The sequence below is a fragment of the Carcharodon carcharias genome, chromosome 17 (genome assembly GCF_017639515.1).
Source record: "Carcharodon carcharias isolate sCarCar2 chromosome 17, sCarCar2.pri, whole genome shotgun sequence".
In the NCBI taxonomy this organism is placed as follows: Eukaryota; Metazoa; Chordata; class Chondrichthyes; order Lamniformes; family Lamnidae; genus Carcharodon; species Carcharodon carcharias.
Genome location: NC_054483.1, coordinates 80,527,981 through 80,776,833, shown reverse-complemented (window position 1 = coordinate 80,776,833; position 248,853 = coordinate 80,527,981). Strand labels below are relative to the sequence as shown.

At 42.2% G+C, this 248,853-nt stretch overlaps 3 protein-coding genes across 4 annotated transcripts; 2 read left to right on the top strand and 1 right to left on the bottom strand.

Moving 5' to 3' along the window:
• Positions 1-26,245: 26,245 nt before the first annotated feature.
• On the bottom strand, positions 26,246-182,055 carry LOC121290146 (phospholysine phosphohistidine inorganic pyrophosphate phosphatase). Of its 2 annotated transcripts, none has more exons than XM_041210372.1 (7): positions 181,884-182,053; positions 156,578-156,765; positions 149,365-149,518; positions 142,878-142,941; positions 133,317-133,409; positions 99,154-99,245; positions 26,246-27,041 (listed from the first exon to the last, which is right to left on the bottom strand). In XM_041210372.1, exons 1-7 carry the CDS (start codon positions 182,030-182,032, stop codon positions 26,948-26,950), a joined length of 834 nt encoding a protein of 277 aa, XP_041066306.1. In that variant the 5' UTR covers positions 182,033-182,053; the 3' UTR covers positions 26,246-26,947. The 2 variants fall into 2 exon arrangements, with proteins under 2 accessions (XP_041066306.1, XP_041066307.1); XM_041210373.1 differs by lacking the exon at positions 26,246-27,041 and adding an exon at positions 66,978-68,992 and having other exon boundaries at positions 181,884-182,055.
• Positions 182,056-186,509: 4,454 nt separating this feature from the next.
• Positions 186,510-193,379, top strand: nkx1.2la (NK1 transcription factor related 2-like,a). Its single transcript, XM_041209290.1, has 2 exons — positions 186,510-186,750; positions 192,757-193,379. The coding sequence occupies exons 1-2, from the start codon at positions 186,510-186,512 to the stop codon at positions 193,377-193,379; spliced, it is 864 nt and encodes a 287-aa protein (XP_041065224.1).
• Positions 193,380-220,895: 27,516 nt separating this feature from the next.
• Positions 220,896-240,567, top strand: oat (ornithine aminotransferase). The gene is made up of 10 exons (XM_041210438.1): positions 220,896-220,982; positions 225,223-225,450; positions 228,575-228,799; positions 231,895-231,990; positions 232,504-232,631; positions 232,746-232,868; positions 232,961-233,089; positions 236,891-237,004; positions 238,735-238,879; positions 239,877-240,567. The coding sequence occupies exons 2-10, from the start codon at positions 225,249-225,251 to the stop codon at positions 240,035-240,037; spliced, it is 1,323 nt and encodes a 440-aa protein (XP_041066372.1). The 5' UTR covers positions 220,896-220,982; positions 225,223-225,248; the 3' UTR covers positions 240,038-240,567.
• The last annotated feature ends 8,286 nt before the right edge of the window (positions 240,568-248,853 follow it).

Here is a 248,853-nt window from a genome sequence, read left to right as displayed (position 1 = left end):
CTGTTTTGTTAGGGCGGAATCTGCTAATCGATTATTTTCAGGACTATTTCTGGATCTTGACCCCATAGAGGTCCGCAGTCCATCTTCTGGTGTCAACTGCCAGGAGGCAGCCAGTAATGGGGGATAGGCAGATTCCTGAGGTGGAATTGAGGTGCAATCAGAGGACCCGTAGCTCTGGAGAGGTGCACACTGCTGCAGCAGGTTGGGGACTGTGGGGGTGCCTCAACATGGAGGTGGCCATGGAAACACAATTAAAATTCTGAAAACGGAAGAGTCCCAAAGCCATAAGGGCCACCTGAGTGGAGGAGCTGTGAGTATAGCCTTACATCCCTGCGACCTTGTCATTGGGCATGAAGCCATTGGCTCCAATGGCACATTGTCCCTCAACCTCCATCCCTATCCACCCCACCACCCCTCCCCAGCACCAACCCTCTCCCCACCAACCACCACCCCCCCACCACCCCCCCACCACACCCACCAACCCCAAGCCACCACCTCCCCACCACCACCCCCACGCCCCCCCATGCCCCCACCACATCCCACCCCCCCTCCCCACCACATCACCCCCCCACCACACCCACTATACCCCCCTCTTCACAACGACCCCACCATACCCCCTCCTCACCACCACCCCACCATACCCCCCTCCTCACCACCACCACCACCCCCACCCCTCCTCACCACCCCCACCACTCCCCCACCACTACCAACCCCCCTCTCCCCACCACCACCAACCCCCCTCCCCACCACCCCCACCGCACACCCCCCCCCCCCCTTTCACTGCACGAGTTGCACTGTAAACTCCTTCCCTCCAGCCAAGCTAGGCAAATCTTCCAGCCTCCTTTAAATCTTTACAATTGCAGTGTCTTCAATCTGAGTGCAACATCCTACCTGTTTCTGTGTGCTGAACAATAGAGTCAGGATTTTCTCGGCTTCAGGTGCAGGATCTCTGTCTCCTGCTTTCTGCCTCTCTGATGGCTGTAGAGCATCCAAAACAAACTGCTGCATATCTGTGATATTCACTAATTTGTAATGAAGCCTATAACCTAATATCAATCAAAATGGTTTCCTCTGCCTTCTTTCCCCATGACAAAGTGAAACGCCTTGTATATAGGTAAAATAGCTAATAAGTTATCTTTGATCGCCATTCCCTTTCAGCTTAGCAGTAAATGATGACCACAAAACGATTGTCGATTGTTGTAAAAACCCATCTGGTTCACTGATGCCTTTTAGGGAAGGAAATCTGCTGTCTTTACCTGTTCTGGCTTACATGTGACTCCAGATCCACAATAATGTGGTTGATTCTTAAATGCCCTCTGAACAAGAGCAGTTAGGGATGGGCAATAAATCCTGGCCAAGCTAACGCTGCCGTTATACCATAAACAAATAAAAAAAAATATTATCCAGGTCTGACAACAATAGTTTTGTGATCGCCATTAGGCTTTTAATTCCACCATCTGCTGTGGTGGGATTCGAACCCAGGTCCCCAGAGCATTATCCTCTAAATTACCAGTGCAATGACAATGGCACTACATCACTGCCTCCCAGGCTTGAGCTGAAAAATGGCAAGTAACATTTGCGCCACACAAGTGTCAGGCAGTGACGATCTCCAGCAAGAGAGAATCTACCCATATACCCTTGACATTCTAAAGCATGATCATCGCTGAATCCCTCATCGACAGCCTTGGGGTTACTATTTACCAGAAACCGAACTGGACTAGCCATATAAATATGTGACCACAAGAGCAGGTCAGAGGCTTGGAATCCTGCGGTGGTAACTCACCTCCTGACTCTCCAAGGCTTGTCTGCAATCTATAAGGCACTAGTTATGAGTGTGATGGAATACACTCCACTTACCTGGATGAGTGCAGCTGGACCAGTATTATGCAGCGTATTGTCGATGGACTAGTAATCCAGAGATGGAGGGTAATGCTCTGGGGACCCAGGTTCAAATCCCACCATGGTGGAACTTGAATTCAACAAAAATTTGGACATAAAAGTCTATTGATGACCAAGGAGCCATTATCGATTGTTGTAAAAATCCATCTGGTTCATGAATGCCCTTTAGGGAGGAAATCTGTTGTCCTTACCTGGCCTGGCCTACAAATGACTCCAGACCCACAACAATGTGGCTGACTCTTAACTGCACTCTGAAATAGCCTAGCAAGCCACTCAGTTGTAACAAACCACTACAAAGTCACAAAAAAGGAATGAAACCAGATGGACCACCGAGGATTGACCTAGGCACTGGAAACGACAACCACAATGTTGGCCCTGCAAAGTTCTCCTTACTAACATCTGGGGGCTAGTGCCAAAATTGGGAGAGCTGTCTCTCAGACTAGTCAAGCAACAGCCTGACATAGGCATCTTTACAGAAAATGTCCCAGACACCACCTTCACCATCCCTGGGTATGTCCTGTCCCGCTGCCAGGACAGACCCAGCAGAGGTGTTGGCACAGTGGTACACAGTGGGGAGGGAATTGCCTGGGAGTCCTTAAGATCGACTCTGAACCCAATGAAGTCTCATGGTATCAGGTCAAACATCAGCAAGGAAACCTCCTGCTGATTACCACGTACTGCCCTCCCTCAGCTGATGAATCAGTGCTCCTCCATGTTGCGAAGTACTAAGAGTGGCAAGGGTGCAGAATGTACTCTGGGTAGGGTCTTCAATGTCCATCACCAAGATTGGCTCAGTAGCACCACTACTGACCTAGCTGGTCAAGTCCTAAATAACATAGCTACTATATTAGGTCTGTGGCATGTGGTGGGGGAACCAGCAAGAGGGAAAAACATACTTGACCTCATTCTTGCCAACCTGCCAGCTGCAGATGCATCTGCCCATGACAGTAATGGTAGGAGTGACTGCCGCACAGTCGCTGTGGAGATGAAGTCCCGCCTTCACATTGAGGATACTTGCCATTGTGTTGTGTGGCACTACCACCAAGCTAATTGGGATAGATTGTGAATAAATCTAACAAGTCAAGATTGGGCATCCATGAGGGACTGTGGAGCAGCAGCAGAATTGTACTCGAACACAATCTGTAACCTCATGACCTGGCATATCCCCCACTCTACCATTACCATCATGTCAGGGGATCAACACTGGTTCAATGAAGAGTACAGGAGGGCATGCCTGGAACAGCTCCAGGCAGACCTAAAGTAGGGGTTTCAACCTGGTGAAGCTTTAACACAGGACTACTTGTCATAAGCAGCAAGTGATAGACAGGGCTAAGTGATCTCACAACCCAACGGATCAAACCTAAACTTTGCAGTCCTGCCACATCCAGTCGTGAATGGTGGTGGGCAATTAAACAACTCACTGGAGGAGGAGGCTCCACAAATATCCTCATCATCAGTGATGGAGGAGCCCAGCACATCAGTGCAAAAGATAAGGCTGAAGCATTTGGTACAATCTTCAGCCAGAAGTGCCAAGTGGATGATCCACCTCGGCCTCCTCCGGAGCTCCCCAGCCTCACAGATGCCAGTTTTCAGTCAACTCAATTCACTCCATATGATATCAAGAAATGGCTGACGGCACTGGATACTGCAAAGTCTATGGACCCTGACAATATTCTGGAAATAGGACTGAAGACTTGTGCTACAGAACTTGCCACACTCCTAGCCAAGCTGTTCCAGAACAGCTACAACACTGGCATCTATCTGGCCATGTGGAAAATTGCCCAGTTATGTCCTGTACACAAAAAGCAGGACAAATCCAACCTGGCCAATTACCACCCCATCAGTCTATTCTCAATTATCAGTAATGGAAAGGGTCATCGACAGTGCTATCAAGTGGCACTTGCTTCACAATAACCTGCTTACTGACACCCTGTTTGGGTTCCACCAGGGCCACTCATCTCCTCTGATCTGATTACAGCCTTGGTTCAAACATGGACAAAATAGCTGAACTCCCGAGATGAGGTGAGAGTGACTACCCTTGATATCAAGGCTGCATTTGATTAGGGCATCAAGGAGCCCTAGCAAAATTGGAGTCAATAGGAATCAGGGGGAAAACACTCCACTGCTTGCAGTCACACCTCACACAAAGGAAGATGGTTGTGATTGTTGGAGGTCAGTCATCTCAGCTCCAGGACATCATTGCAGGAGTTTCTCAGGGTAGTGTCCTTGGCCCAACCATCTTCAGCTTGGCCCTTCCAACATAAGGTCAGAAGTGGGGATGTTCGCTGATGATTGCATAATATTCAGCATCATTCGTGACTTCTCAGATAATGAAGCAGTCCATGTCCAAATGCAACAGGTCCTGGACAATATCTAGGCTTGGGCTGACAAGTGGCAAGTAACATTCGTGCCACATAAGTGTCAGGCAATGACCATCTCCAACAAGAGAGAATCCATCCATTGCTGCTTGATGTTCAATGGCATTACTATCACTGAATCCCCCACTATCAACATCCTGGGGGTTACCATTGACCAGAAACTGAACCAGAAAATATTATGGCTGCATGAGCAGGTCAGAGGCTAGGAATCGTGTGACAGGTAACTCACCTCCTGACTCCCCAAAGCCTGTTCACAAGGCACAAGTCAGGAGTGTGATGGAATACTCCCCACTTGCCTGGATGAGTGCAGTTCCCACAACACTCAAGAAGCTTGACATCATCCAGGAAAAAGCAGCCCACTTGATTGGCACCACATCCACAAACATTCACTCCCTCTACCACCAACACACAGTAGCAGCAGTGTGTACCATCTACAAGATGCACTGCAGGAATTCATCAAGGCTCCTTAGACAGCACCTTCCAAACCCATGACCATTACCATCTAGAAGGACAAGGGCAGCAGATAGATGGGAACACCACCACCTGGAAGTTCCTCTCCAAGCCACTTGCCATCCTGACTTGGAAATATATCACCGTTCCTTCAATGTCGCTGGGTCAAAATCCTGGAACTCCCTTCCTAACAGCACTGTGGGTGTACCTACACCACATGGACTGCAGTGGTTCAAGAAGGCAGCTCACCACCACCTTCCCAAGGCAATTAAGGATGGGCAATAAATGCTGGCCTAGACAGTGATGACAGTGACATCCCATGAACGAATAATAAAAGAAAATTAAAAGCAATGGTCCCAAAATATAACAATCTTATAACCCTCATAATTGTAACAAAGGACATTACAGTAGAATTTTGCTGGGCCATGAACACTCAAAATTTGAGTTGGAAGATAAGATTGCCAAGTGGTTAAAGTCTGAATTACATTTGTAAATTCAGCAACTTTATACATAACTAAGTTATGTGCTGAATTGAAGTGATATGACTCAAATAGAATCTCGCCTTTTCAAAGAAGTGTCTGATTATCATGGTAGTGAACTCAGGGACTGTAAAGAAATTACACTCATATAGTTCACAGCCAGAGGACATAGTGAACACTAGTATCCAGGCTTTTGAAATCAGTGCCATTGAGCTAAACGGCAAGATAAAAAGAAAAGCTATTAAATAGTTTAATTTGGGTCACACCTATAATTAAGATTATTTCATAACAAAAAAAAGAGGCCAAAGGACTCACAAAGAATCATTCTGAATTTGGCTTAATAAAGATAATTTTACATCTGGGATTTAACTGTATGGAATCCCACAGTCAGTGTTATAACTAACTCCATGGATAAGATCCAGTCATTAAATAAAAGCAGCTACAGAATGATATGTTGGCAGCGTATATCGGAACACCAGTGGTGGAATGTGGTGAGTCAGAGTGAGAGGTGAGAGGCAGCTATCAGCTTTCCTATCAAGTCTGACATGGCATAAAGTTTGGATGCTCTCCCTTGGGGCATACATGATTGACTCACAACCCTAAGCCTACCTCTTGAGAACAATAAATATGCAAAAATCATCAATGCATACAACCCAGTATCAAGGACAAATTCTGAGAGCATCTGGACAGAGCTATTGTAAATGCTCCACAGGAGGGCAAGCGCTTTGTGATGGGGATTTCAATGCAAGCTGACTATCAGGCCTGGGATGGTGTCCCAGTAAGGCAAAATATAGGGAAATGCAACAGCAATTGCATCGACTGGAATATGTCAATCACCAACACCATAATTAGGCAGAAGGCAAAATACTTGGATTCATCCAGAATCTAAACACTGGCACCAGACTGACTCTATCATCACCTGGCAAAGCAACGTAAAAGATGGTATGATCAGCAGGATTATGAGAGGGGCGGAGTGTTCCACACACCACAGGATGCTATGCTCCAAGACGAAATTTACCATCTCACTGAGGCGCAGACTAACTTGCACCAGACCTGCTCAAAAGCTAGATGTACAGAAATTGTTATCCGGAGACTGCTATGAATTATTCAGGCTCAGAATTGGGGACCAGCTGTCTTCGGGAGAAAATCCAAGTGATGATGTTGAATTGGCGTGAATCTTCAAATCAACAGTTCTGGAAGCTGCCAGTGATGTCCTGGAACAGAGACACCATCAAAATTGATTCAAAAAAATGATCAAATTATGGAGAAACATAGGAGAAAAATGCAGCATATGCAGCATGGCTGGGAAACGAAGATCTATCAACTGCCATTAATTCATTCAAGGAGACCAAAAGGAACCTGCAACAGGAGCTGGATAGGAGTAAGATGCATGGTGGGTCAAATAAGCTAGAGAGCTTAAAACCTATGCTGATCAGCTCAATATGAGGAATTTCAATAAAGCCAGCTGAAGACTGTGTATGTTCCTCCCCCACACGGCTACCGGCTACTCATCTGTTCTCAACACTGATGGGGAATCTTTCCGTAGCTGTCCTGATAGGACAGCTATCAAAGAGCACTGGGCTGACCACTTTATGGGTGTCCTTAACCGCCCATCCACCGTAAATGGGACTGCTGCCGACCATTTTGTCTGACCGATGTGTGAAAAATTGGACAGCAAACCCTCTGCTGTGGAGGCTGACAAAGCCATCATATCCCTACCCTCAGGGATCCCAGGAGTAATTTACAGATTTTCGGGATCTTAGCTAGCAGTCAATCTCTCAAAATTATATCACTTAATGTGGGATTAACAAACCATTCCCCAGGAGTTCAAGGATGTCACAATCTTTTACATGCACAAAGGAAAAGGAGAAAGATTTGTGTGTGACAACCACAGAGGAGTCTCCCTGCTTGTGATGGCTGGTAATATTCTAGCAAAAGTCCCACTCAACAGACTGGTATAGCAGAACATGTACTGATAGAAGGTCAAAATGGGTTCAGGAACTGTACAGGCACTTATGACATGATCTTCACCCTTCGATAAAGCCAAGAGAAATGCCACAAACAACAGATGGGGTGCTTCTGTGCCTTTGTTGATCTGAAGAAAGCCTTCAACATGGTAAACAGAGAGGCCTTATGAAAAGTCTTAGCCAAATTGATGTCCTGGTACAGCAGTTTCGTGATGGAATGGCAGCCAGAGTTGCTGACTCTGGTGGATACACTGACTCTTTTGATGTAACAAGTGGTGTGAAGCAGGGGTGTGTTGTGGCCCCTCTTTGTTCATATATTCTTTGCTGTCATGCTTTTTGGGGCATTTGATGGAAATGTTGAAGGAATAGACATCCAATGCAGAACAGATGGCAATCTCTTCAACTTAAGATGACTGCAATCCTCAACTAAGATATCAGAGATGATGGTACAGGAATTGCTGTTTGCCACTAATTGTACTCTTGTGTCACATTCTGAGCATGGTCTACAATAGATCGTGGACTGTTTTTCAAAAGTGGCTAATGACTATGAGCTAACCATTAGCTTAAGAAAGCTGGAGATATTCCACCAACTCCACCTACTATAACTATCAATGGCACAAGCCTGAAGATTGCAGATAACTTCACCTATCTTGGAAACACAATCTCCATAAATGTCTGCATTGACAGTGAGGTGGCAAATAGAATTGCCAGAGCAAGCTCAGTGTTTGCCTATTAATGCAAACCTCATCTGTGACCAGGCAATGCTGTGCTGGCTCTACTCGGTATTTGCAGGTCTTATAGGAGGTGAGGGAAGTCTATAGCAGCCTCTTGAGATGTACTGCTCCTCAGAGAACTGCAGGTATGTTGTACTGGGCTGATACATTCTGTTGGAGGGTAAGTATTCCTGCAAACACACCTCCTCATGGCAGCAACACTACACAACCAAAATCTGTCCCGAACTATCCACTGTTTTAGCTGAGAGCAGTTGAGGATTCCTTTTAAATACTTTTGGAAATAGCTGCCTCCCAACTTCTACCTATTACAGTTCATGGGTGGGATGAGGAATAGGTGGTAGCATGATGGGCAGAGATGAAAATGCCATTGGGGGTCTTAACAACATCATTTAACTAGGATTAACAAATCCAGGGCTTCTGGATGAAAAAAGAGGTATAAATTAAGATAAAGAAGAAAAAGTGTGTTTATGACAGGTGTGAGGTAAAAAATACAATTGAAAATCAAGCTGAATACAGAAGGTTCAGAGGGGAGGTGAAGAAGCAAATAAGAGAAGCAAAGAGAAAAGACTGGCAGCCAATATAAAGGGAAGGGAGCAGATAATAAAGCACACAGTATCCTAGGTTTTATTAATAAGGGCATTAGAGTACAAGAACAGGGAGGTCATGCTGAACTTGCATAGGACACTAGTTAGACCTCAGCTGGAGTATTGTGTACAGTTCTGGGCATCACACTATAGGAAGGGTGTGAACACATTGGAGAGAGTGCAGAGGAGGCTTACAAAAATGGTTCCAAGGATGAGAAACTTCAGTTGTGAAGATAGATTGGAGAAGTTGGGACTGTTCTCCTTGGAAAGGAGAAGGGTAAATAATTTGATAGCAGTGTTCAAAATCAAGAGGGGCTGGATAGAGTAAATAGGGAGAAAATGTTCCTGCTCGTAAAAGGATCAAGAATGAGAGGGCACAGATTTAAAGTGATTTGCAAAAGAAGCAAATGTAATGTGAGAAAAAACTTTCTCACACAGTGAGTGTTACGGGTCTGGAATGCCTAGAAGTGTGGTGGAGGCAGGTTCAATTGAAGCATTCAAGAGGGCATTAGATCATTATTTAAATAGAAGCAACATGCAGGGTTATGGGGAAAAGGCAGGAAAATGGCACTGAGTCACAATGCTCAGTTGGAGTGCTGGTGCAGACATGATGGGCCAAATGGCCTCCTTCTGCACCGTAACTATTCTGTGATTCTGTGATTTTGCATTCTGTCTGTGACTGTGAGATTTTCTTTCCCTCCCTCATTTATTTTAGTTTGAGTTATTTTCTTCTTCATTGTTTCTGTGCCCATTTCTATTGTTTCGGGAATAGTTTATCCTTCCCTTTCTGAGTGCCTGTTTTGATTCCTCTTTCTGCAGTTTCTGTAACGTTTCCTATCCTGTCTCTGTCTCTGATTTCTTTCTGTTCTCTAATCCCCGTTATTTTATAAATGGGACCTCATTTATCTCCTTATTTGCTTTGTTTCTACCTAACAGTAACTTTTTGCTGCTCTCCCTCTCTCCCAAAATCCTTCCCAACAGTTCAACGAGTACAATGAATTGAAATGAAAAAAAATCCTTGAACTATCTTTTTCTCATTTGCTAAATGCATGCATTTTCAATCAAACGTATCCCTCCTGCCTGAAATAAATAATATCGTGAGTTCATTTATTGGAGATGCGTATGTCTATAACAAGTTCATTGTTGGTTATATGAAGAATGAGACAATCCTTTGCGTGTTTTCAACCTTGACAGTAGAGCAATGCCTGGGAATTAAAAGGTCTCTGTTTCTTGCCTCACAAACTCCTACCACCCACCCACCACCCCTATAACCCCCTCTGCCTCGACTCTGCACAGGCAAACATAGTTCATAGATTCTGTGGAAGTTCCAGAACTCTGTAAAGGGGACAAAGGTCCAATGTAACTGTGGCCCGCCCTCTTTATCCCTCACCTTTTCACCCAGTGAATCAATGAGCACTGAGGACAAAGGCCATGAAAATAGCCCCCTAGCTTTCTACAGCTGAGAGTGCCAGCTAGCTGGCTGAAGATTGTGACTTATGGGGCAGAATTTTACGCCTCGCGGGCGGGCTCACGCCCAATCTCATCAGGCATAAAATTGTGCGAGATGAAGTTGGGCGAGCATCCTGACGTCATCCCGCACGTGAGCAACCTTCAGGTCGGAGTCGTTCCTGCCATAAATTAAAAGGCCACTTAGGGCCATTAAAAAGCCAAATGATCCAGATTTTATGTTGCCTGTGCGATTTTGTGCTCGTCACATGGGCAAAATGGGCAGCCCACATTTTGCAAAGCCTCATCCAAGGGCGGGATAAAAAGGGTCAGCAGCATTGCCAGTGTAAGTATTGAGGAGTTTAGGAGATAGTTTGCTGCTGGTTGCTTATTTGAACTTGGCAGCTTCATCTCAGTTCTGAGCTTCATTCTTAGCAATTCCAGGCCTCATTTCAGGATTCACTAATGTCTCCAAGGCTCCTGGAGAACTCAGACCATGTGGACCTTTCCAGGTATCAGACAGCTTTCTGTTATCCTGGTACATGGATTGTGGTCTCCGCTGGAGGCACCTCCTCCTCTGAGGAAGAGAAGGGCAGAAGGGAGAGGAGGCCAGGTGTCCCTGTGCAGCTTCTAGGGGAGGGATCTGTGGGAGGAGAGGTGCAAGCACAAGGGATGCAGGGCCAGCTGGAAGTCCAAGGCATAAGGGGTGGCAGAAGATGCCACTATCCTGCTGCCAGGATTTACAGGGAGCGATGCAGCTACCTCAATATGTCTGAGGTGCAGTGCCGAAGGGCTCCGTCTCTCAAGGGAGACTATGACCTCCATCTTTCAGATGATTAGACCTGAGATCACCTCCAACTGTGTGGGTGGACACCCCATGCCAGTGGTTCTGAAGATCAAAATGGCTCTCAACTTCTATGCCTCTGGCTCTTTCCAGGGGTCAGTGGGAGATCTTTGTGGAGTCTCCCAATTAGCTGTCCACAGTTACCTCAAGCTGGTAACAGAAGCTCTGTTCAGGTGCGTATTGACTTTAATTCATTTTTGTACAGATGAGGCCAGCCAGGCTGAGCGAGCCAGAGGCTATGCACTGATTTCTGGGATCCCCTGCATGCAGGGTGCAATCGACTACACACATGTGGCCATCAAGGCACCAGCGGGTCAGCTGGGTGCCTTCATCAACAGGAGGGGCTTCCACTCCATGAACATGCAGATAGTGTGTGATCACAGGATGCTGATTCTGCAAGTCTGTGTAAGGTACCCTGGCAGCTCCCATGATGCTCATATCCTGAGACACTCCCAGGTGCCAAGGCTATTCAGTGCTCCAGCCCGACTAGATGGATGACTGCTTGGTGATAAGGGTACAAGGACAGAGGCAGGGCAATGTTACAATATGAGTCATGCCCCCACAAGGGCAGTGCCAGAGAGGACCATAGGTATTCTGAGATGCGCTTCTTATTCCTGGGCCATTCAGGGGGAGTACTGCAATACCCCCCAGAGAGGGTGTCACTGATAGTGGTTGTGCTTTCCACAATCTGGCACTGGCAAGGGGGGACCCACTGGAGGAAGAGGATCTAGATGCAGCTTCACAGGCCACAGAGGATGAATCCAGTAGTGAGTCAGAAGAGGAGCACGGTGAGAAGGATGCTGAGGGCATAGAGGCAGACCTCTATATCCTTCAGGGAAGCAGGGGCACGAAGGATGCCTTGATCTTCAGCTAGGCTGCCAAAGATCTGCTTCCAACTCATGGGCTGCCACCTCCATCCTGGACATCATAAATGGCCCTTTCATTTGAATCCAAAGTCCACTCTGTGCCAGTGCAATAAAGTTTAGAGTCACTCATGTCCAGCATTACATATTGGCACACCCTACACCAGAAAAAAAGGTGAACCATACTCAGGCCATTAAGAGAAAAGCAAAATTTATGTAATTTTGACACTCACATCAAATGAACATTGCCATCTCTGGTGTTAATGGCCACACCAGTAAACAAGTAGACAAAACATGGCAGAACAGAAGATCACCAGTGGACAGTCCCTCTTGTGCTACGTCTTGGTGCCCCTCCACCCTGCCCTCGCTGGCAGTGGCATTGGAGATAGTCTGTTGACTCTGCTGTTTTGTTGGCCATGATGACCTTGGTGGTTGTCCTCTGGCCAGTGGAGCCTGTGCTGGCCCCACCTGGGAGGAAGCGGCCAGTGCCACAGATGGCATCTACCCAATCATCACAGCCTCATCAGATGCCACGATCACTGGCAGGAGAGCGGAAGAGCTGCTGCCATCATCCAGAGTGCCCAAAGAAAGGCCCGTAGAGATGACAAGCAGGTCATGCGCCAACGTGAGGTTGCTTTGGACCTCCCTGCTTGCAATTGATATATGGGCACCTAGCTGGGATACTGGGTGCCTCATCCATCTCACACATGGACACTGACCAGCTGAGCTCAGTGCCTGTGTGACCCCAGGGACCCCTGATTCTGTTCTTGGAGCTGCCTCTCCATGAGAGTCGCCATTCTCTCAATGGAGGAGGCAGTGCTTGGTCATGAGGGTCAACGCAGTGCTCATGCTCCGCATAGACTCTTCCATAATGGAGACCATGGAATGCTTACCCTCATGCATCTCCGCCAGATCCTCCTGCACATCCCACTGGACATCCAGCACCTGCTGCCTAATGAATGACTCCTGAGGCTCATCATTTGCCTTTGACTCAGCATCGTCCTGGTCTCCAGCAGTCCTCCGGCTGCCAGCGCTCTCTGCTTTTGCCTGCTCCTTAAGCGAGTGTGAAGTGCTCTCACCACTGTGCACCGACATTCTAGCTGACAATCTAACGCACACCGAAATGCTGGTATCTGACTGGTGCCTGGTTCAGAGAGCGGATGTGACGCAGGTGCAAATGAAGGCTGGCAGGCCTCTGGCGTCAAGGGTGGCTCTTTGAGGTCCTGCGATTGAGTGCGTGCTGGCCAATCTAAGGGAGAACAACAACATGTTATTAGTTTAAGTCATCACACTGTCACTGTGCATTGCCAGGCATCCTGGTGAGACTATGGAGATCTGCATTATGATGCCATCATCTTACAATGATCAATGGGGACTCCAATTTTGAGGCTCCCATTAATGATGAGACTACAGAAGAATGTTTGCACAATCTGAAACTCTCACCTCTGTGCACTGCACTCTTACCTTCGTCAGAGACCCCTAACTCTCAACGACCAGCTAACCGAGGTAGGTGGCGGCTCTGCAGTGCCAAAGTGTCCAGTTCAAACCTCGTCATGATTAGGAGGTTCGGGGGACCTCCGCCTGTCCATGACCTCTCAATATTGTTATGGGCTACCTTCTCCTGAAGGGACATAGGAGCTTTGATTAGTCCATTCTCTACCTGCAGTGCCATTGCAGCCTGGCAAACCCCACCTGAGGAACATCTCGCAGGGCACATCCGAGTCGTGGACCTCAAGCCTCAAGGCAGTCAGTCAAAGTAGCCAGGGCTCACCCCCTTGGTCAGCTCTGGCGTCACTGATAGTTGGCACTCAGATTCCTGCTAACTCAGACACCAGGCTAACACCCCTGAGCTCCATGGGGGGAATGGTCAGCCCTTAATGCTTCTCCACACTGATTCATGCCAACGTGGTACTCACCCTTCCCCAGTGCATCAGGCCATTGAACCTTTTGCGGCTCTGCGCCCTTGTGCGCCTCACGACTTCGTGGCTGCTGACCTCGGTTGCCACCTCCTCCCAAACTTTTCCCATCTGATGAAGTGGCCTCCTCCTACCAACCCTGGGAACGAGGGTGTCACCCACAAGGACCATGAGGCACTCATCCAAAAAACTGAGTGCCCACCCGACCTGATGTCTTCAGCCGCTGTTGAGGCCATTGCTCCAGTCTCCAGACCACAGACAGATTATCCCCTGGCAGCCTCCAGGGAGCTGCTTCTGCCCACTGATTAGACCTGGCATCCGACAGGTTCCTGCCCCTGCCGGGCCCTTCCCGGCCATTGGGAAAACGCGTTTCATGCTGGGCGGACCTTAATTGGCCAGCCAGCATGAAATCGTGGTTGTGGGACGATCGTGGTCGGGGATCTGTTTCCCGACTGCTCCAGAGTCTGCCGACTGCATGCGTCCGACGAGGCAAAAATTCAGGCCATGGGGTAGAGGAGAGGAAGGTGTGTCTGCAGTCCAAGATATTCAGAGGCCCCAGCTGGAATCATCATACTCTCTGTAAATGAAGGGGCGATTATAGGTACCAAATGTATGGGGAAGTTCATGATTACTTCATGAATATTTTTGGCACCTTTTAAAATCAGTTTGAACAGACTTCCGCTGATAGCTTATAGGATTTTTTGGGGTGCTGAATTGATTAAAAGTAATTTCCTGCTGAATTTCAGGTTTAGAGATTTTCTCTGAATTTATGCTGCTTTTTGGGCACTAATTCCTTTCACTTGTTTTTCTTGCAGTTTTTGATGCAAAAAATAAATTCTTGTAAAACACCTGAAAAGGGGCCGTGTTTTTTAATCAGCATCAAAGCTGATTGTAAAGGCCTTTAAATATTTTTTGCTTTCCACGTGGCAAATTTTATTTTCAGGGGCATGTAGTAAGTGACACAATTGTGATTGTTGATGTAATGGGGCTTCCTTTATTTTTGAAAAGTTATGTCTTCATGGGGATCGTAACACTTATAAATCTTTGCTAAAGTGTTGGAAAATAGGTTTAAAATCTTATATGTATCAAGTGGACTTGATGCAAATAGGTTTTCATTTTAATTGTATTCAAAGGTACAGTTTCTAAATGTCAGCTGCTTGGCAGTTGAGTTAGGTGTGTCCATGACAACCCTCGGTCTTCCCATGCAAAGGAAATATTTGTTCCGCGCTAATTGTAGATTTGGTCTTGGTCTTTCCATCATAAAATGGATATCTATCATATGTTTGGAACCCTCTGTGACACTGACAATTGGCAAGTAACATTCACACCACACAACTGCCAGGCAATGACCATCTCCAACAAGAGAGAATCTAACCATTGTCCCTTGACATTCAATGGCATTACCATTACTAAATCCCCCACTATCAACTTTCTGGGCTTTACCACTGACCAGAAATTGAACTGGACTAGCCACATAAATACTGTGCCTACAAGAGCAGGTCAAATCCTCCTGACTCCCCAGAGCCTGTCCACCATCTATAAGGCACAAGTGAGAGATGATGGAATACTCTTCACTTGCCTGGATGAGTGTAGCTCCAACAACATTCAAGAAGCTTGACACCATCCAGCACAAAGCAGCCCACTTGATTGACACCCCATCCTCAAACATTCACTCCCCCCACCACCAACGCACAGTAGCAGCAGTGTGTACTGTCTACAAGATGTACTGCAGAAATTCACCAAAGTTCCTTAGGCAGCACCTTCCAAACCCACGACCACTACCATCTAAAAGGACAAGGGCAGCAGATACATGAGAACACCACCACCTGGAAGTTCCCTTCCAAGTCACTCACCATCCTCACTTGGAAATGTATCACCATTCCTTCACTGTCACTGGGTCAAAATACTGGAACTAACAGCAGTGTGGGTGTACCTATAGCACATGGACTGCAGAGGTTCAAGAAGGTAGCTCACCACCACCTTCTCAAGGGCAATTAGGGATGGCCAACAACGTTGGCCTAGCCAGCAATGCCCACATCCCATAAATGAGTTTAAAAAAGCAACTTATTTTTCAATTACACTTCCAGCATCATCTTCAGTTGAGATAGACAGATAACAGTAGAATCAAGGAAGTATAATGTAGGTGAAACTTTTTGTTTCCAATCTCTGCATTTTTTAAGTCTCCTCAGCACTTAAAGTATTGAACTCATCAGACAAAACATGACCTGATGCATCTTTCTTCAGTCTTGGTTAATCATTTATCAATTGCAGAGAACCATAAGTTAATCAGATGTCATTGTACATTGCCTCTTCAAGAGCTAACCTAGAAGCCAGATCCATTTTTCGAGGAAAGTAGAAAGGGTGAGATGATATTTTTAACTAAACCCAGTGACGGGTTAGGATCTGGAATGTTTGAGAGTGTGGCTGAGGCAGGTTTAATTAAGGCATTCAAGAGGGAATTGGGTTATCCCCAAGGGAAAAATGTACAGGGCTATTGGGAGAAGGCCAGGGAGTGGTATTAGGTGAGTTGCTTCTTCGGAGAGCCCGCACAGACACAACAGGCTGAATAGCCGCCTTCTGTGCTGTAACCATTCTGTGAAGCTTAGTGGTCATATACAGAATGCATAAAAATGATCAATCTTTCTGAAGTTTGTAATTAATTTACTATTTTACAGAAATCCCTATTGATATGGCCCAGTGAAATACTGTGAGTAGTTGAACAGCATAGATTAGAAGGATTCTCTGTTGATCCCTGGTTTGTGCTGAGTTGGCTGATTTTAGCCAGTGTCAGAGGAAGGAAAACATAATTGACTTCAGCACCCCTCAGTTAGGAAGAGAAAATCAGCCTGAGATTCTGCTCATGATAGGACCTAGTGATTCCAATTGGGAGAGCTCATAGGTGAATCTTGAAAGATAGCGTCAGGTTTATGTGTGATGCCTCTTGCAGTTGATTAGCTTGCCAACACTTCCCAATCAAGGCATCAATGTCTTTAGGAGCAGAGAGGAAATTGGTATCGAAAATTTGTGAGCAGAACTGAAAAAAAATAGCTGTTCATTTGTGAAAACAAGAGACCGCATTTTAACACTGGATGCTGCTGAAAGATAGAAGTTGCTTATAATACCCAGTTTAGATTGTTATCACTTCACATTTCCAACCCAACACATGGTTCTGTGGTTACAACTAGCCCACAGCCTCTTACATACATAGGGAAATAGGCTTCTGTTAAAACACATTGGGGCAGTGTTTCCGCTCGTTTACATCAAGAGTATCAGCGCCAACCAGGCAGAACTGCCAAACCAGAGCAATTGATCATGAAATTTAAATGTAATTTACATGCCCAAAACCACTTCCATTGGTGTTTTCCATTGGTCTTTGATGCTGGTTTAAGATTTAATTCACCCAAATCAGGCCCCAACCACAAAACTGACCATGTCCCCAGTTTGAAATTGCAATATTGCACTAATTGTGCTGGTCTTCAATGAACGGTCTTCAAATTGCATTCAATTTCTTAGGTGCACAGGTACTAGTAAGCCAATTTTTTTTGACAAATCTCAGATAAAAAAAATATTTAATTTACTAAGAAACTTAAGAATGTACAAATAGTCGTTTGGTAGTCATTTGGGAACCAGCCATTCCCTGGTTCATTCCCCATGGCAATATCTTCACCAATCAGAGTCAAACAGCCTAGTTTGAATTTGAACAATAGCTTGGCAGTTAATTGTTCCCTGCTGCATTCTCCAGTCAGAGTCAATCAGAATCTACTTGCCAACCAATCAGTACTCTCTTCTCATGCAGTATAAATCGTTGTTCACTTTACTGTTGGTAACCTTGTGACCTGTCCTAATGAGTGCAAGCTGAAAATTTAAGACAGCATGTCTCTTTTTTTCAGCATTACTAACGTATACCAATGAAACTATTAAATGATGGAGGAAAAATGTTTATTTTTTCTGATGAATCAATTTTCAGCTATATTGCACCAAGTCACCACTCTTAAATACATCAAGAATACTTTTTATTGCAGAGAGAAAAGAAACGTAACAATTACATTCTATTAAGCTGTCTGATCGTGCTGATCATTTGTGATTATACAAATTAATTTTAGGGAAAATTTGAACTGTAATCTAACCAACTCAATTCCAAGTACATTTTGTGCGCAATTTAGTGCAAACAGCAACTTAATCCCACTGTCTTTTTCTCAATATTAAGGAGTGGGTTTGTGTTGTAGTTGAGTCTCAAATGAACAAAAATAGGAAAACTAGTTTTAGGATGGTAAGGGATAGGTTTGCTCTCCAAGTTAAGCCCATATGTTTTGAGAATGAAATTAAGCTCAACCATTCTCATACATATAGGGTGCTGATGAACATTTTATATCCAGTGATTTGAAATATCAATATTATTGTGTAATTGGAAGAGTAACGGTGAGCAGCCAGCTTTTCAGAACTGACTGGAGTGTTACGCAAGAAATCTGGTTGGAACAGAGCTCACACACCTGTAAAAATAAAAACTTTTTTAACATAACGGTTCTAGGAACACTGATTCGACAGCTATAACATAGATCTGTGTTGATGTTGTAAATCAGGTGTGACCACTGTAATCAGGTATGGCACCCTCACATATTTTATGGTCATGCTCTGTGACTAGTATTTGTTTTTAAACGATTACGTCAAGCTTTGCTGATTTTTGAATCTCTGCAGACCCACTGTTTGCTATCGCAGGTGATCTACTGCGTGGCTTTTCAAACTGGGAATCCTATCTGAGCTTAGCAGATTTGTTCCCACCGAGCTGCCAGTGAAACCTAAATAATGGTGGACCCCAGAGAGAAGTCCTGCCAACGATAAATGAAAAACAGTGCAGAATGTAAATATGCTGAATGCAAAAGACATCTTTTGCAGGACTTCTAGATTCTCGCCTATGCAGGGTTGCATCTGTTCCACTTGCCTCCTCACATACAAAACATGTTGCACTTCCCCCTAACCATCCATGTAGGGTAAACATGCATCAAAACAGGTTCCGATGGAGAAATTGTAAAAAATGAATTAAAAACAGGAGCGGAGACAGAGAAAATAAAAGATCAGTGAGAGAAACAAGAGATTTCTTTTGCAACGTTCCGGTCGCTGATGAAAAGCTGGTTGCTCACAGTAACTCCTCAATTTATACAATATTGATATATTAGATCAACAGGTATATGGCCACTAATGTGTGAAAATGATTTAGTATAATTCCAATCTAAAAACAATGTTACTTATTTATGGATTAAAACTAGGGGAGCAAATACATCTCCAGTCACCCTAAAACTATTTTCTCATCTTTGTGACCAATAAGTGTTCTGCCTGGCCACAGCAGTGGGACGGCAAATGGCAGTTGATATACCCCAGTGTTCATGTGTATTTGCAGTGGTCCTCCAGCCACCACCCCTGTCTCAATGGCGCCTGGGGCACATCCTCCCTTCTTCTGATGTGTCCAGACCTTCACCTGCAAGGCTGGGCTGGTTATCAGTCCAGTGGGGTGCTTGTCCTCCACACTGCTGTCAACGATTGGCAGAGTGGGAGCTGGCGATGAAACTGCCCTTGCAGGTGGGCAAGGAAGGGTGCACTGGTCTCCCCCTCCTCCACTGGAGCACCCTCATGGAACGTTGGATATGGTGGCCCTTAACTTCTGTTTCCCAGGGAGGGGAGAAGGGTGGGGGGGGGGGGCAAGTCTTATTCCCGATGTACCTCAGAAGATGTGATGGTAGACCACCCCCCCCCCACCCCCCCAAGAAGGTCCCACGCAAGGACTGCATGGGAATTGCCCGGGATGCTTAATCTTCTGATGGGCAATTATCCTGCACCTGGAACCATCTGATACTCTGATTTAAATTGGAAACTTCGGATGGTTCCGATTCTCTGAGCAGAATAGTTACCCAGGAAAACTTAGAAGGATTGAAACCACTTCTAATGTCTGTGAACTATGGTACTGACACCCGCTACCCCTTCCACCCCAACTTCCCACTGGATCCCCCGACAACCCTCCCAAACCTGACTATCCCAACCTCTAACCCTGTGAGAACCCTAACTCCTCACCCTTTCACCTTACACACTCACCTTCTCCCTGGCTTCTCAAAGCAGCTGGGACCTTTAAACTTACCTGGTTTACAGTAGCTAGTGCTGTAAAAAGGAGGCATGGCTTCACTACCTCTAATGCTGCTGCCCTGCACTGGGAGGACTCCAGAGCTGCTGAACTGCACATTTCTCACCAGGTCTGGTTTGGAAGACTGGGCGAGATATGTGCAGCTCCCTGCCTGGCTAGATAAAAAGTCGCGGAGTGGCAATCGATGGTTCTGACGGAAGCACTAGGTCAGTATGTTGCAAGGTGAACTCACTTGCACCAATACATTCATGTGTTAGCTGCGGCTCAGTGGGTAGCACTTTCTCCTCTGAATCAGAATATTGTGGCCACAAGACGGATAATGGCAAAAGAGGTCACATAACAATTGGGGACTCCACTCAAAGCACTTCCACTTCTTATCTACTATCCCCCAATCCCTCCTCCCCCGCCACATGCTGCCTTGTCTCCCGATGACAGGGTCTGCCTCTGCATAGGCAGCAGTGGAGCAGTCTTTGGCAGGGACCTCAGAGGCTCCAAAACACAGAGGAGGTGGGCCAAAAGCATCCTGAATTCCCTTGGGGACACTTCAGCCCCACTCTCCTCCTGGTCTTCTTCTCCTTTATCCTCCTCCCTATCTCATACTCTCCTCTCATCTTTAAACCAGTGAGAATGAAAGACAACAGCTTAGAATGGTGCAATGTGTCCATCTTCAGATGCTGTCTTTGGCAGTTTGCTACCCAGGAACAAAACATTGGTCTTTTTAATTCAACCTGTGGCCTGTAGACACTGGCAACTCCAGCGTTCATCACTGGAGAGGGACTATGGAATTGCAGAATAGTAGGTTTATACAGCACAGACTAAAGTAATTTGGCCCCTCGTGTCCATGCTGACTTCTTGAAAGGCTGTTCTTTTCCCACAGGCCTGCAAATTTCTCCTTTTCAAATATGTAACCAATTCTCTTATGAAAGTTACTACTGAATCTGATTCTACCATTCTCTCAGGCATTGCACAAGATTGTAACAACTCGCTGCACCAAAGGTTTCTCCTCATCCCCCATTCTTTTGCCAATTATCTTAAATCTATGCCCTCTGCGTGCTGCCCCTCCTGACAGTGAAAAGTTTTTTCTAAAACCTTTCAGAATTTTGAACCGCACTATTGAACCTCCCCCTCGCCTTCTCTACTCCAAAGAGGACAATTCCAACTTCTCCAGTCTCTCCAAACACTGGAATCCTTTATGCCTGGAGTTAGCATCTCACTCCTCATGCACTGTCAGTGCTTTAAAACAGAATCTGCTCTGGTTTTCATGTGGTCACAAGCATTGTGCACTACCTTAACTTATGAAGTGTGAGAAGTATATAGGAGAGATGCCCAGCCCAATGACTTGATGTGCACCAAGTGCAGGTATTAAAGTTCCAAGCTTGCTTAGGGAATTCTGTTACTCATTTGCTCATTGCTGTATGTTCTTGATTGGTGACCTGAAGCTGCTTAATTCATCTACAACCCACTTTTAAAGGCCTTTCTCCCAGAGATGCTAGAAGTTTGTCAACAGCGACTTTGAACCCAATTACACAAATACGCTGCAGCCTGAACACCTAATTCAGCCTGGCCAACCCCTCTCAAATTCCTGCATTTAAAGGTTCATGTGTCTTCCAGTGGTTGATAAATTATTCAGGACTAAGTTGTGTCTCATAACATCAGAGATTTTAAAGAACTCTATGCTTTTAAATAACATGAAACAAGACCACAAAATGCTGGAAACACAGAGAAAAACATCCAGCCACTGTAAAGACTGAAAATCTATAGACTTCTGATTTTGATTCTTTTTACCCCTTTTCAAGAGTGTGCTGAGTTTCTTCCTTTGCCTGCCCTGTTCAGGTCATGGTAATTTTCGTGATACTGGAACCCTGACACACAATTTTCAGTGAGGTGGTGATCAGGACTGCTGCCACCTTCTTCCACATTGTGCTGCCAGCCTTACCAGGCATCTTCCTTCATTCCATCTCTAGCAGGCATTCTCAGTACCATCCAACTTCATAAGGAGAGCCCATAGATCTTCATCCACCAAGTTCCAAAGCCTCTTTTTAAATTCTTTTTGAGAAATACATATGGCATTGGAGATGTGTAGAGACTGGAAATTACATTTTACATGGCATACAGCAATTAGTGACTAAAATAATTCATTTTAAGTGCTTTGAAATTATCTCAGATGATCTTTCATTTGAATATAGGTAAATGATCTTTCAATTAACTCCCACTACCAATTCCCTTGGATTGGAAAATTGCCAATTTCACTCCATTATTTAAGAGTGAGAGGATAGATAAACCAGGACAATATAACTTTATTAAGCTAACATCTGTCGTAGCAAGTTACTAGATTCTGTTATTAAGGTCAGAGTGACTGAGCACTTATTGAAATATGAACAGCTCACTGAGTCTGCATGGATTTGTCATGCCCATTTAACCTCATTGAATTTTTTGTGGGGTTCACTAATGTGGCAGGTAATTGTCTATAAGTTCCACACAACAGACTGAGAGGAAAAATGGAAGCACATGGAATTGGAGATAACATTTTGACATGGGTAATGAATTGGTTCAGGAGACGACAAAGCAGGGGTAACAGACATGTACACCAGTTGGCAGAATGTGGTGAGTGATGCCTCCCCCACCCACCCCAGGGTTTGTACTCAGCTTTTCATTACATTTCATAAATAACTTTGTTGAAGGAATAAAGAATCTTATATCCTAGCATGCTGACAACATCAAATTATATGACACAATAGTGTAGATGGCAACAGGAAGTTGCAAATATACATTGGGGTACACAGATAAAGTGACTGGAGAAAACTGTGGCAGATAGAGTTCAATGTGTACTTTGAACCCATGAAAGATGGGTCAGAATATTTTCTAAATGGCGATAAGGTCGGAACTCTGGATGACCAGAGAGATTTAGGAGTCCAGGCACAGAAATCACTAAAAACTAATGGGCAGATACAAACAATTTTTAAAAAGGCTAATGGAGTGTTAGCTTTCATCTCAAGGGGGCTGCAGGTTATGTCACAGTTGTATAATGGCTCTGAATGTAAATCCTTTGTATTACATCCAGTCTGTTATATATTAAGCAGTTTTGTAGGCATTGGATCAATTGAGCTAATTGAAGCTACTCACTATGAAATCACTCATAAATAATTCCCTAGTACACGATGTGTTATTGGGTATGAAAATCATTTCTAGATTCCAGCAGGCTTAAAGCGCTCACCCTGTTACAAGCCCCTCCCACCACCAAGTCCCCCCACCATCTTGGAAATGGCCTTGTTTGGGTGTGTTAAGTGTTTGGGATGATATTGTAGAAATTTTGGAGAATGGCATTACCTAAATAACAACAGGCCAACACTTCTGAATGTAAATAATGACAGCCTAGACAGGAATTCAAAGTTACAGCCCCTCCTAACTGTTATTACTGGAGTAAGCCACATTTGGATTATTGCAAGTTAAGGGAGTGGTGTGTTTCCAATTCAAATCTTCAAACAGTTTCCCTGCATGGACGAAACAGATTAGCTCATACACAATATTCTTTCTCCTACAAAGCAGCTGGTGTAGTGAAATGACAGAGCTCAAATGCACATTCATGTGTCAAAATCTTAATTTGAAAAAGAGCATTGGACAGAAGCGTGTATTAACAAATAGAAGCTATTATGTAATTGTACATAGGAGTGTTTTTCTTTGATTATTTCTAGTATGGTTTGTGTTACATAGTGAAAGGTTGTCAGTTGGAATTTACAGTAACTCTTGATCATTATTCTCCCATTACATCGATTCAAAAACATTTTTCAATAAATGTATGGCTTCAAATGTATATTAAAAAAAGCTTCTGTTTAAACATTAATTATACTGGCTTTGTTCTGGAATATGTGTTTCTTGCCAGACACTATGCAAATCAAATGCCTATATGCATATTCCAACAATTATTAGATGCCACTGAGTAGCCATTTTCACCCGCTTGTCCCACGTCTATTTGCCACATTCCATTCCTATAGTACGGGATAAAATCAATAATCACTGAGGCAAGTGCAGGATAATTAAGGAAAGCCAGCATGGATTCATCGAGGGAAAATCATGTTTAACTTACTAGCTGGAGTTTTTTGAGGAGGTAACAGGGAAGGTTGATAAAGGAAACACTGCTGCTGTGGTGTATATGGAGTTCCAAAAGGCATTTGATACAGTGCCACAAAACAGAATTGTGAGCAAAATTTTAGGTCATTGAATAAAAGGGAAAGTAGGCACTTGGATAAGAAATTGGATGAGTAACAGTAAACACAGAGAAGTGATAAATGGTTGTTTTTCAGATTGGAGGAAGGTTTGTAATGGAGATTCTCAGGGGTCAGTGTTGGGACCCTTGCTCTTCCTAGTATATATATTACCGACCTATACTGTGGCATGCAGGGCACGATTTCAAAAGTTGCAGATGATACAAAGATTGGAAATGTTGTCAACTGTGATGAGGACAGTGTTGAACTTCAAAAGGATATAGACATGTTGGTAGATAGGGCAGACAAGTGGCAGATGAAGTTCAATGCAGAGAAGTGTGAGGTGATTTGTTTTGTCAGGAAAGATATGGTGAGACAGTATAAAATAAAGGGAGAGCCTCTAACGAAGGTGCAGGGACAGAGAAACCTCGGTATATACATACACAGGTCATTGAAGATGGCAGGGCATGTTGAGAGAGCAGTTAATAAAGCATATAGTACCTTAGGCTTTCTAATAGGGGCATTGAATACAGGAGTAAGGAAGTCATGTTGAACTTGTATAACATACTAGTTAGGCCTCATCTGGAATACTGCGTCCAGTTCTGGACACCATACTTGAGGAAGGACGTGAAAGCATTGGAGAGAATACAGAGGAGATTTGCAAGAATGATGCCCAGCATGAAGAACTGTAGCTATGAGGATAGATTGGAGAGGTTGGGACTGTTATCCTTGGAGAAAATAAGCCTGAGAAGAGACTTGATAGAGGTATTCAAGATCCTGAGGGGTACGGACAGGGTAAATAGTGAGAAAATGTTCCCACTCAAGAGAGCAAGAAGGACTAGAGGACACAGATTCAAAATAATTGGCAAAAGGAGTAAAGGTGATGTGAGGAAAAATCTTTTCACCCAGAGGGTGATTGGAGTCTGGAACAAACTTCCTGAGAGGGTGGTGGAGGCAGATTCGATTGAGGTATTCAAAGGGGAATTAGTTTGCTACTTAAGAGAGAGAATGTGCAAGTTTACGGGGATAAGTCAGGGGAGTGGGACTCAGAGAGCCAGTGCGGACTCAGTGGGCTGAATAGCCTCTGCATTGTAAAGATTCTGTGATACTGTGGTATCCTGCACTACAGAATTAGTTACAGAAAAACTGCAAGAAGAAAAAATGATTTTAGTATTTTTTCTTTACATTTTAGATTCTAGAAACATTGATGCTGTCAGGTCATTTTCTAAGTCGATGGAATGCAACCTGCGTGAAGATAATGTTTTAAAAACAGATCTGAAACTGTTCAAACGTTGGAAGAAACAATCCCTAGATATCAAACACCCACACATCAAAAACTCATCAATGATTTCCGGGAATATATGCTATTATGGACGCCTGGATTCTTCTACACTCGGCTTGTGGTTCAGCATTGGCATTAGACTAGAAACAATTAAAAAAGTTGATGAATAGATAAGCTGCTGCTCTTTAACTTGACAGAAAACATACAAATCTGGTGTGGACATTCAAATCTTCTCCTTCATAAGTAACATGAAAAGGAGGAATACAACAACATGTAGAAGCAGGACAAAATTACCAGACATTTGTAAATAGTTAACCTGCCAATGATATGACTTACCTGCTAGTTTCTCCCTGCCTATTTCCCACTTGGCACCTTTCTGTAGCTTTGTCAAGATTGGAAACTTGCAGGTTTGGAAAGAGAAAATTACAATCATGTTGTTGTTCAGCCTCTTAGAACATACCACATGAAGCACACTGCAGTTAGTGACCATTGCAATCAGCAAATTATTACTGAAAGATATATGAATACTCGAACATTGGTCATATGCTTGGAACTCCAGTGAAAGCAGTACAACTTTGTCCTCCAATATATTTTTCCATGTGATTTTTAGCCAGGCTAAGTATTGCTAGAGATCGAAAGTGAATGATGAGAATGCATATGACTTCTGGAGAGAATAACTCAATAGAATTGTTAATGAAAGGCTCACAATTTTAGATATGTTGTGAATAAGAGGAGTAAGTTTTAGATCATTGGAGTCAGGGATGTTCCTAAGTAAACTGTAGTTAGCTGTGAATACAGGGGCAGAGAGTTGTGGAAAAGCCCAAATGTAATATTCTTATTAGAATTTCCTGCAGGACAGCATGATATCTCATCCACAAGACAAAGTAATTAAAATTCTCTCAGTACTTTTCTGCCAAAGGTTCTCCCTAATAAATTTATTCTCCTTCTATAGACTCTCAAAACATGAATTTTGAATGTTAACTCAAACATTAGTAAAATTGTAAGCAGTACAATTATCCTGAGCATTCCTTACCAGTTCAGTAAAACACTATCATTTAAATCCACAACGCATAAAGTCTACAACTTATAGCTTTATTTTCCAAATTTAAGCTAAACATATGAAGCTACACAGGCACACATCCAAACTGCCCTAATATCACTCAATCTGGCCCAGGGACATGGGTTTTCTGTATGAGTTTGTCTGGCAAGTTTGCTTTTGAGGTTTGTGACCTCATGTTCTCTGGTTATTAGATTTTAACAAACTGGGTTTGTGGTTCTTTTCTCGATCACATATTAACCTTTAGAGAGGAAATACAGTTACTCTAAGTAGCTGGGCACAAGTCAAACTCAGATCCAAGGTACCACAGTATAATAGAAATATTCAAAATAAAGTTTATATTTTCTCATAACTTTTACCATTTTACCTACAGTTTGCCATTACCAGTTCTTGAGAAAAACTTACTGAAATGACAAACTTCAATGTTAGATTTAAATTGTATCTATTCAGAGTACCGCAGTATGATTTACAGATACCAGGTTTATCAAAGTCTACGTAGCTATACATTAATACATCATTTAGGCAGTAGTATCTTACTACAATTCTTTAATCCAGTATTTACTGCTTTGCAACAATCACCAAACCCTAAACAGCAATCCTAATTCTGAGAGGGCATGTAACCTCAAGGGTCGCTCCCCATCTTAGCAGCAAAATAGTAAATTAATTTGTAAATTTCTTATGACTTCAGATTCTTTGTTCATCCAGTGTTCAATTTGCTAGTGTAGATGTTCGAGAAGGATTCTGACTGCTTGAGCTAAATTGTCCACATACCCATCTGCCTTCACTGTTGGGTGCTGTTCATCACATGGTCTGTAAATAAAGTCATAGAAAAAGAATTCACTTACTGGACACATTGTTCCTTCAAGAATGGCTCGTTAATCTTATGTGGCTAACTATAAATCATGATCAGCAACCAAAATGTGTTATGGATGTTCACGAATGTAGACCATGGTTAGACATGATAATAATTTGTGAGTCAAATACCATTATTTCTTTGTATTTGTTCATGTGAAAATGAACTCTATTGTTAAATTAAATTTTAAATATATCTAGACTATGCAGCAAGATCTTTCTCCCGGATTAGACCAATATAGTTCTGAGCCAACACCAGAAGCCATGCAGGAACTGCTCTGAGATGACTCTTCTGATTGTCCCTCTTCCTTCCCTCTCTTTCCTGCACAGAACAGGAAAGCACCTGCTCCCCAATCACCCATTTTCTACGGCAACTGAAAGAAATTGGGAACTGAGCAACATGATGAAATCAGAAGCACAAGATCATAGTGCTGTTAAGTACACACTGCTCATAGCATCATCTGCAGCGTGGAAAAATACAAAAGATGCTGTGATAGCGATGTATTCTTGACATATGCAAAAGTGCGGTACAACTTGCTTGAGCAAGCTGTTTGACGTGGTGACATATAAAAGGTGAGACAGAGGGCAGGGGAAACGAAAGAACACAAACAAAATGAGCTTTCAAACTGAGCACGATGACAGGTGTTTGCTGATAGGAGCAATTGTTGCAGTAAAAGGGCAAGTGATATTTCTTAAAGTGCAGATTTCACATCCTTTCGTAACTTTCCTTTTAAATAATTTGTTTCCATTTCCCTTACATGGTTGATCTTTAGTTTGATGTGGCAGGAAGTAAGGGAATTGCATGGTGGGGCAGAGGGTCCAAAACTGTGTGAATAGGTTTCCGCCATTATTATAAATCGTGGTCTTGTATAAATGACACTAAGCACAAAGCTTGTGAAGAGAGTGCAGGGAGCTTTATCCTGCATCCCAGATGCTAAAATATAGGAAGTTTCATTCTCCAGTTTTTTGAAACCAAAGATGTGCAAAACATAATTCCACAGATCCATAGTAAATGGGCAGAAAATGGAGTCTTAATTACTAAGCAGAACTGTTGGTGAGGACGATTTTAAAAAATCATGGAAATATAGTTGTCCTTTATAGAATGAAGCCTTAGAAATAGAATTCAACTACCTCTTTCACTGAATACCACTCCCAAGAACTTATAACAAAATAATTTTTTCTATATTGTAATCCACAATGAATCATACAGTAAATACTCATTGCTTTGAGTTTACTACTGACTTACCTCCACCAATCCAGTGCGCTGAAACTGTGCAAACACAATTAATGAACAACTGACAGTTTGGTTCAACTGCAAAAAAATAGCAGTAAGTGACAGTTTCGAGCAAACCAGCCAGATGGTAAAGGAAACCAGAAATTGATACTATCTCAGAACAAATTAAACTCTCTTCATACTTCCTCAAACGGCTAAATCTCAGCTTAACATCCAGTCCTACAAGCAGCGCCATCTGTACTCACCATTACCAAATATCAGAAAAGAGCCTGGGATGGATTACTAGTCAGAAGCACATTAGAAGAACTGACATGGCATTGCATGCCCCAAGAATAAACATCACATCACTTCCATACTAAATAGTTACACAACCAATTCTGTTTGGAAAGTAGTGTGTCCATTTTGCATCACCTTTCAATATACGGTTTCTGGGCCAACAGGGTTGTAGCGCAACCAGATCACGGCTTTTGTGCAATACCTTACCACACTTATACTTGCAGCAACAGATACAGTTGCCTTACTTGATTTAGTTAAACCTAACCTTTTGTTTCCTGTTCACCAACTGACTTTCTATCCATGCTGCTATATTTTACCTTAATCTATTCACCTGAATGTTTGTATCAACCCTCCAAAGGCAGAGCTTATCAAATGGCTTCAGAAATATATCTATAATAAATTTATTGCATTCCCTTTATCTACATAGTCAATCTATTCAACAATTCAAATTTGTGATACACAATTTGACTTTAAACCGTGCTGGTTGTCCTTCACTAAGACAAGTATTTCTAAATGCTCATGAATTGGATCTCAAATTATAAATTCAAAAATTTGTCCACAAATAACATTGTATTATAACGACCTGATTCCATCCTTCCCTCACTTTTGGAGGGTCATTATACTGATTACCCTCGAGCTCATTTTGAATATTTTAGCAGGATTGAAAAATTGGGGTTGGATCTTTTGCCATCTATTTGACTTCATTCAACAGCCCTAATTTTAACATCTACCTCTACTTTAAGCTTAGGTTCAATTTTAATCTCTACTTTGCGAAGTGATTTTACATTTTGATGCACCCCATCTGAAGGGAATATATTTATTTTGTACATTCCTCATTCAATACTTGAATATTCCCCACGCTGATCCTTCCCTCTGTTTGCTAACTTTTCTGCCCAGTTTATTTGGGTCACATCCCTTCTCATCTCAGTGAATTTCATTTGTTTCTGGTCCAGTATCATAGTTCTTTTTACACATTATCCTTTCCAACTTCACATGGAATCACACTATGTTGTGTTCACTATTTCCCAATTGTTCCCTTCTCATCAATTAGTTGTGCCACTTTCTTCTCTTGTTAGTCAAGTAGCTTACTGATCTAGGGAATGTCTGAATCCATGTCTTCTCCGTCAGAAAAACAGCTTATTTCCATTTCACAGTATTTCCTTTTTCTGTCACTACTTCATACCCTTTACCACTGAAAACTTCAAATACATCACCATAACCACCTGACTTGACTACACCAATGCTTTGCTGCTGACTTCCCCTTCTCTACTTATTATTTTTATCCAGTTTATCTTGGAATAGTTAAATTATCCAATATTATTACCCCATTCTTCTAGATCTCTAAACTGTCTATAAATCTGTTCTTCTATCTGCACATGTTTGATGGCTTCTAATGCACATTCCCTCTAATACCCCATTTCCCTCTTAGTTTCTAAATCGATCCATATCCAATCCGTCCAGCATTCTTACACCCTAACACTGTGATAAAGGCCTTAGTAATACTATTATCCTGCCCCATCTCTCTCTTTTGCAGAGACAATAACCAGGAATATCAAGTTCCTCACCTTGCCCAAAGCTAAACTACATCTGTTTAAGAACTGTGTGATGTCACTTCATAGTTAATAATGCTTCAAACTTTCAAATTTGCTTTGAATGCCACATGCATTCATTTAATTACTCCTCAATCCTGACTCCAACTTATTTAACAATCCTTTTTGACATCCATCCCTCTTTTTCATTTCTGAAAAATCCCTCATCCAGTTTCTTCATTCCGCCTTAAGTTAAAATTTTCCCCATAGACTAGTTAAGATCCCAGGGATGATACTGATCCTAGCCCTGCTGAAAAGAGTAATTTCCATTCTGTACAGACCACTCCTGTTCTAGATTCTATTTTTCATCAAAGTAGACCGGAATAAGATAAAAGTCTGCAGTCAAAATGAAGAGTGCTACTTAAAGCATTTAGCACCGTTTCGTTAATCAGTATGATGCATGCTCAACAAATAAGGATACAGTGGTTCTGAATAATTGAACAGAAGATAGAAATACACTGAGAAATGGTTAACCATTGTCTAATTAGGTTCGTATTGCAAACAAATGAAGATAAAGGGGTATAGGCTAAATGTGTTGACCTATATATTGCTAATTTCAGTGAAATGAAAGGCAGTGGAGCAGGTTAAATGGCTGGAAAAATATATTGAGCCATAATTTGCTGTAGTAGGGCACCTAATGGTATCTTTTATTAGTTAGATTTGTTCTTGCATGTTTAGGTCTTTACATTTTTTGAGTAGGAAGTTGCTGAAAGTTTGAGCTGATAACATCGCTCCAAAGGAACAAGGCATCTGGAATGAGAGTAAACAGGGCAAGCAATTGTATATCTCCTTAACCAGATTGATAGATTGTGAAATCAACAGCAAGAAGGATGTGTGAAATGTCAAATCAGGTACAGAAAGACATATAAAGAAAGGGAAAGAAAGATGGTTTGTGAGAGAGAAAGAAATAGAAAAGTTGAAAAACAAAATGTTAACTTTTCATTTTTAAAATCTCCAACAACAATTTAAACTTGAAAAAATGAGCCTCCACACTTGTAATAGCTCATTTTCAGTGCCAGAGCACTTAACACTTCTCACATCATTAAAAGGGTGCTTAAAATTGAAACAATTTGAACTAGCTGGTTTGGTTCACATCTACCACACAAATACAGCAATTTCATACCATTCAATGCAAACATTTTGACTAGGAGTAAGAAAATAAAAAGTTAAGAGTTCCACAATTAAAACAAAAAGAGGTTTGGGCAAAAAATATGTTCTGGAGACATACAATAAATAAAGAGAGAGAAGAAGTAAGAAAGCTCCAAGAAATATAAAGGGAAGGAAAAAGAGAAATTATGAAAACTAACAAGGAATATTAAAGATGACTGACAGGCAACATTAGGCAAACAATAAGGGATTTTTATAAGTACACATGAATTGTAAGGACAAAGAAAGAAGGTGGACCACAAAGACAAAAGTTGGCCATCTTGCACTTGAGTGAAGGAATGACAGATGTGTGAGTGTACAACTGTAAATGTACTCAAGGGGAAAGGATATTGAATGAATAAAAAGTGGAACTAAGACTAGAAAAGTCACTAAGCCTAGCTAGTACACATTGCAAAGTACTAAAAGAGGCTGGGGACAATGGAGGAACTAACCATAAATTTTCCAAAAGTCCTGAGTTAATAGAAAAAGTCTCCAATTGCAGAACAGAATGCTTTGAGCAACTAAGCAGCCATGACATTCTTTTGGCAGCAGACAATATACTTGTTTAGGAGTACAGAATGCCAGAATCTGTCAAAGGATTTTGAGATATCAAAGACAAATGCTTCCATGTTTAAAGCAGAATTCCAGGGGTGGAGAACTGAGAAGGGGCATGAACCAGGCCTGAACTTTCAAAGTTACGGATAATCTGAGAAACTTCAATGCTGCAGAATAAGATTTTTCAATGTGGGCACTTGTGAGCATCATGCACTTTCAACTAAGTATGGGTCAAAAGCATGGTATCATGCCCTCTACCTTCTTTAAATAATACATGTTACACACAGGCGAGAGAGGCAAACTGAACTTCTTCATCCTCTCAATGTCTGTAAGCAGAAGTGTTTTTAATTGTTACTAAAGTAGGCTGTGGCGTGTTTCCCCAAACCCTGTTTGTGTGTTCCAATTTTATAAGTAACACGTAGCAAACTCTCTTTTCGATTAACTCAGGAGGTTAGATTTTATCACATTTAAACCCGGGTGGCGGTGTGGGGGGGGCATGTTCGCAACCTTACACAGACACACATATACAGTAAGGGAGATAGAAAAGAGGGAGTCTTTTTTAACACCTATGGATAAAAACAGTAAAAGAGCCATAGAAATAAGTATTCATTCACATGATTTTCAGAGGCTAGAGGGAGTTTCCTCTGTGGTGGAATTCAATTCAGATAAGTTCCTGGTTGGAACGAAAATCCTTTAAAACGAATGAGAGTGCAGCACAATGAGGTTTATGTGCCTGGGCTGCTTAGCAGGCAATGGTCGGAAGCTTTTAAAATAAACAGGAGTTGAGAGATGGTGGCTGGCTGCTTGGTCAGCTGGGAGCCCTGCTGTCTTCTTTTCAGGTTGGGAGTAATCAACAGACTGATCTGTGAGGCTAGAAATGTAACATTAAAACTGTCCAAGAGGCTAGAAGCATGGGGTCATGTGATGTGGCCCATGAATAAGTTAATTGCAGATTCACAAGTAGTTTCTATGCCTCTGTCCAAAGTCCACTGTTTTCCTTAGGAATGAAATGGTGGCTGTTAACATCTCCTTCAGGTATAATGAGTTTCGATGGGCTGAATTTATTGTGCCGCTGGCGGGCACCCCACCACCTTCCCACCCACCCCTGAGCTCACTGCCAGCAGGTTGCTGATTTTCATATTTAAATGAACAATCAAGGGTCAATTAGGCTTCTTACCAAGCCAATTGAGCCTGATAATATGCTGCCCATGCCTAAAACGTTTGGCACAGGCAGCTGGGTGGGAGTGGGGGAGTGGGAAGCTCGATTGTTTTACTAAAATGCTTAAACGGGGGCAGGGAAGGGGTTGGTCGCTCTTTGGGTACTGCCCTTTGCTGATCATGGGGCGACCTTCCTACCCGCTCCCTCCCCTAAACCCACCCGACACCAACACCTCCCCCACCCCCGCCCCTCTTCCTAAGTTAGCCAAATTATTCTGGCCCAAGACCCTGAAATTACCTGGTCTGGGGATCCATGGGCCTTGGTTGTCTTCTTCTTCGGCAGTCCCAATCCAATTGGCCGGCAGCTCCAAAGGGTGGAACTTCCTCTCCAATGACAGGTAGAGGTCTCACTCAGTTCTTGTTAATTCACCCAGCAGGGCTTTATAGCTACAGCGAGTCGGCATGAAACATGTTGGCTTTACGCTGACATTGTTTCTGAAGGATGAGGGTTCCACCCCACCTGTATTATTCAGCCTGATGTCTCTACCTTTGTTATTGCCCTGGCTGGGGAGCCAAATAGTCTGTTAGCCTTCTAGTGATTATAATGTGGCCTTACAATGGGGTGTGAGGATGAGAGTGGGACACTTTTGTTCTTGTATTCACTGTTGCAAGCATCCAGAACAGATGGTCAATCTTGAGTCATGTGACCTGTAGCAGCCATCATTTGGTTCAGCAAAAGTCCATTTTAAAATAGCAACAAAAAAAAATGGTGTACACAGTTTTGATTTCTTTCATGTCTTACTGAAATGTCATACATTTTAAACCTAACTGCAGAATGGCAGTATGAAATTTTAATTCTCAGAGAAATATGCCAACATGCTTTTTGTTTGGCTAAATGCTATGTAAAACATTCAAAATTATGTAACTGTAGATAACTGTAGGTAGGTTATCTGCCAATCAGCCAGTCTGGAGTAGTGAACAGAGCACAGGGCAATCCTATTTGACATCTGGAGTCATCTGTGACATCAAACCTTCACTGTAATTGCTGTCCTAGCTTGCTGCATCTGTAGCCTGGTGTGGCAGCCAACCCCTATAGCTAGACCAGAGCTCCTGAATCTTCCTCTATGTGGAAAATGAGTTGAAAATAAAAGAGGGGATGAACTTAGTACAGTAGTGTTGGGCGCCATTGATCAGACAGCCGGCACCTTTCTTTCTGTTTTGTGGCTGAAAATTTTAAAAGAAAGGATGGAGGAGTCAAGTAGCACATAAACCCCCTGAGAGGGAGAGGAGAGGCCAGGTTTTGATCACAGACTGAATGGGGCTGGGTCCAACAACTGCAAAAAAAAAAAATCATTTCTTTATTTCAAATAATGTGAATTCAAGTCTTGGTGCTGAAAGGACAATATTCTAACTTTCACTGCCTGTCACCAATATTTGCTTAAACTGCAAAAAATGCACAGCATTGGAATTACAAGCAGCTCTCTGGAGTTTTGAATGTTAACAACCCATGCAGAGCAAAGTCTGCCAAGCAAGCACACACTCCTTTATCTTTGTCGCCAAAAGAAAAATTCAGTTTGGGGCTGATGTGGAATTGCCTTGGCTGAAACCAGAGATAAATCTGTTACCATCTGCCCAGGGTGAAGTCACACCTACTGGCTCCTAAATCCTAAGTGCAACAGAACAAAACAGCAATACATCTGAACACAAAGAGCTCATTTGTACAAAGAAATGTCACATACGAGTGAAATAGGAGGACACCACATACAGAGCTGAGATCATAGACACATTCACAGCAGTGTGCAGCTTCGTGAGTTTTAGTCGCAAGCCAAAATAAGCTTTCCAATGGCTTTTATTCAGTGAAAGATGTCAACTGCATTTCAATTCACTGCACCGCAGAATTTCAATTCTTTGAAAATATAACTGTCCAATCAGTGTTTAATTGGATTCACATTATGTCCTAGGTATTTGTGAAGAATAAATTTCAACTTACAATGATGGTGTTTTCCATCCTACCCGACACATTCCATACTGTATATTTAAGAGAATGGCATAATGCCCAGCTTTGTTCTAGAGTGTAAGGTATTTCTGTCTGCACTCAATCATGGAGTGACATAACTGTTTAAAGACAGGTCAGCCACACTGTGATGCTGAGCCTCACAGAAGTCAAATTAAAATGGACTGGCACTTTAGGAACGAAGGTATCAGATGAATGTAATAGGACAAACTTTTCAAACCTACAACAGGAATCCTTCAAATTTGGCTATTAGGCAAATGCAAAAACAACTGGTTGAAAACAATTTGGAGAATAAAAAATGCAATTGACTAGGGAATGGTACTATTGCAGAATAACTCATGTCTGATGACATACTTCCCTGCTTAAATTGTTAAGAAAGGTCAGGCTTTACAAATATTTTCAGTTAGGTGTGCAGTTTGTAAACCATAAGCAAAATTTACATAGGTTAGAGATTAAGTTTTCTGGTTTATGCAATGCATTTGCACATGTTTCTAATTACCCCCAGGTTATTTTGTTGTGATAAGAAATGAGCAATGCACATTTCTTGGACACAATAGCCTTAGGGGTCCAAACCGGTGACCACGATGTGGGCACACACTTCAGGCGCAAGTCATGCTGGACGCCACATTGATGAGGGCTGCCATTTTGGAGCTCAATGCTTTAGTTAACACCATCTGTTAATCATGTTCAGCTGAACACACGTTCAACAGCAGGAAGGAGCCCTACCAGTGCTATTTAAAGGCCTCATCAACTGCTTTCAGGTTAGTTGCTGTTTGATTTCTGCTTGCTGTTGCTGTGATTGTACAAAGTCTTTGGTGCTTTCTAGGGTTCTTTTGAGTTGCCAAAGTCTACAGGGAGTGGTGTGCCAAGTGCTGAAGGACTTTTTGCTGACTTCATGGTTTCTGCACAAACCAGTTGCTCCCAGACACGGATGCACTAGGAGACATTTCCATGGAATTCAGCATGTTTGGGAAACTGAGCATTGGTGATACAGAGAAGAACAAATGGCAGGAAGTTGGGGGATGTGGGGTTAGTGGGGAGAAAGGTCTTTAGCAGGAGGTGATATCCGCTCTGAGTAATTTTCCTACCTGAACCTCAGCAAGAACAGTGTGGGAGATGTTGGTGCTTCAATAAAGATGTCCTCACTGAAATCTACCACCTGCTGCAGCCACAAATGCAACCTTCCAGCAGGAAAAAGACCACATTTCCAGTGGCTGTGAGGATGACCATGGCCACAGACTTTTATGCATTAAGCTCTTTCTGGGCTGGAGATATAACATCTTGCAGTTTGCAGTGTGTAGGAGGTCACCGAGGCTCTCTATTCAATAGGAGTGAACTACATTTCATTCCCTCTTGCCAATGAGCAGCAGGTAGAGTGAATATGCAGCTTTGCGAAGATTGCAAGCTCTCCCATGCTGTAGGGTGCCATTGACACATGCACCTCTTTGTGGGCACTGCATGTCAAATCGAAGATGTACTGCAATTGAGATGGTTTCCATTCCCTTAATGCCCAGCTGGCGAGCAGCCATATGCAGCGAATCATGCAGGACAGTGCCCAATAGCCTGGCAACAGTTGTGATGTCTTCAATAGTTCGTTTTGCCATCTGCATTTGACCCATTGCAGCAAAGCACAGGGTCAATACTGGGAGACAAGGGCTATCCACTGACCACATGGCTGATGATTTCAGTGCACCACTCATGCACACATGGGCAACATGCAGAAAATGAAAACCACACAGCCACACAACATGTGATAGAGTAGATCACTGGCGCATTGAAGCAACACTTCCGCTGCCAGAGCTGCTCTGAAGGAGCCCTGCAGTATTCAGCAGAGCAGATATCAAGATCTGTGATGCTCTTCCTGCATGCAGCATAGCCTCGCCTTTATGAGGACACAGTCCTTGCCACAGTAATATGGCGAGCAGCTGATAGGAAGCAGCATGAGGAGGAGGAGGATGAGAAGTAAGGAGGCAACCTAGACAGCCCCTTTCTGGCCATTCTGTTTAGCTCCTCTAAGTGCAATACAAATAATTACAGCCCAAATGCTCCATTCACCTCCAGTCTGACACCTTGCCTTCCCTCTGTTACTGTTAGCACAATGCTCATTTGGCTACTACACATAAATAAAAGCCAACACAAAATAAACATTCCAAACTAAATTTATAAATCAAACCATACCATATTGCACACAAATGTCAATTAATCACCCTCGTGCATTCCCTTAGTGCCTTTATTCCATGTGCCTGTGTCCTAGCTTTCTATGCAATGCTATCTCATTGGCTGCATCATGGCTGCCGGATCTGCTGACTTTTAGTGCAGCAGACTGTGGGTGGCGTTGAGCAGCTCTGAACCAGAATGCTCGACTCTGGGCTGCAGCACTCCGAGCTAGCTAGCTGACAGACAACAGCAAGGAAGTTGGGGAGGGGGGCGAGGGTGAATGCTATCTTCCTGAGAGGGGACAGCAGGTTTGTCCTCCATGGAGCTATTGCCACTCCCCTGCGGCCGCACTTCAGCAATTGTAGTAACATGTTGGAGGACAGATTGCTGGACTGCTGTGACACCCTGCAAACCTCTTTGAATACTGATACCCACAGCCATGATGGGAGCAGCCTGAGCTTGCATTGAGAGCAAGCTGACTTTGCATGACATAAGTCTGAACTTCCACAGGAGCCAGGTGTCGGGGTGCCCTCTACTTGTGCTGCAATAGAAGTTAAGACATTGGCCACCAGATGAATCATGGTTAGGCCCACAAGTGGGCTAATTGAGTTGGCTGCCATTTTCATGCTAGAAAGTATGGGATTCAAACTCTGTGCAAAGCCCTGTGCAAAGTTGATGCCAGACTCCTCCAAGGTCCTTAACAGTAACTGCTGTCTCTCTGGAAGGTCTTCCAATCCAACAAGCAATTCATTATGCATACGCATGAGCCTTTTGCTGTAATCAGGCCCATCACAGTCCTCATCTGAATTCTCTGGAGCAGAACTCGTGTGCAACTTTATCCTCTGGGAAGCTGGCAACTGCACTATCCTTGCCTCCTGTTCTGTCTGCCACTCATCACATACAGATCCTCTAAAGGACAAGTAGTGTCAGTATGTCAGCCGGTGACTGCAAGTGTGAGATTGAAGTGTGAAATGCCCTGGGACATGTCAATACAGTAAAGGGCACTGTACAAATAGAAGTTGCTTTTGTTGTTGAATGTTTCTTCATCATCACAGTCTGCTTGTTCTTCCACCACTGCCTGGCCATGATGCTGTTCTTGGGTATCTGAAAGCAGGGTTATGGTGAGGGAAGGTTGGGGGGGAAGTGGGAAGGGGTGGCGGATGTTACAGATGCTTGCTTATACCATCTGCAGCTTGTAATTCAGAAGAGATTGTAGATTGAGAGGGAACTGGGATGTGAGAAAGAGGATTAGGCATGAGGATCCTGTCATCTTCTATCGTTTTAGCCTCACCACTGACCGTGGCCTTAGCAATGGATTTCCTAATGATGACAAACACTGTCCACTCCATGGGGATAAAGACATACTGCTTCAACTGATCCTACCTGCTAGCACCTGCTATTTCCAGTTGTGTGCCATCTTATCCTACAAGAGAGAGGGAAGTGTCTCAGTGCATGGAACAATCTGTTCAGCTGATGTGGCTGTCACGATTGAATAGCTGGCTAGTGTATGTAAACTATAAGATGTGAGACTTACAGAAATGCTGAATGTGCGAGGATAGGGGAAGCAATGAATGTGAGATATAAGCGCTGACTGATAAAGGTCTTTAGTAACTGAGTGATGGGGTGTGGTACATTAAGCAGTGTCTGAGGCCCGTGATTGGATGGATATGGCATTTGAAGCTACATTCACTAATCTTGTCCACTTATGTAAAGTAATTGAAATTAAGAGTAGATTGTCCACCAGCTTGGCAGAACTGTCAACCGTGATATTGTTAGAGTGTTTTAAAATGGTTTAAGGGTCAAAGTATCCCGGCATGCTTTGCCCTAGCATTTTATCCAGACAGTGAATGGGGAGGAACAGGGAAACTGAGCATAAACAATGACAAAGACCGCTTGGAAATGCAAAAGGCAGAGAATGATAAACACCCAGGTCAAGAGATAGCCAATGCCGAAATAAGGGAGAGTTGCTTAGACACCACACGTCACAGTAGAAGATAAAGATTATCCCACGTGTTACAGTATAATAAATAAAGATTGTAGGCCAGAGTTAAAGGCCAAGAAGATTAGAGAGTTGGGTAAACATCTTAAATGTGGCACTGGCTTGGTGGAATACTGTTTTATGTAGGCGCAGCCAAGATAGCCGAAATAGATAAGAATGGAACCTGTTCCCTCCAAAGGCTAATGCTCTCACATCAGCTAGAAGTCTGTTCACTTTAGCAGTCTAGATAGCTGGAAGTAATCACTGGAGGCCTAGGAACTAAGTTGTATTAATTATTTGTCACTGAATGTAATCTTTAGAGCTTTTGTATGAGTATTACATATTGTTATTGTCAATGCATATTAAAGCCTGTTGTTTAAAATTCTCGGGCCTATGTCACACAGAAGCTATTGTTGCAGGATTAACAATCCTCTTTTGCAACTATAACCACGAAAAATCGGCTAACAGTTTTTCAGCTGCCAGTCAGTCATATACCAGAGGCCTTGTGCCAAAAATAAATGGGTAAAAGTGGCAAGCTGCATCATTATGGCCGAGATCTTTATGTCGGTGAGCGGGGCCCGCTCGTTGATGCGTAAAATGATGGGGGATGACATTGAGTGGAACTCCCAACGTCACCCAGCGACATTTCAATTTTCAGGTTGGCGGGGGCGCAGCTGAATCAGCTGGTGCGCCCGCCGACCTGTCAACGGCCTATTGAGGCCATTTAAAAAGTAATTGACTCAATTAATGGACTTGCCCGTCTAACCTTAAGGTTGGCAGGCAGGCCAGGAGTCCTGGCAGGCTTCAGAAAAAGCATGAAACCACATCCATGGGCGGGATGATGTTTCATGAGGTTTTAAAAAATTTAATAAAGGTTAATGTGATGGACATGTCCCAACTCATGTGACAATGTCACATGAGGGGACATGTCAGGGAAATTTTGTTTCTGCTCCTTGACCATTTTTAAATTTGGCACCGATTTCCCTGAGGCAGCATTTAGCCTCAGGGAGATGAGTGCGCTCTTTTGTGCACATGCGTAAAAGAGCGCACTCCCGGCTGAAGGAATCTCTCCCCCCCCCCACCTCCCCCCCACCCCGCACAGGGAGTGCATAACGCTTAGTGCTTCCTGGCGGACGTCACGCTGGGCGGGCCTTAATTGGCCCACCCAGGTAAAATGGCAGCGTGCCCCCAATTGGGAGCGCCGATTGGAGGCAGGCCCACCAGCTCTCCTGCACTCCCCCCCCCAACCCCGCCCCCCCCACCGGCCCCCAACCGGGGCGGGGGTGGGGTGGGGGGGATATTCTTCCCCATGTAAATTTTAGGTGAAGGCCTTCCTCCCTCTGCCATCTTCTTTCTCTCCACCAGCACCAATTTTCTGCCCTGTTCTCCAAAGGCTTTTTCATGTTATCACACTGCTATGGGCCTGGATGCCTTCCACCCAAATGATCATTCATCATAAAACATTGACTGGTGTTAGGTAGATAGTTTGCGTTTAACAACTCACTGAATTTCAACGTATTATATTTGAGATGCTTTTAGATGTTTAAAATACAAGGATTTGCATTTTTGCATGGTTTTTTTGCCTGCCTAAGGTATCACTAAATTATTGTTACGATTTTAAAAGTTCTTTCATTAATCTAGTCCCAGCTGACACTAACTCATCCACAACTGTGAATACTTTCAGATTCCAAGGATTTGGCAGACTCCTTCCTATGTTAAAGCATAAAATCAGCATGATGCATTCATATAAATTTGCCAAGTCTGGTCAATTTTTTCATTGGTTGGAGCCTTTATAGCTGACATTAAGCCAATCGAAAACCCAACTTCTCTCAACTTTATTGGTGGGATGGTGGAAAAATAGTGCAGTTGAACAGTTATCTATTTTTCTGAAAAGAGTTAGGGAAGGAAGAATAGATCAGGCAGGAAAAATTAAAGCTAATAAATAAGGATTAGAACTGGGGGAGCAAATGGGATGTATGGGAGGGTCATTATAGGTCAGACTGAATTTTATAAGATTATCAAAATTGTGCTTTGTGCATAGATTAGCTCTATAAGATCATTGTATTAATAAAGCTGGTCTCAATTTAAACAGCTGAATTACTCTAATTGTGTACTCCAGTTATGCGGTACATAAACTAAATACTAAACCAATCTGTCCGGGGATTTCCCTGGACCTGATGGCAACCTTAGGGTTAAAGTGAAACAGCAAAAGTAAAACCAGTACTGCCGACTGAAGCAACAAAATACAATTTCAGGGGGAAAGATGCAACACTGATTAACAGAACCAGTTATTTAAAATCCAATTGTATCAACACTTTTATCGTCTCTATTGAAAAATAACATACTGAAACTAGGATCCGGGAAAACAGGTTCCAGCAAAATTATAAACTTGGCAACATCCTAGCTTTTCTGGTCCTTCTTACATATTAACTGAAAATACTGGCAAGCTTTTGAGCCACACCTGGCCGCCAATGTCAAGGAAATCTTAACAGCTGAAAGATGAGAACTGTTAGCATTTAATCCCAACGTCTATTTGATTTCATCCATTATGCAAATAAGAGTTCACTGGCAGTAATTGGTCTTTTACTAGTGACGTTGATAATTTTGTCGAACATTAAGAGTGCCAGGAAGCTTCTAGCAATATTGTGATACATATTTCCCATTTATTGCTTTCTCCCCTCTCCTTCAACTGTCCGGATTCAGGAATGGAAAGTATTTATGGGAGGTGGTTGTTGGGCTGGTGGAGGTTACAGATGATGGGGGTGGGTGGGGGGGAACCAGCAAAGCAACAGAGAGGTTTAAACACGAGGATGAGAATTTAGATTTGAGGGTCTGAGGGACTGAAAGCCAATGCACAACAGTGGGACAGAAGTGATGGGTAAAAAGGAACGGAGCTTGGATAGGTTAACATTTATGGATGATAGGGGAATTGGAGGCAGTCTAGGAGAGCATTGGGATAGTCATACCAAAGGCATGGATGAAGGATTCCGCAGCAGGTGAGCTTATTATTCTTTGTAGAGAATATGGGTTTGGAAACTCAGCTTGGTAATGAATAGGACTCCAAGGTTGCAAAAAGCTTGGTTCCACCTGAGGCAGCAGCCTAGGAGGAGTATGGATATGTGGCAATAATACCAAGTTTATAATGGGAACGGAGGATAATGGCTTCAGTGTTCCTAATGGTTAACTGGAGGAAATTAAGGCTTATTCAACATTGGACGTCAGACAAAACAGGCATACTAACGTTACTGCATTTGCCACGTGGTTCATGTACAATCTCCCACCCTTGTGGGACTGTGATCTAATGTGTCTACTAGCATTGGTAGTTCCAGGATCTTCTTTTGCTAGATCTTAACCACATCATTAATGCAGTGTTTGGACCCAGTCACAGCCACTTTTGACTTGCTGGTTATATCATTTAATTTTCAAATTGCATCTATATATTATGACCATAAACATAGCACCAAATTCTTCATTAACAAGTGCACACAAGAGTCTATAACCATTCTATATTGCACTGTTCCACCGTCATCTAACTGGAATTGATTGTCACAAAGCAGGATTCAACCCAGCAGCAGAAAATTTAATAATTAAATAATACACAGCACTAATCAATATTGGGGCTTCTGTAAAAACATGTCATCAAAAGTAAAATGTGGAATTGTGTCTAAAGGTTTTGTATGAGGCTGCTACTGAAACCATTGAATGTCAACGCTCCCCTCGCTCAACACCCCAAAACAGCAGCTTCGAACCATTTCTGCAGAGGGTTAAACCAGCAACTGCGATTCTTAGGTTGGCTTGTTGATAGATCTTTCTAATAAAAAGATAGACAATTGCTTCTTCGAAGAAGTAACGATTGTTAGATCATTACAAAAGGATTCCTAAGCGTCTGCTGCAGTTGGCTCAGAACCATCATTAAATCATGCACCGAAGTGTTGGATTCTTGCTCAAAAAAAAACAAGCAGCTGTGGACAGCTGCAAAAAAAAATGTTCCTAGGATTAAGCAGTGGAATCGATAGCCCTGCATGTCATAGCAATTCTGTATACCAAGCATGAAGTAATGTGCCTGATGCCCAGTACTGCTATACACAAAGAACAGCAATAGGGTCAGGTGACATTTCCACTTTTTGTATGCTGCTTCAGCCTCTTTTATATATCCTCCTTTAATTCAGTGTCAATCTTTGTCTGATTATAATTGTGTGTTGGCACGTTTTCTGCATTAAAGGTGGTATATAAATACAAGTGCTTGATATTGATTTACTGCCAGTTTTGCTGGCATTCTGATCACACAATGTGACTCTTTGCTCTCCCAACAACCACCCTCTCCATTGCTCCCAACTCCCTGGTCGCAAATGTCACACATTAATTAAAATGCTAGCAACACTAGTTACAATACGGCCATTTTTTTGGCCCCAAACGCTTCAATTCGAGCAGTATTTACTGGTTTGGTCGCCTAGAAAACAGCTTTATGTTACGGACAGAGTACAAGCCAGTTTTATAGCAGGAGGCAGCTTAGGGATGAGCAATTACAAAGAGAGCGTGTTGGCAAGAAAAACAATAAGAGAGACATGATGTTGTAATGGAAAACAGCTGCAAGGGCCTGGTGCAAGGGCTTTGGGTACGATCATTTATCAGGTGTGGAGTCACATCTGAAACATCAACCATTATTTTCCTTTCAGATGTTGATGTAACTTATTTGGATCTTCGGCACTTTAATTGCTTTAAAAAATGTCAAATAGAAATTCTGCAAAGTGCTGGTAGGAAAAGAAACAATGCCTAATGGCCAACTTGCTACGCAGGCAAGAATGGAGTGTTTTTGCTTAAGGTTTAGCTTGGTGTTGGCTTGATCAATTCTGTCATGGTTCCCAAGAGCTTAAAAGCCAACCCTGCTCACCGAAGAATACGCCAGCTCATTTTTGTTACAAAAATTGTCCGTTTATGTGAGAAAAGGGGCTTGAGAGAGGAGCCAAGCCACTCTGTTCAAATACTCATTTTATTCCTTGTGATTTCTCTAAACAAGTGTGTGCATGGCAACTCTTTTTTGAATTTATCATTGAAATTCATGAAGTCCAAGTTATACACTTATCCTGAGGGTCCGAAAGCTTATCGAGTCTATCCAGAACCTTCAAAGAAACTGGAATTTGTCTACACTCTGTAGTTGGTTTGTAAGAGCTAAGCCTGAAATTCTTAAATTGAGGAAATAAAAAAAATTGCTTTTAGAAATAACTTAAAAAATTTAAATACTTTATTTATTTTTAATATTTAGTCTGAGCGTAGAAGTTTGAAACTATTTTCTACGATATGAAAAACTAGCGAAGCTTACTAACTACCCTGGAAAGGTACTTCTGCTATTATTCATTTACTCTGGCACAGTTTAATCAATGCATTGGCAGTTAAAGCCTAAACATGGTCTAATTTTATTTTAACACCTGTTAAAAATAAGAGGATCCCATGAAGGCAGAGGACAGAACCAGTAGCTGAGATAATGTGAAAAAGGGTTTCCTAATCATTCCCTACTCTGGTTTTTACCCCAGGTATCAGGGCAAGTGTAAACTCTTTACGGTGAGGGGAGCTGGATTCAGCCAGGAGCACAATCTGAAATCTGATGTCAAAATTATTTAGAATAAAAAGGATAAAACAAAAACAAAATCTGTGATTAAAGAGAATGGTTACCACGGGCAGAATCTTGTTGAGGCGTCAGCAGTTTCACCTGCTGGCTAGAGGTCTAGCAAGAGATCCACGCTGCCTCTTTTCAGGAAGGCCTGCCGAACAACAAGCCAATAAGGCAGTGGCAAGGCCACCAGCAGGTCTTCCCCTGGAATCAAGACCCCAGGGGCAGATGTCTCACCTACTGCCAATCAGAAGTCGGCAGCTCTTGTGCTCAGTAGCGCCACAGGGGAGGCTGTGACTGCTGCTGGAAGGACAAGCACCAGAGTCCCAGGATCGTGGAGTGACCCAGGCCAGAGGTAAGTAATGTTTGGGAAGTGGGGGGTCAGGGGGGCGGGTGCTTTCATGAAGTAGGGTCGCGAGGAGTGGGATACAAGGGGTTTGGGAGCAAGGGCAGGGAGTGGCTCTCAGTTGGCCTCCCCCTACTGATGTCCAGGCCCTCGGTCAGGCACTGAGTGCCTTTGATCGAGGGCCTCTCCCTCCACCAGAGGTGACAAGCTGGCTGCACAGGTTTTTAACCTGTGGTGCATGCCACATGGCGACAGGCCCGCTTGCAGCTGGGTTATTACCAGCAGTGGTAAGATGAGGCCCTTAAGTGGTCATTAATTGGCCACTTAGGGGCCTCAATTGGCTGCAGGGTGGAAGGTTGACCATGGGCCTTCCCACCTAGAACTCAATTTGGGCAGAGGCTGGAAGGGGACAGATTCCAATGCACCATCAGCCCGCGTAAGTGTATGCACTTCCTGCCTCCAAGCTCGCCACCATTGAGAGCACAAAATTCCGTCCCACTTGTCAACTCATTGTGATGATTATTCTGAAAAATGTCAGTACTCCAGTTATACAGATACTAAAATCTACACTGGCCTAGAGTTTAACTGGAATCAGAATAAATACAAGCATGTTACAGGGAAAAGGGAAACTTCTGGGTAGGCGAAAGTGGATATTTCTGTTGACCCAGTCGTAGGCAGTTGAAAGAAGTATCAAGTTAAACGAGTCTCAGCATGTCAGGACTTGAACTCAGCACTGTACATTAGCTCACAAACATGGAGTAATGATGCTGTAAATTTATCCTAGGCTGGTGTTAATACACCAGCCAACAGATGACATCTCTGCTGAACACAACTGTTGGTTGCCCCCTTAATCTGGTTTGTCTATCTTAACAGGTTCAGTCCAAACATTGCTTTTCATTTTTAATTTTAGCCTAATGACTAATTGCAATTTCAAACTGTACGAGCTTGAAAAAGTTCAAACTATTTGATTTCGTAAGCAAGGATATTTTACCTTGAAATTAAATGGCAGTTCAAGTTGCAGCCAAACTTGATTAATTGTAAGCTCACTAGACCTTGTGTGTGATTTTTTTGGGGGCGAGGGGCGAGGGGGGATGGAAATTACAATACAAAAACGATATTAAGGTGTGTTTCTCACATGGTCTAGCCAGTGCATAGAAACATTCCCTGAAAGACATCAAAATGTATTTCCATGATTTTTCTCCATAGCTGCAGCACAGGCGTACACACTGAAAGCTTCAGAACCATGCAGCTTAAGGTTTCTTTCAACAAAGAGGAACAGCAAACATTTGGTACAGCCTGTAGCACGTGGTTAGTTTAAACATTCTACCAGCCCTGCACTTCTGAAGAAAGTGAAGTGTTTGTTTTTACAGTAACTCCCAATAAAAAGGATGAAGACTGATGAGATTATTTTGGGAAAAGATGAATGATCTCCCCAGGGATTAGTTTGATAAGAGCAAGCCTTGCTGAAGTAAACAAAGTACAGTTCTAAAAGGAACATTTTAAAAATACTGTAAGGCCTATTTTTTTAGGACCACACTCTGTGGTACTGTATTTTTAAACTATGTAGAAACTTTTTATTAATTGTTATATTGAACTCTTTAGCTTTTAACATCATTTTTTTTTAACTGTCCTTTTAAAGGGACACCTTGATTGAGATCCATTTATATAACTGAGTGGATTCATTTACATGACTGAGTGGATTCTTTATTTCTTCAGTGTCATTTCATTCTGAATGCGAACCATCTTAAAACCAGTCTTTAGAAATACGGACAGCTCAATTTTGCAATTCAGTGGGGTGTCAGGGAGCTTTTTCTGACTGATTATACTCAACTCCTACAAGTCAATAACCTATCTGATTGCCAGACAACAAACAATGCCAGAGTACAGTGATCTTTGTGCCACGTGTTATGCAATTATGCCAATATCTTTACAGTTGTCATGAGAACGGAGAACTGCTTTGGAATAATTGAAGAGGATTTGCCACACAATGTTACTTTGTAAATTATACTGAATTCCAAGTGTCTGAGGATATTGGAAGAACAACCATCCATCATTTGATCATCAAAAATGGCTCTTGAAGACGGTGGGTATTAACAAATGGCAACCTGTAACAAACATGACCAATTTCTTTTCTGATCGAATCCGACTATAGCTGAACTAGAGATGATTAGTATTAGGATTTAATGCATTTTGGTGTGACGTACTTCGATGGGGATAGGGAATCAAAATTAAGGGGCTTGACAGGAAGCTCCATCTGAAAACTGAGTACAAGACTACGTGGGGAATTTGCTGTGCCCATTGGCGGTGGGCGTGTTTGGCATTGTGAGTGGACAATATGGCCAGGCCCAAAATCGGAAAATCGGCTACATAACGTCATGAAACCAGTTTGCAATTGCCTGTGTAGCCCTTCAATGGTGGGCTGTGTTTCACACCGTTGGACATCAGGAACATCATTGTAATACACCTGCATAGCATTATCAGCCCAACTTGCCAGAATCATACCCCCAATGTTGGATTATCTGAACACGCCGGTGTGATTCCACACTGATGTGTGTCACAACAGCATATATAAGGCATGCACCTGGCGGGCTGCACTTCGAGGGGAAATCGGAGATGAGTGCATGGTAAGGTTGCGCACCGCTTGCAAAGATCACCTATTGGACTTCCAGGAAGAAGCGCTGCGCATTCAGGAGAGGGCACAGGCAAGTCACTTTTTCCCAGCTGGCTGGTTGAGGAGACTTGGGGGCAGGGTGGGGGGAACGGTTGATAGTACTACACAAGCGTATGTGGGGTGGGGTGGGAGGGAAGCAACCCCACATTAGGGAAAACTTATATAAAGTGACCATTGCTCTGCAGCTGAGACAATTCAGATGCAGCCACATTGACTTGCTTGGAGTCAGGCCTTTAGCTTATCTGCAATGTAGAGGCATTAAAGTGCCATCAAGTGCTCCAGAGCTTTTCACCCCTCAGGCACAGACTGCAAACTAATGAGTGTTTGAATGGACTGCAGAACAGTTGGACGACTGGGCATGTTGTACAATATCCTTGCTAAAGGTGGTCATGGAGCAGTCACTGCTGGAGGCGCTCACAGCCCCTTTCAAGGTTATCATTCCAGTTTGGACTAGTCTCCCCCATGGTTTAAGCTAATAGTGCACTTTGCAGCGTGGGTTAGGAGAATATCTGTGCCTGAGCTGAAAGCACAGTAGGCAGTCCTGTGAGCAAAGCTGCCACCAATCGGTAAGGTGAAGTGGGGCGGAGTTGGGTCTCGGGCAGCCATGCAGCGCACTAAACTCTGGCCATACAAGTGGGGGCCAGCACTCTCCGGGATGCGCTAAGGGGCCTTCAGACTAAACCAAGAGCGGTTCTTTGTACACCAAAGCTAACCCACACGTCTCTCTCTTTCATCTTGCAGGAGGAGTACATCAGGAGCATGGAGGCTGGTGACCTAGCTGTATGCCTCAAGGCTTAGAGGAAGTGGAGACAAAGGAGAAGAGAACGACGGAAGCGCCTGGCCGGGCAGAAGGAGGAGCAGCACCCTTAGGGAGAACGGACAGCTGGGGCTCCTGCACACGCAGCCAAAGAGCCACAGAGAGCCGTTGCTGGTCAGCCCCTAGCTAGACCCAGGGTCTATAGATGCTGCCTTTCATTCCTGTAGATGACTGAGAACCAGTGTTGCCGAAGACTGCAAATGTCTTGGGAACTTTCCAGTCATATCTGCCATCTACTGCAGAATTTGGCGTCACGTGGACATGGAGGGCATCCACTGCCCGTGGCCAAGTAAGTGACCATGGTGCTCAAGTTTTACGGCAGTGGCTCCTTTCAGGGATCCACAGGCAACCTCTGTGGGATACCGGCCAGTCTCCATCCACAAACGCATCCAGGAGGTCACAGTCACCATATTTGCGAAGGTACACAACTTTATGCATTTTGCCCAGGACCAGGAAAGCCAGGATGCAACAGCAATGGGATTTGCCCAGATCTCAGATTTCCCACAGGTACAGGGTGCCATCAACTGCACTCACGTGGAGCTCAGGTCTCCATGGTCTCCATGGCAGTCACAACCATGTCAACTGCAAGGGCTTCCACTCGCTGAATGTTCCGTTGGTGTACGACCACCAGGAACGTATCTGTGTACGGATTCCAGGGAATGTCCATGACTCTTACATTCTCAGTTGGTCTCAGATCCTTAACATCTTCCAGGGTCCAGAGGTTGCAGAGATGGCTTCTCAGGGACCAGGTTGCAGACGAGGTGGCTGTGCATAGGTGGCACCAAACTTTAAAAGCTATGATAAGAGCATACTGTCTTGATTATGCACAAGATTGGGATACAGGAATTTCATTTTTGTTATTTGCTATTAGAGATGCTCCTAATGCATCGACTGGTTTTAGCCCTTTTGAACTAGTTTATGATCATGAGGTAAGGGGACCACTGAAATTGGTTTATGAGACATTGGTGGGTCAAAATTCAGAAACTACCCTCCTGGATTATATATCAAATTTCAGGGAAAGTTTGAACAGAGCATGTGAGTTGGCTAGGGGGAACCAGGGCTACCTGCAGATGATGTGGCTGATGACAACTGTGTGGCGGCCTCAGACTGCAGCAGAGCGAAGGTACAACAAGGCTCATGCTGCAACTCACACCTTGGTGGAGCAAATCATCGGGATACTGAAAATGAGGTTCAGGTGCCTGGACCTGTCTGGGTCATTCAATTCCAGGAGGACGATGATGGCATGCAGTGAGGACACTCCATAGATCTTCACATATCCTCTGGCCGAGGGCAGCTCACCTGCATTCTGTGATCAGGGTCATATCATAGAAATGCAGCTGTGATACTTTAAATGTACCTGATCCTTTGTCCGCCTTCAGCACCTGACCACTTCAGTAGCACAGCGTCATCGGTCACAGATGCTGACGAGGTGGGTCCAGCCCCACCTTAAGGGTGCTGAGAGCACACAGAGAGAATGATGGAACTCTGTGATGCCTGCCCACAACATTCTGGCAGCAATGACAAGCACCATTGAGGTGCAGGCATCACTATTGTGTCCATGGAGTGTGAGGCCAGACCATCACTTTGGTCTGAAGGCTGCACAAAGCATGGGGAAGAGGCCCTGGGCTGAGACACCTGCCTTTATCTTGTGGAGGAACCAAGGTTTCACATCTGAGTGACATGAACACTACTCATCAGAACAAGGAGCCATTGGCAGGGAGACATTCTTGGGAGTTTATTTACAATAGTGGACCTTATGTATAAGTGATTAACCCCCATGCCCAGCCTGTGCAACTACATCTTCAGCTTGGCCTAAATAGCCAAGTGGTTATGGTACTGGGTTTGTAACCCCAAGATCAAGAGTTCAAATCTCACAATGGCAAACTATGAAACAATGTAACTTCATCTGAAAACAGATGGAAACATGTTTGTACTCGAAAGAGTTACTCCTTTTCCCGCCCGATTGTCCCTCTTCCGCGGCTACGTTCGCTGCCGGATGTCCCTGGAGAGGGAGCACGCGGTGTCTGCTGGCACTCTCAAGGCCTTCCGTGCTCGGTGGGCACCGCGGGGACTGGGGTATTTTGTTGACCCCTTTAATCACATTTTGATTTAAAGTTTGTAAGGTTCCTTTAAATTTTTGTCCTTGGTTTTACAGCTGACCTGAATTAGGGGCTGTGCCTGATTTATCCCAATTTTGTTGATTTGGTTTTCATTTAAAAGATTATCAAGAGTTCAAATCTCACAATGGCAAACTATGAAACAATGTAACTTCATCTGAAAAAACAGATGGAAATGTGTTTATACTTGAAAGAGTTACATCTTCAGCTTGGCCTAAATAGCCAAGTGGTTATAGTACTGGGTTTGTAAGATCAAGAGTTCAAATCTCACAATGGCAAACTCTGAAACAATATAACTTCATCTGAAAAACAGATGGAAATGTGTTTGTACTCGAAAGAGTTACATCTTGCTTGACCTAAATAGCCAAGTGGTTACGGTACTGGACTTGTAACCCCAAGATCAAGAGTTCAAATCTCACAATGGCAAACTATGAAACAATGTAACTTCATCTGAAAAAACAGATGGAAATGTGTTTGTACTCGAAAGAGTTACATCTTCAGCTTAGCCTAAATAGCCAAGTGGTTATGGTACTGGGTTTGTAACCCCAAGATCAAGAGTTCAAATCTCACAATGGCAAACTCTGAAACAATATAACTTCATCTGAAAAACAGATGGAAATGTGTTTGTACTTGAAAGAGTTACATCTTCTTAACCTTCCTAACCCCGCTGCTACGTCTCCGTGCCCTCCTGACATCCACAGCAGAGGTGGAGGCAGTCTGCTGACCGCTACACCCTGTTGTCTGTGATCACCTTGGCGGGCGTACTCTGGAGGGCCGAGACCTGGATGGCCCGTCTTGCTTCCAGGGTCCTGCTGTGTGGCAGAGGTGACCTCCTTGGCCTGTGGAGCTGGAGCTGCTGGGGTCACAGGAAGAGTGGATTTGTATGGGCCGGATGCACCCGGAGTCACCTGGGTGGGTGGCTCCAGGGTGTGTACCTCCTGATTCTCCTCCCTATTGGTGCCTGAGGTCCCCTGGCTGACTCATGAGGGAGAAGGGGTAGCTGGAGCGAGATCGAGCTGCCCCACACCCATGTTGTGTACACACTGTTGGAGGCCAACTATGGCATCAGCGATGGAGTTCAGCCTGCGCAGCAGTGCAGTCTTCCTGCCTTTCGGGGCCATGTCTTCTATGCAGCAGTCGTGGACTGGAAGCACTTAGGGGTGTGCGCGCAGCTGCACTTTAAATATGGCGCCCGGCGTGTTGAAGCAGCGAGGTAATAGTGTGGTGGGTGAATGACAGCCCGCCCACCACCGAAACAGTGTGTTTCCTGGGAATGCATGATTAACGAGGTGGGATTGGGACGGTACAGCCTGAAAAGCCGCCATTGTGGCCGGCAGGTAAAACACCTCTTTTCCCGCCCACTACAACTTAGTGCAAATCTGTGACAATTCCTCCCTATATCTCAGCAGCTGATCTCACAGTGAAAAAATGCCTACTTGATGGCTACAGCAAGGTAGCACTCTAGATAGTGTCATGTTCCAGTATATTCTGAACTTTCAGTCAATACTTTATATTTTTAAAAACCACAAAAGGCTACAGGAAGTGGCTGTCTGAGGATCAGCTGACTTCTCTTGTGGATTGAGACACTCCCGTGTCACAAGAGGGAATCAAAGGAACTTTCCAGAATGATGTTGACTCAATGCCTTTTCCTGAATTCAAAAGGATAATTTCAAATTGAATGCATCATTCAGATACAGAGACACTGGCTGTCTCAAACTCTCAAGGTATGAAAGTCATCACACAGGATGTATAATCGACCTGGTCACCCACCTTATTTGGTAAAGGCCTTTGGACTTGTAACGGATCACATGGAAAGACAGTCATGTTTGTTGCCTGCTTCAAAAACAGCAAGCTGTTGTGCAGAGGGATTTCACTGAAAGCCATCAACCAGCTGCAGGTCATCCAAGCTGCCAAGGTAATGAACAACAATATCTTGAAAGTGGGAGGATTCCTCTTACCTGTTCCAACTTCAAGTTCACCTGAGAACCAATCTCTTGAAAATTTGACTATACAAAGCTTTGCAGCCTATTAAGAATCCTCTGCTGTACAAGACCGTTACTCCAACAATCAAGACCATTACTCATTTAAGAAACTATAGGCCTGCCATGAAAGAGAAACTGAGATAATCATATATTGTAACTGTATTTTTTCCCCTCGTCTGTACCTAATATTTGTATGAGTAATAGTGTGGGTGAATCGAATGGGTGAGACATCAAATTTTAAACTTCTGGGGCACGTGTGTGATAATAAATAACCTTCATTATTTTTAAATCCACAAAAAGCTTGCTCCTGGAATCATTTAAATTGGGACAATCACTTGGAGGGTAAGAAAACACACCTCCCTCACATACAAAACACACTGATCATAGACAGTAATAAAACACATAAAACATGTATGGTCTATGACAATATCTTTACCATAATAATCAGATCCCAGAACAGTGAATAGTGGAGGACAATGAAGCTACTAACTGGACAAGGAGGCTCCTCAAATATCCCCATCCTCAATGATGGGGGAGCCCAGCACATCAGTGCAAAAGACTAGGCTGAAGCACTTGCACTTGCAGCCATCTTCAGCCAGAAGTGCCAAGTGGATGATCCATCACAGCTTCCTCCTGAGGTGCACAGCATCACAGATGCCAATTTTCAGTCAATTCGATTCACTCCATGTGGTATCAAAAAACGGCTGAAGGCACTGGATACAGCAAAGGCTATGGGCCCTGGCAATATCCAGGCAGCAGTACTGAAAACTTGTGCTCCTGGTCACGCTGTTCCAGAACAGCTATAACACTGGCATCTACCTGGCAATGAGAAAAATCGTCCACTTATGTCCTGCCAATAAAAAAGCAGGGCAAAACCAATCCTACCAATTAGCACCCCTTCAATCCACACTCAATCATTTGCAAAGTGTTGGAAGGTGTGGCTGAAATTACTATCAAGCGCCACATATGTAGCAATCACCTGCTCACTGATGCTCAGTTTAGGTTCCACCAAGGCCACTCAGCTCCTGCCTTCATTACAGCTTTGGTCCAAATATGGTAAAAAAGAGAGTTGAATTTAAGAGGTGAGGTGAGAATGACTTCTCTTGACATCAAGGATGCATTTAACTGGGGTCAAGGATCCCTAGAAAAACTGAAGCCAATGGGAACTGGGCAAAAACACTCTACTGCTTGGAGTCATACGTGGCATAAAAGGAGATGGATGTCAATCATTTCAGTCCCAGGGCATCACGGCAGGAGTTCCACAGGGTAGTGTCCTAGGCCCAACCATCTTCAGCTGATTCATCAATGACCCTCCTTCCATTCTAAGATCACAAGTGGGGATGTTCGCTAATGATTGTAAAGTGTTCAGGACCATTTGTGATGCCTCAGATACTGAAGACATCTGTATCCATCAAGCAAGACCTGGACAACACTCAGACTTGGGCAAGTAACATTTGTGCCACACAAGTGTCAGGCAATAACCATCTCCAGAGAAGAATTTACCTTGTTCTTCCTTGACGTTCAATGGCATTACCATTGCTGAATCCCCCAGCATCAACATTCTAGGGGTTACCATTGACCAAAAATTGAACTGGACAAGCTGCACAAAAGCTGTGGCTACCAGAGCAAGAACCCAGGAATACTGTGGTGAGTAACTCATCTCCTGACTCCCTAAAACCTGTCCACCATCTACAAGGCACAAGTCATGAGTGTGATGGAATACTCTTCACTTGCCTGGATGAGTGCAGATCCAAGAACACTCAAGAAGCTCGACACCATCCAAGACAAAGCCCACTTGATCAACACCCCATCCATCAATGGTGTAATAGCAGCAGCCTGTACTATATACAAGATGTACTGCAGCAACTCACTAGGGCTCCTTCGACAGCTACTTCTAAACCTGTGGCATCTACCACCTAGAAGGACAAGGGCAGCAGATGCATGGGGACCCCACCACCTGCAAGTTCCCCTCCAAGCCACATACCATCCTGATGTGGAACTATATCACCATTCCTTCACTGTCGCAGAGTCAAAATCCTGGAACTACCTTCCCAGCAGCTCTGTGGCTGCATCCACACTACGTGGATTGTAGCAGTTCAAGGAGGTTGCTCAAGATCCACAGAAACAGGGGTTTGTAAGCTGTGGCTCCAGATCCACACACAGTTCATTAAAGACTCTTGCAGCTCCAGACCCTGATTGATTTTGATGGCATTTTGATGGTAATTAAATGGCTTATTTCCATTTGTTTTAAACTTATATCACTGTACTTGTGAGATAGTATTATACAAATAATAGCTTCTTGTAAAATCCTTTAAAGTGTTTCTGAAAAGTGTCTGTCCTGTTTTTCATTATTATTGACATTTGAGTAACAGCAATCCAGCTCTTAAGATATTGATTGCATCCAGCTCTTAAGATATTGATTGCATTTATGACAATTTATAAAATGGCTCTTGTTTTTTAAAGTTGCCATTCCCTGCTCAAAAACCTGCAGTTTCAGTGTCATCAGAGCTCCTGAGTAAAGTCCTTTATGTCGGTGAGTGGCAGAGCAAGTCTGTGATGCAGCAACGCCCACAAAAGTTGGATCTGCTCTCTTAGAACAGAGCCACTGTCAGGTGATTGAGTTTTGCATTGGTACCACAGTTAGGTACCAATTATAATGGGAATTCCTGTACAGAGATCAAGACAATAGGTTAGTTATTGCTTTGTTAGTTATAGCAACTCTATGTGGGAACAACTAAATATTCTATTAATGTCCGATAGCATTTAAATAAGAGTCCCCAGTTATTTTAGATTTTTAAAAATTTATTCTTACATGGGATGCGGATGTAGCTGGCTAGGCCAGCATTTGGTGCCCACCCTAAACTGACCAGAAGGGGACAGGTGATCTATTGAGAACTGTTATTCTAAAGGGGAACGTAACTTTAGGGGTTAAGTAACATTACTTCAGTTGTATATTTCTCTCCTAATCATTGCTAAATTGTTTTTATTTACTGCATTCTTCATGCACATTTTTCCCCAGCCAAAAATAGCCCATTTCTAAAATGTAACTGTTCAGTCCTTTAGATTGCTATGAACAATACTACAATTGATATGTTTTCAGGCCTCTGTGCACTAACAATGAGGTGAGCAAGAGCAGTTTAGGATAACATGCACTACAATTTTTCCTTCTTCCTTACAAATTTTTTAAAGATTGAAAGATTTAGAAGATTAGTCATAGAATGGATGTGCGATTTTGACAGGTTATGTTAGACGTCTGTTCAAAAAAGAGGTGGGACATAAAGAGTGGAGGTAATGACCAGTGAGCCTAACATTGCTGATGGGGAAACTTCTAGAGACAATAATCTTTGACAAAATTAATAATTGCTTGAAAAAACATGGGCTAATAAATAACAGTCTACACAGATTTGTTAAAGGCGAATGGAATATCAGACAGGGTTGATCAGGGTAACGCAGTTGATGTACATAAGGGCTTTCAAAAGTGATTTGATAAAGTACCACACAATAGCAAAATTGACGTCTATGGGATTAAAGAAGTAGTGGCAGTGTTGAACAAAATTGACAGAATGCAGAAAATATTGGTGAACAGTTATTTATCAGGCTAGAGAGAAATATACAATGGTGCCCCTCAGTGGATGGAATTAGGACAGTTGCTCATTTTGATATTTATTAATGATATTTACTTGGGTCTCAGGAGCCTAATTTCAAAGTCTGCGGATGACCCAAAGCTTGGCACTGTAGTAAACAGTGAGGAGGATAGTAGTGCGCTTCAGGGGAACATAAACAGACTGGTGAATTGGGCAGACACATGACAGGACATTTAATGCAGAGAAATGTGAAGTGTTATATTTTGGAAGGAAATTGAGGAGAAGCATATAAGCTAAATGATATAATTTAAAGAGGGTGCAGAATCAGAAAGACCTAGGGTTCACATCCAGGAAGCTTTGGAAGTGGCAGGACAAGTTGAGAAGGCTGTTAAAAAAGCATACATAATGCTTGGTAAAAACAAAAAACTGCAGATGCTGGAAATCCAAAACAAAAACAGAAACAGAGATACCTGGAAAAACTCAGCAGGTCTGGCAGCATCGGCGGAGAAGAGCACAGTTGACGTTTCGAGTCCTCATGACCCTTCAACAGTTCTGTTCAACACTGGCAGGAGGTCGACAACCAGAGGAGGAAAAAGTTGGCAAGGGAAGGATGCAGGATTAAGGAAAAATATTTTTACTCAGTGAATTATGATGATCTGGAATGCATTGCATAAAAGGGTGGAGGAAGCAAATTCTGAAGTCAGTTGAGAAACGGAATTGGCTGTATGCTTAAAAGGAAAGGCTTACAGTGCTATGGAAAAAGATCAAGGCAATGGGACTAATTGGTAGCTCTTTCAGAGAAGTGACTCAGTCACAATGGGCCAAATGCCCTCCATTTGTGCTAAATGATTCTATACCACCTTTGACAGACATTTGTGCAAAATACAATTAGAGGCAAAAGAGAGTAACAAATCTTCAAATGGCATTGGAATTCTTTGGGCTTGCACTCAAAACGATAAGGATGAAGTAATTAAAACGACAAAAAGGTTAATGTACTTGATTTGATGCAGTTGATCTGTTTTAATACAGCAAAGTCTCACTGTATTTACAAGTGACACTTAAACAGAACTGAAAGAACGGAAGATAAGAGTATGGTGCGATAGCTCAGTCTGTAAAAGTGATGGATTAAACAAAAACCTCAGGGGCAGAATCTTCCAGTTGACGGGTGGGCTCAGCGGGAGCTCGGCCACTCACAATCGGCTCCGTGCTGCCGTTATACGCAGGCGGGCCAATTAAGGCCCACCCAGCGTAAGACACGACCAGTAACGCTCAGTAAAAGAGTGCTTCAATCTCCCTGTGGCACAGAGCTGCCTGAGGGAGATTGAAGGGCTTCTGAAATTATGAAATAAAAGGTTTATAAATGTATTTAAAAATGTCCCCTCATATGACTGTGTCATATGAGATGGGACATGTTTTTATTTATATGAGAAATTTTAAATTTTTTTAATAAAAGCTTTAGGAAACCTCATCCCGCTTGTGGATGAGGTTTCCTAAAAAACGCGAAGGTCACTTGACCTTTTTGCCTGCCCGCCAATCTTAAGGTTGGACAGGCAGCGATTATAATAACCTTAATTAGATCCTTAGTGGCCTTAATAGGCCGTTTACATATCGGCAGGCGCACAGCCGACTCCGGCACACGCCGCCGAACGAAACATCGCAACTCAGCACGATGACGTCGGGACACACGCCCAAGGTCATCGTGCATCATTTTACGCGTCAGTGTGTCGGCCCCCCCCACCACCAGCACACTGACTGAAAAATTCTGCCCCAGGATTTGGGACTAATTGGTCCCGCTTTCTATTGGAAGATGGCGAAGGAGCACGGTGGCACAGGGAAACCTGGCAAGGCCAGCGACATGGATATCCTGCCAACTATAGTGGGAAGACATTATGATTCTTTTCTTCTATTTCCCACCCACCAGCCAGCCAAATTGACAGGCTGACAGATTGCCAGGCGGGCAAATCAGTGGCAGGAAGCTGCAGTTGGGGACCTGTGAGCTCACAGATAATTAGGAGGGGAGAGGGAGCAAGGGATCAGTTCTCTGGAGTGGAGTGGGGTAGGTGGAAAAACGGTCAGCTGCATAATAGCAGGGAAAGGGGGGAGCGGGGGGAATATAGACCTTGATTAGCAGAAGAGACACTGAAAGCTTCCTTGAGAGGCTGGGGGAATGCTCATGCACCTCCTGGCTCACAAGGAGTGTTGTAAAAGGCACTGACTTTCTTTAGCTAGCATCTCCTATCTCTCCTTTGCTGCTGGGTTTCCAGACCCTAGGGAAATGCATGTGGCACCTATTAAATTTAAATTGGACTCCCAATTACACTGTGGGTGCCTGGCAGTACACTCACTGCCATAAAAATGGCAATGGACATGTATACAGTGAGTTATGGCGCATCCCTCATTCCCCCTACTGCCCAGTTTTAAAAAATATTTATATAAAGCAGTCACTTGATTGGCACCACATCCACAAACATTCACTCCCTCCACCACCGACGCACAGTAGCAGCAGTGTGTACCATCTACAAGATGCACCGCAGGAATTCACCAAGGGTCCTTAGGCAGCACATTTCAAACCCACGACCACTACCACCTAGAAGGACAAGGGCAGCAGATAGATGGGAACACCACCACCTGGAATTCCCCTCCAAGTCACTCACCATCCTGACTTGGAAATATATCACCGTTCCTTCACTGTCGCTGGGTCAAAATCCTGGAACTCCCTTCCAAACAGCACTGTGGGTGTGCCTACACCACTTGGACTGCAGCGGTTCAAGAAGGCAGCTCACCACTACCTTCTCAAGAGCAACTAGGGATGGGCAATAAATGCTGGCCTAGCCAGCGACACCTACATGCTGAGAATGAATTAAAAAAATATACACACATGTATATAAAATGTGTGTCTTTGTATGTGTGTGTGTGTACTTGTGTTAATATTAAGGCTATTGCCTTCTCAAATCACTTGCAAACCGAGTTAAAACACAACACATCCAAAAAAAGGTGCTCGGTCTTCAGGATCTGGCAAAGCTTCTCCAGGCCGATTTCCCTTATTTGGTTATAAGGTGTGGTAAAAACAAGATGGCTCAATTGTTTTCTTTCTGCAACATTGGCCTCAACAAACTAGAAATAACCTCGACAGAATTCCCCAAATTTATTTTTCTGCTAAATTGCAAAGCATCAGGTCCTTAAAGGAAGTTGTATACATTCAGGACCTATTCCACAACAAGATTCAGGGAAAGATGAAAATAAGCATTAAAACTAGACACTAAACTTTCAAATGCTGATTGCCGCTTTGTTAAATTCACGATGCCATTAATTTTTTTTAAATTACCAGAGCAGGGCTGAAACCAACAGTATGAACTTGGTTATTTAAAAAAAGCACAATCCATCTGGATATGATCCAGAACAGAACGACTCCTTTTTCACTCTGACTCCCAGATATCAGACCTCTGAACAAAGCTTCTGTTCTTTTACACTGATTTATTGATAGCAATCCATATGTCTAACCCCGTATGTCTTTGTAAAAACAGCCAATCTCATAAAGATAGAAGCACAGCCTCGAGTGTTCAAGTCACTCTTTATTAAATTAAATGGCACATGGCCCAAGACCAGTCCTGTGGTGTTGATTACATGTGTTTTTACAAATTGGAGTTAAGGCAGGGGAAGAAAAAGGAAGAATTGGCTAAAAAAAAGGGGACAAATCTTCTCATTTGTCAATATTAAGTTGTTCGCTTCTAGGTGGAAATATTTCAAAGATTTAATGTCTACATCCTCTAGGAAGGTTAATACTTTGTAAGTACTGGAATTCTTGTTGAGAGGCTAACAGATGTTCCACATTTTACACAATACCTCAAATTACAAGTTAGTTGAAGTGCAAATGCTGACAAAGTTTAGGCAGAAATGCAGTATTAATGGGAGGGGTAGGGGCTTCAACAGCAAAACCATCACAATCCAAATGCTCATTAAAGAGGGTTTTCAGTAGCTATGCTATATTTTTGGAATGTGGTTAACTTTTATCATTCTTCCATTTTCTATTGAAATCCGTTCATTTTGATTTCACTCTTTTCTTCTGGTATTTTCTTAAATATTTCATCTTTAATGATTTTTCATTCTCTATTTGTTCCATTACTTGTCTCTGTTCATTTTCCTCTCCACATCCCTCATTTTTATTCTTTCATTCTGCTTATTTGGTTTTTGAACAGTTGTAGTTAATTGTTCTATGATTATTGGCACATTCCCCTCTCTCAGATTTGCACCAGTGGTCTTTCCCCCCGCCCCCACAACAAAAGACCTCATGCATATAAAGCATGCACACATAGTCTGGTGGAATTAGCACACATTAAAGCCTCTGAGCTGGTGAACTTGTCCTGCCAAGAGATGCCGACGATGCGTCTGAGGCAGCAAAGGTGAAAGCTATTCGCCCTTTTCACCTACTAAGAATATGTTGTCCAGGTCTCACCACTGTTGCCTTGGTTCAAACATGGACAAACGAGTTGAACTCCCGAAAAGAGTTGAACTCCCGAGATCAGTTGAGAGTGACTGCCCTTGACATCAAGGCTGTATTTGACATGGTGTAACATCAAGGAGCCCTAACAGAACTGGAGTCAATGGGAATCAGGGGGAATACTCCACACTGGTTAGTTCATACCTAGCACAAAGGAAGATGGCTGTGGCTGTTGGAGGTCAGTCATTTCAGCTCCAGAATATGATCACAGGAGTTCCTCAGGGTAGTGTTCTTGGCCCAACCAACTTCAGCTGCTTAATCAATGACCTTCCTTCCATCATAAGGTCAGAAGTGGGGATTTTTGCTGATGATTGCATGATGTACAGCACCATTAGCGACTTTTTAGAAACTGAAGCAGTCCATGTCCAAATGCAGCAAGACCTGGACAATATCCAGGCTTGGGTTGACAAGTGGCAAGTAACATTTGTGCCACCCAGTGTCAGGCAATGAACTTCTCCAACAAGAGAGAATCCAACCATCGTTTCTTGATATTCAATGGCATTACCATCACTGAATCCGCCACTATCAACATCCTGGGGGTTACCATTGACCAGAAACTGTAACTGTGGTTACAAGAACAGGTCAGAGGCCAGGAATTATGTGCCATGTAACCCACTTCCTGACTCCCCAAAGCCTGTCCACAATTTACAAGGCACAAGTCAGGAGTGTGATGGAATACTCCCCACTTGCCTGGGTGAGTGCAGCTCCCATAACACTCAAGAAGCTTGACACTGTCCAGGACAAACCAGCCCAGTTGATTGGCACCACATCCACAAACATTCATTCCCTCCACCAACGATGCACAGAAGCAGCAGTGTTTAACTCTTTTGAGTTAAAACAATTAAACTAAATTAATAAAATTAGGGATAAATCAAGCACAGCCCCTAAGTCAGGTCAGCTGTAAAACTAAGGACAAAGTTTAAAGGAAACTTACAAACTTTAAACCAAAATGTGATTAAGGGGGTCAATAAAACACCCCAGTCCCCCCGGTGCCCAACGAGCACGGAAGGCCTCGAGAGTGCCGGCAGACACCGCGTGCTCCCTCTCCAGGGACACCTGGCTGCGAACGTAGCCGCGGAAGAGGGACAAACAATCGGGCGGGACTCCCCCCTCGATCGCCCGCTGCCTGGACCTGTTAATGGCCAACTTGGCCAGGCCCAGAAGCAGGTTCACAAGGAGGTCCTCCTCCTTCCCGAACCCCTTCTGCACCGGGTGTCCATAGATCAGGAGCGTGGGGCTGAAGTGCAAACAAAACATTAATAAAAGGTTTTTTAAATAACTAAAAAGGAAGTGCAGCCTACCACACCCTACATAAGCGTGGTCCACGGACTCCACAAGACCACAAAAAGGGCAAGTGTCCTGGGAGTCCGTGAACCAACACATTCTCCGATTATAGGGTACTGCTGCATGCAACACCCTCCAACCCAGGTCCCCGATAGAAAGGGGGAGAACACCTCCGTAGAGGGCCTCCCATCGGGGGCCTCCACCGCTGGACGGCAACAAGGCACACCAGGGCGTGTCCGGGCGGTGGACGAGGGCGAGAAAATGGAAGGTGTGCAGCAGCAGTCCGTACAGAAAGCTCCTCCGCGCCGTGCCAAATGGCACGGAGGGCGGCTCGTATTGCGGGGCACCAGCACCCGAGGGAGGGTTCGGGGCTTGGGGCCAATGTGGAATTCCATCCGAACAGGGGAACGTTCAGCAGGAAGACCACCGTGCACCTGGGCCACCTCGAGACCTAAGATAACATCGGGTCCAAGCACAACCGCCCTTAGGTCTTGGATGCCATCGGCTGCGATCTGGACACTCACAGACGCGTGACGCACCAAGTCCTGCGGGAGCATCCAGCCCAATCCTCCGCCACCCAGCACGTCCCCGATCCTGGTCACCCTGCAGTCACAGCCCTCCTCTCCGCCAACCACTGAAAAGGACGGAGGGGCGGATTCCTGAGCAGCGGCTCTCTGATGATAGCGGCTACTCCTGACGGGGGAGAGCAGCGTCGTGAGGCGACCATGTTCCAGACAGCAGCAGTGTGTACCACCTACAAGATGCACTGCAGGAATTGACCAAGGCTCGCTGGAGAGTATTTTCCAAACCCACGACCACTACCAGCTAGAAGGACAAGGGCAGCAGGTAGATAGGAACACCACCACCTGGAAGTTCCCCTCCAAGCCACTCACCATCCTGACTTGGAAATATCTCACTGTTCCTTCACTGTCGCTCGGTCAAAATCCTGGAACTCCCTTCCTAACAGCACTGTGGGAGTACATACACCACATGGACTGCAGCAGTTCAAGAAGGTAGCTCAACACCACCTTCTCAAGGGAACTAGGGATGTGCAATAAACGCTGGCCCAGCCAGCAAAGCCCATATCCCATGAATGAATAAACAATTGTAGAAGGGTGTACTGAAGATGAAAGCTTGGTAGACTTCCAGTTTGGTATTCTCAGTCATGTTGTTGTTGTTCCACACAGTCTTACTCAGCTTGGACACAACAAGCTACAGCTTGTGTTCTGTGTGTCTTGATTTCAGCATCAAATGACAGAGTGCCAGGTCCTACAGTGCTAATTCCAGTTCCATCAGTGCTAGTTCCATCAGCACACACTCTTTGCCAAGCCAACGATGTCTGCGCTGGCTCAGCCAGGTTCATCAGATGAATGATGACTGTATACCTGAAAACCATCTGTATGGTGATATGACCACAGGGTCATGACGTCCTGGGTGTCCATACCTCCCCTACAAGGACACCTGCAAGTGAGTCATGAAGCTGGCAGACATTGATACTGACAACTGGGAGACAGTTGTTGATGGTTGTGACCTCTGGAGGCTGACTGTTTGGAAGGGCATTGGAAGAGACGAGTAGAAACAAAAATGTCAGATGGCAGAGGTCACACAGAAAATAGAGGCCAACGAATTATGCACCTTCTCAGTCCATCTGCAGCAAACGGGACAGAGACTGCCATGCCAGAGAGGGGCTCCTGTGCCACACCAGGTGATGCTTGACCACCACGGCACAAACTATCACCTTATAAGATAGAAGGCTACCACATTAATACATGGTCTGATGAACATAGGCACAAATCCAATCTGAGCTAACTGCCAGGAAACAAGTACAAGAAGCATCCTATTGATGTAACACCATCACATTATCCATTCCCTTGCAGAGCTATGCCAGTCATTTGACTTTGTACCTTTCCATGTTGTGATGGGATTAAAAGTTCAGTGTAAGGAAATTGAACCTGAATCATACCATTGTGTTCTAATGTGTACTACCCAGTCAATCCCACATTGATTTTTCTTTCTACTGAAGAGTCTGACAGAGATGTTTCATTGCAAAGTCTGTACTTGCTAATCAAAGATGCATTAAGAAAATAGATGATGTGGGGCATGAACCATTTACAATCTATATCAATGACTTGGATGAAGAGGCAAAAGATTTGGTAGCTAAGTTTGCTGATGACGGAAAGATAGGTAGGTAAGTAAGTTGTCAAGAGGACATAAACAGTCTACAGAAGGATTTACATAGGTTAACAGAGTGGGCAAAAATTTGGCAGAGGGAATACAATGTGGGTAAATGTGAACTAGTCCACTCATTGGCAGGAAGAATAGAAAAGCAGTAGGTTTTTTGAATCGATAGAGACTGTAGAACTCTACAATGCAGAGGGATCTGGGTGTGCTGGTACATGAATCACAAAAAGTTGGTATGCAGGTGCAGCAATTGATTAGGAAGCAAATGGAATGTTGGTGTTTATTGCAAGGGGTATTGAATATAAAAGTAGGGAATTTATGCTACAGTTATACAAGGCATTGGTGAGACCACATCTGGAGTACTGTGTACAGTTCTGGCCTCTGCTTAAGAACTGATATAAGTGTATTAGATGCAGTTTAGAGAAGGTACACTGATTCCTGGGATGAAGAGTTATCTTATGAGGAAAGGTTGGACAGGCTGGGCCTATACCCATTGGAGTTTAGAAGAACGAGAGGTGATTTTATTGAAACATATAAGATCCTGAGGGGACTTGACAGGATAGATGCTGAGAGGATGTTTCCCCTTGTGGGGGAGTCTGGAATCAGATGACACAGTTTAAAAATTAAGGCTCTCCCATTTCAGACTGAGATAAGGAGAATTTTTTTCTCTCAGTCTGTGGAATCCTCTTCCCCAGAGAGCAGAGAAGGTTGGGTCATAGAATATGTTCAAGGCAGAGTTAGATTTTTGATCAGCAAAGGAGTCAAGGGTTTTGGGGGCCAGACAGGAAAGTGGAGTGAGGTTACAATCAGATTAACCATGATCTTATCGAATGGTACAGCAGGCTTGAGGGGCCAAAGGCCTAACTCCTGCTCCTAACTCTTGTGTTCTTGTATTAGGACCTAGTTAATAGCTGCTCAAGGAAGCACTCCAGCATGACATCAATGAGTATCCCTTTCAAGATGCTTTTGATGCATGATGCTTTGATGTTTTGGAGAAGTAGGAATATTGAAAGTGTGATTTAATGAAAAGTTAATTTAATTAAATTTAAAACGAGTGAACTTTCAACAACAAACCCTGTAATGGTGAGTCCTATTCATTATAACACCCAATTTTATACTCATGCCATATAAAGTAACAAACATACAGAAATGTAAGATATTTTCCATTTGAAATTTACTGACCAGGCCTGCCTCTCCCTTTATTTGTAAAAACTGAAATGCACCCTCTCTCACCCACAATGGAAGGATATCACCCTACTCTGGTTTAAGTGTTCTTATCATGACCTGAATCTCAGAGTTATATCCTCCAGTCACAACAGTGATCACAGAGAAAAAAAAGTCAAAAGATCAAAATGGACTTTAAGTCTATAGTGAAATACAGAACAAAAACATGTACTAGAAACCTTTGGTATTGATGGATGATCTGTGTTTTTCATACCTGGGCTTTATTTGTTATTGTAAAGACCAGTACCCCTCATAGCTGGGCTTGTATAATCAGTGCTGAATCCTGCACTATCGTGCTTTAATATTTCTCTTTATTCAATTTTTTAGGTATATTCCAACTGAAAGCTCAGATGATGCCATGAGAAAATGCCAAGAAAAGTAAAAATGGTTTACATTAATGCAAGACTTGGGCTACAGAAAAGAATCTAAAGCAGGGGATACCCTTACCAGTGGGGTTTCACATATTACAAACAGTTGCTTGGTGAATTAATCATCGTTAGCAAAACATTCCTTGGAGAAACATCAATGTTTTGCCACACAAATAGTGCAAAAAAGGTCACTGAGGCTAGAACACAATCTTATCTTCGCTCATCAGCAAGCAAACATGATATGCCACTTCTAATCCTATTCACATTTTGATGTCATGTATTATGCCAGGGTAAAGGAGGCAGAGAAGGTTGAGGGTCTTGCCCATCAGATGTAGGTGAATTGAACTAAAAAGAAATTCTCACTAATAGATAGGGATATTTTAGAGAAATCAGTTTTGAAATTTATCTTGGCCAGAATTTTTGGCTCAGCGAGTAGCAGCGGGATCTGCTCGCCAAGGTGTAAAATGACACAGGGTGATGTTGGGCGTGTGTTCCAACATCACCACGTGTCATTTAGATTTTCAGTTCGGCTGCGCATCTGCTGAACTATCAAAGGCCTATTTAGGATACTTCAGAACTAAGTAAACCAATAAAATGAGCTGCCTGTCCAACCTTAAGGTTGGCGGGCAGGTGAAGAGCCCTGGCGGCCTTTGCATTTTTCATGGAACCTCATCCACGGGCGGGATTAGATTTCATGAAGTGTTTATAAATTGAATAAGAATTGTTATAAAAATTCATTGACATGTTCCAGCTCATGTGACACATGAGGGGACATGTCTTAAATGTTTTTCTTTATTTAGTGTTTTAAAACTTAAACTAAACAGGTGCTTCAGGGAGATTTCTGTGTGAGACCACTCCCGACTCAGGGGAACACCCCCCCCACCCAAGCCCGCACAGGGAGCACTTAGCACTTCGGGCCGTAGGTCATGCTGGGTGGGCCTTAATTTGCCCGCCCACGTAAAATGGCTGTGCGGGCCCGATCAGGGGCGCCGATTGGGTTCACTCCTGCTGTCGCACAACAGCCTCCCCAGACGGGGGGAAAATTCTCTCCTTTGAGAAATTAAAGAAAAATTTCCAAGTTGAAACATGTAAATAACACACAATGAATGCTACCAGTTAAACTTTATTAGTAATTACAATATTTACTGAATAACAACGTTAAAGCGATAATTTTTGTTTGCATAACATCTTTAATATAGAACAATGTTCCAACACTTCGCAAAGGTAAGAACAGGAAAAGTTGGACACCAAGCCAAAGGAAGGTACAGGTACATTCACTTCAAGGTGGATTAAGGCAGTGTCATGCATTTGTAGCTGCATTTCCATCACTTACAAAATATCGCTGTCCACTATAGCCTCTCCATTCTCCTTTTACAAATATGCTGTGATCAAATTAATTTACACTTGAGATACAGCAGCTGAGAGACACTCTCTTAGATCTTGTTCTCTCTTAGTTCTCTTTAGCAGATGGATATCACATTCTTTTTTTCTTTCTGCCCCGGAAGTCTGTCACATTATCTACAGCTCCTGATCTCTCCAGTCCTTTGCCTTCTCTTGCCCCATTTGATTTATTTCTCTTACTATCAGTCTAAAGGCCAATCTTCAACCAGTAATACTTTCCATGAAACTCAATTGCTGGTAGCAGGAAACAGAGAGCTGCCTCAGGGAGATGAAGATATATGAAAAAAAAAATAAAAAAAATAAAAATGTAATGAAACATGTCCCCTCATGTGACTCTGTCACATGAGCAGGGACATGTTATTAATGAAAAATGAAAGTTTTTATTTTATTCTCATTTACTATTGGAAATCTCATGCCGCCTGTGGATGAGGTTTCCAAAAAAGTGCAAAGTCTGCTTGGCACTTTTGCTTGCCTGCCAACTGTAAGGTTGTACAGGCAGCAAAAAAGTTATTTCAATTAACTTTTTAATGGCCTTAAATAGGTCTTTTAGTTGTCAGTGGACGCGCTGCTGACTCTGGCGTGCGCCCGACCGAAATATCCTGTGAGTGTGTGATGACAATGGGACGCTTGCCCGACGTCATCGTGCATCATTTTACGCTCAGTTGGGTTGGGCACAGGCCAGTTGCCGAGCGAAAAATTTTACCCATTGGGTATTAACAAGCGTGCTCCGTTAGCTGAATAGTTTGATCTGAAACCAACCTGTCACATGACCGATACTTGAGCAGTTTGAATTGCTTTAATTATACAGTCTTTGAGTTCCATCCTCAGTCACTGTTTAGCTCCAGAACAAAAGCAGGACTCTAGGCTAACAGCCTGACTCTGTCTACCATTTACTACCTAACAGGTAGCAAAGAGCTCTGCCCAGGTTTAAATTGCCTGGCCCTCATCTACACTGTGTTCTACTAGAACATTTGAACTTCTGTATCTGTGTCTACAAGGCTAATTTGTCTCTATATGCCTTCTTCCATCATGGAGGTCATCGCTTCTGGGAAAGCGGATCACCATACAACAGTTTCAGCCTGCTATCCTCTGAAGGAATACACCATTGGACTTTTTGATTCTGGACTCTGGACTCAAGTGAAACCATAATTCGTAATTTTTTGTCTGTGGTCGTTGCCCTGACCCCCTTCCTTTGCCTTATCCCTCTTTTATTGTATAAGTGCAAAACGGGGTGGACATTGCAAAACCCCTTCCTGCATTTTGTGTGTGAGAAATAAATTAACCCTCTGATTTTACCTTATCTTGAGTTTGCTGTGGGATTATTAATAGAGGATTGGATCACTCGAAACTGAGGGGTTGGGGGAAATATGCCACCACTTGTAAAGGGGGAAATAAAAAACCAAAAAACACCTTTCAGTTTAAAGACAGGTGGTGAGAGGAGAAATCAGGGCTGCTTAAATTAACCCCAACCCCACTCCCCCACTCCTGTCTGTAACAATTACAATTGCTACAGTTCAGGGATGCAGTAAACTAGATTAGAAAATAAAAATCTGTATAAATCCGTATTTTCCCTCTTCAGCCTTTCCTGGTCCAAACGTTCCCCAGGCAAGAGGGCAGACTTGCAACCTGCATTCAAGGATCTGTTTCTCAAGTTTGCCTTGTAGAATGTATGAGGATAACCTGATCTCTAACTTCCATTCCTCCAGGAATATAGCTGGCCTCTGGGTGAAGATGTGAAAAGAAATGTAAAGAAGTCAGGTCGATCCAAGTTCACCTTTAGATTGTGCAAACTAAGCTGCTAATAAACTGGGAAAGCAAACAAAAAAACACAGTGAAACAGAAAGCCTTTAGCCAATTTCATGAAAAAAAAAACCTTTGGCAAACTTTCCCCATCAAGCCAAAACAAGCTCCAGAAGACCTTGGTTACTGTTGCCAAATAACTAGCCCCATTCCCTCCCTCAAATTTCCAATTTATTTAAGAATGTAGGCCAGTAGCCCTCTCAGTCTATCTTCTCCATCCATCACACTAGTCCCAAATGTAACAGACCTTTCGCCTCACTTTACATCTGATAGCCTTCAATGGCTCTGCCTGTCAAAGTTAATTCATCACCCTCTTAAAATGCATAATATCCTCCACTTCCACAGCCTTTCTGGGTTGGTTAATCTATACGCTTACCATTTCACAGTGCACCACCCCATCCCACCCAAGCCCGCTCAATAACTGTGTATCAACTTTTCTGCCCATAAATTTGAATGTATGTCACTTGTCCCAATGCTATTACCACTGATCATTCTGGATCCAATTTATGCTGCCCCTTACCCTTCTTTATATCAACGGTGAAGTGAAGATGCTTGGCCCTGTGGTACTGTAACAACAACTTATATTTTTATAGAGTTACATAAGATATTAGGTCAGTTGACCAAAAGCTTGGTAAAAGAGGTAGGTTGGAAGGAGTGTCTTAAAGGAGGAAAGTGAGATAGAGGGGCAGAGAACAGAGAAGTGTAGGTGGGGGGGGAGGGGGGGCCACAATTCAGAGCTTCGGGTCTAGGTAACTGAAGACACGACCACCAAAAATGGAGTGATTAAAATTGCCATTAACACTTACTCTGGACCAATGCTTTGTTTCTGTACTACAACCATTACGAATTGTTTTGCCTTCTGCTCCATGACATATTTCTTATTTAATTTCTCGCACCCTCTAACCTTTACCTAACTTTCCCTTTGTTCTAATTCCTTCTCTTCCTTTCAACAGTGGCAAACCCACTACATTTCTACCTCCCTTCAGTTCTGAAGAAGATGGTGCAAATATAAGGTAGGAAGTTCACCTCAGGGACAATTTTGACACCAAAGTTGCGAAAAGATTGGCTTAATCTTTGACTGTTGCCAGGGAGAGGAATGAAGCCAGTAGATAGGGAATGGAGTTTGGAGCAGGAACTGAAAACAATGGCTTCAGTTTTCCCAATATTTAATTGGAGATTTCTGCTTAATCAGTACAGGATGTTGAGTAAGTAGTCTGATAATTTAGCAACAGTGGAGGAGTCGAGAGAGAAAGTGGTGAGTTAGAGCTGGGTATCATCTGCATATATACGAAAACTAATGCTTCGGATGATGTCACCAAGGAGCAGCGTGTAGGTAAGAAATAGAAGGGGGTCAGTGATGCATTCTTGGCGAACACCAAAGGTAATGGTGCAGGAGCAGGAAGAGAAGCCATTGCAAATGATTCTCTGGCAATGATTAGATAGGTAGGATTGGGATCAGGTGAGTGCAGTCCCACCCAACTGGATGACAGTGAGAGGCATTGGTAGAGGATGGTGTAGTCAGACTATGTCAGGCTGCAGACAAGCTGGGAGGAATAAGGGGGGAAAGTTTGCCTTTGTCAAAGTCACATAGGATGTTGTTTGTGACTTTGATAGGAGCTGTTTTGGTATTACAGCAGGGGTAGCAACCTGATTGGAGGGATTCAAACATGGAGTTCCGCGAAAGATGGGAACTGTACACAATTTAAAGATGGGGGGGGGGGTGCGCGGCTGTAGACCAGTGCTTTGCACACACCACTTTGAGACTTGTATACACATTGACAGATCTCAATGAAGCTACTGTATTGTACTTTTTAGTTGCTGGGCACAATGGGGTCAAAATAGTCTTGGACTGCAGCACAAAGCAGGTGATAGTGGCTTCAGTAACTATTTTTGCACTTTGCTCGACTTTCTTTCCCATCTTTTCAGCTGATGCTCAGGATGAATTTAAGAACTCTATTGACAATGATGGTCACAAACAAATTCCAAGTCTGCCTCTCCCTCCAGGAGAAACCTGCTTAGAACCAAAAAGATTTAAAATGGTCAAAATATAGCGAGGAAAAAAAAATGGGAACATGGCTGCTTTTTAATGAGTTAAATCAACATGACTTTCTTCGTTTTCAAGCCTTTAACGAATGCTTCTGCACGGGGATGGACATTAAGAACGGGAAAAATCGGATTCTGGCCCTCACCAAGCTGCTGATCAGAGGGGGACCCCGATTGGATTTCATGTTTCCTTTCTGACAGTAGATACAATTTTTCTGAAGTTCTTTATCAGGAGAAATGAGAGTAATATACACTTTTAAACATTAGAACAAATAGACATGGGAGAAAATTTAAGTGATCCTTTTGCTGAACCAAAAGTTATAGGCACATTGTAAGGCTATGTATATGCTCAATGTTACATTAGATTTTTCATGTTAATCGTTATTTGAGTAATGGTATTCAGCCAATGCTAAGGTGATCAATCTAACTGAGGTGCTCTGTGACACACTTTAGTGGCTTGTTAAAATTTGAAATACACATTAATCACTCTTTGCAATTTTTAATTTGTTGCTTAAATAATTATAGTAACTGAAAAGTTTATGTTTAGCAGGTATAGTCTCAGTTAAATTGTTAAAAACACAATTCTGCAGCAGGATACAGATCTAATACCACATTTAAATACAAGGTCTAATTTATCATCTAACAGCCTTTTTCTAATAGTTTCCGAAATAGCAGTATTTATATTTACATTCTTAATTTGACAAGTGGCATGCTATTGAAAGTATAAAATATTTTTGAGAAAGTAGTCAGATTAAGTGAAGTTTTCTGGATTCTACTGATCGACGAGAAAACATTTTAGGGAGAAAAAAGTCCTTTGTGTGTTGTGGTTGAAAGGAGGAAGGGCTTTCTGCAGAAAAAATACCCCTTTTATTAAAAAAACAAAAGGGAGGTTCCTTTTTCACTGTTTACTGAGCTTAGCGAATAAACACAAATATAAAGTGGGTTCCCTACTCAAAATTAATTAGCAGATTGTAGAAAATTTACCCCCAAATCCTACTTTATAACAGTGACTTCAAAAATAATTTATTGGCTGTAAAGCTTTTTGAGACATCTGGTGGTCATGAAAAGCACTATATAAATGCAAGCCTTTCTCTCTTTTCAATCTGTTAAAAGATGTCTCGGTTTAACTGATATATTTGTGTCTCCAATTCTCTTTGGTATTTTCTTCCAAAGGATTAAGTGTCTCAAAATCAGCCTCCATTTTCATCAAAATCATCAATTCTCATTAAAATTAATTGAGCTGCTAGAATAGCTCCCACATCTGACATCAATAGAATACTTTAGGATGCAAGTGCAGAATCAAAATAAGGCAGACTTAGATGAGGTCAAAGATACAAAACTTAAATTAGATATCTATCTAGTTATTTAAAAGCAGCAAACAAAGTACTCAGCATAACCTCTTCCTTCTCTCATGAGGTGCACATTAGGTTACTTCATTACATTAAATAGTGCCATGCAGACGCAATGGAGGGTGTTTTAATTTTATGTGATATCCTGACCAATGGAAATAAATATCGGCAGAGATATGAAACAGATTGTTGGTTCACTATCACCCATTTTCCACTGCACAAAGTCAAAGTGACCCCCAGCTAGTTTGTGTTACTGTTAACAATACTATAATCTCCAATCTGGATTTGAATCCAGCACATAGTAATCAAGGTGAAAATTTCCCATCTTTTAGACTAAGGAAGGAGAAGCAAGGTTAGCCTAAGCTACTTGGACGGTCACTGTGGCATTTTTCTGTTTGTTGGGAGAGACGAGGAGTGTGGGTGGAATTTTCTGGCCCCTCCCTTTGGCAGGATCTTCTGGTCCTGCTGAAGGCTGAATGGCCTGCTGCATCCACTGCAGGGGAGGGGGACGAAAATTCCAGTTATCTAGATGCTTCCCACACTAATTCTGATCCATAACTCATGGTGAAAGATTTATGGTTCTCCCTGTGATTCACTACCCCAAATAGTTTGTGCACCGGATTAGATTTTGGTTTGAGTGTGCTGGAATATCTCAGCCTCCTGTCTTCCTCTGCAGCAAATGCAGCAGTGACCGCCATGTCAGAGTGGGGCTCCTCCTCTGCCACGGCAGGTGATGCTTAACACAGAGTTGACCCCCACGATGCAAACCCTTGTCTTACGAGGCAGAAGGCTGCTGCACAGATGAATATGCAAAAGAACACGGTCTTTGCCAGTGAGAATGAAGAAAGATTGAATCATATTTCAAGAAATGACAAAATGAAAAGTAACCCAAAGAAGAAATTGCATGATTAATATTTAAACGGAAAATGCTGGAAACACTCAGCAGGTCAGGCAACATCTGGGGAGAGAAATCCATAGACCTTGTCTGACCTACAGTGTATTTCCAGCACTTCCTGTTTATATTTCAGATTTCCAGCATTTGCACTACTTTGCCTTTTGTATTAATAATAAAGTGCTTGTTTAGTGTGGTAGGCACCATCAATCAAGTTTATTTTGCACATATAATCTGGTGGGTTTTCTAGCTTGAGCAGATGGTACATGGGACATTATAATGTTCCTCAATCACCTGTCTGAGTCTAACACATCAGTGAACCACTTAGGTTAAAAAGTAGTGCGACATGTCACTGACTACAATGAAGCTTTTCAGTTGATTCTGCTGGATATGTAGCATCCATTACAGACCCATAAATATTTAATATAAATAGCACTCATATAATTAAAAATAAACAGCATTACAGTTTACCGATAACAAGAGAAGTTGCCACTTTACTACAGCTCTGAGGGAGCACATTGTTGGAGATTCTGTCCTTTCAGGAAGATATTAAACAAAAGCACCATTTTCCTGTTTTGATGAGTCAGGTGGATGGAAAAGGTCCCAAATTACTGTTCAAAAGAAGAGCAGGGAACTCTGCTGGCATTTTCTGACCAACATTACTCCCTCAAAGACCTAGGAAACTAAGAAAACCATTATTCATATCGTTTGCTGCTGAAGTGACCGAGCTGTGTCAACTATTTTTTTATTCATTCACGGGATGTGGGCTTTACTGGCTGGGCCAGCATTTATTGCCCATCCTTAGTTGCCCTTGAGAAGGTGGTGGTGAGCTGCTTTCTTGAATAGCTGCAGTCCATGTGGTGTAGGTACACCCATAGTGCTGTTAGGAAGGGAGTTCCAAGATTTTGACCCAGCGACAGTGAAGGAACGGCGATATATTTCCAAGTCAGAATGGTGAGTGGCTTGGAGGGGAACTTCAGTGGCAGTGGCAGAGGCAGTGGTGTTCCCATCTATCTGCTGCCCTTGTCCTTCTATGTGGTAGTGGTCATAGGTTTGGTGAATTCCTGCAGTGCATCTTGTACATGGTACACACTGCTGCTATTGTGCATCGGTGGTGGAGGGGGTGAATGTTTGTGGATGTGGTGCCAATCAAGTGAGCGGCTTTGTCCTGGATGGTGTCGAGTTTCTTGAGTGTTGTGAAAGCTGCACTCATCCAGGCAAGTGGGGAGTATTCTATCACTTGTGGCTTGTAGATGGTGGACAGGCTTTGAGGATTCAAGAGGTGAGTTATTAGTCACAGGATTCCTAGTCTCTGACATGTTCTTGCAGCCACAGTATTTATATGGCTAGTCCAGTTCAGTTTCTGGTCAATGGTAACCCCCCAGGATGTTGACAGTGGGGGGTTCAGTGATGGTAATGCCTTTGAACGTCATGGAGTGATGGTTAGATTCTCTCATGTTGAAGAAGGTCATTGCCTGGCACTTGTGTGGTGTGAATATTATTTGCCACTTGTCAACCCAAGCCTGGATATTGTCCAGGTCTTGCTGCATTTGGACATGGACTGCTTCAGTATCTGAGGAGTCACAAATGGTGCTGAACATTGTGCAATCATCAGCGAACATCCCCACTTCTGACCTTGTGGTGGAAGGAAGGAAATTGATGAAGCAGCTGAAGATGGTTGGACCTAGGACTCTATTCTGCGGAACTCCTGCAGTGATGTCCTGGAGCTGAGGTGACTCACCTCCAACAACTACAACCATCTTCCCAAATAACAATGACTGCAAGTCAGAAGGTAATCCATTGGCTGTGAAGCTGTCGGGATATTAAAAGCACTAAGTAAATGCGAGTTCTTCCTTTTTCTTTATTAACTCAGGTGAAGATGAATTTTTCGCATATTTGATGTTAGTTTTCAAGAATACCAATCCCATCATCTCTCCATTACAATATTTAATGGTTTCTCAAGTCCTGGCCTTGACTGTCTTCTCTGGTTGGCTAGTCCAGTTGTATAATCACAATGTAAAATTAATTCTTGTTGTGCCCAGTGACCTCCATTTAAAATCACAATATAAATGCAAATGGCTGTTCCAAATGAACTTTTTGTATTCACCTGTATATCACAGTTCCCAGGAGGCTTAACATTATCATCTAAAATCAGTCCTTACAGCTAGGGGCCTTTAAAATTAATTTTTAAACCAAGTTTCAGTGATGCAATTGCTGACTTTTTTAGGTAATAACAAAGTTAAAAAAAATCCTCCTGAATTTGAGGAAAATACCATCACCACCACCCACTATCTTCACCTTGCAGTAAAATTTCCCATTGCTTTCTTGACAAAAATCAAGTCTGGGCGTATGCACATGCAAAGTCAGTCTGTCCATTGATAGTGACTACGGAGAGGATATTAACAAAACGGATTTTGCATACACTGTTCATAGTGCAGTGTTCATAGCATTTAGTGAAAAATGAAAGTAAACATCAACTATTCATATTTCAGTCACACTTTTAATATACATGTGCCTCATGATAATGGTGTGTTACTTTAACATGTTCATTTTTTCAATTGACGTGTATTTCATTATTAAAGTAGCTTGACAACACGTTCTAAAACAAGTTTGCATGATCACATTACTTTTATCAGCAGTTCCAATTGTAGAGTATGTGAAATGTGTCAATCATTGTGGGTTATCATTTAGTATAACTGCATAAATGTTAGTCTCACACTAGTTCTCTTGAGGTTTAGTGAAGTTCTCCATATTTTCTGACTTTTGTGGGTTTAAGTCCCCGTCATCTTGAATTTCTCCCAAGTTTTGATACTAAAAATAAAAACTTAAAAACATCTGTGACAAGCCTGTGGCTTTTAAAATCAGCAACAAAAAGTGACTTTGAAGAGGTACTAAGCTTACAGTTCATCCTTCCCAGACCTGGGATCAGCCTTGTTACTCTCTTGTACCACTGATAAGTCTCAAAATCAGTAAGCAGGGCTATATGCAAACATGTGATTCAAAACATGCATCCCACACAATACCTTTTCATCTTAATCCAAGTCTCCTTCTTTCTATCTTCTACCTTTTATTCAGTTACACGTATTTCCATGTCCTCCCCTAGAAACTCACTCAGCTTTGTGAAGAAGCCTGTCGTGCAACATTTCAAAACCTTTTAGACTTCTAAACGTACCATTTCATGAGACTTCCCTCCATCAATACGGGCACCGTCTCCTCGAGGAAGTTTGAGTTTAAGTCACCATCTACTCCTTTTGACTGCATGTAGGCTGCCAGGTATTAAATTAATTTCACTGGTACCGATATTCTGGTTTTGATTATTTAATTATCTTTTCTATTTAGATCACCTTAACAGGTCTGTAGATGCTGGCATTGTGTCTGTGCCCTTCCTGAATATGGAACCTTTAGTTTTTCTTTTTAAGTACCTCATCACTAGGTCTGAAGATAATTGCAAGGTGCAGATGTCTTACGAAACTCAAAACTGTTTTACTAATATTATTCCTACAATAAAAAAGACACTTCAATAACATTGGTTTAAACAATTTGTGACTACCTAGTTCATAATTTATAAGTTTTAGAAAATAACTTTTAGTTTTAGGAATTAAAGCTTTAACGGTAGAAAAATGGGGGCAACTGATTGAGAAACTGATAAGCAACCTTGAAGTAAATGCAATTCAGATAAGCTTGGAGTTAATTATAGTTAAAAGCTAACTTGTGTTTATCTTACAAGGTCAGAGTTGATAGTGCAAAAAACTTGAAGGATGAATGATCCACCTCTAAGCTTGTAATAGAACCAAGGAGTCTAGAGAGAGGGTAATTATATCCATTAGAAATATAAATTATTCATATGGGTTACAGAATCAAAGAGATCTGTTGGGGATAAAATTATTAATTTATGGCCAGAATTTTACGGCCCTTCCCGCCTGGTGGGATATTATGGTCCTGCTGAACTGAATGGGTATTTAAATTGCTCGCCACATCCACTGGGGGAGACACACAATGGCAGGGCTGTAAAATCTTGGTCTTAAGTTTCTGTTTGAGGACATCCCAAAGCATGCCAAGTTGCCATGGAGATGGTGATTCAGGGTGGAGCCTTGGTTAGAAGGTTCTTTAGTTTAATTTACTTGTGTATATTTTCTGACAGAAGCAGGCAGTTCAGTTTGGGTTCCATAACCGAAAGGTTGCTGAAAGCTTTGCTCTACCTTGCAGCTAGTGGAAGAAATCTACAGTTGTCCTCTCAAAGCCTGTGACAGAAAGCAGTAAGCTTGAATAGTTAGCTTGGAAAGAGCTGTGGGAGCAGACTGGGAAAATGCAGTCTATGTATGACTAAAGCCAGGTCAAGGAGCTGAAGAGTCCACAGTCGTGAGGTCTTTACAGAAAATTAGAGGATCTCTTAGACAAAAGTTAATGGAAGGATCCCCAAGAAATTTGTACGTTGAGGATTAACTGGAACACTAAGGACAATTAAAGTAAACCCTGGAGGGCTATAGTATACCTTTGGGTTGGTCCCAGGAAAAGTGAATGAACCCTTGAGATTTTAGAAGATATGGGACTCGTGAGATGGGGAGAGGTGGGGGGAATAAAAAGTGGAACTGAGTTTATAGCATAAGTCTTTATGAGCTATCGTGTTGTTAGTGGTGCCTGCTTTGTTTAATTTCTCTTTATATCTATTTATAATAAAGTTTGTTTTTGTTAAAAAAAAAGCATGGAATCTTGTGGCATAGCTCTGTCGGTTAATTGCTAGGTGCTTGGATTTCTTCTTTAAATGGTCCCTAACAGGATTGTAACATTAAATAGAAGCACACACTACAATACAGGGTCAGTATAAGGCACTTCACAACCACCTCTTAACCAGAAACACTACTATACTATATGTATTTTGAGTTAATCACAGGGAATATTTTTGGAAGATTAATGGAGGATTCATCTCTTTTGCATGTTAGAATAATACGATTTTTATCCCCATTCCTTTTCTGAAGTAGCCAACACTTCCTGGGGTGCAGATCCTGTGCACCATCCTAGCCTGTGAAACTTCCTCTAAGTGCCTATTTGTTACATGTGAACCTGAACATTGCAAAACACTTCAGCAGTGGAGGACATCACAACAAAGCCTATTCAGTGCAGCCCTTGCGATCTCCCAGCAGGAAACACTTATCAGGACACAGGCCCAAGCCTATCACAGGAGTGCTGAGGCCAATTGCAGTGCCTCCAGATGAGGTTGGTTCACTCAGTGCCCACCAGAATCATCTTCAAGAATGATGTATTTCAATTCCCTAGCACTATTTATTCCTCCATAGCTTTCACCTTGTCACTGAGTGTATATTCCTATTTATTTTTTTACCTCTCAATGTATGGCCTTGCACTTTCCTACATTAAATTGGTTTTCTGCCTTCCTATCCCACTCTGTTAACTGGGTTTTGCAATCTGTCTTGCTGTTGCATTTCCTCTTATACATAACATTTTAAAAAAAAAACAGCCTCCTGGAAGATACTTTATTAAACAACTTAAAACAAAATATCCCTATATGGCTCATTGACTGTGCTTCATTTATCTAACAGTCACTTCAATGTTACCATATTTTTAATACATAACTTCCCTTTAACAAATGCCCAAGCTGGCCAGCCTGATTAGTCAATGCAGTTAAACATGCTAATTTGATTAAAAACAAAAAAACTGCGGATGCTGGAAATCCAAAACAAAAACAGAATTACCTGGAAAAACTCAGCAGGTCTGGCAGCATTGGCGGAGAAGAAAAGAGTTGACGTTTCAAGTCCTTATGACCCTTCGACAGAACTTGAGTTCGAGTCCAAGAAAGAGTTGAAATATAAGCTGGTTTAAGGTGTGTGTGTGGGGGTGGAGAGATAGAGAGACAGAGAGGTGGGGGGGGGGGGGCGGGGTGTGGTTGTAGGGACAAACAAGCAGTGATAGAAGCAGATCATCAAAAGATGTCAACGACAATAGAACAAAAGAACACATAGGTGTTAAAGTTAAAGTTGGTGATATTATCTAAACGAATGTGCTAATTAAGAATGGATGGTAGGGCACTCAAGGTATAGCTCTAGTGGGGGTTTTTTTTAAATTTTTTAAAATTTTTTTTTATAATGGAAATAGGTGGGAAAAGGAAAATCTTTATAATTTATTGAAAAAAAAGGGGGAAACAGAAAGGGGGTGGGGATGGGGGAGGGAGCTAATTTGATTTCTTGATGTCAAGCATTTATTCACGTGACATTACATTACTCTACATAGCATGCTCCTAATAATTCAAAGGTATTTGTGCCTTAAAATAAATTGAACTATCCAAAAAGGAAAGTAGAAATTTAACACCCAAAGCAAAAGCAAATCAGTTCTGAATTAACCCATTCTAAATTATTGGACTGTGGTTCCATGTTTTATTCTTATCCCTCTGTATCTGTTGTTAAATTGTACTCTCTGGTCCCCCAGCACAATATACGTGTAAGAGGATTTAAACATTGTAGTCAAAGCCTCTTCTATCTCCTTTCTGATTTCCTTCACCAGTATCAGGTGCACTTATCCACTTCCAACTCTCTACCTATTTCTTTTCTGCAGTTATCTTTAACACTTGTTCTCCATCGTCCTCCACCACGCCATTTATCCTCTACTGCAGTTAAAGTTTCATTTTCTCCTTCATTTATAAAAGAAAGATGAAAAAATATTAGGTGTCACTGTCATCCTTCATCCTCCACAATTAGATTTCTCTCTTTATCCCAGAGCAAATCTACTCTCTATTAGCCTGAGGTGTCAAGGCCTAGATCGAGGCAGTTGAAGCAGCAGTGGGAGCGGAGCGGAGTGAGCCTGGGGGTGAACGGCGCCAGTGGAGCTTCTCAATAAAAGCCTTAGGGTTGAGGCCCAGATCAAGACAGTCAGAGCAACAGCTAACCCCAACAGGAACCCCACCAGAATTCGAAAAGGCTGACGAAAATGACGTTAGCACAAAGCAGACAGCTGATTGGTAGGTCGTGGGTAAGTTGTTTTTCTCCACTTTAAAACGGAACTTCCTGACCATACCCTTCGTTAAAATACTCTTACCCTAAATTTAAGCCAATTGAAACATTTTAAAGTTTCTTTCTTTTTAAAAAAAAGCTAGAACTCTTACCTTTCCTTAATGTAGCTTTAAAGTGGAGAAAAACAACTTACCCACTTGGAGAGGCAAGGATTAATCAAGGGTAGTCAGTACGGCTTTGTCAGGGGGATACCATGTCTAACAAATTTGATTGAATTTTTCCAGGAGATGACTAGGTGTCTGGATGAGGGTAGTGAAGTTGATGTAGTCTACATGGACTTCAGTAAGGCTTTTGACAAGGAATCACATGGGAAACTGGTCAAGAAGTTGAGAGCCTATGGGATCCAGGGCAATTTGGCAAATTGGATCCAAAATTGGCTTTGTGGTAGGAGACAGAGGGTGATAGTTGAAGGTTGCTTTTGTGACTGGAAGCCTGTGTCCAGTGGCAAACCGCAGCGTTCGGTGCTGGGTCTCTTGCTGTTTTTAGTGTATATTAATGATCTAGATATGAATGTAGGAGGTATGATCAGTAACTTTGCAGGTGATACAAATATTGATGGTGTGGTAAATAGACTACAGGACGATATAGACGGGCTGGTCAGATGGGCAGAACAGTGTCAAATGGAATTTAATCCTGAAAATTGTGAGGTGATGCATTTTCAGAGGACTAACAAGGCAAGGGAGTACACAATGAACGGTAGGACCCTAGGAAGTACAGAGGATCAGAAGGACCTTGGTGTGCATGTCCATAGATCCTTGAAGGCAGCAGCACAGGTAGATAAGGTGGTTAAGAAAGCATATGGAATACTTGCCTTTGTTAGTTGAGGCCTTGAATACAAGAGCAAGGAGGTTATGATGGAGCTGTATAAAGCATTAGTTAGGCCATAGCTGGAGTACTGTGTGCAATCCTGGTCGCCACACTATAGGAAGGATGTGATTGCCCTGGAGAGGATGCAGAGGAGATTCACCAGGATGTTGCCTGGGCTGGAGCGTTTCAGCTATGAAGAGAGGCTAGATAGGATGGAGTTGTTTTGCTTAAGAGCAGAGCAGAGGGAACTGATTGAGGTGTACAAAATTATGAGGGGTATAGATAGGGTAGATAGGAAGAAACTTTTCCCCTTAGTGGAGGGGTCAATAACATGGGGGCATAGATTTAAGGTAAGGGGCAGGAGGTTTAGAGGGGATTTGAGGAAAAATGTTTTCGCCCAGAGAGGGTGGGGCGGGGGCGGGGTGGTGGTGGTGGTATCTGGAACTCACTCCCTGAAAGTGTGGTAGAGGCGGGAACCCTCACAACATTTAAGAAATGTTTAGATGAACACTTGAAACACCATAGCATACAAAGCTATGGGCCAAGTGCCGGAAAATGGGATTAGAGTAGATAGGGGCTTGATGACTGGTGCGAACACGATGGGCTGGAGAGCTTCTTTTCATGCTGTAAAACTCTATGACTTTGACTCTATTGTTTAAACTTTTATTTGCTTATAAATAGCCCTTATTGTATTTGGTAGAATGTTTACATATTTCCTGTTAAATTTTCTAATCTCCTAATATTCTCAATATTCCTCAAGATTTTCTTCCGTATAATTAGCCCTAGTTTTATCAGTTCCTTCTCAAATTTTAGATTAGTTTTAATCTCTATTCACAGAACTCTGCTCTTTAATGCATCAATGACCTAAAGGCTGCTAGATATCTTTAGGCCTTGGTTTTAGATTTTTTCTAATTTAATACACAGTGCATTTTAAAACACCTATGTGCTTCAGTGGTAATAATTAGCATTTCAATAGTTCTTAGGATTACATTCAGACATTGCTGTCTGTGTGAAGTTACTGCCACCATTTATGGGTTCAACATTTGAACACTTTGAATTTCATTAGAGTCAGCAAAATTATTCACAATTCTTGAGATCCATTGAATAGCTTTGCCTCAATTCTCCTGAAGTGGGTATCAAAGCCAAGTGCCAGTCATTGTGCATAATACAACACCAAATTTATCCCAGCCATAAGAGAACATGAATAGGACTGCTTTCTCTTAACCCAAAAAGTCTATAGCATTCAGATATACTTTGATCGAAAATGCTGCACTTCAGATCTTTGTGGTTTATGAATGCATTTTATTTATGTACAATGACGAAGGACATTTTTCTTAGAAAGTATTTCAACAATGTTCATTTATATTAAAACCGAAACCATTCCAAAATAAGCTTAAAATTAAAAAAACCCCATCAGGGCATATGTGGGGTTTAGCTCAGTTGGCCGGATGGCTACTGCGCGGATCAGATTAATGCCAACAGTACAGGGTTTGATTCCATGTTCCGGTTGAGATGGCCTGCCTCTGCGTCCTACCAGTAGTAAAAAAAAATCATAGCACATTGTTTTGGCTTGGTGAATAATCACCAAGGATCTGCCTTCAGGTGGAGAACTCAAGGAGGAGGTCTGGGCGTACATCAAGACTCAATCGTAATCTCCAATAGGAAACTCTCAAAATGGTTAATGAACACACCTGAAGTGAGGGTAAATTGAGGGAAAATGAAAAATGCCTGTAAAATTCCATTAAGACTAATGGGGAAAAGAGAAACTCTACCACATTATGCAAATGGGTTTCACATAGGGAATTCAACTGTTTGCATATCCATTCACGAGTGTTAGCTTGGCTCAGTGATAGCACTCTCTTTGAGTCAGATGATTGTGGGTTCAAGTCCTGTTCCAGGTTTTGAGCACATATAAACTGAGATGGACCCTTTAGTGCAGGAGGAAGTTTAATGATCTCACACGAGTGGTCAAGGTGAATACATCTTCAAATGTCAATCCTACTAACTGCACCATTAGCCTCAGCCACTGTTCAATTAACCACACCTACCAACAATCTCTATCAAACACGACTCATACCTAACATTCATCTGCTCCACCTCATTCTCATATCCAATATTCATCTGCTTCATTTTCATACCTTACATTCATATGCTTCACCTCATTCTCACACGCTTTGCATCGCTGCAAGCCCCACAGCCACACAGATTGCATGACACCTACTTGACATACTTTCCTTTCTCTTGCAGCAGAAAGGACGTGACATACAACCAGAGACAGAAGAGGTAGACAGCCGCCTGCATTTTCTAATCCCAATGGAGGAGATGGTGCTAGCCATTGGGAAAGGGCTATTACTGAGGCTGTGGTCAATGGTCAGGCTGAAGCCATTGAAGGTGAGAATAAATACCGACCTAATCCTCATATTCATCCACTTCCCCTTCAGCCCACACGCTCTTCTGTCAGAGACGCTGCAGAAAGTGTAAACATGCTCTTCTTACTTTCTCTTCTTCCCCTCACTACAACCCTACCTTTTTCCTTTCACATGCCAAGAACTGCAACCTGCCCAGGCATTGCAGGAAAAGCAAAAAGGCAGCGTGAAGATGGAGACACATCATCATTTGTTTTCATAGTCACAGCCAACAGCTCACTGTGGATCACTGAAGATCAGCACGTGGTGAGGCACTGGGCATGTACACTACAGTTCAGGCAGAGGAAGGGATATTGAAAGTACCAGCTCACTAGAGGGCGAGGCCAAGTTCTACAGCAGAGGACTCCAATGATGACTTTAATGGGCCAGGCTACAGAAGAGTGCTGATGGATGTATGTGCCCAAACGCTTAGTGCACTGGGAACCTTACCAGAAAGCCTGTCCTCAACGTCAAGGGGCATGGAGGAGTCCAGAACCAACTTGGCACGGGGGGTTTGTGCAGAACCTGGAGCCCATTCTTTCCGACATCAAACTGGGGGCTACTTCCATCGATGCACAAGTGGAGCCAACAATGACACAGTACCTGATGGCCAATATCTCAGCTTGCATTGCAGCACAAGCAGTATCTACCAAGCTTCTGGGTGCTGCAGTGGAAACTCAGACTCCTATCGAGCAATCTCAGCTTACTGCCATGCAGGGCAGAATGCTGCCATTACACCTCTGGATGTGGCTTCCAGATCATCACAGCACCCCAACAATCCGTCCTCTAACAGATCTGCTCTCTAAAGACCCTCTGTAAATATGGTCCTCTGATAAGTGTCCTTTTCCCTCTCTTCTCTTGTCTAACACCTTGTCCCCCCCTGCCTGGCCTCTCAAGAGTCGTGCTCAATATCAAAAGGAAGGCCCACACAAGTCTTGACACAACTGTTCTGTGCAAAAGCCTTGCAGTCACCAAAGAAGTAATTCAGCACCATCCACATTCGCTCCCTGTAGACTACAGGAACCTCAACCTACAACAGAAAGCACCCAAAATTCAGGATTGCAGCAATAGCCAGAAGAAATAAATCAGCAACCAACTTGCAAGTAGTTAGTGATCCCTTTAAATAGTGCTGGTGGAGGGTCTTCATGCTGCTTGATGTGTGTTCAGTTGTGGGAGGTTAAGAGAGGATGCAGGTTGGAATGAGGAGCTCCAGAATGGCAGCGCTGCTATCAAATCAGCTTAGATCACTGATGCTCAGTGTGATCTCCCTGCTCTGCATACTCCTAGTGGATGTTAGACACTCATCTTTTTTATCAAGATGATTTCTGGCACACATCAAATCTAATGTATGCCATGGATGCCATTTTGGAACTTTTAAGAGGCTTGGTAGTGCCAAACAAAAGGTGTCACGATGCCCATTTTCACCTCCAATATATTTAAAGTTTCTATAATCATTTTCTGCACTGAATAGTTTTCTCACTTAAGGGGCAGAATCTTGTGAAGGCAGTGGGGGTCTACTGCCAGCTGGAGAGCCAACCAAAGCCTCTTTTTGGGAAGATTCACCACATCCTGTTCCATTCAGGCACTTGAGAGGCCAGTGGTTGGCCTTCCCTGGGATCAAGGACCCTGGGGGAAGCAGTCCTGCTCGCCAAGAGTTGCTGGCCTTCACTGAATGGCATCGCCATCAGGGAGGTGGTGGCTGCTGCCAATGTGATACGCACTCCGAGGCCTAGGATCGTTGCTGGATCCCAGGCCAGAGGTGAAGGATGGCAGGAGGGGGCTTAGTTGTGGGTGTTAGAAGGATGGAGGTCGTGGGGAGGGGAGTCGGCAGCAAGGGCAGGGAGGTGGCTCTCAGCGGATCCCCCCCTTCTTGATCCTAGGTCCCTTGATTGGTCACCGAGTGCATTTGAATGAGGGTACGCCCCCTGCCTCCAGGAACCCTGCACAGGTTTGCTTGTCATGCTTCCTGCATGGCAAGCCCCCCCCACTGGGTTAATACTAGCGGCATCAAGATGAGATCCTTAAGTGTCTCAATTGGCAGCCGAGTGGGCAGGCCATCCATGGGCCTTCCCACCACATACTTAATTGGGGTGGAGGTGGGAAGGTGCACTCGCCAGCCTCCCACTGATTAAATACCATCCCCACCACCAAACTCATCATGAGGGAGGGCACAAGATTCTGCCCAGTGTTACAATTATATTATTTAGTTCTGAAGCTATTTATAAAACTGGTGCAGAGGTACAGGAAATCCTTGTTAATTGAGGAAAGAAAGGTCTGTTGTGTCTGCGAAACTGTGGCAAAACTAATTTGATGAAGATAAAGACATACATTCTGTTGGTTAAATCTGCACCTAATCTCTGAATGGAGATGGAGCTCAGTTCAATGATTGCATGACAGACAAGTCTTAAATGCTTAGTAACAAATACTTTACATATGCTTCCGGTCGGGTTTCTTTCATGACTTTACACTGCAATAATAATGTTAGTGTGAATTCATTTTGCTTTTCACTGATGCTGAAGTTGCAGTGTAAAAGCTGAGTCAGGGCCCAACTTTAGGAGGCAGTCTCACACTGTTTGCCCCAGAGTCAGGCAAATTTGCAGCTCTGATTTACACGATAAAACATTAGTGTCGGTGCGAAGTGAAACCAGATGCTACCACTGCAGTGCAAATGCACATTTAATTAGCCAATCTGTTTTTCACCAATTCATGAAAAACAACAATATAGATAATGAACCATTACAAAAGGCCGATCAAATAAACTGCAACATAAAGCTTGAAATTTTCTGGCATGCATCATTACTTGCATTTCAAACAGGATAAAATGTTCAGAATTTAGGAACTTATAAAATCACACAGAATATCAAATCTGTCTGTGCTTTGACCTATTTCACTTCACTTGCAATTAAAATGTCCATTTGTTTGTATCAGAACATTCACCAGAAAATCTCTGTAATCTTGTACATTTGACATTATTATTGCTAATTGCCACGTGTAATTATCTTGATATCATGCTAGGGAAAGATTATATTAAAAACAGGCAAGTTTAAAACTGTGTTTTATAAATGGACACCAGAAGGGGAGAAAATATGGTCTATTATTGTTTTGGGATTGTGTTTACAAATGGATTCTGAATAAACAGAATCTTTGAAATGGACCATTGATCAACCGGTGCAAAACAAACTCTATACACACTTGGAATATCTCAATTAAATATATTTGTTTGAAACAAAACAGTTTAAGTTCGCGGGTACTTTGGTTTCTGTTCTTTGAGATAACCTATACTTGAAGTAACTATGGAATATGAATGGTTAATGGAGGACAGGCAGGAAGTGCAGCAATTAAGGGGCCTACTTCATCTTGCTATGGTTCCAGTAAAGGTCAATGTTCCAAGTGAACTCATTAAATATGTCAACGAACTAATCATTTCTCATCTAAGTGCCGAGACAGATCAAACCAGATGACGAATGAATAATAGCAGCAAACGCCCTGGACCTGATGGCCTAAACCCAGGATTTTAAAAGAGGTGGCCACAGAAATAAAACCAGAAAGTGCTGAAAAAAATCTCAGCTGGTTAAGCAGCAGCTGTGTGGATAGAGTAACAGGGTTAATCTTTCAGGCTACAGAGATATTGGATACATTGGTTTTGTCCTTCCAGGCTTCCCTAGATTTTAGAATAGTGTCAGTAGATTGGAAGGTAGCAAATATAATCCTGCTATTCAAGAATGGAGGGAGAAAGAAACAGGGAACTATAGGCCAGGTAGCCTGACATCAGTGGTAGGGAAAATGCTACAATTTATTATTAGGGATGTGATATGAGGGGCACTTAGAAAATCATACAAAGATTGGGCAGAGACAGCATGGATTTGGGGAAGGCAATTTGTGTTGGACCAATCTGTTACAGTTTTTTGAGATAGTAGCTGGCAGAGTTGACAAGAGGAAACCAATAGATGTGACATATTTAAATTTTCAAAAAGCCTCTGATAAGATGCCATACAAGAGTATTTACACAAAATTAGGGCTCATGGGATTGTGCATTAACTCTCAGAAAACATTAAGAATAAATGTGGCAGATGAAATTTAAGGCAGAGAAGATTGAAGTGATACATTTTGGTAGGAAGAATGACAGGCAATATAAAATAAAGGGTATAATTCCAAATGTGTAAGAACAGAGGGAGCTGGGGCTATATGTGGACAAATCATTGAAGGTGGCAGGGAAGGCTGAGAAAGCGGTTAAAGAGGCATATGGGATCCTGGGCTTTATAAATGGACACAGAGTACACAAGGAAGTGGAACCGGCTGAGTTGCTTTGCAGATAGCTGGCATGGACACAACAGGCCAAATTACCTCCTTCTGCTCTGTAACCATTCTATGATTCTAGCTCATTTTTGGGTTGGCAGCCTGTAATTAGTGGGGTACTGCAAAGATCAATGCTTGGGCCTCAGCAATTTACAATCTAAATCAATGACTTAGATGAGGGGAAAAGTGTAATGTATTAAAGTTTACTGAGAATACAAAGTTAGGCAGAAAAGTAAGCTGTGAGGAGGACACAAAGAGGCTACATTGGGATACAGGTAGGTTAAGTGAGTGGGCAAGAAAGTAGCAGGTGGAATAAAACATGGAGGAATGTGAAGTTATCAGCTTTGGTAGGGAAAATAAAAGCAGCATTTTTTTTTAAATATGAGAAAATGGGAAGTGCTTGCATTCAAAGGTGTCCTCATACACAGATCACAGAGTTCACATGCAGGTACAGTAAGCAATTAGGAAACCAAATTATATGTTTGCCTTTTTTTTTTAAAACAAAGATTGGTTTACAAAAGTAAAGGAGTCCTACTGCAATCATGTAGGGGTTTGATGAGTTCACACCTGGAGTACTGCGTACTGTTTGGATCTTCTTACCTAAGGATATAATATTCTTACAGAGAGTGCAACAATGGTTCACAGTCTGATTCCTGGAATGAAGGATTGTCCTATGAGAAGAGATCAAATAAACTAGGCCTTTATATTTCCTAGAGTTTAGATGCATAAGAGGTGATAGCACTGAAACATATAAAATTCTTAAGCGGCTTAAGAGATTAGATGCTGCAGGATGTTTCCCTGGCTGGGAAGTGTCAAACTAGAGGTCAAAACCTCAGAAAAGGGGCAACCAATTAGGACTGAGATGGGGAAAATTTATTCACTCAAAGGGTTGTGAATCTTTGGAACTCTCTGCCCCAAAGGGCTAGGACATTCATTCGTTGAGTACATTCAGGACAGGGATTGACAGATTTTTGGGCACTAAGGGAATCAAGTTATATGGGGATGGGTGGAAAAGTGGAGCTGAGGTAGAAGATCCATCATGGGCTCAAATCTTCCAGTCTCAGAATTGTCGGACCTACGTGGGAACTGCCCAGGAAGCTTAAACTTCCAATAGACAATTCCACTGCTTCCTGGAACTCTCTATGAACATCTCTGATTCTGAGCTGGAGTCAGAAACTTCGGATAGTTCCGTGGTATTAACCTGTATAGTTACCCAGGGAACATTAGACAGATTAAAACCTGGTATAACACCAGGTACTTCTACAATCGGCCCCCCAGTCAACACCCCGGCTATTCCCTAACCACCCTCCTGATCACCTGACTACACCCCCCCATCCCCACCGACCCGACCACCAACCGACCACCTGCTTACCCGACCCTACTAACCCCCAACCACCCGACTACTCCCCGACTGCCCAAGTACCCACTCGCCCACCTAATGTCCTCACCCACCTACCCACTCGCTCACTCATTCACCCACTCACTCATCCATTCACTAACTCACACTCAAACATTAAAAGATTAGACCTTAAACTAATTACCAGAATATGGCAGCTAGTGCCGTGAAAAAGGGTAGTGTCTCCTGAGCTGATCATCTTCGCAGGCCTCTCCATGGATTCTAGCGCTGAGGGAGTAATTTTGGATGCTGCATCGGAAGTTGGCCTTTTTAAAACGTATTCAGGTAAGTGCAGAGTTTTCTGTCCGATCAGCGGTTCCGACGGTGATCGGACGATTTGGATCATGATCTTGCTGAATGATGGAGCAGGCTCAAGGGGCCAAATGGCTTACTCCAGCCCCAATTTCTCATGTTCCCAAACAGCTTTATTTATTAATTGGCACACTTTTTTGTATTCAGCAAGATCAGAAATGTTTTAAACATGATGGCAGTGGCTACTTCACAAGAGAGGTTTTACAAAACAGATTTATTCAGTTGCAACCTCTGGGCTGACAATTTTGACTAGTTCAACTTAACCTAGCTCCCTCCACTCACACACCAATTTACTAATTTGACGTATTAAATAATCCTGGAAAATTAAAATCAATCTGCAGAACACATGTTGACAGCAGTATTAAAGATAACAGATGTTTTTTTAGGAGGGTGATAGAAAGTAAGACCAGAACGTAGGAGCAGAAGTAGGCCATTCGGCCCATCAAGTCTGCTCCACCATTCAATGAGATCATGGCTGATCTGATAATTCTCAATTCCACTTTCCTGCCTTTTTCTCATAACTCTTGATTCCCTTATTGATTAAAAATATCTATCTCTGCCTTAAACATACTTAACGACCCAGCCTCTACAGACCTCTGCGGTAAAGAATTCCACAGATTCACTACCCTCAGAGAAGAAATTCCTCCTCATCTCGGTCTTAAATGGGTAACTCCTTACTGTATGATTAAGAAGTAACTATTCACAGGCCTGATTTTCCCATGTAACAAAACGGGCTGGATTATACAATAACTAGATGATCACTTTCTACGTTGGGATACACAGTGAAGAGAAGCTGCTGCACAAATTGCCACAGCAGTCCATATACATTTGGAATTACATGGGGACAACATACTTTTGCAACCTAATTCAAGACCTGCAATCCTTGCTTACATTTGTTTTTGCTACAATTTATTCAGATGATCAGAAATTCATCTAAAATCAGTAGGATCTTCATGGACGTTGTTATGGTTCCCATGTGAAGTCTTGATGAAGATATTTTACAGATACAGTCAAATCTTTATTATCCTGCATTCATGGGGATTGGGTGGTGCCGATTAATCAAAAATACCGGTTAATGGAGAGTTCCATTTACCAATGAGATACAGTGCGATACTTGCAGCATGAACTGATATGCAAGTACTGAAGTAAGAAGGAATAGTATTCTTTTTACTTCTAATCTTTAATAGTACATTAAAACATAAACTCAAGTATAAAATGATCCCGTATACTGGCACGGGTTCCGGATAACTTTGCAATTGCTTCCGGTTGGTAAAGTGACAATCCGTATTAAGGGAACATTAGGAATTCCAGTTGGTAGAAGTGCCAGCTAACACAGAATTTACAGTATATCTTTACCTATCTTTCATCTTGCAACTGAATCTGTAGTTTTAGGTAATGTTTATGTCTCATTACCTATTCTGGTATGAATTAGCTACTCAGTTTCCCCAGCTTCACAAGTTATGTATCATTGTAAAATTACAGGACACTAAGGTTATAGTGTGCTTAAAAATAGTTGACAGGAGCATAGAGGGAAAAAATTAAACCTGACTGATTTAGTAGATAAGTCAAAATAACAGGAGCAACACTAAAAACCAAAGTAGGTGCCTCTGTGCAAACAAAGCTTTTCGTGTTAACATTACACTCACCCCACCAGATGTCTATTGGTAGCTTTTTTTTGTGTGCACTGTTACTCAGTACAATAAGGATAACTTCATTGGTGGGTAATTTATTTGGCTATCAATTTGTACCATGCTGTGATGAGCTGCAGCTCACTGGAATTTTGGTGAATGGCAATCTACTGTTGTGGGAATCCACACAAGCTGAAAGATACCATTTCATACAAGACATCATAGTAAGCATAAGGAGATGCAAAGAGAGGCCAGTGAATGTGACTGACACACACGTATTGATGGCAACTCCCTTCCTAACAGCACTGTGGGCGTACCTAAACCACAGGGACTGCAGTGATTCAAGAAGGCAGCTCACCACTTTCTCAAGGGCAATTAGGGATGGGCAATAAATGCTGGCCTAGCCAGCAATGCCCACATCCCATGAATGAATTAAAAAAAAAAGTTATTCATAGAAAATGGGATCCATCATTAACACCCTTTAGCTTCACGAGTGTAAAGTGCAATCTAATGCAAAACTGCCCTATATAAATAGTTCTGTCCCTCGATGGCACAATCTATAGCATGCTACTGAGGTAAGTGTACCAGCAAGGGATGGGCAATAAATACTGGCCTAGCCAGCAACGCCCACATCCCATGAACAAATAAAAAAAAAAGCACCTAGGTTTGACTTCCACTCTTATACCGAGTTAGGGAATCTCAACCAAAACAACTTTAAAACCAAAAAATTGATGACTCCAGTCAAAGGGTAGGAGTGAGGGAAGGGAATATTATCTTAAACATGAACTGTGTGCAGTATTTAAAACTTAATTTAAAAATCATGATTGGGCTGTATTTTTAAAAAATAGATTTCAGAACATCCAATTGCAAAAGTTTTTAAATTACACTTTCATTATAGTCCAAACATCTGAAAGTCAAACCTGTCATTAAAATAACAGTAATAATCAAAAATCAAAATCTTTCCTTCCACTATTTGTGCACCATTCTACCCTCTTTTCTATATCTTTTAGACCAGGGAAACTCCAGGTGATTCATTAAATCAATAGCTACAAATTTCAAAATAAATCAGGGAGTCTATATTAAACTTAGCCTTTATATTTGGTTCAATGCAAGTTCCCAGTTTCCTTTTTTCCTCAAAATGACCGTGCAATGAACTATACAATTTTAATTTTTGGATCTAATAGCGCTGGGTTATATTTTGATCAAATCCAGATACCCGGCTCATTGCAGACTAAACATTTTATAAGTTGACTTAATTCTACAAAGCAATATAAAGTGTACATTTTTTTTAAAATCTTGGGAAAATGGAATGTCAAAAACCACATGTCCACAGTCATGTCTTGTGATGCTTAGTGGCCTCTCATCTTCCTCCTCAGTGACAGCACAAAGTTCATCAACACCCTGGAAGGTTTTGATGTATGGTCCTTGGAAAAATACATATGCTGCTCAATTTGTTTCCTCTGCGTCAGATATTAATCTAATATGCTGTAATGCCAGGCAGCCATAATACAACACGAGCTGAATGACAACTAACTGATCCTGCCTGTAGAGCTAATCTAACTGAAAAATGGACTGATCTGAGGCCAAAAGAAAAATGAGGCAGGCATGCCATGCAAAGTTCAAATTGTGTTAATTGTGTTAATAAAATCAGAGTCCCAAAACACCCTGAACACAGGAATATTCAATTGGCACATAATAGGTGACAAAAGCATGTTTCCGTGCTGGGTCCTTTTTTATTTTCCTGTAGATTAATATACTTGTGATATAGCATGCAGTTATCCCATTCTTTTCTCAGAGATTTGAACTTGGTAGAATTTAAAAACTGCACTGAATGAAAAGACAGATGAGGATTCAAAGCACTTGCAGTGGATTGGTCCAATTCCAGACCTGAAGCAGATGTCTACGTTAAGATGAACAGTCAGAAATGGCGTTGGGGAAAATAAAAAATATCTAAGTACACAAATACCTAACATCTCATTTTACAGTGATGGGATTACAGCAGTTTCAGGGCAGTGCCCCATATACAGGGCTGAGATTATATGAATGACATATGCACATATATATACTTATTTGTTGTGGCATCTGTATCAAATGTAACATATAAAAACATTCCAATACACTTTACAGAGGCTTAATCGAAACGTACAAACCAATCCAAAGGTGAAAATATTAGAAAAGGCAACCAAAAGTTTGGTTAAAGAGGTAGGTCTTAAAGGTGGGGAGAGAGGTGCAAACACAGATGAGAAATAAATTCTAGAGTACGGGGCCTGGATGGCTAAAGATACAGTTGCCAATGGTGGGATGAAGGGGTGATGCTGCACAAGCAGCTATAATTAGACGCATGGCGAGTCTGAGGAGGATTGATTGTAGAGCTGGAAGAGTTTAGAGATAGAGGGGAAATCTGGCCTTGAAAGGATTTAAATACAGAGGATAAGAATTTTAAATTGAAGGCCTGTGAGGATAAGGTGAGTGGAACTTGGTGCAGAGGATTCGGGGAGCAGAGTTTTGCATGTTGTGAAGTTAATGGAGAGTGGAAGGTGGCAGGTCAAACAGGAGAGCATTGCATTAGTTGAGTCAGGAGGTGAGAAAGGCATGGGTGAGGGCATGTTCTGAGGCTTACAATGTTACAGAGGTGGAAGTAAACCGTCTTGGTGATGGGAAGGATCAAAGATCAGAAGCTCAGCTTTGGGGTCAAATGGGACTCTGAGGTCGCAAACAGTTACTTTGGCCTGAATCAATGGCCAGCGTCTAGTCTTTTAACGTTCTTTGCAGAATATGATTGCCTGGCATTTACTTTTCCATCATGAAACCATGGTATTTTATGGTTTTGACATTTTCCACTCCTTATTCAAATTTTAAAGTGCTTAACAAGTTAATCCAGTGAGTATCTGTGCAGAAGACAAGGACATGCCAGGTTAGTTCTCAGGTCAATATGGAATTAGATTTTAGATGGGTAGCATTAGGGATATTGCCAATGGCTTCAGAACTGGATTGAGGAATGGTGAAAAGCACCCACGGTTCCAAATCCTGATTGCTGTTCATCCACTTTAAGTTTCCATTTGGGGATTGTAGTTTAAGACATGACCAGGTTATGGTAATCCAATCCTCCATCCCTCACCTGCCTTGTAGAATAATCAGCTAACACTCATTGATAAAGTAAGTGCAATTAAAATGGATGCTGAGCCACTAAAGATAGGTTTAAGAGATTTCCTTTTCAAAGAAATTTGGAAAAACGGAATATGAGATTGAAAAAAGCCGGATACACAGACAGACGGGTTAGAGAAGTTGGGAGAAGGACAAAGGAGGCTGAATGTCTGTCACAATGTTCTGGGGTGGGGTGCAGATAGTAAATGGGGTCCACAGAAGGCCAAAGTCTGAAGAATGGACTATTCAGGAGGTGTTATAAAGATAGAGGAGATTAAATGAAACAGGATGGAACAAAGAAGCAGAAGGATTTATTGGATTAGGCCAGGGCAATTAGATGACAAACAGGTTAAAAGGCCATCTTTATAAAATTCTGCTAGCTATGAATTCACTGTAGTTATCAACCATCTAATGCGGTGTCAGCTCAGTGGCATTTATGGCAATGAGAAATCAAACTATACTAGGAAATGTAACAAATGCTAATTATCAAAGAGAAATAGTCAACTCAAGCCATTTATAGTACTCCAGGCCAGCATTGCTGATTAACTTGCCCATCTGGTTCAATAATGGAAGTAGGATAGTGCACCTGCCACTGGGGCTGAGATTCCTGCCACCCCAAAAAACCCTATAAGCCAATGTCTTTCTGGGTAGAGGACAGTGCTACCTGGGATAAGCAGCAGGTCATTTAGCAACAGATTACAATGTTCTAGCCTAGTTAAACTCGAGGAGTACGCCTTGGGAAAATAAACCACGTCCCTACAGAGAGTGAAAATATATTCAAAACAAGAATCCTACTTGTAGATTGGAGTAGCTTGATTCAGACATGCAACTGACTCAAAAGGAGAAGCTGCAGTTAGACCTACTCAGGTCTCCCATTCTGTTGGACAGAAGTTGGGGGGGGGGGGGGTGGCGGCGGTATTTAATGGATGTGATGGGGATCTTGGCCTCTAGCCGGAGAGCCAGCATGAGTCTCGTGTCACCTCTTTTAGGGAAGGCCCACTGAATTAAGTGCCACTGCAGAACTTAACCAGATAGCAGCAGACTTTCTCCAGAATCAAGGGGCCCAGAGATAGAAGTCACACCCGCTAAGAGCTGCCGGCCAATAAGAGGCTGGCAGTTCTGTTGGACGGCAGGACAACTGGGGAGGTGGCGACTGATGCCGGTTACAACACCCACCTGAGGGCTCAGGATCGTCGCTGGATCCCAGGCCACAGGTGAGTGATGGCGGGAGGGGTTCCTCAGGCAGGAACTGCAAGAGAGGGGTAGTCAGCAGGAAGGGAGAGGTTGGGTCTCAGAGACTCAATCCCACCAACGCCCCCCACCCCGCCCCTTCCAATGTCAGGTCTTACAATCAGTCACCGAGTGCCTTTGAACGATGGACCCCTGCCCTCCTCTCCTCCCCTCCTCCTTCCCTCCCCCTCCTCGCCTACAAGCACCCCAAACAGTTTGCTTGTCATGTTGTATGGTGTTCCCCAACCTGGTTAATAGCAGTGGTGGCAGGATGAGAATTTAATGCCCACTTAGGAGCTTTCAGTGGCAGTGGGATGGGAAGGTCTTCCCACAATGGTGGTCCCCACCCACCACACTCCTGCCTGATTAAACGCAATCCCCCACCGTATCACCAAGCTCGCCACGATGGAGGGCATTATGTTCTGCCCAGTGAGTGAGAATCACGATTTTGTTTCAACTTACTATGAGTTCTGTGTAGCATCTACAGACAATACATTTTTCTGCTTAAATCTCATGCTGATGACATCACTTCACTGAATTCTATCCATTTTAGTTGCTGAAACACAAGTTTGAAGGATTTACCTTGGCTACCTCAAGCTTGTCGAGATTCCAAATATCCCAATTACAGACATAGTTAGAAGCAAGAGCAGAATTCAACGCCAACTGGTTGTGACAAAAATTAAGGGCAATGATTTAATTATAGAAAATGTCATAGATTTATCTAATGGTTCAGGAGTGTTTCAATGGAGCAGATTTACAGTTCACAGCACCACCTAGAGGTGGTCTAAAATAGTTGAAAAATAACACAGGAGCATAACTGTAAAAAACAGGAACACTTCAGGTTAAGAGACAAAACAAGTAGCTCAGCAAACGGCAGTATCTGGAACACCGACAGAAGTTAACAGCATTAACAGCTGAAAGGTACTTTTTGGAAATAGTAGCTCAGAACACCTGTGTCAAAATAAAAACGTAAGCGCAGCAGAATGTTCATTTTCAGTACAAAAGATTGAGGAAATTGCACCAGTTTTTAATGCTCCACCTGTGTCTCCTCTATCTTTTACACTGAATCAGTGAAACTACCAGTGCTTATCAGAATGAGGTACATTAAAAGCTGCAATCTTCCACAATTTTATTTTCTCAAACATGCTGTGCAAAACACGCATAAATGATGATTTGATAGCTTCCAACTTCCATTTTCAAACCTAATAAAAAGAATGTAGAATAGGCTCTCCGCTTTCCTCAGGCCATGATTGTTTAGACTCCTGCTTGTTTTACGTTGCTGTATACTTTAATAAGATTCTCACAAAGTTTTAGTGTAAGCTGCTGCCGACAAGAGCAGTTGCAAACGTCACTCTAAATTGCTGGTTACACCGTATGAGGAACTTCTGAGCCATTGCAGCTAACATGCTAAAGCATGCATGAGGAAAGCTGTGGAAGAAGAACCTGGTTTATGCTACAGGACTTTTAAAAAGCAACTCCACTCAAAAACGTGCCTGTTTAACGTAATTTCCCCAGTAACCATTCCGATTACCTTGAAATAATCTGTTACCAGGTCAACTGTTGCACACGTGATTTACTAAAAGAATAGGAACTTTCTGCAGGCTTAATTCAAAGTAGCTTAATTTGAATGATCTTAAATTCAAATTGAAATAATGCTAAAAACTACTCTTTTATTTAAACTGCAAATCATTGAGTTATTGGAGTCCTCTTCAAATAAAAAAAGACGTAATTAACAGCAATATTAGGTAAACCCAAATAGTAATTATTTACTGATCATTTTATCTTGGAGTATTAAAATCCAGGACCAGAGGTTAATCAGAATTAGCAGTTAATAAAATGTGCTGTATGTTTCTTTTTTCAAAACAAACTCTTCTTTCAACGTGACAGCATGTTTACAGATAAATTAAAAAGAATTCAGAAGTATGACCTTTGGAGAGCTACATTCCCAATTGTAGTCAAAAAATGCAAAATATGTCCAAAGCTTGTTCAGCTGTAAAAACTATCCACTGGAATATGTGACCAAACTGACACTTTATAAATAGACCAAAAGAAACATTATCCTGCACCCATATTTATATTTAATGGTGCTCAGTGCCTGCAAATTGTTTTTCGTGTTTAGCTAGCACGTGTTCAGTGCTTTTGGCGCTTTTGCGTAAGGCATCGTCACATAAGGCATCATCACACCACCTCGGGACACAGTACAAAGGGGGAATGTCCAAGCAACTGGAAGAGAATTATAAGCCTGATCTCTATTCACAAGAGGATAGAGCTATAACAAAACGAATGACAAACTGCGATGCTTCAGCCTCAAAAGGCAACAAAAGAAAGGGGACATTTCAGAGGTATTAATAAAGATACTAAGTCAAATAAAAAATGTCAATACGACTTCAAGCCAAACCATAAGTACAAGACAAAGGGATAAAAGTGTAAACTGGCAAAGCAAGTTCAAGTTTAATATTAGGAAGTTATCACACAAAGAATAAAACTATAATGGCCTCCTGGATAGTACAGTAGAAGCAAAATCTGTAGTTATTCAAAAGGCAGTTGGATGTTGTGACAATTGTGGTGGGGGATAAATTGCAGGTTTTATAGGAGAATCAGATATTGTCAAATGGCCTCCCTTATATGTATATAAAAGCAAAAAACTGTGGATGCTGGAAATCCAAAACAAAAACAGAAACAGAAATACCTGGAAAAACTCAGCAGGTCTGGCAGCTTTGGCGGAGAAGAGCACAGTTGACGTTTCGAGTCCTCATGACCCTTCAACAGAACTAAGTAAAAATAGGAAAGGGGTGAAATATAAGCTGGTTTAAGGTGAGGGGGGGGGGGGGGGGGGGGGGGGGGGGGGGGGGGGGGGGGGGGGTGGTTTGTTGGGACAAGCAGCCAGTATTGGCTCCACCTATTACTGGCTGCTTGTCCCAACAAACTGCCCTCCCCCTCTCCTAAACCAGCTTATATTTCACCCCTTTCCTATTTTTACTTAGTTTGTTGAAGGGTCATGAGGACTCGAAACGTCAACTGTGCTCTCCTCCGCTGATGCTGCCAGACCTGCTGAGTTTTTCCAGGTATTTCTGTTTCTCTTATATGTACTTATCCTCATGACATTTGTAATGCAAATACCACCTGTTGTCTAAATGAATTTTTACAATGGATTATTACAGCCACTAGAATAACTGAAAAGTGCAAAAAAAGTGCTAGAATTTCTCTATCTTGCATTCTACATGACAGATTGGGAGCACAAAAATAACTGCCAACCTTTAAAAAGCTAATAAATGTTCACATTGGAATAGATACTAATTAAAGGTCCTTTCATTTTGCCTACTGTTTTTTTCTAGTCCCACATCTATGATTAGAAAGGAGAATCTCTTTTATGGTAAGCTGCGGTCTGGGCTTTTTGTAATGGACCAGTTTCCCTTTCTTTTCTTCCATGAAGTTCTCCACCCATTAGTGTGGTTGTGCAATGATGCCTTTCCGGCATTTAAATCCACTGAGGTGCAGTCATTCTTATTAGGTCGGTCAAGACTCCTACAAAATGAAAAATAGGTCTGAAAATTTACTAACCTGTACTTTCCTGTCCTTACTTGGACAGCCTTCATACCACACTGCTGGGCTCCACCTACATCATTCACAATATCATCCCCGATCATGATGACCTGTCAGAAAAAGGAATGATGTATTTGATGTCAGGTTAGATTATTTTGATATGTTTGCATTTCTCAGAATATTGATGTGAACAGTCACCAAGATGAATTAGCTGACATTGAACACTGTCATTGAACAAGAGGATATCGGCATATACAACACAAGGAAATGGCAGGTTGTAAAAGGTGGGCAGTAAATGTGCAACTGTCAAGTCAGCAAGCTGTTATCATAAGCTTTTCCAAAGTTAAATTACCATTTTATTGTTTTGAAACCAAGTCTACACAAGTCAAATGAATTCCAAAAATAACATTATTTGAAAGTAAACTAGTCTGAATTTTAAAATAAACATTCTATAGCACCAGAAATTTTAACAGAAAAGTTGAGAAAAGTTCAGGATTTCTGTGAATCGTTGTCAGACTGGAGTTCCATATCACAAGGTGAGATATCCAAACAACGAGATAGCCTACTGAAGAAGTCTGACATCTCCTGGCTCTCGTGTTTTCAGGTGTCAGATTGCAAGTTGGCAAATGTCAAACATCCACCTTCGGTATTGATGTATATCTGAGACAAAGTTCCATGAAAATAGTTTTTGTGGTGGATTTGGTATCCAGGTAGCATGGGTCCAATAATAAAACTCTCAGCATTTTTAATTCCAACCAGAAGGTTGAGTTTTGTCTGTACTGGGAGGTATAATAAAGTGCTTCCCAGGGCACCTTAGAGCAACAGACATGAGGCTATCAGTTTGATGTTTAGGATTTTTAGAAGTATAACTATAACCAATGGCATTCCGGCTGACATTAAAGCTGAGAAACTGCTAGGCCCCTAGGTTTCTGATGTTCTTTGGAATTGGTCATGCGGTTTTACATTGAAATTGGACAGTGTCATTTCACTACTGAAAGACACAATTTTGAGATTTACTGTGGTGGCATTCTGAGGCAGGAACTGGGTGAAGAAAGAACAATCTCGCCTGTATCAGTTCTGGATCAGAGAAATTTGATTTCAGTACCAACTCCCTTATTTGAGTCGGCTACAGTATATAAACACAAAAATCAGGGTTAAGAGGGCCAATTGGAAATGTACATCCTTCCTCCAACTAGGTGGGTGAGAACATTCAGGTATGCTGACATCCAATTCCACTCCGGCGTTGGTTAGAACAACAAAATGCTATTTCTTTTACCCATTGACAATTAATGGGTGAGGGCGGAGAGAGGAGCCTAGCTGATATAAGAATGCAAGAGAAGCCCCCTGGTCTTTTTAAAAGGTACCTGAGAAGCACTTTTGTGTACGTGACCAGTACATGCAAAACCCAGTTAAGTCAGGGTGAATGCAGTTCAGCAGTCTGGTCGGAATTATAGATACTGAAAATCTTAACTGTCAGGCTCATTCTATCCTGCCGGAATAGCACACAGGGCAAAACTACATAAACAGAGCAAATCTACACCCGAACTGTGCTTGCACGTGCAAGACAACAGGACACAACAATACAAGGAATTCCTAAATAAAAAAAAACTTCTCTTCTCTCAAAAGATGCTGCATGCAATTTGTTCAACTGAACTTAAGGCCAGGATTTTCCGGTCCCTGTCGCGGACAGGGCACTGCAGGCGAGGTGGTGCCGCCTCGAAGTCCATTGACTCGCGGCAGGACCAGGAGATCACAGAGGAAAATCCCGCCGTAAGTCATATAGTTTCCATTTCCATGCAATTTCACACAGTAGCTTTTAATATTACAGGCAACTGGTCAGAAATCATTTTTAATGATGAAACTGAATATAGGTAAAACTCTGGGAGGAATTGCCCCAGATTTGCACCAAGTGTGGTAGCAGGTGGGAAAAGGGGTGTTTTACCCGCTGGCTGCGATGGCGGGTTTTCGCATCATATCGTCCCATTCCCACCTCATTAATTATGCATTTCCGGGAAACACGCCGGGTCGCTGACCTGGGGGCGGGGGGGGGGGGGGGGTCCCCTGATTCGCCTGCCCCGCTGTTACCTCAGGCCTTCAGTAAACTGGGCACCATATTTAAAGGTCACCCCTGCCAAATGCTAGCACTCTTCAATGGAAAGGAAGCTGCTGGGAATGGATAGCTGCCAAAGGGAGGAAACATGCTGCCCCCAGGTTTAGCGACACTTTTTTGAAGCACCTACTGGATGCAGTGAAGGCCTGCCATAATGTCTTCTACCTCCGCTCTGGGCAAAGGCTATCAAGCAAGGTCACCAATCCAGCATGGGAGGCAGTGGCAGCAGTGGTCAGCGCCAATCCCCTGCAAAAGAGGATAGCCACCCAGCACCGAGAGGATGAATGATCTCATCTGTTCCGCCAGGGTAAGTCACTCTTCTCATCACTTTCAACTCACACATTCACAAACCCATCACACATCCACAGGGATCTCACACCTCAAGGAACAACCCTCTCACACCCTCAACTCTCCATCAGGCTCATATCCTCTGGAACTCGCATCCTCATCCTGTCCATGTCTCTGCACACTGCACAAACATTCCACTTTCTGCCTCATGTCCTGCTCGCACTCTCTCCATCTATTTTCATGCAGGAGAAGCTGGCTCAGTAGGCAGAAGTCCCAGACCGGGGGTGGAGTGGCCCACATTAGGCCCCTCACTCATTTTGAGGAGCGTGCCATTGTGCTGACTCATGAGGACATGGACTATGCCTGTGGCCACGGTGAGGTTGGTGGCGAACACCCACAGGAGGATCCTGCACCACATCTTCACTCTCTCAATGCAGCTTTGAGTGTTCTCTCTCCTGCTTTTGACTCTTCTGCCAGGGAGCTCTGCCAAGTGATTGATACCCTCAGCCAGCCAGTCCCTCAGCTCCATCTAGGTCTTCACCTCCAGCAAAGAGGACAACTCCTCCAATAAGGCGCTGCATATAAGCAGCCTGGAAGACCCGTCACAGCAGTTACCCACACCGTCCACCAGCACAGAGACAAACACCTCAGTGGGACTTAGATCTAGAGCAGGCTTGGGTTCACAATTTGGTGGTCACTGCTTGGACAATCGCCCGCAGGAGGAGGCAGGTTCAGCCAAGCTCCCTGGCACTCAGAGGACTGCTAGGGAAGAGGCATCTGTGAGATCCGAGTTAGATGACAAGCCTCTGGATTTGGCCTTCCAGCTCATCAGGGACAGTCAACAGAAGGTGGGGGAACATCACGCAGAGCTGTTAGAAGCCCTCAACTGAGTGGCACATGAGTTGGGGGGAATGCATCCATCTGCTCTCTAATGAAGTGGTGCCCACATGTATACATATGGAGGTCTCCATAGGAAGGATGGCGGACACCATAGAGAACTGGTTCAGCAGAACGTGGAGATGCACGCAGACTTGCACGCCAACGTGGCAGCAATGGGCGAGTTCCTGCAATGACAACGTGAGAGGGAGGCAGGGCACCTCGACGTCCCTCCAGGTGCTCTTTCACCTCAAGGAGACAGGCCGAGGCCCTTGGACACCCGAAGGGAGGAGCAGCAGCAGCAGGGCACCCCTGGGTCATCCACTCAGGAGTCTCAGAGGCTGTCCTCTCCCTCTGTGTCCCCTTTGTCCACGACCCCCTCAGCCTCACAGAGGGGGCAGATGGCCCACAGGAGGGCAGCCAAAGCAAGCCAAGGCCCTCAAGGCTTTGGCTCTCCAGAGGACCCATACCGAAGTCATTAGAGGCAACAGGGCCAACCATTGCACAGGCTGCCTCCACCCCTGCTGCAAATGTCAGGAAGAAGTGGTCAGCCTAGAAAAGTTAAGGACTTCTGATCACAAGTGGTTGTACGGGTGAACACATTTTGTCACTTTATAATCTAATATATTCACTTTCATGGAGTAATGTGTAATGACGTCCTTCATTTTCATTTACAGGCTTCGCATGTCCTCCCCCTGCAGACCACGGCCGAGACACTGATGTCCCAAAGCAGACCCCAGACACTAACGGTGACCTTCCACCTTCTGAGAGCCGCTTTGTGATGAGGCCATGTCCATCAAAATCCACCCAGTATGCAATGCACATGTTCCTCCAGGGTCCTGTTGCTGTCGGGCTCCAGCATCTTCTGCTCCTCGGATGTCCACAATGTAAGCAAGGCCCTAATGGTAAGTCCTGACTTCTGCATGTCACACTTGTCAAGACATGTTTTGGGTCGGCGTGTTTGCCCACCAACGTGGGTGGTAAATTTGATGTTTGGCGTGTGGGGTGGGAGGGGGTGGAGATGATTCTGGCGAGCAGGGCTTATAATTAGATGCAGATGTATTTAAATGATGTTCCCAACATCCAGTGGCGAGAAAGGTGGCCACCATTGACGGGTGGAGTGGACGACTGCAAACTGTTTTCACGACGGCGTGAAAATTATTTTTGGCTTTCTCGTCATATTATCCGCTCACGCCCACCAACGTTAACGGGGATGGAAAGTTCCGGCCTCTGTTACATTTCTCCCGCAAGATATCTTTGGATAAGGATATCTAAAGATATGTTTATATTAATATTTAGTGCATAAAATTCAGGCAGACAAATTGGATCTGCCTGGTTTTCTGCACTTGCACCTATTTGTGGAAAGCTTATTTTTTTAAAAGAAAAAGCATCCTTTAAGAATGTAACTCTATTTTTCCTAGCAGAAGTGCTCAAAGGGATCTAATCTAAAATAGGATAAATTCCAAATACTTAAATTTTCAAATGTCACCTACATAATCAATCACCAATATGACAAGAAAAAAGATAATGGAAGAGTAAGATTATATAAAAAGGGTCCCGAGCAATGATGAAGAAGAGTCCTGGAAGCGAGAGATGTCATACATATTGAGCATTGAATAATTTCCTTGGCACCTCGAAGTTTGCATTTCCAAAGGCTACAGAAGTTCTACGCTCACAGATGAACCAAATCGCAGCTGCATATTGAATACTCAAGGCACACAACTTACTAACTGCAGAGAATATTTATGTTCTCATGAAAGGGCATACGGTTTTGGTTTAATGGTCTATCTGAAATGCAACACTTCCGACAATGCTATATTCCCTTAGTATTGCAATGAAATATGAGATTTTGTGTTCAAATCCTGGAGCGGGGCTTGATTCCATGATCTTTAGCTTTCAAGACAATGGTACTATCGCTGAGCTAAAACAGAAGCATGGCCATTTTTCTTAGAAACATTGCTATCAAATTTTCACCTCTTCTCCAGCAGCAAAATATACATAACCAAACTCTCAATTCTCTGACTGTGGCCATGGCGCATTATGCTATTTACAATCAACCACACCATTCTGACTCAATGGCACTCTTCCACTGTCCAGCTCACTTGATCTGCCTTGCTGGGTTCTATTGTTACCTATCCGACTATAGTTGGAGCATATCCATCAATGGTTTCTGTTACCATTTCCCTGCCCCTCCTACAACATTATTTTGGAGTTCCCCAATGACCCACCCAGCCTGAGCTTCTCTCCATTTCCTCACCTACAGGCTGCCCAATGGCATCATCTGAAAATGATGGATCAGCTTTAATATGCACTTCTCCTGCTTACCCTGCCCCCCATCTTGATTGTCTGTGCACGGATGCAGCGCCAGGGTAGCACTTGCCCCCCACCCCCCCTCCTCACCCACTGATAATGGTCACCTCTGAGGATGGCCAACACTTGCCCCCGAACACCACCCCCTCCCCGACCCCCCCAACCTCAGTCGCCTCCGGGACCAGGCATCAGTTGCCCCCGCCGTCGCCCCCATCCGAGGCCTGTAAACAACAGGTGAGCTGTGGAGAACGCTGCTGCTCACTCACCTCAGTTCCCCCAAAGTGAAGGTCACCAAGTGCTTTCCCGCCGACATGAGCAGACGATATGCCGGGGGTTCCAAGAGCCTGGCAGGATGGCCTTTTAATTATACACTGATGTGTTACAATTAGCTTCCTGCCGATTGATGGCGGAAAACGCGGCCCGCTGTCGGCAGGCTGGACGGACAATCGCGGCCTGCCTTCACCCTGTCGTGATGCAGGTCCCGCCACGTTTTCTGCACACACCACCCATCACGCCCACCACCAGTGGGCTCGGAAAATTCCGCCGAATATTTCAGATCGAAGATTTTGTCAGTGTCAGTTAGACCGACAATTATTCGTCAGCCGTCTAAAACCCAGAATGAAGAAAGTGATTTGTTTTTTTTAAAGAAAGAACTTTGCAAGCAAATGCATCATGCCATTCCCACAGCAGCCGTTTTAATAATGTTTAGGTGATCTTTTAATTTATGATAATCATTAAAAACTATTAATGACCCAAGTATATTAATCCACTGCTGCTCATGCAGCTAGATACTTGATCTTAAACCTAACCAAATCACAAACACTGGGAGAGCAATTTGAATGGTACTTTTTTTTTATAATCTGTATACCAGTATTGTGTCTTAATTTAAAGAATCATAATTGTGCAGTTAGATCTTTTGTTATGCAAGTGAGGACTTATTTTAGGGGTTTTAGACACAAGCCATCATGAAGACTGTTGCTATGTAATTTTCCATGAATTTGCATTTCCTTTGTCCAAATCCAGAAAATTGCAGAATTGATTAGAGAATGTATTTTATTTTTAGGACATTTACATGCTTCGAGATATAGTGTAAATTTAGTAATTTTCAATGAAATGGTAAAAAAAAGGAGACAGTTTGCGAAAAGGATCCCATATCAGTTTAGATTTCAAGAACAACTTGTAGAAATAACAGCAGTTTATCCCTCTGAAGAGAGATAGCATCTATTTTGTATGTACCCATTTTATTGGACCTGCAGATCACAGCTTTCATTAAAAAAAGGCTGAATTAGAGGTTTTTCTTCAGTACATTGCTAAGACTTGTAGAAAGCCAGCCAAAATCTTTATTCACTGCATTTTGCAACTGGTGTAGATGGGGTTATAAAAAGTGGCTGGAAAGGTAATTAGAACACCACCCTGCCAGCCTGTCAACCAGCCCAACGATCGGGGGTAAAACCAATGTGCAGTTTGTCTCCAGTTAGCTGATCTAGGAGTGGCTGTAAGTTTTTCCAGGGTGTGTGTGTGGGGGGTGGGGGGGAGAGGGGCAGAGAGAGAGAGGGAGAGAGGCATTGGGCCTTAGCATTCCTGTACAAAGTGAGGAACTGAACAGGCACTCTGCATAACCCATCACTGGTCAGTTTCCAGAATTAAAAAATATCTGTAACTTTTAAGTTGGGCACCAAGAAAGGACAGGGATCACTCAACTGGGATGGCTTACGTTAAAAGCAAGTCAACACTCAGGCACGAAGAATTGCCACTTGGATGAGTTACCAAAAAGTCATCACTATCCTCTAGGAATTCACTGGGTACTATACAAAACATTCTTCAATCAGGATTTGCCACCTTTAAGGTGAGAGGGAGAATGAATTAAAAACCATAGCCATACAGCTAAAGTGGCATGAGGTAAACTGCTCCTTTGGATATCCCGTGCAGACAATGGGCTGAATGGCCTCCTTTTGTGCTGTAACCATTTTGTGACTCTGTGGCTGAATCAAATTCTCTCTTTAAAGCCCCCAAGCAGCATGCAAAGGATCTTACTAAGATCAAGAAGGTTCCAGATTTAGTCATAAGTTAATACTGAGTTAGCCATTTTCAAGTCCTTGTTGGAGGGGATATAATTGGTTTCAGTGCTTCTGGGTCTTGGGGGGGGAAAGATCTGATGGAACTCGTCATCACTGTTACTATTCAGCAATCCCTTGCATGTGAACATAAGGTGAGGATAAGGGCCAACAGCGATTCCTTCTGCAGTTGAATATTTTCCGGCATCTTCCATCAATGCTCACGTTGTAAGAGTCATTTGGGCAAAGTACGTAATACAATGTTTGCGGAACATTTGTTGTTGCAAACAGCCAATAGCAAGCAGAGAAAATTATCAAGAAAGAAGGTATTCAGTGAATGTGCTGGTGTAGATTTTCAATGGGATTCTGTTGCTCTCCTGCCATAACTTGGGTAGCTGAATGGGCAGAACTGCAAATAAGGTAGCCAGTTAACTACCTATTCAAACTGGTTTCCCCACTTTACCAATACTGCAATTAAGTTATGAGCAGTGGCAGTAGCAGCCTAATTGTTAAAATCAAATATTGCATCCTATGCGTCAAACCAAGAAAGGAAGGACAGATACATGCAGATGCTGCTTAAAATACAGCTGCATGTGAGCAGTGGTGCTTGCAGAAACAGACAGTGGCAGACGCATACAAAAATTGGGTTCTGGCCTCAGGGGAGTTCAGTGATTTACTATCAGTGAAGGGTAATAATCACTAAAGGCACTGCAATTATTCCCAAATCATTCAGGATTTAAAAAATCATTGGTGAGAAGATAGAGGTCGAAAGGTCTTATGTCAGGGGAAATAAAAAGCTCTGGTCATCAAAAGTAAGGTATAAAATACTTTTTTAGGCTGACAAGGTAGGTAGGAATATCTAAGAGGATGAACATCCGTGACAGACAGTGTGACCAGCCTATAATAAAAGCAGTAAATTGGAAAAGTAAATAGCAGCTTCTTGATTAATGGGGAAGTAGAACTGGTCACTTTAGAGTTAAGAATTAATGTTCTGTGACTAGTACACTGGCTGTCAAGATGAAGTTAGCCATTCAGGCTAAATTTAGTCACATGGAAATGCACAACAAACAAACAAAGTCAAATAAAATAAACTGATCAGCCCTCTTGAGTACTGAATGTCTTCTGGAATTTACATGTTTGCCAACTGCTAAAAACATTTAATACATTTTGAATAAATTCCTTTTGGATAAAATAATACCTACAGATAAAAAGGTCACCGGTACTTTAGTTACAATTGGTTCATCCTCCAAGGGAATAAATGTTCCTTGTTAAATCACATTTTTCTAGTATGGGTTACCAGTGACAGCGAGTTACAGCAGTTTGTTAAGAAGTCTGAAAAATCTACTATTCGTAGCCATTGTAGCCATGAGCAAATTATGACAGTCTTTGCACTCATGAGAGAGCACCCAGAACTCCTTGTCATTGATGAAATATTTGGCTTATTCTATGTGTAGATGTCTCCTGAGGGATTTTCAACTACTTCAAGTCATTTCTCAAAGACTGCTGGGCATTAAGTGATAATCCCTATATATGATTTGTCGTTCTGATGTACAGATAAGTGTGAATTATCCCTCAGTAAAGTGAAGGTCCGGTCTCAACTGTATACTCAAACATTCCATGTCAAACAGAACACGATTGCAAAAGCTACAGCATTTCTTTCAGTCTGTAAGACAATTTACTAATAGAACTAACAATTGCTTAGGCCTTTAACAAACCTTCTGTTATTTATTTTCTTCCTAACAATGATATTAATTTACCTTCTGGGTAAACAGCTTGATAAATAAGAGAGTGATTATACACAAACAAAAATACAGCCGTCATGAAAATCTTTCCCCTTAAGCTTCTCTTAAAAATTCTTTGCCTCACCCCATGCCTTTGCCTCCAAGGAAGAGCGAGGAGGCAGGTAGCCTGCAATTAGATCTCAGTCAATGTCTCAGTTCACATGGTAAAGGAACAAAATCACATATGACCACAAAATACTGACTAGCACCCCTGAATTTTTTTAAAAATTTGTTCATGGGGTGTGGGTGTCGCTGGCTATCCCAGCAGTTATTGCCTATCCCTAATTGCCCTTGAGAAGGTGGTGGTGAGCTGCCTTCTTGAACCACTGCAGTCTATGTGGTGTAGGAACACCCACAGTGCTGTTAGGGACGGAGTTTCAGGATTTTGATCCAGCGACCCTGATATACTCTATAATCCCATGTAATGTTTCACTGTCAATAATTTAGCAGTCTGAATCACTAAGTTAGAATTGCAGAATGTGAGCCCCAAAATATGGTAAAAATCTCAGAATCTCATTTAGCAGCAAAATTTGATTTATTCAATCGCCATACACACTACAAATTATTACATGAAATTTACAGCACAGAACTAGGCCATTCAGCCCAACAGATCCATGCTGGTATTTCTGCTCTACAGGAGTCTCCCACCACCTTTCTACATCTAAACCCATAAATATACCCTTTCTCCCTCATATGTTTATCTAATTAATTCATGTAGTTAATGCATTCATCCAGTTTAATGCATCAATGTTATTTACCTCAACCATTCCTGTGGTAATGAGTTTCACATTTTAACCATTCTCTGATTAACACTTTTCTTCTGAATTTCTAATTGAGTTTATAGGTGAATACTTAGCATTTATGGTCCCCAGTTCTGGTTTCACCCACAAGTGGAATTAACATCTCCACGTCTACCCTATCAAACCCTTTAAAGATCACATTGAGGATTCTCTCCATCGTGTTGTGTGGCACTACCACCATGCTAAATCGGATAGATTTCAAACAGATCTACAACTCAAAACTGGGCATCCATGAGGCGCAGTGGGCCATCAGCAGTGGCCAAACACAATCTGTAATCTCATGGCCTGGCATATTCCCCACTCTACCATTACCATCAAGCCAGGGGATCAACCCTGGTTCAATGAAGAGTGCAGGAGAGCATGCCAGGAGCAGCACCAGGCATCTCTAAAAACGAGGTGTCAACCTGGTGAAGCTATAACTTGCACGCCAAACAGCATAAGCAGCAAGTGATAGAGCTAAGCGATCCCACAATCAAATTTAAGCTCTGTAGTCCAGCCACATCCAATTGTGAAAGGTGGTGGCCAATTAAACAACTCACTGGAGGAGGAGGATCCACAAATATCCCCATCCTCAATGAAGCGGGAGCCTGGCACATCAGTGCAAAAGATAAGGCTGAAGCATTTGCAACAATCTTCATCCAGAAGTGCCGAATGAATGGCCCATCTCGGCCTCACCCGGAGGTCCCCAGCATCACAGCTGCCAGTCTTCAGCCAATTTGATTGATTCCACATGATCTCAAGAAACAGCTGAAGGCACTGGATAGTGCAAAGGCTATGGGCCCTAACAATATTCCAGCAAAATTTGTGCTCCAGAACTCACCACGCCCCCAGCCAAGCTGTTCCAGTACAGCTACAACATTGGTATCTACCCAGCTATGTGGATAATTGCACAGGTGTGTCCTGTACACAAAAAGGAGGACAAATCCAACCCGGCCATTTACTGCCCCATCAGTCTACCCTCCATCCTCAGTAAAGTAAGGGAAGGGGTCATCAACAGTGTTATCAAGCAGCACTTGTTTAGCAATAGCCTGCTCACTGACGGCCAGTTTGGGTTCCACCAGGGCCACTCAGCTCCTGACCTCATTACTGGTTCAAACATGGACAAAAGAGCTTAACTCCTGAGGTGAGGTGAGAGTGACTGCCCTGGACTTTCAGACCGCCTTTGACCGAGTGTGGCATCAAGGAGCCCAGCAAAACTGGAGTCAGTGGGAATCAGGGGGAAAACTCTCCTCTGGTGGAGTCATGCCTAGCACAAAGATGATTGTTGTTGTTGGAGATCAGTCATCTCAGCTCCAGGACATCACTGCAGGAGTTCCTCATGGTAGTGTCCTTGGCCCTACCATCTTCAGCTGCTTCACCAATGACCTTCCTTCCATCAAAGTCAGAAGTGGGGATGTTCACTGATGATTACACAATGTTCAGCACCATTTGTGACTCCCCAGACACTGAAACAGTCCATGTCCAAATGTAGCAAGACCTGGATAATATTCAATCTTGCGCTAAGTGTCAAGTAATATTCGCACCACACAAGTGCCAGGCAATGACTATCTTCAACAAGGTAAATTCTAACCATCGCCCCTTGACGTTCAATGACATTACCATCACTGAATCCCCCACTATTAACATCCTGGGGGCTACCATTGACCAGAAAGTGAATTGGACTAGCCATATAAATACTGTGGCTACATGAGCAGGTCAGAGGCTAGGAATTGTGCAACAAGTAACTCACCTCCTTACTCCTCAAAGCCTGTCCACCATCTATAATGCACAAGTCAGGAGTGTGATGGAATACTCCCCACTTGCCTGGATGAGTGCAACTCCCATAACATTCGAGAAGCTTGACACTGTCCAGGACAAAGCAGCCCACTTGATTGGCACCCTTTCCACAAACATTAACTCCCTCCACCACCAATGCACAGTAGCAGCAGTCTGTATCATCTACAAGATACACTGCAGGAATTCACCAAGGTGCCTTCGACAGTACCATCCAAAGCCAAGACCACTACTACCTAGAAGGACAAGGGCAGCAGATAGATGGGAATGCCACCATCTGCAAGTTCCCCTCCAAGCCACTCACAATCCTGATTTGGAAATATATCACCGTTCCTTCACCGTCATTGGGTCAAAATCCTGGAACTCCCACCCTAACAGCACTGTGAGTGTACCCACACCACATGGACTGCAGAAGGCAGCTCACCACCACCTTCTCAAGGACAATTAGGAATTGGCAATAAATGCTGGCCCAGCTAGCGAAGCCCACATCCTGTGAATGAATAAAAAAAAACCGGTCACCTCTCAATCTTCCCTTTTCTAGGCAGAAGGGCCCCAAGCCTAATAAATCTATTGTCATGCCAAGAAGGCATGAAGGAAGGAAATCTAAAAGGAATTTGTTTCTCTTCCATATTCTCTTGTTTAAATTCTATTTTTTAAACAAACAAATGATTGGCTGATAAAATGGCTGCAGCTAGTCACATGCTGGTAGTTCTGTAAAATTCTGAGCAATTCCAATTGACAAACTCATCAACCACCTGTAATGTGACTTCTTTTGTATGAGCATTCCAGCCAAGCCAACACAAAGAACTAGTAGACAAGACTCATCTCCAACATTGTGTTACTGGTTTCACAATTGCCTGTTCAAAATACAATGGGTTTTAACAAGGGGGCCTTGTTAGCTGAATGGCCCGACCTAAAACCACCCTGTCAAATGACCAAGACTTGAGCTGTTTGAAATACTTTAATTATACAGCTTTTGGTTTCTATTTTCAGTTGCTGCTGCTTAATCTCAGAAGAGGCAGCAGGACTCCAGGCTACAGCAACCTGTCTCTGACCTCTGACTCTTTCAAAGCCTGATCTCCAGAAAGAATCCCGCATTTTGCCTGCAAAGTGAATGAATTCCCAGAATACAAGAACGCTTTGCTGCATCTTCACCTGCCTCAGCCTTCAACTGAACTCCTAGGAAAAAGACCAGGAACTCGGCCAGACAAGCCAACTGAAAGAACCTTCCTTGGACAGTGACTTACTGGACTCTGCACTCATGTAATTCTTATTTTGTCTGTCACCTTTGCTAAGTGTCTCTTTCTTTCCTTTATCTCTCTTTAATTGGGTGAATGTACCGGGGTAACATAGCAACACCCCTTCCCTGCGTTCCAAGCGTAAAATAAACTAACCCTCTGGCTGGTATTTTCCAGCCCCTTCATCGTAGGATCCACCGCGAGGAGTTTCAGTGGCCCAGCCAAAAGTCCATTGACTTTTGATGATCCTGTTGGCAGGCAGGGCCTGAAAATCCCACCCTCTGATTCTACCCTATCTCGGATTTGCCGTGGGGTTATTAATAGAGGATTGGATCACTCCAAAACTGAGAGGTTGGGGAAAACACACCACCACTTATAAAGGGGGGGGGGGGGAAATCAAAAGTCAAAAATCAAAAACACCTCTCTGTTTACGGGCAGCTAGTGAGAGGAGAAATGAGGGCTGTCTAAATTAAACCTCCCTCGTCTGTAACATTATCCTGATGGATATAACTCCTCATTTCTGGTATCATTTTAGCAAATCTAAATTTAGTGGTCCTGCTCATGTGTAATACAGAAATTTGGGATGGCTGAATGACAGTGCGAAAATTAAACTTCCCACATTGTACAAACCCCACAAATCTGGAAATATATGGTCCTGAGCACACTTCCTATCACTTTTTGGCATAGATGGCCTGCCATCTTTAGTGCAGTACACATTGGCGTAGTATACTGGCACATCACCAAAACTTACTAGAAAATATATGAAAATGACCACTAAAATAGACTACTAAAATAGTGCAATAACTTATAAAGTACAATTGTTCTAAGGTAGTGTTCTCCTCACCACTGGAGCTCTGAAATGTTTATGAATATTAAATGTTAATTTGAGCATTTCAAAAAATCATACTGGTAAACATATTTTTATTCAACTTGATCAGCCAGTTAAAATGACAGTAACTGCAAACAATTAGGTATATATTTGCAGTAAATAAAGTATAGTGATACAATGAAGGACTTTCTGACTTTCCACTCACTGACATCTCCATGCTAACAACATATGGAGAGGACCAAGTTTTTCCTGTAACAAAGAATAACATTGTAGGGTTGCAACCTCTCAGACCCCAGGCAAAAGTAACTTTGGCTGTAATCAGTTTCTCAAAACCAGATGTGGTTCACGATGACCTTGTGCATTTTCATCATCCTATAGATTAAGTGTATCCACAGCTTAATTTAACGAGCTCACTCCATTCATTTAAAGTCATTCCCTGGTGTCCCTTTGTCAATATTACATTATTCACCAACAGTAATTTTCAGACTACTTACTGTTGAAATGTAATCATGCAATTGAAGAGTGGCACGTTTCTGCAATTTTTTTTTGAATACACCTATGATCAAAACTAGGCTGCAGATGCACCCTGAAAGCAGAGAGTGAGAGCGTGAGCGTAAAAGGAAAAAGAAAACACTAGAAAAAGAATCACTGAGCAATGTATGGAAAAACAACAGGTTTAATTGTAATATACCACCAGCTTGTCATTGCACTAATGAACTTGGACCAAAACTACACCAACACTGCACCCACGCACCCACCCTCTCCCCACACCCACAATCTAAACCAATAACAAATACATGGCTTACTAAATAATAGGCCAACCCTGAAAAGTGTTCACCAAGATTGAGCATTCAGCAGAAACTCCATGTTCATTGTTACACATAACTGGAAATCAAAAGTTTTGGTGTTGCTGAGAAATTAAGAAATTATAGTGGTTTCAGATTCTTAAGAGATCATTCCAACCAAGTTGAAAAATGCACATTATTTATCAATAAGAAACTTGAGCTTTGCCAATTAGTGAAGGTAGCCTGTCAGAAAGATTAATTATGGAGCATTTCAGTTTTACAGGAACCAAACTAGATCTTGCATAAGCTCGGCTCTTATGTCACTGTATTATTGATTTTAATTTCATCACAAAATTATATATGAGAGGGCCATTCAACCCATCTAACTTATGATTTTCCCTCAGTATTTAACTGCCTCTTAAATATCCCTGAACCTCCGTCTCCAATATCTGATGTTGTCTTCCAGGCAATCACTCCTTGCATGAGGAAGTGCTTCTTCAGAGCAATCCAAAACTTGCTTTTACCAGTTTGTACCTACATACCTTCTTTATACTGATGCATTAACTTTAAAGAGTGCTCTGGATTAATAACATCTTCACCCATTTAGTAAATAAAAGGTCAATCCTCATTTACTTCCTCTGCGTTTTTCTAACATTGCCTTGTAACTTAGTCCTCTGTCAACAGAACTCGGTGTCAGGGGCCCTCAGCGTACCGGGCTTGAAGCTTTCTCCAAATGATGGGAATTCTCCTATTTCTTTCTTTGTTCAACAGCAATTCATTATTAGCAATTCTCTTCCATTTGCGCTTCACACAAACTGACAGTTTTCATCCAATTTTCTTTTATTTATTGTTTACGTGGAATAGGTGTAGCTGGCTAGGCCACCATTTATTGCCCATCCCTAACTGCCCTCGAGGAGGTGGTAATGAGCTGCCTTCTTGAATCGCTGCAGGCCGCGTGGTGTAGATACACCCATAGTGCTGTTAGGAAGGGAGTTCCAGGATTTTAAATCAACAACAGTGAAGGAACGGTGATATATTTCCAAGTCAGGATGGTGAGTGGCTTTGAGGGGATGTTGCAAGTGGGGGAGTTCCCATCTATCAGCTGCCCTTGTCATTTTAGGTGGTAGAAGGTACAGTCGAAGGAGCCTTGGTGAGTTCCTGCACTGCATCTTGTAGATGGTACACACTGCTGCTACTGTGTGTCGGTGGTGGAGGGAGTGAATGTTGAAGGTGGTGGATGGGGTGCTGATCAAGTGGGGTGCTTTGTCCTGGATGGTGTCGAGTTTCAAATGCTGTTGGAACTGCACTCATCCAGGAAAGTGGAGAGCATTTCATCACACTCCTGATTTGTGCCTTGTAGATGGCGGGCCGGTTTTGTGGAGTCAGGAGGTGAGTTTCTCGCTGCAGGATTCCCTGCCTCTGGTCTGCTCTTGTAGCCACAGCATTTATATGCCTAGTCCTGTTCAGTTGGTCGATGATAACCCCTAGGATGTTGATAGCGGGGGATTAAGTGAAGATAATGCCATTGAATGTCAAGGATAGATGGTTAGATTCTTTCCTGTTGGAGAAGGTCATTGCCTGACGTTTGTGTGACGTGAGTGTTACTTGTCACTTGTCTGCCAAAGCCTGAATGTTGCCCAGGTCTTGCTGCATATAGACAAGGACTGCTTCAATATCAGGAGAGTCATGAAGGATGCTGAATCATCAGCAAACATCTCCATTACCTTATCATGGAAGGAAGATCGTTGATGGAGCAACTGAAGATGGTTAGGCCGAGGACACCACCCTGAGGAGCTCCAGCAACAATATCCCATGATTGAGATGATTGATCTCCACCAACCACAATCATCTTCCTTTGTGCTAGGTATGACTCCAACCAATGGAGTTTTCCCCCTGATTTCCATTGACTCCAGTCTTGCTCGGGGTCCTTGATGCCAAACTCAGTCAAACATTGCTTTGATGTCAAGGGCAGTCACTCTCACCTCACCTCTGGAGTTCAGCTCCTTTGTCTATGTTTGGACAAAGGCTGTAATGTGATCAGGAGATGGGTGACCCTGGCAGAACCAAAACTGAGCATTAGTGACCAGGTTATTGCTGAGTAAATGCCACTTGATAGTGCTGTCGATAACACCTTCCATCACTTTATGGAGTGTTTAATTGGCTGCGTTAGATTTGTCCTGCTTTTTGTGGACAGGACATTCCTGGGCAATTTTTCACATTGCCAGTTCAATGCCAGTGTTGTTACCGTACTGAAACAGCTTGACTAGGGCACAGCTAGTTCTGCAGCATAAGTCTTCAGTACTAATGCTGGAATGCTGTCCTGGCCCATAGCCTTCAGTGCCTTCAGCCATTTCCTGATACCACGTGGAGTGAATTGAATTGGCTGAAGACTGGTATCTGTGATACTGGGGAACCTCCAGAGGAGGCCAAGATGGATCATCCATCTGGCACTTCTGGCTGAAGACTGTTGCAAATGCTTCAGCCTTATCTTTTGCACTGATGTGCTGGGCTTCCCCCATCATCGAGGATGGGGATGCTTTAGAAGCCTCCTCCTTCAGTTAGTTGTTTAATTGTCCACCGCCATTCACAACTGGATGTGGCAGGGTGGAAGAGCTTAGATCTGATCTGTTGGTTGTGGGATTACTTAATCATTAAATTTCCTGTTATAAAGGAAGACCTGAAAGTTATTCTTAATATGCCTTCAAAATATTTACATGTTCTTCAAACACTTCTAACACAAAGTCAGTGTGACTTTTCCTTTCCTGTCCACCCCTCTACAGTTTACTCAGAGCTTCTCGAGGCCGGCTTGATAAAATTAGCACCAGTCAGGACAAAACTGGGTGGTGGAAGGGAAGGTGCACGCATAGAGGAGGAGTACGCTAAGTGGCAAGGGTAGGGGAATTATTCAATTCATTTCACTTAGGATAAGACCATAAGAGTCAGAATAGAGAAAAATCAATGATCTAATGTGTTTGATTTATGCTGAAAAACAGATCCCAGAAATGATAAAAGGTCAAGTTCTATTATTAATTATGCCTAAAGTTTTCACAATTAAGTTGGCAGGGGCTATTTTAACAAGCTCAACACAGGTTGTAATATTGTGGCTACAAGTGGTGCTACATTAACACATCGCAGCAGTGAAAAATACAGGCACGATCCCTCACTTATTAAATTTCTCATCTTCCACGAGTAATAGAGAGGGGGCAGTGCGGGGGGGGAGGTTTGAAGTTGGGGAGGTGGTCAAATGAAGTGAACTGTCCGTTTCACTTTTCGGTCATAATATTAATGGAGGCCTGGTTGAGGGTCACCTGCTATTCTGCCAGACACATATTATGGACACCCCAGGGAGAAAGATTAATGGTTTACATCATCGTGCATTTAAAGGAATCACCTTATACTTTCAGCAGTGAATACATTTAAAGTTCCGTAAAGAATTGCTGCCCAATAAATAATTTTAAATGGTAATAACCATGGCTGTAGAAGTGGAGGAGCAGCACAATGTGCAAGCTCTGTTCGAAAGCTTCAGTTCTCGGCTCCTTCAAAAGGAGTAAAGACCATGCATTATTCCAAGTCCTCGGGGTAAAAACTGTTCTCCTTTATGTTGTGTACAACAAGACTGCATTCATAACGGAATGCAGAGTTAATACCTATTCAAAAACATTCAACAGCAGAAATCATTGATGACAACTTTATTGATTGAAGCAGCTTTAAACACAAAGCTCCTCTTCATATTTTTTAAACTTTAAAAAAAATAAAATTTATTCCATTATTAAAAGGGTATTTGAAGGAAATAAAAAAAACAGATTAAGTTTGGGGGAATGTACTCAAGTGAATGTTATAGTTCTGATGAGCTATTACAGACCTACACTTACAAACAGCACTTAGAGGGGCTATCAGGATCAGATTAGTGCTGTTATAGTAATAGCTCTACTCAATCAAAGTGTTTACACTACTGAATAACTTATTTGTCTGATTTCTTCTTCTGATTCTGTGGCAGGTTTGTCCACTGCCCACCAAGTCCACTGCCTGGCAATTAGGGCATCCAACATACTGTCAACAGCAACTCTGCAGGTCAATGTTACTTCATTATACAGATGTCAGGCAAGGAAAAATAAAAGCAAACACGCTTTTTAATAATAGGGGCACTGAAGCTGCAGGTTTTCTCTTGCGACTGGCAAATCTTCAAATATTGTCGAAGCCTTCAGAGGTGATGATTGTTAGAATTACTACGGAATCATAGAAACAGAAATTTACAGCTTGGAAGGAGACCATTCAGTCCATACCGGCTGATAAGTAGCCATCCAATCTGATCCCACTTTCCAGAGATACAAAATGATCTGGCTTTGAATTCAACCCCCAGCCAGAGATCCAAGCACCACCAGTTAACCAGGGTGACACTAGCCTCCAGTGGCAAGAAGCATAACATTCAAACCCGACTCTCACCCAGAGTTTGGTGAGCCCTGGGATGGTCGTATATCCCAAGCTCTCTTACATCAAGAAAACTACTGACCATTGACTCTCATAACATAGAGCTAAAACATAGACATTTTGCAAAAACCTCACCATAGGTAAACTGAATATAACATAAAGCAACCCAAAGAAAGGATGTAAGTATTGTTTATTTAATAAAAGAAACAAAGAGCACCTCCGTCAACTGACGGGGCATAAAGCACCAACAATAATGTGCTTCAGGTAGCCACAGGGATAAGTGATATTTAATCTAGACTAAGGGACCAGAAAAAAAAACTGTGCTCTAATATTCTATGCTGCAGCTAATTCATGTACTAACATGCTGTGAAATTTAGTTTCCAACCAGCAAGGCCAGGTTTGACATTCAATAACAATAATGGGGCTTGTTTGCTTCTGATCTGCTTCTAATTGGGAAGTAGGTTTGGCATTAAGCCAGGGCACCAATGGAAAAATGTGGTGTGAACTTCTGTGTTTGAACTCTCTGCTAATTATTCTTATGAGAACAGTCATTTTCAAATAGAAGAAGGCATTTTCCACCAGAAATATTAAACAGAGACTGTTAAACATTAAAAATTCTTAAACAGGCAGATATCCCATTTTGGGTAGAAAACAAGAAGAATCTCTGCCAACTCCAGCATGATGCCGCCGCCACCAAGCAGAGCTTCCCTTTCACTTTCAGCATTCCAAAGGGACTGGTAAACCCTGGTCCTCTCCTCAGTCATCCGTAACACTTCCTTCCCTTCCCACCACACCGTTCCATGCACATACAGGAGATGTCATAGCTGCCCTTTTACTATCACCCTTCTCACTGCCCAAAGCCCTAAATACACTTCCCAGACGTAACAGCGATTTACTTGTATGTCTCTCAATTCCGTATACTGTATTTGCTGCACATACTATGGTCTTCCCTACACTTGGGGGTGGGGGGGGACCAAACACAGACTAGGTAGAATACTTCCGTTCAGCCTGACAGCATGACCTTGAGCTTCCAGTTGCCTGTCATTTCAAATCTCCACCTTGCTCCCACTCGAACTTTCTGTCCTTGGTCTCCTGCAATGTTTCAATGAAGGTCAAGGCAAGCTTAAGGAACAGCACCTCATCTTTCAGCTAGGCATTCTACAACTTTCTAAGCTCAATATTGAGCTCAACAGTTTTAGACTGCAACCTCTGCTCAAATGTTGTTTCACAGAATCACACAGCGCAGAAGAGGCCCTTCGGCCCATCGAGTCTGCACCAACACGTGAGAAACACCTGACCTACCTACCTAATTCCATTTACCAGCACTTGGCCCATAGCCTTGAATATTATGACGTGCCAAGTGCTCATCCAGGTACTTTTTAAAGGATGTGAGGCAACCCACCTCCACCACCCTCCCAGGCAGTGCATTCCAGACCATCACCACCCTCTGGGTAAAAAAATTTTTCCTCACATCCCCCCAAACGTCCTGCCCCTCACCTTGAACTTATGACCTCTCATGACTGACCCTTCAACTAAGGGGAACAGCTGCTCCCTATCCAACCTGTCCATGCCCCTCATAATCTTGTACGCCTTGATCAGATCGCCCCTCAGTCTTCTCTGCTCCAACGAAAACAAACCAAGTCTATCCAACCACTCTTCATAACTTAAATGTTTTGTCCCAGGCAACATCCTGGTGAATCTCCTCTGCATCCCCTCTAGTGCAATCACATCCTTCCTATAATGTGGCGACCAGAACTGCACACAGTACTCTAGCTGTGGCCTCACCAAGGTTCTATACAACTCCAACATGATCTCCCTACTTTTGTAATCTATGCCTCGATTGATAAAGCCAAGTGTCCCATATGCCTTTTTCACCACCCCACTAACATGCCCCTCCACTTTCAGAGATCTAGGGACACACATGCCAAGGTCCCTTCGTTCCTCAGAACTTCCTAGTGTCATGCCGTTCATTGAATACTTCCTTGTCAAGTTACTCCTTCCAAAGTGCATCACCTCACACTTTTCAGGGTTAAATTCCATCTGCCACTTAGCTGCCCATTTGACCATCCTGTCTATATCTTCCTGTAGCCCCAGACACTCAACCTCACTATTAACCACCCGGCCAATCTTTGTGTCATCCGCAAATTTACTATTCCCACCCCCCCACAGTCATCTATGTCGTTTATAAAAATGACAAATAATAGGGGACTGAGCACAGATCCCTGTGGTACACCACTGGACAATGGCTTCCAGTCACTAAAGCATCCTTCTGTCATCACCCTCTGTCTCCTACAGCTAAGCCAATTTTGAATCCACCTTATCAAATTACCCTGCATCCCATGTGTATTCCAGACCGTCTCCACCCTCTGGGTAAAAAAGTTTTTCCTCGCATCCCCCCTAAACATCCTGCCCCTCACCTTGAACTTATGTCCCCTCGTAACTGACCCTTCAACTAAGGGGAACAGCTGCTCCCTATCCACCCTGTCCATGCCCCTCATAATCTTGTACACCTCGATCAGGTCTCCCCTCAGTCTTCTCTGCTCCAATGAAAACAACCCAAGTCTAGCCAACCTCTCTTCATAACTATATAGATTACATAGTCTATATGGATTTCAGTAAAGCCTTTGACAAGGTCCCACATGGGACACATATAAAGAAGGCAAATGTACATGGGATACAGGGTAATTTGATAAGGTCGATTCAAAATTGGCTAAGTTATAGGAGACAGAGGGTGATAACAAAAGGATGCTTTAGTGACTGGATGCCAGTGTCCAGTGGCGTACCACAGGGATCTGTGCTTTATCCTTTATCTTTGATGGTTAGTTTTTTTTTCCTTGTTTCTTTCTGTTTTCCTTTTTTTGCGTTCAGACAGCATCTATTCAGGGCCATTCACACCTCTGAGAGAAATCTTTTATCTTTACCACTGCCTTGCACCATGAATCCTTTTGTCATTTAATCTCTCCTACCCTCAACCCCATCACAGACCTTCCCTTTTATTCTTTCTCACCCTCCACCTTTTCACTTGCTTAGTACCGTAATAGATGTCTGGGCTCTCAGCCAAGAATACATTATAAGGCAAAGTTCAACAGGCATTCAAACAATTAAACAAGCAAAGAACCATTGTGGACACAAAAAGGCAAAATACTTGAGGTTTTACCCACAGAATTTCTTGTTTGTATGAAAATCTACTATTCTCTTATTCTGTCCCAAACGAGGATCCGTTCAAAATGTATTTATTTTGGTTTTTTCCATTTTCTTTCCAGTTTCCCCAGCTGGTTTAATGTTCTTTCCTCCAATACCCCCAACTCCACCATATTTTCCTTCACACTATCTTGACACCCATGTTGCAGTCCTACATTATTTTTAAAGTCATATTTTCACTAGTAGGGGCACCAAAACAAGGAGTCATTAATATAAGACAGTCTTTAACACTTCCAAATGAAATTCAGGAGAAACTGCTTTACTGAGAGAGCAGTGGAAATGATGAACTGCATGCCATATGGAGTAGTTGGGGGTGAATTGCATTGAAGCATTTAAGGAGAGACTACATAAACATATAAGGGGAGTGGGGTGCTAGTGATGAGGGGAGGGGAGGGTGAAGGGGGATTTAGAAATCTAAAGAGAAAAGTCAAGGCAACAGAAATGTGTAGTGATGAGGATAAAAACAGGCACAGTGGGACATAAAGGGATAGGGAGTGTAACAGTGCATAAATGAGAAAGTCCATTCAAAGAATAGTAGTAAAAAAATGAATTAGAGCCTCTTTCTGAATGTGCGAAGTATCTACAATAAGACTGATGAACTAGTGGCATAGGTAGAGATAAATAGGTTAGATCTCCACCATTACAAAGACATGGTCACATGGTGACAAAGATTGGGTAATAAGTATTCTAGGGTACACGATATTTCAAAAAGACAGACCGAATGGCAATGGAGGAGGGGTAGCCCTGATTGTAAAGGACGTTAGTGAGAAAGGATCTTGGCTCAGAAGATAATGAAGCAGTATCAACGTGGATAGAAATCAGCAATAGCAAAACTCTGAGAACGCTGGTAGGAGCAGTTTGTAGGCACCCTAACACTAATTATGGTCAGAGCATCAAACAAGAAATTATTGGAGCATATATCAAAAGCAATGTAATAATTGTGGAGGACTTTAATCTACATATAGACTGGATTAATCAAATTGGCAAAGGTGGTCTAGAAGATGAGTTTGTAGAATGTTTACTTTCCTGGAGCAGTACGTTGTGGAACTACTTAGGGATAAAGCAATTTTAGATCTAGTACTGCATTAATTATTGATCTCATAGTAAAAGGTCTGCTCGGAACTAGTGATCATAATACAATTGAACTTCATATTAAGTTTGAAAGTGATAAACTCTAATCACAAACAAGAATCTTAAATTTAAACAAAGTCAATTAAATAGGTATGAGGGGGAAACTGGCTAAGGTTGAATGGGTAAATAAACTAAAAGTTATGGTCGTAAATAATTAGTGGGAAATATCTAAAGAAACAATTCAAAAGGTTCAATAAAAATATATTCCATTTAAAAACAAAAAGTCAGCAATAAAGATCCATCGTGGCTTAGGTCAGGAAGTTAAGGATAGTAGTAGATTTTAAAAAAAGGGGAGTGAGTGGAATAGTGGTAAATGTCACTGGACTAGTAGCCCAGAGGCCTAGGCTAATGCTCTGATCCTAGGGTCAAATCCTACCATGGGAGCTGGTGGAATTTAAATTCAATTAATAAATCTGGAATAGAAAGCTAGATCACAACAACTATCATTGATTATTGTTAAAAACCCATTTAGTTCACTAGTGCCCTTCAGGGAAGGAAATCTGCCATCCTTACCCGGCCTCGCTTACATGAGACTCCGGTCCCATAGTAATATGGTCAATTCTTAACTGCCCTCTGAAATGGTCTAGGAAGCCAGGCAATTAGTGGGCAACAAATGCTGGCCTTGCCAGTGACGCCCACATCCCATGAAAGAATAAATATTTTTTAAAAAACGAGGCTTATAATGTTACAGAGAATAGTACCAAGTCTGAGAATTGGGAGTGTTTTTAGAAACTAGCAAAGGGCCACCAAAAAGCTGATAAAAATAAAAAGAAAAAGAATACACGTGCAAACGAGCCAGGAATTAAAAAAGGGTTATAAGAGATTTTATAAACAGGAAGGGAGTAGCTAAGGTAAATGTTGGTCCCTTGGAAGCAGAGAATAGAGAAATTTTTATCGGAAATGAGGAAATTGCAGAGATATTGAACAAATATTTTGTCTGTCTTCACAGCAGAAGAGACAAGTTGCACACCAGCAATGGAGGGTAACCTAGGGACTAAAAAGAAGAAATTAAGGTAATTAATATCAGCAGAGAAAAAGTACAGGAGAAACTTAAGGAACTAATATCCAACAGGCTACATCCGAGGGTTCTAAAAGAGAGAGCTGCAGAGATAGTGTGTGCACTGGTTATGATTCTCCCAAATTCCCTCAATTCTGGAATGGTCCTAGCAGATCAGAAGTTAACAAATGTAACACTGCTATTCAAGAAATGAGGGAGAAAGAAAACAGGGAAATACAGGCCAGTTAGCCTGACATCAGTTATTGGGAAAGTGCTCGAATCTATTATTAAAGAGGACGGAATAATGCACTTAGAAAAACATACTATGATCAGACAAAATCAACGTGCTTTTATGAAAGGGAAATTGTGTTTGAAAAATTTACTGGAGCTTGTTGAGGTTGAAGCTAGGGGGGGTAGATAAAAGGTCAATCAAAAGATGTAGTATATCTGGATTCCCAAAAGGCATTTGATAAGGTGTCACACAAAAAGTTAACAGGAAAGGTAAGGGCTCATGGAGTTGGGGGTAATATATTAGCATTGGTAGAGGATTGATTAACGGACAGGAAGCAAAAAGTAGGCATAAATGGAGCATTTTCAAATTGGCAGGCTGTGACTAGGTCAGGGCAGTGCCACAAGGATCAGTGCTGGGGCCTCAGCTATTTACAATCAATATTGATGACTTAGTCGAAGAGGCAGAGAATAATGTATCTACGTTTGTGACGTAAGCTGCGAGGCTGCAGAGAGATATAGGGTGGAATCGTCCTAGATTTGTACTAAGTAGGAAGGAAAAACGATGCTTTATCCAGCGGCTGAAATGGCAGCTTTTCACACCGTACTGTCCCAAACCCACTGTTTCCAACTTTTGATCTTCTCACCACATTGTCCGCTCACGCCACCGAACATGCCTGATGCCAGTGGGAATGGAAAATCCCGGCCATAGACAGATCAAGTGAGTGGGCAACAAGATGGCAGACGGGGTCGAATGTGGGGAAGTGTGAGATTATTCACTTTGGTCGTTAAGAATAGAAATGCAGAATTTTTTTTTTAAAAAAGGCTTGGAACTTGAAAAATGTTGACGTACGGAGAGACTTGGGTGAGCTCGAACAAGGAACACAAAAGTTAGCATGCAGGTATGGCAAACAATTAGAAAGGCAAATATAATTTTGGCCTTTACTGCAGGGGATTGAAGTACAGGAAGTGCAGGGTTTTGGTGAGACCAGATCTGGAATACTGTGTGCAGTTCTGGTTTTTATATTTAAGGAGGGATGTACTTGCATTGAAGGCAAAGGTTCACTAGATTGGTCCCTGGGATGAGAGGGTTGTCCTATAATGAGAGGCTGAGAAAATTGGGCCTATACTCTCTGCAGTTTAGAAGAATGAGAGGTGACCTCATTGAAACACACAAGATTATGATGGGGCTTGACAGAGAGGTTGTTTCCACTGGCTGGTGAATCTAAAACATAGGGGCACAGACTCAGGATAAGGGGGAAACCATTTAGGACTGAAATGAGGAGAAATTTCTCCATTCAAAGGGTTGTGACCCTTTGGAATTCTGTATCCCAGAGGATTATGGATGCACCATTGTTGAATATACTTAAGGCTGGGATGGAAGGTTCTTGGTCTCTCAGGGAACCAAGGGATATGGCTGTTATTCCAACAAGTGCTTATCATAGAAGAATGTGGCCAAAGCCAGTGTTTTACCTCAAGCAGGTTTATTCTTAAGATAGCACTGCAGGGTAACAGCTCCCAGTCCCTCCCACCCCGGAGTGTTACAGCTGTACCCATTTATAGGTGATCCAATGCCCATCAAACATTTAACAATGAAATTGTCTTAACAATGTAATTGCCAGACAGCAAGATGATTGTTATTGGACGTTAACAGTATAATTACTGATACATTGACTATGGGGAGCAGGCAGCAAAGTGGTGCTGAAGCTCAGGACCAGCCATGATCGAACTGAATGGCGGAGCAAGCTTGATGGGCCATATGGTCTACCCCTGCTCCTATTTCGTGTTCTTGAGTTCTGAGAGGGTTGGGAAATCAAGAGATCAGAGGATAGGGCGGGAATGTGGACTGAGGTATAAGATCATGGTCTAAGTGAATGTGGGTCAAGCTCAATGGGACATGGCCTACTCCTAATTCTATTTCTGTTATCTTCCTATGAATAAGATTGGGAGGATGCTTGTATGGAACATAAATGCCACCTTAGACCAAAAGGGCCAAATGCATATTTCTGTAACAAAAATAAAAATTGCTGGAAAAACTCAGCATCTGTGGAGAGAAAGACAGAGTTAACGTTTTGAGCCTGTATGACTCTTCTTCAGAACTAAAGAGAAGTAAAATGTGGTGAAATATATACTGTTTGAGGTGGGTGGGACAGGTGAAGCTGGATATAAGGCCAGTGATGGGTGGAGGCAAAGGACAGATTGCAAAAGATGTCATAAATATAAGGTGGTGATACTGGCTAAAGGAGGCCTAATGGTGACATTAAGAGTAGAAAGTAGAATGAACAAGTGACAGATGGTCCCCGGTGGGGGAGTGAGTGTGTGTGTGTGTGTGTGTGTGTGTGTGTGTGTGTGTGTGTGTGTGTGTGTGTGTGTGTGTGTGTGTGTGTGTGTGTGTGTGTGTGTGTGTGTGTGTGCGTGTGTGTGTGTGTGTGTGTGTGTGCATGCGCGCACGTGTGTGTGTGGTGGGGGGGGGGGGGGGGGGAGAGAGTGTGTGTGTGTGTAAAAAAGATCGAAATAGGCCAAAAGGTGGGGATAAAACAATGAATGGAAATAAACTTATAATAACAATGAAAATAGATGGGAAAAAATATATAAAAATTAATAAATAAATATTTGAAAAAGGGGATCAAAAAGGGGTGAGGATGGGGAAGAGAGTTCATGATCTGAAGTTGTTGAACTCAATGTTAAGTCCGGAAAGCTGTAAAGTGCCTAGTCGGAAGATGAGGTGCTGTTCCTCCAGTTTGGGTTGAGCTTCACTGGAACAACGCAGCAGGCCAAGGATGGACATGTGGGCTTGAGAGCAGGGTGGAGGGTTGAAATGGCAAGTGACAGGGAGGTCTGGGTAATGCTTGTGGACAGACCAAAGGTGTTCTGCAAAACGGTAACCCAGTCTGCGTTTGGTCTCTCCAATATAGAGGAGACCGTATTGGGAGCAGCAAATGCAGTAGACTAAGTTGAGGGAAGTGCAAGTGAAGCGCTGCTTCACATGAAAGGAGTGTTTGGGCCCTTGGACGGTGAGGAGGGGGGAAATAAAGGGGCAGGTGTTGCACATTCTGCGATTGCATGGGAAGGTGCCATGGGAGGGGGTGTTTGAGATGTTGGGGGTGATGGAGGAGTGGACCAGGGTGTCGTGGAGGGAACGGTCCCTATGGAATGCCAACAGGGGGGTGAAGGGAAGATGTGTTTGGCGGTGGCATCATGCTGGAGTTGGCGGAAATGGCGAAGGATGATCCTTTGAATGCGGAGACTAGTGGGGTGAAAAGTGAGGGCAAGAGGGACCCTATCATGGTTCTGGGAGGGAGAGGAAGGTGTGAGGGCAGAGACGTGGGAGATGGGTCGGACACGGTTGAGGGCCCTGTCAACCACCGTGTGTGGGAAACTTTGGTTAAGGAAGAAGGAAGATATGTCAGAAGCACTGTTTTGGAAAGTGGCAACATCGGAAGAGATGCGACGGAGGCAGAGGAACTGAGAGAATGGGATGGAGTCCTTACAGGAAGCGGGGTGTGAGGAGTTGTGGTCGAGGTAGTTGTGGGAGTCGGTGGACTTGTAATGGATATTGGTGGACAGTCTATCACCAGAAATTGAGACAGAGGAGTCAAGGAAGGGGAGGGAAGTGTCAGTGATGGACCATGTGAAAGTGATGGAGGGTGGAAATTGGAAGCAAATTAATAAATTTTTCCAGGTCCAGAAGCATGAAGTAGCACCGAAGCAGTCATTGATGTACCAGAGAAAGAGTTGCAGGAGGAGGCCTGAGTAGGACTGGAACAAGGAATGTTCCATATATCCCATAAAGAGACAGGCATAACTGGGGCCCTTGCAGGTACCCATAGCCACACCTTTTATTTGGAGACAGTGAGACGAGTTTAAGGAGAAATTGTTCAGTGTGAGAACAAGTTCAGCCAGACGGAGGAGAGTAGTGGTGGATGGAGATTGTTTGGGCCTCTGTTCGAGGAAGAAGCTAAGGGCCCTCAGACCATCCTGGTGGGGGACGGAGGTGTAGAGGGATTGGACGTCCATGGTGAAGAGGAGGCGGCTGGGGCGAGGGAACTGGAAATTGTTGATATGATGTAGGGTGTCAGAGGAATCACGGATGTAGGTGGGAAGAGACTGGACAAGAGGAGACAGAATGGAGTCAAGATAGCAAGAAATGAGTTCCGTGGGGCAGGAACAGGCTCACACGATCGGTCTGCCGGGATAGTCCTGTTTGTGGATTTTGGGTAGGAGGTAGAAGCGGGCCATCCGGGGTTGGGAAACTATGGAGGTTGGAAGCTGTGGAAGGAAGATCTCCAGAGGAGATGAGGTCAGTGACAGTCTTGGAAATGATAGCTTGATGTTCGGTGGTGGGGTCATGGTCCAGGGGAAGGTAGAAGGAAACGTCTGCGAGTTGGCGTTCAGCCTCTGCGAGGTAGAGGTCAGTACACCAGACAACAACAGCACTACCCGTCGGCAGGTTTGATAACAGTGCATTTCTCTGTTCTATATTTTATGTAATATATCAAATGATTCAGATAATCTCCAGATTATTTGCTGGAAACACTCATTTCTAAGCTTTGCTTCATGTGGATAAAAGTATTCATTGGAAATGAGAAACAACCAGATTCATTCTGGGAAATGCAGCACAGGCAGAAGTTGGCACGAGTGCCCTCTTTCTACAATTAAAAGCTGCTCTTGTCATTTCTTTTCCATATACAAGAAGAAAAGATAATATTGAATGCCTTTGCTTATCTCTAGAAGTCACAACTTTTTTTTTTAAGCTAGTACAAAATGCACTTTCCATTCTGACCCAAAACTGTTTGGATGGACTTTTTCATTTATCCCATCGAGTGGCTAGAGTATATTTTTCCAGGTATGGCAAGGCAAAAAAATGAGACTGCTCACATCACCTCCATACATATATTTCAACTATCATATAATCATAAGTAGATGAGAGGTCAAAAGACTGATTCAACCAGGCTTCCACTTGAAGTCATGGGGACAACGGTTTGTATAAAAAAGTCAAATGTGCTGACTCATCATCATTTAGCAGTGTTTACAATACAATTTTAGTGATTGAAACAGCATGTGACCACCTGAACATTGTGCTTTGAAATATCATGGTTACCAGCTAAACATGGCATGGATACCAACCTGCTAAACATGGCACAATACCAGTTAAACACGGCACAGTTACCAACAAGCTAGGATACCAGCTAAACATGGCACGGATACCAACTAAACACGGCACAGATGCCAGCTAAACAAAGCTGAAATTCTTCATTCCCTGATCCAGAATTGAACTTTGGCTGGGTCGGTGAAAGCATCGAATCCACAGATCACCAAGGAACCTGTGTGTGTCCAACAGGTTAATGTGATGCATCTAGCGTGTGGGTGAAGTCAGTTAGCATGCTTTCCACTACTATGTGCTTGTTTGCTTCTCATTTTCAACCCACACCACTGGCTAGCAGCAATGTGAAAAAGAGAGCCAAGAGTGTAAAGTCTCTCTTTGTTATTATACAGTCTCTCCATCAACAAGTTCTGTCCTGTGCCAGCTCATGGTGACACTGAAACTGGGTCTTATGGGGCCCCAGGCTATAACTTTAGAGGACCTTGGAGGAGATTTGGCCCCCAGACATGCCATCTGTTATGTCTGCTACCAGCATGAGGGCACGCCCTAGCACTCATGAGTGAAACTCCCACCTATGGACGAATAGCTCCACTGCCTTATGGATAGTTCGGGAGTTAAAGGTAAAGTGAGTAAACCATGACAAGGACAGACTGATGTCTAAACATGTCATCTTTCCAGGTAACTCCTGCAACCAGGCTGGTGCCAAATGTCGTGCTTTAAATTCCTTTTCACCCAAGTGGGGATGTCAAGGGGGGACCCTAAAGTTTGGGCAGCCCAAGGTTTCCATACATTTTGCCTAGGCTTGCGTGCTGGAGAGAACTTTCCAGCTTTGTTGCACAGCATTAACACAAAATGAGACAGCAGTTACGAGAGATAAACCCAATTCAATTAGCATAGAGAACGGGTGCTATGAGCTGTCTCTGCAGGTGGCAGGGACCATTCTGTGCCACTGGTCAGCCACCGGCCACCTCGTTGGGCAGCCCTCGAATAACTAAGGTGCTGACCTGCCACAGTACATCTACTTCAATTGGTTCTTGGAGCTTAGAGTCTGCTCAACAAGTGGATGGAATCCATCGTATCAGGCGAACAAAACAAAACAAACAGAAAGGAAGAAGATGCCAACACTTCAGTTAGCAAACTGGAACATCAGAGTCACATGCACAGGATTGACAGACAACTTCAGCTGGTCAATAACATGCATAACACAGCTGTGATAGACATGGAACTTGACAGGCTTAACATCGACACAGCATACCTACAGGAGACCAGGCTCGTCAAGAATGGATCACTGAAAGAAAATCATTACGTAGTCGTCTGGAGAGTTCAGAAGAAACATGTGAGAAAGGTGCAGGCTTCGCTTTAAGGAACTTACTACTCTTCTTGGTAGAACTTCCCACAGATGGTTCCAAATGTGTTCTCACTATCCACCTCTCCACTCATGAGTACCTATGCTCCAACACTGTGCTCCACTACAGAGGCAAAAGACCAGCTCTATCAGGAGCTTGACACATCTATCAGCAGAATCCCTAAATCAGAACATCTATTCCTCCAGTGGGATTTCAACACAAGAGTGAGCACGGACCATGAGGCATGACCCTCCTGCCTCAGACATTGTGGCCTGGGAAAGATAAATGAGAACTAACAAAGACTACTGGAGTCTTGCTGCTACCACGAACTTTGTGAAGCTAACACTTCTTTCAGAACAAACTATGCCACAAGGTCTCCTGGAGGCATCCAAGATCAGGGCATTGGCACCAGCTGGATCTGATTATAACCATTAGTGACTCTCTGAACAGTATTTTCAACACACACAGCTGCCACAGTGCTGGCTGTGATACAGATCACTCCCTAGTGTGCACTAGGGTGAGGATGCATCCCTTGAAGCTTTTTCATTTAAAGCAGAGATGCTGTCCTCGTAGCAACATCAGCCATACTGCCTACCCAGATAAAAGCCAAATATTCTGCGACTTGATTGATCAGACAATGTCCGGCATTCCCACACATGGTGTAGAAGCGAAATGGAACATACTTCGAGACACCATCTACAATACCGCACACCCAACATATGGGAAGCAAGAGGGGAATTTTGCTGTCTGGTTCGAGGTTAACATCACTGTGATGGAACTTATCATTGAAAACAAACAATTTGCTCTCATTAGTTATAAGAGAGAGCTGAGCAAGAAGACTCTGAATGCACTAACAGCCACTCAAAGTAAAGTCCAACAGACTGATAGGCAGTGCACCAATTACTACTGGTTACAATTCTGCCAGAATATCCAGATGTCCTCGACACAGGGAACGGCAGGGACATGTACGAAGAGGTCAAAAAGGCAACAAGTTCATCAGCAAAGAAAACCCTAACCTAATAAACAGTTGGAGTTGTACTCTTGGGTGAACACTGTCACCAAGGAAACTCTAGACACCATAGAAAATCTGCCTGTCACGGTAGAGCTGGATATCGAATGCACAGTGGAAGAGCTTAGAAAAGCTATTGACTCACTTGTCATGGGCAAAGCTGCAGCTGCTATACTGCCTGAAATCATCTAGTACGCTAAACCTGCACTCCTGCATCATCTGCATGAACTTCTGTCTCTGCTGGAGAGAGGGGCAGCACCCCAGGGCATATACGATGCAAGGATTGGGATCCTGTACAAGAACAAGAGCAACCAGGACAATTGCAACAACTATCAAGGCATCTCCCTACTGAGAACCATGGTAAAAGTATTTGCCTGTGTTGCCTTTGTCAGGCTGAACACATTTACCTCAAATCTCAGTGTGGTTTTAGAACATAATCTTCAGTCCGGCAGCTGCAAGAGAAACGCCATGAACAAAGGCAACTAGTATATATTGCCTTCATCGATCTCACCAAGGCATTCGAGCATGTGAACAGAGGCGGTTTAATTAAGCTACCAGAGAAAATTAGCTGCCTGCTCAATGTGACCTCCTCTTTCCATGATGGGTAACGTCAGCTATGATGGTGCAACATCAGAACCCTTTGAGATCCACAGTGGGGTTAAATGGGGTCTTGTGCTGGCACTGACATTCTTTGACATATTCTGCACTGGCTCAGCCAGGTTCATCAGATGGATCATGGCCATATACCCAAACACCTTCTGTATGGTGAATTGGCCATAGGGTCATGGCATGACCTCCTGGGCATCAATACCTCCATTACAAGGACACCTGAAAGCGAGATATGAAGATGCCAGATATTGACACTGATAACTGGGAGACAATTGTTGACGGCTTTGGCTTCTGGAGGCTGACTGTCTGGAAGGGCATTGGAAGGCCAAGCAGAAACGAAAAGCTCAGCTGGCGGAGAAGGGGGCTCAGAGAAATTAGAGGCCAGTGAATCATGTACGCTCTCAGCCCACTATTGTCCTCTGCAGGAAATGTGGCAAAGAGTGCCGTGCTGGAGAGGGGTTCCCAAGCCACACCAGACGGTGCTTAACACAGAGTTGATCACCATGGCGCAAACCAAATGAGATGGAAAGATGCCACACAGTTGAAAAAAACCTTTCCAACATATTACCACTAAACAATGAGCTCCTTCAATAGTCTGAATAGTAGATGGAAATTGATGAAACATTAATATTTCAATTTTTCAATCAACAGGTTTGTCATTCTCACTCATTATTGGTCTCTAGCTGAGGCATTCATCTATAGAACCCTATTAATAAACTGAAAGTAAGACCTGTTTAGCCACTATATTCGCGAGATGAAAAGAACAACTTTTATCCAGAAGATAAACTTCAAGTTACAAACTTCAAGTTATAATCACAAATCATTAAGCACCGATTGAGGGTTCCATGGTCCCACAAGAATCTAAATTCGATACACGATTGTTCACCCTTCTCTAGATTTCAGTACCAGATGCAGTTAAAGCATAGCTGATGTTAATGTATAGATCTATGGTTTTGAAATCCATAACTTATACTGTTAAAAATTTATCTAAATTGGATTTGAAGAAGTACGTGGGTTAGATTTTTATATCCTCCAGAAAGGAAAGTCTGTTTGCTGTACATTTATTACTCCTTATAAATACTAAAAGCTTGGCTTGCTGCAAACAACAACTCAGTTGTGTCCATAATTCATTAATATTGAACTTAAACTAACAATTCTGGAAGAAAAATCGGTAACCATTTGATAAATCAAGTGTACCAAAATCGCCAGAAATAGTTCAAAGAAGTTTTTAAAAAATTAAACAGATGACAGTACAAGTACCTAGTATTAATGAACAACTCTTACCCGATCTGGCTCCAAGCCCATGTCAGATAAAGCGGACAAGAAAAACATTTTTGCCGGCTTGCCTACAACTTCGGCTTCGATATCACAGGCAAACTGGAAGGAGGAAATAAAAATAAAATCAAATTCACGCGTACTTCTCGAGCAAAAGGTATCTGAAACTTCAAGGCAGAATAGAGATGTACATTAAAGGCACTTAAGGGTATTCAGTAAATTAAGAGTGGTCGTTTAGTTGTAGTTAATTTAATCACTTCCTTGTCAAACTGCAACAGGCAATAAGTGGCTGCTTTGATGATTAATTGTAGAAATTATTGCACTGCAAGCTATTTTGATTTTTTTTTAAATGAGTTTCTATTTCCTGGGTGAAGCAGTCACATTACAGTACAAATTGGGTCACTGTACTTTTTCTCTCAGAAACCTGATCCAAAAATGTCATGCTAATGAATCATTTTATCAGGGTAATAATGGTCCTCACTACAGTTACTGTGTATAGCAAAGGCAGTTAGTATTGGGCTGGATTTTCGCCGAGTTGGGTAACCTTTAAAAATGTTGGATTGGCCCTGGTCCTGGGATTCCTGACCTTATCCCAGGGTTTCTCATTTACGGGAGTGTCTTTTAAGGGTGAGGGCTTGTTCGGGGCACGAGCCCACACGCTGCACTCCCAACCTGGCCGGCTCCATTGTGGGGATAGGCCCTAGTCCCCTGCAATTTTCATGGACTCAAGCCAGCTTTTCAAAGAGTCATCACCTCAGAGATGTCATGAACCATAGTCTACATAAAGGAACTTTTTGAAAGGCAACTTCAAGAAGGTCCTTCTCATGCACCCAAGCCAACGTATGCCCCATCAATCCACCATACCCATGGCCCCTCATGCCCCCAATGATAATCTATGTCCCTCACCCACACCCATGGCCTATCATGCCCCCATGCCAAGGTATGCCCCCCCACCAACCCATAGGCACCTCACGCCCTCTAAGCCAAGGTATGCCACTTCCAACCAATCTCTATATCCCCTCATTCCAAGTTATAGCACTCTATGCCCAATCACCCACTATACACTGAAATTAACCAATGAACCCTATAGTGACAATAGGATGCATAAAATAAGCTTTATGACCAACATTCATTGATAACTTTACACTTTAAAATAAATCTCCTTTTTACTACAGCCCAATAAAAGTGTCAATCAGCCATGCCCTTTAAAATATCAACAGCAGAAAATGCAAGCACTTGAAACACTTTAGCTTCTGTAAATAATATTGTGCAATTAACAGCATAGATCAGAGGGCCAGAGCTGTCAATCAAGCAATTTTTACACCGGGTGGTGGGGGTGGGTAGGAGGCTTGAATGTTTCAACAGTCTAATGGGTATCAACTAGAATACTGAAATAGCTGAGAAGAGAGAAAACATTGCTTGATAGACAGCTCTAACTCCCTTATCTATGCTGTGAATTGCACAATGCTCATTTGCACAAGATAAAGAGGTTTCAAGCACTTGTAGGTTCAGCTATGGATACTTTAAAGGAATTAGATGATTGAACCTTTTATCATGCTGTAGTAAAAAGATTTTTTTTTAAAGAAAGGTATAAGTTATCAATGAATGACTGTTTCTTTAAATCTTCTTATTAAAGATATCCTACTGTCACTATAAGGTTCATTGGCATATAGTGGGTGAATGGGCATGGAAAGGCAATAGCTTGGCATAAGGGGCCATGGGGCATGGATGGGGCATGGGGAGTGTATGGGGGTGAGGGGGCATGAAGGATGAGGGCTGGAGGGCCTGTTTTTATTATAACTGGGACAATGTCCCATAGCTTTCAGGTGGCACCTTTAACTAGCCTGCCTCTGCACCCAGCAGCCCCTGTGTCTTCCTCCGAACTTTTTCCCATGTTGACTGGCCTGTCTACAGCCCACATCTATACCCCTCTCCACCGGAATGAAAATCCCATCCTTCCTGGCACTTTTTCCTGAGGCAGGCTGGAGGGGGAGGCGGGGGTGAATACAGGAATTTTCCCAACTCCCACTACCTGCCTCGAGGATGAAAATCCAGCCCATTATGTCTCATGCATCACAGAAGCGAATGGAAGTGAAAAATGGGAGCCTGCCAGTTTTTACCATTTTTATCCTGACATTCACTCCATTTGCAAATGTGCCTTTTCTTATAATTATCTTACTTTATAAGACATTCAATAACACAAATATCAATTCAAGTAAGAAGAACTTGATGTTGTTTCTGGCAAGACCATTCATATCAGCGTCGTGCTTTCAGCCAATTACATAATTCCATATGCATCCAGCAAAGGGAGCCTAATTCTAGGGTTGAAGCTATTATATATTTAACAAACTCTTGGCTGAGATGGATTGGCACACTAAGATAAATAATGTGCTTCTTCTTCTCTAGGGGGCACCTTTGATTATTCGAGGGCCGCTGAGCAATGGTTTATGCCGTGATTTTGCTATGGGACAGGGCGAGGAGAGAGACCCTCAGCCAGGATGTGGATTGGCTGTTGGGGTTATTCTGAACCACACACTAGCAATCTAGCTAACAGCAACACCCGCCCCCGCCCTCCTTCGTCCCTACGCCCAGACAATATACTTCTGTAGGAATAAGGGCATATGCTGATCTTGTGAAAGAGATGGTTTTTGCAATTTTATGAAAACTTAGTTATAACGCACACCACAATTCTATGTTGCTGAATTCATAGGATAATGGAAACTTAATAGCACAGCACAAGGCTATTTGGTTCACTGTACCAGCTGACTCTTTTAAAGAGCAGACCTGTTTGGTCTCATATCCCTGCTTTTGTCCATGACTCTGTAATTCCCTCATCCTCAAGTACCTTTTAAAAATATGGATGGAATGAGCTTCCATTCTAGTACAGCACTCCAGATTCTGTCAATTCAGTGAAAAAAAAATCATGTCCTCTTTAGATTTTCCACCAATGATTTCAAATCTATGATCTCTGGTTACTGGCCCATTGTCATAAAGAAGAGTTTTCCTCTGTTTACTCCATCAAAACCGCTCATCATCATGAAAACCCTCTATCTTGTCTTCACCTTTGTTGTCCAAAAAAAAGTTCTTTTTCAACCTATCCTCATAACTGAAGTTCCTTATCCCCGGTATCATCCTAGTAAGCCTCTTCTGCATCCTTTCTAAGGCCCTTACATTTGTCCTGAAGTGAAATTGCATTACTTCACATTTCTCAGCATTGAACTCTGCCTGCCGTGTTTCTGCCCATTCCACCATCTACCACTTTGCCAAATTTTGTGTCATTTGCAAACTTTATAAAGTCGTTCCCTACACTTAAGATAAGGTTTCTTATAAAAATTGAAAAGAGTAATGAATCCAAAACAGACTCTTGGGGAGCGCTACTGTTAACCGCTCCCCAGTCAGAAAAACACTCAGCCACCACCCTTTGCTTCACATTATTGAGCTAATTTTATATCCTAACTACCACTTTCCCCTTGATTCCATTGTCTTCCACTTTATTAATAAGTCCCTCGGAAGGCACATTGTTACATGCCTTCCAAAAGTCCATATATAAAACATCTGCTGTACTACCATAATCAACTTTCGCTGTTACTTCAATCAAGAATTGTCAGACACAATTTGTCTTTAACAAATCCTTGGCGTTCCAAATGAAAACTTATTTTGTCCCTGATAACAGTTTCCAATAACTACCCCACCATCGATGTTAGGCTGGCTGGCCTGTAGTTTCTAGTACACCCACTCCCCTTTCTTGAATAGTGATATATCAGCAACTCCCCCAGTCCTTCGGCACTACTCCTGTATCTAATGAGGATTGAAAGATTGTGACCAATGCCTCTGCTATTTCTACCTTTGTTTCTTTCTGCAACCAACCAAAGTCATCTGGACCAGATGACTTATCAACTTTCAGTAAGGCTAATCTTTTTACCATGGCTTCTCTATCGTTATCGTCTATAACTCCCTTTTGTTTTTAGTGTAGCCTTCACATCATTTGCTTCCTTTGTGAAGACAAATGCAAGGTCATCATCATTTAAGTGCCACGTCAAGTAGCGTGTGCAAGCAGAGTCTTCCAGACTTTTCGGCTACAGCAACAGTAGTTGACCTTATTGCTGGAGTTCAGGTTAAACCGGTCTTCAATGTTGTCTTGCTGCGTCCTTCACTGTCAGCCTCTTGCACTTCGTCAGTTAATCCTTCTGGTGGTGGTTAGGCAATCCAACTCAGCTCCACAGGACTCCATTTGTTTTCTTTCAATATTATTTAAGAGTTCTCTTGTTATTCCGGCCTCATTCAGCACTTCTTTGTTCGTTCTTTTCTTCACTCAGCTTACTGTTAGGATCCTTCTTAAGCGTCAGATTTCAAAGTCAGATTTACTTTCTTTTCTTCCTCTTTCCCAATGCTCCAAGGTTCACATCCATAATTCATTATTGACCAGGCTTAACATTTTAGTACACAGATTCCTGTTTTAAGACTCCAGCTGATATTCCTTGGAATGTTGCTTAATTTTGTGAAAACATTTCTAGCCTGTCCAATCCTTTTTCGGATTTCAGTACTGCTTTTGACATAGAATGTTACTGTGCTTCCTAGATAGTTGCTTTGATTGATCTTTTCTAACTTGCTTCTATTTACTGTGATGCTGCATATTCAAATGTCCTTTTTTTTGTCATTACCATAGCGTACTTTGCAGTTGAGTGTAAACCTGTATCTACCACTTTCCTTTATGACTTTATTGATTAATTTTTGCAAGTCTTCATCATTTGTTGCTCTCAGTACAGATTGTGTTGATGACGCTCCCTCCAACCTTGAAATCCCTTCAATTCCTCCGAGAATGTCTTCATGGTATAGGGAGAATCAGTACAGTGAGAACGCAGCCTTGTCTAACCCATCTTTTGATTGCTTTCCAATCACCAAGTTGGTTCTCATAGCTGATCATCGCTACCTAATTGCAGTAAATATTCCTGACAAAATCAAAGATTTTTCCCATCGATGTTGATGTACTCCAGCATCTTAACAAGATGATTGTGTTGGACTTTATCAAATGCTTTACTATAATCAATAAAACATAGGTAAAGGTTGTTTTGCATTTCAATGGCTTTTTCTATTTTAGTTAGATTGCATTTCGTGTCCCTTTATCTTTTACAAAGCCACAATGAGTGTCTGAAATCTCTGATTTAATTTTCTCTCTAACTCTGGACATTAGGATTCTGAGGATGATCTTTACTACATGACTGATTAGGCTGATTGTTTGAAGTATCTTGCATCCTACTGCCCCAGGTTTCTTTGACAAAGCAATATAAACAGACTTAGTTAGATCTTCAGGCATAACGCCAGTGTTGTAGTTCAGTTTTTCAATTCCTAGCTGTCCTGTTGCTTCAATAAACTCTTTTGTTATTTCATCTGCTCCCAATGCTTTCCCAATTCTTTATCTTCTTCAGCACAAGTTTCACTTCTCCTCGCAAAGTTTCTGGGCCTATGTCTTCATTTCTGATTGGTGGTCGAGGTCCTTTGCCATTGCCGGACAATTCTTCTATGCATTCACTCCATCTTTTCCATTGGAACTGAACCAAATGCAAGGTATAATACTTTAGCCATGTCCTCTGTCTTGTCTTGAAGATTTCCCTTTGGATTTCCCTAGCGAACTGCAATCTTAAGTCCTGATCATGCTCAGAATTACACTGAAAATCAATTTAAGGTTGTCAGTCAGGCTCACAACGTAGCTCACTTACACATGCTAGAAGCCACATATATTCACACACAGGGCTCCGTCCTTTGCCAACAGAAGGAACATGTGCACACTTTGCACCTTTTTCATCTAAACAAAAGTTCAGGGAACAGTCATTCCCTGGTTCATTCCCCAGGGCAATGCCTTGACCAATCAGAGTCGACTTGCCGGTTTGAATTTGAGCGATGCTGGGCAGCTAACTGTTCCTTGCTGCATTCTCCATGGCAAAACCTTCCCCAATCAGAGTCCATTTGCCAACCAACTTGCACACTTTTCTCATGCAATAGAAATTGTTGCTCCTCCATTAGAGTTGGTAATTTTTTGTGAGCTATCTTGATGAGTGCAAGATGAAAGCTTTGATAGCATGTCTCTTTTTTCAGCAATACTGGAGTTCTGTACTACCAAACAACAAAAGTCAATGGTGTCCCAATGAAGACTCTCCTATTGGGAGTTTATCTGGAAGTAGCTGAGCTACACAGACAGGGAAACTTCTGGATTCCATTTCAGTTTCTGCTGAATGAGCTGACCTCTGTCCAGATGGTGACAGGGGGTGTTATGTGCTCCTATTTCTGACTGTTATGCACATTTCTGAATGTCAGTTGAGGGCACAATTGAACTAAAATTATGATGCACCCTACAGTTACATATCTTGGCAAACTTCACAAATGTACCGAGTCACTTGGTGACTGGCAGAGGTGCTGACGGGCATATTTGAAGCCATATCTTGAAAGATACAACACACAGGAGGGAGGGAAGAGACAACTTGGAAGAAACATAGCAAGGAAAAAATGTGCATTTCAAAAATTATATAAACAAATGAAACACACAATTAATATGTGCATTAGGAACAGATTCACTTGAACTTTTCTGGTAATTTACATTCTTCATACTCTGGCCCAGGGTTTCACTTCCGGGATGGGCGCGCAGAGAGGGGGGAATTCGAGGCTTCGCAAACCTGACCTTTAAAGAATTGATGCCCGGAAATCGGATTTTTGGTCTGGAGGCGGAAGGCTGGATTAGAAGTTGGGGCAGGAGACCTGGGAAGAACTAAGGAGGCTGCTGGGTGTGGAGGCTGGTGGGTGTGGAGGCCTGCCTGGGGATCGGGCACTGTGTCCAAAGATCAAAAATAAAGTATAAAACATGAAATATCCCTTTAGTCCTCACACCTTCTCAATCTCCCCACACACTCCCATACCCCATCCATTCCAACCAATACCACCTCATGCACCCCATCCACCCCTACGGCCCCTCATGTCCCCCCCCCATGCCAAGGTATGCCCCTAAACAACCCCTACGACCCCTCATACCCTCCTTACTAACCTATGCCTCTTCATCCACCTCCCACGGCCTCTCATACCCTCCATGCAAACCTATGTCCCTCCATCCACTCCCCTGGCCCTTTATAGCCTCTATAACAACTTAGTGCTAACTCTTGCCAACCCATGCCCCCCCACCCACCACCCTTTCCCCTTAAACCCACCATGCCAACTCACCTAGTATTCACCATGAGCAGACCTCAGGACCCATGCGGAGATGAGATAAAATAAAATTCTAGATGTCTATTGCAGACTTCACTATATTCAAATAAAAACTTTCATTCATAAAAATCTATTTACTACATTTACATTCCTTCAACTAAATAAAGCCTTATATAAACAAATATTTAATTCTAATGTACAATTCCCTATAACAACTAAGCATTGAAATTCAGAGTGCCACATCAAAGAGTCTATAACCACTTGTAGCTGTCAATCAAACTGAAATGTCAGGCACCCTACTGTATCATGGATGGTTGTGAAATCAGTCAGGCAATACCAAATCAGTAATGAAAATCCTCAGACTGATGTCAACTGACAGAGTAAAATAGCAAGCAATCTTTTTAAAAAACTGCAGACATTTTTTTCAATGATTTAAAGGGCAGGACTTTTAAACACCTTGACAATTTTGACAGGTCCCTCATTATATCCTTGGTTCAAACATGGACAAAACAGCTGAACTCCAGAGGTGAGGTGAGAGTGACTGTCCTTGACTTCAAGGCAGTATTTGACCGAGTGTGGCATCAAGGAGCCCTAGTAAAACTGGAGTCAATGGGAATCAGGGGAAAAACTCTCCACTGGTTGGAGTTATACCTAGCACAAAGGGAGATGGTTGTGGTTGTTGGAGATCAATCGTCTCAGTTCCAGAACATCACTGCATGAGTTCCTCAGGGTAGTATCCTAGCTCCAACCATCTTCAGCTACTTCATCAATAACCTTCCTTCCATCATAATGTCAGAAGTGGGGTTGTTCGCTGATGATTGCATTATGTTCAGCACCATTTGCGACTCCTCAGGTACTGAAGCAGTCCAAGCCCAAATGTAGCAAAACCTGGACAATATCCAAGCTTGGCAAGTAATAAGTGGCAAGTAACATTTGCACCATACAAGTACCAGGTAATGATCATCTCTAACAGGAGAGAATCTAACCATCGACACTTGACATTCAATGGCATTACTATCACTGAATCCCCCACTATCAACATCCTGGGGTTACCATTAATCAGAAACTGAACTGGACTAGCCATATAAATACAGTGGCTACAAAAGCAGGTCAGAGGCTAGGAATCCTGTGGTGAGTAACTCACCTCCTGACTCTCCAAAGCTTGTCCACCATCTACAAGGCACAAGTCAGCAGTATGATGGAATACCCTCCACTTGCCTGGATAAGTGCAGCTCCAACAACACTCAAGAAGCTTGACACCATCCAGGACAAAGCAGCCCACTTAATCGGCACCCTATTCACAAACATCCACTGCCTCCACTACTGATGCACAGTGGCATCTACAAGACGCACTGCAGGAATTCACCAAGGCTCCTTCAATAGCACCTTTCAAATCCATGACCTTTACCGTCTAGAAGAACCAGGGTCGCAGGTACATGGAAACACCACAACCTGGAAGTTCCCCTCCAGGCCTGTCACCATCCTGACTCGGAAATATATCGCTGTTCCTTCACTGTCGGCTAGGTCAAAATCCTGGAACTCCCTCCCTAACAGCACTATGGGTGTACCTACACCACATGGGCTGCAGCAGTTCAAAAAGGCAGCTCAGCATCACCTTCTCAATAACAATTAGGGATGGGAAATAAATGCTGGCCTTGAAAGCAATGCCCACAGCCCATGATTGAATAAAACAAAAGATCTTTGACAGTATTGACAGGTCCCTTTGACAGTTCCAATGAGCTTGACACTAATGAGTTTATGTACTATTTATGCACATCTATGCCTACTTTTAATAATTCCAAAGAGAACCTGACCTACCTCAAAGGGCATCTTACTTTCCCCCAAAGGTGTCCTGGGACCAGATTCAAAGGGTATCTTATCTGTCCAAAAGGGTACCCTGGCTATCCAAATGAATCCACAAAGTCCAGACCTGCTCTTACCACACTTCGGGTTTCACTTTCCTGCACTACCAAAATCCTTGACTTGAGTGGAGGCAGCAAAGGTTTTAATGGCTAGCTGCCTCCGTGAAACGTGCATGCGCAAAACATGCCCTGCCCCCATTCCCGCCCCCACGAAAATATGAAGAACCGTGTTTGGGGGCAGGACTTAAGATTTTTGCCCACTTCCACCATGATAGAGAGGCTCTCTGTCGTGGCAAGAATCTGGGTCTCTGTATGTATATGATCCAATTTTGGAGTTGTAGAGTTTTCAAAGTGTTATGTATGTCTCATTCCAAATGGTGGCCTGGTTACGTTTTAATTTAAAAATACTGGAATACTATGCAAAAAATTTAATATTTTTGAGGTATAATATGATATTATTCAATGTCATTACTTTCCCAGAATAGAAAAGGAAGATTTAGCATAAGCATTCTAATACCTCTAATGCCTTCATGTAAACTCCAACATCAAGTTTCATCCCATCCGTTTCCTTATAATATCGCCTAGAGTATGGAAACATGAAGAAATGCAGAGATAAGTATAATCAAATATACATAGAAGGCCATTTTGCAAGACGTCTTTTGGAAGGATACAGAGTGCTTGGCTATAGCATCCAGCATGTCAAAGAGGGCATCTTGTGTGGTTTCTCGACTAGTGATGAAACTGAGTAATAGGTTACAACTTTGACATAATTACATGGTGAGGGACTAACACGCTTCAACCTTACAAATCTTGTCGAAGAGATTTATGATAGCAGAAAATAATTCCTTCCGATGCAGAGAAGTGTGAAGTGATGCATTTTGGTAGGTAGAATGAGGAGAGGCAATATAAAATAAAGAGTACAATTCTAAAGGGTGTCCAGGAACAGAGAAACCTGGAGGTACATGTGCACAAGTTGTTGAAGGTGGCAAGGTAGATTGAGAAAGTGTTAAGAAGGCATACGGGGTCCTGGGCATTATAAGTAGAAACACAGAACTCAAACGCAAGCAAGCTATGCTGAACATTTATAAAAACATTGGTTCGGCTTCAAATGGAGTACTGTGTCCAATTCTGGACATCGCTGTTTAGGAAAGATTTGAAAGCTTCAGAAAAAATTCACGAAAATGGTTCCAGAGATGAAGGACTTCAGTAATGTGGAGAAGCTGGGGTTGTTCTGTTTAGAGAAGAGAAGGTTGAGAGGAGATTTGATACACGTGTTCAAAACCATGTAGGATCTAGACAGAGTAGTTAGGGAGAAACTGTTCCAATTGGCAAGAGTCACTAACCAAAGGCCACAAATTTAAGGTGAATGGCAAAATGACCTTCGGATAACTGAAGAAAAACTTCTTTTATGTAGCGAGTTTTTAGGATCTGGAATGCACCGTCTGAGAGTGTGGTGGAGGCAGATTCAATCGTGGCTTTCAAAAGGGAATTGGATAAGCAATTGAAGAGGAAGAATTTTGCATGACTATGGGAAAGGGGTGGGACTAACTGAACTGCTTTTGCAGAAATCAGGCATGGACACGATGGGCTGAATGGCCTCCTTCTGTGCTGTAACCATTCTATGATTCTATTTTTTAACTCCAACATTGAGTTAGCCCCAGATGGGACACAATGGGCTAAATAGCTTCCTCCTCTATGTTAGGACATGCACATTAAGAAAAACAAAAGTGATCAAATATTTCATTGCCAATACGAAGAGCACATTGCTCCATGAAGTCTTTCAGAGTAACCCTGCAGTAGAGACAAAAGCATGAGGAAAATCTGTAGGTTAATGGATGGGGGATGAAATATTAAATGACTTTCAATCTATTGCAAGCTAAATAAACTTCTAAAAAAATAATTCATATTGTTCTCTCACTTAAATGTAATTCACCTTCACTCAAGCAGATAATGTCAGCTGAGTGACAGAATTATTGAGCAAATCATTTTTTCAGAACTATTTCTGCTCCATGCCAGATGGACTGCATTAAGATCTCCGACAGCAGATGAGAAATGCGCAACATGGTCGGACATGGTTTTATGGTTTATCTTTCTGCCATTTTCAATTATACATCAAAGCCTCTCTCTCAAATGACCACTTGACCTCTGCTTGAGCAACCGTTAACCTTCCATAGACTAGGGTAAGCAGCTTAATTTTCTGACACTGGCATGACTGGAGAAATTACACTACCAATTCCATATCCCATCTAAAATAGATGCTGAATGTAAATCAATACATTTAGAGGAGACTCCTTAAGTAATTCTGTCATGCTGGCATAACTTTTAACTTCTCATTTACTGACTATAGTATAGGTCTGCCTTGCCAATTTTGACTTCATTCTGGAGTCACATTGTATTTTTGTCAACCTAGATATATACCGTATCCATGTGTGCATAAGTATTACTTGTCTACTGAGTGATTTTACAGCGAATGATTATGCTTTTGTACCTATGCTAAAGGAATTTGAATTATGGATTATTATTAAAAACTTCCAACAATGGAATATTTTTGTGAACAACTGTCCACCCTTTCTTGTTAATTTTTCTCCTTTTTTCCCTTGATAAATGTGACTTGACAACTTGCAGTTGACTGGCTAGATATTTTCCTTTCTTTCCACCTTCTACTTATCACTCTCTCTGATATTTCCTTCCTATTCCAAGGAGCAATGTTTGAACAATAGTGGCATTACCCTTGTCAAAACTAGAGCTTTCTCCCAAATTTTACAATCTCATGCGGTTTCTATACGTTCACCCACAGTTTTCATGATCTGAAATCTACCTCCACTGGCAGAACATGCAAATGTATAATATCCCACAACGTTCACCATCACCAATACAGAGTTATTCTGCACCACAAGTTGCACACCACACAATTTAGTCCATCCAAATGGTGGGAAATCAAATAGCTGAACATATTTGCTTTTTATTTTTAAACAGAGGTTATGTTGGTCAGTACGCGATCTCTCTCTGATCTGCAGAGTTTCATTTCACCTCTGTCATACAGGGGCAGATGACACTTGCAAGGAAACTTGTAAAGGTTGTGGTTTCAAATCCCATTCCAGAACTTGAGCACAAAAATCAAGGCTGACACTCCTGTACAGTACTGTGGGAGTGCTGCACTGTCAAAGTGCCATTTTTCAGATGAGGTGTTAAACTGTAGCCCTGTCTGCCTTTTCAGGTGGATGTAAAAGATCCCATGGTGCCATTTCAAAGGGGAGGGGAGTTATTCCCGGTGTCCTGGTCAATATTTATCCCTCAATTGATGCCACAAGAAGCACATTATCTAGTCACTGTCACATGCTGTCTGTGGGAGACTGCTGTGCACAAATGGCTGTTGGCTGCCACATTTCTTTAATTAGAACTGTAATTACACTTCAGAAGTACTTCATTGGCTGTACAGTGCTTTTGAGATGTCCACTGCATTTATATATAAGGTGCTCATTTTTTTAAAACTGGAATTCCAGAGACAAACACACTGTTCTCCACAGTGCAGAAGATAATTAATTTTACCTCAATAGTGGACAACAGAACTTCCCAACCGATTATTAGATCATGCAGGTGTGCTTTCCCACAGACAATCACAGATCAAATAATTTGATTTTCTTCAGACCAATAACTTGACACTGATGAACGACTGCAATCAAAGATTTAGTATTTCAAAAACCTGAAGTAATCGCAGGCACAATTCATGTAAATTGCTGCGGACTTCATATTCCCACATAGAGGCATGGTGATTGACACAGTTGATATGGCTCCTGCTCTTTGCACACTTCATACTGCCCATGTGGTGGTAAGGACTGGCCCCCAAGTATCACAAAGTTATGCAGAATGCAGCACAATACTAACAAATACCAGGGGTAAATTTTGCCCTCGTTGGGTGGGCTCAGCGAGGGTGGGTGGGAGAGGTCGGGCAATTAAGGCCCACCCAGCATGAAACACACGCAGCAGTGCTCGGCACTGCCTGTGCGGCTTGGGGGGGGGGGGGGGGGGGGGGGGGGGGGGGGTGGGAGAGAGAGAGAGAGAGAGAGAGAGAGAGAGAGCGTGCAACTTCACACAGACACATGGGTGCGCCATGGAAAATGAACAGTTTTGAAAATTAAAAATAAAGCATTGCAAGATGTTAAAAAACATGTCCCCTCATGTGATTTACATGTTAGAACTTAGGATGGAAATTTCTTTTTAAAAATAAATGATGGATCAAAACCATATCTTGCCTGTGGTTGAGGTTTCACAAAAAATGCAAAGGCCGCCTGGCCTTTTCGCCTGCCGCCAATCTTTTGGATTGTTAATGGCCTTAAACAGGCCGTTTAAATTGTCGGCAGGCACGCTGCCAACTCCCGCGCGCACCCGCTGACTAAAATATCGCATGAGTGCGTGATGACTTGTCTGATGTCATCACGGGTCATTTTACGCTCGTTCAGGTCGGGCACCTGCCCACCTGACAATGGAAAGATTCTCCCCATAGGGTTTAAAGAGTTAAATTATGAAGGCAGTTGCATAAGTTTGGCTGGTATTCCCTTGCATTCAGAAATTTGAAAGATGATCAAATCAAGGTTTTAGAAAGATTAAGGGATTCATTAAGGTGGATATGGAGAAACCATTTCCCTCCCGTGGGGATATCCAAGGGGGCATAATCATAAACTTAGAGCTAAGTCATTTAGGAGTGAAATCAGGAAATGCTTTTCACCCAACAGGCAGTGGAAATCTGGAATGTGCTCCCCAGATGGCTGTGGATACTGGGTCTGCTGAAATTTTCAATATATTTTTGTTAGGTAAGGGTATGGATGGTTTGAGGCAAAGATGAGTAAACCCCTGTTCCTCTGTTTCTAAATCTGGAAACACTGTCGGGGTAACTGTAAAGCTCCTCCCGAACAGCCCAAACGGTAATAATGTTGCACGAGCCCACTAATTTTCTACTCAATTATATTTCTGGTGGCATCGTAGCGCTCTTGGAGGCCACCTCAGTGACTAGGCACCAGTTCCTGAGAGAAGTCATGAGCCATGTCTGGAGGGAATATCTTTTCTCACACAGAAAACAGCTTTTGACTTGACCTCCTAGTTGAAGTTAAGGTGGCACAAAGCACTGGTGCAGAATGAATGAGTCATGACTGTTGGCAGGAAACCAGGCACAGAGCAGTGATGCCTGTGGTCCCAAAAAAATGGACCATTGATTCTTTTTGTATTGAGGAAGATACCTGAATAGTGGTGGGAAGTACGTAAGGCATTGGAGCTTCAGTCTTTGTCCTTCTGCGCCCTGAGGCCATCTGCAATGTGCGAAAAGCCTAATGCTCTCATCCTGCTTGACTCTGTCCATTGGGAACGTGATGTAGCTTTTCCTGTTAGCACAATCAGCCTCAATGATTTCTCCAGTGCAGTGATGAATAGAAACCTGGGAGATTTCAGCCTGGGAGGAGCCCACTATATAAAAGTCAAGACCCACAAGGACCTCAACAGCCACAGGCAGGGCTTGAGGCTCCAGTTGTGGTAGCAGCAGGTAACTTAGCTTCTTTAGTGAAGTGAAGTAGCCTGATTCCTAACTGGCCTTCACCAAGGCACAATGTAAATGCTCCCTGAAGACGTGCTGTGGTTATAGCCTTCTCCACAGTGCCCTCTTCTTCCCTCGGAGGGGGGAACGGAAATGTTACATAAAACTGGATGGGAAGGAATGTAACTAGAAAGTTGGTACATTTATAATAGATGTCAAGAAAAAAGGTAAGAGAATAAAAGAAAAGGAAAAGTCTAGGAAGAGATGAGTCAGTGATGGACCATGTAAGTAAAGGGAAAGGGAAGGGCTGAGTTTTGAAGGCACAATCCCATATTGCAATACCTGGTTTGAGCCTCCCTGCAGTTCCATGTTCTTGCCACTGGGTGACTCTGCACTAGCTTGGGTTCCAAACTGTCAGATATGACAACAGTGGACTTTTGATCTGTTCGAATGTCAAGGTGTTAGCAAAAAGTTAAGGAAATTAACTTTGTCAAATTTCTGTCCAACAGATAAAGTACAATCTCCTCAGACAGTAAAGATCTCAGTCTGTCTGCCATGCTGAGCTGACTGGTTGCCTTGCCTCCCCACAACTGCATACGCAGCCAGAAGCAAAAATTGTTCAGTCAGTTCTCCAGCTAGGTCATACTCATGGACTTATTAATCCACTGCATGCCATGACTTATTTAAGGCATTGTTAATGCAACCAGAAGAGCCCACCCGCCCCCAGCAAATCTGACAAATTCACTATATTAGTTCAAATACTGAATTCATGATTTCATCCCAAACTGTATAACTCAAATCAACAAATATTAGTGCCAAGTGGAATTCAGCATATTTGCAAGCCTACGATTCTCCCTATTCAAATCTTTCACCAACCATCCTCCCTCAGCATAGCTGTCTTCCTTATTGGGCTAGTTTTCTGGCCCTCATGGGGCTATTCCCACCCTCCCAGAGAGGTATCCACTTTCCCCATCCCAGTCATTTGCACTCCTCCAACCCTTGTGTCACCCCCTCCCTCCAGATAGCCCAAATGTCCTACTTGACATGAAAATAACACATGGTTTTGACTCCTGATTATGAGCATCATGGGAGCTTGATTAGAGACTTATTACAATATCCCCCATTTCAAAACTGTCAGGGCACACATTTCTGGAGGGCTGACTGCATTGATAGTCCAAGAAGCAAAATCTTAGCTTACAATATGAAATAAACTAACAAAATAATTAAAATATAAGGCTGAATTATTATTATGGAATGTGACAATTTTATATTCTTGTCCCTTACACAATGACACACCCGAAACCAAACTAAAGAGTTTTGTTGGAATAACCTTTTGGTAATTAATTTCTCAGTGTAGATCTCATGAGGGGAGATCCATTAATTTTTCCTCCATTTACACGATTTAAGACTAAATTATTCACATGGCGGAAATGTTTGCGGATTTCAAGGCATTCGTATCCAACAGTAAAAAGCCTCTTACCCTCTGCCAAGAGATAGCAGGACAGGTTTTTCCAGGCCTATCAGAACTTGAAAGGCCTCATTCAGGTTCTTGTAAGAAAAATTATCTGCAGCATCTCCAATCACGACACAGTTGGGATTTGACTGGTCAATCTGGTTAAATTCTGGCAGAAGATCTAGAATTGAATTGAAGAGAGGATCACATTAAATGCTGTGCTCACAGCTTTACCATTTCATTTGTTAGATCAGTTTTCAAATGTTAAGAATTAATGGTTACAATGTGAATTCTACTACAGAAGATTTTGTAACATCTCATGTTAACTGTTTTCTACCACCTTTAAGATCCTTACAAATACCTCTTTAATCATATACCTAGCAATGGTGATGGAGGAAATAAGAGATAACCTCGACTGCAAATGATCTAAAAGAGGCTGACACACGCACACACATAGTCCTTCAAAAAAAAAAAAATTATTCAAGTCACAAAATCTCATGGCACAGTTGCTGGGCGTATTTTTCAAAACAAGGGCTGGACTATTTGAAAATGAAGCAAGCTATGCTAGCCTACAATGAGAGCTGCACAAGTTGAGGGCTTTGACTGAACCAGGATAGGCAATGATCAACGATAATAACAAAAGTCCAAACTTTGACAATCAAAAGCACCACTACCCAGTTCCTGACCATCAATATCTTAAGAGGTTGTCATTGACCAGAATGGAAACAGGATCAACCAGATCAATTATCTGGCTACAAGTGCAGAGATGCGACAAGTGATTTGTCTCCTGACCCTTCAAAGCCTGCTACATAAAAGCCTCAAATCAGGAATGTGGTGGAATGCTCACCCCTTGCTTAGATGGGTGCAGCTGCAGCTTTCAAGTCTGATACCATCGAGGTCAGTGCAGTTCGTTTCAATGACATCCCTGCCACTATACTCAACATGCACCCCAGGTGCACTGTTGCTCCAGCATATACACAATGTGCCGCATTGCAGTGACAACCAGGCTTACTTCAACAGCACCTTCCAGTTCCATAACTTATACCACCAAAAAGACGAAGAGCAGTGACATCCCACCACAAGTGCCAACTTCCCTTCCAAGCACACATCATTCTGAATCAGACATAAAGGGTTGGATTTTCGCCTCCTGACAGAGATGCGAATCCGGTCGCGAAATGTTGAACTAGATCCCAGAGTTTCACCACGACAAATAGTCTCTCCATCGTGGCAAAAATAGCAGAGCTGCCTGAAAATCATAAGCCCTGCCTGTGAATATGGCACTTCCAACTTTTGCAGGGGTGGGACACGTTTCCTGCAAATGCGTTTTATGGAGCCAGCTGGCAATTTAAATCAGCAGCTGCTTCCACTCTGGTCTGATTTTGGTAGCCCACGAGTGTGGATCCCCAAATGTGAAAAGTAGACCAGGTCTGAACTTGGCATATTTCTTTGGATAGCCACATGGAATTTGCCTTAAAATTTTACTCACAGACCCAGAAGTGGCACAAGGAAAATTCCAACTATCTTCCCGTAACCCAAGGTAGTAGAAAGGTGGGGCTCCTGGTCCCACAGGTCAATTATTTTTGCCCCTACTGATTTGTGCACCCAAATGCCAGGAAGAGCTTTGTCCTGGTGAAGGGCACATGGCATTTTGTGCAAAGTTACACAGAAGGTGGGCATGGCACCCTTGCATATAGATGTCATAGAAGCCAGTCACCATGAGCAGCCAGAGGCCAGAGTGTTGAAGGTGACTGAGGCTAAGCTGTGAGGTGGTGACAGACATATGTTGCATGGTCCAGCAGCAGCTCGAGCCACAATCCATCAACCCGCATGCCCTGCCAGAGCCTGTGAAGGTGACCGTCACCCTTAATTTTGATGCCTCAGGATCTTTCTGGGGATTATCAGGAGACCTGACTGATATATCCCAGTCAGCAGCACACAGCTACATTAAGACTGTGACTAATGCCCTGTTTGCTCCTGTGGGGGAATCACATTAATTTCTCTGTAGATTTGGCATCTCAGACACAGAGAGCCACAGCCTTTGCCCAATTAGCAGGCTTCCCTCAAGTAAAGGCCCCAACTCAACACGCAGACACCTTTGTCAAACAGAAGTCTTTCCACTCTCTCAATGTACCAGGCAGTTTGTGACCACAACAAGGTCTTCCTTCATGTGTGTACAAGGTTCTCTGGCAGCTGTCACAATTCCTACCTACTAAGGAGTTCCCAACTCCCTCAGCTATTTTAGCCACCAACACAGATCCTTGGTTTGCTTCTAGGGAACAAACAGCCAAAGTAATGGGCACAGCAGATGACCAGTATTAAATAGTTGGATAATAACTCCTTTTAGGACCCCACAAAGGGAGGCAAAGCACAACTACAGCAGCAGCCACGTTGTCATTAGGTGTACCATGGAGAAGACAATTGGGACTTTAATGATGCACTTCAGATGCACATTCGCTCTGCAATATGCCCCAGCAAGTTTATCAAGAATAGTAGTGTTGTGGCATATTGCGCAGCAGGGGGGCTTACAAATCGATGATGATGAGTCCATGGGCAGAGCTCCAACCTCTGAAGAGGAGGATGAGGAAGATGAAGTAACCTATGTCCATTCAGAAGATTCTTAAACGGATGAGGAGGCCACCAATGAGAAAGCAGCTGGGAGGCATGGCCATATAGTCAGGGCTGACTCTGTGCTGGGGGGCCATCACCAGGTGGGTTCTTGTGCAAAATAGATTCTCATAGGGTCCTCAGATATCACAACTGTCATCAGCCAGTCTCTGCTGACATACTTCCACCTAAAGAACCTTGTACGATAACTCCACAATTACTCAAGGGATTGACAATTGCCCAGGAAGGAGAGAATAAACATCAATGAGTTGGACTCAGTCACAGTCATATGGCTGAGACCCTCACCATCATAACCAAGGGCCTCATCGTATTATAAACATACTTGCTAATAAGTCATTCACAACCTGGCCCCCTCACATGAACACCAAAGACTGATGATTCCAAATTGTCCATAATCAAACCATGCCCACGATACTGATAGTTAGACAATGTCAGACTTCAAACCCTATAAATGCTGATAGGATTGTTAGTTGTAGCGTACAAGCAGATAAGGCATCCCGCACATAATGAGCCCATAACTCTGCACAACAGCTCTTTGAAAGAACTTGTGCACCACCCATTCTGACCAATGGCCCAGTTTCTGACATGGGCACCACATGCAACATTCCTAACTTCCGTATACCTCTGCTTACCACACAAAGCACACGCTGTGACACTTGGAATGCGAACACAGCCAAAGTAATGGGCACAGCAGACAACAAATATTACCTGCACAATGCATGGCCTCTCGAGCTGTGATGCCTCCACCCAGGCCAATGTGTAACACTGCAGTGCAGATGAAGGCCTTGCACCCAGCACCCATGCTTGAGATGTGCCTGCAGCCCAGCATCTGTTCATGCAGTCTGATCATTGAGCCTCTTTTAAAGTCAAGCTTGGATGGACAATGAAAGATATGAGGAGCATCTAGTACTTGAGCTTTTAACCTCTGGAATCTTACGTGATACAGCACAGAAGGAAGAAGCCCTCCAAAGCATCACAAGTCAGTCGACAACCTTGATCCCGTGTGAGGGCATGTTGAGATGGACCTCAGCATGCCGCCCTCCTTAGTACTGGTAAGAACTGCCTTCATAATGTTTCCATTCTTTGTGAGCTCTCTAGTGTACAAGTGTAAGTAAATAAGTTAAGGAAGTGCTCAAATGTAATATACAATGTGAAAAGTGTAACCATGGTGAATCCATTTGTGCTCTAGGCATGACGGTGCCCTTCGCTCTCACACACTCCTATGAAGTGCCATCCCTGTTGGCTCAGAGGAGGTGGAAGCAGGGCTAAACAGCAGTGGGGAATGCGGTGGCCTGCCTCGTCATGCAGGCACTCCTTCAAACTGCAGCCTTTGCGTCTCTGCATGGGCACTGGCACACATGCTGCAGACAAGGGCCCTGGTGGAGGGGCCGGGGAGGTGGAGGAAGGTGAGGGTGCTGAGGAGCTCCCAGTACCTGCCCTCCTCAGTGACTTCTACAGCCCTAGGTTGGCCTTCAGGTGGGGTTGATGGGAATGGCTGCTGGTGCACAGCAGTCATCCATTCCAGCAACCGCTGTGCCAACAGTGTGACTGCCCTGTTATGGGTACACAGCTCCTCATGTACTTCATGGATGTCAGCACTCATATTCTGAGATTACAGATCCAGGCTACTGAGGGAGCCTTGCACCTTTTCCTAGCTGAGACGCTCTTGCATCTGCTGCTGCTGCGCATGGTCACAGCTCATATAGTTGAGCTCTTGGGATAATGTGGAGCTTAGGACAGTGAGGGGCTTCTCCATTCACAGTCTAAGAACTCCCACTGCTTCAGGAAACTCAGTCAATGCCCACACATCTGCTGCTGATTATCTAAATACTGTTCCCCAAAAGGTGACTCCTGAGGCTCCAGGTTCCTGCATCATTGTGGCTTTTCTCCCTCCTCTGAAGGGGACTGTGCACAGATCACTTTGACTCTGACATCTCTTCCTGCACTCTAGTGCGGTGACTGACCCTGTGCCACCGACTCTAGATGCATGCTTTACATCCCTTCAAAATGCTCGTATCCGAGTTGAAGAAGTATGCCTAGTATGATGTGACACTGCCTCCTCGGGCATCTCTTCCTCCTTGATGCCTGAGGGATGATCTAGCGGGTTGGGAAGGCTGTGAGTGCAGATTGTACACGTAGCCCATTGTGAGGACCACAGAAAAATTGCATTTCCTCCCACACACTATTCTTGTAAACTGGCTGGGGTTCTGTAAGCCCTAAAAAATACACACCTCCTTGAAGGGTTCTTGACCACGAGGGGAAGCCTGTTGAGGAGTTGAGAAGATTCAGAAAGCTAAGTGTAAAATGCTTTGACACCTTCAAATGTCACTATTTGTTGCTGTATTGTAATGTTTTTAATGCAGTGATTCATCATAGGGATTTGTCCTGCAAAGGTAAGTTGACCCTTACATTGACCAGCATTGTGTAAGTGTTGTCATGCATTACAGTATTGTTCTAGTTATCAAAAATGCCATAATACATTAAAAAGATGTTCTGTCAGTCTCTGCTGTCATGTTTTGTGCTGTGATTTAAATCAACTGACCTCGCTGGATGTTAAAACAAAAGCCCTGCTTCCGAAAGTTGAAAAAAAAAGTTGATGCATGTGCTGTCCTCCATTCATTGACAAGTAAACCGCTTTGAAATGGAAATGGGAACAGCTTTAAACAATGTTGGGAGCTGGGCTGTTATGTTGGAGAACTGAGGCGGGCTTTCTAACTGGCTCACCTTCGCACCCATACTCCTCATGCACTCTACCACGGCTCACAAGATGTACTGCAAGCCTGACCCCTGCGAAAAGACAAAAATCCCGAGCAAAGTCACACGAGGGTCGGGTGTGCATTTCAGAAGGCACAAAAATGCGCAGCTCGGGGTTTCCCCAAGTCCACATGAAAATCCGGACTATTTTGTCACGTCTTTATCACAAAATCCTGCAATTTCTGATCCAAGAGCATCGGGGAAGCACGATCAGCACATTTAAAAACAGCAGCCCATCACCACTTTTTAGGGCAACTAGCAATAGGCAATAAATGCAGTCTTGCCAGCATTGCCCATATCCCCAAAACAAATCAAAAATGAATTATAGTCCAACATTGGTACAAACAAACAACCAAATGAAAATGAGCCATAGAGGACAGTGGGTCACAGCAAGGATGTTTGTTCCGAATGTCACCCAAGAAGGTATTATTTAGCATAACTAACCGTGCTAAGTTAATTATGAAAAGTTTTAAACATAAAGCCCTTACTCTGCAAATACTGCACTACTGGGGCATGCTTTCTGAATGTACACCTGGGGTATTCTACTCTAGCTCCACGCAAACAGTTAGCATTTAATATACTACTTTTAGTTGGCAGAAAAATCTGACAACTTAGGCAGAATTGAACTGCTTTCAATTTTTTCTTTCTCCTTAATGTCCAAATTGCAAAAGTACTTTAAAAAGTTTTAAATCCATAGCTTAGTACCCCAGAGAATAACAAGGAGTGAGCTTGAAATAAAGGTGAACCAATGGATGACTTATAACAATTACTATAACGAGTGGCGAATGCTTATAATGAACTGCTCAGGGAGGCAATTGAAGCGAAAAGCACAATAATCTTACAAGGAGTGGAGGATGGGATTGGTGGTTGAAGGATAGGCATTTGGTGAGAAAATCAATGGAGCGATGTATGTAGTAAACTGTCTTCTGGATTGTAGGACCAAACTGGTCTTTTGTGGCCATGCACATTCCCATGCCCCTGGTACTTTACTTCTCTATGCACACAAAGCTCTTGTCATTAACAATCGGAGTGTGTACACAAATATGCTTTTTGCAATCCCGTAGTAGACTGACTTAGTGTCTTTAGGCAGAGCATTTGATATTGATCTGGCTGTCACAATGTTAAACATTTTCATCCATCAATCAGTCTTAGTACAATATTCCTAATGCACCAAATCCCATTATCTTCTTCAAAATTCCCAGAACTATCAAGTAAGCTCATTTTGGAACACAGGATATACAGGACATTCAGCCCCCAACAAGTCCATGCTGGTGTTTATGCTCCACTCAAACCTCCTCTCACTTCTTCTCATTTAAATCTACCATTGCAATGCTCTATTCCCTTCTCCCTCATATGTTTGTCTAGTTTCACCTCAAATGCATCTATATTATTCAGTTCAACTGCTCCCTGTGGTAACGAGTTCCACACACTCACCATTCTATGGATGAAGAAGTTTCTTCGGAGTTGCCTATTGTATTTTCTGGTGACTATCTCATTTTCATGGCCTCTGGTGCTCTTCCCCACAAGAGGAAATGTTATCACTGTGTTCACTCTAGCAAAACCTTTAATCATTTTAACAATCTCTATGAGGTCGCCCCTCAGCATTCTTCTTCCAAGAGAGAAGAGAATCCAGCTTGTCAATCCTTTCCTGATATCTATACCCACTCAACAGAGAGTAGGCCAAACTTGCCAAGTTTATGCATCTAAATCATGACCAATCTCGCCACAAAACTAACATTTGATTATTAAAAACAAGTAAAACAAAAACAGCATCAAATAATTTCATAACAATGACATTTGTTATTCACTAAGAACCAACAAATTCAGTGGCTAAAAATAAACGAGACATTTGAGCACTAACCATCATGTACGAGGAGATGTGGTCTAAGTCCACGTTCCTTCAAAATTTGGCAAGCGGCAGGGGCAGGAGCAAAGACTTCTCCGAGAGCGATATCAAACCCCAGGCTCTGCAACTTCTTCACAAACCTCTCCCGGGTGGCCTGAGTTTCGTTGGTGCAGAAGCGCACCTTTAAGTTGGCCTCTTTGAGTCTGTACCAGAAAAAGTAAACCATTTACATTTAACAGTGTCTTAAATTAATACTGCCATTTACCAGAGTTTAAAAAAAAGAAACTACTGTTACAATGACCTGTTTTGGGCTATTATGCGAGATACCTTATGTCATCATTGGATCAGTGCTCCTAACAGCGCTGGGTACATGAGAACATTTTGAATTGACCTTTTAACTTGTGTCAAGCTGGTAGACTTTCAACAACTGAATTAAAGGAATGTAAATAGAAACATCGGATGCTACTGAAATATCTCAAAGTATTTACACAATGCATTCCAAAAGTGAGTTCAACAATCATTCAACAACAAGAGATAATGTCAGCATTAAATTTAACAAAAGCGCTTGATTCATGTAATTAGTGACAAGTAATATCGTTCATTAATTATTGCATTCGCACATTAAAGACAAGAGAAAAGTAGAATACTGCAGGTGCTGGAAATCTGAAATAAAAACTGAAAATACTGTAAATACTCAGCAGGCCAGGCAGCATCTGTGGAGAGAGAAAGAGTTAGCGTTTCAGGTTAATGACCTTTCATCAGTAAAAGTTAGAAATGTAACAGGAAATGAGTAAGGGGTGGGTGAGTCGAGAACAAAAGGAAAGTTTGTGGAAAACAAGAGAGATTTTCTATAGGCTATAGGCCAAGTGCTGGTAAATGGGATTAGGTGGGTAGGTCAGGTGTTTCTCATGTGTCGGTGCAGACTCGATGGGCTGAAGGGCCTCTTCTGCACTGTGATTCTGTGAGACAAGAGTTAGTCACACACGGTCAAAGGGAGTTGCGATGGGGCAAGAGAGAAACAAAGGGCAGGAACTTCTGTTCCCGCATGTTGAAGCGTAAAATGACGTGCGGTGATGTTGGGCATGCATCACAACGTCACTGTGCTTCATTCCGATCTTTAGTTCAGTGGCACGCACCGGAATTGGCTGCACGCCTGCCGAACTGTCAAAGGCTTGTTAAGGCTATTAATAAACTAATTGAAGTAATTGGCAGGGCTGCCCTCCAACCTTAAGGTTGTTGGGCAGGTGAAGAGCCTAGGCGGCCTTCGCATTTTTCATGAAACCTCATCCACGGGCGGGATGAGGGTTCACGAAGGATTTATGAATGAAATAAAATTTATCAAAATTCATAAACATGTCACATGAGGGGACATGTCGGAATAATTTTTCTTTTTATTTTATTCAATGTTTCATAATGAAATGAATCTCCTTGAGGCAGCTCTGGGCCTCAGGGAGATTTCTGCGCTCTTTCATGCACATACGCGAAAGAGCACAGGCTCCAACTCTCCCTCCTCACCCCGCCCGCACAGTTAGCGCTGAATGTTAATTGGCCCACGTAAAATGGCACTGCGCAGCCGATCGTGGGCGGTGATCGGCTCCGCGCCCACCCCCAACCGGCCCACCCGAGGGGGAGAAAATTCTCCCCAAAGAAATAAAAGGTGTGCCTAGAGCAGCTCTGCTGCTGTCTGAAAGTGAAAATAAGAAAAACTGAAACAAGGCAATGAAAAGGAAACAAAATGGGGGAGCAAAGATTCGGGTCTGAGGCCGCTGAACTCAACATGAAGACGGAAGGCTGTAAAGTGCCTCATCGAGAAATGAGGTGCTGTTCCTCGAGTTTACGTTGATCTTCACTGGGAAAGCGCAGTAGGTCGAATAATAGGGTGAGAGCAAGGTGGAGAGCTAAAACGATAGGCCACCAGAAGCTTGGGATCATGCTTGCAGACTGAATGGAGGTGTTTCGCAAAGTGGTCACCCATCTGCACTTGGTCTCCCCAATGTAGAGGAGACCACATTGTGAGCAATGACTACAATATACTAAATTAAAAGAAATACAGCTAAATCGCTGCTTCACTTGGCAGGAGTATTTGGGGCCTTGGGGGTGAGGAGAGAGGAGGTAAAAGGGCAGGCGTTCCACCTCCTGCAATTGCACGGTGCTGCAGGAAGTGGATGGTGTGTTGTGCATCATTGACAAGTGGACCAAGGTATCACAGAGGGAACAGTCCTTTCGGAAAGCTGAAATTGGGGGCGGGGGTGAGGAAGATGTTTGGTGCTGACACCATGCTGGAGGTTGTGGGAATGGCAGAGTATGACTCATTATATATGGAGGCTGGTGCAGTAGAAGGTGAAGACAAGAGGAACCCTATCATGGTTTTGAGAGGGAGGAGAAGTGCAGGAAATGGATTGGACACGATGGAGGGTCCTGTGAACCCCTCCCACCCTCACCCCCGGAGTAGGACTGGAATGAGGAATATTCCATATGTCCCATAAAAAGACAGGGGTAGCTAGGACCCATGCAGGTGCTCATACTAACACCTTTTATTTGGAGGAAGTGAGATGAGTTTAAAAGTTATTTAATGAGAGAACAAGTTTAGTCGGATGGTGGAGGGTGATGGTCGATGGTTGGGTCTCTGTTTAAGGAAGAAGTGGAGAGCCCTCAGACTGTCCTGGTTGGGAATGGAGGTGTAGAGAGTTTGGGTGCCTGTGTTGAGGGTGGGGGGTGTTGGTTAGGACCTAGAAATTCGGAACAGTTAAAGTGACAGAGGTCATCAGAAGAGTCATGGCTGTAGGCAGGGAAGAGACTGGACAAGGGGAGAAAAAATAGTCCAGGTGGGAAGAAATCGTGGGCTGGATTTTACGGTCTCCTACCAGGCATGTTATTGCTGGGAGCATGTAAAGTATGACAGGTGGCTAGCCCACTGCCTTCCTGCCCATTCCATGACCTGGTCCCCATAAAATGGTAGGCAGGCGGGTGTGAAAATCAGCAGCCTTGTATGCCATTAACAGGCAATTGAGGTTGTCGCCAAGCCAATTGACCTGAATATTACTCTGCCCATGCCATAACAGTTAAATAATAATATTTAAATTTGTGGAAAAGCAGAAAGGAAGGGGAGCATGTCATTCTGTGGGGGGGGGAGGGGTGGTGCACATTGAATGCAAACCCCTTCAGCCAAGATGTTACCCTCCCTTTTATCCTCCCTGCACATCCTTCAGAACACATCCTCCCACATCCCTCGCCCCAAGCCAACCCCCTCCCCCTCCCCCTACCCCGAGGCTCCCCAATCCCTCCCCACTCAAACCATGGTTTTGCCTGGTTCCAGACACCATGGCTGTCTACCTCCCAGGGTCTGCTTGCAGCCCCATTAACACCCACAACTGGGTTCTGGTGCTGCCGATGTGAACGGAGATTTCAATGGCTCGCCAGCCCCACCGCAGTTGGGGGTGGGGGGGGGGGGGGGGGGGGGGGGCGGGTGGTGGGGGCGCTAGAAAATTCCAGCCAATATTTACGCATTTTAGGGAGCGGCAAAGTGTGTCTCCCAAAAGTTTCAGAATCTTTATTGATCTCAATGGAAGGGGTGGGGTGGGGAGGAAAATCAAATAATCGGTTCATTAAGAGAATTCTAATCAACTGAACTCTTTTTAAACATTGCCAAATATTCCATAACAGGCAAATATTGGTTGTGAACATAGAACAATGAAGATAAGATAATGAAGCCATTGAGTTTTATCAATGTTTGTGTTGGAAAGCAGGTCAGCCTGCGTTCTGAGCAACAAATAAGTACATGACTTAACAGGTCTTTCTTAACGAGACTGATGATCAGTTTCTTTAGCACTATTTATCTTAGCTAATTACAGTTAGTGTGAATTATCAATTACAGTTAGAGGTAATTGCCCTTCATACAGAAAGCTTTTTTAGTTCATTCAGGGCCATTAATATAATACTACAATTAACGGTCACATTTACATTACCAATATATCTCCATTGTTCTAAATTGTGAAGTAATTTCATTTTTCACAGGAGAGCCTCTCTTAATTTACTGATGCAATTGACTGAATAACTACAGAGACTGTCATGGGGCTAATCAGTGATAATGAATTATCATTTGACCTTGTAAGGGTAATGCACAACACATGCTCTCTTTGGATAACTACAGTTGACATCTGCTAGAACTTTCACTTCAGCAAAGTTTGTGTTCACATTATGGAGTCAAATACAGTTATTTGTATGCACTTAGTTCTGACTACCTAGAGCAGAATAATCTCAATAATCAAAACCAATAGAAACAACAGAACAAACAGTGCAAAAAAAAAAGAAAAAAGTCAAAGTTAAAACAAGATACTGGAAATCCTGCAATAACGAAAGTGAAAGGAAAGGTTAGCGTTTTAGATGGTTTCAACCTTTCTTCACTTTCAGATGTTTTTCAAACATTTTCTAACAATAAGAAGTTAGCTTTTGTATAAAAGCACAGAGTATGTCACAGGTCATGAGGTTTTGGAAGAAAATGTGGCAGAGTGATAATTATCCAGGAATTAGAGTACAGTATCATTACTTTCATCAAGGTGCATGGACCTTTGATACCAGACATTAAGGGATAAAAGTTATATTTTAAACAGTCAACTTTTATGAAATCAATTCTGTTTTCAATATTTGGAGTCAGAAGTTTAATTTTGTGTTTTATTTTCACTATTTTGGCAATGTGTGACGTAATATTTGACAATAATGTTTATAGGCAGGGACTATAAATGGAAGGGGCTCAAGCAGACTCCAATGCTTAGTAAGTTATATCTAAGACACTTAAGTAGGCTGATGGTATTAAAGTGACTGGAACTTCTTTTTGGACATGAAATACCTTGCATTCTGACAGCATTTTATACACAATACTGTCATTAGTTGGATCATTCAGACAGCATTGGCTAGTCCCATTCTTGCTGTTGATTACACATCCAATCCCACTAAAATGTGATGTGTCCAAAGCTAATAGAAAGCAAGTCCTGGAGATGTTTCTCGTTGATCTTTTTGTTAGCAAAATAAGGAATTGATTATGTTTAGTTGGTAGCATCAGCTACTGCACAATTATCACTTCTTCCATTTCCCACACCAGCCTTCCTTGAGGACTCCAAATAAAACAACCAATTCTACACCATGGGCAATTGAGTACTGTGGTCTGCAATCTCAAGAATTTTAGTTTAGGCTGTTCTCAAACTCATTTCAGAGAGGCCCTTAATGCCTGCATCTCCAATGAATTCAAATGCAGGTCTGAGAGATGTCAGAAGAATTAGATATATATGTTGCCAACGCTGTGCATGCGCAGTTCTATGTTTTACTCTGGGAGGGGTTTAGGAGCATGGGGCAGGATCATGGTCGGGAAATAAGGAAGCGTGGATTTCTTTGACTGTCTTTAGAGTTCCCAACCGAGCTTTTCCCTCCAGCTGCAACATTAATATGGCAACCTTTACCAGGGCCTTCCCCACCCAGAGTCCAGAGTGAGAGTTTTCCCAGGCAAGGAGAGGGGGTTTTGTGTCTGTGCGGGGAGTTTCACCACTCTCCTTACCCACTGATGTATTTTTCTTGCATTTGCAGATGTCCATTCCTAACCCTATTCTAAACCTGCTGAGGAGGCTATCATTGTTTTATGATGGAAAGGCCAAACTGCCTGAGGACAATAGATAAACAATGCCATCTCCTTCCAGTTCACGACTCCAGTACCAATGCCAAACTATTGTTTCCCTGAACCTGGATTGTGGTTACATTGTCCTGCCAGCCCCACAGGGGTGATGTCATTCAGTTTCTGCACATGCGGGGACCAGTGAACATGCACAGTCAGGTAGCAGTGGCCATCTTGTGTGGCCATCTTGCATTGGCAGGAGATACTGTTAGATATATCAAAATATTACCCAATCTCTTTGGGATTTATTGATTGATTTTTGTTGTAATGGTGGATTCCATTATTTTCCCTTTTTGTCTCTTCAGGCCATACACACCATGAAAGGCAGAGAGGAACCCAATGTTTCCCAAGTCATCAATGTTTCTCCATAACTGAGCAGGAGTAGGAGGTGTTAGACTGTGGCTTAAGAATGACTGTCTGAGGCAAGTAAGTATTACAGTGGGTGAAATGTAGGCCTTTTGGCTCTGGGTTCAAATCCAGCCTGAACTGATGGGATGGAAGTCTCCTCTGTAAGCTGATTAGAAGCGGTCTTTGCAAATTATTTTAGGCAGTTTCCATCCAGTACCCAGCAAACACAGACTCAGCCTTTCCTAACCTGGCACTAATTGGCAATTTCGCTCGGCCACAGAATGTATGGGTAGAAAGTAGAATAGATGGCACAGGGGTGTGCTTTCAAAGTGGGGACTCAGGCATACTGTTGGGTCATAGTAGTGGGAGTTTTGTATCTGGCTACACTACAACTGCTCTCAGAATGACAATGCTTAATTCAGGTGCAGGGTGCCTGAAATGGGAGAATGCCATTGTCCAGCACTAACATTCCACATTTTGTTTAGACTAAAAAAAAATCACAGCTCTTTTGTTTTTCTTCTCTACCCCATCTTCTGCTCACCCACTTATGTAGTTAATTGTTGTGGTGTCACTGATATAAACAATTCAGCAAAGTTTGAGGATGGGGTGAAGGGGGGGGGGGGGGGGTGTTGGTGGTGAGAGGTGCCAGAAGTGATGCCACTTACTGTTAAATGCCACTTAGTTATTACTGTGAACTATATAATTACAGTACAGTCTTTCACAAAATTCTCAAAGTACAAATGATTCAGAGCTGAAATGATTGTAAAGAACCAAATATACAAATATCCTGTCCTTGGACTTATTTCTGAAGGGTCATTTCTCCTTTTCTTTGAATTCTTTAAACCCACACAATTCCCTTTTCCCAGCTGACAGGAGGTGATCAAGAACCCTGTTCCCAGGTCGTCAATGTTACTCTTTAAATAAACTATATTATTCTGGAATTGGTTAATGGAAGTGGGTACGCTCTGGTCTCTAGTTATCTGCACCTTCCTGAGGCTGGCACAGAGCACTTTGTTCAGTGTGTGAGGCAAACACATAAAGAGATCCATTCCATCTCAAGCCACGTTGTACAAAGCTTGCTAATCAATTGAAATGCTGCCACTGCCTGCCTATACAGACAGTCATCATTATCAGATGAAATGCAGGACAGTCAGAGGAGTTAAAAGTTGGTTGAAGATCTGTAGTTTAGCTACTAAAAGGCTGCTTTGAACTGACCTTTACCTCGCCCTAACAGGTCAACAGTCTGATGATGCCCCACAATGCAATTACTGAGCGTCAGATGTGCAACTCCTTACAAATCACCCAGAATTCTACACATCTGCTGGCTGTCAGCATCTGCCAGGCTCAGTCATGTGCAAATAATGAAAAGCATTTGTTATTGCCCCAGAACAGGTAAGCATTATGACAATTACTGAACATCCCAACTGACCTTGTGTAAATCTAAATTTCATGACCCCTTTAAGCCATGGGTATTTGGGTGTTGAAAGTGATCTACATTAGTGAATGAATTTTGGACAAATTCATTCATTTCCAGATGCAAGCTGGAAAAGACAGAAGAGGGACTCACATTTTGCTCAATGCTGAAGAATGCAAATATTCCCCAATTGGAATATTTAACTCGGCAGCACTCCTTGGTTTAAACTTCAGTATGTGCCAAACTAGTGAGCCTGCTTACTGTTGCTGGCCAGATCCAAAGGTTCTCAATGTTGTTAATGGTAAACAGGAACATCTAAAATCTGGCGATGGAACTGAATGAACCTTGTCCAGACAGTTAGCATGAAAAGCCTCCTTCATCTGCGAGGGTCTGATGTGAAATCAGGTATGTATGGGCCCCAAAGCACAAAACCATCTCCACTTTGATAGTCTAATTCAGGGAAGCTACAGAACAACTGAGGTGGAAATGGAATAAAAGTGCCAGCACAGACACAGCTAGGGGGCTCCAAAGCTGGGCAGGCTGGAGTGAGCTTTTCATCGCTACATCTCACCTGAAATCACTTAACTCTCAAACAAGATACCAGGTATCAGAAAAATGTTCAACATCTTAGCACTAAGATCCCTCACCTTGTAAAGTTAAAAATAAATAAACTTGGGAAATTGTACGTAAAACTACGCAATAATGAGCCCTGAAAGTAGTAGCCATGGACACAAATATCTAAACACAAAGTGATTGAGAAAGTGGTTTGGATCACATTAAATCCAATTTCCATTGGCACAAGTCAAGCAGGAAACTGAGGTTCCATAATCATGTCTATGGTGGATTCCAATGGACTTACACAGCGACAAGGCCAACCTGTGTGTTGGTTTGCACAGGAAATGTAGTCCAAGTCTAGTAAGACATTTTTGGTGTCCTCTGCATTGGCACAAATCCAAAGAGTAGCAGTCTGGATTCTGACATTTGATTTGTTAGCAGCTCACGGAATCAATTTTCAATTTAAAATCAGGTTTGTGCTTAATAAGCCAAAAGTGGAAGAACTACATTTGTACAATAACTTGTATAGTGGGTAAAGTATATCCACTCCACACTCCATAACACAAATAGGCTTCAAGTTATAGAGGTTATAGGTCCTCCTCTTTCTGGTCAAATCAGCTTCTACTACATGTTTGCAGCTCTGAAGGTAAGAGTAATTGAGATACTTTCACACAAGAAAATCTTACTCACATCCTCCATTGGGAAGTCAGAACAACAGCCTAAATTTAAGGCCATAAGATTTCCTCCGTGGACACAAGGTACAGATTTCACCTGAAACTGTGCCCATTCTGTCGATGTTGAAAACCTGCCAAGCATCCTCCCAATCTCATCAGAATATGCCCAAACTGAAAAGAGTGTATATTGGCACAAATCAGTGCAAAAAATCAGGGCCCAAGGAAGTGCCGAAACTAAACCAATCTATTTCTTCCACTCTTGAAGTTTAAAGTTTTAACTCATTTAATCATCGCTCGTGCACAATATTTTTAAGAACCTAGTAGCTTTTCAATATCACTTATATGTAACATTAAAAGATGCAGCAAATACAAAGCATCAGTAAGGATTAAAGAAAAGCTCACAAAATTGCACGTAACAAACCAGCAAAATTATTTTGTAATCTGGTCTCAATGTTGAGAGATCCCCTGAGCAAGCATAATTAGAGGATATTTGCATGGGAGACGTGGCCAATTTGTGAATGGAGATTAATGGACGTACAAAAAAGACTGAAAAGGTGTATCATAGCAATTCACACCCAAAATTCAATGTCTTTTAAGCCACAAAATTAGCTTGTGCTCAAATTGCGTGTGTATCAAGACACAATTAAGGAAGACACTCCAGACCCAGACTCTCAACCTACACAAAGCATTGCTCATTTAAAATGAAAAGTACACAGACAAGAAGCTCCAACTAGGAAAAGCAACAAATTATTTAAATATAGCGCTAAATTCATAATTCATTTGGGAAAACTATCCTTTTTTTTTACAATATGTGAGGAGCAAGTGTTCAATTTTCTTAGAATCATACAATTGTAGCATAGAGGCAGGCCATTTGGCCCAGTGTGTCTGTGCCGACTCTCTACTATAGCAACTCAACTAGTCCCACTCCTCCGCCTTTTCCCTATAGCCATAGAAATCTTCTCTCTTCAGATTCTGATCTAATTCCCTTTTGAAAGCCAGGATTGAATCTGTCACTGGCACACTCTCAGGCAGTACATTCCAGACTAGTGCCGATATCTGGGCGAGTAAGAGGGTTGTACTAGAAAGGGAAATGTTTAAACGTAGAAAAGTGAAAAGTCATGACACTGAGGAAACAAAATAGCAGACGTGTAAAACATATAGGAAATGAGACAGATGAGGGATCTGACAATTTTCGTTGGAAAGCCTATAAGTCATCAGCACAATGTGCAACAATGGTGAAAAGGGCAAATAAGATCTTTGGATGTACAGCTCAATAGATAGAGCACATGTCCAGTGATAGTTAGCTTGTGCAAAACAATGGTCCTCCTCAACTTCAGTATGCTTCATGGTCCTGTGTCTTTACTGAACAGGAGACCTCTTGGCCCTGAAGACAGCACAAAAGGAAACTCATCCAGAGCTATGAAAATATGAAGATGTTAGAGATGTTCACATTTGAGGAAAAAAACTGTACCTTAGGTGACTTTGCAAGATGCAAAGATCTGCAAGGGAACAACTAAACTGGATCTAGAACAATGTTTAATATTAACACAAGGGGATATTGATTAAAATTTCTAGATTAGAAACTTTGAATACAATGTTAAGATTTAAGAGTTACTTTTGCGGAGGGAGATAAATATGTAGAAGAAACAATCAAGGGAGATAGTTGAAGTGGGCAATGGTGCAAATTTTAACAGAGTGATGGATCAATTTTTAATGGAGAAGTCAACCGAAAACTATTGGAAGTTATATGCATGGTAACTATACAAGACTGGAAATGATTTTGTTCTTAAAGAAATTGGAACATTTGGTGTGGAGGGAGGGGGAAGGAATTATTAAGTTATGTGCAATGAGTTACTGTTTCCTGGAGTTACCTCAATTATTTTTGGAAAACTTATCCCCCGACTCAGGTTTTGCCATTAGCTGGCCACAGGTTGCTTGCCACTCCCTGGAGTTAGCATTTACTTATGTTTAGGGCAACTTGAATAGGCTTGGTGGTTTTCTCTCACTTTTTCCATACGGCTTAAACTGTACACAAAGATGGAACAAAGGCTCTACACGGTACACGCCTGACACTGCAGATTATTAGTTCTAAGATTTGTTTTCATGTGTTAACTCTTAAGCAGCTTGATCATTTTCAGTTAGAGGTATGGACGGAATTCAGAGGCACAATTTACCGTCACTGGTTAAGATAAAGCAAATTCTCGCAAGTGTATAATTATTCTTTAAAACAGATCCAGGTAAAGAAAGTTACCACAAATAAAATGGATATCCATTTTCTCATTATACGTGAACTAACATATCAAGTCATATTTAAGAAGGGGATTTCCGAAAGAAGCACTATCTAAAAACAAATAAGGAACTTTATTCAAAAACATGGAATGGTGGTGTAGTGGTACGGTCACTGGATTAATAATCCAGAGACCCAGGATAATACTCTGGGGACCCGAATTCGAATCCCGCCATGGCAGATGGAATTTGAATCCAATAAAAATCTGGTATTAAGAGTCTAATTATGATCATGACACCATTGTTGACTGTCATAAAAAACCCATCTGATTCACTAATCTGGCCTATATGTGACTCCAGACCTGCAGCAATGTGGTCAAAACATGCCCTTGAAAGGGCATGGTTGCATCAAACTACTACAAATCCTATGAGGAATGATCCCAGATGGACCACTTAGCAGCAGCTTAGGCACCATAAATAGACAACAGCAAACTCTGTCAACCCTGCAAAATCCTCCTTACTAACATCTGGGGGTTTATGCCAAAATTGGGAGCTGTCTCACAGACTAGTCAAGCAACTGCTTGACATAGTCATATTCAAGGAATCATACCTTACAGGTCATGTCCCAGATACCACCACCATCCCTAGTGGTATGTCCTGTCTCGCCAGCAGTACAGACTCAGCAGAGGTGGCGGCACAGTGGTATACAGTCAGGAGGGAGTCCTCAACATCAATCTGGACCCCATGAAGTTTCATGGCATCAGGTCAACATGGCCAAGGAAACCTCCTGCTGATTATCACATACTTCACCCCCTCAACTGATGAATCAGTGCTCCTCCATGTTGAACACCACTTGGAGGAAGCGCCAAGGGTGGCAAAGGCACAGAATGTACCCCCTGAGCGGGGGACTTCAATGTCCATCACCAAGAGTGGCTTGGTAGCACCATTACTCGACCAGCTGGTCAAGTCCTAAATGACATAGCTGCTAGACTGGGTCTGCGACAGGTGGTGACAGAACCAGCAAGAGGGAAAAACATACTTGACCTCATCCTCACCAACCTGCCTGCCACAGATGCATCTGTCCATGACCACCGTACACTAATTGTGGAAGTGAAGCTAAGTCCTGTCTTCACATTAAGAATGCCCTCCATCGTGTTGTGCGGCACTACCACCATGCCAAGTGCAATAGATTTCAAGCAGATTTAGCAACTCAAGTCTGGGCATCCATGAGGTGCTGTAGGCCATCAGCAGCAGCAGAATCATACACAAACACAATCTGAAACTTCCTGGCCTGACACATATATCCCACTCCACCATTTCCATTAAGCCAGGGGATCAACTCTGGTTCAATGAAGAATGCAGGAAGGCAGGCCAGGAGCAGCACCAGGCATACCTAAAAATGAGGTGTCAACCTGGCAAAGCTACAACTCGGGGCTACTTGCATGCAAACAGTGGAAACAGCATGCAATAGACAGAGCTAAACGATCCCATAACCAACAGATCAGATCTAAGCTCTAAGGTCCTGCCACATCCAGTCATGAATGGTGGTGGACAATTAAACAACTCACTGGAGGAGGCAGTTCCACAAATATCCCCGTCTTCAATGATGGGGGAGCCCGGCACATCTGTGCAAAAGATGAGGCTGAAGCATTTGCAAGAATTTTCAGCCAGAAGTGCCAAGCGGATGATCCATCTCAGCCTCCTCCGGAGTTGACCAGCATCACCGATGCCAGTCTTCAGCCAATTCAATTCACTCCACGTGATATCATGAAACAGCTGAAGGCACTGGATACTGCAAAGATTATGGGCCCTGAAAGGTTTTTGGCAATAGTACTGAAAACTTATGCTTCAGAACTTGCTGCACCACTAGCCAAGTTGTTCCAGTACAGCTACAACGCTGGCATCTATCCGGCAACGTGGAAAATTTCCCAGGTATGTCCCATCCACAAAAAGCAAGACAAATCCAACCCGGCCAATTACCACCCTACTCTCGATCATCAGTAAAGTGATGGAAGGGGTTATCAACAGTCCTAACAAGTGGCGCTTGCTAGAAGTAACCTGCTCACTGGTGCTCAGTTTCAGTTCTTCCAGGACCACTCCAGGAGGGAGGGAATGGCATAGTGATATTGTCTATTCCAGGGACCCAGGGTAATGCTCTGGGGACCGGGGTTCAAATCCTACCATGGCAGATGGTGAAATCTGAATTCAATAAAAATCTGGAATTAAAAGTCTGATGATGACTTTGAAGCCATTGCCAATTGTTGTAAAAACCCATCTGGTTCACTAATGTCCTTTAGGGAAGGAAATCTGCCATCCTTACCTGGCCTACATGTGACTCCAGACCCACAGCAATTTGGTTAACTCTTTAATGAACAAAGGCAGTTAGGGATGGGCAATAAATGCTTGCCTAGCTTGCATCCCACAACGAATATTAAAGAAAAAACCTCAGCTCCTGACCTCATTGCAGCCTTGGTTCAAACATGGACAAAAAGAGCTCAACTCCAGAGGTGAAGTGAGATGATGTCAAGATGCCTTTGACATCAATGCAGCATTTGACCAAGTGTGGCATCAATAGGATTCAGTGAAAATCGGGGGAAGGCTCTCTGCTGGTTGGAGTCATACCGAGCACAAAGGAAGATGGGTGTGGTTGTTGGAGGTTGTCATTAATGTCTATAATGTTATTGTAAATTATTTTTAAATAGGAATTGTGGTGGGGTCTGTATCTATGTGTGTGTGTGTGTCTTAATTGGATTAATGCCAGTTAGTCTGGCTGCTTTGATGTATAGTAGTTTGAGATGTTAATTGGGTAAACAGTAAGGAGGATAGAAGGTGAGGGGTAAATTTGCATTTGTTGAATAAAGCATTCAAGAGTGGGAGTAAAATCTTGCACCTAGCTGGGAGACACCAAGCAATGTGTTTACATTACTAATAAAATTAGTGGCATGAAAATGTTATCGTTATAAGATTTGACGTTAAAAGCCTAAGATACCATGAAAAATTTACATTCAAAGGGGAAGCTACGTATAAAGAGGGAAAGAAGATTATGTGTAGATCCAACCAGCCTGTAAGCCTACAACTGTGTCTGCAAAGGAAACAAATTACAGGGAACCTCATTTTAATTCATCAGGTCAATGTGCTTTGCCTGGTGTCTGTTTAAAGCCTATGGCCAGAATTTTGACGTCAGCATGCGGGGGTGGGCCCAACACACTGACACATAAAATGACACGCGGTGACGTCAGGTGTGCGTCCTGAAGTCAACTCGCGGCATTTATTTTACGTCGGTGAGCGTGCATCAGAGGCGGCTGTGTGCCCGCCGAACTGTCAACAGCCTATTAAGGCCATTAAAAAAACAATTAAAGCAACCTTAAGGTTGGCGGGCAGGCGAAGAGCCCAAGCGGCCTTCACATTTTTCAGGAAACCTCATCCACAGGCAGGATGAAGTTTCCTGAAGGTTTTATTAAATAAATAAATTCTGATAAATTGATAAACATGTCCCAGCTCATGTGACACTGTAACATGAGGGGACATGTGTAAATAATTTTTTATCTGTCTTTATTAAAAAATTTCAATCTGAACTTAATCTCCTTGAGGAAGCTCCATGCCTCAGGGAGATTTCTGTGCTCTTTCGTGCACATGTGTGCATCACATTGGACGGGCCTTAACTGGCCCACCCACATAAAATGGCAGCATGCAGCCGATTGCGGGCAGCGATCGGCTCTGCACCCTCCTGCACTCGCTCCCGACCGGCCTGCCCGACAAGCAGAAAATTCTCCCCTATGGGTTACTGTTGCCTTGGTGAAGATTTACCTGGGAGTGATTGATTTGGGGATTTTTTTAAAAGTTATTACGGTAGTAATTTGTAGACGTGTATATGTGTTTACTCTATTGTATATTAATAAATGTTTAATTTCATTTTATATAAAAAACCTTCTGAGGCTCGGTGGTCTTATTCCTGAATTCAGAGCTGCATCTCAAATGTACCAATTGAAAATATTGATTATAACAGTTTTTCAAGTTTCCCTCTGATATTTAAACAACTCAGCCTTCATCAACTGCTGTGTCATAACAGAAATCAATCATCTCAGTTCTAGGACATCACTGCAGGAGTTCCTCAGGATAGTGTCCTCAGCCCAGCCATCTTCAGCTGCTTCATCAATGACCTTCCTTCCACCATAAGGTCAGAAATGGGGATGTTCGCTGATGATTGTGCAATGTTCAGCACCATTCATGACTCCTCAGATACTAAAGCAGTCCATATCCAAATTCAACAAGACCTGGGCAATATCCAGGCTTGGGCTGACAAGTGGCAAGTAACATTCGCGCCACGTACGTGACAGGCAATGACCACCTCCAGCAAGAGAGAATCTAACCATTGTTCCTTGACATTCAATGGCATTACCATCACTGAATCCCCCACTATCAACATCATGGGGGTTACCATTGACCAGAAACTGAATTGGACCAGCCATATAAATACTGTGGCTACAAGAGCAGGTCAGAGGCTGGGAATTTTGAAGTGAGTAACTCACCTCCTGATTACCCAAAGCCTGTCCACCATCTACAAGGCACAAGGCACAAGTCAGATGTGTGATGGAATACTCCCCATTTGCCTGAATGAGTGCTGCTCCAACAACACTCAAGAAGCTCGACACCATCCAGGACAAAGCAGCCCGCTTGATTGGCTCCTCATCCACAAACCTTGACTCCCTCCACCACTGATGAATAGTAGCAGCAGTGTACACCATCTACAGATGCACTGCAAAAACTTACCAAGGCTCCTTAGACAGCACCTTCCAAACCCACCACCACTACCACCTAGAAGGACAAGAGCAGCAGATAGATGGGATCACCACTGCCTGGAAGTTCCCCTCCAAGCCACACACATCCTGACTTGGAAATATATCACCATTCCTTCACTGTTGCTGGGTCAAAATCCTGGAACTCCCACCCAACAGCACTGTGGGTGTACCTACACCACAAGGACTGCAATGGTTCAAGAAGCAGCTTACCACCACCTTCTCCAGGGCAGTTAGGGATTGGCAACAAATGCTGGCCCAGCCAGTGATGCCCACATCCCACGAATGAATATCAAAAAAAATCTAGTTGCACCTGGCTAACAGAGAAGGAAAGCAATGGTGAGCTGTGTGTGTGGTATAATCTCATATCGGTCCCCAAGAATAAAAAAAAGTTATAAGTTTATACTCTACCAACCATATGCAGTATAGTACTCCAAGATATAAAAAGTTTAAACATATTTGTAGAACAATTCCAGAAAATGAGCAGTGCAGTAATGAAAATCAAAAGAATTACATTCTGGCAGCTGTTACTCTCTACCTGCTGAAGACAGTCATAGAGTCACAGAGACTATTTGATAACATTTGGTGCGATTATGTGTTGGATACACACACAGACATACGGAGACACAGACACCTCTTCCCACCCCCCCAACAGGCAGATACAGAATCGAGGTCAGCTTTGATGTTGCCATATTCAGTCGCCTATTAACTCATCAATTCTCACAATGAATAGTGACCATTGTACACAGAGGAACCACTGCCTATGCAATGATAACTCCTTTGGTGCATTTCAAGACAGAGTGGACAGAAAAATAGACTAACATGTATATGTTTTAACAATTCCTTTTGCACTGAATTTGCATTTATATAGTGCCTTTAATGTAGCAGAAACATCTTGTAGACCTTCAAAGGGGTGTAATTGGTCAATATAAGTTTTAAAACATCCAACTTTAAGTTTGATTAATCACAGAAATGGGGCATGAGTGGCATGCCACCTGAAATCATAATTAGAGGGAAGGGAGTGTGTTAAATCACTGCTGTACACATATATCAAAACATCAAGACTTTCTGCAAGAAATACATTCATTTAAGAGTGTGCTAATTCTGGTAAACAGATGCAACCTCTTCATTCTAGGAAAGCTGGATTTGACTGATGTATAGTTTAAATCCTAAACAACTACTAAGAACATCTGCTATTTGAGATTTTGACACCGATATCACAGAACTGCTTGCCTTCATGAAATCAGTGATTTTCCTATGTAAATAGTGAAAAATTGCAAATATGTTCTTCCTCCAGCTGTCAGGAAGTAAAAAACAAAATTTGTTGCAACCTTCCTCTTGTGTAACTTGCGGTTTGGAACTCAGGGATGGGATATGGTTTGAATTCTGTAGGTTGGGGTCAACTTGGGTTAAGCAGAACCAAGGCAGATTCACTCATCTTTTCTTACCAGGATTGGCAGATCATTAACAAATGTGGGGCTCCCTGGTGGTAGATTGCTTTATGGGTGTATTTGTGCAACCAACAAGCCCCTTGCTGGTTTTCCTGTGATCTCGGCACTATTACAGCTCTGCAGGGTTTTGTCTGGCCGTATATTGGCCAGCTGCTCCTACCGCCTTCTTGTGGATAGTCCTTGCTGATCTTTTGTTAATATCCCATGTTCCTTGTTTAAAGTTCTGCTAACAGATGCACTACCACCAAACCAAAAACAGGATGTTGTAAAACTCCAAGATTTCTTTGCTTTTCATATGGAATCACTCTCAGTGGGCAGGCTATCAGGATACAAACGGAAAGTGCTGGTAAACAGAGCTATGACTGAATAGGGGCTTCAGACAGCTCACCTTCCACAAAGCAATGGCCTACTACAGCAGCATCCTGCTGTTAATGGAAAATGTTTGCTTCCAGTTGCTAAACTGAAGGTGTTAGTTACGCTGAGTTACAAACTTTCAACTGCAAACTACATTATATATGGCGAGTGGTTGAGGCAGTGCCCAATGCATCTTAGTAAGAAAAGAAAATAAATATTTGTAGTAGTAGAAGATACAAAGCTATGGGAAAAAAGCAAGGATCAGTTTAGGATTGCTCTAGCGTTGAGATAGAGGATCAGCCATGATCATATTTTTTGGCAGAGCAGGCTCGAAGAGCTAAATTACCTACTCCTGCTCCTATTTTCTATGTTTCTATGTAAAAAAACTGACAGTTTTTATTTTATTTTATTTTAAAACATGAGCTAAATGATTCCTTGTGCTGTTTCCCTGTAGATTTACTCTAAAGAGATTACAACCACTTAATATTCTTCAATTAACTATGAGTTCAGAAACCATGGAAGCATTTACAAAGAATTTAAGTATTTATGTAGTAGCAGAAGCACAACACAAACAATATTTATAAATGGCATCTTATTAAGAGCACAAAATAGTGAATGCTGAGCAAAAAGGAAAAAATTGAAATGGCTGGGGTAGAAGACTAAAGGTATGGTCGAAGAAAAGGGTTTTTGGAAATTAGGGAAGGAAGAGGAAAGACAGAGGGAACTGGTCAAAAAGTTGCAGAGGACAGGAATGTCATAGATGAATGAGTAGCTACCAATGGCAAACAGCAAAGATTGTGTGCACAGCAATGTAAAGCAGGAAGATATGACCAATGCCAGGATTTGAAAGTGACAATGAAAACTCTAAAGCCTGCTCAATGGAGCATGGGGAGCTTGTCAAAGGATGAAGGCAAAAGAAGTGTCAACAGTGAGTGTGAATGAAGATGTTTGCTGCATCGAGTTGAGCATGTGGGGGTAAAGTTCCTGGTTTTGAGCGTGTTGGAAGTTGGACTTTGAGGCAATAAATCCATAGAATGGGGTTGGAGTGAGAGGAGGAGGTTAGGAACATAGCCATATAATGATGCAGAGGTGGAAAAAAGCATCAGAAGTACTGGAGTGGATGAGGGTAATACGGGGGGTGGTGCGTGGTGTAAAAGGAAGAGGAAACAGAGCTGGGGTCCAAACAGGTACTGGTCAAGGTTCCACACTTTACAACCCAGCTTGCAGCAGCAGTCAGGAAGGTTTATGGAGCTAAGACAAGAGGTGTTGGGAGGCACCCAAATTAAAAGCTTGGGTTTTGTCAACATTAAACTAGAAGAAAATGTTCTGAATGTTCATTTTTTATTTATTTATCCAGTGTTTGCAGATGTAGAGTGGAGCTTACTTCCTACTAATGATAAATGCTACACTATTGTATCACTTGGGATATTGTACAGGACACAGGCACTTTCAGTTATTGAGATGTGTTAATGTGACTGAGTTCAAAAGAGTTTTCCCCTTCTCACAGGTTTTGATCACTGTTCCAGTTAGAGTTTCTTTGTGTGGTCAGTTCTATCTCATTTCATGCCCTTCATATCCACAATGCTCCAATACTCTTGAGTTTCTGTACAACTGGATATTCAAATGAATACAGTTGAGTACTAAATTCAGGTTTCATTGGTATTATAAAAATCTCAATTTCCTCAAAGGCAATCCAGTCATTTACTACCAGGGTTGGCTCTACTATATTGAACATTACCATCCATTGCTCTTCTCTGCTAAAATTTATTTCAAGATCATTTGTGAAGGCAAAGATCCATTTCTCCACAGCTAATTGCATCCTGAAACCTTTCTGCTCACCCCAACCTCATCTCTAACAGTAAATGCAAGGAGCACAGACATCTTCATCTTCATAACTGATCATCCATGTAGCTGCCTATTCAGTCATCATCTCTTCCTGTCTTGCAACCCCACCTTTTCCTAGTCTCCTAACCATTCTGGTCCCAATTTCACAATACTTTAAACAGTTTACCTTCCTTGTCTCCAACCCCCCTCTCCCCTCCCATAACCCCCAACACCCCACATCCTTGCCAAACTTATCTCCCTAAAACCAACCTCCCACTTTCTTGACCGCCTCTCATTTCTCCTCAATGAGCCCTCCTGGCCCCCATCCTAGCTAATATCAATAGTTCATGTTGCTCAGATATGTTCATACTGCCTACTAAAACCAACATCATCACACCTGCCCCACTCAAAAAAAAGTCAGTATCAATCTACCTATCCTTGCCAATTACTACCTCATTTCCAATCTCTTTCCTCTCTCAATAGGTCCTCACATGGCTGTTCCTAGAACTCCATCTGAATCCCTTCAGTCCAGCTTCTGCCCTACCTGCATAACCAAGACTTCTCTAACCAAATTCATAAATGGCATCCTGTGTAATTGTGATTATGGTGTGTCATCCCCCTTTGTCCTTAACTTCTGCACTTCAATCACTGCATTTGGTACAATGGTCCACTCTAATGATTTCAGTGATTTTTCTCTATTGACCAGCTCCATTGAGCTGTCTTTAAATCGGTTCCACTCCATCTATGGTAACACAGTCAGCCTATCTCCAGCAATTGTCTGACTTCTTGCTGTAATCTCTAGAATTTCTCAAGGTTCTATTCTTAGACCTTTCACTTCCTCACTTACATATTGCTGCTTGCTGACTTCACCTATAGTCATGAAGTCAGGTTTCATGTGCACACTTGCATTGCCCAACTCTGCCCCTCACCACCTTCAACAGTGAGACTATTGTCAGTCTACTCATCAAATATCAAGTTATAAATGCATCGATATTTCCACCAATTGAGAACTAATGCAATTGTTTATGGCCATTACAAACTTAACTCCACTGTCACTCGATCAGGGCGAAACAAACTTTTCAAAACTTTGGCATCTTGTCCAACCCACAGCCAAGCTTCAAAAATCACATCCTATTCTTCACTGAGATCATTTTCCACGTCAGGATCATTGCCAACCTCTGCCCCAACCCTCAGTCCTTTCACTACTGAAATTCTTATTCATGTTTATGTTGTCCTTGGACTTGATTTTTCCAATGTCCTCTCATCTAGCACCCATCATAGACTCCAATGTATCCAAAGTTCGGTTCCCATACCCTGTATCACATCAAGCTCTCCATCCTCATCTGCAACTGATCTGTGTTGTCTCCCTGACATCCAACATATTTAATTTAAAATTCGAGTCCCCATTTTTAACTCGCTCCATGACCTCACACCACCCTTAGGTCCCTCCAGTCATATATCTCCTCCAACATCTTTTTTACCATGCTAAACTGATATGCAAATAGCAGTAGTCCAGAAGTACCTCCTGTACATGTAGTTTACAGAACATACTTTCATCTGTGATCTGAGGTTTGTGCAACAGAATGATGAGCCCCTTACTCCTGCTTTCCTGTTGGTGAGGTATGCTTCAAAGAAACTTTTCATCCCATCTATTATTTTTGATACATAAGCCTCCATACTATCTTCTAGGGAGCTATTCCATTACACAACACATCACATATTTTCAATTATTTGCATTCCACAAAAGGCCACCAGATCTGATCAGATTCAGGAACCCTGGCTGATTTTCCTTTTGCAGGCGATAAACTGGATTTTGCCTTTGTATTTCCAATGCTCTTGGTAAATTCTTTCGGAATATTCTAGCCCAATACATCACATGTTATACAACTTTTGAGCAGCTTTTAATCCTGTCAGATTCAAAATAGTTGAAGTCAGGAAGAGGCATGGGAAAGTTCAGAAGATATTTCCAAATGGAAGTAAAAACCCAACTTATTCTGTATTTTTCACACTCATTTTCAGTATAACGATTTAAATGTAAAAGGCCAACTGCTGATAGCAGAACTAAAACATATCCTGGTGTTATACCTATTTTTGAACTGGATGAAAGAAATGAGTAGCGCGTTTGGAGAAATTAAGCTTCAATAGACCCAAAGATATTTTATAGATCTAAAATACAAAAAGGGAGCACAAATCACATTCTCCAGCAGCTTAACAACTCTGGCAATTTACTGGAGCAATTTCACATTACTAATAACTAACCTTTTGAGGATTATAGCATCAATTCTACCATAAAGCCAAAATTTAGCCAGATTATAAGATTATGTTTAAGGAAATATTCTGAAGGTACATTTCTTCAATTTTGACCACACAATATTAATTATAGTCCAACTTGTTAACTGAGAAGTGGAACATGTAGTAAATGACCTATGCTTAAGAGTTTAGCAGACAAAAAATAACATACTTTCTTATGCTGCATACTCATAATTCACATGAAAACAATTTCAGTTAGTATTGGTTACAATGGAAAGTCCAATACATTTTATGCTGGGGGCAGTGGCAGGGGGTGGGGGGGCAGTTGTGTAGAAGGTAGAAAAGGCGGTGATTAAAGCTAATTAAAGCAGAAGGCTGTGATTAATCCTATAATCAGCTCTAGCCTTCCACTGTAACATACTAAGTACTGGAATGTTGCAACGATGGAAAAATTGAAGTTTTTCCTGTAATTTAACATCTTTGTAATTTTCATATCTATACTTGTATTTCAATAGTGCCTTTCATGACCACAGGATGACCCAAACACTTAACAGTCAGTGAAATGTAGTCACCGTTGCAACGTATGAAACACCAGCAGCCAATCTGCACAACATCAAGGCCCCACAAACAACAATGTGATAATGATGAAATTTTTATCCTAAAATGAATTTTGGTTAAGGGATATTATTGACCTGAACATAAGGGAAAAGTCCCCTGCTCTTCTGTAAAATATTGTGCTGTAATGGGGCCTTTATCATCCACCTGAGAGGTGGTTTAATGTCACAACCAGATGACGTCAATGACAGTTCAGCACTCCCTCAGTATTACACTGGAGTATCAGCCTTGATTTTGTGCTCAAGTTTCTGGAGTGGGACTTGAATTAATGACCTTCTGACCAGAGATGAGAATGCTACCAGCTGTGCCACGGCTGGTACCTCATGGGCAACAGTGATTTTCTGTAGAAGAAGCCATACAGACATAATATATCTACTTGTTAATTATTACCAATTAAATAATAGTTTTCATTATTTTTGTTACAATATTAGAAAATATAAAAGCTGAAGTTCAATAAACACAAGATGTAAAGCACATCAGAAAGTTTTTCAAAACCACTCACACTGGACTACAGGCATTTATATACAGGAACTAAGAAACTGTTTCAATACTCAATGTGAACATTCAACAGTATATTAAGCATCTTATTGCATCCTGAAGCAACTTCAGCAATGACCCTTCTCCTGACAGGTGATATTACTGTTGGATAAACGGCTTCTATAATTCATTACAGTTTTATGCTGGTTATTAATGCAGAGTGACACAGAACATTGCCAGAGTGTAAAAGTTGGAAATTTAGTGCAGGGGTGAAAGGAGGTGCTATTTGTTGCCTCGAATACTTGTAGTGGTTCGTGTTGCAGTAAATACTTAGTGAAAGCTATAGGCAGAAACAATTAATATCAAGTAGCTAATTAAAAGGCTAAAAACTATAAGCTAAGTTGATTAACTATATAGACTAATTAATTAATGAAATGAAACAAGGTTATATCTGATCAGCAGTGCAGATGGTGTGCTACAACTGCAACATGTAGGAGTTGGTATAGAGCACTGTGATCCTACGCAACCACATCTGCAGTAGGTGTCTGTATCTTGAGGAATATCAGATTAGAGTTGTTAAACTGAAGTCCAAGGTGCAAACATTGCGGGACAACAGGGGAGGAGGAGAGTTACCTAAATACTTTGATTCAGGAGGCAGTCACACCTCTAAGGTTAGTAAGGGGTACATATCTTGTTAATGGTAAGGAACAGGGGAGTGTGATTACAAGTTAGATAGGTAAGGAAACTCCATGTGCACTGCTGGTGCAGCCTCAGCCTTTGCCCTTATTCAAGAGATGTGAGGATCTTGTTGCCACTGTGAATAATGGCAAAGTCTGAGGGGTGGATGAGCAAACTTACCAAGTTTTCGTGGCCATTCAAAGGGGATGGCAGAGCGAAAAGGAATATGGTAACAATAGGGGACAGTATAGTCTAGGGGTATAGATACAGGTCCCTGCAGCTGTGACTATGAGTTACAAAGGTTGTGTTATCTGCCCAGTGCCAGGATTAAGGATATCTCCTTGTGACTGGAAAGAAACCTGGAGGGGGAGGATCCAATTGTTCTGGTCTACCTAGGAACCAATAACACAGTTAGAACAAGGCATGATGTTCTGCTGATGGAGTTTGAGGAGCTAGAGTCCAAGCTAGACTTAGACTAAATATGAATATATTATATAATTCAGATTTGAGAATGTGCAGTTTCAGTCCCTGCACATGATGAAGATATTGAGGCTTTAAAGAGGATGCAAAGGAAGGAGACCAGAATGATAGCTCACCCAGGAGTGTATTAATTGTATATTAATTGTTTAATTGTAATCAGGTGGTGGACATTAATTCCCTTTCTCTGCAAGTGTGTAAAGAATAGGTTCCAGTTCTATTGATGTGTTCTACTTTAGATAACTGAGTTCTTAATTATAACCAGAGGCCATGCATGTAAAGCATGTAGGCAAAGCCTTAAGTCAGATGTCAGAGATACTTATTCCCAGAATATTTCTCTCCAGAACAGACTACCTGAATACTTATGGATAAGGATATACTGGAGCCTATTAGAAGGAATGAAATGGGTTCATGAATGAAGAAGATATTTCCAGTTATTGAGAGCAAGTTCTACTAGTTGTGATTTAAAGGAACCTCGCTCTCCCAGCATTTTACCTTAGGGAATAGGACAGAAGTTTGAGGGTTTTCTGGATTTAATTCAGGATTTTTCACTTTTTTTTATCCTTCTCCAGTAAATTACATTGTGAGAAGAAGGGTTAGTGGTAGGTTTTGCTGCACTGCATTGGATGGGGCAGGCTTGAAGGCCCTTCCTTACCATTCTGTACATTTCCATGTTTCCTCAGTAATATTTGACGCTTTGAAGCTACCCATGGGAGATATGAAATAGAAACATTAATCAACATGGAATTTTATATGTATTAGAACTACCATTTATCTTCAATTAACGTTACTCCTGCAGCAAGGTGTTCTACGAAAAATAAACAAAGGCAGCCTCACAGAAACAGATTTATAGTTTAGAACTTGAAGGCAGAATTCTGAAAATTTAATTCTGTATAACTGTCTTTAATCTCACAACCTTTAAAAGTGTATGTTAGTATTGCACTGATTGGTTTGGGGGGGGGGGTGGTTGTTGGGGGAGATGTTGGTGATAGTGGACAGGAAAGAGGTCATCATAGGCCAAATGGATCCTGTCCTAACTCACTCTCCAGGACCAACTGCATAACAACCCGGATTTGGATTCCTGTCCAACTTTCCCCTCACTAATGCTTTCTAGGTCACATAAATTAGTTTTCTGAAATGATGGAGGTCCCTTTAAATCCCCCAATGTGAAACTCACTGAATTGTAGCTTTCTTGTTGGGATTTGACCAGGCTACATTTTACAAAAAAAAGGGTTTTTTTTGAGTTTAGAGAAACACCTTGAGTGTTTCAGCCAGAAAGGGGAGGTACTGCACTGTCAAACCCAGTATTTATGGTGCACTCACAAACTACTAAAGAGTTGGAGGCAGCTTGCCATCCCATTCCATCCCAAGAGGGTTAGCAGCATATCCAATAACTCCACCAGACCAATGTTTATCTGACAAAGAACCAAAGCTGTGTCACCTAACATCTGTCACAAAGTGCTGGGGAGATTTTCTCCCCTGCTGAGCAAACAGACTTCTAATGCAGCTTTGACACTCACCTTTTCACCGCTTCCGTTGAGCCGGGGATAGGAACCCCTCCTCCTTCCCCACTGTCATACAGAACCCCACTAATATCTAACAGCACCCCTCTCACTCTTCCTGCAGGCTTACACCATTCGGCCATCATGGAAATTAAAACACGCTGCATTTTGGGAGATGCAGTCTGTTAACTGCTGCTAGTTATACGAGCTCAGAGGAAATGGACTACAGATACCAGCGCCCCGTGTGCTAGTGCTACCTCCCAAAGCCCAAGGCAATAATTGGTGCACAAGCTTAACTCTGCTCATGTCCAATCCCGCGCTATACCCTGACCGCTCCATGGTGCTGGGCTGTGTAATATAATATAGGAATGTGCGCTGTATGCTAATAGCAATAATATCACAGATATATTTTCTGCACACGATTACAGAACTTAGCAAGAAAACCTGAATTATATACTATTTCACACATTCAATTAGGCGTACAGCATTCATATTGCTGATGTATGAAAAATAATCTTGAGTAATTCATAATAGTTTTGACAGATGTATATATCAGCGTTAAATGTATCTTTAGTGCCGTTTAATGGTTACATTGTTGCTACAAGGTGCCTTAAGAAAGATCATGTATATATACTTAAAAACTTTAAACAGACACTGAATAACAAATGTATAACATTTCAAACAATGAAATTACAATGCAATAACCTATTTATTATATTCCTTTGGCAAACATGCAGAGCACAAATGTTAGTACCCTCAATTCAAGTGGCACCAGGCGAGGGCGTAATATATGTATTATAAGGAAACATGTAAATTATGTACCATAAGTTATGATAAAGAAAATAGTAGACAGGCCATATATTACACAAGACGTCTGTCAAGATAGAAGAGAAGACTTTAATTAATGTCCCCATGAATACGTAATTAATCACTCTTTATGGTAATTACCAAGATAACGCTTCTTACCTATCTATATAGTAAGTAACGATTTTTCTCTGGGATCGGCGAATAAATTATAGGGTATGACCCTTTCTCGCTGTGTTGTCTCTATGCTGGTTTGTGTCTTCTCTCTTTCCGACCAATTTCTTTGAAAATCTGAATATAATTTCCAACAGTGTTTTGCGTACTACTGGTTTGCAATGGTTCTATCTTCTTGCAGATAGTATCTATGCTGTAAAACTCATTAACTAGAATAAGAGATTGAGAAAGTTATTTAAAACAACATTACTAATAGTGTAATATCTCAGCTGTCTACTTTGATAGTGAACATTGTCTTGGACAGTCTTATCAGCAGAGGACACCCGCTGTGAATATTGATTCCAGCTTGTTTCAAGCCATCAGCTGCCATAAGGACAGGTCAGGTCTGAATCCCACCTGGCGTCAAAGCAATTTAAAGACAGCACTCACATTGAATTCTAATCCTTTGCCCTGGCAAAGCCACTTAAAACTGCCAAAAAGCAGGACATTTCACAACAAGTCTGTGGAAAATAACTTTAAAAATTAACCATTTGAGAACTTCAATGGCATCGTTGCAGCACACTAAAAGTAATCAGGTCACTAACTAAAAAGCATGATCTATAATATAATGGGGTAGTAAGGAAATGATTTTATAAATACTTGTTATTACCTTAGTTGACCTTAGGCGGAATGCACTAAAATAACACCATCGCTTGATGACCCATTCTGGTTGTTTGGAAGAGCCACAATATTTATTATCCATATTAAAAGCGATTTGTGCAGTATAACTTTTTTACATGACTGCAGTTCTGAATGGGAGTTGCAACTAAAACTATAAACAAATATCCTTGCATTACGTACAATGCAGTCATTTATTCATGACGCATTATTTCTTTTGCCAGCCTGTCAAGGTGGGTAACGCTTGTTAAAGTTAGGTCGAGCATGAACATTTAAGGAACGTGAATAGAACGGTGCCAATAGAATGGTGGCGTAAATGTACATCTAGCTTGTGCATAAATGCTTCAAATCTTGAACTAAACCCACAAAGCTCACAAAATAGACAACACAGCATTCAATTATAATATTTATCCGGTAAAATATATCGTCCATAATAATGGGATACCTCGACCTTAAATGGCCAACATTGCACAAATGGACATCTTGGCACAGGATTTAGAAACATATATAAAGAAGGGTAGGGGAGCCTTTTTACTGAATTTCGGATAAGTGGACATCAGAAGATCCTAGTACTGTTTCTGTTAGCATACAGAATGAAACAATCTCGACCACAACACCATTATTGACCTGTACGTTATTTTTGAATCAATTCACTGTGCAGTTTAACCAATGTGAACTAACAGTTCATCATTGTCTTAATGTTATGAATATGTCCTGACGGGTGAGGTTCACTTATTGAAATATGTTCCATTAAATACAGTGCTGGCCTTGTTGCTGCAGAGCTCAACAAACTGGTCCCAGATCTTGTCAAAGTACAAAGGTTAGAACCAACTGAGCGAGCGGACATCAGATTCAAGAACATCCACAGCCCTGATCCCATTCAACTCTCATGAAAAAAGTGCTTATATGTTGCTGCAAGATTTTTTTTGCATAAATATCTTGAAAGTGACATTTGAAAAATGTGCATTTGAACCTTGTTACTGCAGCACTTTGAGGTAATGATATGAAGCCCTAGGAATATTTAATGATAAGGCAGCTCGATATCATTTATTACAGTTTAATGTCGCTGCGCCTGCTCATTCTAGATTTAACGGCACGATTTAAAGAAAAACTAGGAGCCTAAACATCGCTGACAGTAAGCGTTACAAATGATCACTTTCGATGTATGTGATGTACATTCAGCTTATTGCAGCATATTAAGCACTAGTCACAGGAAAACTATTTTTAAAATAAATGTTGTAGTTTGCATTGCAAGAAAACAGGAGCGTTGAGAAGTTAGTCAAAAGTGGGTGTAAGGTTGTGTTTAAGCTTTGTTTGCATTACCAGCTGGGTGCAGGATGGCTATAACACTGATCTGTGATTTATCCTCCAGCTCTCTGCATTTCCACCCGTCTGGGAACGCCCCTAAAGGTATTATTGGATGCAAATAAATTGATCTACATAATGTTTTTTAAAAGACCCATGTAATTAGAGCGGACAATAGGGTATAATTGCAGTGCCGGATGGACGGTTAAAGTGCAACATGAATTGTTCCGCTGATTTGCAAGAAGTCCCAGATGGGCCGCATCGAATGGATTTTAGAACATTTTTACTGGACGTTTAAAACGCTATCCACAACAGGTTATTTCAAAGTACATCCACTTCATTTCAATGACAACGAAGAAAAATGCGGTCAAACTGGGGGACACATCATTAAAAAATATAACTCTGCTGGGTACTTTGAAACTGCCCTCCTCTAGTTAAAGGTACATTGTGGTGCGAACGACAGATGCATAGCTTTTGATGCTGTACCAGTGTGATGCGCCAACTTTAAAAAGGACAGTGGGCAGAAAAATAGATTCACCTTTCATGGGGAGAGATTATTACATTGTTTTTAGCCCGTTACAACTTTAAAGTGTGGAAGTGCTGTGTGAACAATCTGATTTCTTAAGTAAAGTCTTTACAGAGCAGCTAGAAGTCCTCAGCTCTGTCCGGACCTAAAAACTAACTTTTCACAAAGTATTGTTCGATGTCTAAATAAAAAGGCAAGGGCTGGTATAGAAATGCCAACACGTTTGTCCTCACACTAGATTAGCACTGTTCTACAGCAGGAAGCGCAAGATCAAATGGGGCCTGAGATTTAGAAATAATTAACAGCAGGACAGTAGTTCTGTAAAATAATTGAATCAAATTATTTGATGTGCATTCTCTAACTTTGATACAAAATTGGGATTCAAATGAAAATGATTAAGTGCCAATATAATGAGAAGATCACATTAAATATTTTACGTAGGTTGCTTAAACATGTGTATCCTGTCGTAAGTAGAAGTAGTTTATGAAATAAGGTTCTGTGCTGAATATCCATTCAAACGTGTTGATAGACCATGCAGGATTAACATAAAACATTACAGCTGTAGGGAGCATTTTGTGTTAAATGATTCTCCATTTACTGCAACAGTTAACTGAAATTAAGTCTTCTCAAACAAAAGAAAGCTTTGTTTTCTATATATTGTAATGTCAGGAGAGATCCTTTTGATGTTCAGCTAAACTATTATTGTAATCACACGTGGCGAATCTGTCCATGCATATCCAAAGGCCTCTGTAGTGTTAATAGCTGATGTGCTGCTGGGCTCTATACCACGTGCGCTGTTATTATTAGTCTCTGTCACTGTAGCCAGACGTCCAACAGACCAGCTTCAAACTAGAAAAGGAGTCCCACATTACAAGCGCCGTGGCAGAGGTTACACCTTCATGTAGAGGCACCGGCAATTTGTTTTATAAACGGCAATCTGACGAGCATAACTGATATCGGGTTCATCCATCATCCATTGATGCTTGCAAAACTAAAGTATCAACTAATCATTTTAGTGGCATGTGTGAATTGTGAATTGCATTGTCTTGAAAATCTGTGTTAAGTCTAAAGTGAATTCTTGTGTGCATTCCCGCACTATTTGTGACAGAATCGCTGAACTTGTCTGATTTGTGGAGCAAACTCCAGCCGTTGGACAGTGTCTAAAGGGGAAGAGGGCGATGTTCGAGTGCCCGGGCAGTGGGGAAGAGATGGCTCCCACTCACAAGATTTCCTTCTCCATCATAGACATCCTCGACCCCCAGAAATTCACAGGCAAGTCGCAAGCATTTGAGCTGCGACAGAATGGGCTAAATGAAGGCAGTGAGGTGTCAGTACTCAGCAGTGAAGAACAGAGTTTGAAAGAGACAGGTGTAAAACTAAGTGCTGAAAAGAACAGCAACCAAATCGGCACCTATTCTGGTGAGTAACAACACAGTCTCATCTTTAGCTAGCGTTACATTTTAATAATAACTCTGGTTAACTGTGTCAAATTACATTGTTTTGCTGGGCCTCTTATAGGCTTTTTACTTCTCCAAAGAAATTGCGCAGCTCTTGTTATTGCCTATGTTATATTATCTTGACTTTCACACGAGAATAGTGTTATTAAGCGAATAACTAGGCCTTCTATTTTCTAACTCATGTATTTTCAAACCGATCCAGAGCGGATGTTCTGAATTTATGAAATTGACAAGAAGTTGGTTGCAGTAGGAGCGTTATAGTTTTATGGGTATAAGAGAATGTTTATTTGTATTATGGGTATAGGAGGGTGTTTGTATTGTGAGTGTTTGCATAGGTGAATGTATTATGAGTACAGGAGAGTGTTTGTATTATGAGTAAAGGAGAATGTTTATTTGTATTATGGGTATAGGTGAATGCATTATTGCTACAGGTGATTGTATTGTGGGTATAGGAGAGTGTATATCTATTGTGGGCATAGGAGAGTGTTTGTATTATGGGTATAGATGAGTGTTTGTATTATGAGCATAGGTGAGTGTTTGTATTGTGGGCATAGGTGAGTGTTTGTTTGTATTGTGGGCATAAGAGAGTGTATATCTATTGTGGGTGTAGGAGAGTGTATATCTATTGTGGGTGTAGGAGAGTGTTTGTATTATGGGAATAGGTGAGTGTTTGTATTATGGGTATGGGTGAGTGTTGGTATTATGGGCATAGGTGAGTTTGTTTGTATTATGTAACTCCACCCTTCTTGTTTACTCCCCCGGGCGCGACAAAGCATAGTAACTGAAATGAATTAGTGTATGAGCCAGATAAATAACATTGCGGCTCAAGTTGTTTTTTAAATGGAGAGACTTGGTTAAGACTTTGCAAAATTCATCTGCTCCTCGACGTATGCACAATCACATCTCCTATGGAAGGCAGGTTTCAAATGAGAAACAACTATTTTGTTTCATTTAAGATAATTTTGCCATGATCACTTCCACGACATCGAACATTTAGTCTATTTAATTTACTATTCCGCTTATGTTCTTTATCGTGAAATCCACCGAAATCATAAATATGACATACACTACGTGTTATATCTTGAAAAACAATTACAGTTGTTCAATAACAGCTCTTTGCTAGGTGTGATTGGCACTGGGAGAGAGCCTGGGTAATTGTTTAAATCGTCCCACGGAGGATGCCGCTGCTCAAATGATCGATATCCTATTACTGAGTTGTGCATATCTCCTTCCAACAGCTTGCAGGTACAGCAGTGAAAACACGAGTCTGAAGCAGATCGAAGGTCCAAATATTTTTCGATTAAAACTTACATTTAATAGATGGCATTATCGATCTGTTAAAATCTGAAACTCTAATTGCACATCGTGGCTGGTGTAGATTTGGACACTTTTTTCGTGTATCCTGCCATAACTCTTCCATCTGCCTTTACGTATTTCTTAGCTTCCTCCCAATCGGGAAGCGATCAGTGCATATGACCGTTGTTCTCCTTACATTCCCCACAAAACAACAAAAAAGTCATAGAGCCACGATTCAATAGAAATGTCATAAGCCAAATAAAACACTATACCGTTACTGAAAGGTTAAAAACTATACCGTTATTAAAATCTTACTCTTGCACCTTAGGGGAGGGAGGGAGGGAGGGTGGGTGGTGTGGGGAACATGCATTCCCAAAATGATGCTCAAGTACTGCTGTGCACTTCCACTCAGGTACTCGGCTGTAAAACACGGTTTCTCACTGATGAAATAGCTGGAGCATCGCCAGCCACGTGTTTCCATGATTTCTAACCCTTGCTCTGAAATGGTGGCGCACTGGGCGTTACTCTCTCACATTAAACGTCTGCTCAAGATGGGCAGCTTTTGGAGTAAGACAGACGAACGCATCGCAAATTGAACTGCTGATACTTGAGCACTTACGGGTAATTTTCAATGGGACATTCCATATAGATATATATATATGGCTATTGTCCCATTGAAAATTATATATATATAGTTGGCCGATCTTTAACTTTGCTGGAAGAAGGTCCATTACAGCTGACTCTGTAATTTCTAATCGTTACCAATTTGTTATAAACAACTTTGAAACGCTACCGAAGAACGTAGGGGGAATGCCATAGAGTTAACACAAGACTTACAGAACGGCCAATCAATGACTTTACATTTTCATATTACTTATTGCCACTTTGTAGCATGCTGTGTTTTGTGGGATTTCGTTGTGGCATCCCTAATATAGTGCATTACAATCAGTACAAGTGGGTCAAAATTTCCACTGATCCATGAGCCGGAAGCAACTACTGTTTCTATGATGGAAATGAAGAGAGGAAAATAGCTAAGACTAAGCGACCAATGGTTGAGCGGATTGATGGGCGGGGGCTGGATCAATTGGTTCAGAATTTATACAACTGTTAATCGCAATTGGTTTAAGACAGGGATCTACGCAAATATAGAGTGAAACAGCAAGTGGGGAAATAAAGAAAATTAGTGTTAAGAAAATATAGGCAAGGGTGTGATTAAATGGGTAAAACAGAAAACATATAGTATTTTTCTGTGACGACCTATCTAGATCAAATGTGGTCTAGATTGATTCTGCATTAGTAACCCCTAAATACTCTTGATTCTCTGTATAAAACAATAAGCGTTACAGAAGGGTATTGTACAACGGGAAATGAAATTAGAGCTAATGCAATGTCGTGCACCTTAAAAATGGGTTAGTTTGGTGATATGAGCTTTTAAAATGCCACTTATTGTAGTAACTGATTGATTGTACCTGTCAGGGTTGTGTACTAAGCAGCTAAACTTTATACAAGATATACTGCTGCAAGAGAGATAAAGGAATGGAAGCTTCGATTGGACTGTGTTAGGAATTTCCAGCAGTAGTTCAGGCTTGATATTATATCAATTAGGCCACTATTCTTGGAATTATCTTAACATGTTTGTGTAAGCCTCCCTTTTTATAATAATTAATGTGAACCAGCAGAATCACTGCCTAACCTTGACTTTATATGTTCATGTGTCTTACCCCTTTGTCTTTTTTTGGTTTGCTTTGATCTCATGTTTTGCTTTTTCCTTTCTGACGCACACGTGTTCTCTCATTTGCCCCTCCTGATTTCTATAATTATTCCTACTTCTGTTTCTCGTCACACATTTCTCTTTCTTCCTTATGGAGTTTCTTGCTGTGATATGGTGCATCTAAACAGAGAGCAGTGGGGAGAGGTTGCAAGGTAACCAAGGTTGGGAACTGAATATTCAATAATATTTTACATTTCAGAAGGATAGTCAGAAAGGAAAAAGAGGTGGTGGGGTAACTGTTAATAAAGGGTGAGATCAGCATATTGTAAGAAATGATCTTGGCTCAAAAGATCAAGATGTAGAATCAGTTTGGTTGGAGATCAGAAACAGCAAAAGAGTAGTTTATAAACCCCCTAATTGTACTTTAAGATTGAATACAAGAGAGGTCTGGCAATAATCATGTGTGATTTTAATCTTCATATATATTGAACACATCAAATTAGCAAAGGTAGACTTGAGGATGAGTTCATAGAATGTATTCATTTCAGTATCTTAAAACAATATGCAGTGTAACCAGCCATAAAAGATCTGGTAATGTGTAATGAGATAGAATTAATGGATGATTTCATAGTAAAGGATCCTGTAACGTGAAGGCAAGAAACTTATGCCTAGTCTTAAAATTAAATAAAGGCAATTACAGAAGTAAGAAGACAGAGTTGGATAAAATGGATGGGGAACACAGATAAAAAAGGTAAGATGGTAGGTAAGCTGTGGCAGACATTTAAAGAGACATTTCATAACTCCCAACAAAATATATTCTATTGAAAAAGAAATACTCTACGAGTAAGATGAACCACCTGTGATCAACAAAGGAAGTTAAGGATGACATGAAACTGAAAGAAAAGGCATATAATACTGAAAAAAATAGTGGTAGGCCTGAAGATTGGGAACATTTTAGAAACCAGTAAAGGATGACAAAAAAAGGAAGAAAATAGAGTATGAAAGCAAACTCACAAGAAATAAAAAAGAAACACAGACAGGAAGACATTCAACAATTTGTAAAAAGGAGGGAAGTAACTAGAATAAACATTGGTCCCTTAGCTGATGAGACTGTAGAATAAATAATGGGAAATAAGAAAATGGCAGAGGTTTTGAACAAATATTTAGTATCTGTTTTCACGGTAGAAGACACTAAAGGCATCCCAATAAAAGAAAATCAAGGGGCAAAAGAGAGGGAGGAACTTGAAACAATCGCCACCACTAGAGAAAAAGTAATGCAAAAGCAAAATACCACAGATGCTGAAAATCTGAAATAAAAACAGAAAATACTGGAAATATTTATCAGGTCAGGTAGGCTCTATGGAGAGAAACAATTAATGTTTCAGGTCAATGACTCTTCACACATGACTCTTCACACATGCTGTCTGAACCGATGAGTATTTCTGGTTTTTCTGGTTTTATATGCTAGAGAAAAATGACTAGGCAAACTAATGGGATTATAGGCTGTCAAGTCCCCTGGACCTGATACGTCTAAAAAGAAGTGGATGCAGAAATAGTTGTTGCACTGGTTGTAATCTTCCAAGTTCCCTAGATTCTCGAAAAGTCACAGTGGATCGGAAAGGAGGGAAACAGAAAGCAGGCCAGTTAGCCTAACACTTCCCCATAATTGGGAAATTTCTAGAAATAGTAGCAGGGTTTTTAGAAAATCATGATATAATCAAACAGTCAACATGGTTTTATGGAAGGGATGTCATGTTTGACAAATTTATTTTTTGAGGATGGTTAGCTCAGTTGTCTAGATGGACAGTGTGTGAATCAGAAGAATGCCAACAGGAGAGGGTTTGATCCCTGTTCCAGCTGAATTAGACACCGAACCTGCCTCCTTGTCCTACCTGTAGTAAAAAATCATGGCACTTTGCCATGGTTAGATAAATAATTGCCAAAGACCTGCTGAGAACTCAAGAAGAAAAATAGACTCCCACAAATAGCACTATCATAATGACGAAATAATAAGTTTTGGTGATGTTGATTGAGGGATAAATATTGGCCAGGATATCAGGGATAAAGCCCCTGCTCTTCTTCAAAATAGTGTCATAGAATCTTTTACATTTATGCAAGAAGGCAGATAGGGCCAGGTTTAATGTTCTATCCAAAAGACAGCACCTCCAACAGTGAAGTACTCCAACAGTGAAGTATTGCAAGGAGGATGGAGTATAAAAGTAGGGAAGTCTTGCTATAACTGTACAGGGCATTGGTGAGACCACACCTGAAGTGCTTTGTACCGTTTTGGTCTCCTTACATAAGGAAGGATATGTATGCATTGGAAGCAGTTTGGAAAAGGTTCACTAGGTTGATTTCTGGAATGAAGGGGTCACCTTATGAGGAAAGGTTGAGCATGTTAGGCCTATACTCATTGGAGTTTAGAATTGAATCATATAAGATTCTAAGGAGGCTTTACAGAGTAGATGCTGGGAAGATGTTTCCCCTCATGGGGGAATCTACAACTAAGGGACATAGTTTCAGAATAAGCGGTCATCCATTTAAGACTAAGATGAGGAGGAATTTCTTTTCTCAGAGGGCAGGCAGACTTTGGAATTCTCTGCTCCAGTGAGCAGTGGAGGCTGGGTCATTGAATATATTCAAGGTTGATTAGACTAATTTTTGATTGACAAGGGAATTAAGTGTTATGGGGAACAGGTGGGAAAGTGGAGTTGAGGCCAAGAGCAGATCAGTCATGATCTTATTGAATGATTGAGCAGGCTTGAGGGACCAAATGGCTTACCCCTGCTCCTATTTATCCTCTTATGTTAAGTTTAAGCTTGAGAATAGCAATTACCTAACTATGATAGGATGCATATATGTTTGTTTAAATCAGCAGAGAAAAAGGGGGTTAAAGGTGGTAGTGTCATCATGCATTCTATAACTTATCTGGCTGATAAAATTTTAAATGCTTGTTTGCAGATGGAAGTGATTGGGAACAAGACACACTTTCCAATGCTAATACACCAAAAAAGTCTCTAGAATCTCATGAAAGCTTTCAACCATTTAAAGAGGATAAAATTTCGACACAACCTGAATTAGACAAAGAGCACACTGCCTCAACTGAATTGGAAGCCAGGTCGGAACACACTGCACCCAGACAAAAACGACGTCGAGCTGAGCCAGGCTGTGCTAAACCAAGACGAGCTAGAACTGCCTTCACGTATGAGCAACTAGTGGCCCTGGAGAATAAATTCCGCTCAACTCGTTATCTGTCGGTTTGTGAACGTCTCAACCTGGCCCTGGCCCTCAGCCTTACAGAAACACAGGTTAAAATCTGGTTTCAAAACAGACGTACCAAGTGGAAAAAACAGAACCCTGGGGCAGACAGTACAATGCAGCCCGGATCTACTAGCTTGTCTCGAGTCAGCCCAAGCCCTCCTGGACCAAGTGTACTCAACTTCCCAACTTTTCAGACATATGCTGCAGGGAATGTCATTTGCCAGGCAGCAACTCCAGTCCCTTTAATATCATCTACTGCAGGGCTGATGTCTCCCTTTCTGAGTTCTGCCTACCTGACACCATTTTATGCTCCACATTTGTGAAAACTATACAAATTGTCTCTTGCAAATTACAAACACTGATGTGGAATATACTGACAACCAACTTTTTCCTTGAGCTGCCATTCTTGTACATCTTGTGTGCTTCTTTTTAACAATTCAATGGTAATATAAACAGCAACATCACCACACCTAAGGGACCAAGTAGCTCCAGTAGTAGTCTACAGTTCGGAATCTGTCTTCAACAGTCAGTCTAATTCAATGCTGCACAATGACAAGCTCAAAGTCTGAGGCAAGGTATTAGACAAATACTGCTGCTCTCCGTCAATGAGAGAATGGACAAACCTGCCAAGGTCAGATCCACACAGAAGACACATAACTTTTGATAGGTTCTTATGGAACATTGTTAAGTCTAAGGTTATATGATTATGAAATTAGGAGGCCAGTTACACCTTTGTGTCCATAGAAATAAAAAGGGCACTCAATTATTGATATTCTGTTCCTTGTAGTATTTAAACTCTACCTTTGTGGATTCATTACTATTATCCATATTAAATGATTTCAATCCCCTGGGACAAATGTTACCAACAGAAATTACAGGAATCCATGGTGGACTGTCCCATTTCTTAAATTAAAGGAAAGCACATGTTGCAAATTACATCAATTAAATAACAAAGTGGATGGGATGGATAAATTTCATCCCATAACCATGTACTGAGTTTGCTATTGGAGATAACATTTTAAAAAGTTAAAGCAGGAAAATTAACGTATTTGGAAGTACCTAAAATTATTCTGGCTCATCTAGATGTGGTACTATAGTAAGCATTTCATGGTGCTTTATAGACTTTACTTCAACAACATAATAAACTTTGATTAAATTATTCCACGGTCTTACTTTTTCCAAGAGGCTAACATTGGTCAACTACATGAATTCACTAAAGTACCATCAGGTATTCCTACATGCTTGAAGTAACTTGGCTTTGATGATTATAACACAATTTATTTGCAACAAAGGTAAATGACTTTTACCATCAAACTCAATAATCTTCATAAACTAATTTGATTTTTTCTGTTAGGATACATATTTCAAATTTTAAATTGGTTTCAGTTTGGCCAATAAAAGGTTAGGAAAGTGGGTTACTACACCATGTTTACTACCTATTGTCCATGGATAGAAGCAACACATTTTCACATTTGTTTTTCTCTTGGTAGATATTACAGTGCAACCATATTGTGTTTTCCTGAAGATTTGCTTTTAGCTATTTGTCTCCATGATTATGATAACTTCAGACAATGTACTTAGCTATTTAATGCAGCATTTGATTAAAAATAAACATGTATTAATGTGAAGTAGAAACCATTTATGGACATTCTGAAAGCTTATTCAAGCATGGTGATCTTCTGAACCCAATAACACAAACACCCAGATTTTAGCTGGCCAAACATTAATGAGAAGTCATTGGAATTAGTTTAAAAATAATTTTTTAATATAATGTATTATAGCATTTAGAACACCATGAAAGAAGGCACTGTCTTCTGTCCATTATAAGTAAAAGAAATATGAAATTTCTGTTTGGAGGTTAGCAAAATTATTTGCAGAATTCCTGTGAGCTATAGATGTTTGGGTAAAGGGTCATCTTCAATCCCCACTGCTTTTCATTGCTAACCCCATTATTTCTCCTTCACTCTAGTTAAACATTTGTCAATTATTCAAACTGACATTACAATCCAGATAAGATTTGTGACAATCCACCAGAAATAATGGTAAAAATGCCTGGTCACTGACTTTGTAATAGTATTCAATGCATTAGCTTAAATATTTGATTCTTCAGTGAGGTTTTAATGCTATTTAATTTCAATTTCATAGTATTAAATTTCACTTGCTTTTCAAATACACATGGTCCATGTTTATGTATTTGCTGTAAGTTATTCACATGAAAGAATAATATATGATAATAATGTTTAGGGAAAAAAAACAGGTACTAGCTGACTGCACCACTGTTTCTTTATTAGCTTAAATAAAAATAAATTGTAAACCAGAGCAAATTTATAAAAAAAAACAGTGGATATGTATTATTAACATATTTCAGGCAAAATTTCAAAACAATGTTAAGGACAACGTAAAGGTTCAATAAAATGTAGAAAATGAAGAGAAGTTGAAACAGTCTTTATGCAATCCAAATTTTTTGGAAGAGTGTAGTTTTTTGTGTTCATATTTCCATATGAAATCATGTAAAAACTAAAATTTGCAAGGCCACAAAAATCTTACCATTATACACTGCTACAGGCAGGAGGGGATTTAATCTGAACAGTCTTGATTTCTCCTCTCAGCACCCATCTGTAAACAGAGAGGTGTTTTTTATTTTTGATTTCCCCCTTTATGTGTAGTGGCATCTTTTCCCAACCCCTCAGTTTTGGTGTGATCCAATTCTCTATTAATAACCCCACAGCAAACTCTAGATAGGAGGAACTAAAAGGGCTAATTTCTTTGCACACACACAAAGGTGAAAGGAGGGTTGCAACATAGCCTCCTTTTCATTCATACAATAAAGGTGGGGTAGAGAACAGAAAGACATAGAGGGCAAAGATTACAGACAAAATGAGAATTTTTGTTTCAAATGAGTCCAGAGTGAGAAACAAAGTTCGATGGTTATTCTTTCACAGAGTCAATAGGCTAAAGACGGATGTTGGATAATTTTCACTACTTCTGGAAGTAGAGATGACTTCCACAATGGGAAAGGCACATACAGATTATTTAGTCCTTGTAGGGCTGGTGCAGAAGTTCCAGTATAAACAGTGTAGATGGGCCCAGGCCTGGACAGAGCTCTGGTTCTGCTGCAGCTTGGTTGATGGAAGATGGCAGTCTGAGCTTTTTCACTCCACAAAGCAATATTACAAGCTCCACCAGGCTTGCAGGGTGGTGGAGGGTGGGGTGGGGGGGGGGGGGGGGGGGGGGTGGTGGGGGCTTTGTTGGGAGGGGTGGGGGGGGGGGCGCAGTGTTGGGGGTGCGGGGATGGTGTCCTGTGACCTGACTTCCACATCTCCACTGTGGTTTGGACAAAGGCTATATATTCCTTTGTCTGGATTCTTGAGATGGTTAATGTTTCAACCACTAACAATTTCAAAAATGTGGTTTCAGGCTCCTTTGTTCTCGCAGACTGGTCATCTCTGTTGGCCAAGGCCTGGCCTTAGAAATGTAAATGGACTTTGTACAATTCCCTGGTATTTGATTTCTGCAGTAGTTGTCCTGAATGCCAGGATGTTCCTTTTATGTGATTCATAGTCAGTCATTGCTTCAGTCATTTTAAAGCCTTTGTCCAGTTTAAAAAATATATATAAATTAGACAGGATGCCAAATATATATTTTATAAAAATATAGAGTAAGGTCTTAGCTCCAGGACAAAAGCAACAGTCCATACTGAACCACATCAAAGTATTGCGTCTGATATATCTCCACATCAGTGGAAATGATTGCTTACAATAAAAATTTGTTTCAAAAGTACATACGTTGAGAAGAAAAGTTGAAGCACAAAGTACTGACACTTAATAAAACTTTCCTTACACAAGTAGCTTCCATTGCCCAGCAAGATTTGGCCAGAGGAATGGAGGTGTTAGGCGGCTGAACTGAAAAGCCATTTTAAAAGATCCCCCTCTCCCTGCACTCCCTCCACCTGCCACCAAAGCTACCTCTGCACAGCTGGTAAAATTCTGCCTGCTATATATGTATAAATTGGGGTGTGATCAGACAAAACTTTCTCATGGCTTTGTTACTTGTATTTTCTCCAGTCAAGCTTACCTGAACAATATAGTATGGCACCAGTATCCATCAAGCACCTCCAGTTAGCACGTAAATTCTTCAATTTAATGTTGCGTATTTTTAAAACTTTATTCCTAAACACATCTAGTGTGAAAGGATTACTATGATACATTATTCAATAATCATTAACTGGTGTGGGTAGCTATAAAAGAAAAAGACTACCTTATGTAAGCACTGTTCAACATTTAAACAGAAACAATATTTAAGTACACCTCATACTTAACGCTGTACCATCATAAATTTGCTTCTCGCTGAAATCAGAATATTTTGTTGCCTAAATTAATTTTGCAGAATGTCATTTTCTAAGCTTAGGTAAAGAGACAATTAAAAATCTTGCATCTAGCATGCACTTGTGGTGCATGGAAAAATTGCCCATCACATTTACTTGATAAAATATCACATTCATGAAAAAGAAACAAATCTTGGAACAATGGTGATTGCATCAATATTATTGAACAAGGAGGAAAGCAGGCTCAAAAGGTGCTCAAGAAAAAAAAATGCATTTATATAGCACCTTTCACATCTCTAGACACCTCAAAACAATTAATTATTTTAGAAATGTCACTGTTGCTTTGTAGGAAAATCTGGCAGCCAATTTGTGCAGAGTAAAGTCCCAAGTGCAGTACAGTAATGGGATGAGTGACCAGTCAATTTGTTACTGATAGTGTTGATTGAGGATAAATGATGTGAGGATAGTGTGAGAATTCCTTTGCTCTTCTTCAAATAGAGGCATAGGATCTTTTACATCCACCTAAGAGGGAGTGAATATGAGAACAAACTACCAAACAAATCAAATGAGTTGGTACAGGAGAAAGTATCCTCCATTGTTGAAAACAACTACAACTTGTATGTATCTGGCACCTTTAACATAAGAAAATGTCTCAAGGTGATTCACAAAGAATAAACCAAAATAATTTTTGAAAATTCTTTTAATTACCATTTTTTCCTTCTAATAGTCATTTGGTAGTAGAGAACTGAAGTACTGCCAAAAAAAAAGAGACACTTTTGATAAAGCTTTTTGTCTTGCACTCATCAGGACAATTCTCAAGAAAATACCAATGTCAGGAGAAAAAACGTGTTTATACTGTATGAGAAAAGAGTGCTGATTGGTTGGCATGTGAACTCTGATTGGTAGAGGCGTTGCCTTGAAGAATGCACCAGTATTGGTACTTTCTTGCGAATTGTCCTGATGATTGCAAGACACAAAGCTCCGACAAAAATGTCTCTTTTTTCAGCAACTTTTTTCTTCAGTGAAAAACTATTAATACAATTTCTAAATAAGAACATAAATATATAAAAAGTAAATAATTCATAACTGTATAATTAAACTTATCCTTAGAGCTAGCTTCTCTGTTTGAAATCACTGAAATACACAGGTCCCAGTGAGAGAACTAGGGCGAATGAATGAATTACTGAATTAATGCATGAGTTACTGAAACTTGCATCCATTTCCTATTCATATGGTGGTTTCATTGGGTTACAGCTGACTATTCTAAGATTCTCACTTTATGCACATCAATCTTATAGACAGCAACTTCCAGAATTCATCATTGTTACCCTACAATGTACTTCCAATCACAGCTGTTTGTGAATTAAAACATCCAGAGGGCACAAGGTCACTTTGAACAACTTATTGTGGTCAAATTGGAGGGGTAAGTCTTGCAAACAGAAAATCACAGTATGATCTGATAGTGAGTCCTGGGGAAGAATTTTCCCATCGTGAGTGGGGGCGGCCCCACTCGCTGAGCGTAAGATGACATGCAGTGATGTCGGGCGTGCGTCCCGACGTCACCGCGAGTCACTTAGATTTTTAGTTCGGCGGGCACACAGCTGCGTCAGCTGCGCGCCCACCGAACTGTCAAAGGCCTCTTAATGCCCTTAAGAAAGTCATTAAAGCTGTTAAGAATGCTACCCGTCCAACCTTAATGTTGGCAGGCAGGTGAAGAGCCCAGGCGGCCTTCGTGTTTTTTATGAAACCTCATCCACGGGTGGGATGAGGTTTCATGAATTGTTTTAAAATGTAATAACAATTTATACTTCTATTCTTTGACATGTCTCAGCTCAAGTGATAGTGTCACATGAGAGGACATGTTTTGAAAGTGTCACAATCCTTCATTTCAAACTTTAGCACTGAAGCCAATCTCCCTGAGGCACCTGTGCGAAAGAGCGCAGGGAACATCTCAGGGAATCCACACTTCCACCCACACAGGGAGCGCTCAGTGCTTCCGGGTGTGTATCATGCTGGTCAGGCCTTAATTGGCCCGCCCATGTAAAATGGCGGCGTGCACTCAATTGGGGACGCTGATCGGGCTCGCGCTCGCTCCTGCCCCCCCCCCGCACAACATCCCCAATGGGGGGAGAATTCTCCCCCTGGTGTTTATCTTAAAAAAACTGGTGCTTTAAAAACACAACTGAATTCCTAATTGGACAAACATAAATATTGCACTAAAATGCAGAATTCTGAATGGAAATCCAATCCAGATTTTTTTTTCATGCTTCAGCATTTCCCAGCATTATCAAACACTAATAAAATGAAACATGTAGTCTTTAGCTTCATAACAAGTAACAGCTAACCTACTATCATAGGTCCTGCTTGGTGATGTCTTGGGTCTTTATTGTAAAATGGAGGCAGTTACAACTGGATTTATAACTTCACTGAATCAATGTTGTAAAGAAAATAAAAAAGTGAGTCTTCTGGTATTCTTCCAGCTCTATATTTTAGCTTGCATACGCAATTCTTCTGATTCTGCTCTACTGTGCATTTACCTTCCTTACATTCCCAGTGATAGATCTCAATCAGCTTGGTTCTGCCTCAGAGCACTCTCACAAAAACCTTCCACCTTGTTATATGTCTCTCCACCTTCCAAAGCCTCTTTAACACTTATTTAAATTCTTTCATGGGATGTAAGTGTCTCTGACTAGGCAAACATTTGTTGCCCACCCCTAATTTCCTTGAGAAGATCTGAGCCACCATCTTGAACCACAACAGCCCATGTGGTGTAGGTACACCTACAGTGTTGTTAGGAAGGCAGTTCCAAGATTTTGACCCAATGGCAGTGAAAGAACAGCGATATAGTTCCAAGTCAGGATGGTGTGTGGCTTGGAGGTGAAATTGCAGGTGGTGATGTTTCCATGAGTCTGCTGCCCTTGTCTTTCTAGATGGTAGAGGTTGCGAGATTGGAAGTTGCCATTAAAGGAGCCTTGGTGGGTAGCTGCAGTACATCTTGTATATGGTTTACACATCTGCAATTGTGGGTAAGTGGTCATGGGAGTGAATGTTTAAGGTGGCGGATGGGGTGCCAGTCAATTAGGCTGCTTTGTCCCGGATGGTGTCGAGCTTCTTGAGTGTTGCTGGAAGTGCATTCATCCAGGCAAGTGGAGACTTGGCTTGACTTGTGCCTCGTAGATGGTGGGCAGGGTTTGGGGAATCCAGGAGGTGAATTACTCACCACAGAATTCCCAACCTCTGACCTGCTCTTGTAGCCACGGTTTTTATATGGCTATCTGGGATGTTGATAGTGGGGGTTAAGCAATGGTAATGGCGTTGAATGTCAGGGAAAATAGTTCCATCCTTCCTCTTGCTGAAGATGTTCATTGCTTGGCACTTGTGTGGGCACGAATGTCACTTGCCACTTATTCAGCCCAAGCCTGAATGTTGTCCAGATCTTGCTGCATATGGACACAGACTGCTTCAGTACCTAATGAGTTACAAATGGTCCTGAACACAGTACAATCACCAACGAGCACCCCACTTCTGTCCTAATGATGGAGGGAAGGTCATTGATGAAGCAGCTGAAGATGATTTGAGCCTAGGACACAACCCTGAGGAACTCTTGTAGCAATGTCCTGGGACTGAGATGATTGGCCTCCAAAAAACACAGCCTTCTTCATTTGTGCTAGATATGACTCAATCCATTGGAGAGTTGTCCCACTGATTCCCATTTACTTCAATTTTGTTAGGACTCTTTGACACCACACTCAGTCAAATGCTGCCTTGATGTCAAGGGCAGTCACTCTCACCTCACCTCTTGAGTTCAGCTCTTTAGTCCATGCTTGGAACAAGGCTGCAATGAGGCCAGGAGCTAAGTGACCCTGACAGAACAAAAATGAGCATCAGTAAGCAGGTTATTGCTGTGTAAGTGCCACTTGATACCACTGAAGACGATGCCTTCCATCACTTTGATCGAGAGGAGGCTGATGGGTCGGTAGCTGGCCAGATTTGCTTTGTCTTGTATTTTTGTGGATAGAACATCCCTGGGCAATTTTCCATACTGACTGGTAGATGTCAGTGTTGTAGCTGTACTTGAACAGCTTGGCCAAGTGAAAGGCTAGTTCTGTAGCAGAAATCTTCAGTATTACAGTAAGATGCTGTCAGGGCCTATAACCTTTGCTGTACAAATCCAGTGCCTTTAGCCATTTCTTGACATCACTGACCTCTTTAACTATGCTTTCAAACACCTCCCCTAATACTACTTCTCTGACTGCTTGTTATAAGTCACTCCTTTTTCTCTTCTTTAACCTTGGGGCATTTTCCACAGTAAAGATAGTGCAGAAGAGAAAATTGTAAATATGTTTATTATAGATTTATTTGTAATTTTTCTATAGGTAGCATATAGCATAAATTTTCTTCCATATTTATTGGAAGGAAGAACATAACAAGACTCAACCTATCTATTTTCCAGTGCTTCTAATATTAAAGTTCTATCATCTTTTACTCACCCAGCCCTTCTGTTCTGTGCTTCCTCGCTCAGAATAGGAATGTACTAAATATTACAGGTGTGCCAAGACTGGACTCAGACTACACAAGAGCAATGCCATGAGAGATTAGCCAGCACTTCAACCATAGTCAAAAAACTTGTAATTTATAGAACTGTCTACAATAGAAATAATACAACCCTACAGAACAATTTAAAATTAAAATTTAGATTTCTTATTTTCAATAGCTTGAGTTACTTTGGAAAGGAAACTCCAAAACAATATCAGGTTAATCAACATTGACACTAACTTATGCGCTCTCCAAACATGCAAAAAAATCCATGCTTATGCTGTTAAAATACATGATTTTTGTGGTGAATTCATGTGGAATCAAACAAGGATGATAGAGGAGCAGGACCTGGTGCAGGAGAGAATTGAGGTGGAGAGGTTTTGGGTCAGCTCTAGTTTATGCTGAATGGGACTGGCATGGTCATAATTGGAGAAATTAAACCTCCAGCACAATTGAAACCATTTACTCTGGACCCTGGTAAAATAAATAAGAAATGAATTAATACTAGCAATGTAATTAAATTAGTATCCTGTATAGTCACCATCTTTGCACTAGTTTTTCTCATAAGTGAATAAGAAACAGTGGAATATATCTGATAGTTAATGTAAACATTGGTGTCTCATTATCATAAAGTACATAACATCTCTCTGTATGCTGAACCTGGCTTTCTTAATCAATCTCCTTGAAACTCCCGGTTCTAGTTATTTGCAGGAAATAATTCATCCAGCAATAATTAACAGACTGAGGGACTGCAATGGAAAACTAATTGGTTGTACTTTAAGAAAATCCTGTTCAGTGAGAAATTGTACAGAAGACTGAACAAATGTATAGGTCAATATGGATTGCTGCTAGGGTCAGTTATCAAGTAACATAAATTCTTGGAAAGTTTACTTATTCTGTATTTTGTTATGCTTGTCTCTGTATCAAGTCTTGAAATAAATAGACCAAAATGATGGAAACGCCAGTAATAGTAGAAAGCCAATTATATTTGTGATGATAGCAACATTGATAATGGGAATATTTACTGTACAAATATAATATTTACTTCAGGTAAGTTTTGTAAAATGGTGTAAGTGAATGTTTCTTTGCCAGATGAAGAAATACAATACCCGTAAGTGACTACTTAAAATCAGCAACAATGTTACTGGACCTGCTGTTCTCGAACTCTACAGTCAGTAGGGATTCAAATCTGACTGGAAGAGGTAAGATAATTTTACATTTGTTTTTATTCTAAAATGTGACCTATACTTTAATGGCAAAGTTGGATTAGTTATCATGGATTTTGAAACTGGAGTCTATGGGGGTTTCCCAAGGATATATCTTTGTCCATGTCATCAGATTTGTGTATTTTTCTGATTTATTAGATGCTAGCACATTACTTCTGTCACTGTATTCTAATAAACATTTTCTTGTAAAATAGCAATGATTTTCTCTGCTTAATTTCCTTTGGAAGTTGGGAAATTGAAGCTTCAGCAGCCTGCCAACATTTTTAGGGGATGCCTGGTCGTAAGTCAACATTTACAAGGACATCAAAATATTGTTAATGAAACACAAGTGGGAAATAACAAGTATACAAATAAAACATAAAATTCCTAAGAGTTACGACATCAAAAGATCATACAGTTGTACTGGATAACTTGTGAGTAATTGTACAATATAATATTATTTACTATTTACTGCCTGAAGTTCTATTAATGAATGAATATCCACAGTGACTGCCTGCTTATGTTTTGCTGTCTTGAATGAACGTAAATAGTCCTGTGACAAATTAAGCAATGTATAATACATACGTGTATATACATAGATATATATTTGTACATATGCTACATGTGTGCAAATGGGAAGTATTATGTGGCTCATAATAAAAGACTAAGAAAAGTCATTTTTAGCAGTTAACAAATGTGTAAGAAGATTAACATCAGAACTATCAGTAAATGATAGCAATTATGCAGAAGCAGTTTTGTAATTTAAGTGTTTAAGACTTCATTTAAGTGGAATATAATGGTTAATTGTAAGAAATGAATTTTGCTCTGAAGTGGATCCTTAACAACAATTTAATAAATATTGTTTAATATTCAATCTAACAGCTCTTCCATTTTATTATTTTTAATGAGGCTAAACCAAAATACAGCCTTAGTTGCTGAGAAAAAGAATAGATTCCATTTCTCACTTCTTCAATTTCATTAAAGATAATGTTCTACTAGTTTTTTTTTGTTAACTGTTTTGACCATTTGGCTTCCCAACTGCCTGGCAAACCTTTCAGATGATGGGCATTGTTCTTTCAATAGCATTAATGCAACTGCAGGATGGCACTGATTATCAGATATACTTTTTCTCTATTTGCAAACTTCAGTCATTATATTGTTGTTTCCTTTATTGTCAGTCTTACTCTAAACAAACACAATTCAACATGGAACATCTATTTCTTTGATGATCAGTGATGAAATGGCTTATCTTCCGTCTGATGTATTTAGCAGTCTGGTTAAGATTTTTAAAAATCCAACTGAAATAATGGATTTTTGGTAACAGGACTGGACTTTCAGCACAATTGCTTGGTTAATTGCTAACGATCACCCTTCTATAATGCAATTTGTTTCCTTGATTGGATTATTATTTAATATTAAATAATTAAACCTGTAACTACTTAAGTTTATTAACATTGCAAAGCAGATGCTTTGTTATAGTTTCCAGATGAAAGTGTATAAACAAATATGAAATATAAATATGTAATTAAAACAAGGGACATATAGTAATAAAAGCTCCTTGACCCTTCTTTATTGGCACTACCTTGTTTCCTGTAAAGACATGAAACATTAATGGACAATAATATTGACAATTTCACAACAACCATTATAACAGACTGAGATACATGGCAAATGGTGGAATCAGTAGGATTTTAAAAAAGGAAATATCAATTAATGGCAATGTTTGAATGTCAATAGGCTTAAGGGTAGACTTGTTACTTGCACCTGCCAGTGAATTAACTTACAATGCCTGTTTGCTTATAAAGTAGCCTGTTAACATTATTGTTTGATAAATATAGTTATAAATATATTGAATATACTGACAGAAAGATTTTTGCAGTTATTTCTTAGATATCACAATGTATAAAATGTAAGTGTCTTGACAAAGGTGGAAATGAAATTAGCAACAATTTGCTGATTATAGTAATTTAATATTGAAGTGCTAGAATGGAATTTGAGACCCTTTAAATATAAAAGTTATTCTAATTTTGCATAGCTCTTAGTAAGGCCATATTTGGACAAAATTGATGCAATAAAGATGGTATAAAAAGAGCGGCGAAAAGAATTGAATAACAAAACTTTAAGTAATGTAGAGAAGCTCAGTTTAGAACTTGAGGGAAGAATATTGAAAGGGAGTGTCAAGCTTTACAAAACTGAAACATATGCTACAGTTGGAGTACTGCATGCAATTCTGGGGGCTGGATTTTACCGTCGGCAAGCGGGGTGGGGGATGGGGGGGGGCCTGCTCGACGACGTGTAAAATGATGTGTGGTGACATCAGGCAGAACTCCCGATGTCACTGCGCCCCATTTAAATTTTCAGGAAGGCGGGGGCGCAGCAAAATCAGCTGTGCGCCCGCTGACCTGTCAATGGCCAATTGAGGCCATTGACAGATCAATTAAGGTAATTAGTGGACCTGCCCGTCCAACCTTAAGGTTGGCGGGCAGGCCAGGAGCCCTGACGCGAACTAGAAAAAACATGAAACCTCATCCACAGGCGGGATGAGGTTTCATGTAGGGTTTTTAAACATTTAATTTTACTTTTTTGGAAATTATGAACACGTCCCAACTCATGTGACATTATCACATGAGGGGACATGTTAGGGAAATTCTATTTTTCTATTTTGAGTTTTTTCACATTTAGAGCCGATCTCCCTGAGGCTGCACTTAGCCTCAGGGAGATGAGTGTGCTCTTTCGTGCGCATGTGCAAATGAGCGCACTTTCGATTTTAGGAATCCACCCCCCCACTCCCCAGCCCGCACAGGGAGCGCATAGTGCTTCCCTGCGGACGTCACACTGGGCGGGCCTTAATTGGCCTGCCCATGTAAAATGGCACCGCATCTCCGATTGGGGGTGCCGATTGAAAGTGCGCCCGAATGCGCCCGCCCATCAACTTCCCCCCCCAACAGGGGGAAAATTCAGCCCTGGGAATTTCAGTTTAGAAAATATATTGGACCTTTGAAAATGCATATTTAGATATATTGCAATGATAACAGGGATGAAAAATATGAGCTTACAAATTACCATTGGTGATATTATAGTATTTTATCTATTTATTTGAATTTCTGAATCATCTAATTGGAAATAAACATGATCAGTAGTTTCTTGCCATGACAAGGCATCCACTTCAACTTCAGTATGCAACCTATCATATTCAGAGTTGGCTGTTAGACCTAAACTATAGCACAATACATAGGAAAAGTCTCAGATTTCATTTCATAAGAGAATTGGTCAGTGAATGTTCTGTTTACTGAAACAAAAGCTTATATTTATGCAAGAAAGAAATATGAGTGCAAAGCCTGATATATAATAGCTCCCCGAAGATGTGAGTATCCATTCACATGTAACAATTTTCTGTCAGTATGATATACCATCTGTACATTACTAGTATAATAACCTTCACTATTCATGGAGTGCTACCGTCACCAATCCCAAAGTATATTGATAGTGTGTGAAAGTAACACTACAAATGCAGTCAATACTTTGTTTGGGTTTATCCTATTCTCCAAAAGGCTGACTGAACTCATAGAATCATAGAATTTACAGATCAGTAGAAGGCCATTCAGCCCATTACACTTGTACTGCCTCTCTGAAAAAGCTACTAAGCTACCACATAGTTCTATTCCTCTGCTCTTTCCTTGTATACTTCTTTTTCCAAATATTTATTCACTCTCTTTTTAAAATCCATTATGAATCCTGGTTCTAACACAAAATCTGTCAGGGTTTTCCATTTCCAAACACCCATCTGCTTAAAAAAGCTAACCAACTGTCTTTATTTGTTCACTCACTGGCTGAGACATGCAAGATTAATCACAAAACTATTACCTCTTATTGTCAGCAGGTTTCAGATCTTCTTCATTTTACAGTATGTTCCCATTTTAGATCCTTAATTGTTTGTTCACATCACCTATCACTGCAACACTTCATCTCTTTGACTGGGAAGGCAGGAGAGCCAGGGCTGAACTCTGCTCCCTGGTAAACATCAATGTTATCATATAATGATCTGATAGACCGACCAATTTTGCATCTTTGATTCTCTTTCCAAAACTGAATATTCTGCTGCTATAAAGTGATTCATTTGACTTACTTGGTTGAGAATTGGCTATCCTTCAAAGATAGCCAATTCTGAAGGTTGTGGTGTGATTTATAGTTTGACCCTCAAGTTAGGGCCAGTGCTCCAATTCTTCAATTACTGGACCAATGAATAAAGAATCTTTTAAATCCAACCAAACCTGTAATTGCAATTTATTGTAAAAATATATATGTTTTGTTTGCACTCAGAACATTGGCATGAAATACCAACCTAAGCTTAGGAGCTATTTCCGCTGCCTTACTAGGGGTGGAATATTCCGAGCCCACTGGCAGCGGGCGTGATATTTGGCATGCGTGGAAAATATGGCGGGACCCACTTCACAACGGTGTGAAGGCAGGTTGTGATTTCCCGCTATTGGTCAGTGGTGAGCTAATTGTAATACATTAGCATATAATTAAAAGGCTCTTGGAACCCTGTGGTAATATTTGTCCATGTTGGCGGGAAAGCATGCCGACGAGTTTCACAACAGCATGCAAATGACGTGCACTTGACGGCCTTCACTTTGGGGGAACTGAGGTGAGTGAGCAGCAGCGTTCTCCATAACTCACCTGTTGCTTTCAGGCCTCAGGGACAATGGTGTGGGGTGGGGGGTTGGGGGTGTGTGGAAACTGATGCCTGGCACCGCAGGTGACTGCTGAGGGACGGGGGGGTTGTCTGGGGGCAAGTACTGACCAGCTTCGGAGGCAACTGCTGAGGGGTGGGGGTTGTCTCTGGGGGCAAGTGCTGGCCAGCCTCGGAGGCAACTGCTGGGGGGGGGGGGGGGGTCAAAAGCTGCCCTGGCGCTGCATCCTGTGCACAGGCAATCGAGGTGATGGGCAGGGTAAGCAAGGGAATTGGCCACACATTAGGGATACCTGTACAAACTGACCATGCCTCTGCAACTGGGACGGATCAAGTGCAGCCACTGTGATATGATTGGAGTTAGGCTCCTAGCCTGCCTGCCCATGCAAGCAACATGGAGGCACCAAAGGGCCACCAAGCCCTCCATACCTTACTCCACCACCCCCCACCCCCCGCCAGCACAGACTTTGAATCCACCACCACTTTATTGGACTGTGGAGCAGTGGGGCTGCACACATTGTGCAATCTCTTCACCAACACTGGCCATGTAGCAGTCACTGCTGAAGGCAGTTCACAGCCCCTTGCAATCTCAGCATCCTGCTTTGGACCAGTGGTCGACAAGGCAGCCATGCAGTGCACTCCACTCATCTCTGGTCATCCGAGGGGTGACCAGCACTCTCCAGGAAACATTAAGGGGCTGTCACACAGGGCCAGGAAAGGTGCTAAGTACAGCCATGATAACCATGTCTCTCTCTCTTTCATGCTGCAGGAAGACCATGTCAAAATCATGGATCCTGGTGACCTAGCTGTATGCCTTATGGCCTCCAGAGACCATAGAAGACGGAAGAGAGAGTGACTGAGGCACCTGGCTGTGCAAAGGCAGGAGCAGCAACCTCATGAAGAAAAGGCAGCAGGAGCTCCTGCACACGCTGCCCAGGAGCGACAGTGAGCCATGGCTGGTTGGCGCCTAGCGCCACCCAGGGTCTACAGGCGCTGCCTGCCATTCCTGCAGATGACTGAGAACCAGTGTCACCAATGACTGCGCATGTTTTGGGACCTGGTGTCTCACATCTGCCACTTACTGCAGGATTGGCGCCAAGGGGACATGGAGGGCATCCACTGCCAGTGGCTGTGAAAGTGACCGTGGTGCTCAATTTCTATGCCAGTGGCTCCATTCAGGGCTGCACAGGTGATCCCTGTGGGATTTCACAACCTGCCACAAATGCATCCATGAGGTCACGGATGCCATCTCCTCCATGGCACATGCCTTTGTACATTTTGCCTGGGACTGGGACAGCCAGGATGCAAGGGCCATTGGATTCACCCTGATCTCAGGGTTCCCACAGGGGCAGGGGTGTGATTGACTGCACTCATGTGGCGCTCAGGTCTCCATTGCTACACTCGGTGGACTTCATCAACTGCAAGGGCTTCCACTCACTGAACATGCAGCTGGTATGCGACCACCAGAAACACATCCTGCAGGTATGCGCACGATTTCCGGAGTGTGCACGACGCCTACATCATGAGTCGCTCACAGATCCCTTCAGTCTTCCAGGGTTCACAGAGGCTGCAGGGTTGGCTCCTTGGGCACAAGGGCTACCCGCAGAGGTCGTGGCTGGTGTCACCCGTGTGGCGGCCTTAGACTGCAGCAGAGTGAAGCTATAATGAGGCTCATGCAGCAGTTTGCAACTTGGTGGAGCAAACCATCAGGATGCTGAAGATGCAGTTCCCGTGCCTGGACCGGTCTGATGGAGCCCAGCAATACAGTCCGCAAAGGGTGTCACACATCATTGTTGTCTGCTGCGCCCTTTACAAACTGGCGCGGCAACGGGTGAGGAGCTGGCTGAGGAGGAATTGGAGGAGCTGCATATTTCCTCCGATGAGGAGGATGCTGGCGGGGATGCGGGTGAAGGGGCCCTCGGTGGTGGCGACGATGGGGTGAGGCTCTCGCACTGGCCAGATGAGGCAGGCACACTCAGGAAGCCAGATTTGTGGAGGATGATGACTACTTGCAGAGAGGTGTCCCTGTAGATCTTCACATTGCAGTTGTGAACATTTGACTCCACTCTGGCTTATCGCAGTGCTATTACCCTCTGTGAGAATGCTCCTGTCATGGAGATGCGGTGGAGGCCCTAGTAGATGCTCAATCGCAGGAGGATGATGACAACATACAGTGAGGACACTCCATAGATCTTCACATAGCCCCTGAGAATGTCCGACTCCTGTCGGGCTGAGGGCAACTCGCTTGCGCTCCATGATCAGGACCATCTCAGAGACGCAGCCATGAGGCATTAGATGCATTTGATGCTGTGTCCGCTTTCAGCACCTCAGCCCTTCAGGAGCTGGTGCACAGCATCACTGGTCGCAGATGCTGGTGTGATGGAGGCCAGCCCCACCCTAAAGATGCTGAGAGCGCACAGAGAGTATGAGAGAATTCTGTGGCGCCTGCCCACTACATTCTGGCAGCAATGACCAGCACTGCCAAGGTGCAGGCATCAGTAATGTTTCTCGGGATGTGTGAGGCCGGACCATCACTGTGGTCTGAAGGCCACACAGAGCACAGGGAAGAGGCCCTGGACTGAGACACATGCCTTTTATCTTGTGCAGAAAGGATTCACATCTGAGTGACAAGAACACTGCTCACCAGAATAAGGAGCAACAGGCAGGGAGATATTCTTGGGAGTTTATTGACAATAGTGAACATTATGTACAAGTGATTAACACCTGTGCCCAGGCTGTGCAACTAATTCTCCTTAACTTTCCTAATCCTGCTGCTACGTTTTGGTGCTCCCTGGACATCCACAGCGGGGGTGGAGGCAGCCTGCTGACTGTGACACCCTGTGTTGATAACTTTGGCGGGCCTCCTCTGGAGGGCCCCTGCCTGCTTTCAGGACCCTGCTGTGGCAGTGGTACCCTCCTCGGACTGTAAAGCTGGATTTGCGGAGGTCACGGGAAATGGGGAGTCAGATGGACTGGTCACTCCCAGAGTCACCTGGGTGAATGGCCCCAGAGTGTGCACCTGCTGATCCTCCTTCCTATGGGTGCCCAAGGGCCCTGGCTGACTGCGTGAGTGGAAGGAGTAGCTGGAGTGAGATCGAGCTGCCCAGCACCCCTCTCATGTACACACTGTTGGAGGCCAACTATGGCATCAGTGATGGAGTTAAGCCTGCGCAACAGTGCAGGAGTGAAGTCGTGGACCAAGGTCTCCATGGTGGCTGCCATCCTGCCAGTGTTGACCTCAGTGCGTTGCTTTGCTGGCGCTATCACCTCAGCCTGAAGATGGACAGACTCCTCCATCGTGCCTTGCAATCTGAGGAGTGCAGCGGACATCCCTTCCTGATGTTCCCGAGCTTGTCTTTGCAGCTCCAGCCACTGTGACATGACCAAGTCCAGACTATCGTCATCTGACTCGGACTCAGCAACGTTCCGGCCTCCAGCAGTCCTCCAATTGCTGGGGACCTGGGAAGTCCCTGCCTTCCCCGTCTGTGGATCAGAAAGTGTGATGTCACAGACAAAAGAACAAAGAGGTGTTGAAGATGGTGATATTGCTGAGTTTTTTCCAGGTAATTCTGTTTTTGTTTTGGATTTCCAGCATCCGCAGTTTTTTGTTTTGATCTCTATGGATAAAAATGTTTATTTCACTGGGGACTAAAAGAATTTAAATGTTGTGAATTGTTTCTTTTTATCAAGCAGACCATTTTTATTAAATAGTGATTTAATCAAAAGACACTTAAGAGCTTTATTTAATCTTAGCATGGGTCCTAAGGTTGCCCATACTGGATGAGTGTAAGGGCAAAGGGTGGCTGGTGTGAGCTGGCACTAAGTTGGCATTGGGGCTGGAAAGGGCTTTGGGGGTGGGTAGAGTGGCATTGGTTGGCATGGAGAGTATGAGGGACTATGGAGTGGGGGCATGAGGTAGTATGGCAAGGCATGGAATGGGCATGGGGTGTGTGGGGGTGGGGTGAGGGAATGTGAGGGATAAAGTCTGAAGGGCTTTTATTGTCCTATAATCTTTGGACATTTTTGACTAAGTGCCGGAGCACTGAGGCACGCCTTCCGCCCAGCCTGCCTCCACACCCAACAGCTTCTGAACTCTTTCCAGGGCTGCCTATCATAACTCCCATTTTCACCCATGCACCCCCACCCCCCCACCCCCCTCTCCAGACTGAAGATTGGAACTGCAAGGGCACTTGTTCCCAGGTTGTGTTTGCGGAGCTGGGAATCATCCTGACTCTGCACTTCCAACCTGGGAGCGATAATTCAGGCCTAAGTCTATATTCTTCATCATTGAGCAGCAAAATAACCCAGAAATCATATTATGCAATGAGCAAACGAGCAACTGAAACCTAGCATAAAGAAATGTGGTATAACAGGAAACAGCAATGAAAACTCAGATGCAAAATATGCAAAGGAGTGAAAATCATTTCTTCTCCCCTCTACATGCCTCCTCTTCCTCCTCAATGCATCTTGGAACTTCCCATCCCTATTCTTCCACATCATCTCGCACCTACTTCTCTCTCCCTCCCCTCCTCTGTCTTTCATCCAATTTCTCTCCCTTTTCACCCACCCCTCCTGTCTCCCTTCCAGTTCAATTATCTCCTAGCCCTCTAACTCTGCTTGACCTGAAAAGTGCCTTTGGACTGAATCCCTGGAGACAATTTTGGCTCGGTTTCATAGAGTAAAACAGGTCAAAGGAGATGAAAATAAAATGCAGGGGAGATGCAAAACAGGCTGCCGATTTGCTGTTGCTTGTTTTACACTATCACACAAAGTCAAGTTCCTACGCACTTTGCCCCCTCACCACCAAAAAACTCAAAGATCCTGGGGGCAATTCATTATGAAAGCAGGTCCATTGGCAGAACCAAGACTTTTAGACTTGATGAATTTCACTGAAACTCATTGAGGAAATTATGTTAGTGAAAAATACTGCAATTGTTCACTAGCCAGACTGCACTATAAATGAATGTATTTCTTTTACTGTTATACCAGTGAATTCTTTAACAGTTTACTTGGCAGAATAAGATTTAGATAGCATTGTATTTCTACTTGAGAAAAGGCAACGATAAAGCAACAGCCTGGTACTGAACTGAAGTAGCATTTGTTACTCTAGGGTTGCCTCGGGGTCAGTGTTGAGACATGGGGGTAATACACCTGTTTTATCTACTTTTTCTCTTCAAATCACTAAATTAGTCTATCTCATTTTATCTATAGCTAAATAATGTTCACTGATTGCACTTTCAGTAATGACTCAAGTTCTAATACTTTAATGGGCTGTGTTTCAAATTTTACTGGTGGGTCCCTTGTGTATATTGGTGTTATTGTGAGGTACGTGTATATAAGTAAATTGATAGGCTTTTTCTTCCTTTCATCCCTGTCAAATTTCTGAACTATCCAGAAAATTGTGACAATTATTGGCATTACAAATTCATTTAATATGCAATATATGCTGTATGGAAAACATTTTAATATATTGCCGGCTGTATTGCTCACGGTAGTCTGGCTTTTGGAGTATGGTTACAATATATATCTGCTCAGATAAATGCTCAGTGTGTTTAACGATCTTTATATATTTCTCAAATACTCTCTGTAGAGAAGTGGTCTAAATAGGTATATCCTTTAGTCGAGTAGATGTTAATGGTTGAAGGATGTTTTGGTAGCTTGGCAGATATTTGCAAATATTTTTCATATGCTTTTAGAGATAGGCCAGGTTATTAAGATCAGAAAGACAGCATTGGCTTTTTTATTATTATACTTCTAACACTTTAAAGTGTGATGTCAGACATGCAGTAGATGCAAATGTTTATAAATACAGATTGACGCTTCAAGTTATTTGGTCACCAATTAGAAGATATCAGTAAATTACTGAATTAAGGTTATCATTAATTTGTAAACCAATGTGTGTGAACTTCTTACTGCTGCTCTTGCCACACGTGGCCACTTTTCACATACAGACAGAACACAAGTAGAAACTGCCAATCAATTTTCTGAAAAAGTCGAGGCTTGCAAGTTGCTTGGGAACAGAAGTGTGCTTATGAAGACAGAGTACTAACTTCTGACCCTGCTCATGATAATCAGAATGGAAAAAAGATGCAGCTAACATATATCACTTGAAAGGTTTGGTTGTTCCTGGCACAGAAACAACTAACTGCAAAAGGTAAAATTGGTAACTTGTAAATGAGAAGCATAGTGAATAGGATCAGAAGTCCATGTTTGAACTGTCATTACAAATTAATTTGTATATTTCACATTCCTGGCCATAACAAAAAATGTATACATTTAAACAGACCCTGGGTCAAGGATAGGCCGAGATTGAGATTTTATTGGTACGAGAAACGCTGAATGTTACAGGACAAAGATAGTCAGCACTGTTTTTATCTATAGTAGCCATTTTGTATAGTCTGACTTTTCTTTCTCTCCATATTCTGTGATATTGTTTTTTATTTTTATTTTTATTTATATTATATCAAATAATAAATTAACTAATTTTTAAGAGTTTCAGTTGTGGCCTGCGATAGTTGGTAACACTCTTGCATCTGAGTTACTGAATTTAAGTTCCACACTAGGACTTGAGTACAAAAATCAAGGCGGCTTTTGAGTGCAATGCTGAGGAAGTGATGTGCTGTCGGAGGTGTTGTCTTTTGATGAGACGCTAAACTGAGCCTGTGGCACTATTTCAATGAAGAGCAAGGGAGTTCTCCTCAATGTCCTAGTCAATATTTATCCCTCAATCAACATCACAAAAAACAGAAGAAAAACAGAATAACCTGGAAAAACTCAGCAGGTCTGGCAGCATCAGCGGAGAAGAACAAAGTTGATGTTTCGAGTCCTCATGACCCTTCAACAGAACTAAGTAAAATAGGAGAGGGGTGAAATATAAGCTGGTTTAAGGTGGGGGGGTGGGGGGGGGTGCTGCGGGGGGGAAGAGAACTGGGGGGGGGGCGGTGGTGGTAGGGACGAGCAAGCAGTGATAGGAGCAGATAATCAAAAGATGTCACAGACAAAAGAACAAAGAGGTGTTGAAGGTGGTGATATTATCTAAAAGAATGTGCTAATTAAGAATGGATGGCAGGACATGCAAGGTACAGCTCTAGTGGGGGTGGGGTGAAATAAGACTAAAAAGGCATAAAAGGTATAGATTTAAAAATAATGGAAAAAGGTGGGAAAAGAAAAATCTATATAAATTATTGGAAAAAACAAAAGGGAGGGAGAAGAAACGGAAAGAGGGTGGGGATGGGGGAGGGAGTTCAAGATCTAAAGTAGTTGAATTCAATATTCAGTCTGGAAGGCTGTAAAGTGCCTAGTCGGAAGATGAGGTGCTGTTCCTCCAGTTTGCGTTGAGCTTCACTGGAACAATGTAGCAAGCCAAGGACAGATATGTGGGCAAGAGAGCAAGATGGAGTGTCAAAATGGCAATCGACAGGGAGGTCTGGGTCATTCTTACGGACAGACCGAAGGTGTTCTGCAAAGCGGTTGCCCAGTCTGCGCTTGGTCTCTCCAATGTAGAGGAGACCGCATTAAGAGCAACAAATGCAGTAGACTAAGTTGGGGGAAATGCAAGTGAAACGTTGCTTCACTTGAAAGGAGTGTTTGGGCCCTTGGACGGTGAGGAGAGAGGAATTGAAGGGGCAGGTGTTGCATCTTTTGCATATGCCTGGGGAGGTGCCGTAGGTGGGGGTTGAGGAGTAGGGGGTGATGGAGGATTGGACCAGGGTGTCATGGAGGGAACGATCCCTACGGAATGCTGCTGGGGGGGTGAAGGGTAGATGTGTTGGTGGTGGCATCATGCTGGAGTTGGTGGAAATGGCGGAGGATAATCCTTTGAATGCGGAGGCTGGTGGGGTGATAAGTGAGGACAAGGGGGACCCTATCATGTTTCTGGGAGGGAGGAGAAGGCGTGAGGGCGGATGCGCAGGAGATGGGCCGGACATGGTTGGGGGTCCTGTCAACGACCGTGGGTGGAAAACCTCGGTTAAGGAAGAAGGAGGACATGTCAGAGGAACTGCTTTTGAAGGTAGCATCATCACAACAGATGCGATGGAGGTGAAGGAACTGAGAGAATGGAATGGAGTCCTTACAGGAAGCGGGGTGTGAGGACCTGTAGTCGAGGTAGCTGTGGGAGTTGGTAGGCTTGTAATGGATACTGGTGGACAGTCTATCACCAGAAATTGAGACAGAGAGGTCAAGGAAGGGAAGGGAAGTGTCAGAGATGGACCATGTGAAAATGATGGAGGGGTGGAGATTGGAGGCAAAATTAATAAATTTTTCCAGGTCCCGACGAGAGCATAAAGCAGCACCGAAGTAATCATCGATGTACCGGAGAAAGAGTTGTAGGAGGGGGCCAGAGTAGGACTGGAACAAGGAATGTTCCACATACCCCATAAAGAGACAGGCATAACTGGGGCCCATGCGGGTACCCATAGCCACACCTTTTATTTGGAGGAAGTGAGAGGAGTTAAAGGAGAAATTGTTCAGTGTGAGAACAAGTTCAGCTATATGGAGGAGAGTAGTGGTGGATGGGGATTGTTCGGGCCTCTGTTCGAGAAAGAAGCTGAGAGCCCTCAGACCAACTTGGTAGGGGATGGAAGTGTAGAGGGATTGGACGTCCATGGTGAAGAGGAGGTGGTTGGGGCCAGGGAACTGGAAATTGTTGATGTGAGGTAAGGTGTCAGAGGAATCCTGGATGTAGGTGGGAAGGGACTGGACAAGGGGAGAGAGAAGGGAGTCAAAATAACGAGAAATGAGTTCCATGGGGCAGGAACAGGCTGACACGATCGGTCTGCCGGGACAGTCCTGTTTGTGGATTTTGGGTAGGAGGTAGAAGCAGGCCATCCAAGGTTGGGCGGCTATCAGGGTGGAAGCTGTGGGAGGAAGATCTCCAGAGGAGATGAGGTCAATGACAGTCCTGGAAACAATGGCTTGATGTTCAGTGGTGGAGTCATGGTCCAGGGAGAGGTAGGAAGAAGTGTCTGCAAGTTGACGCTCAGCCTCCGTGAGGTAGAGGTCAGTGCGCCAGACAACAACAGCATCACCCTTGTCAGCGGGTTTGATGACAATGTTAGGGTTGGACCTGAGAGAACGTAGTGCAGTAAGTTCAGAGAGAGACAGGTTAGAATGGGTGAGAGGAGCAGAGAAATTGAGACGACTAATGTCATGCCGATAGTTCTCAATGAAAGAGCAAGAGAAGGTAAGAATCCAGAGGGAGGGGTCCAGGTGGAGGGAGAATATTGGGGCTGCTTAAAAGGATTCGTTGAATGGGGAGAGGACTCCTGCCCAAAGAAGTGAGCATGGAGATGAAGGCAGCGGAAGAAGAGTTCTGCATTGTGCTGAGCCCGAAATTCATTGAGATGAGGGCGTTACGGTATGAAACTAAGTCCTTTGCTGAGCACTGAATGTTCAACGTTGGAGAGGGGAAGGTCAGGGGGTATTGTGAATACTTGGCCAGGGCTGGGATTGGAAGATGGGGTGGGGACGGAGGGACAGGCAGGAGTGGAGGGTCCTAGACGGGTGTTGGTATTGATGAGTTGTTGGAGCTTGCGTTCCTTAGCACTTGAGAGAAAGAGAAAAAATTTCTTGTTGAGGCGTCGGATGAGACGAAGAATAAAATGAAACTGGGGGCAAGCGCAGCTTTGAAAAAGGGTATGGCGGTGCTGCTGGAGGGAGAGGTCGAGTGTGTTCATATGGTGGCGCATGTCACTGAGTGTGGATCTCAGAATGCGACGGGAACAGCAGTCCGAGAAACGTTTTATGTCCCGGAGATACCTGTAATCCTGGGTGGGTTCGAAACATGAGGGATGGAATTTCAGTTGAAATCCACGTGGGGTAAGTCGGAGACGGAGACAGTCACTGAGAAAGGAAATATGGCTGTGAAAGCGGGTTTTAGTAAACACCTTGTCAAACACCAGGAGAAGAAATGGAAAGCAATGAAGGTGAACAGGCAAAAGAGATATACGGAAATTCTGTCAGAGAGAAGAGCAATACTTCTTCAACGTAGGCATTTCTTGAAGAGAAGTGGCAGTCAATTAAACATAGAGATAAAAACAAAAAATTGCGGATGCTGGAAATCCAAAACAAAAACAGAAATACCCGGAAAAACTCAGCAGGTCTGGCAGCATCGGGATTCTGTTTCAATAAATGTTTGTGACAGAGTGATTAACATTCTAATCACCCTGTGTGATTATCTTCAGTCTTGGTCCTCCCATCACCTTTTCACCAATCAGTGGAAACATTCTATTATTAGCTTATCATAACTCTTTTGTAATCGTCAAGACCTTGAGAAATTGTTGCTAACTCTGATTAACTCATGTTTCTCCAAATGTTTGGTAATTTAATCCTGTAATAAATAGTAATTTACCAACAATTTAAGACCAACAGGTCCATAATTTCCCATCTTAATTAAGTTTTTTTGAAAAGGAATACAACATTTGCTCTGGCACAAGTTTTCTTTCCACAAAGTCTTAGGAGATTATAGTCAGAGTCTGCTATTTCTTCTTTAGCTTCATTTAGAATTTCTACTTATAAACCTCGTGATTTGTTTACTTCAAGTTTAACTTCCTTTGCCCAATTTTTCTTCCAGTAGCAACTTCCATTAAGTGTTTTACACTCACCTTTGCCACTTACATAAAGCCGAAATTTACATCCTCCATGAAAATTGAAGTAAAGTGTATATTTAGCATTTCTGCCATCCCCTCACTGTCCAATGCAGGAATGCCTTCTTAAACTGAAATTTAAACAATTTTATTTTTTGTGAGTTATCTGTTTCACAGCAAGTCATCGTTTACAGAACAACCCACTTGATACAAGAAATTAGAACCCATAGGGGTTCTGATATGAAGAAAAACATGAGTCAGGGTCATGGGAAGAAGCAGCTCATGCAATTCCTGTGCAACTGTGCTGATTAAAGTTGTGGGGGGCACTTTACAGCTGGTTACATAAAATCTTGCCACAGTAAATCAGAGATTGCTGCATAAGCTAGTGAAAAATACCTTTTTCACTCACAATCTATAAGTGCTACAGAAGTGTTAATTTACTTTTGTTCCCAATTTTCTTAAATTTCAGGTGCATTTATATTCCCAGCCTTAACAACGGCAGAGCCTAGCACAAGTGCAAAAGACAAGGGATGGAATTTTCCCCTCCGGAGACTAAGTGTGGTGGCAGGTGGAAAAAGTGGCACATCTCCCGCTGGCAGGAAAGGCGGGTTTGTGTGCCAGATCATCTGTTTTTCAGCTCATTATATATGCATGAATGTGATCCATGTCAGGTCTGGTGGTGGGGCAGGGTGCGATTTGTCCACCCCACTGTGACCGCATCCAATCATCTTTCTGGGCGCTATATTTAAGCTGCACTCACGCACATGATACACTCTCTGCAGCTCAGGACTGGTCATGGCGAGTGATGGCTCTCAAGTTTTGTGACAAAGCGCTGGGGGTACTTCTGGATGCGGTGGAGGCACACTGAGATGTCCTTTACCTCAGTGATGCAAGACAGTGGTCCACTATCCTCACCACTCCAGCTTGGGAGAAGGTCCCCAGTGCAGTCAATACCAAGGTGGCCCACAGAACATCCATCCAGTGTAGGGAAAGGATGAATGATCTAATCCGCTGTGCCAGGGTAAATCAACCTTTTCCTCACTCTGAAATCTCACAAGCCCATTTGGCAATCACAGGGTTACAGTACACACAGATTTCACACACTGTCAGCACAAGGGGCATCACCAGTGACTCTCACATACACGTTGACATCTTTACTCTTCTCACATTCTGTGCAGCTTGCATCCTCAGCCATTATGCAGATCCACTCATCACCCACAGAAGGCAGGCATCCTTGTCATCTGCCTTGTCATCTGTCCTGCTAACAGTCTGTCCAACAATCGCGACTCCTTAGGTACTGAAGCAGTCCATGTCCAAATGCAGACCAGGACAATATCAACGCTTGGATAGACAAATGGCAAGTAACATTTGCACCATACGGGCAAAGACCATCTCAAACAAGAGAGAAACTAACCATTGCTCCTTGACATTCAATGGTATTACCACTGTTAAATTCCCCACTATCAACATCCTGGGGGTTACCATTAACCAGAAATTGAACTGGGCCGGCCATATAAATACGGTGGCTACAATAACATGTCAGAGGCTCGGATCCTCCAGCGAGTAACTCACCTCCTGACTCCCCAAAGAGTGTCCACCATCTACAAGGCACAAGTCAGGGGTGTGATGGAATACCCTCCACCCGCCTGGATGAGTGCAGCTCCATAACATTCAAGAAGCTTGACGCCATCCATGACAAAGCAGCCTGCTTGAGTGGCACCCCATTGACAAACACTCACTCCCTCCAGCACTGATGCACAGCAGCAGCAGTGTGTACCATCTACAAGATGCACTGCAGAAACTCTCCAAGGTTCCTTAGGCAGCATTTTCCAAACCCACAACCACTACCATCTAGTAGGACAAGGGCAGCAGATGCATGGCAACACCACCACCTCGAAGTTTCCCTCCAAGTCACTCACCATCCTGACTTAGAAATATATCACTGTTGCTGGGTCAAAATCCTGGTACTCCCTCCTTAATAGCACTGTGGGTGTATCTACACAACATGGACTGTAGCAGTTCAAGAAGGCAGCTCACCACCACCTTCTCAAGGGCAATTAGGTATGGACAATAAATGCTGGCCCAGCCAGTGATGCCCATATCCCATGAATTAATGAAAAAAAACAAGGGCAGATCCTGGGGTGGGGACGCCTGAGCTCAGGTCCCTCACAGTTTGACAAGCATGCAGCAGAGCTGGCTGGTGAGGAACAGGACCAATCTGTGCCAAGGGTGAGATTGGCATTTCCCAACCTAGTGAGGACCCATCACCATCTTGCCATTCATCTGACGAAACTGAATGTTTTACGTTGGTCACAATGCAGACAATCACTAATAACCTCATCTTCCTTTGACAAACATCAGCAGCCAGCCCACCCATCAGGCCCAGCCCCCACACTAAGGACCAAAGGGGCCTCTGCTTCCCCATCAATGAAAGCTGTTGGTGACGCGGCTCTCGGCCCACGGGAGTCGCGCGCACATCCCCCGCGCGGTGACGTGTCCGCCGTCACGTGGGAGGACCACGCGCCTATTTAAACGGTCGTCGGGAGCGCGCGCGGTCCTGTCCAGTCAATCCGGTGGTGAAGGTGAGTCTGAGCCTGAGGGGGTGGAGCACGCATCAGATTTGGTCGGTCTCCTCGGGATGTTTCTCCTCGGCTTCCACCTCCGAGTCGGGCCGCGGTGGTCTAGTTAGTTGTAACTCGCGTAGGTAATGCCGGTTGGCCGAAAGCCGGGCCCGTGCTGACGGTGGTTTTGCCCCAGGCACCGCCATCACTGACTGGGTCATTTAATTCTGTCTGAACTGGAATTAACGGGAGTCCCGCTTGTGCCAGAACCAGTCGACGCGTCAGTTCATAATGAAATAAAATCAGGTCCGCCTGTTACGTGGAGAGGGGGGACGGGGTGGCAGGGCGATTAGATGCTTTCGAGCTTTCTGGATGCCAGCCATTTGGGGAATGTGCAGAAGAGAGTGCAGTTTATTTTAGGTCACTGTGGACGCTTGTGGAGGATTTCAGTAGTGAGTTGTCGATGCATTTTGATATACTTTAGGGTGAGTTAGGATGGATATAGATCATGGAGCTCATTGGGATGTTAAGGTGAGATGGTTAAACCCATTTTATGGTAACTGGGGAGCTGTTTGACTTTTCACTTTGGAAGTTATATGAACGAATACGAGCGGTGCAGTATCTGAAAGACAGGCTTCAGATTACTCAGTTGTGAAAGTTCTGCAGGGACCTGCTGATTGGTCGACACAGTACTTGCCCCCCTGAGCTGCACGACTGCCAAAAATATTTGTCAGCAAATGCCAAAGTTCTGTGATTGGCAATCTTACTGCATTAACCCAATGCTTGAGAAATATTGGATGGCTCTTCCAAGGCCTGTTTGTTAAAGGTTGCACAGGCCTATTCTCACCAAAGGCAATATTTGGATACAGTGCAAAAATAAAAATACCTGGAAAAACTCAGCAGGTCTGACAGCATCTGTGGAGAGGAACACAGTTAACGTCTCAAGTCCATATGACTCTTCAACAGAACTAAGGAAAAATAGAAAAGAGGAGAAATAATAATGTATTGTTTGATATGATACTGGTGATTTTAATTCTTTGGTTAGACCGGTTAACCTAACACAGACCAGTTAGCCTAACAACAGTAGTAGGGAAAGTGTTAGAGTCTATCATAAAGAATGTGATAACAGTACAGTTGGAAAATATCAATGGGATTAGACAAAGTCAACATGGATTTATGAAAAGGAAACCCTGTTTGACAAACCACCTGGAGTTTTTTGAGGATGTAACTAGCAGAATAGATAAGGGAGAACCAGTGGATGTGGTGTATTTGGATTTTCAGAAAACTTTTGATAAAGTCCCACAGATTACTGTGCAAAATTAAAGCAGATAGGATTGGGGGGTAATATATTGGTATGGTTTGAAAATTGGTTAACAGACAGGAAACAGTAAGAATAAATGGGTCTTTTTCGGAGTGGCAGGTGGTAACTAGTGGGTTACTGCAGGGATCAATGCTTGGGCCCCAGCTAATCACAATGATTTGGATGAGGGAACTAAATGTAATATTTCCAAGTTTCCTGATGACACGAAACTTGGTGGGAATGTGAGCCATGAGGTATGTTTAATAGGCTTCAAGGCATTTGGACAGGTTGAGTGAGTGGGCAAATACATGGCAGATGCAGCATAACGTGGATAAGTATGAAGTTATCCACTTTGGTGAGAAAAACAGAATGGCAGAGTATTATTTAATGGCTAGATTGGGAAATTATGTACAAAGGGACCTGGGTGTCCTTGTACACCAATCACTCAAAACAAGCATGTAGGTGCAGCAAGCTAAGAAGGCAAATGGTATGTTGGCATTCATTGCGAGAGGACTGCCTACAGGATCAAGGATGTCTCACTGTAGCTGTGCAGGGCCTTGGTGAGACCACTTCTGGAATATTGTGAACAGTTTTGGTCTCCTTAACTAAGAAAGGATATAGTTGCCATAGAGGGAGTGCAGCAAATGTTCACCAGACTGATTCCAGGGATGGCTGGATTGTTGTATGAGGAGAGATTGGGCTGGCTATGCCTGTATTCACTGGAGTTTAGAAGAATGAGAGGAGATCTCATTGAAACATTTAAAATTCTGACAAGGATGGACAGATTGGATGCAGGGATGATATTTCCTCTGAACAGGGTCACAGTCACAGGATACAGGGTAGACCATTTAGGATTGAGATGAGAAATTTGTTCACAGAGGGTGGTGAACCTATGGAATTCCCACAGAAGGCTGTGGAGGCCAAGTAACTGAATATATTTAAGAAGGATAGATTCCCGGGCTCTAAAGACATCAAGGGGAATGGGGAGTGCGTGAGAGTACAGCGTCAAGACAGAGGATCAACCATGATGATAGTGAATGGTAGAGCAGGCTCGAATGACGAATGACCTACTCCTCCTATCTGCTATGTTTCTGCGCTAGTGTAATGGATGCTTAAGATAGCAAATTGGTCAGGCAGTATCTGTGGAGGGAGAAGAAGTTAATGATTTGAGTTGATGACAATCAGCTTAAATAAACCTAGCTTCAGAAATATGAATGCCATTCATTTTAGGCTCAACAGGTGTATGCCTGTGATTCAGAATTTATATTTTATTCTAGTGAGTTGAAGTATAAAGGCATTCAGTAGGTGTAACTTGCCCTTCAAGCTGGTATTATCAAGTTTCAATGCAAATACTTGATGTTCTGAAGAACTAATAGCCCAGAATTTGTTTCAAAAATGGTGAATATTTATAGAGCAATTTGGGTACAGTATGAGTTGAAATGTAGTTACAAAGTTTAGGATTAAGTATAGTTTAACATACAAAACTAAATTTTACTGATTAATGTTTTCATTAGGATTGACTACAAAATTAAAGATGCTTTGTATAGAATAAACTAATTTTTCAGAAGTTTGATTGTGATCAGCAGTTGTGATAGTTTTAAAACTTCATGTTTAAGCACTTGCAGTTGTAAGAAAGGCATAAATGGTCAAGAAAATGTGGGAGAGTCACATCAGGCAACATCTGTGGAGTGAGCAACCGAATTTACATTGTACCTCTGACCTTTCATCAGCGCTGTGATAAAAATCCTGAAATGTTAACTCTGACTTGTTTATTTCCAGCAAATTGTTTTTTTATTTCAAAAATTCCTGCATCTCCAGGATTGTTTTTGCATAAATGATATACTTTACAACAGGAGTAAACAAAAAAAGTTGCAAACTGGGAGATTGCACAGGATAGTTATTTTTGGAGTGGGGCGGGAGGGGGGTGGTGTGCGGGGGGTGGTGGATGGTGAGGGTAAACTAGAAAATACAATGCCTTCCTGTTACTTACTTTATAGTTTAGTTTGTTTTTAAAATACAATAAAACTAATGTGTAAATATTTGTACGTTAGTGCTTTCGTCAGTGGTGTTCATCCTTGGCTATACAAACTTATCCTCTATTAACTAGAGCAATGCTCCCTGCATGTTGCATCATATCCTAACATGACTTCCTTCCAGATTACTGTCTGCACCAAGTTTTCACTGGCAGTGAAACAAGCATTAAAGTTGCCAAGCATAGTTTTATTATTATTAACTTTGAATATACATGTTGCATCTAAACAAATTATTTGCTCAGGCTTGCTTTGCTATCTCAAATTTTCTATTTTTTAAATCACGTTATCTTAAAAAATGCATACTTTGAACTCACTCGCATGACAATTTCAGGAGAATTCATTGTAAATTGAGTTGGTTGTACAGTTGTGCTGAGGAGAAAAGGTAGTGTTTGTGGTGCAATGCAATTTGATAGCTTCCTGACATCAGATGTAGTTGCATCATTGCCACAGAGGATGGTTAAGACTTTGCCTCCTATGGATGTTAGGAAGGGATTGTTGAATTGGGCTTATCTCGTGCATTGGCCTAGGTTGTGTAGGAATTCAGGAAGTGACTGCTGCATACCTACTGAACCCGGAGATGGATTCTATAAATCACTCCTTCCTTTTAAGTACTGATCATCTGAATACGTTCTAATCTTGGTCCCCAGTTTTATTATGGAATGATAAGTATTTAGGTATAGCGGAGAAAATTTAAGTTAGCTCACATTAACATTGCTGGTGTATGGGAATTTAATAGTGATTCCCTTTTCCAAATGGAGAGTTCCTCTGCATGTACTTCATGCACTGTTAGTTTAAAACTCTTTGAATGTTTCAGCATTGTAGCTGAAGCATTGAAATGAAATATCAGCTGAGACCAAGACTTACTGCTGCATAAGTTACATAAAATTTAATACACAAATAATTAACTCTGTTCCTTTTATTTGTACAGCAAAGCTTGGAACGTTTTAAAGAAAAATGCTGTCCCAATTCTCACGTTACATAAATTCCAGCACTTCAGTCTTGAAGAGAAGACTAAAGACAGTGGCTTACACTGCAGCCACAGAAACAGCATTAAAAACTGAGAAGTCATTCACTTCAGAAGAGGTTTTTGCACGTGAAGAAAAGTATGGTGCACATAATTATAGTCCACTGCCTGTAGCATTGACCAAAGGGGAAGGTAGGCAGTTCTGAATACTTGTTCTTAAACTTAATAGCAGATTCTACAATCAAAAATGCCCAAGCCATATCCTGTACAGCATTTCTTAAGCTTTTGAGCAAAATACAATTGATATTTATTTCATGTTGTATTCAAAGTTGTTGAAATGATCAAATAAACACAGAACATTTTGTTTAAGACTTGGTCACTCCACATCTGCTTTTAGATATCTGTATTAATCACGATATTTCTGGATGGGAGAAGTCACAACTCATCATCTATTCAGAGATACTCTGGAAGCCCACTTGCATTGGAACATACAGTTAGATCTTAAATGGTTGCGTGTTTTTACTTTCTCTGCTCTGTTCGAAAGCTTGTTCCATGTATCCTTTGCTGTGCATGAAGACCTTTCTAAAAGTTAGTCTGAAACTTTCCATGGGCTACTTTTGAACCTGTGTTACTGCTCTTCTGGCAGTTTTTGTAATTAACTGTGCTTTTCTATATTGGTATGTTGTATATTTCTTCTTTTGAGACTGAAAAGTTCAATTCCTTCAGTTTTGCATTGCTTCGCAGAGCTCTGAAACTGGACCTCTGCCTAGTTGTTTTTCTCTTATTTCCCTTGTGCTTCAGAGACCTAAACTAGACACGGTACAGCAGTGTAATCCAGCCAGATTAGAACAAAGAACAAAGAAAAGTACAGCACAGGAACAGGCCCTTCGGCCCTCCAAGCCTGCGCCGATCATATTGCCCGTCAACTAAAACATTTTGCACCTCCGGGGTCCGTATCCCTCTATTCCCATCCTATTCATGTATTTGTCAAGCTGCCTCTTAAACACCACTATCTTACCTGCTTCCACCACCACCTCTGGCAGCGAATTCCAGACACTCACTACCCTCTGCGTAAAAAAACTTGCCCCGCACATCTCCTCTATAGTTTTCTCCTCTCACCTTAAATCTATGTCCCCTAGTAATTGACTCTTCCACCCTGGGAAAAAGCTTCTGACTATCTACTCTGTTTGTGCTACTCATAATTTTGTAAACTTCTATCAAGTCGCCCCTCAATCTCTTGTTGTTCTAGTGAGAACAATCCGAGTTTCTCCAACCTCTCCTCATAGCTAATAACCTCCGGACCAGGCAACATCGTGGTAATCCTCCTCTGCACCCTCTCGAATGCCTCCATATCCTTCTGGTAATGTGGTGACCAGAATTGCACGCAATATTCCAAGTGTGGCCTAACCAAGGTTCTCTACAGCTGCAGCATGACTTCCCAGCTTTTATACTCAATACCCCTGCCACTGAAGGCAAGCATGCCATATGCCTTCCTGACCATCTTATCCACCTGCGTTGCCACTTTCAGTGACCTGTGGACCTGTACACCCAGATCCCTCTGCCCGTCAATGCGCTTAAGGGTTCTGCCATTTACTGTATAATTCCTGCGTGTATTAGACTTTCCAAAATGCATTACCTCGCATTTGTCTGGATTAAACTCCATCTGCCATTTTTCTGCCCAAGTCTCCAACCGATCTATACCCCATTGTATCCTTTGACAATCCTCTTCACTATTTGCAACTCCTCCAACCTTAGCATTGTCTGCAAACTTACTAATTAGCCCAGTTACATTTTCCTCCAAATCATTTATGTATACTACAAACAGCAAAGGTCCCAGCACTGATCCCTGCGGAACTCCACTAGTCACAGCTCTCCATTCAGAAAAGCACCCTTCCACTGCTACCCTCTGTCTTCTATGACCAAGCCAATTCTGTATCCATCTTGCCAGCTCACCTCTGATCCCGTGCGACTTTACCTTCTGTACCAGTCTGCCATGAGGGACCTTGTCAAAGGCCTTACTGAAATCCATGTATATAACATCCAATGCCCTTCCATTGTCGATCATCTTTGTCACTTCCTCGAAAAACTTGATCAAGTTAGTGAGACACGAATTCCCCTTCACAAAACCATGCTGCCTCTCACTAATACGTCCATTTGCTTCCAAATGGTAGTAAATCCTGTCACGAAGAATCTTCTCCAATAATTTCCCTACCACTGGCGTAAGGCTTACTGGCCTGTAATTTCCTGGATTATCCCTGCTACCCTTTTTAAACAATGGAACAACATTGGCCATTCTCCTGTCCTCTGAGACCTTATCTATAGCCAGTGAAGATACAAAGATTTCTGTCAAGGCCCCAGCAATCTCCTCCCTTGCCTCCCTCAGTACTCTGGGGTAGATCCCATCTGGCCCTGGGGACTTATCCACCTTACTATTCTTCAAGACGCCTAACATCTCTTTTTTGATCTCAACATGATCCAAGCTATCTACACACTCTTCCCTAGACAAATCGACTGCTAAGTCTTTCTTTTTGGTGAATACTGATGAGAAGTATTCATTTAGTATCTCTCCCATTTCTTCTGGCTCCACACACACATTCCCACCTCTGTCCCTGAGTGGGCCTACTCTTTCCCTGGCTACCCTCTTGCTTTTTACATATGTATAAAAGGCCTTGGGAATTTCCTTGATCCTGGTTGCCAGTGACTTTTCATGATCCCTTTTAGCCCTCCTGACTCCTTGCTTAAGTTTCTTCCTACTTTCTTTGTATTCTCCACAGGCTTCATCTATTCCCAGCCTTCTAGCCCTTACAAATGCTTCCTTTTTCTTTTTTCAGGTTTTACCATGACTTCCTCTGATTTGTACTAAACTGCTTTTGCTGAATATAGTTCAATATCTTATTGGCTTTGCTTGGACGTGAATGCAGAATCTACTCATACTTTTAGGCCTATTAGTTTCAATCAAAGGATTTTAACACAATATGGAATACATCACTCATTTTCCTTCCTATATGCAACACTTGTCTGTCTGAAAATGTGTGTGCTAATTTTCTAGTCACTCGTGTTTTTCACCTCTTTCGTAATTTTGATGATGCTTCCTAGCTTTTGGTATCATTTGCATATTGAACTAGTTTGTGTTGATGTGAAACTGGTTTGAGGATTCATGTTTTCATAGTCATGCAGTACAGAAGGAGACCATTTGGTGCCTTATGCCTGTGCAGGTAAATTAGTTTTTCCTATTGATGGTAAAAAGTGGACTTCAAATATTTGACAAATAAATATTTTACAAAAGTCATAGCTTTCATCATACTCAACTTTTTAGGAGTTTATGTATGGGATGTGGAAGACAGACGGTATTTTGACTTCCTGAGTGCTTACAGTGCTGTGAATCAAGGCCATTGTCACCCAAAGATTATTGGAGCACTTAAATCTCAAGCTGACAAATTGACACTCACTTCACGGGCTTTCTACAATGATGTACTGGGAGAGTATGAAGAGTATGTCACTAAGCTGTTTAACTACAAGAAGATATTGCCAATGAATACAGGTTAGTAAACAATGATAATTTAATATAGAATGTTCACAGCTGTACTATAAAGGAAAAATGTGCATTTAAAAAAAAAATTCTCTTTTTCTTATGGCATGCTGAAATACTATGCCATTTCACTGATTTGGCTTTTACAAGGCACAGGTTTATATTGTCCAATATCTGAAGCACAGCTTTGAAAAGTCCCACAGGAATGTGCGTGTGGGCTACCTCTGGATGGTTGCAAGGGCATGCTTGTGCTCTGTTCAAAATTTCATTGTGTAGAAAATTTAAGAGCATGCATTTGAGTTCTGCTGAGTTACAATGCATCTTTTGGTGTTCAGCTTTACATGTTATAGATTTTAATCCCTCATGCTCTGCACAATGTGGCAATTGTGTTTTTTTCATATCAGATTAAAGATTCTAAAGACGTTTAATTGAGCAGCTCACAGTTCATTGATATTCAGTATCAATACTTAGTGCTCTGCAGGTTGTTACCTTACTCCTGTTCCAAGGAAAATGCTAGAGGTTTTTGGAAATTAGCTCATCAAAGATCTTACCCCTCTTAGTTGAGCTTCAAACTGCTACATTTAAATTAATTAAAATTGACCAAAATGGGGTGCTTATCTAATAACCCTCTGTAAGCGCATCCAATTTTTTAATTTTAATTTCATTTATTTTTTGGTCCGTGTGATGCCATGAATCTAGTCAGCTGTCTAGCTAGGCTGGCAAGTCAGGGCACTGAACAGAATGATTTAAACCTGTGCTGCCTTGTTTGAACATTTGTCTAACTTGACTAACTTGCATCAATTTCTCTTTGCATTTTGTGGTAGGGGGGGAATTTTAAGAACACAGCATTATACAAATATGCAGTTTTTAGCTGGAATATGATTAAAATAAAGTCAGAAAATGAAACAGTGCATTCAGAATCCTTTATAATGTAAGTGAATCATGCCCACTGAACTTCCCTTGTCATTAATTCAGTTAGCTCAAGGGATTTGAGGCATGGTCCATTGCTTCTAAATTTATGTTGACTACTGATTTGGTCCGTTTCTTCAGATGAATAAATAATATCTCAAAATATTTTTGATATTTCTCATCAAACTTTTATAATTACTAGATTCCTTTTAAAATTAATATTGATTCCATGTTTAAACCTTGGTGTTCAGAATTCATGGTTTTGGTTTATGGAGCTTTTCATCCAGTCTAGCCTTAGGTTTGTTGTGTACAGTTGATTCGTGCATTTTAGGGTTTGTACTGAACTGTAGTTGTGTTAAAGATCCCTTAACTAAAGTGATGAGACCCAGAATTTTGTTCAGTCTTCCATTTGTAAGTCAGATGTGTGAACATGAAAATGAGAGGAAGGAAAAAACTGGCTCATGAAAGCCTTTGCCATTCCCATGATGCCTTGCCCATCATGGGTCAATTTTTTTTGTTTTGAGGGCTACTCTTGAGATTTTCTTGTGATGGAACGTTGAGTTTTAGGGACTCCTATTCATTATTCCTTTGTTCTTTGGTATTTTCTCTCAAACTTGGATTCTAAATACAGTTCTCAATTTACAATAATAAATTCGGATCAGATTCATACCAAGTTCCAACTATTTGAAGCAATGAAACAGGGCTATAGAGAAAGAGCATGGGTGTAAATCTACAGAAAAAGTTTAGCGTAAAGAATGAAATTCAATGTTGTAATTTAATCAAGAATTTCAGTTGTAAGCCAATTGAGCTTCACTGACAAAGATGGGTGTTTCTTCACTCTGCAGGATAAATAACATTCTTGCAGCTCAATTCTGCTTCATGACAGCATTATTAGTTCAAAGTATCAAGCTACTGAAAAGAATTTAATAAAACAGCACCACAAAATAATGCTCTACCACCTCTCTCCAGCTCACCACTGGGGTAGAAGGGGGCACATACAGTTTGGGCTACTGCCCATCAGTGCCAGCAGCTCCCAAGGTGCAAACCTGCCTCAGTTGAAGCTGGGGCCAGACAAAGTTATAGGCAGATCCCCAGGGCCTAGTGTGCCTCCGTCAGCAGGGCAACAAGTACAGGACAGAGAGCTCAGAGCCCGCGGCTATTCCTCCCTAGCAGACAGTGGCCCCAGCGCTTTATTAGGGCAGCATTTGTTGAATAACCCTGAGTGCACTAATAGCTACCCAAACAAATAATTTTAGTTTATCAGTTGAGCTTATAACATTGCTTATTTATGCTTGCTAGAAGCGATGTACATGCAAACATAGGGACCTGTTCTCTGCAAACAAAACGAATGGTATGTTCAAGCCTTGTGTCTTTTTTGAATTACCCAGGACCTTGGGAGCCTATAGTTCCCTGTTGCTTTCTCCGTGGCAATGCCTCAGCCAATCAGAATCAACTTGCCAACCAGTCACACTCTTCTTCTGTAGTATAAATTGTCATGATAATTTGACATTCTTGCATTTGTCCTGATGGAATGCAAGATGAGAAGCTTCGGTGACACGTCTCTTTTCAGCAATATTCAATGTTTCCTTTTTGTTATTTCTACTGTTTTGATCAGTCATACTCGGATGAATTAAAGCAATTGCATTCTGGCCCATTGTGATCCTGTTCCCTTGCCCAATATTCCATTCTGGTGAGCAAGTGGTAAGTTCGCATTGCTTACTATGGAATCTATACTGTTTGCTATTTTTTTTAAGCAGTAGTTAAAATATTGGAACCCAAAAGTCTTTTTGATTTAAGTATAATCATGTGACACGGGATTCCATGACGAGTGTGGGAGAGATTCTTGGCCTCGTGATTTTTGTACACATGATTTGGGCCCTGAGTGCTCATTTTCTGAAGGGAAAGAAAACTATCCAGCAGAATGGAATGGAGATCATGGACTAACCCCCGTCATGTGGAGTGAAATTGAAAGGCGGGCAGAACGTGACTTGAAATTTGGCAATATGGACTTTTTCTATTCCAACTATTTCACATTGTTCTAACATTACTACATTCTGTAGTAAATAGAAGGAACAATAGAAATTTGTGCTTGGAACCATTTGCCTTGCATGTAAACCAAATTCTGATCAACTTCTGGCAAATGTTTTTCAAAAACGTTATTTGTTTTTGGATTTTTAAATTATAAAATTTGGTTTTAGGTGTGGAAGCTGGAGAAAGTGCTTGCAAGCTGGCTCGTAAATGGGCATATGAAGTTAAAGGAATTCCTAAATATAGAGCAAAAATTCTTTTTGCAGGTAAGATTGTTTTTTATAAAGTGGGACATCAGCTCCTTGTAACATTCAGTCACTGCAGTTGTAATTCACATTAAGTAATCCTTGTTTTTTTACTACATTCAAAAATGTCTAGTATCGTAATGTTTTAAAACTATTTCGGACTACCTGTAAATGTAATATTTTACTCTGATTCCTAGGAGATGGGACGGCCCATTAAATTCTGTTAGATTGCTCTAGGACTGAAACATACATTTCCAACTAAAATAATATATATGGTGCCAAGTTCTTGTTTTCTTATCTGGCTATTATTTGAATTGTTCTAATTCTGGTAAATCCTCAAAAGAAAAATGAAAAATTTGGGTAGCCAAAGATTTTTTTTTCCCAAGAGAAAAAGTTTGTGCTATACATCTTGAACTCCCAAAGGAAACACTTTCGTAAATGGATTTGCAGCATGACCTGTCCGGAGCTAGAAAGTTTGGACTGCCTGACGGTTCACTAATATTAACTTTATCTTATTTATACCCTTTCCTTCAGCTGGTAATTTTTGGGGTCGAACTATTTCTGCTGTTTCCAGTTCAACAGATCCCAGTAGTTATGAAGGATTTGGACCATTTATGCCTGGGTTTGAAATTATCCCATACAATGACCTGCCAGCTATAGAGGTATTAAAAATATAATTGGTTTTAATGTTTTGTTGCAGTTTATATTTTTCATTAATTTTGTGTTGATATTGCTACTAGATAATTGCTACTAGATAATTGCAGTTCTCTCTTTAGCGTGCATTCCAGGACCCTAATATGGCAGCATTTATGGTGGAACCAATCCAGGGAGAAGCTGGAGTAATAGTTCCTGACAAAGGCTACCTTCAAGGAGTGAGAGAATTGTGTACAAAATATAATGTGAGTTGTAGAAATATAGTTATAACAAGCATTGCTAGTTTATTGCATCTGAACAGGAAACATTTTAGTTATGATTCTGCATCATTGAATAGGTCCTGTTCATCGCAGATGAAGTGCAGACTGGACTGGCTAGGACTGGACGACGATTGGCATGTGATCACGAAGATGTCAGACCAGATATTGTTGTTCTTGGAAAAGCTCTCTCTGGAGGCGTGTATCCTGTGAGTGGTGATTTTCAGATATAATCTGAAGTGTTTCCAACATAGCGAGCATATGGTAGTGACACCATGGCAAATAGTGAAATTGCATTCAAGAAATAGAATAACATGTTAACTTGCTAGATTACTGCAAAATTCAACTAGGTCATATATTCTACAGGGAATTGAACCTGCCGTTTTGTGATTTCCATGTGACTCTCGACCACAATCTTATGGTTGACTCTTAATCCATTCAGTTTATACAAATAGATCTGCCACTTAAGGCAAGTAGGGATGGGCAATAAATGTGACATTTCTGGAATCACTTAAATGCAAAGAGGGAGAAAAAACAGAGGCTGAATGAAATTACTTGCATTTAAATAATTTTTTTTTAACAAATCAAAGTATGCTTATAAATTAGAGCTAGGCCAATGTGGGTCAATGCAGATATAACTATAGTCAAGTATTGAAAAATAAATGAGAAATAGTTCCTAGAATTTGATATTTGGAATAAATATCTAATTACTTGAAGTCATTGGTCAGTTGCAGAGCATGTTTGTTGACATAAATTTTCTCCAGATAAATGGCTTGTAGAGCAATTAGAATATCGAACTCTGCATTATTGTATGCCAGACTTGCAGTGTGCTACTAACATATAGGGAGTCTCTGGTAGAATTTGTTACAGTCATGTATTACTGAAAAGCGAGACCTCCAGAACAGGGATAGGAAAACTTTGGCCAGAGGGTTGCATCTGGTCATAGAAATTGTATTGGATAAGGGGGGTGTGCCATAAATGCTCAAGTAATTAACAGTAAGAAATTTTGATACAAATAAACATTACCTTTTATAATAATTGTACAATCATAATACTTTACATACAATAACGAAACCAAATGACACATCTTTAGCCCCACTCTCTTGGCTTAATGTGAACAATGTGGTTAGTAACCCCTCTTTACAATGGCGTTAAAGTCCAGTTGCATTCTTTTTCTGACCTGCCGAGTATTTCCAGCATTTTCTATTCTTATTTCAGATTTCCAATATCCGCAGTATTTTGGTTTTGTCTTGCTACTTTATTGTGATCTACAATATGGTGCAACAAAAACCACCAAAGAAGAAACAGTGAAGAAGGAAAATGTGAAAACCGCATTTCTGAAGCAGTCACCACATCTTGTGGGAGCACTGTGATCTGTGTCCTTACTGTAGTTCTTTTTCCTAGAGCTGGGATTAAATAACCTCATGGCACCTGTCAAGAGATGCCAAGTGAATCTGTAATCTATTCCACTTCTGTTATGGTACACAGAAACTTAACCTAAAACTACACATTTTGCTTTCTATTATATTCTCCGTTCTTCGAAAAATCTAAACTTTAGCCGCACCTCTGGCAGGGAACATGAGATGCTTTTTCAACTCTAATTTTCGGAAGTGCATAAACAACTAATCACAGATGCCCATCTCAAGACATTAAACTCTGATTGCTTATGTATGACTGACGGTCTCCACATCTTGGCACTTGCTGCAGTTAGCAGTTTTGATATTTTAATCCCTTGTTCACCAGCAGAACTGCAGAGCAGATTTTTGCTGGGTCTACAAATTTGCTACCCATTGATTCTGCCATTATCTGAAACCTGTATCCTCTGGTTACTGTCCCTTTGACCATTGTATTCAAGCTAGACCTTTGGGGTAGCTGTTCAGTAAGCATCTGTTAGAATTGGCATACTAATCTGTGGCACATTTGTCCTATAATCTGATTCACAAAGTTTCCAATTTTTGAACAAACATGCCAGTGTAATTATCCTGTCAGTTTCAATGGGATTTTTTTTGTCCTCTATCCCATAATAGAAATCAGGACTTGGAGCATTTTTGCTGAATCTTCTGGACAGTAGCAATTGTTTTAAAAATTAAAGTCCTAATTTACAGGATTTCAGTGTCTTTGGGCTTCAGCTCAAAGGCATCTTTGGGAATTTTGTTAAATTTTCTAAATATTCATGACTTTCGTGATGGAGTACTGTCTACATTCTATTCAGCAGTCAGGGTTTACTGTCTACTTTTAAAAACCATATCAGTGGTTTACAATGAATTGTATAGATGCATCACAATTATCATTGTTCTTAGGCAGTCTTTTGGAATTGAGGATGACTTGCTTCCACTTTGGTTTAATGGGTTTTGAGATAGCTGATGAGTCTAATGTGCTATCTGCAGATTCTGCCACATGCGGGCAGGTGGTGCTTAAAGGGTCAGGTTAGATGAATTGTTTGTGTGCTCTTTCTGATGCGACTGCTTTGCCTCTGCATTTTCCTGACAAAGTGTCTCAATGAGTTTGTCTTCCCGAATAAACCTCTTCTCCGTTTCGGTGGGTCACAATCCAGGGCACCCATGAATCGTCAGAGATGATTGACTTCTTCAGAGATGCTTTGAGGACACCCCTAAAGCATTTGCGCTGTCTTCCTGGGAGCTTCCTGCTGCAGCTGAGCTCAGAGTAGAGCAGTTGTTTTGGGAGTCTGATGTCAGGCATATGAACAACATGTTCTGTCTGGTGCAGCTGGTTTTGAATGATTAGTACCTCAATGATAGGCATGTTGGCTTGGAAGAGGATGCTGTTGTTGAACTGCCTTTTTTGCTACTGGATTTGGAAGATCTTGCAAAGGTGCCACTGGTAGTACTTTTCCAGTGCTTTAAAATGCCTGCTGTAAGTTGTCCAAGACTCCAAAGCATATAGGAGTGTGTGGATCACTGTGTTCCAGTAAACCACAACCTTAGTCTTGGGTTTGAGATCCTGGTCCTCAAATTCTCTTTTCCTCAGTTGACTGAAGGCAGAGCTGGCACACTGGAGGCGATGTTGAATTTTGTTGTCTGTCTCTCTTTGTTGAGAGGAGGCTCCCAAGATAAGGAAATGGGCCACATTTTCCAGGATCTCGCTGTTGAACCACCTTCTCCATCTTCCTCGCTGCAATATTACATCTCACCTCAAGCAAACTACCCACAAGTATAGAGAATTTACAGAATAGATGTGAAATTGTTCAATCTACACTGTCTTCAATCCAAAATCATTCTAGCTTTGGTCATGCAGCTTGAGTATGCGGATGATACTTTTGTGCACTCACTCAGAAACTGAGCTCTGGGTCATCATCGTTGATTCCTTCTCCTTTTCATTAAACATGGGAAAATTGGCCTTTCACTAAACAACTGGAAGATTAAACTCTGCTTGTAACCAGCTCCCAAAGCACAACACCTCCCCCAGTTTTCACTAAACCACTGAGCATAATGTGTTCCTTGAGCTAAATTATGAGCACAGGGCTGGTAATTTTTGTAACCTAGGGAATACTTGTAATTAGACTTCAGTCAGCACTAGCTCCCAATTTGATGTTATTCTGCAAGTTTTTCCGTCAACATTGTACCTATATCATAACTAAAATTTCTGGTAGAAAACCATTGTGTATTCCTGTATGTGTAATACTGAACACATGGAAGTTTCATAATGATTGTGCATTGTGTTTTTGTTTTCATTCGCATTCGAAAAGAGATTGCAATCTTAATTAAACAGTAAATCATACACCTGTCTTTCCCTATTCTTTGTTCTGCAGAATAGTTTGTGTTTGTGACCGTTGATTTTCAACAGGAGGTGGCTAAAAGAATCAGTTCAGAATTTAGTGCAGAAGGAGGCCATTTGGCCTATCTATGTCTGCACTGACTGTCCAAATGAGCATTTCATCTAGTTACACTGATTTTCGTTTGTTATAGCAGCACTTTATTCCAAAGAAAATGTTGCTGAAAATTGTATATTTTTCATAAGGAATGAAGTTGATAATTTTTCTCTCTTTACAGGTGTCAGCAGTGATGTGCAATGATGAAATTATGTTAACTATTAAACCAGGTCAGCATGGGTCAACATTTGGTGGTAATCCTTTAGCATGTCGTGTTGCTATTGCTGCACTTGAGGTATGTCTGTGATCCAGACAGGAAAAAATTAGCTACAGGAGTAAGTTTTTATGCCCAATCAGCTTGAATTTTCACTTATAATGAATTCCCCCTTCTTAATGGAAATACTTTCATAATTGATTTCCAGATTGTCATGACTGAAGTGAATATAGATTAAAAAAATAACAGCTGTTGTTTATAAAGTACACTCATTTAGATAATCTGTTTCTAGCAAATAGAGAAAACTGAGCAGGTTACAGATGAAAATGTATAGGGGGTGGTGGATGTGGAAGGGGATTTAAATTGACTGAAGAGATGAGCTTACAAGCTTTAGAAGGAATGAAATAGCACAGCAAAGTTCCAAAGAACAGGTATGTAGTGCTCAACATTAATCCCTGGAGCAGTGGGTAAGTATTACTGCAAAGCTGGAGGAACCTAGAATGTGAGTGAGACATGTGCCTGAAGTAGATTTCTTAGAAGGTATGGGACTGGAGGAATTTACAAGAGTCTTGTGGTTGATAAGCTGAGGGAGAATTAACTTGTGAAACCTGGTAAGGACAGATTGTTTGGTGCATAGAACTTTTGAGAACATGAGGCAGTTTTGGATTAATATGTGACTGTTGAAGGAAGGCAAACTGAACACCATTTGAGAAATCGATCCTTGGAGTGATAAAGGCAGCCTTTTCTTTAGCAGAGAAGAATCATTGGCCAAAACTGGTTAGACATGGAATTAAAATGCCTGCGTTGGATGGGGTTGATTAACCTAGTGCATAGGTTATGCTCCACGGGGTTCAGCCCGTGTTGAGAGGTTGAAGTTGCTATGTAGGCACTAGTGGGAAGACCTTGTTCGTGTGGATTGAAGAAAATTTAAACTCATCCAGGACTTTGAAGCTGGACAGGCAATCCAGTAGTGTAGCCACAGCCTTGGAGTGGTGATGATCGCTAGAATTGGGTATCATTGCCAAATTCAAAAGCCTACTCCATGCTTTCAAATAACGTCTAGAGAGATAGCATGCAAGTTATAAAAGGGAGCTCAGGGTAGAACCCCTGGGGCATCTTGCTGATTTAACTGAGAGTTGGACAAGAAGGTGATATTACAACATATTGGACGTTGGAATTGAACATGTTGAAGATGGGTTACACACATGGAAGAGAATGAAGTGGCTGGTTATCATTGAGTTTACAGTGCAGGTACATAGAACATTGATTTTGACCAGTGTGGTCAGTTTTGTGGGCAGATCAGAAATTGGGTTGGAGGGTGTTCAGGCAAAGTTAAGGGCTGCAAAGTTGGATGGCATCATAGAGAAAAAAAAGGCAGGCTGGAAATAAGGCAGTAGCTTGACAGAAATTGTAGAGATTTGTTTTGTAAGTTTTTCTTTGAAAAAGTTTTTATGCTGATATATTCAGAAATATGAAGAAAGTTATTAAGGAAAATTGTTCAATTGAAGGGTTCAGATCCGGTGTACAGAGTGTTTAAAACTGAAGAAGCTTGGATTAAAGAGGCATACCTGGTGGAATGTTTTCCCCCAAAGGATGATTGAGTTCTGGACTGTCATCAGGAAAGCCTCTGAAACAGACCATAAAATGTTTTCAAGAGGCAATAAGATGAGGTTCTGGTTGAGGAATGTAGTGAAGAGACAGGTAGATGGTGCTTATGTGAAAAGGGGAATGCTTGTTTAAGCCTAGTTAGCTTTATCTGTTCCTAACAACTGAGCTAAACTTTGCAATATCCCTTTAACTGAAATATACAGGTTCTTGAAGAAGAAAATTTGGCAGAAAATTCAGAGGAAATGGGAATGTTCCTCCGAAGTGAGCTGATGAAACTGCCAGCAGATATTGTGACTGCTGTAAGAGGAAAAGGATTATTGAATGCCATTGTTATTAGAGAAACAAAAGGTACAAACAGCCTGTAAATTTTTCATCAGTTATGGCTCTGTTACACTCAATGTATTGTAGCATTTCCAGTCAAGCAACACAGGCGATCACTTGAGACAATTTAAATAAATAAGTTTCATTGGTGGCCTAACAGATTGCAGCTAGAGATGATGGTGCCTAGAACAGATGTCAAATTTAATCTCTCAACATGAAACAATCGTCATGCTACCAATGGAGTACCACAAAGAAGACAGACTTTCTCTAACTATATTTGTTTTTGTGCTTCTACATACAAAAAAATGCTAAAACTAGAGTCAGTGATCCAATTTATTTAGAGGTGTAGTTTTCACATTCTTGTCACCCCAGCTAAGATCAGCTAATTTATGTACCAAGTATTTAAACTTTGGATCCTCTTAGTGTATGGAGCCCAGTGCCAGATAAGTGTACTTTTTAATTGTTACTTTCATTCAGCCAAAATGGTCTATGAAGCATTAAGCTAAACAGCACTTAACTTAATTTGCTTCCTGCTCAATGTGCAAATAGGGTTTCTTGCCTCACCTAAATGATTGCATTTTGTTTCTCCCTTGCCCCCACATTTTCTCCTGAAGATAGTGGCTGAACCTGAGCTGTGCTCAGTTGCTGGCTGACCTGTGCTGCCACATTTGTCATGTAAGGCTAGACGAGTAACCCTGCTTTCATAGGCTGTTTACTGTTTGAATCCAAACATATTTGAACCCAAACCAGCCAGAACGAATATGAGGTCATTGCTTAATAATCAGGAGTGTGCATATTAGGTCACCATAATCCTTTCCAGCTCAACAACGCAGGATGATTTTAGTGCTCCATTCCTGTTCTGCACAAACCAAGGTGATTTTAATGCTGTACTTATAGCTGAAAGGTACTTTACATGATGGAAAATGGTCATAAAATATGAACAAATATCAAGATTTGTTTTTGAGCAACCTCAGAATTGTTAACCTCAATTTTTTTAAATTTAGCTTTTTATTCCCCATTTCAGCTTTTGATGCAATGAAAGTTTGCATTCGACTACGTGATAATGGCCTGCTAGCTAAACCAACCCATGGGCACATCATTAGACTGGCACCACCCCTTGTCATCAAAGAAGATGAATTAAGAGAATGCGTGGACATCATTCAGAAGACTATTTTGTCTTTTTGAAGCAGATTAAAACTGTTAATGCTATGAATTTTCAATACGTACTCAAGGTCTTGCATTCGTGATCATGTATTCTTGATCTCTTTGCAGCTATATAGTATTTGTTGCACATTATACCTAGGATTTTATTTGAAGCAGCTGATACCTACTATGCGTTTCTCAAATCTTCATCTTTAATTAGGAAACTACATTTAACTTCAGTCATAGACCAAAGATCTGAAATAGTCCTTGTTTGACTGTTAAACCAGTGACAGTTTGAACTGTGCTACAAATCCGATTTAAAATCTAGAATAAAATCCTAGGTGAAATTGAAGTTCACGTAAGGTTTTAAAATTAACTTAATTTAAAAGATTATATACATTCATCATTGTGGAAATTCTGTTTTCCTGAAAATAATTCATTTGAAATGTTGTAGTTTCAATTTTGACACTCCGTTATCTTATATGGACACAGATATATGAAGCCCTTTGACTCTGTTTTAAATTTCAGGTTGTAAGAATCATAATAAAAACATAAAATGCTGGAAAAACTCAGTAGGTCTGACAGCATCTGTGGAAAGAAAACCAGAGTTAATGTTTTGATTCTGTATGACCCTTCAGAGCTAAAGACAAGTAGAAATGTGATGAAGTTTACACTGTTTAAGTGGGGTGGAGTAGTGGGGGGGGGGGGGGTTAAAGAGAGATTAACAAAGATGTCATGGACATAAAGACAAAGGGAGTGTTAATGGTAGTGGTAAGGGCTAAAAGTGCTGGCCACTTACCTTTCCATTATTGAGGGAATTTTGAGAGATTGTAACCAATGCATCCACTATCTCTACAGCCACTTCCTTTTGACATCTGAGGGTGCAAGCCACCAGTTTTAGGCAATTTGTCAGCCTTTAGTCCCATTAGTTTTTGTAGTACTGTAGTACTTTTTTTCTAGTGATAGTGATTATTTCAAGTTCCTCCCTTTTGCCTCCTGATTTCCTCCCATTCTTGAGATGCTTTGTGTTTTCTACTGTAAAAACAGACACAAAATACTTGTTCAAAATCTCTACCATTTCCTTGTTTCCCATTATTAATTCCCCAATCTCACCCTCTAGGGGGCCAATGCTCACTTTAGCTACTCTCTCCCTTTTTGTATTTGTCGAAGCTTTTACTCTTTTTATATTGTTGGTTTTCAATGACTCCAATTTCTCCCCCCCCTTTTTAAAGTCATCCTTTGCTAGTTTCCACAATTTTCTCAGTCTGCTGGGCTACCACTGGTACTTACAGCATTGGAAATTTTTTCTTTCAATTTGATACCATCCTAAACTTAGTTCTCATTGCATCTTTCTTTCTCAATGGAATATATATTTGTTGAGAGTTGTGAAATGTCTCCTTAAATGTCTGCTACAGCTTCTCTACCATCTTACCTATTTTCTCATTCCACTTTGGCCAACTTTGTCTTCATATCCTTGTAATTGCCTTTATTAAGTTTAATACTCAAATTTCTCACCCTCAAACCGGAATTCATCATGTTATGAATGCTTTTAGAGAATCCTTTGCTATGAGGTTATTAATTAATCCTGTGCCATTACAAATTATCAAGTTTAAACTTGCCTGTTCCCTGTTGGTTATGTCCTGAAATGTCAGCTTGTCTGTGCCCAATTCATTAATTAGCCCCATCCTCTTTGGTCTACATTAACTCTCATTTCTCCTGTCACATCAAAATCAATATTCTCATGTTAAATGCATACATTGCCTTGTCCCTCATGTCTAGTCTCCTTCAGCCCTACACAGCTCTGAGGAGAACAACTCCATCTTCTCCAGTCTCTCGTGCCTAATCTCCCTTCCCTGGTTCCATTATATTAAATCTCTTCTGCACCCTCTCCAAGGCCTTGATCTCCCTCCTAAAGCATGGTCCCAGGTCTCTGCCCCTGCACCCCTTTTAAAATTGTACAATTCAGTTTATTTTGTCTCTCCTTCCTATCAAAATGTATCACTTCACATTTCTGTTAATTTTATCTGCCATACGTGCAAATTTCATTACTCAGTTTTTGACCTCCTGAAGTCTGTTAGTATGCTCTTTGTATCACTCTACATTAGAGTTTTATCATCTGCATGCTTTGAAATTATGCCTTTTATACCCAAGTTCAGGTCATTAATAGATGTTAAGGAGCAGTAATCCTAATACTGATCCCTGGGAAACACCATTATTTCCTTTCCACAGGTCTTTCTGTCGCTAGATTCAGACAGCATGATTATATCTATTAGAAGTCTGTGATGTAGGACGCTGCTATATGCTTGTGAAGTAATTGCTGGCTATAGTTTGGATTTGTTTATTTCAATATCCAGACAAGATGTATAGCATGCATATCGGAGTAATGGAATATGATAAAACTCTTCATTCTGTATTATAATTGTACACTTTAGATATGAATCTATAGCAAACAATTATTTAATCCAAATATTATAAAGGAGAATTATGGATGGATGGAGGCTGTTTTTCCCTTTTTAGTTCATCCGTCCCAAAGGCCCCTACCTTTTGCTGTAGAATCCAGTTGTTTCTCAAATAGTTTGAATTTTTTCACCCAACCCTCCCAGAAACCCATTGCACATTGATTACTCTGAGGAAAGTCATCTCTAACAAGTTTAAACTACTGAGCCATGCTACGCTTAAATTAGTTGAGAATTAGATGTGCCTTTTCCATACTGTTATTGGGAATCTCCAAGATCATTAAGCTGTCTCCGTTCAGGTTGAAAAGCTCCTGTTTCTGCAGTCTTTCCTCATACCACGCAACTTCAATAATTGGGGCTGTGGTAGAGAAACCACAGCCCAACAGTCTGGTATTTCTTTTCCACTGGCCACAGTTACACAAGTCCGAATTTACTCCTTACATGTGATCTGATCAGAGCACTGTAATGTTTAAGCATGATGCCTGCTGATTTGAACATTGCTGTTTTGATTTTTTATTTTATTCCTTGCACATTTAAAGCATCAAGTATGCCAGCAATTTTCAGGGAAAGAATAAAAGAAAAACCGAAAAATTACTTCTGACCAATTTAGGAAAACTGGGCATTTCCTTTCAGACCCCTGAAGGCAATTGAGCAGCTCCTAGAGACTAATAATTGATATCAGTTCCAATTAAACCTATATCCTGTAACTGGAGAATTCTTCCATTTGCTGGAACTTGCTCAACTCCCTTTCAAAGCGCCCGGCAAATCTACATTCGCTGTACATTCTGGAAATCTACTTTTAAAAGTTAGTGACTGTGATAAGTATTTCACAAACCTACTGTAATTTTTCACAACACGGCATGTTCTTTATTTTAAATATCTCAATCACTAGAGGGCACTCTTGCACTATACAGGCAATCTGCTATCTGACTAAGGTGTCCATAATAACATAATCACACCCAATTTTGCATTAAAGCCAAAAAATGACTGCTATCAGTGGACAAACGTTTAGCATGTTCATGTGATATTCCTTTGCCTACTATTTTTGTAGAAGCACGATCCATTTAAAATAAACAAGGTAATCTTAAACAGTGGAAGGGGAGAAAGAGGTTCCAACATAGAAAGCTTACCTAGTCTATTTTGGCACTTACCATTGCGAGCAAATGGTCATCACGTTGTTGACTTTGTTCACATATCCCTCTAAAATTTCCAATCTAATCTTGATTATTCATGTAGTGTTGGGATCACCCACAAATCCTGGAAGTAGATTCCACAACCTCACAACTTTGTGTTAAGTTTCTGTTCTAAATGTCACATTTAATTTATCCATGTATGGCTCCTTGTTTTAGATACCTCAGTTGCTGAAAACAGTCTGCTTACAGCTGCACTTTTAAGTTTTGCGGCCTTCACTTTCTCCCATACAGGTCAATTTCCTTGGTGTGTGGATTGGAACATATTTGGCACACCTGATTTAATCATATATCATGAGATCTGGCTGGATGACATGAAGCACTACCAGGTTTCAATCTCCTGCTAAAATGGGCCATAAAACAACCAGGATCATCCTGGAGGACAAAATTCCTGTCCAGGGAAGTTCTCTTCCCTGCTACCAAATATCTCCTTAAGCCCTCTCCAAGCTCACTGCAAACAAATATGAAGGGCTCATGGACTACTTTATCATTAAAATTGAGGCCATCTGTTCAACTGCCTCTTCTGCTTCCTTCCCGGTATGCACTAAGCCCCAGCCCAAATCCCATGATATCACTTCCATCCTAACCCCTTTCGTTCCCTATCTTGAGCTGATCTTGTTCCTGAGACTCACTTTCTGTTTCCTTGACCTCTATACCCATCAAATAGCTCATTAAACAGTTTCCCGTTCCTGACCCTCAAAACCACTCCCTCAAAAACTTTACTCTTAACCCTGGGGTCCTCATCCACTTTATCTCAGCTTCAACAGCCCTTCTCAATTCTTTGAAGGTGTCACCTTCCAAGACCTTTTCTGCAACTTTGTTTGAATCTTTGCAGTGAGGCTTCCTGTATGCTGGCCTAGGTTTTATATTTAATTTTAGCAGCATTTTGGTTGCCTGCTTAATTTGACCATTTTTAGAAGCTGCAATTTGCAAAAGGCTAACAAGGTCAAACCAGCACTTTGTACTAACACCTTATATAAAAGAGGCCATTTTGTGCTTTGAACACCTGCCAAACTATGCAATATTTAGTACACTAACCACTAGTATTGTAAAGTAGCAACTGACCAGCTAGTAGTAAATGATTGTATTAGAGGTATCTCAATTACTCTGTAATTACGGATAGTTAATAACCAGATAGTTGATGAAAGTTGGATTATATTTGTCTGTATTTTTCTACTAATGTTCCTATGTTAGAATCAAAGCCGGAGTGTTACCCATGCTATGACTGCATGTTGTGAGAAAGGAACCTGAAGAATTCTGCTTTGGGCACAGGAAGTAGGCATCATAGTCTTGAGTACATTAACAACAAATCTTTATTAACAACTCATGACTATATACATATATATGGTAGAAGGTACAAGTATGGATCTGACTCCATCCTTGGCCTTTACATACCTCTATCCAGCTCTAGGCTGATCCTGGCTCTGGGTCATGTGCCTTCTTACATGATGTGTGGGTGGCAATGTACTCAGTCCCATATTAACCCTGGTCATGATGGACAAACCTGCTCCGCACAGAGTAGAGAGATTGAAATCAGAGTCTGAATATTCTTTGGTGTTTGAGCACTCAGGACTGTGCTGTTCTGGCAGGCTAGCAACAGTGGTAGTCATGACATCATCTGCTATCTGGAGGAGTTTGAGAGCTACGCAGGCATCTGCTCAGAAGGGAGAAAGGCTGATTCCTTCCATCAACTCAAAGATCTATTTGTTGCCTTACCTCAGTGGTTCAAGGTTCATGCCGATGACTGGGAGTCGGACTCCCCCGCTGCATAAAGTGGAGTGCCTGCCATTCAAATTCAAAGCCCTTGGAGCATGGTTTCTCGTCTGACAGGACTGTTATGTTGGCACCTGAATCTAATTTAAAATTTGTTAGATTACCATTTACCAGAATGTCTGCATTCCAAAACAAAGAACCACATTCTCTGATGTCACCAAGAAGCATGGTTGTATGTCTTCAGGACTTTTAGTCTCGACTTCGTGGATTACCTTTGGGCTATCTGCATGGTGCTGGGATTTTGACTTGCACAGTTTACTGAAGTGTCCTTCTGTTGCAGTGGAAGCACTGGACAGTACTCACAGGACACTGATCGTTTCCATGGGGGTGCTTCACACCACAGTGCTGGCAAGGTCGCTCTGCTGGGCGGTTCAGGAATTGTTTTCCTTGACTTGGATGGCCCCTGTGAACTTATATGGTGGACTGAGGGTTGGTTTCTGCCCCAAATAGTGTTCTCTCCCCTTAGGATGGTCCTGTGGTGTTCACGTAGCTCAGCCAGCCTAGCTAGTTGGATTGCCTTGTCTAGGGTAAAATCATCTTTAGCTAGGGGGTCAGAGAATGAATCAGGTGCAACACCCACCATGATTCTGCCTCGGATGAACTCAAACTTTACATCTCCATATTCATGTCCCTCTGCCAGCCGGTAGAGACCATTAATAAAGAATCAACAGGTTCCCCAGGGAGCTGGACTCTTACTAAATTTAGCTCTCTCCAATATTTTATTGGATCTCAGGTTGAAATAAACATAGAACGTTTTTAAAACATCAAATTTGCCAGATGACTCATCAGTAGATTGTTGTGCAACGATGTTGTCTGCAATTGCCCCATTTGAGTAAAGAACTGTATTGACTTGTTCTTCTGATTTTTTTTTATTGAGACCTGTAGCAATGCTGTATCTTAAAAATCTTTTCTTCCAAAGGCTCCAATTCTGTGACTGGACTGGGCTGTGAGTGAATCCCTGTAGAGCTGGAAGTGTGGAATTGTGATTGATTTTGAAGAGGTTAAAAGTATGGTACAGCTTTAAGAGATTACAGGCTTCCAAGATGATGTTGTGGTTCACTGCCGAACAATGGATCTTCCCATGCTTGCCCGTTTTTGGCTGGCTTTCCAAAATGGTGGTGGCACACTTCTGCCCGAAGAAGAAGGGTCTGCAATGGCTGCAAGTGTCAGCTGGCTGCTGACTTAATTTAATCAGCAGTATAGCGTTGCGAGACAGGATACGTAGAAAACAACTGCATGCTTTCCATCCAGGAAATCGGATGGTCGTGAGGTACCTGAACTCAGACAATATTAATTAATTTATTTTTTCTTTGCCAAACCGGGGAGCCAAGTGTTGAGACTCGGAGCTGGGGATCGGGATTAGCCAGTGGTTTCTTTCAAATAGTGCCTCTGACTGAATGAATGAAAAGGGATTTCTCAGGACTGGCTGGTCTCGAATTTAAAAAATGTTATCTCACCATTGCTGGCTGTGAGCTCTGTTGATGCTAGACTTCCAAGGGAGATCCAATGAAGTCTTTTGCTGGAGTAAAACTTCTACCTTTTTGCTTCAAGGCTCTTGTCTCTCTCTCTCTCTCTCTATCTCTCTCTCGAACTTTCTCTTTCTGGTGAATTTTCTCCACCTCTGTAGCTTCAGCTGGGAGTTTGTTTCAGTTCAGAATCCATTGAAGGTGTCCTTTTTCTTAGTTTTTCTGCATTCTTGTGAGGATAAGGGTTTTTGATCCAGACGCTGCCACCACAAAGAATCCTGCTTTGGGCACCAAGAAATAGGTTGTTTTGAGTATATTAACAATAAGTCTTTATTAACGACTCATAACTATGTAAATATATACAGTAGAGGGTACAGGTGTGGAACTGACTTCATCCTAGGTGTTTACACATCTCTGTCCATCTCCAGACTGACCCTGGCTCTGGGTCATGTGCCTTCTTACATCACTGTGTGGGCAGTACTGTACTCAGTCCCACATTAATGTACCAGACCCCACTATTACTACAGATCTGAGCCTATCCAGTAGAGACCCCTATCAAAGCAAACTCTCCTTGTCTAGTACTGGGCCTAATGAATATGACAGTTGTACAGTATTAAGATAAAGAATACATCTTAAAATAATCAATTTCTTAATGCGTGCAGATGGCCAAATCCAATGAAATTGACCCTTACAACATTATTGACCAATGAGCTATTAACAACAACTGCAGGATAAGGTGATGTGATGCCAAAGTTAGTTATAAAAGTGGGTTTGGGAACTGCTTTGTTTGTGCACACCAAGTAAAGGGTCCCTGTTTTGTTTCCTCGAGGACAGAGGCAGAGTTCCTGTTGGTGTGAGAACGGGCAGTGTTGCATTGGGCCCAGGGACAGCCACAGAATCCCTGTTGGTGAGAAAAGTTGAGGTTGTTTTCTGCTTCTGGATTGGCCATGCATCTGAAGTTGTGGAATCTGAATTATATTATTGATAAGTATACCTTTTTGTTCTTTTTCTCTTTTATTTAAATGATAAGTTTATTGTTCTATTTTATCTTTTATTCAATAAACTTTGGTATTATTTGCTAATTCAGCATCTGAGTCTTTGCCTGATGGTTATATTTATGTCGAACTAAAATAACTTAAAGGGTTAATTTGGGATCCAGTAATTAGGCTGCATGCAACTGAATTAAACAGTCTAAATTTATCGAAACACTGGCTGGCGTTGGGTTTGTTCGGTGGTATGAGCGAACAATATGGCGTAATTGGTTTCACAACAGTGTGAAACCAGTTTGCGATTGTCCGCTCAGCCTGCTGATGGCGGGCCTCGTCTCCCGCCATTGGACCAGGGGAACCTCATTGTAATACATCAGGATATCATTATAAGGTCAGCCCACCAGACTCATTCCCCCATCTCGGCAGCCCACGTTGGCGGGAAAACATGTTTCACAACAGCACATAAGCGTCTTGCACCTTCACTTTGCTCGGGACTTCAAGGTTTGTTTGCCTACCTTGCTTAGGTCAGCACTCGCAGTCATCAGTGCCAGGCTTCACATACAGCACCACATCACTTTTATGGGAGCTCACAGGTAGGTGTCTCCCTACCAGGTCAGCCAGGTGGCTTTTCAATGGTTGCAAGGCATGGTCTTCCTTGGGGAAGGGGGATAAATGGCCTCAGGCAAGGGAAAAGGCTGCAGGACAAGAGCTGTACTGGGAAAGGAGGGTATCCCAGGGTGTGCTTGGGGGCACATGTTGATCAGTGAAAGTGGCTTCAAGATGGTGAGGTTCAATTGTAGGGAAGTTTAAAAAATCAAAAAGAAATGGGAGAGCAGAGGTGCAGGGTAGTGAAGAGGCGAACGATAAACTCAAAGTGTGACAGGAAGGGGCAGAAAATATAAGCAGAGGAGTGCAGCAGAAATTAGAACCAGAATGATCAATAATGGTAAAAAGTCAAAGCTTGAGGCTCTTTACCTGAATGCA

Bases quoted from the DNA above. Each gene is read 5' to 3' on its own strand.
- LOC121290146 (XM_041210372.1), bottom strand. From the start codon at position 182,032: ATGCAGCGTGTTTTAATTTCCATGATGGCCGAATGGTGTAAGCCTGCA. The intron at 142,942-149,364 runs GTAAGAGGCTTT...TCCATACTCTAG, and splicing joins CTGCTATCTCTTGGCAGAGG to GCGATATTATAAGGAAACGG. The intron at 27,042-99,153 runs GTTAGTAAATTT...CTTTATTTACAG, and splicing joins GTAAGGACAGGAAAGTACAG to ACCATGTGATGAACAGCACC.
- oat (XM_041210438.1), top strand. From the start codon at position 225,249: ATGCTGTCCCAATTCTCACGTTACATAAATTCCAGCACTTCAGTCTTG. The intron at 231,991-232,503 runs GTAAGATTGTTT...CCTTTCCTTCAG, and splicing joins AGCAAAAATTCTTTTTGCAG to CTGGTAATTTTTGGGGTCGA. The intron at 237,005-238,734 runs GTATGTCTGTGA...TGAAATATACAG, and splicing joins TTGCTATTGCTGCACTTGAG to GTTCTTGAAGAAGAAAATTT.
- nkx1.2la (XM_041209290.1), top strand. From the start codon at position 186,510: ATGTTCGAGTGCCCGGGCAGTGGGGAAGAGATGGCTCCCACTCACAAG. The intron at 186,751-192,756 runs GTGAGTAACAAC...GCTTGTTTGCAG, and splicing joins CCAAATCGGCACCTATTCTG to ATGGAAGTGATTGGGAACAA.